The sequence below is a fragment of the Argiope bruennichi genome, chromosome 1, assembly GCF_947563725.1.
Source record: "Argiope bruennichi chromosome 1, qqArgBrue1.1, whole genome shotgun sequence".
Lineage (NCBI taxonomy): Eukaryota > Metazoa > Arthropoda > Arachnida > Araneae > Araneidae > Argiope > Argiope bruennichi.
This window is the reverse complement of record NC_079151.1, coordinates 71,954,138-72,209,198: the sequence shown is the minus strand read 5'-3', so window position 1 is coordinate 72,209,198 and position 255,061 is coordinate 71,954,138. Positions and strand designations below refer to the sequence as shown.

Below are 255,061 nucleotides of genomic sequence, written 5' to 3'. Positions count from 1 at the left end.
AAAAGTCTGAGAGGTTTAAAAAGTTTGAATTTAGAAAGTAATGACTTAACAAATGCTATATTAGTAAATATAATATTAGAAAGACTTGACAAAGAGAGCAGAAAGGCATATGAAATGTCCATACAATCAAAACAAATACCTTCATTGAAGAAGCTCTTGCAATTTTTAGAATCAAGAGCGATGGTACTCGATCAATTAGGGAAATACCCTACAAGTAGCAAGTTCCACAAGGAATTTCAAGGCGCAATAAATAAGCCTTTCTTCTTAATGCGAATAAACTAAGTAATGTAAAGCCATGTATTTTATGTAAATTTGAACATCCTTTACAAAGATGCTCTGAATTTTTAAAATTGAGTGTTACTAAAAGAATCGAGCTTTTAGAAAAATATAACATTTGTAAGAACTGTTTGAAATTGCATAAGCCACCCTGCAAATCCACATTCCTCTGCCGAAGCTGTCAAAAATCAGGCCATAATTCTTTGATACATCTGGATCCTAAACTCTTAAGTACGCGTCTTGCAGAGGTAACGCCCCCAGAGGCGGGGGAGCAACTTTATGTAAACAATGAACCGTCTGGCTCGTCGAGGTTACCACAAAAACTAACCCCTGATGCTGAGTCAGGGCTTACAAGTAACTCGAAACTATCTTCAAACATTCTATGCTCCGCGCAGTTATTTATTGAAGACGCATTTGGTCAAAAAATAAAAATAAAAGCCCTGTTGGATTCTGGGAGTTCGGTAAACATAACTGCAGATTTGGCCAATTCTTTAGATTTGAAGCGGGAAAAGGTTAATGCATCCATCTCTGGTATTAACGGAGGAGAATTCTTCGTTAAAAATAAAATAACCACTACCATTTTTAATGAAGACAATGATTTTTCCAGAACTGTATCATTTTTAATTATGCCTAAAATAACGCATTTAACTCCTCCTGAAGAAATTGATATCTCAAAAGTTAACTTCCCAAGTGAGATAAAACTTGCGGATGAGACTTTTCATATTCCTAGTAAAATTAATGCATTACTCGGATGTGAGTTGTTCTTTGATTTATTAAAGGCAGAAAAATTTAGATCATATGATAATTCACTCTTGTTACAAAATAGTGTGTTCGGATATTTAGTAACTGGAACAATCAACGGCAGAAATTCTCATTTCTTTTCTGGATTAAGTTTTAAAAATGATAATCTGGAGAATTCTGTTAAAAATTTCTTTAACTTAGAATCTTTTCCTGGTGATAATACAGATGATTCAGTCGAATCAAAAACATATGAACAAACTTACTGTGAGGAACATTTTCTTTCCACTCATGAGAGGGATAGTACCGGAAGGTATGTTGTTAAATTGCCAATAATTGAAGAAAAACGTTCTACACTAGGCGATTCAAGAGAAATGGCGGAAAGACGTTTAAATTTACTTTGGAAAAGATTAGATAAAAATAAAATGGCAATACAATACAAGGCTTTCATGGATGAATATTTCCAGTTAAATCATATGGAAAGAATTTTAGATTCTCCTGAAATTGCCAATAGGGAATATTATATTCCTCATCATGCCGTATTTCGCCCAGAAGGCACATCAACACCCTTGCGTGTCGTTTTTGATGCATCTGCAAATTCTAGCAATGGAATTTCACTTAATTCCATTTTATTGAACGGTGGAACAGTTCAACAGGAACTATTTTGCATCATCTTGAGATTCCGAACATATCAGTTTGCATTTAGTGCAGATATAAAGAAAATGTATCGCCAAATTTTGGTCACAGAAGCAGATAGAGACCTGCAAAAAATTCTGTGGAAACCTAATGGATTTGCTCCTGTGGAAACATACAGACAACGGACTGTGACATATGGAACAAAATGTGCTCCATTTTTAGGCACCAGAACACTCAAGGCTGAGAAAAAAAAAGTGAATTTCCTCAAGCATCTGCCGCACTTCTTACCGATGTTTAGGTTGACGACATTTTAACTGGTTTAAATAACTTATCAGAAACCAAGGCTTTACAACAGCAGTTAATAGAACTTTTAAGTAAAGGAGGCATGCAACTTCACAAATGGGTTTCCACCCACCCACCATAGATCTACATTGCTTCTGTGATGCCTCAAATAAGGCCTACGCTGCAGTCATCTATGTGTGTTTAAAAAATAAATCCTGTGAAGTGAAAACAAGTCTTTAGTGCAGCAAATCGCGAGTGTGTGCAATCAATAACGACTTTATGAAAGAAGTTAAAACTCTTTGTGAATTTAATTTACTAACTAATATTTCTAATAATTTTATTTGTAATATTTTAAAATTAAGTAACAACTGTACTAAAATGTGTCGAATTATAAGCTATCTTTTCAGATTTATTAATAATTTGAAGTGTTCTTCTGCACGTAAAAAAGGCAAGGTAACAATAAAGGAAATTCAAACAGTATCCAACTTCATGGTAAGCAAGGTGCAATCTTCTGAATGGGGTCAAAGGTATTGTCAAAAGGTCAAAAGGTATTATACAAAAGATTTATATTTCAGTCTTCATTTGTTTCTCAACTAAAGCCATACATTTGGAATTAGTTACCTATCTAACGTCTAAAGCTTTAATTGCAACTTTAAAACGCTTCTTTGCCCGAAGCGGTAAATGTGCATGTATATTTTCGGATAACGCAAGAAATTTTGTTGGAACAAATTCAGAATTAAAAAGATTGAAAAAATTAATGAGTAATCTTGATGATACTTTAAATAATTATTTAACTACAGAAAGTATTGATTGGAAATTTATTCCCCCAAGGTCTCCTAATTTCGGAGGCTTCTGGGAATCAGGTTTCAAATCTTTTAAATTTCATTTAAAGAGAGCAGTAGGTTCTATAAAACTCATATTTGAAGAATTTTTAACATTAACTGCAGAAATCGAAGGTATTCTAAATAGTAGACCTATTGTACCTTTATCTACGGATTCTAATGATTAAACAGCTTTGACCCCAGGACATTTCTTAATTGGCCGTCCAATAACTTCAATTACTGAACCACAATTAATTGAAAATTCAGATAATTATTTGTCAAAATGGCAAAAATTAACTAAATTAGTACAACAAGTTTGGAAAAATGGGAAGCGTGATTATTTGAATAATTTACATCTTAGAAACAAATGGCAGTTTGCTAAGAATAATGTAAATCTTAATGATATGGTTGTAATCAAAGATCCAGATTTGCCTCCATATAAATGGAGACTGGGTAGAATTCAAAAATTAATAAAAGGTTCAGATGGTTTAGTCACAGTTGTTGTAATAAGAGTTTTGAATGGTGTTATTAAAAGAGGTATTAGTCAAATATGTTTACTCCCAAAAATTTAATTGGATTTATATGTGTAGATGATTGTAAATAATATATAGAGACTTTAACTCATTTGTATAAGTTTGTATATATAAGAATTATTTCAGTATTATTTTGTGTAAATTTATATATAAGAATTATTTCAGTATTTTTTTATTTGTTTTTACATTTATTCATTTTTTTTAAAATAAATCTGTCGAATTTATTGTGATGTGTGAAATTCATACAGTGTCTGAATATTGAAATTGTGCAATTTCAAGGCGGGAGTATGTTACGTAAGCATGTTGCCCCGCCTCTCACTTGTAACGCCTCTAGCTGTACATGTAAAAAACCATCAGTCTTTGTAACATCATTGACGTAGCAGCACGCCGAAAAGCAAAGCTCAAACCAACTCCCAAAAGCGGAGAAACAATAAAAATCTTTAAAATACAAAAAAGGTCCGTCATCATTATCGAACCTCTCCAACAACTTCCTTATCAGAGTGAGGCTTCTTGATTTACGATGCATGTCCTATCCTTTCAGCATCTCCCTTATTTCACTGGAAAGTTATCGCTCTGTTATGTATTGTTTCTTCCTTTTCTGCCCACTGCTTTTCAGACGCCTTTTTTGCTTTGACACAGAATGCAGCTCCAAAAGCTCTTCGGTAGTTACGGCTACAATCTTCCACCGGCTCATCGATGTCATTGCTATCCTCTTCTATCCCCGCAATCTAGATCAGAGATAAAATATTGTTGATGAAGGCCCCAATGCACTTACTCAAACTTCTCGGAGTCACGTTAGATAATACTATCTGGTCAAAAACTTCTTTTATGTAGTTTAAAAGGTTTTCTTCGAGAAAACACTCAACACACACTGATACCTGCCAATCCAGTAATCAAACTGTCTCCTCATCACTCTTTCTGCGAAACATCGCTCGCTGAGCGAGTCACTTTTTTACATTTTGTTTTGATCGTTAGGCGAGGCTTGACTGTGTTTATGATACATATTGAAGGATATAAATCAACAAAGGCCAATTCCAAGCAGCAAGAGAAGTCGCTAAACGATTGGCCAATCATCGCAGCCATCTGATATACGCCGCCCGTATTTTGCCAATGTCACCTTTGCATTGGCGTGACATCGGATTTTGACCATATTTTTTTCTGTCGCCTCTGAAGATCGCTTTTTCATCGGGGCGAACTCCTACGGCGACTTAGTGAAAAAGACCGGCTCAAAGCAATCGGCCCATAGTCGCCTCGATGTCGGGAAAGTTGCTTTTCCTAGGTGGCGCTATTTTCCTAGGTGGCGCTAAATTTCCCATGAATCACCTGGCGTGTATTGGATTTTGAAATTCAACCAGCAACGCATACTGTCATTTCAAGAAACTTGGTAAGTGTAAAGTTTTTATTATTATATATTTGTAAATAATATATTATTTATTCTAAATAGTGAATAAAAAAGATTATTTTTGTTGAAGCCGTTCGAATTCGTTGCTTACCTGAAACATGGAGTTGCACGTGATATTATTAGCGTTAGGCGTAAGCGACCATTATCATTTCTTTTCTTGTTTGTATTCTTTTCAAGTGATTTTATTTCCTATCTTTTTTTTTGTGTGTGTGTCTGTTCTTAAATTATTGCAGATATTTTTCCATTTCATTTACAATGCCTTTCCTTTTGTTAACAACAATTTCTAATGAAAAAAGTTTTTTAAAAAATATTAAATTGCGTTCTTATGTTTTGATTTTGCAATAACATTTGTGTTATTATTTTTATTTCGACATAAGGCTAAAAAAAAATAGATTAGCACAATATATTTATTGTAAATTTCAAAAAAAAAATCTTTAAAACTTGCAATTATGTAGTTATATTTGAATACTCTTATGTGAATAGTTTATAATTATTTCACCTTTCATAAAATAGTAACATAAATTTTACACCCATTAGTTTATATTATTTTTCTCTATTGTCCTAAACATTATTATAATATTTGCCAATATAGTTCATTATCAGATTGAAAACATTATCAAGCTTATGAAGTTCTATATATCTATTTTACTCCTTAATTACATATCTCCAATTGTCAACAAATATTTTATTTGTACTTTTAAAAGAAGTGAAAGCTCAATCATTATTCTAATTAAGGAATATGTTTTTTAGGTTCATCAAATCTGCAAAAAGAAGCTCTTTTGCTTGTTAATTACTCATCTCCAATTGTCAACAAATGTTTTATTTGTACTTTTAAATGAAGCGAAATCTCAATTACCATTATAATTGTTTTCTAGGTTCAGCAAAAAGGAAATGTATAATTTTTTATATGTATCTGAAGATTCAGTTATACATATATATAATATTTATATAAATGTGTGTGGATTTTTAGAAATTTCAAACTCTTCAAGTATTACATAATAAATAAAGTTTAAATAAATTTTTTATAAATTACTTTGTGTCAATATTATTTATTCTTCTAAATTATAAGTCATAGTTTCAGGATTTTGCTTGAATGTATAAGTCATTACAGAAAATTCAGTAAAAAATTTCAAGTAAATTATTATTTTACTTTGTATTTCTAAAATATTATTTAATGAAGGTCTTTGTAAATAAATTGTTTTGCATAGTTGTTTTTCTTTTCTCCTAAAAATAAAGAGGGGAAAATAATAATTAAAAAAATATTTGTCTAAAGAAATTTTGTATAATTGAAAGTAATGTTTACATTTTTAGGTATGGAGTTTTTGTGAAATATTCAGAGTTAATCATAGATCAAATTTGGTTCTTGTGCCATTAAACAAAACCAAACAAATCATAGATTTTTTAAAAAATTAGAAATTTGAAGTAAATTGTGCTTTTAAAATGTTATCAATTGGACATTAGCTAACACTAACATTTGTAATGAGGTATAAAATTTCTACACCATAAAGTAACTTTGTAAGTTAATAATAAATAAGATTTCGCATAAGTGAAAGAAGTGTTGTATTTTTGTGCATGGAATTTTTGTGAAACATATTTTTCAAATATTCAGAGTTAATCATAGATCAAATTTGGTTATTTTGCCACAAATCTAAACCTCACTAAACATAAATTATGAAAATATTAGAAATTTGAAGTAACTTATTAATTTGTGCTTGTAAAATATTTTCTATTGAAGAAACATATAATAGGAATTATATAATTTAGTGTTTTAAACTATTTTTAACCAATGCATTAAATTTTAGGGTGTTAAAATAGGAATTTGTGTTTTATTCATTATTCTTTAGGAATTATTTGTTTATTGCTCACATTAAGCAATATAAAAGTGTGTATAGTAAAAAAAAAAATTTTTTTTTTAATAAGAATTATATATTTTTCTGTTTCGAATTTTTATAAAATAGCTTTTAAAAACAGATGATATAGGCAATATATATAATACATCTACTTTTAAATTTCTAATATCAGGTAAAATCATACTGATTAATTATATAATTGAAACTATGATTATGTTAACATTTCTTCCCATGCATTAAACAATGAAAATAAATAGGAAATATCAATGAAGGAAATAAATCTTATATGTAGATAGATGTTGAGGTGATCAAATTTAAAATTATTTCAGATAATTTTAACATTTGTTTATTTTTTTTAAAGAGCAGTAAAAAAATGTCATTTAAACATTTTATAGGGTAAGATTGTGGTAAAATCTATGCTATAATAATAGTTAAAAAAAGGTTGGAAGAATTGTTAGAATGACATTTTCCATGAATTTTTATCGAAAACAAGTATTTTATGGAATTTTAAATTTATCAAAATAAATAACAAACACTACTATTAATAGGTAAAAAAGAAAAGTAAACTATTCAAAATATCTCGTATTTTCAGTCTTTTGACAAAATTTTTTAAGTATGATAGTTTTAAATATTATGACACTAGTTTCTAGAGTTTGAGAAAATTGAATAACCATTAAACTAATATTTCAATTTGACACCAGCAAGTGTTCAGAAATAAATTGCCTATTGATTGGCATTTGGTTGCCCATTGCTAAAATACATGGGGAAATGATTGGTATTGGGTCGCCCATTGCTAAAATACATGGGGAAATGATTGGTAGTGGGTCGCCGATTGTTAAAACACATGGGGAAATGATTGGTATTGGGTCGCCCATTGATAAAACAGGTCGCGAAATGCTTGGTATAACGTCGCCCGTGATAATAACAAGTCGCCAAAGGATCGGCAAATTCGTCGAAAACAAGTCGGGGCGACCATCGCGCGGCGTACCGCCGGGGGACATGACCAATGTCGGGGCGAGATCGCCTCCGATCTCGCCCCAATCTCGCTCGTTCCGTGGGGCGATACTTGGCCAATGGTTGGCCAACGATCTTTTGCTGCTTGGGATAGCGCCGAGCGCAATAATTACTGACTGGTTAACTATTGTTGTACTTAATTGTACATTTATTACTTGGCTTGGCATTTTTGGCGTCCTAGTCATTAAATACATGAAGAGGAGCATTAAGTACATTTCAATCCAAATCCTTGCTTGAGCTATATCGTAAAATGTCACGTATTACTATAAGTAAAAAGAAAAGAATATTGCGAGTTAATTATATAATTAGAAATAACTCCACGTCATAATTATAAAATTCTAGCATATGTGTCCATCTTGTCGGGTTGTTATTAACAGCATATTCAGAATACAGACATATTTTTTAATGTTCAATGTTTTTTTAAATATTTAACACAATATTGCTCCTTTTTAATATCTATTATTTCTTTGCATAAAAATGTTCAGTTTTTCTGCCATCTTTTCTTTATTTCATCGGGATTTCTATGCATCTAAATATATAGTTGTGAATATGCAATTAAAGAGCAATGCTAATAAATTAGGAATTCGTGGTACAAAAGCTGGATAATAGTGAACATTTGATTTAAAAAATCGTTGAAACATTACTCAAAATTATACTTTTACTTTTAAAAATATGTATAAAAAAATAGTTTTTTAATAAATTCCCATGTTTATTTAAATAAATTAATAACCTGCAATAATAATAAGAACAAAAATATTTTTATAAGCACATAGAAAATTCTAGAGCAAGATGCATATTCCTTCCATTTAAAAAAAAAAATATTCCACAATAACAAAAAGAAACACGATTCATTCAAAATGCCAATAATTAAGACTTTTCCTTTTTTACTATAAAAAAATATAAAAATATAGCAACAGAAAGGATGTGATTGCTGTTGTTCCTAGGTCCATGGCCCTAGGTACAAAGAAACTATATGAAGAAACATAGTGTACCTAGGCTTTAGATACACTGTAATTTCATATAAATTATACTGAAAAACCCACGTGGAGAAAGTACTTATTTAATATTTCAGTTTGTGCTAAAAATAAAATTGTTTACTAGAATTCAAGGAAAAAAAATTATTTGTCCTTCTAAAACAGTTCAAGAGATGAAATGTAGAATTTTACTTCAGAGTTTCTTTTTAAAAAAAAAAATTCACTTACAATTTGTTACAACTTTCTCCTACAAAATTTCTAAATAATTAGCAAAGTAACATTTAAAAAATTATTCCATTAAAGAGCAGAGGCCTTAAGGTATCCGACTACACACACACACACACACAAATGAGATTTAGCTTGGGTTGTTTTTTTTAGGGTGAGTTTTTTATGGGTTTTTTTTCTCTCACATAAACACGAATAGAATATCAACATACCATCAATATATATTGATAATTGGTTTAAAATCTGATGCAGATGTATAATTCTGGCGATAAAACCATATCATTATTCATCCGGCTTCCTTTCTTTTTTTAGTTATCGATTTAATGTACATCTAGACAAACAAATCAATTTAAATTAAATGGATTCTAGAGATATGGATTCATAGACATCTACAGTTTAATAAAAAAAGGTACTAGATACGTTAAAAACACTGGTTTTCGACCACATTGGCGAATTCTTCCTTTATTATTATTTCTTGTAGTTCTCTTTCCTCTTTCCAAAATAGTATTTTCTAGGAAAAGGAAGGCCTGACCTATCATCCAGGAGAATTTTAAACAATTTTTTAGCTAAAATATTTCTTTAACTTCAATTTTCACAAACTTTAATTTTCATAAAAATTATCCACCGTTAACATGATATCTCAAAAACTAATTGAGGTATTTACATAAAAATTTCAGCGTGTGTTTTAAATAATATGGGTAATGAAATGAACCAAAAGTTTTATTGTTGGTGAAATACTTTTTCATTTATAGGTGTTTTTAAAAAAATTAAGTTGTAAATTTATGGAAAAAATGTATATATACGTACGTTTTTACCCATAATTTCTTTGCATCCTAAAATGTGTCTTAGATTTTGGTTCATTTCATTCATCATTATATTCTATAACTTGTGTACAAAGAAAAATAGGATTGCTGCATTACAATTTTGTGTAGAGTGTTAACCGTTTAGGTTAAATTTCATTAAAATTTACTACAAATTTTCCTATTTCTCAAAATATATTATATTTCCAAATAATTTTTTTGTATATATATAGTGTTTATAATTGATAATACATCTAAAAACCATAAATAGTTTTTTAAAAAATCCAATTTTTTAAAAATATTGCTTTGAACGTAGTCGGCTACCTTAATTGTGATATACAGGTCTCTCCTATATTTGTCGAAAAATCAGTAAAAAAAAATTCGACTTCATTGAACGGACAGTCATCTTAAATCATGTCCATAAAATTTTATATCTTAATTGTAAAGTGAAGTTTCTGATTAAAAAGTATTTTAATGGCTTATATATATTTTTTTATGTGTATAATTTTAAAATTTGGTTTGTAATTTATTGCGAATAAAGTTTGCCTTAGAGATAATAAGGGCTTTTAATATTTTTCAGCCATATAGTTGCCAAATGTCTGAGTTGCTTGATGCCAAAACAGAAGATAGCATTTATGTATGCAATAGTGACCATAGGGACAGGGATATTTTTAACTCCTCTCTGCTTTACAGATTTCAATGGCCTCTTCTATTACAGAGAGAATAATTCAATAATTTTGATGATGTGTTTATAGGAGAATCGCCGAGAAGTATAAAGAACGAAAGAAAGAACGGAAAGAGAAGAGGAAAAGGAGAACTGCTGCCAAGGAAGAAAAATATTCTTTTTTTTTCATTTTTTTTTCCCCTCTTCATTAATTTTTTTTTTCTCAGCAGTGGTTGTTCGAAAGAAGAAAAAAAATAATGACGTATGAGGCAGGGCTTTATTGAAAAATAATGCCCGTTCGCAACTTTGATTTTTGCTAAATCTGAACATTTTGACAACTTTTATAGCCACCCTAAAAGTTTTTTGTTACTACTTTTTGTAGCCATCCTAGATGGTAGTTTTTGGAGATTTTTTTTAGACTTTTGGCATGGTTTTGTCATGCTTAATGGATAACCGAGCGCTAATATGAAGTTTTACTTGAATGGGATGATAATTTGTTTTGAAAAAAATAAAAGATATCCAAGCCATGATGAGATAATGATGATATTAAAATGTCTTTATGCATACTACCTGATTAAAAATATCTGGACATTTTAAGATTTATACATGTTTTAAGTTTTCTAAAAAATCTGGACGAATTGTTCTGAAGCTTCTACCACGCAAAGAATCTGCATTAACTCATATTTTACAATGAAATTAGATTTTGCGGGCTTTCGAGTGACCTATTAGAAACTAAAGAAGAAGCAAATAATTTGTGCCCACTTTTTCCCTCAAAATGCTACTAATTATTTGCAATTTTCATCAATGATTTTGCTTGTCGTACACAATACTTGTACGCATTATTGTAAAAATATCACTAGGTTCGAGAAGAAGTAAAGAAATTATTTTTTAAAAAATTCCAAATTCTACATAGGTGTTTTTTATAGCATTGAGAGTTTTCAACCAAATTATATGAAACCTACAGAATAAGTAACAATATTTTATCAATACACTATATCAAAATTGAAAGTAAATAATTGAATATCCTAGGAAATATGAGGATTTGTAGAAACTAAATTTTAACTGAGCAATGCATCTTCTCAAGACCAAATATATAGGGTAACGTATATATTACCAACAATATATGTACAAAAATAATGAATATAAACATATATAAAAATATTTAAAAAATGTATATAAATACCGCTAATAATTGGTATTGTAATGAGTGGAATTTTAGTTGCCTCTATATGAAATCAAATAATGAGAATTTTGTATGAATTTTGGAATAATTATATAAAGCTGTATAAAGGTGAGATATATACTAAATATCTCATCTTCATATAGCTTTATACAACTATTAGAATATAAATAATTGTAAGTTAATTACCCTAAATAATTATAAATCAATTGCTTCATTTAAACTGTATTAAATTAGGCAGCATAAATTAATAATAAATTTTATTGTGTTAAACCTTTTATTTGTTTACTTTTGTACAATGAAACATATTCTTCAACCGAATATTTTGTTGATTGGATCATTTCAATCTGGAACGGAAGGAATCAATTTCAAGAGACATTTACGATGTTGTCTATTTTATTAGAGGCAAAGTTTCTTCTCACATTAGGCACAGACAGATGGACAGAAGTGCTTTCAAATTTCGATAACTTTAATATAACCTAAGCAACCAAAAGTATTCTTTAATATTGAATTTAGGGTTTTCCAATCTTTACGCCAGTAATCTTACAACTTGCTATATACTTGTTTCATGAAATGTAGTGCAGAATTTTCAATGTTACCGCCATCTAGTTATCAAAAAAAAAAAAAAAAAAAAATCCAACTATTTTACATTGTCCAGAAATACCATGTGAGATCTAGTTGAGATAACTATCGATTAAATCGGGGGTGTGGTGGGTTATTTAAAATATCGCTTTTGGATATCAACTTTTCTACAAAAATCAATTTTTTGATAATTATTTCTAGTAGCACAGAATTTTTCAATTATCGGTACTAGTTCTGACATAGAATAATTTAAAATGCTTCTTTACGTACTAAATGTACATTTTTCTGAAGAGCCTAAATGATTATAATAGTAGTAGAAGGTAGGTTTCAAATCGATTATCATTTTGTGTATCATCGTCAGATATAATCGCTTTTCTTTAGGGCTTACTAAGTTTTTATTATTTTCAAAGATTTAGGGACCTTAACTCCAGAATAATTTTTCCACATTTTAGATTAAATTTGCTTTGTTTTTCAATAGTTAGATGTAAACAAATTTCTAAAATATTTTTATGTATTAGAGATGTGGGTGTGATGGGTTTTAATGCATCAGTCCACTTGGATTAGCCTAATCTTTTTATTCTTGATTAACAAATGATGATTCTGATGAATTTTACAAATGAGAATTCAATGATGAAGGAATTTATATTACATGAAGATGGACAGTTGATGTTGTTTAAAGGATCTTTCCCACCTACGCGTGGTACACTCGCATTTGCAGAGGAATCCTTCAACGCAAGAATTCCAGTTTCGGCCCTTTCTCAGAGTATCACGGCTTCTCGGTTTCCGGTCGCACCCTTCTCGGCGGACGTCCGTTCTCTCCCCTCGTCTAGTGAACTCTGAACTCTGCCCTCCGACTGCTGGCTATCACCGGAAGAACGCAGAGCGCCCTCTCGTGAAGTTAATTTACCACATCGCTCGGCCATCGACATGTGAGGTCCTCCGAACTCTGAAACACACAAATGAAGGAGAAAAAAAAAGAGAGGATATTGAAGACAAAGGATAGAAATAAAAAAAAACAAAAAAGGGTGATGATGAAAAAAAGAAATGTATTGATCTCAAGTTGCAACTGCATCAGTCCAGGGCTTCATGTGATCAGCTGAAGTTGTCTCGGGCCCTTCATGAGATCCTACTTTTGCTACGTCGTAACGATCATGTGGCTTTATCTTGACCACTTTGTAAAGTCCAAGAAACTTAGGTCTTAGCTTCAGACCTTCTCCTAGCTGGGTTCTTTTAATTGCTACCAAGTCGTTTATTTTATAGAGTGGGGCAATTCTACGATGTTTGTTATATTGCCGTCGGTTCTCTTCTTTAATTTTGAAGATATTTGCTTTGGCCTCCTCACGAATTGTTTCTTTTTCTTGAATCATGGAGTGCAAGAATTCTTGATCTAGTATTTCTTTGATTCTTAGGTCCGTTTTGTTTCGCATCTTCACACCTGTCCCGCGAATGACCTCTAGTTCCATCGTTTCCGGTACAACGATGAGTTCACGTCCATCCACCTGTACGTACAAGACATTTTCTTTTATATGGTAATCATCTTTGAGTTCTTTCTCGACCAGAGTTTTCAGCAATTGCATACGTTCGTTAGCAGCTTCTTGTGCAGTTGCGATCTTAGATGTAACTTTGCTTTGGGAACGGGTGACCATGCACACTGCATTCCTGCTCAATGCATCTACCTGTTTATTTTCGGTGCTTACCAATCCATTATTCTGAATAAGACTCAGATATTTTGGCGGGAAAATTCCCTCCATTACTAATTGATCACTTATAACTGCCTCAATCTCAACAGGTTTACATTCTTTATTAAAAGCAAATGAAAAGATTGCAGTTTGAGCAGAAATTTCATTTCCAAAACAAGTTTGAACTTGTATATTTCCCGTTGTTTTTTTGATAGGAAAAAATGATTTGTTCACAATTATAAGTTCACTTCCTGAATCTTTTAGAAATTTTACTTTTTTTCCATCCACAAAAATATCAATATATTCTAGCCTATTTTTTAGCTTAGTTCCAATTCCCGATATAACAAATTTGTTTTCTGTCTCACTTTCATTTGTAAATTTTTCAAATCGTTTTGGACAGTTACGAGCAAAATGAAAGCTTTCCCCCTTTCCCCCGCATACATAACAAATCCTTTCCGGTTTAATATTTTGATATTTGTTTCGATGAAACGATTCACTTTCCATTGCCTGTTTTTGAAACCTTGATGCTTTCGTTTCACTACTATGTACATTAGAATTACTGACTTCAGATAACGATTTACCCCGAGATGAAAAAAATAAATCACATTCGCGACCTAACTGAGTTGGCGGAAGCCACGTTTTTCCTTCGCGAATACCTATGTATTCTTTAGTTCGGAAATCTAAAGTTTCGTACAACTTATCTGCAACAATTAAATCACATAATTTTTTAAAATCTCTTTTTACTTCTCTTACCTGACAATAGTAATCAAATGTTGCAGTTAATCGCGATGCGAATTGTACGTGCGATTCGCTTGGTAAACGTTGAGCATTTTTAAAATTACAAAGACATTCTCGAGGTGTCGGCTGAAATTCAGCTAAAAATAACTCTTTTAATTTCTCATAATCCGACAAATCCTGCTCAGTTGCATACGTTAAAACATTATTAGCTTTAACCCCTAGCAAATTAATTAATATCTCAGCTTGGAAGTCTTTAGGAACTTCTTTAATAATAAATGCCTTTTCTAAGGAAGTAAAAAACAAATGCATTGCCTCGGGTTTATCAGGAACAGAAATTGTTAGTGTTTTAATACTTCTTATTAAATTTTCAACACTAAAAGGCACGTTTGATCGCTCACTAGGCAATGATTGTTTTTTCAATTTTTCTAGCTCAATCTCCTTCTCGAGTCGGGCCAATTTCATTCTTTCCATCTCTAACTTGGATTGTTCAGTAACTGCCTTAGCCGTACGATCCTCAACGATCGATTTGATGACGCCACGGACAAATTCTTGATCCGTTTTAAAAACATCAGAATTCTCAATTAATTTCTTAAGTTCCAAAGTTTTAGCATTTTCTGACACAGCTTCACCGAGTTCTTCGGCAAGTATTTTTAAATCACACTTCTTTAAATTATTTAAGAAACTCATTTTCAGAAATATGAAAGACTAAATATAAAACAGAAGTAACACAGTACCTTTTAAAATTTGCTGTTCACCGGCTTCGAGCCCCCATGGTTGTGGGTGTGATGGGTTTTAATGCATCAGTCCACTTGGATTAGCTTAATCTTTTTATTCTTGATTAACAAATGATGATTCTGATGAATTTTACAAATGAGAATTCAATGATGAAGGAATTTATATTACATGAAGATGGACAGTTAATGTTGTTTAAAGGATCTTTCCCACCTACGCGTGGTACACTCGCATTTGCAGAGGAATCCTTCAACGCAAGAATTCCAGTTTTGGCCCTTTCTCAGAGTATCACGGCTTCTCGGTTTCCGGTCGCACCCTTCTCGGCGGACGTCCGTTCTCTCCCCTCGTCTAGTGAACTCTGAACTCTGCCCTCCGACTGCTGGCTATCACCGGAAGAACGCAGAGCGCCCTCTCGTGAAGTTAATTTACCACAGAGATTAATTATTTAAAATGTAAGTTTTTTTTTTAAAAAAAGCATTTTTAGAAAATGTTTCATTTTTTAAAAATATTTTTCAAATTGTAACTATTAAAGTTAGGGATTTGATTTTGGATATCTAATTCTTAAAAGGGAAAAATATTTCCAAAAATAAAATTAAATTTGTGAAAAATATCAAATATTTACATATAAACAGTTTTAAAATTATTTACCAATCTATCAATAATTTTATTAAGTTAATATATCTAAGTGTATAGAAAAATTTTGAAGTAATTTAAATAAGATGTGATTGACTTTTAGCATCTACTAGAGACTCGATTTCTGAACTAAAAAAAAGAAAAGAAAAGAAAAGAAAGAAGAAGAAATCGTAGAAAAGATTAAGAGTGTTTAAATTTGTTTATTGGTTGATCCAATGTTTAGATAAATTGTTCCGAAATATGGAAGCAAATTTTTAAAGAATAAAAGAAACTGTTCAGCGTTTAAAAAAGTCTTAACCACAAAGTGAACAAAAAAAAAATTCCTTGAAGAATGCCAAAGTTTTCGCTAATTGCCATGTAATGTTTGTATAATATCGTTCTGTTCTGTTCAACGAACAATCTTCTGTTCAATTTGCAGATCGCAATATACCATTTCACTTTTTAACCCACCGATTAATAGATACATGGAAATTAGTTAGAAAGTTTTATTAAATGGCTGAGTGATTAATAGTATTTGCATTTCACTAATTTTCTTGTTTATGAATCGGAATCACTTATTATTGGTTCCAAAACGGCTGTCATTTTAATCAATTGTTGAAAGGTTTCATGTTCTATCAATTCCACTGTTCATATCTATGATTAATTTTATCTTGATAGCCTCCGCTTTGTTCTGTATGAAAACTGGAATAAGTTTTACTGAATGTTGGCTCTAAAGTTTAATTAGAAAAATTATTGAATTTTATCTAAAATATCTTTTGAAAATTTTTAATTTGCTGATGTGCATTTTAAATACATTAGCAAATCAATGTAACAGTCTAGGTTATGGACTTTTAATGGTTTTTAATTTTTTTGTCTCTTAAAATTCCGGATTTCAGCTGAGAAAAAGAACACTCTTCGCTAATATTAGGAGGAAGTGATCAAAAATTATGGGATACACTTGAATAGAACTTGCACTTAAGTGACACTGTTCATTTTTAAATACCAAAAAACAAGCTTCCGTTTAATTAACGGATCAGTTTCAAGTATTATTGGCTCAATGATGTTAACTCTTCAAATGGGAACATTTCCAATATATCCTCCTATTCGAATAACAACATATTTCATTCAGCTTAAAAGTGTTAGATCTTATAATGCTAGATGTTATCCAGATGTCTCATGAATGGCCTGACATGCATTCGCTGTTGGCTTTTTCACTTTCTTGTATACAGCCGCCCATCCCACCACCACTAAACGAGATAGTATCGACAGGATTTGCTGTGGCCGACTGCACTTGCTGTCCGCTCAATGTCGATAAGGTCATTGGCAATTCGGCTTGGACTTTTCAAAATCCATGCCTTAGACTTCCACGTTTTAGGAATGTAACCATAATTTTTTTTATTATTTTTCTGACGTGTTTTATTATTATTTTTATTTATTCATATGCTAGATATAAACGACTTTAATAACTTTTGACAACACTTAGTTAAAATGTTTATATAATGTGTACGCTTATAACAAATTCTTTACTTGCCATGGTTATACTGTTGGTTTAACATGAGAGTCGCTTAGCTAGTTTCTCTGATTAAGGTCTTTTTTTCCCATGCACATAACATAAGAACTTTTACCTTATTTACTTTTTATTTACTCTTATCTTATATAAAACAGAATTTTTGTTGAAACTTTATGGCAATATAGTGCAGATACAATAACACTAAAATCTTGAACCAAATATGAGGCAAATGCGCACCGTTTAATTTAAGATTAAAAGGACAGGTACCCAATGCCCTTCTCCTTTTTTTTTTTTTTTTTTTTTTTTTTTTTTTGGTTTAAATTTAAACAGACCTGCAAGAGGTGTAAGGAAAAGCATGTAAGCTTTTAGTATTATATTTTTTAAACTTTCTCATTTCGTAAGTTTACGAAAATACCATTCATAAAATGTTTAATAACGCATAGAAAAATTGAAAATCATTTGAATAAAATAATAAAGATTGTTCTGGGGAAAAGATTATTGAGCAGTATAAAAATCCTATTGTATCCTTAGATCTAAGAATATATATATTTTTTCCTGTTTCTTCATAAGACATAATTCTCGAAACTACTCCGGAAATTCTACTGCAAAAAAGGAAAGTTCCCCGGACTTTTTTTAAATCATTTCCTTTATTCATCTTGGCAAATTTGTAGATGTAACTGCAAATGATTTATTCAATCTTAACAACCGTTACATGTAAATATTGCAGAGCTTTTTAAAATTAAATAAATTTCATTCATTCTTGGAAATCTTTTAAAAAAATTCATAAACCAAAAAAATTATTGAAGGATCGATTTCCATCTTTTAAAAAAAATATGACAGAGACATGAAACTTATATATCTTTCAGGAAGATTTCAAACATAAGCTATGGAAATTAGAGATGCATAATCCACGATTTTTTGAATAACCAATAATTTTGCTATTGTTATTTTTTAATATTTTTTCCAAATATCTGTTATTTTAATCATATTATTAATTAAAAATTATTAATTCGTATTAAATATAAAATTTATTAATTGTAATTAATACTTAATTTACTACTTTAAGTAACGTGCGATTGAATTAATTTATCTATTTCAACTTACTTCTTAAATTTGATTTTTTTTCAAAACTATTTATTTAATTTCTTTATTGGAGTAAACCATTTTCTGAAAAATTTGAATTAAATATATATGTCATTTCTTTAAAATGTTTACTTTAGTTCTATAGTCTACCAATAGATGGCGTCAGCAGTAAACACAATATATGCAATTAGAGTCATATCACAAGCCATTAAAAATGATCTTGATGGAATTACTTTCGATCGTGATCCAAGACCTATAATCAAAATATCACCAGTAAGATCGTATCAAGGATTTGAATCTATGGATCACGAATATTTTACCAGTGGTTATTATGTAACAATGTCATAAAGTCACAAATACAAGTGATCCATAATTTTCAAAGAGGGGTATGATTCAAATCCTTGATACGATCTTACTGGTGATATTTCTATTATAAGTTTTCGATCACGATAGAAAGTAACAATCGATACGATCTGTCCAAAGAAAGCTCTCGAACAAAACAGAAAAGGAGAAATCTGTGAATGTGTTGAAAAGTGAACACACCGGTTGTTCTTGGAATTATGGTATCATTGAACTGCATATCACTGAAATTTATCGGAGCGGTGACTTCACTGGGAAGTGACCTTGACTTTCCGATAATCGCATTTAACGAAGCACTAATTCATAAAAATTATTTTTAATTGCTTGTGACATGACTTTGCATATATTCTATTTACTGCTGGCGCCATCTATTGGTAGACTGTAGAACTAAAGTAAACATTTTAAAGAAATGACATATATTTAATTCAAATTTTTCAGAAAATGGTTTACTCCAACAAAGAAATTAAATAAACAATTTTAAAAAAAATCAAATTTCAGAAGTAAGCTGAAATAGATAAATTAATTCAATGACACGTTACTTAAATTAGTAAATTAAGTATTAATTTCAATTAATAAATTTTATATTTAATACTAAGTAATACTTTTTAATTAATAATATGATTGAAATAACAGATATTTGAAGCAAATAATTAAAAATAGCAATAGCAAAATTATTTGTTATTCAAAAAATCGTGGATTATGCATCTCTATTTGAATCATGCCCCTCTTTGAAAAGTATTGATCACTGGTATTTTTGATTTTTTGATATTGGTTAGGTAATAGCCGCTCTTAAAATATTCGTCATCCCTGGAAATAAAATCAACAAATAAATATTTTCTAGCTGGTACAACAATAAAAATAAGATTCCAGACTCTCATTAATATTTTCAAAGGATTATTGAACAATAGAAAATGCCCATCCATAAAGATCACAGTAATATATTCATGATAATTTTTTTAAAATTTTGTTTGTTCAATTCGACTGAATTATAGCTACGTAGTTATGCAGGCGGCATTGAAATGTGAATTTATTTTATAGTGACTATAACTGCGACTTTCGAAGTGCATAATTTAACTGCAACTTTCGTTCAGACCGATAAAGGTAAACAATAAAATTTAATAAGCCTATGGTATGTATATATTGTTGATTTTGTTTATGCCTTTAAAAATGAAATATATATATTATTTCTTCTATCTTTTAGTTACGAAAGTATAATATTAAGGCACTAATTTAGTCTCATTACCTCTTACTGTAAACTAAAAATGTATTTCATTTTATTTGGAATTACATCTTGAATGAATAATTTTTTAAAGATTATTTACAAAAAGCAATCAACTTTATAACATTTTTATTATAATAGTTTTAAAAAAATTAACTTCATAACATTTTTATTATAATAGCTTGAAAATTTTTGTGTGTGTGCTTGTGTTAGCTGCTTATTTAATACGCTTTTAAACTCATAGAGTTTGAAGATTATATGCAGCTTAAGGGGTTTTTTTGTGTGATTATTTTATAATTAGAAGAAACATTTAATTTAAACATACCAATTTCATTTTATCCCTCCTTGAAAAATCTTTTGCTTTTTAAACTTTATCTATGTGAATAATTATATATGGAGCTAAGATTTAAAAAACTTGATATTGAGAAGTAAAACAGTGTCCAACTATTTTTAATTTTTTAAATCTTTGATACCGTAAATATTTATGTAAAGAAATGTTGTCTATTTATGTTAACAGTAACATTCACTTATATAACTTCTAGGTCTATTAGTATTAGAGATAATTGAATTGAAGAGAAAGTGTGATGTTTTTAAAATACATATATAGTGTGGCATTTTTTTATGTTTATATTTTTTGTACATTAAAAATATAGATGGCATTTACTTTAATGATCAATCAGTATTATAGTTTTTATACTTCTAATTTGATAATCCTCTCAAGTCATCATTTCTTACATAAAAATATTTCATAATATCCACTTTTTAATTATATTGATATTTTTTTGGAAGTTATACGAATGTTAACTTGAGATGAAGTTGGCATCTTTAAAATTTACATTTATAAATAATCTTGTCTGTAAATAAATCAATAAAAAAAAAAGTTTTTTTTTTTTTTTTTTAAACAATATTATTAGATTGAACAGACTTTGCTTATTTATTACTCTTAAGATGTTTAGATGAAACATAGCATTTTTAAATTTATTAAAAGTACTTGAAGTATTATTTTTTCACTTTTTTTAGAAAGGATAAATTTAAATCCTTTTAAAAATATTTTTGCTATGAGCTACTGTGCAATAATTTTGAATTCTCTGAATGAACCCTGTATTACAATACAAGTTACTGTTGGTAGATTTTAGTAAAATTCAGTTTTCTTACTTTTTCCAGATTTGACTGTGATGGAATAGTAAACTGAAAAAAGGAAACAGAATTCTTTATAAGAATTTTAAGGTTCTTCTCTTTCCTTTATTTTGAATTCTTAATACTATATAAAATTTCTTTTTAAAGATTTTTAATTTTAGATATTTATATTTACATGTAAATTCAACTTGGTATGTAACATTTTATAAATAATAATTGAAAATGTTAGACTTTCTCTATAGTAAAGTTTTTATTAGTTAATTTTTTTTTTAATTCTGCAATCTTTACTTAATTTTTTTAATCAATATTTATGTTTTAAATTCAATATCAACTTTAAAGTCTATTTAATTATATTTAATGTCATTATTTATTTCTACAAAATTAAACATCTGTTTTTAAGTTCAGTTCAAATGATTTATATTAAAGAAACATTAAATATTTTCTATTATAATATTTCTATTATATAAACTATAAAAAAAACATTAAATAATGAATATGTTTCATGTTTGTTATATCACCATCATAATAAGAACAAGATTTCATCAATAATATAACAAATAGTTAAAATAAAAATGCTTGTACTTTTTAATAATTTTTTGAGTAATTAATTCATTAACTTCTTTTGAATTGTAGATGGCCAATATGCTGAAATTTTGCAGATCTGTATATGGTATTACTAGCAACATTGCAGGAATCACAAAATGTAAGTATTAGTTGAATTCGTTTCCATCTTGTAAATACTATTACTATTTTTTCAATGAAAAATTGATAAAAAAAAAACAGAAATGTATTACATTCTGTATCAATACTAAATGAAAAGTTAAATATACATTCAATATTTGCTATTTAATTATTAATTTTTTTAAAAATTTCTATCAATTAATGAAAAAAAGGGGGAATTAGTATTGCTCAGTAAATATATTTCAGACCTGTTTAGTTTACTTGTTATTGCCTAGCATATAATTAATAGGATAATTTTATTTCATTTCTATTGTTAAACTAATAAGATTTCATTGTTTCTCATTTGCATTGTCTAAGTAGTCAACAGTCTGCCCCGGATTCCTAAATGGTTTCGACTAGTATATAATAAAAATTAGCCAGATTTTGCAATGTTAGTATAGCCATTTGAAGCATTCTTTTTCTTTTGATTTATTGACAATGCAAATTTGGGAATATGAAAATAATCTATAATTTTTATAAATTTGATGTTTTGAAAATATTTTTTTATAGTTTATGATGTTTTGAAAGTACTTAAAAATATGTTTAAAAAAATCAGAAGAAATAATTTTTAGTCCCCACCCCCAAAAACGTTTTACTATAAAACTATATATATATGTGTGTATGTAATGATATTTTAAATTAAACTCTAATTAATTTCCTAATTTTTATCTTAATTTAGCACATATTAACTTCATTCTAAAATATTCTCTTATTTCCTGATACAATTCTACCTTTTTTATTTAATTAATGCAATAGAAGCTCTATAAAATTGCTGAAATCCATAAGTTCCTACACTCCGAGTGGAGGGATAAAAAATTATTGATCTAAATACATTTTTTAAAAAATGCCTATAATTCCCTTACCTAAATCGACATGTGCAAAGAAATCCCTATCAGAATCTCGCAGTATATAATTAACGGGATAAATATTTCTGTCCTTTTGTTTCTTCCTGCTCTTGTATCACTTGTAAATGGACACCAGTTTTGTCCGTGCTTCCTGTACATAAATTATGCCTCCTGGGATGAAATAAAAGCAAAGTTTAAAAATTACAAAAAGGTCTCTCTATTTGGCCATGACTTCACTTCAAAAATGTGTGTGTTTACATATATATATATAATAGTTTGTGTATTTTCTGTAGGCAGTTCAAAGTCACATTTTCTACAGCGCGTTACTGGTACCAAACAACCAATAACAAGGTTAAAAAATGTGACCTTGAACTGCCTACTGAAAATAAACAGACTATAGTAGTTGCTTCCTTTTCTGTAATTGCTAAAACGTTTTGATGTTGTTAATTATTTATATTACATTTATTATTTTATTCCTAAAATTATTTGAAAAGTGAATACACAAATTGATATATTTTACAAGCTCTGAAATGTTTTGAAAGTTTCCATCTATATAATAAATGTTTTTATGTGACACATGCCATAATAATAAATGTATTGCTGATTTCCTTATATTTTCTATAGATGTAATAATGCTTCATATGTGTCGTAATAGATAATTTCTGTTAAATTTATGCTGTATTCTTTGTTGAATGAATCTTATTTTTCTTTTTTTAAGTATGCATTGATTGTTTGTTTTTTATGCAATGATACAAATTATTTTCTTTCTCGCTCAATTTTTACATGAATTAATTAGCTCTTTTCAAAAAAGTATAATTATATAAATGCATTTAAAAATATTTTTATTTTTCACATATTAGTGTCTTTTTAGCATTAATATAATTTTTAGAAGAAAGAAATTTATTGCTTTTCATATATTGCCCTCTATAGCCCCAGTTTAAAAAAAATTTAATATTTATGTGTGAGAGTGCATCATAAGAAATAAAACACTCAGTCATCGGTGTATTTTATGTTATTATGTGAAACAAAATGTGCCTTATATGGAAATTATTCTTAAGTTCAATCAAATTGTTAATAATTAAATTCCTTTAATTCATATGTTTCATGTTAAATTTTTTACTAATATGGTACATTAGTAATTTATTTACCAGAAACTTTTTTAAATTGTATTTATGAATTCTATTAGCCTCTTGATCACCAGAGATAAATCTATCTATGTATATAGGGATTGCAATACCGGACCAAAATTTCAATACCGGTATTCGGTATTTTTCAGATCTTGATACCGGTTTTAATACCGGTATTAGAAATTTTAGAAAAATAAAGAAAACACAGGTGTTTCTTTGTTTTATTTGCCAGTTTCATTAGAGAGTGTAAATGTTACAAAAAATAATTTGTAACTTATAAAATATAACAGTATATAAAGAGTCGCAAAAAAGTAAAGGAACATCTTATTTATTTAAATCAAAAAAAAGTGTAAATATCACTATTCAGTCTGTGGTACTATTAAATTTTTTTGAAATTTGATAATAAAAAACATAATGCATCAATTGTACTATCATTAAGCCTGAGAAGTAATTTTGTGAAAAAATTACCAGCTGTCAAAAACGCTGTTTCGGCATCTACGCTAGTTGGTGGTATTGTTAGCAATGCGCGATATACTTTTTCCAAGTATTTACCTCTAAATCCCTCATCTTCAAATAAATCGATTTCTCGTCGGATGGTTTTGGATATAGCTGATTTCTGTATTGTAATTTGGTTCTTTGAAATTTTTATCTATCGCTAATTCTAATTTTTGTTCAAGGGACAATTCATTTTCACTATCGACATTAGTATCATCATAATCTTCGATAAGTGAACCGTATTCTTCTGAATGTGTATAGGTTTGTGGGTAAAAACATTTAAGAAAATTTACTATAAATTTCATCAGATTTGAATTGGTTCTTTTTTTTTCCTTTTTATTTTTAAAATCATTATAATTAAGTAAATACCATAAGACTTTTTCTATTTCGGTATGCCTTTCTTCTGTGTGATTTTTCAATGTAATATATAATTCTTCAGATAGTGATGTGTGCTGTTCTTTCAGTGACTGCAACATGAAATTTATTGTTGCCTTAGCTGTTAATAAATTAGAATCTCTCTGACATAATGCATCCACAGTTAGTTTTATTGGAAGTAGAGCTGTTGCAGTTCTGGATATTGAGTCGAATTCACTATCTGGAAAATTAATTTACGAGTTGAAGTCGATTATTGCTTCTTGAATTGGATTTCTTAGTTTCAAAAATCGTTCCATCATTAGGAGTAAACTGTTTCAACGTGTTTTAGAATCTAATATTAACATATATTCTGTTTTATTTTCAGTTAGTATATATTTTAGTAATATGTCATTTTTTATAGGGGAACGTTTAAATATCTTAACAATTTTTTGAACTTTATAAACTATAGGAAGCAATTCGTGATTGGTTGATATTTCATCCTCATTAGAAATATCTTCTTCAGCAATGAGATTGTCATTATTTTCATTGTCAATATCACTCACTCTCACTCTTACTCTCTTCAAAGTTGGAATCCAAAGTTTCTATATCCACAGTATTTCGATTCTTCTGTTCTTTATTTTTTGATATCTATTACTCCTAATTGAATTCTATCAGCATAAAACAATTGCTGATTTGCACGAATCAACTTTCTAACTTTGTTCATAACTGTTGCTCCATCAGTCGTTATGGATACAATATTTTCTTTCAGGGATAGTCCGTTTCGCTAATTTAGATTTAGGCCATTAATTTCGTCTGTTAGGGAGATATAAAAGCAAAAACGTATACTATTTTGCTATGTTGGCGATTTCTGAACATTTAATGGAGACAATTTTAAAAATTTCTAGTAAATACCGAAAAACCGGTATTTAAACTTGTGAATACCGGTATTACAAAATCGTACAAATAGCTCAAAATACCGGTATTCGGTATCCCGGTATACCGGTATTGCAATCCCTATATGTATATATGAATCTATTGTAACTTCTGTTGGTATATTGAATAGGTTTGGGTAATTGGAAACAAATTTTGTTGACTTTCTTTTATCTTTTTTTTTTTTTTTTTTTTTTTCAATTTTAAATGATTGATTGTATGAGATGGAGAAGTAAGCCTATAATTTATGTGAGTGCATAATCATATTCTGGAGGGTTCATTAAGCAAAATCTTTTCAATCTAAATAAATTTATGAATAGCCAGTTTGAATTTTATTGATGTTCATAATTACTCTGATATGTCTCCAATTACTGTATAGTCTTTAAAGTAGTTAGAATTACCCTGTTTTGATTTCTTATCACAAAAACAAGCTTATTTAAAAAAAAGAAAAGAAAAGGAACTATTGCTTATTCCTGAGAATTTACTTTATTGCTCCTTCTTAATTACGCCCAAATATTGTTTTACAATAAAAATGACTGAAGTTTTAAGAGACATGAGAGGAAATATCTAAAGCTCTTTAAAATGAGTAAGATACAATCATCCAATTTAATTGTAAAAAAATGTCATTTTTTTTAAAAAAATTTTTTTTTATTAAACTCATTTTTCTCTTGCATATACAGCAGCACTAGCAAAATCTATGTAGACAATAAGATTTTTTAAAATATCCTTTATCTGACTTTCAAAATTCACTAATACCCTTAACCATTAGAAAAAAATTTGATTTACCAAGTTAGGAATTTTTTGAACCTGTCATGTTAACTGCTTTCATTTCCATCAGTCCCTCTGGAGTATGAATAATATTCTTTCATAGGTTTCAAAATTTTAATTAAGATATATATATATGTAGAATTATCAACAATAAATGATTTTAGATAAATAACTTCCATTAACTCCACAAACATTAGCCATTATCTCCTGATTTTTTCTGTCGGCATCCATTTTTTCCCACCCTTTGGTATTAGTTTTCTTCTATACTTGACACCAATTAGCATCAAATTATTATTAAACCAATTGCCATTTGTGAAAATTTATATCTGTGTAAATCAGATAGTAAATTCTTTTAAAGTATTATTTGTAAATTTGTTATAAATTAATAAATGTTAGTGATGAAATAGAGTGCTTGCCTAGACTTAATATCACTTCCTACTATGCCTTATTCCAAATGTATAAAAAATACAGGTTTTAATTATTGTAAAAGTCTGTTCCTAATTATTCTGCGATAAATATTGTGAGGTGTAATTGAGAACATTATCTTATTTTTGAGGAGAGAGTCCAAAAATGAAAATTGAATCTTACTAACAACTATTATATCCTACAGATTTATGGAATATATAATGTCACAACTTATTTTGAAAATAATTGTAGAATGAATAATGACACTTAGAAAAGTTTTTGTTTTGTTTTTTTAAAAATGCATTTGCAGCTGAAGCAAATAAACATTAGATTCTAACTCTGAAAAAGGCAGGAAAATGTTGTTACTCTACTTGTTTGCCTTAAAGACGGTATATGCTTCCTAGCTAATTAAGGCTTAACAGTAGTTTCATTTATAAGATATTGTAGTCGCCATTCCTAATTACACCATGTTTCTGATTATCTTTGCTAATCGTATATAATATATAAAATTACAATATAAATCATTGTGTAATTTATTGCTCATGGTATAACTGTATCCACCCACAGCTTTGGTAATGGAAAAAATGGGTTATGAACTGAGACATACCTGTATTTTAGAAATAGGAAAGGGTTGTTATTGAAAGGATGACATTTAGGATAGAGTATATAAAATCAAATGGCTCAATGGAGCAATTTGCATTAATTTTCATCCAGGGTTACAAGTCACTGTATTGTGTATGGTTGATTTTTAGCTGATTACCAAATACTATAACATTTTACATTAATGGTATAATAAGCTGATATAAAGTTTTAAGTCATATTGCAAATTCGGATTTACTTTCATAATCTTTATTTGCATATAGTTTTTATAAATTTAATTTAATTTGACTTATAAGAAATGTAAGAAGTGAATTTTACAGATTTGAAATTTAGTAAATTGTTTGGAAATTGTTTGATAGGAATTTAAATAAAGTGAATGAATTTATGTCTCAAAGAATTATTCAATAAAAATTTCTGTAATTTGTCATAAAATTTAGTTTTTAGTTTTACTTTCAAAAAGATTTAAATGATACAAATAATATTTTATTTTATTTTAGTTGATAAATGTACTTCCGAAAAAATTATGCCAAAATTTTTATGTAATTCTCTGGTCTAAAGGAATCATATTCGGTAAAATATTCTTGATATTTAAACTTATAAATTAAAAAAAAAATCTATTTTCTATCATCAAGTCACCCTTGGAGAAGTTCTGAATGCAGACTGGTGTATCTTCTTTGAGACGGACGGTTGTTGCAATGGTTTAAAATTGTATATTTTTATACAAAAACAGTATTCAAATTTTCAGTTTTTGTCACAATAAAGTGCACTTTTCTTTTCATTTAAACCATTCGCCTTTTACAACTAGCTGATTTGTTGAGAATATTAATTATATTTAATTTTCTTTAAATCATATATACTTAAGACTTCATGTCCATGAATCTGCCAAATTATTGGACATTAAAGTTATGTTATTTTAATTGTATCTTACATATGCTTTGTTTATTGTACGCCCATGACATATCACTATTAAAAACATAAATATCCGGTTGATCTGTCATCTAAATTTCATGATAGCAAAACTTATTTTCATACATCTTTTTAAATTTTACAGATATTAAACAGAAACTTTGTTCTTTAGTTTTCAGCAATGGAAGAAAAATCGGACGATCAGATAATTTATGAAACAATAAAAACTATTTGGACTTCAGGGCAACAATGTAATTTATTGTAGGAAATAAGGCAAAAAAAAAAAAAAAAAATTAATTGCTGTAAACTTAATAAAATTTTGCATGAATATTACATTGGTATCATAAAACAGATTTTTAATTAATTAACATTTTAGGGGAAAGCACACTAAATGTATATTCCTCACATCCAATATTTGTATGTGCCAAGTTTGTTAGCTATATATCAAATGGTCTGGCTTGTAGAACGCCAACAACATACATTCATCTTTATTATTATGTATCGATTAAAGAAATAATTTTTTCCTTATGTAAATAAGTAAGTAATGCATGTGCTTTTCTTTCATTTTGCATTGTTTCATCATTTTAAAGTTCTTTATAGAAAAATTTACAAAAAAGCACATCATTCAAATTTCTTGTACATCATAGCTTTTGATTTAGCACTAAAGTATTATTCACTAAAGTATTCCATAAAATAAATATTACAAGACTTATTGAACTAATTAAAGAGAAATTCCTTATTATTTAAGACCAAAGTTTCGTACATTGAGTATTAGTGTTTAAATTTAGAACCAGAAAGATAGCATCAAGAATATTTTCACTGAGGCCATTCCATTTAAATTCTTTAGTAATTATCAGAAATAGTTAAGGATTCATCTTAAATAATTTGATAAAAATATTTTTTTAATTAATTTGTTTTATTGTCAAAAATTGATGTTATGTTTCTCTGCTTTGGGTCCATGAAATTTTTTATGTTGCAAATAGGATTATAAAAATTTTTAGATACTATGTTTCATAAAATTATTGGCATACAATTATTTGCATCTATTTGAGAAGAACATTTTTAGCAAAGGAAGCTTTTAAAATATTTAAATGATTTTTATTTTCATTTCCCTCTTAATCAGTTGCACCATAACTTTTATAATAGTTTTAATCTTTACTTTAACTACTTAACTGCTATTATTATCAGGAATGAAGAAGATGCTTTTTAGTTTTACTAAGATTTGAAGGTGGGGAGAGTCCTTAAGATAATTCTAGATAGAATTTTTATGGCTACAAAGGCAAATGTCGGACAAAAAAAATTATGTGAATAATTATGAAGTTATCTTGAGTAATTACCAACTGTATGCATACTTTAAAAGTGGTGGGGAAATGAAATTTGAACTGAGCATAACAGATCCATGTAATATTTAATTCTATTTATTAATAAAAAAATTTATTACAGTGTTTGATATATAATAATTGTTTTGTTGCATTCGTATAATTGATGCCAAAAAATATGCAGTGTTTGAAATTGGTGTGGGCTTTTTCGTTTTCAATTTTTTTATTGTATAAGCTTGTGCATGATTGTTTCAAAAATCTGTAAATACTACTATTGTGTCTGATTAATAAAATTCTCCACTAATGATTCTGTTATACAAATCTATATAATTATCATTATATTCTGAATATATATATATATGCATGCATTCTGTTTTCATATATATTATTTTAGAATAGTTTACATTATTTTATTCTCTGTATATAAAAGTAATCTTGTAAAAAAAATCTGATGCTTGATTTCATCCTTTTGTCCCAAAAACTGATTTAATTCTTTGATTGCTATGCTGATCTTGTGACCATGTGCTTAAATTTTAAAAAGCATGAAATTAGTAAAAATTGATTCTAGAATATGCTTTTGAAATAATCCAAACTGTGTAAACATTTAATTGAAGAAATTTTTATTATTTTTGCTTTCTGCGTATTGTGTAGTGTAATTAAAAGCTCTATTTTTAAGGTGATAAGATCCCTCCCACATATTTAGAATTAATATGTTGAAATATATTGTAAAGGGGGTGAGAGAAAACTTCAGAAAGTCTTGAACTGATTTTATACTTATGTTACTATATGACTATTTATCTATAAGACATTTTTCCTTATCTTTCTGTAAGGCATATGGCCTTATTTTAGGTAGCTAAAGTGTGCTGCTTATAAATTTCCAATAAGTTTCCATTTAGTAGCATTCTACTCTTTTATGTTTAAAAAAAAGCCTAATTAAAAAAGTTTGAACTGAAAGGTTCTTTAAACTGAACAGGTAACTGGAAGGTAAAGATACTCATTAAGAAAACTGAAGGATGAATTTTGAATGAATGTCCAAAGAAATACAGTTGACAAAATGTTTATTTGTACACTTCAATTTTGGAATATTATAGCAAAATAAAATAAGGTAACTAAGTTAAAATTGCAGAAATATATTCTAGTGAGGTAAAATAATAATAAAATATCAACAAAAAAACAATCACATAAACTTTAGTTGATTAATGAATAAAACTTTATAAAAACTATACAAAAAGAGTATTTGTACACTTACTTAGTGACAAATTTTAAACATAATTATTTTATAGAAATTTAATACTTTGTATGCATTCCATTGGCTTTTACAATTGCTTCAAGACGTCTTGGCACTGATTCTATTAAATTTTTGGTGGTTTCTTGATCTATTTCTTCCCAAGCTTCCATGAGTGCTTTTTTCAAACTATTTTTACTTGTAATATTTTTTTTTTTTTTTTTTTTTTTTTTTTTTTTTTGGACTTGAGCATCCAATAGCATCCACAAATTTTCAATTGAATTTATATCCGGGGATTGTGGTGGAGTTTCAAGGCGTCTTGGCGCATTATAAAGCAACCATGTTTTAGTAACTATCGCAGTGTGTTTTGGATCGTCATCTTGTTGGAATAAGAAAGTGTCACCGATACCCAATTTTCTAGCACTGTCTAATAAGTTATGCCGCAACACATCAATGTAACCTAAAGCTGTCATTTGTGTGTCAATAAAGTGTAATTTTCCAACACCGCCATGAGCTACACAGCCCCAAACCATCACATTTCCATCACCATGTTTCAGGGTCTGAAGTACATTTTTACTATCAAGGGCTGTTTTATTTTTTCGCCAGATTTTTTGGATACTAGGGGGTGAAAATATTTCAAACTTACTCTTATCAGAAAAAATAACCTTTTTCCAGAAGTCCATCGGTTTGTCTTAGTATTTCATAGCAAATTCTAGACGCTTCTTTCTATTTACTTCAGAGATCATTGGGTTTTTTTTTTCTCGGAGTTCTGCCTTTTAAACCAGCACTATGTAACACATTTCTTATTGTTTAAGCGGTCACTCTAATGTTAGAAGATGCGAGAAGGTCATCTGCAATTTTCTGAGCAGAAATTTGTGGTTTTCTAATAGCTGCTTTAACAATACTTCGTTTATTTCTTGAAGTTAATTTACTCGGGCCGCCTGGCCTGCATTCATTTTCAACGCGTCCAGTATTTTTATATTTTCTTACGATGTAACCAATAGTTGTAAAGGGTAACTTAACCATCTTTTGAATTTCGCGATAAGATTTTCCACTTTTATTAAGGTTAACAATATGAGTTCTCAGAGACTTCTTCTAAAGAGACTTCTTTTGATTTCGTGGCCATATCTCAACTTTTCTCTGCGAGTGACCTTCACTGTTAAAAAAGATAACCTTCAATGTTTAAAAAATACAAACTAACCAAAAAATTAACTATAGTTTGAAAAATTACATGAAATGATAGTAATACTTACCGGAGATATATGTGTACAAATATACTTTTTGCAAGAAATTTTCCAAGTTTGTAAGATTTAAATTTTATTTTCAATTATTTCAAAATATTTTTTTCGTTTACTTATAAATAAACAACTAACTCACGCTCACACGTCGCAATGAATAAAATAGCTGCTTATATGTTTCTAAAACTTTAAAAAAAAGTGGTGTACAAATAATCATTTTGCCTACTGTATGTTTATCATATTTATAGAATTCTAAAAGCTCTGCTTGGTGAGCATAGATTTTTTAATGGTTATTTTTGTTGTTTGATCTAATTAGATAAATTCTAATATGTTAGTCTTATTTCTGTTAATGTCATCTTGCAAGTGATTTTAAGGATAAGGTATTGATATTGTTATGAATGTCTATCATAAATCATATATATCTATCATATCAAATATCTGTAAACTACAAGCTCCATTGAGGCTATGTGTGATGTAATTGGCGCACCACTCATCATCTAGGTATTGACATCCGTAGCTTCTAAAAAAAGCTACTCTCTCCTTCTCTTTAGAATGCTCTCACACACTGCCTGGGTGAAGTTCGTAGTAAAAATCAATTAATTTCTCTAGTTAAAATATAAATAACATTATTTTTCTAGTGCGTCCCAATAATTGGAGTCAACAATAAATACACGCAACCCTAATTATGACAATATCAATAATATATTGCATATTTCAATTTCAAATATTATTAAATTAGAGGTTGTGAGTGATATTTTGGAGATGTTCTCATTGTAAAAGAATTCATATATGGGGATTTTGATATTTCCAGAAAGGGCATTTTAATTAATTATATGCTGTATTTAAAATGCATATAATTTTTCTCTATGATATATAGAAAATATAAGTATGAGAGACAATGTAGTATTGCAGAATTTTTCTTGATAAAAATTATTTTTTTATCTATTAATTATAAACATTTTTAAGACATTAATTTTATTATTATTTTTTACTTTATTTATTATTAAATTTACTGTATCTGTACTGCAAGCAATGAAAAAATCTGAGTATCTTTTATTAAGCATATATAATCTGAATCAAAGTCTGTGTTAATTGCAATTTTTGATTTTCTTCTTTGTTACATATTTAATAGAGATATCAAAGATATATATATATAAAAGAGATATCAAAAACTCAAATATTATATATGTGTATGATACATTATTATATGCTTTTTTTTCCAGCATTATATATATATATATATATATATATATATATATATATATATATTCATTTGTTTGTTTCACGCATATCTAAACATTTTCAACTTAAAATATAAAAACAGTTTTCTAGTAGTTTGAATTATGGAATATGATATTTGTTTCATTATTAATATATTGCTTTCAGTATAAAGATTCCATATTCGATGTTCTGTCTCGTAGTGCAGGAGTTTATAACTTTATGTATAAGTACTTATCCTCTTTGATTTAAAAGCTCCTCTAAAAAGTATTTCTTTTGAATTCAGATGAATGTTTGGCGGCCATGACACAATTATCATTACAAATATTATTGGTACCTTCATTTTAAATAAAAATAAATGTGAAAACATAAACTCTCCTTTTGTTATCTGTTTTATGCAGATATGCTGTTTTTAATTTTGAATGTAAAGGAATTTTAGTTATCATAGCATCCATTTGCTAATGAATCTGTTGCAAAATTTTATTAACTTTCTATCAAAATATATAATTTGATGCTTATTACCATCAAAATTGACTTATTGCCCTAAAGTACAAATGAGAATATAAAAAAAAGTTTGTCCCCGTTAGATTCTTTTTTAAAAAAAGCCAAAAAGTAGCTATCCAATTGTATTATAATTACTCAGTTAAAACTGTACATGTTCTAGATCTGTAAACATTATAGACAGAATCATTAAAAAAAAAAAAAAACTAAAGACAGTCTTCCCTTCTAAAATTTGAATAATTTTCTTACTTTTTCAAAATCCAAATACACAATAATACTTTGTATTATTTTATAACTAGTATTGGCTATGAGCTTTGTTTTGATTTTTACATTAATAAACTCAAATTCTGTAACTTCTGACAAAGAATTAGTAGTTTAGCCTTTGCAACCCTAATAATTAATTTTTCTTTCTTTTTCAACTTCCAAATATTTAATAATACTTTGTATTGATCTAGAATTAATATTGCTTATGAGCTTTGTTTTGATTTTTAGATTAATAAAAGATTTTGTAACTTCTTACTAAGAATTATTAATCAGGCTTTGCAATCCTTTGACATATTGTTCTCAATAAATGAATTTAAAAATTCTAGCACTGTGCATACATTGTTTCTATATTGTTATAGCATCAATCCTAAGTTTTTTATTAGAAAATGAAATAATTATTATGTATTTTATCCTATAAATTTTAAATCAGCAATTTATTTAGAGATATAATAATTTGTTTGAGAAAACTTTTAAATAATTCTAAGGATTAATGTTTGAAAATGTATTATGTTAGCTTTTTAAGTAGTACCTTAAAAATTACAGACATTTTTTTATATATTATACTTTTAATCATTGAATAACTCTTTTTTTAGTTTTCTTCTGCATTTATAGATTAATTCGATGAAATAACCTCTTTTTTTTCTTTTAAATGACTTTCATGTTTCAATAAAAAATATTTTTAACCTCATAATGTAACATTTGTACATTTTTTTTTTTTTTTTCATTCTTCCTTTAATCATTCATATAAGGCACTTTTTTCTTTGCAGATGCAGTACATAATATTTCAAGAAACAGTACATTTCCAATCTTCAACATCTCCCAGTTTTCTACAGCATTTAACACTTTTAAACCAAATTTTAGCATTATGAACAATCTTTTGAAACCAACTAACACTTGTAATCAAATACAGCAACAAAGAAATTACCGAAGAAAATTCGAGTATAAGACATTCAGTGAGGATGTACAGTTGTATCTCATTCATAAGGCAGAACCCAAAAAAATACACAAAAGAAAACATCCTTTGGATAGCAGACCACAAATGAAAGGTGTTGTTTTGAAGACTTTAGTAAAGAAGCCCAAAAAACCCAATTCAGCTAATAGGAAATGTGTCCTGGTTCGTTTATCTAATGGCAAAGAAGCAGTTGCATATGTTCCAGGTGAGGGACACAATTTGCAGGAACATAATACTGTCCTGGTAAGATTTGGGCGTGTTAAGGATGTACCAGGATTAAGACTCAAAGTCATTCGTGGAAAATACGATTGTGGTCATGTTGTGAAAAAAGGAAGTACAGTGCGTATTTAATTGTATGAATATGTTAAGTGTGATAGTGCATAGAATAAATGAGATTCATTATTTCTGTTTTAATATAGAATCTGATTGCTTTATTTTGAGCCTTTTGAATACAAATAAAGAAATTATATTCTAATATTTTAAAATTACAGTAAAAATAAAAATATCTTTTCACATGGATAATTTATTTTCATTTTAAAAAAATTGCTTTATATTTTTACAGTCGTGAATGGTCTGATAAGTGAATTGGGGATATTAGATTAGATCAGTTAAAGTAGTTCTAGTTTGTTTATTTTTTCCATTAGTGAATAGCTGCAAAAATAAAATATAATGTTCATTTTTTGTTTATAAATATTCCATTGAAACAGTTATTTTTAAAGCAGATAAAATATAAGAAATTTTAAATCATATTGAAGAAACAAGTGATGGAGTAATAAATTATTTATTATAAATCCATACAAAATTATTTCATATAATTATTTGCATTATGGAGCCTTTTCCAAATAATATTAGTTCCATTAAGAACTAATTATATCATAATTTAAAAAAGTGCTTAAATCTATTTTCTTAGTATAAACTGAAAAGAAAAATCACTGTATGGACCTACACAGAAACATATTATGAATCATCAAATAGTTTATCTTTGCAAATATTCTTAATCTTACTTTCAATTAATAAGCCAGAAAAATTGTTTTCTATTCTACATCAACTGCTAAGTAAATTAGTTTTTTTAATAAAAATAATATCGGGGATAATAGTAAGGTATATAAAATATATATTGTCTGCTATTGTTTAATATATCAATTGAATGCAGAAGTTGATCTTTATAGTTTTATTTTTGAACACAGAATTGTGTTTTATACCAAGTTTTTGGAGTTTCTCTGGAAAAAAAAAGTTGCAACCCTTTTCTCTTTTACATACTTTCACAGAAAAGGGAGGAAAAACGTCAGAATATATGATATTTAATTCTGGATCTTCTAAAAATTAAAGCTGTAGCAAATTCTACATTTTATATTTCAAGCATTCTTTCAATTTTATTTTACATTTTTCTAAAATGTAATTTTTATCCATCACTGCAATGTTTCTTTGTTTTGAATATATAATAGAATAATTTTTATTTTACTACTTCAAGAAAAATCAGTGATTTTTCACCTTATTACAATCTTGTATTTTTAATATTTGTCGAATCCAGTTGCAATTTGATCTGACGTGCATTTTGATTACCTCTTAGACCAGACTAAAAGGTCTATACCTTGGCAACATTTTGCATCTGCAGTCAGATACCTTAGATTTGTTGTCGAATGTATGTAAATTGCTTTTATTAGTTCAATTGTTTCAAAGTAATTATTTTTGAACTTATTTTAATGATAACCAAGAATATTCAGTGAATGTTTTGTCTTCATGAGCAGAGTTCCAATTATAAATTGTTCTTTTAAAGCTGGTCCTTTATTTGATGGATGAAGAAACAAATATTTATTTAGCAGGTAATTTTTCTAATACAATGATTTTGGGACATACACATGTTTCTTAAACCAAGGGATAAAATTGTTCAATGCATAAGTTAAAAAATTTTAGTGATCACTTTGATTATGAGAATGCATAGTTTTGTCTTCTGTAATGAACATTAAATAAAATTTTAAAAAAGATTATGCCCCCAAAATGTTTTTTTTTTGGGGGGGGGGAGATGCAAGTAGTTAAGTTACCATATAATTTAAAGATTTTGTTTGACCTTCTTCTTGCGATTGATTATCGTCTTGAAGGCATTCAGCCGTGAAATTACCGAGTAACTTCGATATCATATCTTATAGCAGACTAAACTTATCATCATGGTCACTTATGTACTTCGACAAAAAAAAAAAAAAAAAAAAAAAGAATGGTGTTTTTTTTTTTTTTTTTTTTTTTTTTTGTTGAAGTAATATAGTTGTTACCGATGTCATCATTATTTAAAAAAGAAAAAACAAACTGACAACTTCTTGTGATTAAATGTACTGTCATGTGAGAGTTCCATTTATGAGATGTTCAAAATAGGGTTTGTGTTACATGGTTCTTGGTACCCATATTATGGTTCGAGACAGTCCATCATTTAATTTCTCCGCATAGTTGGGTCTCTGGTTTGATTACATCTCTAGATTTCATACCGCAAATATCTCCCATCTAGAATCAAGGTCGATTTTTTTAAAAAAAATCTTTTAAAGAATATAAAACATATCGAATAATTTCATTAATTTAGGTAAGCTTTTCTTTTTACCTATTTTTGAAATTAACAGAAACGTCAAAAAGTTTCAAATTTATAGTATTAATCCTCTTGTGAAAAAAAATAATCCTCTTGTTAAATTGTGAAAAATGCCGGATGCAGTAAAAAATGGACTGATTGCGAACCCGCCGACATTACGGGATAAGCAGCTGGAGAGTTAAATACTATTTCGAAGTTCAATAAATTCTTTCTAAAAAATTGCAAAACAGTGACAACAGATAAGTATAAAAATGGGAAGTGTCTTAAAGCTTGCTGACTTTCATCTGTCCACGAAATCTGCAATGCTTGGGAACCTGGAAATCGTCCTTCTAAAAGGACCTGGATAAATTCATCAGCCATATGGGAGTGAATAAAATTTGAAGTATTTTGAAGAACCTAATATTGCTATTTTCTACATTATATTTAAAAACTACATTTTGCTATCAAAAAGTGCATTTTTTTTAATTTCTTTTTTTTCTAAATATAGTGTGTTTTTTAGTCGATATTTTTTAAAAAAATGTAATGCATTTTTGAAACAATCATGCAATATTTATGTGCACTACATAGATTTGCGAAATAAATTTTTATCGCTAAGTTGTTTTTTTAACTGCTATTGCATTTATTATGATGACCTTGTTAGTTTTTATAAATGAGACCAATTCCAAAATTGCCCTTTGGGTAAAAGTTGAAAAATACTTCGCTGATTATAAAAAAGTTTTCGGGTCCATTCTTCTTTCTCATTTTAAAATACATTAGTTTAAAGAAAGTTACACTTATTTTATAAAAAAGAAATGCAAATATTTTTTATTCCCGATGAACTTTTTATGATGCACTTTTTAAAAGTGTTTCTGCAAATTTTCGCTGTAATAACTCTCATCTTAAACTAATCGACTAAATTGGTCTAATGGGCATCTTGTACAAGTCAGTAAACTAAATTTCAATCGCTGTCGCTTTTCATACATCTTTTGAAATTATTCTTTGAGGAGAGTTAAATAACAAACAGACAGGCGATGAACTCGATTCTCTTCGAACAATGTTCTTTTCTTTTATTTCCTCTCTTCAATTATGAAACAACAAAGGTCGAGATCTTACATTTCCATAAATTATCGATAAATCATACTCGACAACACCCATCTTAGTTGTAAAGCTGCTTTTCTTCATGGTTAAAAATGGATTTGCATGAAAAGGGCACTTAATTCTAAATACCCTTTTGGTATTTCCAGCTTCTTAATATTTGACTTTGGTACGTTTTCTTGAACTTGAAATTAATTTTGATGGAACTTCTTCCATCTTGGGAATTCTAGCATAGCTTTAAATGAGTTCCAAAGGTTTCGAGACGCCCCATGTATCCAAGGAGATAGTTAAACTTTTCCGCAATTTTGGTTTAGTGTCTCTGAAATTCAGACCATTAGCCGGAATCTCCGGCATTTTTAATTCTTTTTTATGATTCTAATTCTTTGAATTTTAAAAACATCGTACTATAGATTTGAATCGTGTTATAACGTTACAAGTGGATTATTAAATATTTTGATAGTTGAAATTCTCATCGTTATAATAATATTGACTAATAAGTAAGCTGAAGCGGATTTGGATATTTTGTGACCTTAAGATATGCATGAAATAAAAATCCAATTACTCGCCAATTTTGTTTCACATTTTTAACTTAACATATCATTCAATATATATATATATATATATTTTAATTTTGATGACACGGTGAAAATATATGTTTTTATTTATTCACTAGCCATTTTGTGGGACCAGCTGTTTCTCCGAGATTGTTAAAATGAAATTTTAAAAAATCTATATCTGATATTAAATTAAGTTCCAACCTACTGGAACCGATAAATCGACTGCAACCTAAACGCCCATGTTTCAATACATCTCATGATTGATGACATTAAAATTACTCATTCCCTTATTATCATTTCAGTTTGGAGAACATATTAATATGATGAAATGGGAGATGACCATGGGTATATTAACACTAAACGTACGGGCATTTAATCGATACATTAGAAAAGGGTCATTTAACTGCTCGCAGATGTTTAGTCAGCTTATTCAGGCTCGTACCTCGATCAGAAGCTATGCATATACTTTTCGATCTATTGCTTTTTGAAATCAAAAAAATTGCTTCTTTCAGAAATTTTATTAAAGTTTTAAAAACGTGTCAAACAATGATAATAGAAATGTATTTATTTGACAACTTGGATTAACCAACTTATTTATTGCCCCTTTGGACCAGCGGCCTTGGGTACGTAGTCAGAAATCCACCACTGTTAATATATACTCTTAAATATCCTTCTAAAATTCTGTTTCACGGTGAAGAAGCTACTGTTTGAAAACTCTGTTGGCTAGCAATATATTCATGTGGACAGTGTTGAAAAGCCTTTTCGATGCCCTATGTGTGCTTTGCTCTGAACCTTTAGAAACATTTGTAGTATATTTTTTCTATAAACTTTTATCTCAATACTAGCTTTTACCCGCGACTTCGTACGCGTGGAAATAAATTTATAGCATCAATGGCATTATCTTTTGTTGCTCCTGCGCATGCGTGAATTTTCAACGCCAATTGAGGCAACACAAATGTATGAATTTTCTACGTCAGTTGGGGTAACACAATATAGGTTATAAATTTTTAATTTCCTTTATTATTCTGTTTTATTTTAATTCAAAAGTACTTCAGAATGAATCCGAAAGATCGATTAATTGACAATGTTTAATTTTAAATGTATCGAACACAAAGAAAAGAAACAGAATCTTTTGAAATAATAGTCAAAATCAAGTTAAGCCTAATCTCATTGACGTGGGGGAAAAAAACCCTGAAGCTTTACTCATTCGGCGATTTTTGGCGGGAAAGTTAGTTTTTAATTAATAAAGAATTAACCACTCAATTAACTGGAATAAATAGTAGCCTATGTCCTATTCTAGACTATAATCTGTCTCTCAGCTAAATCTCATCCAATTCTGTTCAGCCGTTGTGGCGTGATTGACTAACAAACATCCATCCATCTAAACTTTCACATTTATAATAGTAGTATAGATTACTGCTTATATTTCTATAAACCATATGTATGGGTGAAAGATCTGTCGAATTCATATCTTGGTGTACTCAAAATGTTTCGCCTACCCATTTTTCAGGATATCCCTGAAGGAGACAGTCTCGATTTCAGAAATGGAGAGTGGTACATTCAAACTTTTACCTAGCGGGTATCTCCCATAGCGAGTGATTTCACATAAAGAGCAAAACAAAGTGTTAAAATGTGATTTGCTTAACAAGCGATGTTTCGCATAACGCCAGACGAGAAGACACCGTGACCATGCTGGATTGGCTTCTACAAGTATGTTTTAGCGCTTGTATGTTTAGCAAACTTTTATATCAACATGAAAGAAGTTTTGGCCGAATAGCGACCGATTCCGAGATATTTGAGCTAGTGCCTCTAGAGCCTTAATCGAGGAGACTGTGTCTCTGACCAAGATTATGGGGTTAGAGGTGAATAGCAATGACATCGATCAATTGGTGGAATAATATGGATATAACTATTGAAGAACTTATGGTGCTGCATTCTGTGTCACAAAAAAAAAAAAAAAGTTCAGAGAGGAGTGGGGCTAAGTGATTTCTTCCTTCTAAAGTTTGCTTTCGTACTCTGGTGTTTTTAATTTTTTCCGATTCTTGCTATTTGAACATTTGGTTTATTTGATATTTATTTTATTTTCTTACGATTGTTATGTTGCTACATTTAATTTTGTTTGTTAAAGATAGTATGTTGATAATTTTTTTAAACTTTATTCGGATTAACATTTCTGTGAAGGAGATATTAATTATTCTTGGCGATTACATGATGATTATTCTTGATAATTAAAAACGATGAAAGTTGCAGTTCATATATTGCGCATCTGATTTGATATTCATTTTTGGATGAGAATTAATTATTTATCGACAAAACTACAAAGAATATATATTTGTGTGTGTGTGCGTGTGACACAGAAACACAGAAATCGCTCTTTTTGCTTATTATCGAATGGCAACAGTCTAGCATAAACAAAACACTGTAAGAAATTTCAGACTGCTTCATTAAGCATGTCTATAGATGCACTGAATTCAACGATTTGCTTAGATAATGAATGCAGGTGCAAAATACTACTATAAATGTTCTGGGGAGTACTCACCGTGTCACCAAAAAGTCTATTCAGACGGAGGAAAGAAGATATAAAAGAAATTAAGAAATAAACTTCAAACGGAAAGCTCAACCGTGTTCAAAAATAGGCTTAATCATTATCAAATAGATAATCGCTGACTTAACTATGGAAATCGGTGTTCATATCTTCCAAAACATACACACGCTTATTAATCTGCAGTAAAATGATTCAATTGAATTCGTGTTTTTTAGTCATATAAAATAATAAGGCGAAGATAAGATATATGTTCATTATATATGAATCGTATAACTACCTAAAAAGTCAATAACTTGAGAAACAAGCTAGTCACCAAAGGCAGCAAGTATCATATATTGGCTATTTAACACTTCTGAAATGCAACAAACTTCATATGTGATTTTTAAATTATAGATATAAGACGAATTTTAGATATGATTTCTTTTCTAAAATTGCAATCTTTATATATATATATATATATATATATATATATATATATATATATATATATATATATATATATATATATATATATATATATATATATATATATATATATATATATATTTACTGTGCTAATTGCTGAGTTAACGAGCTGCCACTGCTACCATGTTTATTGTACAGTATACAATGATGTACTTGTTATAAACGTTTATCTACGACTTTATTGAAACAGAAAACCTTTAAGTATTGAATGACTGAAAAATTAGACGTCGACTTATTTATGTGCTACTGATTATTTCTCTGATCCAGTCATAACCGCATCTAATCGTCTGAAATTGCACAGAAATCTGTTTAAATGAACCAGTTAGATCCGTAGAGCCTTTTAACATGCAATGCCTTTTTACAAGAAAGTATCGGTGGAAAATTATGATCGACTCTTGTGACAGAATAAACAATTCTCTCTGCTAAACTATGTGGACAATTTGACTGTCATCATCATTTAAAAAGCTACTTTCAAATCTTAGGTTGTTGTTTCTTTTGGTTGTTAAAATAAGAAAACGATTATTTGAAGTAATTTTGACGTTTGATGTCTTCAAATATCTTTCTCATGCTTTTAAATTTTTTTCAAAGTGTATTTGCAACAAGGAAATATATGAATAATATTTTCAAATTCTGTCTGTAACTGCTTGGTTTCAGATCATTTGTTCTATCTTTCATCACGAAACATCACCTACATAATTTTTAATATTTAAAACAACAAAGGCACTGTTTACTATATTCAGAATGATTAAAAAAACTCTTTATTCATTTACGAATTACCGATTTTTATAGATTGAAAGAAGTTTGCATACAAAGAATGAAATCGTTGTTGTTTTTTTAAAAATTGAAATGCATATTGTGTCACTAAATCAGAATTTATTGATAGCATAGTATAAAATTTAAATAACCGGTTAGTTCCGCGACTTATAGAGAGAGATGCCATTATATAGGATAAAACAATGAATAAAGACTTGCAAATGTTTATTTTATTGTCATCTATTAAGAAATAAAAATGCGGCTTAATGCGTAAGGATTAAAGGTTTTCTTCTTATGTACAGCCGACCACCCCAATACCACTGAACGAAGCAGTATCCACAGGATTTGTTGAGGCCGACTGCTGTCTTTAGCATATTCCATCTAGAACACCGGCCGATTCACCGAATTGTCATCCTCTTCCAGGCGGTTTTCCCCATTGAACTGAGATGTAAATCGCTGTTTGGGGCCTTCAACCGCACACCATGGAGTTAGAATTTTGATGATTATGAAGAAAACATGTAATAGAACAAGGAAAATGAATTAAATGTAACTAAACATTAAAAAATCTAAACGGGAGCTGAAAAAGTAGGAAGAAATGCACGGTATAGGCCTTTAGAAATATAAAGTTTCGGTGGCCGCGAAGCAACTGGGTTCCAGTCAGAAGAAGAGTAGTGGAGAAGAACTGCCTGGACCAATCAGGACTAGCAAAGTTGGTGGAAAAGAATATAGTGGACCTGGAGAGGGAAGAAAGAATTTGCTCAAGGAGAGCGTTAATTAAAATTAATTTATTTTCATCTTTTGATTTTGTAGCTTTGATATTTGCGACTGCATTAGTATAAAATAGTCCAGGACGTTCTTCGAACGGGATTTAATTTCACATAGAGACTCCACGAGTTCTTGAAGGGATGAGGAGTTGAATTCAGTAGATTTCCTGGGAAACAGGTGATGGGGTGGAGACAGGCTGATGATTGATGAACTTACTTCACATAAGATTTTCTCATGGAGGGATCAGGTTTAATGAAACAGAACGTTTTGCACCCACCCCAAGATACCTTTCTTGTTAGCTGTTCATACAGGTCTATTTTTATATAATTCTATTTTTTTCCCTTTGATATAGGGTGATTGCTGTAGTGTTTACAATTTCTAGCGCTGTGGAAAAATCCTGCATAATTATCACACACAGTGGTTTTATTTTTACTCCGGTAGGTTTCAATTCTGATCCTCAAGTAGACCAACTATATGAAGCTGTAGATATCTTGATAATTTCCAATTTTTTCAAATTCGATAAGAAAGATCGGGAGAGAAAGTTTTCTCTGTAATTTTAGAATTGGAATTTTTTCGGCTATGATTTCTTTATTAATATCAGTTGAAAGTCCTTTTATTATTATTTTGAGTGGGCGATTTTCGCAAGCTTTAGAGAGAGCAGCATTTCTTTGTTGATTACTATTACGTAATTGTATTATTCCAAGTCTGTCTTTTTCAGTGGTTGGGGGATTTGAATGAAGTTGCAAAACAAGTTAACAGTTTCTGTGTAAATCTGGCACATTTCTTGTGGGGTTAGATTGTAGTTTTCGGTTAATTTTAGCATGATATCAGGAATTTTCTTTGTAGTGGCTGAGTCAATTTTTCGGATGATTTGATTCTGAAGATTATCCAGAGGCGTGAACTTATTTTGTAACTACCTTTATGGGTTTGAGCTGATGGAAAACGCATTTTTAAGCAATTTCCCCGGTGAGACGGGAATAAATTCTTCACTGTACATGGCAACGTCAAAGTTGGGAAGTTCAGAAGTTGTTGATGGCGGATTTACAGGAGTGGTAGTCGGAGAATTAGGATCGTTTGTAAGTGGTTTATGAGCTGTTGGAGCTGGTTTTGAATAGTCAGTATGTTGTTTTCTGACAGGTGGTGGTGTTTGATATTTTTCTTTAGGTTAGAATTTGGATTTAGAAGTCATGTCAATCCCATAGTTACATAAGTTTCATCTGCAAAAATAGAATTTTGGGAATTTACTGTGCTGGTTCTGCCGATCTAATGCAATTATAAGAGGAATTTGCAAACCTTAGCGTTTTGATTCCGTGGGAAAATTAAAAACCTGCATAACTCGGAAGTTAAAATTACGGTGAAGACATATACATACACTAGCCGCTTTTAGTAATCACTTGATTCACTAGATTAATGCTCGCTAAAATTTTTAATTAAACATTTTATATAACTTGGTCTCTTAATAGCTTCTTCAACAAAATATGTTAAAGCTGCAAATTTTGATACTTATAAAAACGGATATTATTATAAAAGCATTATGGCGTTCCGTTCATTTTACTATGTATCTGTCCAATATTCTGTCAACTCTCGTAAAATGTGAACTTTAAATTGAAACGGAAATGTTTAAACTTTAATTTAAACGCAAATTTTTTTTGCTGAAACGAATGTTTTTTTTTTTTTTTTGTTTTTTGTTTTTTTTTTTAAATATGACTACAGACAACAGAATTGTTCAGCATTAAAGTATTATGTGCACTACAGAATGTTTTTTTTTTTATATATATATAATTTTTGCACTTCCTGAAAAATTTTTGCAATAAAAATTTCTACGATTCATCATTAAATTGAGTTTTACTTTCAAAAGGATTTAAATGACGCAAATAACATTTTATCTTGTTTCAGTAAATAAATGTACTTCCGAAAAAATTATCATGCCTAAATTTTACATAATCCTTTGGTCCAAAGGAATCATATTCAGTGAAATATTCTTGACATTTTAACTTTTAATTAAATAAAAAATGCTTTTATCTTTCGAGATGAAATCTTACTGAGTAATGACGTTTTGAATATCACCATTTTAGGAAATCAACAATTTCATAATTTTATGTTCATCTGTCCCGAGGAAATTTCGGTCACTGATTGGAGCATCTTTGAAACGATCCATGGAGTGCTTGAAATCAGCCTTTTTTATTAGACAGCAATATTGAAATTTTCATCACTCTTAGTTTTAGTTGGAATAGAATGGACCTTTCTTGTTATTCAAAATATTAGTGTTTCAAGAATATTTTACTAAATATGATTAATAGAGGATCATTTTTATACCAGGGTCCGTATAAAAATGTAAAATTCATAATTCATTAAACCATTTAGTAACTCAAAGTGCATAAGTCATTATATATATTTGCATTAAATAATGTTATGTATGTGTACTGCATAGCACAAAGTGTTCATGTGCGAGATTTTAAAATATAAATTTGAGCATTTGTGGTGTTTACCTCTAGCCGTGTCCATCATTTTGTGCTAGTGGGAGGTGGAAAGCAAAATGGAGTAATATTTTTATTTAGAAAATTGCTAGAAGGTTTCGGAAAAACCATTCCCACATGTTTGCTTTCTTGTATACAAAGAATTATATTGTAATCTTTAAAAAAAAACACATCGAATTTTAGTTTTTGAAGAATTTCCATATTTAGATCTCTCCTAGTCCGAAACCATCTGTGGAATGGATGGTCTGTGAACACGATAACTCAAAAACGATTTGAGCTAGACGGCTGAAATTTGGTATGTGGTCTTTACACCAAATTTGTAGAAGACCATTTGCAATCGTCTACTCCAGAACAGGTGAATGCGGTAAGTGTAACGTGCGCAAGTGGTCTCTCTAAACGTTCTCGCATACTCTCCATTAAAGGTTTCATCTCTCTTCGCTCGCATAAAATGATAGATATTGGGTAAGGCCCTGAATGCTTCCAAGGCAATCTGTGCATTCTTATAAATGTAAACATAATTACTGAAAAACGCAGCAACTGAAACAAATGAAATGTGTATGTAATTTTCTTAATGAAATTGTAGTATTAATTTTTGGTTTCATTCGTTTGAAAGGAAGGGCGTCCAATATGCATACTCGCGTTTCCCCCCCCCCCACACACACACACTAGACTATGAAATATAGAACCCTTTTTCATAGGACTTTGCTATCATTTAAGCACTAGAGGTGACGTTTACGATTTAGTCTAAGGACCTTCATTTTATGCTGGAAGGAGACAACTACCGATGGTTTAAAACGTATCTTCATTGTTAATTTATTTGTTTCTATTTTTATTCAAGCATGTGCAGAATCATTAGTTTTTTTTTTGGGGGGGGGGCTGACTTCGGTTTTCATAACGTTATTTTAGTTATGGTGATTTCTAATTGTGCAGACATGCGTCATTTTAATCCGGGCATGCTCTACTAATGGCTAATATAAGTATAAATTTGTAGCACAAATATTAAGTTATATCATTTCTCTAATAAAACATACTTGAACTTGCTTAGATCGAATTCACGATTATTCGAAATTTTCCTCTAGTATATAATATTTTTTAAACAGAATGTTAAAATATCATCCGATTGTAATCCATTTTGGTTCGTTCGATTTTAAAACTCAACGTTTTTTGTTTGGTAATTAAATACATCTGCATTGTTTCTACTTTATTAAAAAAAACGATTCTTTTACGAAGTCTTTAATTCCCCCCAACAATGAATTAAATTAAAAAAGCAATAAAACATTTAGCATACTTTTAAAAACTTTAGAACTCATTAGATGTTTAAATAATTATAATAATTTCAAAGTTTGTTAAAATTTTACTATGTATTATTGATTAAAAATGTTAAATATTTATTCCATTTTTTAGTTTAAGCATTGGACGGATTAAAGTTAGTGTTGTAAGTAAAAAGTATTGTGATTAAGTCTCTATTTTCAAAATTAACATATTACGAAAGATATTCTGTTCAAGACAAAAACTTCATTCTAGATGACTTCATTTTTTTAAATTCAAATTTAGCACAGCGGTTATAGTGAATTTACACATTGGTCACTGTTTATAAGTTAAATCGTCCCGTTGTCATTGTCTCTAGTTATATACAGTTGTTCTAAATTCGAATTTTTGAGCAAATCAAATATTCATTGTGATGTCATCAGCTCCGAATTATTCAAGTTCCAATGTAACATAATTAACTTATTTGAAACGTATTATTAAACTGATCAAAATACAATTTATAAAAGCTTTTATTGTTATATCATTATTTTGTAAATGCAATAAAAAAAACAAGTTTGCTGGTTTAAAATTAGCAAAATTTTTCAAACTGAACAGACCATTTCATGTTGAAAATTCAAAAATAAAGCGAAGACAGAATTGTTGATTTGTCTAGTTACAAAAAAAATTGCTTATTTTATTTCTATCATTGTTTCGTCAACATTCAGTAATAGAAAAAGACATACTTTACAATGACAATCATCATGGTCCTTGTATCCAATCTGGTCACATTTTAATCAGACATTTAAACTAACTGCAGATAATCGAAATAGAAAATTAACTTTTACATGTGATGGCCATTCAAACACATGGAAGGTAAACTGTCTTTTGATAAAAAGAGACTCTGTACTGGTACGATCAAATAGTAAATTGATTTGCAGTTGTTTATCACAGGTGGTCCTGGCATTGGCTCAAGTGTTTATAATTGCTCGCAAAGACAGCAAGCCAACCCAAGATGCACATCACATAAATGAAGCAGAATGAAAGGCCGGCATGATGTCCCCATATGAACTACCACTTTCTTCTGTATTGCGTTGACTTAGCGGTGGGATGGCTCTGCTTCCCTGGCCCGGCACGCTCTTCGGCATGCCGCCGCCAGGCTTACAAGGTGGACTCCCACGTTGAGAGCAAGCAAGACTAGGTAAAGGAGGTTGGGCTGGATAATCAACCAACTCATCCTCATCTATAGTAGAATAAATGTTCTCTTGAGAAGCGCTAGTAGGAAAGTTTGTTCGGTCGTCCCGCTGTCCATGTTTGGTCAGCCACTGGGGGTTAGTCGGTGCCGGACTCATCGGGAGGACGCGTGGCGATGGTACATGAGTGGGAGACATATGCCTTTTGTTGTCTGTCAGTGGTTTGGAATGTAACTTATGGCTGGGTGCAGTGTCTGTAATTCTTTGCGCCGGTGGCAGAACATTAGCAGTCCTTTCTGGATATGTCGTTGTATTATGCTGGTGAGGTGGCTGCATGGGATTCCTTCTGTGCTGCTTGCTGTTGATATCTGGAGGATGCATGGGCTGCCGCGGATAACCGAACGAATTGTCACCGGGCAACATTTCTGGCATGTTGTTCATCATGTAATCACAATCCTCCCCTGTGCCCTCATCACTGGACACAGGGTCTTTGCACAGATCGCCCCCAGTGGAGCCACGGACACTACTTGTTGCAGAACACTGGCCACTGCCTTCACCACTCGGATACTCGGCAAAATCGTCCTCGGCGAAGTCATCCTCACTGGTCAGACTCCGGCCGCCGAGTTTCCCACTTCCGTTGAAATCTGTATCGTAGCCCTTACTCGTGATATCACCAGAGGGAGCTTGAGATACTTCTTCGTAGACGGGGTTAAAGGGTTTTCCTCCCATAATTATGTGTCCTCCATCCCGAGGTGCATAGCAAGGTGCATGGTGCAAAGCTGATATCTGAGATGGATTGAGATCCCCTAATTTAACATCAAGGATCTGCAAAAGAAAAAGTAATACTTCAGTTTCTGTTTTACATATTCTCAATCATGCAGCATAATTTTATTAAAAGCTACGACCATTGAAAATTGGACTTCAAATATTCGAAAAGACACAAGGACTGAAAGTGATAAATTTATACTCTTTATTGCGACGTTCGGATACATCCAATAGATTAATACAATGAAAGAAGGAAAATACGGCGCCAAACACACAAAAAAGGAAATACAGTTAAAATATGAAGTGACGGTCACATTTTTGGACGCGAAAAGACTCGACAAATTGCAGAGTTGCATATAATATTTAATATCGATTCCTAATTTTGCTACTTAAACAATAAACATTTGTATTTCCATCCTGAAGAAGAGTTTTTAACACGTTAACCGCCATGTCAGTCACCAGTGACTGAGTATTTTTCATTCAAATCACATCAGTCACTTTTGACTGACAATATGCATTTAAAGTACTATATTCTCTTGATAAATTTTAATCTGGAGATTATAAGATAATGCGTCTGAATGCATGCAGTCTTATCGCAACTTAACATAGATCTCTAGATAATCAACATGTCAAAGGAATCGGATATCACACGCCAGACGGAAAGGACGCCCAAATAGTTTTTATGCTTAAACATGTAAGATAATAAGAATAAATTACTTTTCTGAAACAAACTGTAATTAAATATTCTTTTAAGTCGGATGTGGTCACTTTCTCAACAAAAACCTAAAAATATAGCATAACAGCATCACGAATACCATGAATTCTAAGACTGTGGAAATTAAGCTTAAACTAGTCACTTCATTCAAGTATAATTTCTGTCACTATGCGTCATTCTGACTCACAATGCAACTGAAATAATTTGAAGTAATTGCTATTCTTAAAAGAGCTTATTCTCTTTCTTGGAAAAGCAAAGAATTTGTGTCAACTGATCTTCACAAATGAAGCTTGGTCTGTCTCACCAATATAAACAACTACACAGGGTTTCTATTCTGATCGGGACCTAGCGGTTAACTTCTAAAACGTTAGAGATAAGCATGGATTTCCAGTTGAAAAAAATGTTCTAAATGATGTGAAGAATTGAATTTTGTTGTTTGGTCAATTAACGGATTGCTGAAAAAAATTAAGAATTCTAAATATTAACATGATTTCTCGATTCTATACACATATAGCCTTGGCACATAACATTTTAACAAAAAAAAAAAAAAAAAATCCACTTCTTTACTAAAGTTTATCCAATAAACGATCATATATTGGTCAAAATTATAAAACGTAGGTTTCATAAAGTCGGTCAGTTTTCAATGCAAAAGAGTAGAACTTTTTAAAAAAACTATTATTATTTAAAATTATTTTATTTAGTGTTTTCAAGAACTGATCCTATTAGTCGCATTTAATAAACAAAGTTATAAAAATTTAAACTTCATAATTTTTTTAGCAGTCTTATTACAGATTCAAAAATCAAAATAGAATTTTTTGCACCATTTTTCCAAATTAGCTATTGGCCCATGATTAAAACGGACACTCTACCTTGTAGATCCACTTAAATTACATTAGAAAATTTCTTTGATTTCACCACAAACTGAACTGTTAAAATTCCCTTTTTGAAGATTCGAATGATTTCGTTTTAACTAAGTTAATATGAAACAAGCATATTAATGAAACCAGAGAAAATAAAATCCTGATAATTAAATAACTGAATGCGTTGTTAACATTAATTAATAAATAGCAGGCACTCCATATTCCGAGATGCTATGGATCTTATATATCGATTTTGGGTTCGAGAGTATAAAACGCAGCTATTCACCGGCAAAGGGAACTTGAAGCCTCCGTGACAGACAGCATGTGAGATACTGCTGGAAAAGCAAACACGACTGTAATTAGCTCCAACAGCTATCCTTTACTCGCATAACAGCACAACCAAGCATCAAATGGGAAAGACTATCCTTGGCACTATATAGTAACGGTTTGCCGTTTGATGAAAATGCTATATACCAAAACCATCGAACTGCAGGATAAACCTAAATTTCTTTCCGCTCTCCATCGATTTCTCAAGCAAATGTCCAATAGATGATGTCTTCCAATGCAAGTCACTAATATAATTCTAGTTACTTTATATTGCCCTCTATCACATGATTATACGAATAAAATGCATAAATTTCATAGCAGCTGCCATGACTGGACACTGCTTTGCGACTATCCACTGCAGATAAATGACATTACTACAAGAAAATGAAATTTTTTGAATTATTTTTTGCAAGAAAAATAGATTTTTTTTATTTTTTTTAAGGAAAAAAAATTATGATATATAATATAGATATGGAAATATTGTGTACTATGAAACTAATATATATAAATGTGCTATGAAGTATTTCTGTTCAAATATATTTATCGACATTCCTATTGAAGTTGTCCTGGTGCACGTCACTCGAATTTCTTTCAAGCTGCATAGAATTTTTATCGTCCGCATCAATATCATTTCGAAATTTTAAAAAAATCTTTCAGCACGCTTACCTCCAGGGGCATGAGGGTCTGACTGGCGGCCAGGTGTCCCTGAGGTATCCTGGTTGGATGATGATTGATCAGAACATCTTCGTAAGTGACGCCGTTGGCGGCGCCCATGTCTCCCAGGTGACCCTGCTGGTCATTTTTACAAGGCAACAGATTCTGAACTTTCGTTTTGTGCCTGCAAAAGGAAGAGACAAAATGCTGAAAAAATAGCTTATGCATTCACAAAGGAAATAATATAAAGCTTTTCAAAAATAAAAGAAGTAATCACTTCAGTGTAAGGTCAAGATAAATGAAAATTCAATATCGTTTACTTAAGGATTTATAAGTTACAGAGAATTATTAAGGATATAGTTTTCATTTTTACAGCAGTAAAATTTAAAAATATAAATTCTTAGATAATTAATTCTTCTAATTTAACAGAATACATTAAATAAACTTTTTATGCTTTGATGATAACTAACAGTACCATCAAAACATAAAATTTTTATTACATTTTTTTCACTGGAAATTTTTTTTTCACAGTAGTTGAATCAAAGCTTATTGCTGACTATGAAATGTTTCGGGATTTATTCCATTTAAATCTCAGAAAACACAAGGTTCGAGTTACTGAACCCCGATGCTCACGTTCAGATTTCAGTACTAGATTACTAAAAAGATGGTTGTAATTACATTTGATTTCGAATTCAGTAATATAATTTTTTATCAATAAATGCTAATTGCAATTTAAGTCTGGTACATGTCTTATACTTTTCTTCAACTTTTAAAGCGCAGTAATCTTAAAAAAAATTTTTTTAAGACCTTGTTTGCAATATATTTTTAAAGGTGAAATTTATCTGATATTTATTCTTTGTTTTATAAATTGTAGTTTTATGCAATTAAAATGTTCTGCTACATAGGCAAATTTTTTTTTTGTACAATACACTCCCGAGTATCCGGCCTAATGTGGCGGAAGAATAGGTCGGATAACAAAAAAGCCGGATAGGCAGCATTTCTTTGTCCATCAATACCAAAAGACAATTTTTTTAATACTAAACTCATTGTTATAATTCTTTTTTTTCTCATTTCTTATTGAAGCCCGCCATTTATCTCAAACCACGCAGAATGTGAATTTACAAATGATGTCGTACTGAGGAGTTATAATCAAAAACAGCAGCAGTAAGTGAGATCCGTTACACATTGACGACACAATGAACAACTTGCAGAACGCCGTTCTTTTTCTGTCACGACGTATTTAGAATACTACATATAGGAGGCATTGAGAGATATTATATTATAGACATTGGAAGTGAGCGTCTGCTGTAATCAGCAGACGCTCACTTCCAATGTCTTGGCAATGTTATCAATGCAATGTCTTGCCTTCCTCATTTAATTAGGATGAAATAAAAAAAGCCCGATAGTCGCGAACCGAATACTCAAGAGTGTTCTGTAATTTGTTAAGTAAAAATCCCCAGGGGTTAGCAGGCCTAATGGGCCTTCTCGAATACGTAGACAACGCGAGTCCTCAAATCAATCAATCATATTACTTTCATCCAGTAATACAACCTGAAAAAATTTAAAATAAGGAATAACAGAAAGTGGAAATACTCGTAATTAAAAATATTTTTTTAAAGAAAAAGTTGTAACGCTATTTCATTCTAATTGTTCACTGCTTACGTAATTTCCAATCCAACTCAGCCAAATAATTTGGAATTCATTCTGCGAAAAAATCCATACTACCATAATCCGCTCAGACGAAACAAAGAGCAGCCATATATCGCTCGGGGTATAAATATCTCGAGAACGAGGAATTTTGAAAAATCCATTAGCGCGAAAAGAATGGGCGATTTATTCCAATAGCTGCTGATAAATATTCATGCATTGATTTTTCTTATTAAAACAGCTGCTCATATATCACTCGGATAATGGAGTATAACGACACGTATGGATGTGAGCAACCCTGTTAATAACCGCCTCATAATGGCTTTTAGATTCCTTTAGTTATGGCTAATAATTAATACCGGCTTGTAAAAGTGGCGTTATTTATTGCCTTTCGCGGCCCTGACTTAACGCGATTGGCCACCTTTTGTTCAATCAAAAACAGTGCAAAACACAGCATCTTACTTTCGTTAGTCCTATTTTGCATTATTAATTCTGGTAGTCTTGTTGGGGATATTAGTGTTGGCAAGCGTGAAGAAATCAGTTCGTTCTGAAGCAGAAATGAGTAGAGATCTTTTATGTTCAGGAAGAATTATGAACTAATTGTGAATGCCCAAGGTAAAGAGTTCGTTGTTTAAGAGAAGAGAATGAAACAAAGAAACAACAGCGCCAGAGCCCTTCCCTCAATTTACTTGTATAAGGTATTACCTAGATTTTATTCGCACGTCGTTTGCAACAATTCCTGTTGGTCTTTCCAGATTTCTCTTGTTCGCAATGTATTAAAAGTCTGGAATTTATACCATGTTAAGCACTTTAAATTGGAAAAAGAAATAAATAAAACAACGTCATAACCAACAAGAAAGTAATCATGAGTTTATGTATGGGAGATGAAAATAATTTTGATAGTTTAATTTTTTTTTTTTATTTTGTTACTCCAATCTAATGAGAAAAATAAACTGAAAAAAATATAAATGTATACTTTTTGCAAGGCTAACTTTTTAAATTAATTGTTTTATAGTTTGTCATAATGGCATGAAAAAGATGAAAGATATCTTTAAATTAAAAAGTATAAAATACATAAATGAGAAAAATCAGTTTCATCTGATGGAAAATTAAATCCACATTTCTATGTAACATTTCGATAATACCTCCTTCAAACAAAAGTCTTTTGATGTTTGCTTTAGACTTAAACCTCAGAGTAACTTGTTATCAGTCTTATATTCAAAAATCTGCAAAGATTTGAGATTACCTGTGCACGGCCAAGAGCGGATTAAAGGCTCAGCGACGGCCAAGGATTATAGGCGGAGAATATATATAATATGTTCTCATGTTTTTCATAAAATATTCTATTAGATTTATTAACTTAACTTACAAGTTTGGGATTACAAAAGCATGCAACTTATGAAACAAGTTTTTCAAAAGATCTATAACATTATTCATTTCATTCCTATTATTTCGATGCAATAATAAGAATCTGATATGTATAAAAGACACGTTTTAGTAATTAAATGATGGGGTGAGGTAGGAGGCAGTATAACGCTCCAGGTTCTAGTTTCAGGGGTCTCCATGGAGGCTAAATGTTCATGCTTTTTTTTAATAATGATGAGGGGGGACTAAAAAATAATATCATGCCTCGGGTCTCATTCATTATAGCGTATCATTGATTATAATTGGGTAGGGGAGGGTAAAAAACGCTCACAGCTATTACCAAAGCTCATCGTAACCGTGGCTCCCAGACTGCTCTAACTAAGACTACCTACAAAGTGACCATCTTAAGTGCCTTTCCTTTGAAAGTGGTAGAAAAATCCATCCCATTTGTAAAAAATGCTGTGACCATCCAGCTTCACCGGATCACATTCTGGGTTACATCGGACTTTCTAAGGGAGACTTAACATCCGATCCCCTTATTATTACAGATTTTTTGGCGGTCAACAACCTATTGTTTGACAATGGATTCTAAAACCCTCCGCGCTTTTGCGCATGCGTTAGGGTGAGTTTAATTCATCAAAATAGGAGTGAGAGGAAAGATGAAAGGAGGGGATGTTTACATTTAATGATAAAATTAACTTGGATTACTCACAGGATAAATTAAAATAATACGGACAGAAACAGCACGATATTCACATATACGTGAAAAAAAATTGAACAAAAAAGTGTCTAATGGGGCGAAAATCAAGGTCAATGAATGTTGAAGAATTCCGGAAATGCGCTCATCCTTCCGCGTCTCTCCCCTTAATGAGATAAAATCGTCGAGAAGTGGTCGTCTCAGAATACTGAAACGAACAGTACTGGAGCCGATCTGACATTGTCAGATCTTTTGAGGATAAGCAACAACAAGAACTAAAACTCGCAATGCCACTTACTACACTTCCATCGAAAATATAGAGTAGCCGAACAGAAAATAGTAACATTGAAAAAGTCGGAAAGGAAGGACAACAAAGGAAAAGTCGGTATCTCTTAAAGGATTTATATCTCCAGGAAATGAGATATAAATCTATAAATTACTTTTCACACATCTCCTGTTCTAAATTGACTTCAGCACGGTATGACTTCAGTATTTACTCAACAATTTTCTCCAAATACTCATGGCAAATCAGTTGAATGATATTATTCATTTAATGATATTGCACCTTGTGTATATAACGAGAATCTTGACCTATAAGGTAGAATTTTGACCTATAAATAGCGTGGTCACACTTTCCAACTCCATCTGCTGCGAGGTACGTTGCATTTACGGCGCAGGAACGTTAATCTAATTACTACTGCACACTCCCAACTCTTTGTTACGATTATTCTACCGCACTTTCAATGCTTTTTTTATGTGCCCCATTCTCCCTTCCTTTGTCCAGCCCATTCCAATTTTCACTCTTCATTTTATGGCTGTTCCTCTCTTTAAAAAGGGAGCGCTGAAATTTCCCCAAGTGGGGTATCAATGGGTTAAACGATGCTTGAAAGCTGACTCATGCGCGGAAACGAAGTAGAAAGAAAAAGGGCCGATATAATGGTACAGTCTTTTTCCAGCTTCTGTTATATAAAAAAAAAATTTTTTTGAGAAGAGAAAAAATTTTTAAATCATCGATTTAAATTACGAACCACCTCGTTTTTAAGCACAATGTCAATTTAAAAAAGAATTTGTTGAACTTTTCTTTTTTTGTTTTTCCAACAACCCCTTTGGACCGAAAGTAATTTTCAGATCCTAATATCAGAAAATGAATAAGAAGACAACATTTTAATCAAACAACATTAGATTTAAAATAGTTATGGTGTAATGTAAATTTGTAATGACTTTTTCAAAGATGGCATAACTAAAACTAAACGGGATCATAGGAAATTTTTCGTGTGGAGCCCTTCGTAAAATGTTAGGATAGAATAGGCTACTTTCTAAGTGCTTATATAATAGGGAATCCCAATCTAAGATGTTGCTAAGACCGTAGACTTTTGATATTTTGCCAATCCTGCAATCCTAAAGATACACCACTCGATTTTTTAAAAATTCAGATGATTTTCTTAACTATCTTTAGTTAAAAATACTGAGGAATCAGAAAGTAAAAAAAGTCGGAGGTTTCCACGTACATTCGCTTTTTTTGTGGTCATCCCCCCTTTCCCCCAGAGGTTTATCAAATTTTGATTTAAAGCGTTATAATTTTCACTTACAGTAATTATCTAGGTGTCCTACTTAATGTTATTAGTTATTACAAAGACCAAACTTAAAATATACGAATAAAAGAAAATCGCGAGAAATTTTGCATACAAAATGTCCAATATTTAATTTCAATTGAATACAGTTCATTTTATATGTATGAAGAGGCTAACATACATCTTCACAAATTACCATGAAGCAAAATAATAATACTAATACATATGAAAATTATAAACTGCTGTTGAATTAAAATATAAAAGATTTTTTAAAACGTGCTTGATAATAAATCCTTTTTCGAGCTTTTCATAGCATCATATAAATGATGTTAACTATATTTTGGGCGCCAAATTATCGGGCTAAATTAAATAACTGAGTCACTGCTTGTCTTCATATTGGACATTTTCATATTCTTTTCATCCATTATTTTCTTATTCCAGATGGTTTCATTTCATACCAAATGAAAAGGCGGTTTGTCAAAGGTAAGAGAAACATATTATGCTTGAAATGTGGCGCTAAAAATTAAAATCAATCTGAATGCTGATTAAAGACTAAAAGAAAGCCTAGATATTTAGAAAACTCATTAAAGGACAACAGAAGCTGTGAGTCATCAGAAACATCCGAGAAACCAAATTACAAGTGAAAGACATATTTATAAGCGTAGCAATGCAAAATACCCACGAAATTTAAAAACCATTTTAAATGAAGAGTAGCATTAAATTTGGCATTATTTTACAAGCTATAACGAAATAATTTTCTTCATGCACTCAATTTAAACAGTCCTCGACTATAATAGAAGGAATAAAACACTTGTTGCTCGTTGGGACACAGCTGTGAAATACTCCATCGGATAATGATTTGTGTGCAACCAAATTTATTGCATAGAATAGAAGAACCTTATGAAAATTTTATCAGTCACAAATAATGTCACCATCAGATTTCATGTTAATGCATCATCGATTAATTAGTTGTTTTCATAAAAATTAAAGATTATACTATGATTCTGACTAATGGCATAACTATAGGCGGGTAGGGGCAAGAGGATATAGAATACACAGGGCACCAAACCTGGTGTGATGAGGAGACATAATGAAGACAATATGTTACTGTTTGAAGCCAAAAATGTCTCAAGGGGCGAACAAATTTTGTCCCTAGTGCCGTTTACAAATGTTAAGCCGCTCATGATTACAGTGATAAAAAAATATCATTTTATACCTCTGGTTCAACCGAATCCAGTCATATTACATCAAACGTCATCTCTCTTGCAAATTAAAAAGCAAGACACTGTAGACAAAAACATTCCACATCTTTACCAATAATAAAGAAGAATTTGTATGTTGGTTCGCTGGGGTTAAATCGTTAGACCTATAACTACCAAACTCCACACATACAGACCTTGGAGAGTGAGAATATGCACTTCAGAGAGATTTTTTTTTAATTCTATCAGAATTTTAATTAAAAATTAGGCAGAAATTTGGAGTTTTTTCGAAAAAATTTCAGAAAACTTTTGCAATAATTTTTATTGCACACAAATGAATTTTAGTTAATTTCCAAGTTTTTAAAGAAATTGTCTTTTTAATAAAACCTATTTAATAGCTATAGCTTTTTTTTTTTTTTTGTCTAGTGTCCAACAGCAGATGATATTCAAGACTAGTTGCCTTGAAATTCACACCATTTTCATTGTTTCATCAAATAGTTAATCCATGATTTTCTTGGGTTACTAAAAGCTAAAGAAGAAGGATTCCATTCAATACCTGAGTAGTAAAAAAAAAAAAAAAAAAAAAAAAAAAGAAGAAGAAGAAGACAGTTTTACAACACCACGAAAGATGAAGATCCATGAAATGGACGTTTGGGTTTTTTTAATAGCGCTATGATACTAAGAGGCTGGTTTCCATTGAAAAAGTTAACCACACGCTAAACAAAACATATGAAAGATAATTACATTGACATACTTTTAATGTCTGGCAATTTAACGGAATCATGAATATAAAGTTATACTAAAACGACTGAAATGAAATTAAATATAATAAAAAACCACGGGGAATTAACTGTCAATTACTACAAATAAAAAAAACAATGAAAATTCAAAATAAGAACAAAAAAAATTAAAGAAAAAACACAAAATTAATTAACAGCCATGAGAGAGCAAAATTTCAAGATACACGAAACATGAGACACAAATAAGAAAATTCTATATTGTCACACATCCAACGTTTTTAGAAAAGACAAAAAAAAAAAAAAAAAAAGTCAAGTTCGTAAACTGGAAGTGGGGTCAACGCGACGAGGTCAATTTCTGAAGTACTTTTTATGCCTCTCATGCACTTTATCTTATCCGGAGGGAGGCTATTAGAAGCTCTTTTTTATGTCCCTACTTAAGATTATATTTTACGGAGAACGACCTTTTTTTTAAAACTATATTTATTAGGAAGTATTCTGCTTCTACCCAGGTATCTTTACCCCGTGAGGGGCACACAAGGAGGCAATAGTAGCAGGGCAGCATATTTTCTCAGTCAGAAAGTCATGGTATAAATATTATAATGCTGATTTAGTGACAGTTCTAATTATATATATGAAGTACGTTACACGAATACAAGGGAATCTGAATGTTTCTCTCGGCAAAAAATAGATGGCGCTGTGTTACAAAATGAAGTTTGTTCATGATTTGAAATCCATCAATGAAAGGATTAGCAGCTTTTGAGGGGTTTTAAGCAGGAATAAACTTTATAGAATTCTCAAAATGAAGGAATATGCATGTCAAAGAATAGATTTAAGAATTTAACAATTGTAATATATTTCAATACTGAGCAATGATTTATTGATAAAAAAAATATCTTAGCATTATTTTACATGCGCCACACAAGTAGTTTGAGCCTTCACCTCTATAATAATAATGATGATATCTCCTCTATAAACAAAAATTGTATTTTTGAGGCAAAATAATTTTATTATCATGAAAATATTTATAAATTGTTAATGTTTATTTCTGGTTTGAAGTTAAGCAGCCATTTCATTATTTTATTAAACTTTCATTTTATAAAGAATTTTAATTATTAAATTTTACACCTTCTTCTGATTATTCATGAGAAGCAACCATTTTCCACAAGTTCAGATTTGCCATGATTGCCACGATTTTAAATTACCCTAATTATGAGACCCTGTAATCATTAATGTATAATTTCAGTAAAAATTGTTATGATATTTAACAATGTTTTTGAATATAACAAATGCATTATATTATTGATGATTTTACCTTTCTTAAATCAGATGACTCGTTTGATTTTAAATGTATTAAATAACATATGGCTTATTTTTCGAAATTGCATTTTAAATTACATTAAAGCATTCAAAGCACAAATCGTTTAAACTCAAATGTAAGTATCTATTTGATAACTTTTTAAGCAGTTATTGCTCATCAATTATGTTGTTTTAGTTCGTATTTTGCAAAATCATAAGAATTGCAGAACAGATATTGTATTAAAAATTGAGCATGCTAAATTAAAATTTTGTGTATCTGAACACGATGTACTTTCACTACTTTATATGAAATTAAATAATTTTTTTAATTACAAATTTTAGTAAATGAAACGCAGAAAAAAAATTACTTTCTCTTCCAGAGAAAACCCAAAAATAATTAAAGCAAAAATTAAACAAGAAACAAAGCAATTAAAATAACCCAAATTATTAGAAAAATTTGAAGTAGAAAGAAGGGGAAAAAAATGGAGATAAATTCTTTCAAAGCAGGTATAAGTAAAAGTTATATTTCTTTGGCACACATTTTTTCATAAAATAAATAAAGAAAAAGAACAACGATGATAATTTTAAAAAAATGATTGAAAAAAAACTATTTTGAACATTTAAAAAAAAAAAAGCAGACAAAATCCCCTTTCTTAAAAAATGAAGAAACTATCAATAGCTAGAAAGGATTCATTAAAAAAAAAATAGCTCCCATTACTAAGATTTGAATAGTAATAATAATAATAAAAAAAATGACGCCTAGAATTTGGGTAATGTACCGTATCGAAGGAGTTTGTAAACAATTTCTGAAGGGAATATATTTTTAAATTCTTACAGAAATATTGGGAAGATATAATAGTACTGAAACAGCATTCTTTTTGAACAATCTATACGAATATGGAATTTTAAACTGCATTTTTTAAAAAAAAGAAAACTTAACATTTTCTGAAACTAAAAAATTGCTAGAACGTTTCGAAACAGAAAAGATTTTTTATATATAAATCCAGTATTCAAAGAAGTTTGAACGCTTTATAATACAGAAAAATATTTCTGTAAAATAATAAAGATTATTTTATTATATATCGTTCGCGTATAATTATTCTTTCATAGCAAAATAATTTGAATAGTCTTTTCTTTTATAAATACTTTTTTTTTAAAGTCCAGACGGGGATTTCTATGAGATGAGAAATAAGTGAAAGCATTTTGAACATACCTCAAAGGATACTAATTATTGAACATTTTCCTGCTTTTTTAGACTCTTCTTATATAATGACTCCAGACTTTGCTAAACAAGGATAATCAAATACAGTGTTGTTGTTTTTTAATAAGAAGATTTTTTTATTCACTTTTATCTATGTTATACACCTCTTTTGAGAAACACTAAAGCGAGCAATCTTTATTTAAATTGACTTGTTTCATATTTAGAAAGATAGCAGCTTATAATCGATTTTTCACTCATTTCATAATGTATCAGAATTTTGAACACATACTCTCGATTACGATAATTTTTTTAAAAATAATTCAAGATTAACTTTTTAATTAATTGATAACATAATTGTAAGGGTATGGAATGATTCCTCCACTTAAAATGTTCAGAGCTTCAAGAAACGCTACGCATTTTTAACAACTCTGCTAAACTAGAATACAAGAGCAGATTTATTTTATATAAAAAGAACGAAACAAAAAAAAACAAAAAAAAGATTAACACGACAAGTTGAAGTAGCTCTTTCAAAGCTGGGAAAGAAATATTAAATTCTTGCTGACCAGATAGCATAGTGGACTGTGATACAGCGGTCCTCACATAATTAAATTTTAATTCAATATGTGTGACGTCACCTGGTAGTGAATTTGTGAAAAGCTGATTTAAAGATTTCATAACAAGCAGAATAATGAATTATATATAAAGTAAAACTCTGTTTTTAATGAATTTATTATTTAATGGGAAAATAGTCTATGATGTCACAGTCACATGAAGAATAAAACTGCGTTATTTCACAGAACGTTGTTCTAAATTGTATTGACATGCAATTTCCTTCTTGAAAATTTCACAGCGAATTCAAAAAGTGAATTAACATTTCATATTTGATAATATCATTTACGTCAGGGGCAATAAATCATAATTTATGTCATCACTTAGTGCTGCTTGTTATTCAAGATTGCATTATAAATTGAGAATACTGTACAGTCTCACCGAATTTTATTTATCCAATAAACTGAAAGCAGGTGGAAATTTACCCTTCAGCCATTTTCGAGAAAAATAAAATGTTTAAGTAGCAAAAGTTTCTTAGTGTTGAAACTAATGACTAATAAACATAACGATATTCAACTAAAGGAAAAAAAATAAAACAAACATTGCAAATTGCTTAAATACATTATCGAAAGAGCGTAAAATTAACGCTCTTTTTTCCTTCTTTTTGTTCTTCGTGTTCCAAAAAGAAGGCTTATTGCTATCATATCACATCCTTTTCCCCCATTTCCGACAAAAAAATAACATAATTCAGTAAGTCGAGAGCGAGAGAGAAAGTTCGTAACTAGAGGCAGAGGTGTGGTTACCAGTTCATTAGGCAGAGCAGTTCCTCCAGGCAATGGAACACCGTTGATTGGCTGCACCGGAGAAAGCAAACTCCCTTATTAGCTCTTTGCCGAAGGAGAAATGCGTGGCGAAAAAACTCCACTCAACTGCAAGAAACGAGTCGATTCGAATATATATATGCACCTTATCTTTGATTAATGGTATTTAACCCCTCATTTGGATTTCGCTCATTCATATTCCTATGTGACGCAGGGATATCGGAAATCGCTTTGAGTGCAGTCCGTTTAGAAAAGTTCGATCGTTCCGTTCGAGTCAGAATGACATTTTAACTAGGCAGATTCTTTTTTTAAAAATCGTTATTAAGAGAAAGAAATTACGGAGAGAAGAGCTCGGGATTTGAAAAGGAATGTGCTCATTATAATATTTAAGTCAGAATGGTAAAGTGAGTGTTGATAGAGTCGACTTTAAAAAAAAAATCGATCTTCTAAAATGGTTCATTGTTTATGTGTCGCTATAAATAAGCCGATATCGTTCTATTCCAGAATTGAAATTAAAATGGCTGTTATAAGAAATGTAAATTACTCCGAAATCAATACTAAAATTTGTAAAATAAATGTCCAAAAGCGAAAGATGACACTAATTAAATTCAGTTGGGTTAAAGCAGTTAGGTCAATATCAATTTTGCATCTAAAATTCCATTTAATATTTTTCATGAATAAGCATAAAAACTAGTTTATATATTTTACTTCTTTAAAATATTTAATTAAGAATTAAATAACTATTATAATTATTATATATTCCAGAATTTCTATTTACATTTTTTTTATTACAATTCTTTCCATTTTCACTTTTATTGTTTGACAACAGATGCTAAAACCCTCCGCGCTTTTGCGCATGCGTTAGGATGGGTTTAATTCGTCAAAATAGGAGTGAGAGGAAAGATGAAAGGAAGGGATGTTTACATTTAACAATAAAATAAACTCGGATTACTCACAGACTGAATTAAAATAGTACAGAAACGACACGAAAAAAACACTGAACAATAAAGTATCCAATAGAACGAAAATCAAGGTCAATGAATGTTGAAGAATTCCGGAAATGCGCTTATCCTTCCGCGTCTCTCCCCTTAATGAGATAGAATCGTCGAAAAGTGGTCGTCTCAGAATACTGAAACGAACATTAAATAATACGATTTTAGAGCTCAAATCGTAAACGTAATTTTATAGAAAAAAGTTGTACTTAACGGAAATTTCATGGTCTCATTTTTAAATATTTCAAGGAAATTTTGGAATATATAATTATTATATGTTCCAGAATTCCATTTTACATATTTTTATAACAATCCTTCACGTTTTCACTTCTAAGTAATACGATTTTAGAGCTAAAATCATAACCTATTTCTAATGAAAGAAGTCATACATTACGGAAATTTCATTTCATTTCTAGATATTTCAAGGAATGTTTAGTCGCTTAAAAACAAGACAATTTTTTTTTTAAATTACGCAGAACCGAAACGAATAAAAGAAATGGCATATTAAAAAATAAAAAAAAAAAACTCATGCAAATTTAGGGATTTTAGAAAATTTTAAATGTAACTTTATAATTCTTGAGATAAATTATTGAACTGTTAAAATTGTTAGTTAAAATCAAATCTTTCAAAAATGTTAATACTACTAAATAATAAATATTTCAAAAGTTTTAGGAATTATATGAATCAATACCACAACGTATTACCAATGAACTGACGGATAATTAAAATTAAGACTATCGGTTGGGAAATGAATTCATGGACGTACGTATACCATATCAAAAATCACATAATTAAACAAACGACCAAAAATAATACAGGATGGCGCAAATTTTGTGTTCATGTGTCAAACCATATAAGATCAGAGCTTTTCTTTTATTAAAAGGGACATTGTTAGAGACAGACAGGCACACCTAAAATTAATGAATTATTCATGCAGGGTAACGAGCAATGTTCGTTAAGGCCATAAAATAAAAGACAGATCTCTGCTAATCACACTACCGAAAAGCAAAAGCAAAACGACAAAAAGGGAAGAAAATATAAATTATTTTGCAACATTATTCTGATTTTATCTTCTTATTTCTTTTTTAAAAAAAAAAAGATTCTTTTATAACTTCCTCATTTTATATTAATCCTCTTTTCAAGAGCCAACTGACATTCAGAAAACAATTAAAATCATTTAACGAGAATGATAAATCTATTTAATTGCAAAGATTTCTCAATACAGCTTCTTAAATTTCGGATCTATAACGTAATTCCTGTTACAGATTCAACTTTTTTAAGAACTTTTAGAGATACGATCTAAAAGCTACAAAAGACAAACGATTTTTTATTTTAATTGAAAAACTTTTAAATCAGAATGTATCGGATAGGTAGGCAGACGAATTAAACAGAATAATAATAAATATTTAATCTCTAATAATTATCTATTTTTTAAGATTATTAAGAATAATGTATTCTCTCAGTTTTAATTATCGAATCCATAAAATGTTCAGAAACCTATTCGAAATTCAGAATACTAATAAAACCATTACTCTTCATAAAAAAGTATATCTAGAATTAGGTTTCATTTTTAAGTAACTTTAAAAACAAATGTGATCTTTTCTTTGGCATCAATTCTACCCTTTACCTCAATTGAGAAATGTTTGTCTTATTCAGAGCATATACAAAAATTAATGTAATTGCAAACTGGTATATTTTTGATTAAAATCATTTCTATTATGTATTTATGATCTTTTTTTCTCATATGTAATTAATGATATAATCATTTGCAAATTTATTATATTTAAAAGTTAGAAATATTTTTATTTATTATATCGTGCAAACCTACTAAGTAATGTACAAAAATGATTCTAAAATCTCCTTAAAAAAATTAGACATGTAGCTATCTATTATGTGATTAAAGAGACTAGTTCTTTGCATTTGGGTCAAAAGTACATTAATTTGATGCAGTTCTTTGAGCAAAATACTGAAAAAGTTTTTTACTATTATTTTAATTTGAAATTTAAATTACTAACAGATTAAAAGCATGACTGTTTAATCTACATATAGATATTAAGAAATGGAAAACATACGATCTATAAAGAACAGGATAAGTGTGCTTACTCATTTAAATACCAATAATCCTTAAATATATTTTGAAGTCATAATTTAAAGTAGTATTCTTTATGGAGTTCAGCGAATAAAATACATTTGATGAAAAAGAAAGCTCCAAAGATATTAAATATTGTTTTGTTTATCACAAACCAACAGCTGGAAGAAGAACAGAAAAAAATGTGCCTTTTACTACACAACCAAAAAAGAGCGAGACAGAGACAAAAAGAGAAGGGGGGGGGGCGTATCATCCACCCACATGTACATGCTGCCATCCGGCCAATTTTCCGTCATTCAAAGCATGGGCTACTACGCTAAATCCTATCTACGGGGAATTATTAGAGGATCAAGAGCAACCAAACGATAAGAGAATGAAAGCCAGCGAAAAACAAAAAACAGACGATTTTTTTTCCCTCTCGAAAGGAATTTAATTACGAAAATAGCAGAGATTCTGAAGTCTCCAGATTCCATGAGAAAGATTTTTAAAAATTAAATTATGTGCCAGCAAATTCTCTAGCAATTAACGCGTCCCGCAGGAAAATCCAGTGTAGGTTTATAGCTGCTTTTTTCGTCATATGTTTTTAATCTTATGATCATATATTTATTACTTAAAAAATATGAGTAACCAATATTAAATATACGAAATAAATGGGTAATAAAATTTATCATAATAGAAAAAAGCAAGTAGATGGCACTCTAAAAATATAAAGGCATTTTAAATCTTATTAGTATAATGTTTCAAGATTCCACAAAATTCAGGTAAAATATTATAAAGTGTTTTGTAAAAGAAGACTATATTTAAATCGTAACTTTATTCTTCAATATTAAGGAAAGGCTTCTAAAAGTTATTTGTTTAAACCATGATAAGTAATCACATCAGCGCCTCTCATCATCCAAGCTGAAAAACGGATAAAAGATTATGAGAACATATTCATACGTTAGAAAAGGGGATTTTACCGAAATGTGGCTCAGCAAGCATTTGTTTTAGACGCTTCATTTTCATTTGATACTAAAGCAATAATTATAAAAAGTTAAAGAAACATGCTTTTTAAAATTTACCTTCAAGTATTTAGGAAATTATTAATATCTAATTAATAATGATACATATTGAAAGCTTATTTTATAATTGACATAACATTAAGCTCCACTTCATATTGTTTAAATGTAAAATATACATCTATATATATATCTTCCAAAATTCGTGCATCACGTTAAAGAATGAGATTGCTAATAAAAAATGCATTGGACTAGAAGAAAGCAGGGTAATTTACCAAGTCTCAATGTAATTTAAAAATCTAAACTTTTATGGTTCGAAATTAAATTTCCATGTATTTTGTTCTCAGTTATAGAGAATTTCATACTCTAATTTTTTTACAGTTTGATTTCAATTTGGTAATGGCATTAAATTATAATACAAAATACATGGAAATGTTTGTAGTATCATATATAAAACGCTGATTTTAAAATCATAGCTTTATTCTTATTGTTTCAGTATCAAGCAAAAAACAAAATACTTGCTATAATTCTCTGATTAATAATTATGAGTTATGATAAATAAGTTCACTTGAACTCCTCGCAGATAAAAATGTATATAAGTTATTGAGTTGAAGCAGTATCGTTTTCTTTAGTTATAGTTTGAAATAAGAGATGAAAAAAAAAAAGCATAAAAAATATTTTTGACATGTTTTTAAATGATTTTTGAAACTATGTGAATCAGTTAAAAAAAAAAAAAAAAATCTCGCTCACCATTTGTGGTTAAATTTAACTGACGGAAGATTTTTTTTGAATATAAGTGAAATATAAACTACTGATATCAGTATCATATTGATTTATTTTCAACCATTACAACTATTTTTCTAAAAAGTCTGAGGTGGTTATTTGTTCAGTAAGGTACTTTTCCCCACTGAAATTAAAAAATAAATAAATAAAATGAAACAATAAATGACAGAAGATGCTACTCATCTTCGATTTAAAAAATTTTTTGAAGAAAAGACGATTATGATTAACACAGCGCATTAAATATTAATAATTATTAAAAACATTTATTTTTAATGCTTCAAAATGAAAGATTACCACTGAAGATAAAAGATAAACAATAAAAAAAAATAGTAAAAATAAATAATTTAGAAAAAAAAATCATTTTAAGCAAAATTATTTTATATGTATAATATGCTTTAATTTTTCTAAGTTTAATAAAACACAATCGTAATGAAAAAACACTTTCTATTGTCTAAGTACAAACCGCAGAAATCTTACTTGATTATAATCGAAAACAGAGCTTTAAAGACGTTTAATTCAATTTAAAATAGAATATGTTCAAATAATTAATATCATACACTCTGAAATCCTTTTTTTCATTTTTTATTTTATCTGCAAACTCTTTTCTTTTATCTATTATTAAATCAACATTTAAACAACAAAACATTAAATCAACAACTCTTCAATCCACATTTTAACAATTCACTTCTTTTCAATAATAATTTTTTTTTTATTCCTTATGCACTGTTTATTTTTATTCTTAAAAATGTTTTTCAGAGGCTTTGACAGTTGATAAAGTGGAAAAATACTGTTTAAAAAACTAAATAAAGTACAATATTTAATATTATACAACCTAATATATAAATAAAGAACAAATTATTATAGTTACAGCAGCAGTAATAGTGAAAAGAAACAACAAGATTTCATTCCAATAATTTTCCAACTGTTTTCATTGTCACAGAAAACCTTATAAACATCTACACGTACTTTCAAAAACTATTTTCAATATACTTCATTAAAAATTCAATAATATAAAAAGATGAAGGGTTTGCAACTATAAAAGACACAGCAATCGTAAAATAAAATATATTAAAGGAAGAGCAATTTTAAGTAAATTACAGAGGCATGTGGCCTCTTTTTTTTAATATATTTAATTTATATTTCCAACAAACAACCCTAAGGTACACGGATTCATTAAGAAAAATACCCCACATTTTAGAATGTTATGAAAACAAAGCTATTCTCACGACGGAGTTCTTCCTGGAGAGTTAATAACAGTTTTCTCATCTTCCAACTGAACGGCTTTTTATTATATTACGAATACGCACGGTCTGGATTTCAAGGGAAAGGCCAATTTTTATTTTTATAAAAACTTTGGTGAGACCGTTTTTTATTTAATTTAAATTTTTTTTTTATTATTATTTTCATTATCAATGAAAAAATATCAGTGATCGTGGCGGTGACTTCAAAAGAGATACGATATTTTATTTGCTATTAAAACTAAATTTATATTTGCATGATTCATATTTCGGTAATTTCGGAACCTAATTCGAAATCTGAATCTCTGCATTTCTAACCTATTATTTATTTACTCTTGACTGCGAGCCTGTCTAGACATTCAACTTGTACAGCTGAAAATGCACATTTCAGACGATTTTATTTTACGGTTGTGGAATTAAAAACGAGACACTAAGCCCGCAATTTCAATTTCGGATTTAAAAACTTATTTCGCGGTTAAACTGTAAAATTCCACCAAGCGTTGTCTACCGACATTATTTATTCGGAAAAAAATATTTTCTGGGATAATATGCAATAAATAATTCTTTATTTATCTAGATTTTAATTTAGATAGCTCAAACGATTTTTTAAAAGTATAAGAAGAATTCTGAATGAAAATTCAGAATCTCACATCGAATGTGGTGGGTGGCTAAAAACATGTTTATGGCTTTTTGGGGGAAAAACTTTTCTAGTGTTTTCTGTTTTTCAAAACAATTATCGCAATTATTCACGACATTGGTTGAAAAAACTATTACAATAAAAAACTTGCATTAAAATCTTATCTTTTAAAATACTGTTAAATTAATAATATACAGTGGATTCAAGATTCTTAAGATATTTAAAGTTTAAAAACTATATTACTAATTAGCTGATAATTATAAACCTCTAAAATCAAGGTACATGACAGTTCAACACTTATTAGAATTACAATATTCATCAATCCTTGCATAATCAAATAAAAATTAAACATTTAAATTAATATTGAATATGCTCTTGCACGCAAAAATAAAAAAGAACGGAAAGAAGATGCATGATCAAAGCATTGTGCGATTTTAATTTATGAAAAGATAATGGAAAATATTTATGAAAAATTTTCTAAAATAAAATAATTTTAGCATTCTTGAGAACTCTTTGTGGATTAAGATATTAAGATATTACATTTTCAGAACTTCAAGATAAACGTTTCAAAATCTAAATTGACGGCGAAGGTGAATTAATATTAAATTCAAAATTAATTTGAAAATACTACGAAAAAAGGTAATAGTCAATTATTAAAAAAAAATCAAAAAGAAAAGCTGGAAGATATAAAGGTGCTTAAACAATACATTTTATTTTGATTTTTATTAGGTCATATCAGATTCAATCAAATTGATCATACAATAAACCATATTCTAAAAATTGAGAAATTAGAATTAGTAAAAATTAGAAAAAAGATTCCTTTTGATGCGAATTTGTTTTTTAAAAAAAGTTAAAAACAATTCATTTTTTTAATAAATAAAATTGTTTATGAAAAAAAAAGAATAAAGAAAGAGCACAAAAACCTTAATATTCCTGACCATTTAATTCTAATTTAAAACAGTATAAAAAATTAAAAATGTAGATATCAGATCACTTTAATAAATCTTAAAAACATTTAAAGAACAAACCATCACAAAAAGAAAACGAAATATAAAGATTTAAAGTAAAGAAATCCAGACTTTTAAATAAAACACTTGTCAGATTAGTTCCAGGACAGAAGTTCTGCTTACGCTTAAAAATGTAAAAACAAAGGGAATTTATTTTCCTCATGTTTTCATAAACCTATCACTCCAAGAGTACATTCCAAGATCGCTGCATAAGAGTAATAACTTTTTCGGGTATTGGAATGACCTACATAGCAAATGGACAAAAATTGAACTCTTAACAAGGGAAATTCAGATGCAGAAAGTAAATGATATACTTTTTGAACACAATGAAACATTTATGTGGATATTTACAATCTTTTGGTTTCCGTATGGGTAAACATAGGAGTGTTTTATTTACTTTCGAATTTCCTCTAGTTGCTTTGAATCTAGGTCGATTAGCCATGCAAAGGTTTTATTTGTTTATCGTTTGCACTCAGGCATTAGTACAACAATACAGTATTGAGAAAACAACTTCAGCAATGCGCACAATAAAACATTTTAGTTTCTATGCTCCACAAACACAACTGGAAATAGCCTGTTACCGAACCATAAGCTATCTATTGTTTAGCTTAGAAAAAAGAAACCGACTTTTGCCTTCAGGTATTTTCTTATATGTTTCAAGTTATGCTCCATAACTATAGCAGATCGATTTGAAAAATTCGCAATCACTAGAAAAAACTTATGGATAATATTTAATACTTGAAAGTTATTTAGGTTATTTATTTGTACAATAGTTTTTTAAGGGAGAGGAAAAACATATTCCTAAATGAGAACAATGTAATATCACATAAAATATATCCAGTAAAGCTTAATATTTTACAAAAATATCACGATCATCAATTGTGTGCTTTTATTTAACAAATCGAACAAGTAAAACGTTCTTCACTAATTCAAATGTAAAATATATAATCTTTACATTTTCTGTTCTTACTGAAATATATATATATTTTCCGCTTGAAATTGTTGCTTAGTTTTTGATTTATATATTCCTAATTTAGTAAGTTTTAGCTATATCTTAAGATCTTAAAAATTGGATAATTTATTTAGAATAATTTTCTATTCGCATTATTCATATATTACCGTATTATTAATTTACCTTAACTGAATTCTATTCACCTTACATTTTCTTTATATGTAATATTAATAGAATGAAAAGTATCTTCACCCTTTCAAAAAAATTATTTCTTTCAATAATAAAGGTGCATCTGTGTTATCGCTCTACAAGACAGACTGCTTCGTCTAAAGTTTTCAAGAAATATACTTTGCTGGGTGGAAATGTGCACTAAAGGAAGAAAAGAAATTTAATTAGAATTAAAGTAACATTTTAGAGATACTATTTATTTGCCGTGCAAATTTTTAGCAATTTTTTAAATACACTTTTAGTGCTATTTTCAACAACAGATTTCATTGCTGTAATGGAATTCAAACTGTTTTCATTATTTCATTAAATATTTATTTAAGAGGTTTTCTTTCATTGTTTGAAATCTCAAGATTGTGAGAAATTTACATGAGAAATTAAAAAGTGAAATTACATTACCACAAAAGACAATGTACAATTTGAAATAGTTTACTCAGAGCTGTTTTTAATGACATTATGATATCATGGCACTGGATTCCATGAGGCACAATAAACAGAAGATGTGTTAGGCTAATAAGATATCACGGCTTTAATTGTCAAAATTTGATGCTTAAAAATACTTTGCTAAGCGAATCATAACCATTAAGTTATGCATTAGAGATTTAATTGAATTAAATACAATCAATAATAATTTAAAAAATATGCATCCAATGAAGAAAATATAAAACTGTTAAAATTTAAAAACTTATTTACTTTAAAAAAAAGGTAATGTGTACCTTTGAATATTTTTAAAAAGTGAAAAAATGATACTTTTTCAGAGGGCGTTGTTAAACTTCTTGATCTGTAATAATTAAAATGTGAATTCTGCCTTCTGTATTTTCACAATCCATGCTTTCACCAACTTAGGATTATCAAATCGAAGCATTTTCGTTCAGCAGTTATTTCAACTTTTAGCACAATACTGACCAAAAGAGAAACAATCCATTTTATTTATTTATTTTACTCAAAATGTTTTTTTAAAAATGTAAAAGAGTCAGATGTGATAATACGCCGCACAAGCATCCTTCTAAGCGCAGTGTTTAAATACCGTCTCAAATGGCATGTGCATTTGCGTTTTTGTTTTCATGTCACATAAACTGATTTTATTGTTATAAAAATTTCAGCTGCAATACAGGGGCAATGTTAAAAAAAACATGCAACTTAATTCTTAGAAATTCATATACAAAAACACTTTTTTTAATTTTATCATAAAGGAAAGCTATTTATTCCAATAGTAATAAAAAAAAAAAAGCATAGTGCTCATAATTAAAAATTTCTGGCCTGATTTTTAAAGACTAGCAATAATTTTGAGTGGTTGTCTCATGTTTTTAACAATGATTGTAATTACAATTTTATTTAATTTGCATCATAGGTAATTCGTTTTTTTTAAATGGGCACGCAATGGAATATGAACTTTAATATAGCTAATTCAAAAATGAAAAAAATATATAATTATTGCGTGAATTAAAAAAATATTGCGCGAACTGAATAATTTACAGTGTTTGAAATTATTTATGTACGAAAAAAACAAGCGGAAGAAAAGAAAATACTACTATACTTTTAAAAACAAAAAAAAAAAGAACATTGCATTTTCGAAATCCTGCTTAGAAACATTCCACAGTTTGAATGAATGAATATTAATTACGTAGCGACTAGAAATTTAATGGTTGTTATTAAATATTTACACAGATCGAATCAATCAATTTAACGAATAAGAATTCCAAAGGATCTAACATTCTCTCCGAATAAAATTAAAGGTATCAAAGTAAATGTGACCTCGATAAAGTAATTAATGACTTAACTATTGGCAGCGTTCATAATTAATTTTCGAAATAAACGAGACAATTCAAAAAGAATTTGCAGAAATTTTGTGATCCAATTTCTGAATTCGAATGAGAAATGGGTTGCTGCCAATCAGAACAATTTTCGATAATTATCAATCATTACTTCCAGATTCATTTCCAGATAGCAATTTGATTCCAAGAAAGTTATTAATTTAAGTAAAACGTTCGCTGATACCAATTATCTGATCATTTAATCAAATAAATTTCAACCATGCGATAAATATCTTTTTTTATTACTTACGATGGATTATTTATTTATTGAAAAAAAAAATTCTTTTTCTGCGATTAAATTGAACTTGACGTTCTAACTTTTACATTTTTCAAAGCAGTTTATTAGTAAAAAAAAATAATATTCAGAATTTCAAAATCGTTTGCAAATAACAAAATTGCTTTAATGCTTTTCGTCTCTAGCTTCTTTATATTTAATTCATTACACTCTTTACTATCAAATAGCGCTAAAAAAAATATTCCAATTATGCATATAAGTAGAAAGAGGATGTAAAGAGAAGGGGGGGGGGAAACGGAAAATAATATATAAATGTAAAATAATGGTATGCATTCCATAACAAGATTCTATTATTCATTGTAGAATATGGTAGAAGTATTCGTTTCCAATGATTTCGCAATATCAAAATTCAAAGATGTAACCCCACTTCGAAAGAAATAATTTTATGAGAATAGTGAATATATAAGTAATAGTGAATATAGTTAATAGTGAAGGCTATAATGTTATGAGCTCAGAAAGATATCCTTGCAAAATTCACCGTTACAAAAACTATTCGCAGATCTTCAAATTTTTTTACTATTTAATCGATTTTGATGTATAAAATAAATAATTTCGGAAATTTAAAGTAATTAGAAAGAGAAAAAAATCAGTAAAAAAACTCAAACTAATTAACAAAACCGATTAATAAAAAAGTTTTAAAAATTAAAACATAACTATTTAGTAAATAACTATCCAGCGAACCCTTTTTAGATGTGAAATTGGATAAGTAATACATATGATAGAAAAGAAAGATTTTTAAGGAAATAAATAAAAACAGGATGAAACAGCAACTAATAACATGAAGACTAAAACAAAAGGAACCTGTGGCACAACAGGGTACAGGTAATGCAATAAATCTATTTGTAAAAACTCGGAATTGAAAATTTTTTAATAGCGTGTGAAAACTGCTATATCTTAAACTAGCATTTTGGAATCTGTATCAAATATATATAAGAAGATGTTTTACGATTACTTCAAAAATGTATATTTTTGGATTCCTATTGTTCAATTGCCTTTACTTTAGAAAAACAAAACTCGAAAAACTGACGTTTCAAAAACGTTTTCAAGACGACTTTAAAAATATGTTTCTTCTTAAAAAAATAATTCAATTATCCATTACGCATATTCTTAAAAAAAGATTATTAATATTCATATTTTAAATCCTAATTCTCTAACAAAAAAATTAAAAAACGACTGTATTTATTCCAATCGAAATCTTCCATGCAATTAAATGCCATGAAAGTGCCATTCCGAAGAAGCCATAAAATGAATTATTTGCAAATATCAAAGAAACCATTATAAAATATGAAGGAAATCCCTACTGATAATGAGCCGCTTTGTAATAAGTTCGCTTGTTCCATAGAGCGGTCGATTAAAATATTTGACGAGCGAATATGACGAGCAAAGAAAAGTTCGGAAGTTAGGCGGACATAATTTCCTGAAGACGAAGATGCGAGTTCAAGAAACGCATTAGTTCCTTGCAGCCCACAGGAACGCAAGATTTGAGCTATTCATCGAAATCTCTGGAATAGCTTCGCAAATCGTTAATAGCCAAGTGCGAAATGGTCATCATTTACTCCAGCTGATGGCAACAACTCGCCGAAGAAAGAGTTGTAGATGCGGAATCTGGCATCGGGATCTTTTAATGAAGCGGCTTGAAGGGGGAATCGTAAAGTGGAATTTTATGGCGGCCCAAGGAATTGAGTTTGGATGGAATCGATGTCCGAGGAGGATCCATAACATTGATAGACGTAATGAATGAATTTGCGTGCAAAGAAGCGGAGCTTTTACGACGTACACCACAGTGGCCGGGGACGGTATACAAAGTGAACGTGGCAAAATCACGATCGCGAATCCAGAGACGGCAACAGATTGAAAGCCAACAGTGTTAGTTCACACAATTCAGTCACGTGACAAATGAAACAGCACATGCCATCTAATATCTATAGCCAGCTCCACTATCCATATTGGCCAGCTTACCCTAAAATATTAAACTAATATAAGCCGAAGGAATTGTATTTATTTTTCAAATAACAAAAGGCCACCAACTATAAAACCTTTGCAATCTGTAGGTTGAGATAAATTTTAAAACAGAACTCGGTGAGTTGATTAAATTAAAATCAAACAATGCAAAATATATTTTTTAAAAATAAAACCAATCAAAAGTGCCATCTAAAAATACAAAATTAAAAATCTAAAAATAAAACAAAAGGAGGCAAGCAAAAGGAAATTTAAAAAATCTTAAAGAGAGGAAAATAAACGAAAACACACCTCAGCAGAGGTTAATAATATAATTCAATAATGCATGGCAATTTAAAAATCTACCAAATCGAAAGTTAATACCAAAAATGAAAATTCTAAATACTAATAAATAAAATATTTAAAAAATCATAATTAATTCGAAATAATTATAAAAATACAAATACAGTGTTCTTAGATCAGAATTCAAGAAATAATTAAGAATGCGTTAAAATGCAAATCTAATATCTATCTAACATAATATCTCTTAAGGCGATGTGATGTCACGTTTTTGTATCTTCTGTTAGATGCGTGACGAACTTCAAAGTTAAACTGGCACGGCGCATTTCATTTCATAATGCGAGTATGAATTTATTCCATTAAATCTATTACAACCTTCGAAATTTTTCCCAATGGTACTCATCGCATTCGACTTCTAAATGTTGCTTGCAATAGAATTTTATATTTTTTATTTCAATTCTTTGGGTTTCTTTCCAAAAAATTCCAACACATTTTCAAACACTTTTTTTAGGATGATATAAATATTTTATACTAATCCTTTTTTAGTTCCCTTTTTGTATTTACAAAAATGTTTGAAGAATTTTATATGGAAGAGGGTTTAGTTCGTTAAGGTGTTTCTCTGGGGTCGGGGGAGGGGGTGGAAGGAAATAACATTTCTATTAGAGAGTATGCGAAAAAGCTTACGGGAGACCATTCCCAATGGTTTTATATTATATATGATCCAATATTCATTTCAATAATTCACTAGTATTCATTATTTTGAATAAAAATATATAAAAATGAGAAAACAGCTCTTCGTACGAAGAATATGTAATGTAGATGGGTAGATACTTGAATGCATTCAACAATCATGCAATGTTTTGGCATTCTTTTTTACTGCGTACAGAATGCAGGAAAAGAAAAATTTGACTCCATTTCTAATCTTAAAGAAATCAAACGATGTGATTTGCCTCAAATCTCTCTTTTTTTTTTAACAGTTGGCCTAATTTTATTTTTTAAAAAGATTTAAATTTAGAATTAATACATTTCAAGAGCTGTTTTAAAATATAAAATATTTTACAGGTACAGTTGATTAATTATTCATTTTGAGTTATTAATACAAAAATTCACATTCCAAGTCTCGCTACCATTTTGTATACACCATTTGTCTGATACTTTTCAGAATCGTTTGCAATATGATCTAACAGCTGGAATAGAGTTAAATTTGACAGCATCATTAATGACGACAACAGAGGAAAAGATCGAGAGAGAAAAAACCTGTAGCTATCAGTAAATCCATTTTGGGGAAATGTAACATCATTATATTTATGCAGCTCATAATTAGTACAAAGTTCAAGTAACTTGCAAATTTATAGCTACAGAGACAACAGTAAAAGCCATAATTCAAGTTATAAAGATATGAGGAAAATCACGAAAGATATTTCGAGGGCCATCTTTGAGTTCAGTGACATAGTAAAAGTAAGTGACACCCTGGTGTATTAAGATATTTTCGCCCTCAGTGGTTTAATGGAGATCAGTGGTGCACGGGGCATAGTAATTTTTGTTTGTTTGTTCCTTTATATTTTACTTCAAAAAAGTGTCATAAACCTTCCACCATTTTTTTAATTTATTTTCTAGGGTTCACATATGTTACCCAAAGTATCAATAACCCTTTCCTGGTCGAAACGCCATTATTTGAGCCTAATTAGCACGAGTTGGGTTAGTGTAAATTTCATTAACCCAATGGAACCCGAATTTGATTATCTTCCAGGGCAACTTATCACAGATGGATGAATATTGCTAGTGATATGTTAAGTTCAGCCATAAAAATTGTTATGCAGAGGACTTAAGAATGCGGTCTACACTGTATATATAAACAAATATTTCTCTTTTATTAATGTTATTAATTTATCTATTTTGTGCTACTCTTTTTCATATTACTTAGTACCTAACTTCGACGTTTCAAATCTAATTTTCAATACTATTTCGCTCTTTATCCAGCCATTTTCAACCATAGGCAATGCATGTTACAAGTATGAGACTCCTTTTTCAATAACTAGTCAATTTAGTTTCACATTTCAATACACTTTTAACTTAATCAGCATATCAATGATTTATATAAGTTTTTTTTTATTTAATAACTGAACATTTATGTTTTTTTCATTTATTTAATATATATATTATTGAAAAGTCAACTAAAATAATAAAATTCTTGAAAATTAATAATAATAAGTTATATACTTACAAATGTAAGTATTTAATTATTATGAAAGATTAATAATGTAATAATAAAATTACAAACAAATATAATATTAAAAATTATTTTACAAGACCTGTCAAGTAAATAAATAATAACAAATTAATAAATAATTAATATTCAATTATAAAAAGTAATTACTTATATTTTAATTAAGAATTTTATAATTCAATGAATATCCAAATTATAATCCTAATATTTTATAATTCATAAAAATTAGTACTTTACAAAATTTATTCATTTGGAAACTTGGCTAAAAACATTCTTTGATCGACTTGTATTTGCACCATTCTCTCTTCAGTCCCGTGACCTTAAACAGTGTCCTGATCGGAAAATTTACTACTTTTGTTAGATCAAACTACAGTTGGCACTTAGCGATGTCAGTTAAATAAAAAGTACCCAGCATATGCAAGTCTTCATCAATCAATTTAAATAGTACTTCAATTAAATATTCAGCCATATCAAAAATAGTTTATCAATGCTATATTTTTACTTTGGAAAGCATAATTCTAAAGTTTCCGTTCTACACATTGTTTAAAATAGAATAAAGAACAAGCAGTTCGTGCAAAATAAATTACTATAATTTTCTAGAGAAAGAAAAAAGCACGTTGAAGCTTCCCCTTAGGCAAATAACCTCCCAACTAGAATCGATTTTATAACAAAGTCAAAACTATTACAAGATTTATAATCTTTTATGAGCGGAGCTTTATTAAGACGATAAATAAAAAATACTTAAAATTTCGTTATACGTCGTTGCCTTATCTCGAACTAATAAAAACCACCGCACTGACTGATGAAAAATATTTTCTTCAGCTGACCCTCACACTAGAGAATCACAGAACTTTTTACCTTCTAGATTATCGTAACGAGCGTTTTATTGAAAACGATTAGTTTTTATGCGATGCAGTTTCTTAACGCTAAAGTGAAACAAATAAATTCGAGCTTTGGCTCCGTTTCAAATTCGAAATAAAATACTGGACTACTTTTTCATTTCTTTTATTATTAAGGGTCAGCTTTTTATTCTAGGGTCCTCTTGAAGAAAAGTATACTTAAATTCTCAGAAATAACTTGTCTTCATTTATGGCAGCAGTTTTCTTTCGCTTTCGTTCTTAACGGCTTTTAATCGGGATCGTATTCGTATTATTTGTTCATACAATTCAATTCGAGAGAACATTTTTTTCTTTTTATATGTTAATATTAGCTATAACTCGTATTGTTCAAGATTAAAATACTTCTATGTATAATATTTTTAATGTAGAATCTATTTTTGTATAAAATATTATAATACTAAAAATCCTTTGTTTGTCTAAAACATTTTTTAATTAAAATGAGAATATCGTTTGCATCAGACGATTTTTAAAAACAGCTCATAGCTGATTTTTTTCAAAAATGCTCTGCATATATTTATAAAATTATTTATACAATTCCGAAAATTAATGAAAAAAATGCAGGAAAATTGCACGGAAATAAAATTCTGAATATTAAGATGATATAAAATTATTTCTAAGTAATAATTTGCACCGAAGTTACTGCTGAAAAAACGACAAATTTCCTGTTAATTTCTAATTAAATATTTAACTAATCTGTGCATTTTCAAAAGTTGATAGCATTCTTTTTCTTGTCTTAGTAAGTGTTGAATTCAGCCCAAACATTTAGGAGATTATTCCATGCATGTATGCATACATATAAAACCACAATGATTTATTTTTATTAAGATGATTCTTTCAGTATTATTTATCATCACATAGGAAAAAATAACATTCGAAATAAATTCAAATAACAATTAACTTTTAGAATTTTCAGTTCAGATACATATTCTTTCCTCTCTCCCTTTTCAAATATTCCAGAACATTAATCCTTCCTTTGAGAATTATTTCTAAATAGAAAAAAAAAAATATTCAACAAAATATAGTTAATGCGAGATAATTAGAAAGTTATATTACCAGAAAAGTTTAAATTTTTATTGAAAAGGAAACAAAATAATTTTTCAACTTTTCTAAACGCAAAAAAGAGTCGGGAGGGGGGATTAAAAGGTAACAAATTTTCATGGATCAATGATTATTTCAAATATTTAATGGACACGAGAATTTTTGACAAAAATTAATTAAAGAAAAATATAATATTAAGGAAAAGGATCTTAATGGACAGAATTCATCAGTCATTTACGAATGAATTTTAATGTCAAACCTGAAAAAAAAAAGAATTTTTTTTTTTTTTCGGGAAGAGGGGGGGGGGTTGCATTTTCACGTTTTGGAAGGGGAAAAAAAGGAGATTTTCGGTTCCAAACTCGGAGGAAAAACATATTTTTACTCACAAAACACTTGGAACATAAATCTTTCATGATATAATTTTTTATATATATATAACGTTGATGAAAATGGGGGCAGATGACTTTGCCTTCCAGGTGAATGAAGAATTAAAGAATTTTTTTTAAAATAAACTATGGTGAAGTTTCGATTTTGTCTTTGTGGTTACAAGTATTCATTTTATCATTTAGTTTAAGAGTTATTTAGCACATATCCTCATCCCATATCAGTCAAATTAAAGAAATGGAAATAAAGCTAAGCTTTAACATAAACAATAAATAAATAAACACTAACAGTAATTTATTTATTAAAATATTCATTGTGCACAATAATTGAATATTTGTTATCAATTGCTTGTAATTATCATTAATAAATAATTTAATATAAATTAAGACAGATTATCAATTAAAATATGGCAATAAATCTTGTGTTTTCTTAATTATCTTTTCTTGCCTAATCACATAATAAGGCAAAAAAAATTGAGGTAGCAGTTGAACATTATAACACTGAGTAACATGGAATTCAATAGATGTTCCATGTAATATAATAATAATGTGATCATATTATTGCAACAATTTCAATAATATGATCACAGTCTTCCCCCCCCCCTTTTTTTTTACTTTTTTGTATATGAAGTATACAAAAAGTTTAATAATAGTGAAACAATTCAAATTCAAAATTTAATAGAGGGTCAAAAATCCATGTTTTAGATCTTCCCATAGTTCGAAAAACACAATTTTGGAAAATGTCTGTCTGTGACAAAGATAACTCAAAAACGCTTTAAGAAAGACGGTTGAAATTGGGTATACGGTTTTTACACCACATTAGCAGATTTCTATCAAATTTTAAGAAAGTCCAGCTGTCCGGCTGTTCAAATATAAATTAACATAACTATACAACGAAAATAACTAAATAAATAAGATTTGGTATACAGATTTAATATCTGTAATGTAGAGACTTGACAAATTTTGAGACAAAATAACTACGGGTTAACTGTCTGTCGGTCTATATTTTCAGAAACATGTAAACGCGATAATTGAAAAACGCAATGACTTACTACTATAAGTGCAGTTTTGTGCCCATTCTTTGTTCAGATCGATTGAGATTTTCGGATACTATTAACGGCATACCAGGGATTAATCGCCAAAAAATTAGCCAAAGATGGCGCAATACTTTTAATAAAATGCTAAATTCATGCCAAATTTAATATTTTGTATACCTATTGAACGCCAATGCCAAGCGAGGCGTTCTCTGGCATGACAAGTTTAATATAGAATATGCGAGAAGGTTTGGGGAGACATCTTCCGTTGTTGTTGTTGTTTTTAATCTTTTCTTAATTGGTTATAGTGCTAACATATATCATAAATTTCTTTATACTTAAGAAGGTAGAAACAAAAAAAAATATTTCAATAAAGAAAATACTGATCGACAATTCCATGATTTAATACATTTCACTTATCTCGCATAAAGATGTTTTGAATCATTTGACCTTCAAATGGCAAATGTGAAATTTACAGACAAGCGAAGAAAAATTAAACGATATATTATATATAAATATAAAAGAACTTTTCTTGAAAGTAAGATAAAAAATGTTGATAATAATACTAATAATAATAAAATTCGTGAGAAGGAGACCTTGAGAAAGTCATGAATAGCAAAGAAAAACGGCTTCTTCGCACTGAAACTTATGATTCTTTTCTGATATAATTCAAGGTTTTTTCAGGAATAATGCAGTAGCTTCTAAAACCATTAAACGTCTGAATTTTTTTATAACGTTCTTTAAAGTTTATAAATTTAAAAACAGTTTTCGTTTTCATGCAGTTACAACGAATACGTTAAAAAGAATTATATAAAACTCTGTAAATATATAAGGTTTTTATAATTTTAATAGCATTGATTATTTAAAGCTCAAGTGAAAGAAAATTTCATTACGGCGAACAAAGACATGGATTAAAATTAATACATATTTAGAATCAACTACATCTGGCAAAAAATGGAATATAAAAATGCAACTAGCACAATAATATCACACCAATTATTAAAAGATACGAAGGGAATTAACATTATCTTTGCCTATAATGAAGATGAATATATGTATTTGTGTATGAATGTGCGTGGTGGCGTTTTACAAAGCATTTGACCTAGAGCTACCAGACTTGGCAATAACATATTTTAGAGGTTGGAAATGTGCACCCCTGGACGATTTTATTGAAATTTTAATTAGAATTTTAATTCATTATAATTAAGCGAAATTGTGTTTTTCCGCGATAAAATAATCTTTTCTATGATTCCAATGTTATAAATTAAGCTTCTATTTGTAATCATTTTTATTAAATGAAATATACTTTCCATACATTTTTTTATTTCGCATTAAATAAAAATCAAATTTAACCTGCATGTTTTCGCGTGCGTGGGAAGAATTAGCTTTTATTAGGGTGTTGCCATCATATCGACGAAAGCTAAAACTAAACGATGAAATTAATTCTTATAGTAAACTAAATCAAGAAAAGTGTAATTTTCAGCACGTGTTTGTATGAAATGAAATAAATATAAAACATAATATTTTCTTAAAAAATAAATGCAAGAAAAAAAATCCATAACCTTTTACAATTTCTATATTAATTCAATAGTTCAGTTTTGTTTAAGGCAAATAAGATTTAATATATACAATATATCAACTCTAGTTATGGTTCAACAGTCAATTTCTGAAATCTTAAACCTTCAGTAATAGACAAATACATCTAGTAAAAAAATTGTCTAAATGAAGTAAATAAGTATATTTATAAAGTTTAAGTCAATAAAAATTCTGATGAATTACAAATTTTAAATTTTTAGACAGATCCTGTATTTTGTGAGTTATATTTATCAATGTATTCTTGAGACATTAATATTTTAAATTTAAAAAAAGTTCACTTTTTTGAAATTAAAACTGATTGAGTAAAGACAATTTGAATATTACTATTCTGCAAAAATCCGAGATTTTAGATTTCTCCATCGAACGTTCTTGAAGAAAATACGCTAATCAGCGCTTGGACTGAGTTCTGTTGTATAAAATCAGTAGTACATATTTATAATCACTGTGCTTTTATAAAAAAAATATATTTATTTAATCAATCTCTCTAATATAATCCTGTATATCAAATAATGATAAAATTCAAAATCATGTTTTACCAGTAAAATTAATTGTAAACTGAAGAGTTTAAAAGCAGTTTGCTTTTACATAACAATACTCAATTAAAAATTATTTCTTATATTGCACATTTTTTTAACTAAACAGAGTAGAGAGATGCTATTTTACGATTACGGAAATTCTGATAACAGATGCTTTTCTCTACATATTCAATATTAGTAAAAATTTATTTAGGAAATAAACTATTTTATTTAAGACAGGTATTTCATGAAAAATTATCAAACAATTATAACACCTTTTTTTTACAAGGTAAATGTGTATTTGCAACTGCGTTTTTTTAAACGAATAGAAATAAACAACGAAAAAAATGGCAGAAAATTCAAGATCAGAAAAAAAGAATACCCACTTCTCATCAACTTCTCTGATTAAGTCCCGCATTAAATATGGTTATGAAAATGCGAACAAAAATTAACTTTAACCGAAAACTGAGTTAAAATACACACACATACACATAAAATATCCGGGAAATGGTTCAGTATATGTTCTTATGACACGCCAAAGAAAAAATTACAATTTAATTTATAAATTAATTGTTCATTCAAGAAAAAATAACGTAAAGTTACAGATCAACATAATACATGTTAAATGACATGCGCAGTTACATTTGTCATGTGACTGTAACTTCAAACGAATTGATTCCATTCTCCTGTAGTTTACTGATAGTTATCATGTAATGGAATGTTTTTAGTACAATATATTGAAAATAAATTATTTGTTGTTTCAAGAAAAAGATGGAATTTAAAAATTTATTCCTAATTTAAATGCGATATTCAAAATTTTAAAAGACTGAAACATAAGTTCAGTATAATTATTACTGAAATGTAATTATATATTCTTTTAAACCTAATAATTATAATAAAAGTCTAACGCAGACGATCCTCGAAAGTTTCGGTTTCCGAAACATGATTAATAACTTTCGTTCTTTATCAATAAGAGCGTTTGTTCGACCAAAAAAAAAAAAAAAATTAAATAATTTTAAACAAATAATTAGGAGAGGAAGCTTTATAAGGCCCTAAATTTAGATACCAAAATCAATCAGCGAAAGTTAACAAAGACATAAAAATCCAGTCAGGATCTCAATTTCCCAGGAAAACCAATACACAATTTTAAAATTCCTTGCTTAATTAATAGTTATTGTGCTTACAATCCTATTATTAAATAGCAAGGAAAAAATTTAATGGTTACTTTACCTAAATTAATGCAACTCTCTTGACTTCTTCTCTGTCTTAAAGATCACTTTTTACTCAATATTTTATACAAGCCACGTAGTCCGATAAAATTTTGAAAATAATAATAATATAATAATAATAATAATAATTACCAACACGCTACTTAATGTCACCGCATCTATAAATCATGCAGGGGGTAGAAGGGGCTGGGGGAGGGAAGGGGTACAGTCCAGCAGAAAATTTACGTACATTACACATTCATTAGCCTTACAAAAGCCGATACGTCGTTAGGATTGCTAAACATGGAAGTTCTTAATGTAGGAATAGCACGCTCTCTCTACCATAACTTCCCCCGATAATAATTAGGCATATTTATGGTACGTGATCTGTTTTTGTAATCACACCAAGAGCAAAACTCACAAACGTACGACTGCTGGCCATTCGAACTGACAGTCGTAATTTCTTTTGGCTCATTAACCAGTTGAAGAATAAGTACACATTTAATACAACGGAATTCCACGCACCTTCCCCACCACCACCCTATACATTTTCTCAACTGCAACCGGACATATCGGGGCGATTGTTGTAGGTATTGCGACCCCTGCCGGTGCCGTGACCAAGACGATTAGCTGAAGAGGAGGGCCTCGCTCGATACGATGACGTCATCGAGTTCCATTACTAGGGCCCCTTCCAAAGCACCCTCCTCCTACAATAAATGGACGTATCTCTTCCTCTGACAACCGTCTTAAAATATTTTCTTCCTCCTGACGACTTCTCTGGATCGTTCGTACGGGTAAAAGATGATCCGGGAGCACATTCAATACCCGTCAGGAACGTCTATTTGACCCAGAACTAACTCGGGACTAAACGGATGCCGAGAATAGATCGGTAGTAGGGATCACAATCCTTTTTTTTTTTTTTTTTCACTTGCAAAGAGATGTGTGCTCCTATGACTACTGGTTATGATTTAATATATTAAATTTTCAAATAAAAAAATTTCATTATTTAACTGATTAGATTGATAATTAGTTTTATATAGCGTTCTGCGTAACTCTCCCATTAGTAGTTGTATATTTCATAGAATTTATTCATTTTTAATTCAAGAAGAAACAGCTAAAGTATATAATAATTATATTAAAAAATAATCAAAAAAGGCAATACGCGATTTTATTAATATTGAATCAAAAATTTAAAACATGAAAAAAACATTTTGACTCTATTTTCCATTAAAAATTATGTTAACAAAAAATTGTTGGCTATTTCATATTATGGGATTTTGTAATTAAATTTAACAATTAAATGAAATCAATTCTCAAAATATTGATGGTTAAATTAAAACAAATTTTTCTTTTACTAGAAAATTAAAGCAAATAAATTTTTTAATGAATATCTGTAACTTCTAAAATGTCATTATTTAATCTGTTTTGAAGGGGAATCTTAACAAAATAAGCACATTCAGTTACGTTCAAACAACTTTGTGATTTTTAGGTATTCGAAGGTACTATTACATATTGTAAGAAACATCTTGTTGGTTAATTTATATTATATTATATTACACACACACACATATATTATATATATAATATATATAGCAAAACAGTTACCATTGAAATCTTAAGAAAAGCTTTAAGATTAATTTACTGGCAAGGAAAGGGCAGAGGTCATTAATAAATTTGAGTGTCTAGGGTTAGAGTAATATGATACTCCGTCAGAATTATAAAAACTAATTTCAGCACCTATGATGACAAGATAATACTTACTTAATATTGAAAAGAAAAAGAAAGCCGCACGTTATTTCATTAATGCCTTAAAATTGTCCAAAAACAGGATTTATAAGGCAATTTTTCTGTCATCCTTAATCGTATGTGTAATTAATTTCGAGGATTACTTTATAAATATAAAATTACTCATTCATTGGTTTTGAAGAAATATATATTTTAATTAATATACATTATGTAACTTTTTTTGTTTGCATATCTTTATGAATCCAAATATACAACATAAAAGAGCACCTATGCTTAAAAACGGACACACTTCATTGTTACTTACAAAATTTTAAATATTTTATTAACAGTATGTCCTTTACTTAAACTTATTCAACATGGGGGAAAAAAAAGAAAAAAAAAAGCCGCATCTTCTAATTTGGATTATTAACAATAGAAAAAAAAATTAGCCAATATGGAACATTCGTAGCAAAAGTGAAAACGACTTCTACTTGAGTAATGAAGTATATTGTTGCAAAACATGAATAAAATATTTTGGAAAATTAAGTTAAAAATAGAGAAAAAAAATTCTACAACAAAAACTGCTATGTTTAAAAAGACAATTTTCTGAATTTCAGAATGTGACAAAAAACGATTTCCTGCTATAATATTTTTGGAAGTAATAACAAGAAAATTCAAAAATTCATTCATTTTTAATTGAAATCTCTAAAAATTCTAATCGAAATTTCAAAAATCCCGAGGAGTCTTCTCTACTTTTCCTACATGTGCCAAGTTTGGTAGCTCTTATTCAAACAGTCTGGCCTGTAAAGCGCCAACGAACACAAAGACTCGTTCTTTATTACTAGAAGATATTACAAAACCTAAGGCTGTCTATTACGAACTTTAATCATATAATTACTTTTAACAGATTTAAAATTTAAATTAAATTTTTTTTAAATTCAAAATTAAAATAAAATCAGAATAATAAATTTTTAGATATCCCTCGATCCTTTTCGTCCATGAGTTACAGTTCATTTAGCCTACTGAACAAGACAACCTAGTTGACAATCAATTTTTTCTCATTCATTATTTTATATATTGGAAACTTATTCTTCGGTTAACACAGAAGTCAAATTTATCTCCAGAACATCCTAATTCAGAGCGTGGAACTGGGTGTGCCTAAGAAACAACTGATATTTAATTAGGTGACTATTTATACATATTTAACATTCGGTTTCTTATTGATTGAAATCACCATAATGAATTCGTTCACACGAATTAAAAAAAAATGAAGACTAAAATAAGAAATGTCAACAAGAAATCTATAATCATTCTACAGGAAAACAACGTCTGAGATGCATATCATACATTCCCCAGAACAAGCCACCGAAATTAAAGAAAAAATCAACATATACATGTACATTCTGACAACAGTCGAAATTGACGCCTCCAGCGCTACCATAGCGGACCGCACCTATCGCCAAAAGGCACTGGCTATCGTCAGTACTCAACCTGCGGTAATAAACACCTGTCAGCCAACGAAAAGAAAGTCGAAATTGCAATTTTGGGAAAGAGTAGCCTCTTCGAACCGAGACGAACTTATTTTAACAGAGGTTCTTCGCATGCCTTGTTTCTCGCGCATCGCCCCAACAATGGACAATGTGTGGAGTATAAAGTTTCAAATCCACCTCCCTCGTCAGATGGAAATGTCAATAGAGTTAAGGCGTGGTGATGGTATGGTGGAGGCGAAGCCAATTTGCTGTCAAGGCAATCATCCACATTATGAGTGCAGCAAAGAGATACTACTGGAAGTGGCCTCTGGAATGTACTGGGACAGAGAGCAAACTGGAATGAGATTGAGTTCTCCTCGCTCTTATTATCTGGTTACTTACTTTAGGAACAGTAGCCAACTCCCTTATCAAAGATGAGTAGTGTGGAATTTTCCTTATTTGAACTTCTCAAAAGGATACTTCGCTAGATGATAATAAGGTCAAAGCGATGGAAGGTCTACAGAAGGTTTGAGCTCCGAAGTACATGTTTTTTGCCACCTTTCATTACTTTCAGTTAAGTTTTGTTATTTCCTCTGATAAAAATGGAAGTCTATCTAGGGACATAACAATAAGCAGAAAGACAACCTAAATAATACTTAAAATTAATTAAAAAACAATAAAATCGACTTCCTTCATTCATTTCAAAGAATACGAGATAGAAAATATGAATGAACAAATGTGTATGAATGAAATCTAATTAAAATTCAGGATTTATAGATACACATAAAAAACATAATCGTTTTAACCCATTATAATGAAAATGGTATAATAAATCATGAATAATTATCTCCATATAGCATCAGATCATGACATGAAATTAACGAAGAAACCGTTTTAAATGTTTTAAAAACCAACATTCTTGTTACCATCAATAAAACTCACAAAATTTTGAAATATTTTGTATAATTATTCTGCCTTCTAGTTGTTTTCATTGCATTCTTTTTTGTAAATAATAATAATAAAAATAACCATGGGTACTTATTTTAAATCACCTCTTAAACTTTTCAGGTCGGCGCATTGTTCAAAATTTGATATTCGAAAACTAAATCATTCATAAACAAACAAACAAAAAATCAACTTTAAAATATTCGAAGATTTTTTTCAAATGGTACCAATATTTTCTTTAATAATTTTTTTTTTTTAAAAAAAATCATCCCATTCCCAAAACGAAATAAGTTCTTTACTCAACTAATAGATGTGCTTCGATCATCAGAACCCAAAAATATCATTTTGAAAATGTTCCGATCAAATTAATTATAAAAACGTGACAATGACAAAAATTCTATAAATCTATATCAATTTTGCATGAAAATATAATTATAAATATATTAAAATGAAAAATATATTATGAATATTATAAATTATATAAGTATCAAAATCATATTTGGAATTTTTTTCCTTCTTATATCAATTACGTTAAAGAAAATTTTTCATCAACGTTTTACAAAATATTGCCCCTATTATATGATGATTGAGCCAACATCGTTATTTCTACATATTAAAAACAAAAATTAGATGGCTTTGGAATTCTAAATTTCAATTCTTCTGTTATACATCATGCATAATTTAAATGATATATAACAGTAGCAAGTTTTTTTTTTTTTTTTTAGCATTGCTTAAAGTAGCAAGACTTTCTGTCCTTCAATCCGAGACGTTCTCAGCTAGAAAATAAGCCCGCATTCCGGAACTTAAATATGGGGAGGGGAGCATGGGTATGCAATAAATCTAAAAAAAGAATCAATAAAATTCAGAAGCAATAAAATAGTTGTTATTAAAAGAGCAGGATAAATAAGCATAAATTAGATGTTTTGATATTTCTTTAACTATTTTTCCTTTACGTTGATTACGTTGGCCACATTATTTAACACAATGCACAGAATCCCTAAGTTTTTACATAATAGACTTACATGAATACAAAGATTTTATCCACAGTTTAAAAAAACAGTTTTAAACTTCAAATACAGTTCATATTATTTCTTACCATGAGTTTTGCACTTATATGCAAAAAAGTTGGGAGGGAGAGAATTGGTGATATTTAATTCGAATTCAGGAATTACTTTTCTATCTTGAAAATCTATGATGCACGAGTTAATATAGAACATCGGATCACTTTAAATGATATATAACAAAAGCAGGACCAAATTTCTCCTTTATTTTAATTTGGAATTAATTTTTCATCAACCAAATTTTATTAAATTATTTAATGTGAAGGACAAATAGAATTATTTAATTCAAACGGACACTTCATTCCAGGACAATTTCAATCCGACAGAAAGAGCAGTGGCGGATTTCAGATAGGTAGCCAGCTGTGTGTGTATGCGGGAGCGCGCGCGTATGTGTGTGTGTGTGTGTGTGTGTGAGAGAGAGAGAGAGAGAGAGAGAGAGATAAAGCAAGATAAAAAAAAAGGTAAAATGAATAGATGTCAAAATTTGTAAAATATAAATATTCTATGAATTATAAGTTATTACGATGATATTAACAGTTTTTCAAATAAAAAATACTTAACTGATTCAATGTATTCGCTTAGATGTACTTAGATTCACATATATTCACTTAGATACGTGTGTCTGCTTAAATACAAAAACATTAAAATAATAAACAATTAACCTATAATACATTAGCATGCTGATTAAAATAAAAATGGTCTGAAATATAAAATTAACTTGATCAGTTTATTAAAAAGAAGGGTCTCAATGTTCATTGCCTAAAACCACCACAGAAAAGAATCCAAATTTGGAACTGTCTGGTTGATTCGAGACGTCTGGCTGTTTCGCATTACCTCATCAAAACGAATCAAGAAATCTGCCATCAATCTAAACATCGCTGTCAATAGTAAAAATAGCAAAGGAAATTCGAAGCGGTTAACAAAACAGACCACAGATTCAATCTTCCAAAGATGGACAAAATTTACTTAAGAGAGAAAAATAAATACGGAAAGACACGTATGATCGCTATCAATCCTGCATATTTTTGACAATTTAATTTCCCATCAATGGAAAGATTTGCAACTAATTTTAAATCTGACAGATTCAAATTCAAATCTATAGATAAACAATGTTTGAAAGCTAAAACCAAGAGGGCGAGAATGTCTGCCACTGACTTAAACAGCAACAACAACAACAAAAAAAAGAAACCAAGAAGCCAGTGAGAGAGACAGGTTACTGAGCAGACCACGATTATTTTTCATTCCACATTAACTGTGGCTCTAAATCAAACGTTCCAAGTTGCTGTCAGTGTTCCAAAAATTTCACGACATTCACGGGCAGGATCTCCTACTTTGGGGGGCTCGAGAAAGGGGTAGGAGAAGAAGCAAAGAAAACAAGGAGAACGGCAACAACTCTTTGGTGTCAGAAAGCTTCAGACATCTCAATAAAATACCTTGAAAACCTCGGAGGCTTGCTGACAGACTCACCGTTGTGGAAGCGAGTGTACTTAATCACTGTACTAATACAGGAGTATAAATCAAGTTATGTAGCCGGGATTTTCTTACTGGAAGCTTTTATTTCCCTGGTCGAATGGATCCTGTATGACAGGCTGGTGGCAAAATATGGCTCACGAAGTTTCATTTGCATGGGCTGCAGAGGCATATATTTTTAAAAACCGCTCAGCATTCAAAAGGGCGTATGAGAATCCAGAAGATATATTGTGCCGGCGAGCAGAAGAGGAAAGGCAAAGATAATAAGCTATCAACATGGCATTTTAACCGACTTTTATTCAAAAAGTCTTTAAACTATCTGGGAATAAAAATGATCGGGTCAGATAAAAGTGAGAAATATTCCTTCGCTCTCAGGAGACTAAGCAAAAAGGGACCTTCCGTTCGAATGAAATGCTTCTATAATCTTGCGGTTAGAATTGATACTAGCTCATGATTAATGTGAAAAAATGTGTAGTAAATTAAAATATATAAACCTGCCTTTGGAGAAATAATAAAATAATATATTATAAGCACGCTTCAAATATTAATTTTATTATTTGCCATTGAGTAACTGGTAAAATTCGAGAAGAATTTGTTGTCACGTGATTTCTGCTCAACCAATGAAGACTGGTGTAAAAATACAACACAGGAAATTGAAATTCTCAAAGATTTTAAACATTTATCTATGATAACTCCATTACGATAATCATTAAAGAAATGTATTTCCATAAATAATTATTTTTCACTACAAGATTAATTACAAACAAGATTGGTAAAATCTCCTGAAAAAAAAATATTATCATTGTATAACTTCAGTAAGTGCACCAATATGCCGATAAATTCCACCTACAGTACAGTGAAAACTTTATTTAATCTTGTATCGTGGATACATTGAATTTATTTTACAAATGAACAGAATATATTTATCTTTTTAAAAATTTGATAGTATAGACACTCTTTCAATCCCCTTTCTTACTTAACAAAAAACACTAATGAGGTGCAATTGTGGTTGTGCTTACTGAGTAGTTTTTATTAAATGAAACATTTTAAAAATTAATTTTGATGATTCAAGCATTGGACGAATCAGTATGTCTACAGCGAATAAAAGAATACCTGCAGAGACATCGCAATGACGATGATGAATTACATGTCAGCAATATAATCATTCAACATTTCATTAAGATGCCATCTATTAAATTCAACATTAAAACACAAATAATGCTAAAAGCATCCTTGTTGCACTTGTAGTAATGTTCTCATTCTTATTGTATAATCATAACGCCCAAAAATTTTTTTTTTTTATAAATATATGGAAGTCGAAAAAAAAATGTGATAATACAATGATGTCAAAAAGTCTAAACAACATAAATGCATGTTTCAAAATTATATGTAATTGAAAGGAACTAAACAATGATGATCTATCGCATTATCGTAAATGATGTGTATTTTTCGAAAAAACGAATTGCTATTAGGTTAACAAAACAAATGTCTTCGATTGACGAACATCAATAAAAAGAACTTTCATGAGAAACATGGATAGATATTTAAGAATTTGATTAAAAGCAGAAAATCAGAACATGAGTAGGTAAAAAGAATTCGAATAAATAGAAATTTAGAAATATACGATAAGGAAATCTTGTTTGTTTATGCGCTTGCGTGTATTTGTGTGTGCAGTTCTAAAAGGTCTAGATTTCGCACAGATATGTCTTGGAAGGTGGTTAAGTGCATTTCAGTAAGATTTTTTTTTATTATAAATTTAATTAGAATTGCTTTCATTAAAGATTAAAATGAGATTTTGGAACTTTTTCGCTGTAACTTCTGAAAATATTATCACAAAACTTATTTTTGCACCAAGTTTAAAAAAAAAAAAAAAAAAAAAAAAAAAAAAAAAAAGAGTTTTGAATTATACCATTTTAGCTGTCGCTTAAATGTTTCTGGATTTTGGGAGGGTTTATTTTTTATTTGTTTTTGCATTATTTCCAAAAACTGATTTTATTGTTGTTGAAGGAAACAATACAAACCGTTTTTATAATTTCATTAAATATTTAATCGCGTGATTTTCTGCTAATGTTGAGGCTGAAGAAAAAAAATATCCCACTTATCATCTGTGCATAAAATAAATAAATAAAAATGACGTTACAGTGCCGTGGAACTACTTAACTGAAATTAAACGCAGCTAATATACCCAGCGAACCAGCTGGTCACTAAAGACAGGTAGTTATATTATAATAATTTCAACAGAATTTTCACTAAATACGACAATTACATAATTTTATTCATTACAATACGTTTTAAAATATTCAAGAATTAAGTTTGTTATATTTAAATTTAGAAATAATCGGAATTCGAGGGCATAAATGAAAGTGGATTATTAAATTTTACATTTCTTCCTAAACAATTGGGCTGAATTGAACTAAATTTTGCACATTTATTTTATAAAACATAGGATGGAATATCTGTCAGATTTTCAAGATAAAAAAATAATTAAATATTCAATTAATTAAAAATCTTTGCAAATTTTGTCTTTTTTTACACTCTGATCTACTTTACCATTATATATTTTTATTTTAATAAGTCTTTTGACAAAACATTTGTTAGTTTTAAGATAATTATTTAATAAATACTTAAAATACTTTCAGAATTTGAGAACAAAATTTTCAATTTTACTATAACAAATTTTAATTTATGGAGAAAATTAGCTATAGGTAGTTTAAAAAAAAATTCAATTGATATGATAATTTCAAAAGGATTGTGTATTTTATAATTATTTTACGTAAAGTTAGTTTTCACTTAAAAATATTATATATGAACAAATTTTAATATGAAGCAAATATAAATCAATTAGTTTTTATTAAAATACATTATAATAATAAAAAAGTCGCTAGTTTTAATTATTATCCTCCTCGAAACAGAATAAGCAGGCAAGTTTGCAGGACAGAGAAAGATTATTAATTATTATGCTCAATAAGCAACAAAAACTTAAATACAATAGCCGTCAGATCCATCCATCCGCATGCAAAGACTCTTCATTAGTCAAACGCGAAAACCACCCTCATACTTTGTGTCCACTTCCTAATACAAGTTTTCACCTGACCAACACGCAACACCCTTCACATAATTGAAACTTTCAACAAGTGAATTTAAATTTTGAATTTACAACAAACTTTTCAAACCAGAAGACTCGTCCGTTATTAGGAAAATTAGTTTCTCTCGGCCTCCCCGAGGAATTTTTTTTGCAGGAAAGGAACGGGTTAAACATGGTGACCCGACTCAAAGTTCTCCTCAGTGCACAATGCAGTTTAATTTGCCAGTGTGGGTGGAGCTTATCTACCCTAAACCATCATACGCCCCACCGGTTGTTAACCCCCAGCACCGCTACACCCGAGACTGGACCAAAGAGCCCATGAGTAAAGCAAGCTGTGAAGACGTTATTTTTAGATAAGTATGTTCCATTAAGAAGTTAACTCCCAACTAAGAGGTTTAATGTGGCGGAAGGACAGACAGGATAGCAAAAAAGCCGGATTGGCCAGAATTCTAAAATGCCTGTTCTGTCTGTAGCATTAAAAAAATCACCTCCTTTATTCCAAGACCTACTCTTATTCATCTGACCTCTTAGTACAGCTAATATTTTATAAATATTTTTAACTTGCTCGTGTATAAATCTCAATCTTTTTAGATTTTGTCAAACTCCACATTTCAGTTCTTCCTATCCTTCAAAACTACTTTCAGCTAAAAAGATTAAATTTGGTACGTAATTTTTACTTGACAAATATTTAAGAATATCTAACAAATTTTGAACAAAATTCATTCATGGGAAGTTTGTCTGTCTGTTTGTCGATCGGGCCGAGTATAAGCGAACACGATACTTACAGAAAGCATAAATAAAACAGGCACACTATTAGCATCTAAAGTAGAGATAATACCACTTTAAGCACACTTTTAAGCACCTAAAATGTAAATACCATATCAAATTTTGAACCAAATCCGTCAAAAGGTAAGTCATCAGTTGGTTCGAATATTCGCATGCATATAAGTGCAATAAGACAAAAAAGCAATCGCTTAAGTAAATGAAATTTGTATACTGGAAAATTGGAATTCTGTGCCAAATTCTGCTCCAATTTGTCGGAAAAAAAAGGATCCAAGATGCATACTCGGGTTTCTCTACTGTATTACAAACAACAAAAATCACAAATGCGGGACATAGAAAATAAAAACCAAAATACTAGTAGCATCACAATCACACCCAAAGTTCACAATACTGTGTCGTAAGGACAGGAAATAACCCCTTTACAGTGAATACCAGAAAATTTTGAGTAGACCACTTCCACTGGATTTTTTTTTTTTTTTTTTTTTTTTTTTTAGAATTATACAGGAAATTTTGAAAAATTATTACCCTAAAATGACATGCAAAAACCAGAATATTGCGCACATATTAAGAAATAATGTATAACTTAAATTCAAAATTAGTTGAAATTAATTATTTTTATTTTTAATGCAGCCGCTTCCTATTATTAATTGCTCAGTCGTTTTATTTGGGAGGCGGCAATCACCATTATTTAATATATGAATAACTTTTAATGCATATCACATAATCTTCAAGAGAGGTTTAAAATACATTTCTTGAATTTTTTAACAAACGAATTCTTAAAGAATTTAATTTAATGGCTAAAGAAAATAAAAAGTTCTAAGCGTTCTTAAAGAATAGTTGTAATAAATCTAATTCTATTGCCAAGCAAGTCTGATTTAACAAAAAGAAGTTAGCAGTTTTTTTCTACCTTTAATTAAATTTATAAATGCTGTACGTAAAAAACAGCTTTTAGGGTCTTTTTTATTAATTATCAATTTACTGTTCGTTTAGACTATTCTTTCACACTTTTAGTCTTTCTGATGCTGCCATTAGAGGAAGAAAAACTAATGCGAAAAGTTCTGTTCTATCGCAGGTTTCATTTAGGTTCCCTTTCTCGTTTAATTACAGTTCTTTTCGACTTTTGTAAAAATGCATGCGACATATTTCGAATCAACTTCTTTCTTTTGAGTAATCTGCTTTTACCATTTATTTCTGAAAGCACTTAGGATGCGAAAAAAAAAATCTCTTAATTGTATCACATAAAATTTCAGAGCACTTTTCAGTTTTGTATGTAAAAAGTTTTGATGAATAATTCAAAAAGCAGACGATAATTTTGTTAAAATAACTTGTAGTAAATATTTTTTGCGAATCTATCTTGTTCATTAAATTATTGCACATTTGTTAGTTTCCGAGATTGTAACTTTTTAGCAAATATTTTTTAAAGTACGTTTCCTTGCATAATCTTATTAAAATTAATGGCTTCAATATTATGGAGTTCCTGGCCAATATTCAATAATTCAGTTTTCATGTTTCACACTTTCTCGTCGCTGGATTAAATATTCAACTGAAAGAAGGAGAAAAAAAAAGCTACTACCATCGTTCGGATCTGACAACATTCTGATAATAAATTTCATCAATGATTTTTTTTTTTTATATGTGTGGCTTTTCCAAGGAAATTATTTAAATGCCTCTACTGAATAAAAGAATTTCAGTTACATAATTTGCATCTTCCTACTCAATTCAAAGAAGCTTCTTTTTTCATTACATTCTTTATTTGATTTTTAAATAATAACGAAGTTTATAAAAAATATTAATGCACTTAAAATCCATACCTTGCAAAAGAAGAAAGTCATAGTTTCAACGGGTATTAAATTGTGGCATCCAAATATCTAACAAAATCCAATGGAAACATACAATTTTAATCGTTCAGTGATATGAAAAAACTTGCCTCCAAAAAAACAAATATTACGATACTTTAACTGTTAGTTTTTACGACTTTAAAGGAACGCGATATTTAGCTGTTATGGTGTAACTTAAAAAAATTTGCCGTTTGATACAAAACGTAAATAATAATAATAATAAAAGAAAAAGCTAGATCAGTATGAAGATCTAGTTAAACCTATATGATTCTCTAGAAACAAAAACATTTTAAAGAATGAAAGTGAATTTTTCTACGATCAAATGGAACAGAAATTCATTACTTTACGGCAATGAAGGAACAATTTGATGTGCATTGTTTGACAGACCTTCATCTAACTGGTCACTGGAAAGGTTTAAAATTAACAAAAATAGCGACATTAAAGCTTCATAATTCGCTAAGCACTGACCGAAGAATATTGAAACCTTTTTTTTAAATCTAAAATACATATTAAAAATATCTTATTAAATATGGATTATAAAATTAAATAAGCAACGGCTGTATATAAATTCGGAATTCATAATTTTTTTCATCAGTCTATCTGCTTTCTAAAAAATATCTATATAAATAATTCTCTTAAGCGGCTGGTTCCCAAAAAACCCCGTTATTTAACAATAAGATTTGGCAAAATCTAAAGCATTTTTCTTATCAGAACACAAATGATTATTTTTTTAAAAAAGGAAATTTTTTTTTCTGTTAAAATTGAAGTTCAGTTCAGAATTCTTTTTGAGAAAGTAAAGTATCTCTTCCGATCAGAATGCAAATGATTATTTTTTTAAAAAATGTAAATGTATTTTTGTAAAGTATAATTTTTTAATATTTTTTTAAATATTTTGCAACATTTTATCATTTAAATATAGTATTCATTCACAGAATATCATCATTTAGCCTTATTTTTAGGAAATTAGAGTGAAGTCCTCGTGTATTATAACCAGAATTCACGTATTGCAAAAATATCTCAAATTTATATTAGAAAAATTTAACGCATTTAAAAAAAATGAAAGAATGGAAAAAGCAAAAAGAAATTTATAAAATCAAAGCTAAAATTTTTGCAAACGTATTACGCTCCAATAACGACAATGATAATGGCAGGTATAGCCTCTCCCATTTAAACTGTATGAATACATATCAATTATATATAGAGCAGAGTGGCTATTGAAAATAAACTCTTACGCATCGCAAAATAAAAACAAAATTCTAGTTTTGATTAATGCAACGATCTTAGGAAGGACACTCACGCCTCTATAATAAGGCAATTTAAATGTGTTTCCATCTAGCAACGATATTAGCATCACCATAACAATTCAAAAACCCATCCCGAGTATAGTTATGTGAAATAACAAAGACCATTACGAAGCAAACTCAGAAATGTTTTATATTAGTGGGCATACCTAACACCGTAATCTAATTCAAGTTGAATGTACCGCCATTTTGTTTTTCTTCTACTATGTTTACAAATCTCAGACTCGGGAATCTGTATTTTCACAAAGTAATTTAAATACGCGAGAATAATTGCTTTTTATTGGTCTGGAATATAATCAAGTATCATTTGTCGTAGATTTAGTGTTTTACAAAAATAACATGCCAAGGAATTTTAATAAGTTCATTAAAATCTTAAGTTTAGAACCATAAATATAATTTTGCCTCATGAGACTTCAGTGACTTTGCTAGTAACATTTGTTTCGTTATGAATGAGAATATCTTATTTAATGACAGTGTTGGAAATAATAGCAGCGTTCAAACACATCATCATTTTCTTTGAAATGGCTTTTCGGCTTTCTTCATGAAAGTGCTTCTAACCAGCTTTCTCTAGATTGGTTTTCCTATTATTTGTTCTGAGTTGCGGATGATTTTGATCAATCGCTATTATTTATCTTGCTAAGTAATGGTTTTTTTCCCCCCAAATACAGTTCAGTTTTGCTTCTTCGAAGATTTTATATCATAGTATAAACAAATAATATTGGAATTTATTAAATTTTGATTCTTGAGCTATATTTGTATTCGAAGCATGTAATGGAATTAAGTTAATGTCACCTGACAAGTATAACTGCGTACGTCATCTACCATATTGCTGCGCGTCTTACACTTTGCATCGATAGAAGTGCTTGTTTGTCATTTTAGATACACAAAGGATTCCAGAGTAAAGCTGGTGTAGCCAGAGCCCGATTTAGCCTAATTGGGGCCCGGGGCAAAAACTTCTTTAGGGCCCCCTCTGCTAAAAAAAAAAAAAAGAAACGTAAAATAAACTTTTTATTCGATTTGGGGGGCCCCTCTGATGTGGAGGCCAGGGCAACTGCCCCGAATGGCCCTGCCTTAGTCAGGCTCTAGACGTACCACATTTAACATGCATTATAAGACAACGTATTAATAGTAACTCTTCACTGATTTACTTGATGAATGGTGTATAAATACATTTTTTTAAATTCCTTACTATCGAATTATCGAACTATCCTGTACTATTGAAATAAGCAAAAAGAAAAGTACAGCTGTAAGCAATTCGACTCCAGATTTTGCCGAATTTCCATATTTTAAACATGTCTGGGTCTAGATAATAAATGTTTGGGGGTCATTTTACCAGACCATTAAACAATGCATATAAATATCAAATGGTATCGATAAAATTCTTATTCATATTAAATAAGGACTCAAACTTTGGAAGTTCAATTGATAGAAGGAAAATCTATATTTGATTTAAAATTTAACATATGTACGATTATAATTTTTATTTAATTTATTTTTTGTGTTTTAACTTGAACTTTAACTCAACTTGCTTTTTTTCACAGCTGACTTCATTAGAAGAGAAAGTAAATTGTATTCTTTGATTGCCTGTATTAAACATTGCAGTCACTTCGATGTGAAATTCTTTTGGGGTGTTCTTTTTCTTATTGGATTCTATTATTTCTTTGAACAGCGTCTGTTGATATTGACTTTTACCAGCTAAAGTACAAATTTTTCTTTTTTCTTTTCTTCAGATGAGCAATAGTAATTCTAAAAAATAAGTTATTTTAAAATTAAATATCTCAGAACAAAATTTCTAAAATCAGTCTAGATATATAAAGATCTTTAATTCTTTTTTTGTTGTTGTTCTTTTCTTAATTTCTTTTTATCATATATATTTATACAGCTACAGTGGCTCAAGCAATTGAGAGTACACCTTACTTTTACTTAATAAATCTGACTTTCAATATAAATAATACATTACCGAGAAATGCAAACAAGATTTTATTTTTACACAAATCAAATGGTTTAATTTAAAGTAAAAATAAAGAAAAATCAACTAAAAATCTCTAAACTGAAAAATTTCAGAAGCATTTTAAATAAACATACACAGATTTTTTCCTCAAAAAATTGAGAATACATCAATGAAATTTTTGTAATATCTCACAAAGAAAAAAAGTGTCATTATTTAATTCCATGTCTTTTGGCTTTTATAATGGCCTTTAAACGTCCTGGTACCGATTCGACCCATTTTTGGTGGTATCTGAAGATATTTTATCCCATTCTTCTTGCAAACTTGTTTTAAATGGGTTTTGTTTCTATTTCTGTGTCTTTGAACCACTATTTCGAGTGTGGCGCACAGATATTCAATGTCATTGATGTCGGGGTACTGTGGTGGTGTGTGTAAATGCTGTTTACAATGAAAAAGACACCACATTTTAACGTTACGTGCGTTCTGTTTGGGGTCGTTGTCCTGCTGAAAAATGAAATTTTCAACCCAATTTCTAACCCAATTTTCATCCCAATTCTAAACCCAATTTTTAGCACTTTTCTTTCGATTACTAAGACCGTATAGTTCATCCAACTTGCTGCAGGAATTTCTCAAATCATAGGCAGAAGTATAAGTGCTGAAACTGTGCGAAATGTAATAAGACAAGCTGGATATAAAAATCGAATTGTTAGAGAGAAACCGTTCATCAGGTTGCAAATTCAGAAAAAGCGTTTAAAATATACAAAAACTCATCAATTGAAGACCGATAACTTTTGGAAGAAAGTTATATTTAGCGATGAAAAAAAAAAATTCAACATTTTTGTCAGTGACACCCGTTGCACCGTATAGAGAAACCCTAATACTATTTTGGATCCAAAAAATTTATAGGGTTGTATGGCTTCATTCGGGGTTGGAAATTTAGTTTTTAAAGATGGCATTATGAGTCATATATCTTACTTGGATATACTTCGCAGCAATCTAAAGGAAAGTACTAAAATTTGGGTTTAGAGGGATATTTAATTTTCCAGCAGGACAACGACTTCAAACAAAGCACGTAATATCAAAATGTGGTATCTTATTTATTTTAAGCAGCATTTACACACATTTAAAATGCTTCTAAAGTTTTTCAGTTTAGAGGTTTTTTGTTGATTTTTCTTTACTTTTACTTTAAATTAAACCATTTGTTATGTGTAAAAATAAAATCATGTTTCACTTCTCGGTCATGTGTTATTTATATTGAAAGTCGGATTTATCAAATAAAAGTAAAGTGTACTCTCAATTGTTTGAGCCACTGTGCATGTAAAAATAGGATTTGAAGAAGTAGTAAAAAATTTCTTTCGTGATTTTTATTCGTCATTTTTTCAAGCAAATGATTCTAATTTTTTTAATCTTTCAATGAGATTTTTTTATCCATATCACGGCGAACGTTACACAGAGAATCATGTAGAAAGGCAAAAATCAAAAAAAGAAAGATTATAAGAAAGTATTAGGAACTTATATAATTAGAAAAGAACTTGCTGCCTTTACGTATTAATTCTGTGAGAAAAATAATAGCCTTGTAACTCAAAGTCATATTGAGGTCAGGATTCGAGTGATGAGAAATTTATTTTTTGAACGTGAATTAATTAGAAATTTTAGCGCTAATTTCAAATTGTATTTTAACAAAGTTTGCTTCGTTTCATATAGGTAAGGCATAAATTAGACAATTTAATTGAATAGTTTATCAAATATGAATTGAAAGCTACCATTTTAATAGCAGATTATCAATATGATATTCAAAATTTGCAGATATATTGGTCATAATGTTTCTAGTCAATTTCTGTGTTTCCCACGTGTTCTCGTAATGATGGTTACGTATAATAATGCTAGAGACATGAAATGTTCTGTGGTTCAAAACCTTAGTAAAAAAATATAATTAATTATCATTAAATTTAGTTTAAGCATTGTGCAATTAGTTTCAAGAAATATTTTTTATAGCTAATCAATAATAACTTTTAAGAAGTATTATTTTCTATATTTAAAAGAAACCGAGCTCTCAATATTTCAAAAGTAATAGAAAAGTTTTAAGAGCGAAAAGGAAGCAAAAATTCAAAACATAAATTCTAAAACCTATCATTTCCAATATACTTATCCACGTGCATCGAAACCCGATAAGATGAAACCCAACAGGTTATTAGCGGTCAGTGTTCAAAAAACAGTCGGCCTAGCAATCAAAGAGGACAGTTTTATCTCAAGATCAATCATTTTCGGGAAAGAAAAAAAAAAGAAAGAAAAAAGGTATTCCTTCTTGCCAAAAAATGGAAATAGCAGCACCGATTCCATTCCAGATAAGGGTGGAAGAAAAATAAAAAGGATATTTTCCAATGCAAAAATCAATGCACAGAAAATTGCTCAGTTGACTACCCAAGTCCAAATATCTAAACTCTTAACAAATATCATCACCACGAGGTAAACGATTTTCCAGGGAGAAAACACAAAACAATCTCGTTTTCAGAAAGAGAAGGGAGCAAAAACAAAACTTTTTTTTCTTCTTCTTCCTTCACCTGAAGACGACGTCCAAGAATGTCTGTCTGTCTGGTAGGAAGGCGTGTCCAACACATTTAAGAAGGCCGATCATTTCGACGACCCTATCACTGTAATCAACCCCCCTTTTCGATTTTTTTTTCTCTTCTCGAGCCATCGCTTTCTTTTATTTTCCCAAGACCGGTTTCCACTGTTAAGTCACCAGGATCTATCTACCAGGTTTAGCAGCCTGCTGTAGTTTTCTTTTTAATTTGCCATTTTCTTTCTTTCCCCCTCTTCCCCCCTCCTCAATGAAAGGGGGTTCTTTACAAAATGAGGAAATCATTCAAAAGGAAATAATAAAATCCGTGAATAGATGAAGTTCTCCAGTTGGATCCTAGATGAAGAGAAAATATGATGGTACTTTTAGGACCTCGGATGGTAAAGATTGTTATTAGCACTTTATAAATATACAGTATAAATTCTGACCAGCAGCATAAAGCAGTAGTTAGTTGGGTAAACGTGGACGTTTTACAGGTGAACTAAAGGGATTCAGCGTAAACTAACCTGGACGCAATAAAAAAAAGAAGCCAAATTCTCGTCAGAGAATTTTGCATTAAAATAAATCACAAAAAAGAAAGAAAGAAAAAGAAAAGAAAAGAAATAAAGAATAGGGGGGGGGGGAGAGAAGAAGGGAAAGCTTGATTATTTGAGCAAATAGAAATTAGGAATCAGAACGAAATCTTTCAGAAGAAATTTTTATATGTAGGCAATGGGATCCTTTGTTAATTTATTTCTTCATAAAATGCCAATAAATTATTTGGAAAATTAGCACAGCAGAATCACTTTTTATCCAGCAATAGTTCCATTGATGTCAAATAGATTTTTTCACAACAATGAATTTAAAATCTCAGAGCTTGTATGTTCATGTTTTTTGATACCATCTGAAAAAATTGCAGTCATGTTTTTTCATATATCGCCCACCATTAAATAATTAACATCGATTGTAGTATAGGATTATTTAAAATTATACTTTTATCTATACTAATAAACACATCAACTACTGGCACGATTGTAGTATAGGATTATTTAAAATTATACTATATATGCGCAATTTTATATTTCAAAAAACATTTTTTTTTTATATAAACTAAAAAACACACAATATTTTAAAATTACTAGACATATTATCATATAAAAGATACGCATTTCTTAGCGTGATGGCATAGAACTTTGAATGTCATTTGCCTAAAAAAAGCGATATCGGCTTTTAAAAATTATGTATATCGAAATGAGTGCATTCAATATTTGAAGCAACAAAAAAAAATAGTTTTGACTAAAAAGATTTCATTTTAATTTCCCAAATAATTATTTCTATAATATAACCAAGTTTATTAATAAAAAACAAAGCCATTTTCTCCAAAACAGTAGCAATGACAAGAGCTCAGCTCGGAAATGACGATCAGCTACTGCACATTGGCAAATAATTATTTTTTATTCGATTTTCTTTGATTTATTTCTTTTTGATTTTTGTTTTATTTTCTGACTTATTTTTCAATTTTAGAGTCATTTCCAAATCTGTTTCATGGAAATGGGATTAAGATTCTTAATTCCAAACAGGTCTCCAGCAGAAAAAAACATATAAAATTCCCAATTTAGAGAGATAATGGTTCGGTTTATCATATAAATTGTTATTTCATCAGTCTGAAAATGCTTTATAAAGCTGTTTTCTATTTTTATTAAATTTAATTAAGAAAAAGTATTCAAAAAACAACAATAAAGTGATTTATATTCCCCCAATCAAAGGAAAAATAAGAACGTAAAAAATTAAAGGATAAAAAACATTTTTTTATTCTGTCTTCTAAAAAATATACCGTTTTAGACAACAACAACAAAAAAAAATGCAGTTTTCTAAACTTGTAATAAACACGTTACATTACTTTATTACGCATGCTTTCTTTTTTCAAAAAGAAATGATATACATAAAGGGATAGCTCCTTCGGTAGATTTATCAAGTTAAAGCAGCTCCAGGAAGAAAATCCGGAAAATCCAGCTGCTCCATCTCATAAAGAATTATGGTAGGGTTCATTTGTTGTACACTCTATAAATTCCATCCTTTTCTTTGCATAGCATTCCAAGTAATTTAAAGCACTCACAAAAAGATAGAAAAACGAAACAAAAAGGTAGCACACGCCTGCGCGCTGGAACTACTCTCTCGTTTTATAGATGTTACGCACGCAACGATAACTGTAGAGTTTTACACACAAACGACCATTAACCAAAGATGTACGTAGGAGAAAAGATTATTTACAATAAGTGCAGCAGCGGTGGCAACCGAAACACAATTTCGTGGAGATTTTTTTTTTCTTTTCCCCCTCCCCTTCTTCCCTCACTGTTTTATCGTTTGAAGATTTTCGGTGGTGGACATCTGTGGGTTTACTGCACTTTTCCAGAAAACTGGGAAGCATCAGTCTTGAGAAACTGCAAGAAAGGCCGATACAAAAGATATGCGTTAGATTTATGGTCATTCGAAAAAACACTCTTCCATCTGTTTGGAAAGCAACCAATATACATCTCTCGAAGGAGGGGAGGGGGCGATTTTAGGAAGGGGGAAGAAGAGGAGAGCATTGCTGATGTTACTTTAATAATTTTACCAAGAGATTTTCTTGGAAACCCATTTTATATTCACGTAAAATAATGAGAATTCTGATATATTATTGGTAAGATACTTAAAAAGTAACCCAAACAAATGCTTTACAAATACTTTTAAATCCACATTCGGACATGCAGTTTAACTACACAAATAGAATACTTATTTATAATTCGTAATAAAAAGATAATAGACGGAATTCTTAAGATTTTAATTAATGCATTTTTTATACTTATTATTCAATTCAAATAATAAAATAATTGAACATTAATTATTATAAATAAACCAACCAGAATTCTAGAATCAAGATTGATCAAACAAAACAGACAACGCGATAAAAAAAAATGGAGTCTCTGTCTGACATTTTCGAGTCACACCTACATTCTTCTCATGATGCAAGAATATACTAGTATATTGATTAATAATTAATGATTTAATGTCTTATTATTTCTTTCTTTTATAATCATTGCTATAAAAATCAACAAGATGATTTTTTGTTATTACATGCTACTTTTTTCGAGGTTGAAACATGACTCATAATCTGTACAGTGACTTTATCATTGTTGAATTCACTGAAGAAAGTAAGCTAAAAACTAGTTTATCAAAATAGTATTTATTTATTCAATGTCATAAACAAAATTTAGTAATTCCAAAATTTAAACGAAGGCGCAGAAAGGATAAAAATGAAATTATTTATCTAAATGCCCTGAAAAACTGTTTATCTGCAATTTAAAACAACGTGAAAATTTCCGAAGGGGGATATGAAAACATTTATTATTTATTTAGAGTAATAAATATCAAAATATAATTCGTAATAAATATGACAAGGAATGCACAAGCTGATAACTAAATGGAATGGGAGAAACGCCACTGATGTCGATTTCAATAAACCTAAATATTAAACAATCTTTCTAGTTCCATATCATAATCGGACATATTGAGCTTTAATGAAACAATTTAATGAAGCATTAACAAACCGATGATGGCCTTAAAGACAACTGTATCGTAGACTCCGAAGTTGATGTCCAAAGGACTTCCATTTAGACAATCTCGGATATCATAACAAGACTGGTAGTTTACTTGTGACTGTGGTTACCAATAGTATGCGTTTTAATTTTCTCTTCTTTTTAAGTCACTCCCCCCCCCCCACTTTCAGCTGTAAAATAAAGGTATTCTGAGTTGATCAAGAATAAAATTCTGAAAGTAAATTTACAAGCGTGCCTTTCAAATCTAATAGTGAAAAAAATGTATGCAAATTGGAGGGAAATTTCTTATTTAAAGACAGATAAAAGGGCATGATATTAAGTAGACTTTGAAAATTAAAAACTAAAATCCTACACGATTCATTTGACCAAAAGTAAAATAAATTTTGAACGTATATTTCTCACCTTTATGACCTTACATCAATATGACAAATAAAAACTGCATTATTTACTGATTATTAAAAGAATTAAAAATTGCCATTTTTATATATTGTAGTAGGGCGATACGCTTTATAACTTCATTATGAGGTAGATGAAAATAATAGACGAGTTTCAGGAACATTATTTAATTATTTTTTAAGTCCCACATTTCACAAGACAAAACAAACAAGAACATGAAAATATACGACACTCACTTAGAATACAATCTAATAATGACCTCCAAGAACGATCATGGGAAGTATACCTAGATCTACCTTAATAAGGTAACGTTGTATCAAAAGAGAAGGTAGTAGAGTTATGTAACCATTACAATATAAAAGAAACCGATTGTCCATTTGTTTTAAACTTATATAATTTCACCCCCCTTGACAGAATCAAACAAAATGCGAAACACGTTCCTCAGAACCTAGAAATATTTAGTGCACTATTAAAAAATTACTATGTCCCCTGAAGTTTAGTTAAGTTGTATTAACGTCCCTTTTTAAAGCAACACTAGGACTATTTTGCGACGGACCTCGTCATTTTGAACCGCGGTTAGATGACGAGGACAACACTGTCCCTGACACTGAGCTGGCATTCCCCTCGACACACTTCCACACCACACAAGCGGGAGGACGTTTGGTCCCGACGGATTTAATGTACACCAGACCAGCTTAGACGATGGTTCTTTGGTGGAATCAGGTCTCGAACCTGAAGCCCTCATGTTTCAAACCAACATTACCAACAAGCCACCACGGCCCTTTATGACCCCCCAAGAAGGATCATGGGAATATTTTGATGTTAATAAGTTAACGCCATATGTTGTATCCAAAGAGAAGGTAGCAGAGTTACGTAACCACTACAATATAAAAGAAAAACGTCATCAATTCGTTTTAACCTTATACAATTTCATACCCCTAGACAAAATCAAACAAAATGTTCTTCAGCACCGAGAAATATTTAGTGCACTATTAATTAATTACTATGTAACCTTAGTTTAATTATATTAACGTCCTTTTTTAAAGCAACACTAGGGCTATTTTGGGACGGACCTCGTACTTTTGAATCGCGGTCAGATGACGAGGATGACACCTGAAATGGCATTCCCTTCTCCAAACTTCCACGCCACACCAGCGGTAGGACATTTAGCCCCAACGGATTTACCGATGCACCAGATCCGCTTGCACGACGGTTCTTTAGTGGAATCGGGTCCCGAATCTGAAGCCTCCCGGTTCCAAAGCCCAGACATCACCAGGCCACCGCGTCAATAGCCGCGTTCCAACGACCTGGTAGGCGGAGGTGGGTCCCTTTCCGGATATGGTTGTAAATCCTCCAACTGACCTATTGTTGGACCAATCCTGCCTGTTGACGTCGGTTGGGAGCTTCCTACAAATTGTCAGTAAACTGAACAAAGATCAAAAAACCCCGGAAAACTACAAGAGAGGGAGAGCTTGTTGGAAACAAGCACAGGTCGTCGAACGCGGCTTATATACCCCTGAAAGAGGAAAGAAATAGGGGTGGAATAATTTTGCGCTTTTCCGGCATATCATCGGTGCATATTATTGCACAAAATTTTTTACGCCATCTTTAATTTTTTAAAAATTAGTTTTTTTGTGCTATAAATTTTAGCTATATTTCAATTTTAGATTTCAGATTTAGATTTATTTTAGATTTTAGATATATTTCTGTTTGTGTATTTTTCTAATTACAGATATGGCATGACACAAAACTGTTCAACATCGGGAAGATTTCGAGAATTTCACGGTCCGAGGTCTCCAACTGGTTTAAAGAGTACTGCTCATGCGAGAGCGCGAGTTACCCGGAATGCGAGCGAAATAAAATTGGAAAATTCCCATAAATCCATTCATTTGTCGGTTCCGGAAGCTCACATCCGCGGGACCCGGCCCTTTGACTCAATATTAATTAAGGCAGGACAATGAGTGAACGACAAGCATAACGTAAGTAGGGTTCACCCTCTGTCAGCAAACTAGAAACCCTTCTTCTCTGAAGCGAGAGGATGAGCTTCACGCACTACTGTTCATTAGCTGTTAATGTTCGCATCTATTTCTAAATGAACACAAAGAAATGACTGATGCCTGGAAGCGGAGAAAAGAAGATTTGCTTTACTTCAGGGAATGCAGTAAATGACGGGGACGGCTATTTTTACGGATTCTACCACGGTCACATAAATAATGCGCTTTCCCCCCTCACTCTTTTGTTTTCTTTGGTTAAAAAAAGAAAGAAAAAAGAAGGATTGTGTTTCTTGCGAACAAGGAAGAAGCTAAGGAGGAACTATTTTTATAGAAAGTAGGAATTGTGGTGGGAAAATTCCTTCACGCTGTATGGAACTCGTGTTTTAGAATGGAACTTTCGGTTTTCTATGGGAACAGGCATTTAAAGAAATTGAAAGGTAGGGGGGAAAAGAAAGAAGAGAGTGATATAGAAATCTATAGCGTTCAAAAAGCGATATTACTATTTATACAGAAAATAACGTTTATTATACCTTTGTTATATTTTAGTGGGGCAGAAATATTTTTTTTTCTAACAGGGTCGACACTTAACACAAAATGGATCGCATTTCACAAAGGTAATGCTGATTTATGATTTGGGATTATCAGTGAAATTATAATCATATTGTAATGTAAATGCGAATATCAAAATGCAAGTTTTCTTAAGTTATGTCACAACCTTTAACTCCTGGACAGGAAAAATGACACAGTGTTATAGAAAAAATATAATAGTTCCTATATATAAACTACGTCAGACTTTTCTCCATCTAAATCTCAAAATCATATTCATCAACAAAAGACAAAACATACTTTTTCTTTCTGATTTCTTGACCCATTTTCTAAGATAAATATCGTTACGAATATGAAATATTGATTCCCTTTATAGTCAATCTCATATTAAGATAAAGTGATTTATAAATATTTTAATGAATACAGGGTGGAAAGTAGCACAATTAACATCCACCTTGACAATAAAAATGATGGCTCTCGAAAACAAAATAATTATGACAATATCTTTATTAGGAACCAAGAGTCGAGATCCTTCAACAAAATTCTATACTTTGTCTCGGAATCTATATAACAGCAGGGGCACACTCAGTCGAATAAATTCTCTGATTAGAATTTATTCGACTGAGTGAGCTCTAACTGTAATAGTGACGCAGTGAGCTCTAACTGTAATATGCTGCTTACTTGTTACTTTCTACAATTACGCATGTTGTAGCTTTCTGCGAAGACTCTCTTTGTGTATGTTTTTGTAGAAATTTTCTATCTGTTTTTGTATTTTCTTGGAATAAAGTGTCGTTATATGTTATCGAACTTACTGAACTTCTGACCCCACACTCAAAGAAAGGATTTTCCATCCTGATATGTTACATGGACCAAACATGATTAGGACCACCATCCAAATTTCAGAATTCGCTTGCAGCAGGTACTCTCAAAACTAAAAATGAGACGCAAAATTTTGCTTATGGCAGAAAATCCCCAAAAAATCCACCGTTTGAAAAATAAAAGGATATTTTTAAAATCAAGAGACTTTAAAGGTAGCGCAAGCATTCAAAGACAAAACACTTTTACAATAGAAAATAAAGTCACCAATGCAAGGTTGATCGGTATAGAGTGAATTAACTACTGATAGTTTATATACAGATAAAAAAAATTATTTTGCCTAAATGAGTTTCTGGGATCATGCCTTTCAATGAGAGGGGGTTGAATTTTGGAAGCAGATATTTTAAGGTAAGTGCTTATTAGTAATATGAAAAATAATAATTTCTTTTTTGTTCCCAAGGGTATCATTATATTGAGAGAATTTAAATAGCAACACTTTTTTCTTTTAGAATGTAATCTTCAGAAGAAGAAGAAAAAAAAAAATGAATGTAGTTAGAAAAATACATGCAGCATGAAAAATGCTAGTATTAAGCAGACTAAGGAAAATGTGAAAATAACCAAAAGAAAAAAAAAGGAGGCAAAATATTTTTATATGTTTTGTAAATTTTCTACGTCTGTTCAAAGCGCCATCGGGCATGAAGATGGACCTCATATATCCATAGAGTTTATATACCGTCCTCCCCCCCCCCTGACAAATACATAGTTACGAATCTGATATATTCAATACCTGTTCAGTTAAAGTAAGGAAGATAGCATTACAGATATTTAATAGATGTTAAATGGATGCCGATAATGATAACCATTTGGAGATGGGGGGGGGATGAAGGTTCTCAAAAGTACAAGAATTAAGGCGATATTTTTATCAAAATTCGAGATATGGCGCTTCCTCAAGATTTTTCGATGATCAGTAGACAAACCCATACAAAGCGAGAGGCTACAGTTGAGTCAGTCGAGTAAATTTTCTCTTTTGGATGGAATAGGTAAACCAATTCTGAGCCCTGTTAGACTGAACGGCAATTTAATTAAATGATTTGTTGCTTATATTTGTGTTGTTAATTCAATAAATGCTATCTTTGTGTATTTTTCTACTGTGTTTTGCCACCTGTTTTTCATGTGAATAATTATTTAAAAGGCCAATTAGTTTGCCCTATGATTTTAAAAATTCTCTATTTGATCAGTATAAGACAACATACAAAAACAATAAATGTTCCAAGCAACTTCCCATTTGCCTAAAATAGTCTCCACAGAGATAGAATTTTATAGAATAATAATTTCATCAAATTATTACTACGTAGGCCCTCATTATTACTACCTTAAACAACAATCATCTCGCCCTCCCAGTATCTAGCGGGCAGACGAAGGTCATTTCGGAAGTTTATGATTAGGGTAACCCCAAATGACAAAGCTGTTGATTACGTTATGCTACAGCAGTAATTTCAAATGAATTGCATAGCAACTATCTTATCGCACACCACCACGAGACACTATAGTTCAGTAATAGTAAGCGGTGGTTTAATTATGTAATTTATAAATGACTTTCACGAATTTTAATTAAAACTAGAAACGTTCCGACGGTTATCACTTCTGTTATTTTTTAAAGAAAATCAAATAAATCTACAGCATAATAAACACTAACAATTAAAAGGATGATGTATTTTTTATAAGTAGGATCGATACCTACCATTAAGTAGACTGAAGAGCACGCACAACGATTATAATAATTAACAATAACAATTTAGTTAATGGTCTCATAAAGAGAATAAAACTGCTTTTGCATGCATTCACCTGAGCTCGGTATACACCATTAAGAAAATATAAATTTGTATTTTAACTAACAGAAAGGATGTAAGAGCATGAGAAATGAATGCGAAAATAACAAGACATTTAATAGAAGTGAATGCCATTAAAGTAGAAATAATATGTAATACATAAAATTTTAAGGATAAAAATGTAATAAGTATTTTTTTAAATAAAGTACTTAAAAAAATTGCTTGGTTTTTTTTTTAATTGTAAATATAACCGTTTGCTTGAATTTCCATTTTTGCTCATAAAACATTTATAAAATATCAAATTTTGAAGCTTATATCGTATATTTATTTGTTATGTATTCAATAAATGAGTTAGAATTATAGATAAGAAATACGGGAAAGTTTCTCAGACTATGGTACATGTATCACTAACATAACATTTTTAGTGGTACAATTTCAGTGCAAGATTAGAATGATTTAAAATGTCCTTTTATCATCTTGTTTTAATTTTCATTACTCTTATACATACATATTATATATTATTGTTTTTGTCAATTACCCAACCCTCCATTATATTAGTTGCTGCTCTAGGCATAATACAGAAATAAGTATTTAATTGATGGTTGCTTTCAATTTTATGGTAGAAAAGAGATCCACAGAATTTCTCAGAGGATGTCTGATCTTGGCCATAAACATAGTGGCCATTTGGTAGCAAAAATAATGATTCTGGAAAATGAAAGAATTATGGCCTGATCTCTCTTATGAACTAATATTTGGAAACTCTACTCGAGAGTTCCATAAGATGTCTAGCCCCGTCGGAAAGCTATGAATATCCAGAATGTTCAAAAGAGTTAATCTCTCCGTAGGTTAGTAAGTTGCTAGTTTCTGAATGCTTTTAATGAAGCACTTATTTATTTCATTAATGATTTTCTATCTGCTTGGGTTGTTAATTTGTTATATTTTTACAATGTTTTTTTATATTGGCTGTATTTTATGTTTTCTAGCCTATTTGGGCAATAAAATCCTGTTCTTCACTATCCAGCCTCTATGCCTATATTCAATATATACCACACCGTGACAATACTGTATTAAAATATCTCTACTTAAACATAATAGTCAAAGCGAGTTGTTTCGCCGTCTCTACTAATTTTTACTTGAGAATGTTTTGTTTGCAAATTTTCTTTATTTATTTTCATAAATTGATCCGAACAGTTGATCCAGCTTACTGGTGTTCGTTCCATGGAATTTTATTGTAATGATGCTAAAGAATCTGAGAGAGGCATATGGAAAAATTTTCCCGACCCCAGTATTTAGAAAGTCCGGATATAAATAAAACCAGCATTAATGTTTTCCCTTCGATTTTTGCGTATATTTAAACAACCGTCTATCTTCCTTTGCATCTTCTGAATGAATATACAGAGAGATTAGAGTGGAAGAAAGACAGCAAACCCTAGAAGGTGAAGGCAATCCACATGAACATCTTTTCGATTTCCGCGTGTAGTCACTAATACAGTCGGGTTTGCATACCGTGACCTAATGTAGAAAACTACATATATATATTCGACTGGATGCAAAATTCGATATAAATTTATAATTTTGAATACAAAACCCTATACCAAATTTTATTTATCCAAATCGTTGCGTTTTATTATTATTATTATTGCGAAATATGTACACCCTAATATACAAAACAACAACAAAAAAAATAGCCTTCCCCTGGCAGATATGGCCCAAATTTAATATGCAGATATAATTCTATGGATATATCAGCTTACCAAATTTTATTTTAAAGCCCTTTATATCTTTATGTTATCATGTTTATATACAAAAGAATACATATATTTCATTCGGATCAATTTTGCCCGCATTTTGATGATAATCTGATTTGGCCCAATGTATTTTTTAGTTATACCTTCACAGATCCAGAATCGGCTGAAACGTGTAGATCAATCAAAATTTCAAAACCAAATTTTTTAACGATTACAATTCCTTTCCTTCGCATAAAAATAAGTCAAAATATTGAGAACGTATTATAAAGTCTGACAGAGCAATTTATTTCATATAAACTAGTTCTGCAAACACTAAAAAAGTCGGAAAACAGCTATTCTAACAAGCAGCAATCCATTTCGCTTATTTTTTTTCTTTCTATTTTTTTTTAATTCAAAACTAACTGGAATCGAAAATGAAAAGTGAAATTCGTTGAAACAAAGCGGATTTCAAGTGTTTGGAATAACGATTATTTAAATTTACTTTGCAAAAATCAAGGCAAGGACTAAGAACTTCAAAAGATAAACATCAGAAGAAAAAAAACGAAAGGAAATTAAAAAAAAAAATATTTAATGAAGCAAGGGGGGAAAAAACTGAAGGGTAAAAATGAAATAAAAAAAAATTATTGGAAGACTCAGAGGAAAAAAAAGGGTAAAATCTTAAATGCTTTTAATCATTTGTTTATAATATTGAGGAAGGAAGAAGTGCAGAAAAGTTTACCCCTCAACTATTAATGTAAAAAAAAAAAAAAAAAAAAAAAAAAAAAAAAAGAACTAAAAGAGTGGAAAAAGAGGGGAAAAAAAAAACTTAATATTCCCTTCTTACTTTCAAGGAAAGAAAAAAGGTTGAAAGAAAAAAAAAAGCAGTGCGTCTTTAGTGATTAAGAACTTTTGTTATTACTTCGACGATCAAAACTTTACTTCTAAGAACGATTTTTTTCCCCTAACAATTTATCCCTTTCCGTGAGACAATATTAATTTCTATCAAAAAAGAACTCGAAGCTCAAGACTAGGGTCGAATATTATTCCCTTTTTCTTAAAAAGGAACGGGAGATTTTTTTTGTCCATTCGTCCATCTCACCTTCACTTTTTTTTTTTTTTTTTCACCGGGAACGAAAAAAAATATATATCCGATCTTCTCTTTTTTTCATTGATGAAAGAGAAAGATTACCAACAATCGTTCACGTTGATATCAACTCGGGGAAGGGAATCACAAAAGGCGAAGAAGGGATAAAAAAAATATTAAAAAAAAATAATTCTTCAGTTTAGGTTGTTATGGCATTATGGGCTTTCTGAAAGAATTACTGCGTTCTTAAGAATGCCTTTTTAATGGCTGCCCCACAGCTCTGTGATTCTTCTCGGAACTAGGGGAATAGGGTAATAATGAAAAAAAAAAAAGGAAGGAAGAAAAATTAAATGCCTGGTTTAAAAAAAAAAAACAAATGTCAAACTAGAAGACAGCCTACTATAGAAGCCCAAAGATTTATCGAAAAAAATGTTTAGTCTACTTTCAATGACCACGAAAACAAAAGAATGGTATTATATAAAATAGATCGATGCAAATCTTAGATGGAATTTTGAAATTATCTTGTGTTTTTTTTTTTCTGTTTAAAATTGAACATCCAAGTAAGTAAAAAAAAGAAAGAAAAATGTACTGATATTATAGATTAGAGCCTTGTTAAACTATGGGTCACGGAGATGGAAGTCTTCAAACAAAAAATGTATATAATGAAAATAATTAGGAAAACGACAGAACTGTATTCCCAGTCTCAACCACTGGCCCGTTTTCCAATATTTTCATCTTATATGAAAGTTTATGGCATTTAGACATGCCATCAATTGTCGCCTGTCCCCCACCCCCTGGAATTTCATATGCAGTTTAATTTGGTTATATTAACGTCCCGTTTTAAAGCAACACTGGGGCTATTTTAGAATGGACCTCGTAATTCTGAACCGCGGTCAGATGACGAGGACGACACCTGAGCTAGCACCCTCCCCCTCTCCAAATTTCCACACCACACTATCGGGAGGACGTTTGGCTCCAACGGATTTAGTGTGCACCAGACACGCTTACACGAGGATTTTTCGGTGGAATCGGGTTTCGAACTTGAAACCCTCATGGCTCATGTTCACGCCTTGTCTGTACAGTCTGAACCAATATGCTACAGTTCGCGTCATAGGGGATGCAATTTCAAGAGCGCATGCGCTTTTGTCAAATGTTTCATTTTGATTATCATTAACAATTGTTCTCTTTTCTTCTTTACCTACAACTTATATGCATGCTTAATATTTTAATTAAAAATTTCACATTAAAATTTTTCTTTTATGCGTGGGATCGTGGTGGAATTTTACAAAGTTAACTGATTTATGATTCGTAAGCGTTTAAGATCAAGTAAAATACTGATAAATATAAACATAACCTTTCTTCTATCTTAACAAGGATTTTTTTTTTCCTCTAATAAAACTATAAACAAACAAAAACTAGGCTTGTATGAATAAAGATAATTTTAAGCTACCCAAAAAAATAAAACTATCATACACTTTGAAAATAATTTAGTTTTTCTAAATTTTTTCTTAAAATTTTTTATTTTTTTTTTATTTTTAAGAAGAAACAGTGCAGTTTTAATTTATACGGAATAATTGCTATTTTTTAGTTATGAAAATAAATTGATCATAATAAATAAAATATGCCTTTTGAGGCATTCCCCTCACCCTCCCCAGAAGTCCAATATCTTGACAGACTGCTTTTTAAGATTTCATTTTAAATTCTTCAGAATAAATATTCAGATTTAGTAATTTTCTAATATCTATTTCAGCTTTAATTAGTTTTCAGCGGCAAACAATAAAAATACTTGTTTACATATATGAAAGACATATTTTTCATTTCGATAAAAATGAAAGCAGGTGTTGTCATTACACTGGAATTTTATTCAGTCATAAGAGTATTTGTTCAGTCAATTGGAAATATTATAAATCAAAACTGCCAAATAAATACATATGCAAAAAATAAAACTTCCATGAATTATAAAATATTGACATTAATACTATGCGAGTTATTAATTGATCAGACTTTTATCAGCTTTATTACGTTTATTTAGTTACTATAACAAAACAGTTATTGAAATATTTATTAAGACCGAGGATCAACTTAAATAATATTGTGCACAAATATGAATGGCGTATGATTATGAGTAAAAATAAATTAAAAAAATATTATCACATACTGAAATAAAAATAATCATTATCATGTTGAATTATTTGTAAAGCTGCCGAAATATGAAAGAACATTGCCCATTTTTGTTAAAACAGGAACCTCACATAGTGCACTCTTATAAGAGCGCAAAGAAAACCTAAATCTGCTACTATACTTAATTATTAAGTACTTGCATGTATCAGCGACATCTATTGTTAAAATACGAAGTATCTATATAAACATCAATGGTTTGGGTTTTACCAATTTACTATTACTTTATTGATATCATTTAGAAATTTTTTCATTATTTTTGTGTTATTCAGTGTATTAAGACCCCAATCATGGAACTCGCGAAATTGCATTTTCGACATTCATTGCTTTTTTTTATTATTATTATTTGATTTGAAGAAATCTTTTTTCGAAGCCCATCAGATACTTTCAAAAACTTAGTGATGCTGTTCCGTCATCTTCCAATTGTTGGTTTTGGTTTCAACGATTTAAGAGTGGCGATTTCGACGTCAATGACAAAAAACGGCCTGGAGGACCAAAAAAATTCGAAGACAATCAACTGAGAGATTTATTGGACGAAAATGGGAAAAAGTTATAGAAAATGATGGAAAATATTATGATTGATATATGTTGTACCAATTTTTCTCAATAAATGCCTTTTTAAAGTTAAAAAAAAATTATCAAAATATATGTAGGCACCTATATAACTTTCATTAATACTAGCCTTTCATTAGCATATAATTTAATGAAAGGTTATTAGTATTGAAATTGCTAAGAATAAAATTGTAATTAATATCATTCGGAACAAAGAGGAAATTTTAAAATTCTGTAACGAAATGAATATAGCGAGCAGTACAAAGTTTTAAATATCCATACATATATATATCCATACATACATAATGTGTGTGTGTGTGTGTGTGTGTGTGTGTGTGTGTGTGTGTGTGTGTGTGTGTGTGTGTGTGTGTGTGTGTGTGTGTGTGTGTGTGTGTGTGTGTGTGTGTGTGTGTGTGTGTGTGTGTGTGTGTGTGTGTGTGTGTGTGTGTGTGTGTGTGTGTGTGTGTGTGTGTGTGTGTGTGTGTGTGTGTGTGTGTGTGTGTGTGTGTGTGTGTGTGTGTGTGTGTGTGTGTGTGTGTGTGTGTGTGTGTGTGTGTGTGTGTGTGTGTGTGTGTGTGTGTGTGTGTGTGTGTGTGTGTGTGTGTGTGTGTGTGTGTGTGTGTGTGTGTGTGTGTGTGTGTGTGTGTGTGTGTGTGTGTGTGTGTGTGTGTGTGTGTGTGTGTGTGTGTGTGTCTATTCTCCATACCTGTCCATAGATGGCACTTTGAGACGGAGTATTTATATAATTCTCATGATACCTTTCAGTTAATAAGACATCAGTACTCTGTGATAGTTTGCTAGCCAACTTGGAGCTATGTGATATTTTATTCTTCCATGTAAAATATGTGTGTGTCATTTGACGTCTTGTGTGTCTTGTGATGTGGAATCTACAAGAAATTTCAATAAAATATGATTCCCAAAAACCGATGTTTCCATCTGCACAACACCATGAGTCTCTCTTCACTACAAGTTTTCATTTACATTAATATCAGAATACATAACATGTAAGGAATAAAAGAAAATAATTCATAATTACGAAATATGATATTAAGTCATATGAAAATAACGCATCATATTTGCATTTGAAGTCTAATTTTTTCAGTTCAAAGCAACTTTAAGTTTTTTTTCACTATTAACATATAACTCAAAAAAATTCTGTATAAAAATCAAGTTTCATCTCCATCAATTCGGAGCTCCAAAGGCTCCGGGCCCAACATGGATGTATGAATTCGATCTGTAACACAAAACGTACTATGAAATAAAATAAAAACTTAATGATCTTTCTATTTTTCCATACATCGACAAAGCATCGCATTTATGAAGGAACCAGGCATGGCTGACAAACAGGATCTCAGAAATTCTGGCAGGTGACAACAGCTTCCAGGTGGGGGTGACGGACAATCGACAATCAACTTTGCTTAACCATGCATTCACTTCGTTCCATATGAACCAGAACATCTTAATTTTAAAAACAAAAAAAGATGGGGACGGAAAAGGGCTCGTCCTGCGTGATAATATGGGAGTGTCTCTCTTCCTCGGCATCAGAAGTCAAGTGCTTCTTCCACTGATTTCAAAAACACGCACCAGTTCCAAAATGGAATGCTGTGGTGGATAAGGCATCTCCATTAAAGGTTCCACGCACAACCTGCGATGGATATGCGATCTCGGATCTTTCATCGAATGGATCACAATCCCATTACGTTGTTGTGCTCAGCAAACGATTTGACAAAGGGGCACTTTCAAGAGAGGGTCCTCCAAGAGCGTGATATCTCTACATCGGTCTTCCTTGAGTAACTGCGACTGTAATATTCGTAAATCCCAGATTGATGGGGCGATTCAGAGTTGTCGATGAGGGGAACTTGTCACGCGAGTCGTTTTTTTTCGGGTGACATTCGGAATTCCTCTTTGGAACACCGCTCCCCCATCCCTGAGTGTTTTTCTTTTTACTATGTTTTGCTTTTAACGAGTTGACATTTCGATACGCTCTGGCAATCAAAGGAACACGACAAGAGATTTTTTTTTCGGGTCTCACGGTAGAGGAGGGCTCCTGATAGTTACACTGCACAAATATGACTAACAGAATTCCTAGAAGATAAAGAAAATTTGGAAAATCGCATCTGTCTACTGCTTCATATTTTGTTCTTCTGTAAACCTTATCGGATATGGTCACGTGTGCAAGAAAGGTCTTTAAACTTTCCAGGGAAAAAAAAAAAAAAAAACAGAAAAGAAGAAATAGTTTCATAGAAAAAGCAAGTTCAGCACATATATCGATTGTTTCTTCAATTCTCACAAAAGAAACTTCAATTTATATTTGTGACAATGCCCAAATATAGAATAACATTCTAGAAAAGAAAGTTTTCAAATAACTCAGCCAATTAATAAAAAGAAGAAAAAAAGTACCCTTTCCACCACCTCACCGAGCATCATATAAATTCATTTCACAAAATTTTTAATTGGCGATTGTTTTAAAACACTTGCTAAATTTACTGTGAAGATTTCAAGGAGATCAAATAAATAGAAAATTCAAAACATAAAAAAAAATTATAAATACTTGTTTTTAAATTTATTCTATTTAATAGAATGATATTCAATTTAATGGAAGATAACGTCCAAATCTAAGAAACATGCTTGAAATTCCTCTTAACAATTTAAAATTATTTTTAAAATAGCTATACAGATTACTAAAATATAGATAAATAATATTCATAAATTTTAGATAATATATCTGTAAATCTGTAATATTTTTTTTAAATTCTAAATGAGGCAATATATTAAATGAATAACCAGTTTAACGCTTTATTTTTCGACCCTAAAATATTTGAAATAAATTGAGCCGCCATATATTGAATCTGAAGGCTCTTGGGAAAAAAACTCGATATATCGGTTTACATACTGCGAATTTTTCATCAGTTTCTTACAAAAAAGTAGCCATGATTGTATAATTTTTAAAGAAACCTTCAAAAAAAATTAATCTGTCAAAGAAAATTCATTTTGAAAAATGTACAAATATGAACACAACTTGTAAATTTATTTATTATGTAATAAAAATTGGAAGTTAATTTTTCATTTTTTTTAAAAACTTTTTTTGACATAAGGTACTGGTGTAGAAAATGTTGCCTTAAAATCTAAGAATGTGTCTGAAGGCGAGACAGAGATGCGTAGAATAGGAATAGATGACTCATCGCAAGCGTTTATTAGAATCTGACATGACTTCATGGTCTTTCACAAATTTTTATTTTGGTAAAAATAATTATTCCTCCTGCTTTAATATATATATATATATATATATATATATATATATATATATATATATATATATATATATATATATATATATTAACCAGTTAACTGTTATTAACGAATACACTCGTCATGGAAACATTACAACATTTTGCGTTATGACGAGTTTATTCGTCAGGAGTAATAAGTAGTGACAATTTGCAGTTTGAATGACAATTTTAGTAAGAACTCAAACATATTCGTAAATTTCAAGGTGTTTAAAATATTTTGAGACTAAGTCGAAATTAAACGAACAAATAAAAGATTATTATGCGTTGTATCATGCTTTGCTCAATACCATTCTCTAACAGCCAATTAAAATAATAAAGTAATTTTTTGTTTCTTTTCGTTCAGATGCAAAAAATGTATGTTAGGTTTAGTAAATAAATAAATGTGATTATTGAAAAAAAAAGTCATTTCATTACAACATAATTTCATATTACACATACTCTGTATTTGATGAGTATACGCGTCATTGCTAAATTTTTGTCACACAATTTAGTTCGCATTTTCCGATGAAGTCGAAACAATTAACTAATTAATGCAGGTGGGAAACCTACTTTTACAAAAATAAACATAAAAGGAAATTGTTATAAAGATTATGAAAAAATATGAAATTTTTTATAAAGATTATAAAAAATATGAAAATTGTTATGAAAGAAATCTACGGATAGATTTCATATACAGAGTTTTTTTGTTTAGTGAAAATCCAAAGTTCCTGAAAAAAGTCCGATACATATAGAGTTTCTATAAAGCCATACTCGATATGTTCCATATGAAGTTATTTGAATTTAAGCATAATTAATATAACATTTTTAGAAATGCTATTTTATTTAATACGTTGAAACCATCCTTATAATACAAATTTATAATGACGGAAAAAATACAAGCCTTCAATTCAACACAGCGGGTTTCAATTAAATACAAATCAATGTACAAAAGTTTTTTAACTACGTCTTTAAATCTCTCTCTAAAAACTAGTCAAAGGAAAAAAAATATTAATAGAGAAAATGTCCAGAAAAAGAACTTGTTAAGCAGTCTTATATTGAATAAACAAACCAGCATACCGCTTCAAAACAGAAACGATTCATTAGAAATCCCTCTATCCGTCATCTTACTCCAATAATTCTGTCTGTTAGGGCAATTTCAGTTAGGAATACATCCCCCTTCTCTTTTTATCATAGTATGACAAAAAGAAAAGTATTTTTAGCCCCCCCCCCCCTCCCTTCTTTTTCTTTTTTTTTTATTTGACTTCCCCCGAGGGTTTCATTTCTTCATTAAGCTCGCTGTCCATCAGATCTGTGTCCAATCATTTGGATAAGTCCATTTTAATGGTTTTCATCGTCTTCGAGAAAATGGCGCACCTGTTTATAGAAGGCAGAATAAATTGCACCGCATTCATTAGAAGCAACCTAGGCAAAAAACTAACACCAACAGAACTAAAAAAGAGAAAAAAAGGATGATAAGGGCATATCAAAAACATTCCGCAGCAGTTTTCTATTGAAAATCCCCGGTACTAAGTATTAAGCTTTCTTTTACATGTCTGCTGTTTTAGATTGCTTTATACTTTTCTTTTTATCATCATTTTTTTTCTAATAATAAATTAGCATTGTTACGAAATACTTCGCCAGATTAGACAGTTTTGACACATGTCTCAAACGTAATTAAAATGCTTCAAAGTAGGTTATTAATTTGTTTAAGAATGGAATCATTCATTTGATAAAGGCCAATTGCCGAGTATAGAAGTAATAATCACAATGGAAATCTAAAAAGCTTTCGTAACAATTCACTCTTGACAGAAAACTATTTTTCCTTCTTCTTATATTGCAATAACAACGTAAACATTTACAAGAAATCAGCTGTGACAAAAGATATGAAAATAGCAAATATATAAATAGAGAACAAAACTTCCGTGATATGAAATCGGAGGAGTAGAAGGAATTACAATGAATGTGGAATTACTTTATTGAATTAATTCAATAAAAAAATTCATTCTGAAATAGTTATTTAGAAATTTTAGTGAAATATTTTAAATCAAAGTGACTTTAATGATTTTTACACAGATATATTGATTGAAAAATCTGAAAGAAGAAACTGTTGTGAAACTTTCCATGATTTTAATATTATCCAACACAATCTCGTATCAACGGTTGCAATTAACAATTTAAGAAGAAATATAACAGATGAACAATATCGTTTAATATAATTTAATAACAAGTATACATGGTAATAATTATTTTAAAAAAATTTTTAAGTAAAAAAGAATAAATCGGGTCTTTTTTTTATACGTTGAATCTGCAGAAATCATCTGACCGTAGTTTAATAGTTTGCGCTTCATCCCAAACGTGGCAAGGTGTAGTTTCAAAGCAGATCGTTGTTAACTTTTCGACGCTGAATTGTTTTAATCTTATAACTTTTAATTTAGAAAATTCATTTGAAGCTGAATGCGTTAAGATGTTTTATTTTATTTGATCATATCTTTGATATCTTAAGAATAACTTATCTATGGATATTTTAGAAAATATTCAAATGAATATATAAATTATTTGCTTTTGAGCGGTACATGAAAAATGGAGAGAGCTGGTTCTGCCGCTTAGAGGGTTAATAAGCAAAATATCCCTCCACCTGCTTATTCTGCGATTTCCGCGGGTTGACAATCAATCCATTGTCTATTGCATACAGCGTTTTTCACAGTGCCGAATGTTTATTTTTACAATTACAGATTTTTATTATATCATATTATTATCGTGTAACCTATAGTATCAGTTCACTTTATTTGAAAAATATTGCAAACAAAGCAAAAAATTACGCAGTCAGAGGGATATTACCCCAAGTAAGGATTCATGAATTTTATAGAAATTGTCCAATGCTTTTTATCAGAAGTTTAAATATCTGTAATAGATAGAGAGATCTAATATCATCCGGTGTCTGTACTATTCATTAAATTTTTCAGATTAATTATTTCAAAATGAGTTTTTTTCCCTCGTTTAATATTAAATAACATTACAATTTTCAAAAATTCAATTTTATAATCTGGATTTCAACAAATTTCGGCCATAAATGAGGGAGTGAATGAAAATAGTTAAAAAAGAAAAAAAAACCTTTAATCATTTCCAACATTCTATAACCTAAACGTTGCATCTGAAACAAAACAAAATTGAAAAAAAATGGACATGTTTACAATTGATTGTTTTCTAATCTATATTTTAGACAGGAGTTTAGAATTAAAGCACTAAAAAAGAAAAAAAAAAGTCAAATATTGTCTAATAAATATTTTTTCGCTGATTTTTCGATATTCTTCTTTCCATGTAGATTTAATGTTATTGATCCATTATTATTTTAAATCAATAAATATTAAATGATAAGAATGATTACTTATCATATCGCGATATATTTGTCTTAAAATTGGTTAGTTTCAATGAAAATCGATTACATATCGATATAAAATCAAGTACCAGACGATAATAAACTATAATATCATAATTTAACCTCAAAACAACATATGCTTTTATGTATAATTAAAAGATTGCTTTAATTAAAAAAGAAAAATTAGAATATAACTCATTAAAAATTGAACAGAAAAAAAAATTCGTTCATTAAGTTTCATAATAATCCTATTCATGAGAATCATATAATTTAAATAGAGCAAGCAATTAAGAAATAAAAGCCACAGGGAAATCACATCTGACGGTATTCAATTTCTGGTGTGTGCTTTTTTAAGGAGAAATGAACAAAATTAACTGTCTGATTATTTTGGAAACTTATTTTATCTTTAAATAATCTCGTATATTCAAACATACAAACACTAAAGTCATCGGATGTGACATTTATTTATGCCTTTTTTTTCACTTATTTTTTGTTATCGCGCATATTAAGTGACAGTATTATGAACTGAAAAACTTGAAGAAATATTGGTGTTTATTGAACACTCAAAAAGAACTGTCCAATTTCCCTCGATATTCTCATCTTTCTGTAACAGGGAGTTTTTAAAATCCAAAACCTTTATTTGGATTGGAGAAAATATTATATTTTAAGATGATATAAATGAAAATATTTTATTTTCATTTATATCATCAATTTATATAAATAGCTTATTTTAAGCAATTTATATGAATGAAAAAACACGCTTATTCAATCTATTATGCTTATTAAACTTAAAATCAAATTATTAATTTCTGGTAATTTCTTTTTATTTGAAATATAGTTATCCACTTTTTATATTTATTAGTTAAATTTCAATCATGACATTTATTCTCATATTTATTTTCATTAACTACATTTGAAGACATTTTACAAACATGAATTTTCAAGCATTTCTGTAACCTCGATGTTTTATTCGATGACACTATTTCGCTTCAAAATTTTAATATTCTATTAATTGGAATCTATTCATGCGATGTTGCAGTCACAAGGCAAACACGACGGTGCTAGTCAAGGATTAATAGTGTGGTGAATAGCTTATAAGCTAGTTAATAGGTACGCTACCCGAGCAATTGCTTTGGTATTGTGGTCATGTTACTGGGCTGCAAACCACAAGGTCCCAGGTTCTATCCTCGCACATCCCAATCCGCCACAATAGCATGAGCATAGTAAATATTTGTATGCTTTGCTAATTTCCAAACGCACTCCTCAAGACCAGATTTTCAAAGAACGATATTCCAATAAAGGAAGCTTTGTTTTTGAATATATAGGTGTCCTTTCTAATCAAGGCAAAAAAAAATCTAATTTCTAAATCGTTAGTGATTCACATATACTTCTAGTTAAAGAAATACTATAACTGAAGCAAAAAATAATATTTTATATTGTTTGTGTCAGTAAATATATTGCTGAAAAAATTAAGAAGTCTACATTTCTATACAACTTTATTAACCATATTTTGTAAAATATTCTTTCCGTACTAAAGTTATAAAAAAAAGAGTTGCACTTCTTTACTAATAAAACTGACGAAATTAAGAATTTTTTAGACCATTTCACCGGCTGCCTTGAGAAAGCCTAATCATTTAACTTCAAGTACTAGCTAGAGGCGGCCGTTAATTGACTTGTAATAAAATTCAGTGTTTTATCACTCGACGAGTTTTCAGTCGCAGAAGTGGGAAACTTATTTTATTTTATTGTTGTTACGTTAGAGTACCAACAATATTTTACTAAACAAGACCAATAGCTGTTCTTATATGCATAAATTCTAGACTTATTAATTTTTTTCACCACACTTATTGACTGAAACAACATATATATCTTCTTATTGAAAACAACAGCCTCTTGCAAACCTTGGCTGCCTCAACTAGGCGCACTTTCCAACGCTTTCTATCCCCCGCAACTCTCTTCCAGTTCTTTATCCTCAAAACACTTAGGTCTCTTTCCACATGATTTCAGCCATCTAGTTGGAGGTCTTCCTCTGCTCCTGGATCCCATAGGATTTTTATAAGTGGATATTTTGAGGGCGCCGTTTTCAGGGCTTCTCCAGATATGGCCGAGTTATCTTAACCTATTGATCCGGATAACCAGTGATATCTGTGGTTGCCTATAGAATTGTATAATTCAAATTGAATCGAGTTCGCCAACATCCTCTCTAATACTGGGCCACAGATAGTTCTAATTATCTTTCTCTCGAACATGTTCAGAGGACGATGAGTGTTCAAGTTAAGAGTCCAAGTTTCAATTGTATAGAGCAGAACAGGCATAATAAGAGTCTTATAAATTCTTAGTTTAGTTTTTCGACTGATTAAGTTGGTATTATATATATGTGTGTGCGTGCGTGTGTGTGCGCGCGCGCGCGCGCGCGTGTGTGTGTGTGTGTGTGTGTGTGTGTGTGTGTGTGTGTGTGTGTGTGTGTGTGTGTGTGTGTGGACTCACTTTATTGAACGGCGAATCTACTGTACTTCACATGCGCTAAATATTTGTATAATATGAACTCAAAGATCAAACTTTCTGATAAATAATCCAAATATATGTGAAGGCTTGATTCCGGATACATTTAAAAATAAAAGTTGTTCAAAATTGAAATAAGTCCTCCCGACCTCGGTTGCATCGAAAGGAAACTCAACATGTCCTAAGCTTCGATTTTCAATTTGTGATAAATCAACTCCAGTACGCACCGAGCGATATCAACTAATCAGAGAACAATGAAAACGAGAGCATACCATCAGATAAGCAAGTAACTTATGGGAGCGAACCAGGAATTGAGGCAAAGGCAAAACAAATAGCTCCCGAGTCGAGCGCTGTAACAACAGGAACTCAAACCACCGATGAAAGATGAAAGTGATTACCTGAATGACAAGCACTATTATTCAGGCCCTCGCGTGCTTTTAAAAGAGGGAAAGCTCTGTTCCTTTCTTTCTGTTGTTTCGCGTGACAGCAGCGACGGTAACTTTTAATGCGACACGAAAGGAATTTTTCTGTAAGAATGAGTTCACGCTACCCGAAGAATCGGACCGAAGCATTTTCGACACCACTGGATCTTTCATTTGTGTCACGGAAATAGCAATGATATAAATAAATTGCTGAGCGTCGTCAAGTAAACTTTTGAACCGATATCACTGAATCAGAAAATGTTTGATCTAAAGTTACTTACCTGAATCTGTAAATTTTTTTTATCAGTAATATTAAAGCTGTAAACTTTTTATTTAAAATTACAGAATCTACAAAGATCGGGTCCAAAATTACAAAATCTACAAGCATTGGGTCCAAAATTACAGAGTCGACAAGCATTGGGTCCAAAATTACAGAGTCTACAAGCATTGGATGCAAAATTACAGAGTCTACAAGCATTGGATGCAAAATTACAGAGTCTACAAGCATTGGATGCAAAATTACAGAACCTATAAACATTGGATGCAAAATTACAGAACCTATAAACATTGGATGCAAAATTACAAAACCTATAAACATTGGATGCAAAATTACAGAACCTATAAACATTGGATGCAAAATTACAGAACCTATAAATATTGGATGCAAAATTACAGAACCTATAAACATTTAATCCTGATGCAAAATTATAAACCTACAAACATGTTATCCAAAATCATTGAATCTATAAATATTTGATCAAAACTTATTGAACAACATGTTTCTGATCAAAACTTATTGAACAACATGTTTCCGATCAAAACTTTTTCAATAACATGTTTCTGATCTAAAATTATTGAATCTGTAAAATTCTAGTCTAAAATTTAATGAAAGAAAACTTTCGATCCAAAATTTCAGAATCTAACAAAATAAACTAATTCACTGTTACCTTTAGGGCTATAGGGGTCTAACATTAGAGGAGAGTTTTGGCTTAGGACAAGAGGATGGCAAGTTCAAAACTCGATTTAATGGGAGGGGGGGGGCTACTGTGTGAGGAGATATAGCTGAATGTTAAATATAACATGGATCAAATATCCTTTCGCAAGTGCAGCATATCAGTTTTAAAAGTAAGCTACTACTTCTGGAGATTCCGACCTCTGACCTCAAGACTGTTAAGGAGCGTTCCGACGACCTGTGGTCGTACGGATTTGGTCATAAATCTGCCAACTGACCCATTGTATGATTATCCTCGCCTATGGATGTCGGTCCGGAGTTTCCCAAAAATTTTCGGTAAACTGAACAGACATCAAAGAACCCCGAAAGACCACAAGAGAGGGAAAGAAGGGGAAATGTGCCTGTCTCCAGACGAGAACCGGTTGTTGGAATGAGGCTTTATCATTACATGATGACATCAGTCTCATAATTCTAATTAAATAAAACTGTAACTGTACTAAACTGTAACTGATGAGATGACTGATATCAAGAAAGAACTTTGATAGGTTACATTTATTAAACTGGATAGCAAAGCCCTAAGGTCAAGATGACAATTTGTAAATATTTACTTAGCATTTAATAAATAGGAAGTCTTAATAATGGAATTTAATAGGTCAGTTGTCAGGAATAAAGTACATAAGGCAAATGGAAATTTACACCGACCAGCCCCTTTTGAATAGTGTCAGTCCAAATACAAATCTATGGGGGGAAAGAGTAGGAAAAGACAAAATACATATTAAAAAATGACCAATCCATAGACAGAGAAAATGTTGGAAATTATAAAAATTAATGAAAAAACGATTAAAAAATCTGAAATCGAAAAACCGAATTACGCAAAACAAAACCATCTACGAAAAACACAATTTTAAGGTTTTAGAATTGCACTTAAGTCAGAAATTTGTCAGTTAAAAATAACTGTGGAGGTTATTGAATGATTCTCGTAATTCTATTTCTATTCTTTGAAATACCTATCAAAGTTCTTTCTTGAAATCAGTCATCTCATCATTATAATATAATAAAGAAAATACCAACAACATATGTTAATATAGTATTTAAAAAGCGTTTCCGAACAAATTACTTCCGTTTTTCAGAGGCAAAACGTGACTCGTAATATTTTCCATCATTTTTGAAAGCCGGATAATCAAATTTAGCACAAAATTTTCAATCACGTCTTCCAATGATTAGATAACTTTTGCGAAACGTGCAAGTTTCAAATTACTTCCACGAAGAAGATCCGTGTTTTTTTTTTTTTTTTTTTTTTCTTTTTTTTTTTCCCAAAAGTAAGGAGAAAGAAGATTTATCATATTTTCGTTCATAAAGCGAGTTAAGTTAAAAGCTGGCTTTTCAAAGGAATCGATATGATGATCCGATTTTTTAGTCTTTTGAAATCCAAAAACACTATTCCCTCAAACCGGTTGGAAAAAATGTGAAAATTCCGTACGTCTTTCTAGAAAACTAAAATAGATCTAAATGGAACAACAAAAAGAAAACGCTGATGTTCAGTAGCTTGCTGAAGTCCCTCTCCAAACCCATCATGAAAAAGCAAACTAGGGTGCACCAAATAAATAAATAAAAAAGGTAAATCAAACAATAAAAATTGCAGCTAGGAAACTCCCAATGCCGTGAGACGGCATCACGTGATCACGACACTAGATGTATTCGCTAATGATTGTAGTCAGACAAAATGGCGTGGCTTTGCAATAAAAAAAAGAAGTGGCGTGGCTGTTTTAAAAAGTTGACAATAAAGCTACTTCCTCTGAATTTTGTACTTAAACAAAAATTCATTAAGACAAGTAATTGTTGAAGCTCACTTTTTTTTTTTTTTTATCTGGAAGATCTTAGAAGTCATGTAACATATTTAGAAGAGAAAGTTAATGACAAAGAAATGTAAAGTAAAAAGAATGAAAAAAAAAAAAAAAAAAAGAGAAACATTCGGGATTTTTAGAATAAAAATTGGCCTAACCGCTCTAGAATACAAATGACAGAACTCGGGTAGGTCAGATTTTTATCGCAATTGTACTGAGATCATAAATTTCTTCACTGAACAAAAACAAACGAAAGCACGCTGACATTTTGCTTGAAATTCTTGTTCCATATCTAAGCTGGCATTTATCATACGACGCGACTCGTTGCGCAGATGTGATTTGCGATAACATTCTGGACAAAAAGAAATGTTTATCTTTTACCGGAATGCAACACTAAACTTTTAATAATAACTCAGGAACTCGGAGAAGTGTTATAAAACATGGAATTTAACCAGAACAGAGATAAATTCGTTCTAAGAATTAATATAGTGGAACTTGGCGAATACGAAGCAAACGGAATCGCAATAAAAATTCAAATAAAAAAAAACTTGTTTCTAAAATGATGGCAGTAAGAGAAAAAGTGACTTTAAAAAATAGAATTAGAGATTCGTTTGCAACATCGAAAAGGTTTAATAAATAAACGGTAAGTACTTTTAATAAATAATCTAGCAAATAATACATATCAAATACTGTAAATATTTTTAATAGAATAGTAAATAATACATATACTTTGAGTATTTTAATGCATAAAACAATATTATTACAAAAATTAATAGCTGGAAATATAATATTTCCAAGAATTAAGTAATTTCAATAAACAAACAGTTCTATAAATATATTAGTTATACAATAAAATTTCAAATTAAATCGAAAAATTCACATCTAATGAGTTCAAAGTGTTTTTTTAAAAAGTGAGAAATTTTGATTGCATTTTTGACTGGCTGAGCAGAAAAATACTCGAATGAAATTAGGAGCTTAAAAATATTCCCTAACGATCATTTAGGGTACAAGGTACAAAGACATATAACTAATAATAAAAATAAAACTTTTTTACTTTAATAATTTAAAAATAAAACTTTTTTAGATTACTTTGTATGATTTTCAACTAACCAAAATAAATTTGAATCATATATATGATATTTTGACACTATGAAAATAAGAACTTCAAAACACCAGACAAATTTGAACTGAAAACGCTCGAATTAATCAAGTTTAACCGTAAATTGTGAGATCAATTATATATTTGTTTAATTTAAACAAAGTACTTTACAAAAGCAACAGCAGAAAAATTTCCAAGATAATTAATTCGGTCATAGGATAATTATTATAAAAGATTTTTTTTTTTTTAATGCCAAAAGGATACAAGAGCAGAAACTATAGGGCTCTGATAGTGTCAAAGTGTAATAACGCTTTCCACAGAACACAGATGTTTACTTTTAATTACTGACAATAAAGCTATAATGAAAGAAGTTATCAGAAGTTTCAGGGATCTGGGATTTTTCGTCTCAACAATGAAGCTCAGCGATGAAGTAAATGCAGCAAATCCAGATAGTCTTAATTAAAGTGGGGAAGATTTATTTATAATTTAATTATAAACGTTTTTATTTTATATCGCATTAGTTTTTTTTTTTTTTTTGTTTAAAAATGAATACATTTTTTTGAAATTACATTCTGTAGAGAAATTGATATAACGATTCAAGAAAGTTAATAAATAGATAATTTAGAATGATAGAAGCGATAGCTTTGGAATGTTTTAAAACCTTTTAATTGATAAGAAAAACTTTTATTTTTTCGAATGGCATTAATATCAAATTCAGTTAATTTTTACCAACAAAATTCTTTAAATTTATTATAAGATATCAAGAACGGAAGCTGTAAATCTTACATATGTGAAAAGAATGGCGGGTAGTTGTTTGTTAAATCCGCGATATAGGTTTTAACACTAAAATGAGAAAAAGTTTATAGAAATTTCATAAGGAAATTGTCAACATAGTTTACATAGAGCGTTGTGATGTCAGATGTCAATGTTGGCATTCGACATGATTTACAAAATGGGCTATGTAGTTGATAGAATGAATACCCGAAAATTTAGCTCATTAATGGCTGACTCTAAATAAATGGGAATACGTTGACAGAAATTCTATATGGAACTATAGGAGTTAAATAGAAACAATCAATAAGGTTCCCAACGATCGTTCTGTTGCCATACGTCTTATAGGGAAAGTGTATCGAAGCTGCCAATATAGTTAATATCGAACGCTGTAATGTCAGATGTTAGTGTTGGCATTCGACACGATTTATAAAAGGGGTCATGCAGTACCTGAAAAATTGTTACAATGTGTACCGAAAATTTTGCTGATTACTGGCTCACTCTAATCAAATGGTAATAAATTTACAGACATTTTATTTGTAACAGCAGAAATTAAACAAACAATCAATAGGGTTCGCATCGATCGTTCTATTGCCTGATTTCGGTATTCGCCTAGGATATAATTTAAAGGAGTTCGTATGGAGGTAAAAATCAGCACCTGAAAATATTCTAATTAACAGTACAGAAAAACTGTTTTCAAAATACTGGACGACATAAGCACCATTTTTATTTGTCGTGGCGGATTGCTTTTCCCAAAAACTTGAAAATAAACATAAAAGGGAATTACCATGAAACTTATATTCTGTTACAAGTTTGATTATACATTTTTTTTTTTTTTTTGTAAATGTTTTAACACCCACAAAAGTGGGGTTACTCACCGCCAGAGGAGGAAAGAAGCGACCAGGACGGCCACAAGTACGACGGACGAACAGACGGCGATGATGGGCAGGGATGGAAAGGAGGCCCGGTTGAAGTGGGCCCCCATCGGGCCCCCTTCCACCTGGCAGTAGAAATCGGCGGCCGAGCACACAGCCGATCCGAGCGAGGGGGGCGGCGGGGGCGGAGGAACCAGGAACCCCCACTCAGCGTCCTCCCAGTCGTCTAGCGACGGGAGCTCGTCATCGCCCGCCATCACCTGAGAGGCCGACAGCGCAGATCAGACGCATTTTCCGGAGGCCTGCAAAAAGAAACAAGAAATGACATATTAATCTCTCGAATCACAAAAAAATGGAGGAAATAACTTTTTTGTAACTTTATGTAATGAATATGTGTCGACAAAATAATCATGTGCTGAAAACGAAGGAAGAGTTACCAGCTAACAGTTCCTCAAATTACTTGCATCTCTGGTATTCAAAACGATGTCAGCAAGTTCAGCTTAATTTTAAACAAAATTTCATCTATTGCAAATAGAGTTCATTGAATGTTTTATGGATTAACTTTGTCAGCTTTTATTGTAGTTAATTTAACATTTAATAAAATAGCCAAAAACATGAAGAAAATTCTGTTTATAGCATATACAAGCGAGTAAATATAAAATGCCCAATAATATTTTTCGCATCTTCATCAGATTTGGTTTTAAAAGTGTAACATAAACAATCAGATATTTTGCCTTCGAGAACCAACTACGCAAAACCTTGTGCCCAGGAAATGAATAGAATATACTCCGCCTTCTTGAATCAACTGTCACAGTTTACAAGGTAAACTAATCGGAAAACATTCAACTATTTTTTTAAACAATGCTTAAAATAAGGATAAAAGATTAAACGAAAGTTTAACTATGCGTTAGAGTGAAATAGTCAACATTCTCAGAAAGTAGGAGTTTTATTTTAAAATTTTCATTTTCATTTACCTGTAGTGTTTATACTTGCTAGCATAATAAACTGTTGATTTTAATGACATTTGGTTGCAGATAAAATAAAAGAAAGTGATATTACATATAATCCTTCAAATTTCTTAAATTTCTATTCCTTTTTTTCTATTTCAAAATAAAAAAATCGCAAGAGGTTTTGATTCTTGTGTTTCGTCACATTCTTTCACTAATGTAACCCACAATCCGCATTTTGAAAACGATCGTAAATTTTTTTAGCTTGTATTATGTTTTATTCTTTTTATAGTAGAAACCAAAATTCCCAATTACGAAAAGGATAGTGAAAATTTTTACCCTCGTTTTGTTTTGCCACATTCTTCGACAGTAGTCACTAAAAATTTTATTTCGAAAAGCATCGCGAAAGCTGTTAGCTCCTTGTGTTCTGTCACATTCTTTGATAGCAGTAACCAAAAATCCCAATTTCGAAAAGTATCGTGAAAACTTTCAACCTCGTTTTGTTTTGCCACATTCTTAGACATTAGCAATCAAAAACTCCAAATTCGAAAAGGATCGCGAAAACTTTTTGCTCGTTTTGTTTTGCCGCTTTTGTTTCTTCGATAACAGAAACCAAAAATCCCAATTTCGAAAAGAATCGTGGAAACTTTAGCTTATTTTGTTTTGCCGCATTCTTCGATAACAGAAACCAAAATCCCAATCTCGAAAAGAATCGTGCAAACTTTAGCTTATTTTGTTTAGCCACATTCTCCGACAGCAGTAACCGTAAATATTATTTCTAAAAGGATCTTGGAAACTTTTAGCTCGTTTGTTTTGTCCCATTCTTCGACAGTAGTAACCAAACACATTATTTTGAAAAGGATCGTGAAAACTTTTAGTATCTTGTACTCTAACACTATCTTCGACAGCCGTAACTAAAAATTCCTATTTTGAACAGAATCGTGAAATCTTTAAGCTCGTTATGTTTTGTCCAATTCTCTGACAACAATAAATGAATTCAGTATGAATATTATCTTGTTACAAACGTATAAAATGTCCATTAAATACTGCGTGAATAAGAACTTATTTTCAAATTCGTTAATTAAATGAGTGCATTTTCTTCAGCATATACACTTAAAGAGTAGAATAGCAATTTCCCCGAAGAAAATGAAAGTTGTAATGAAAAATATTAAACTTTGATCTGCGTAACATTTCCATTAACAAGTCAATGAAATATTAAAATAAATGCTAAAATTAAAGGACATTTCACGCTGAGTAAAATATAACGTTTTCAAAGTTATAAAAGATCAATAAAACACTCCGTAAAAATGAATAATGCAATTCCGAAAAATAAAAATGAGAATTGTAATAACTCGTATACAAGTCAAAAGTTCTTTTTTACTTTTTATACTTTTCCCTATAAACAATAGGGGAAACAAGAACAAGGTTACAAAAATGTTTGCGGGCATAATTCGATCATACATCTTACAAAAGCGAGACTTCGACCTAAGAATTAAAAGCAATCCAATGCAATATAAAATGCGAACTTAAACATCTAGCAGTTAATAAAAATAGAATTTAAGTTATGGAAAACACGTGGAGCCGTGGTTGACAGGATGGGTAAAAAAAAAAAAAAAAAAAAAAAAAAAGCATTATTAGTCTAGACAGGTGCGCATCCTGGATTGCGAAGTAAGAAGCATTTTTCTTCTAGAAGTGCCCCGGTGAAGTGAAATGATTTAGAAGTGCACAGAGCAGGCGAGGCCTGTGGCGCCCCCCCCTCCCCCAAAGACGAAAAACAAAGGCCGAATTGTGACCTATTTAACACCGTAACTTCTGCACAGTAGCGGAAGGATCCACTTATCATTTCAATGAAGATAGTTTTTTCAAAATAATCGCAGCCAGCCAGCAGCTGTTTGAAATATACCCCTGAAATTAGTTTCAAAAACCATGCTCGTCCATAAAGTGAAATTGGTATTCCCTGGAATTGCTTGCTGCTGTTGCTGTTATCATAAATAACACACAGAAAAAACAAAATCGGATGGCTGTGCCCTTTTCTCTGTTATTTTCTTAAGATACCATCTGCCTTTTGTTGCTTTTTTACCCTTTCCTTACATAAATCTTGTTCGAGAAAATGAAATGCGAGCAAAATAATAATAATAATGGATACATCCCTCTTGTTTTACAGAATTTCATAACTATAGTATCATGTGAAAGTAAGGACCTTTTTGTATGATCATAGTTGGTAAATTATGAAACATAAAATGAAATATTGTGAAGTTTTAGAATTCAAGTTTCAAACTGTCACGAGCAATACAAAAAATTATAATTTGATGGCGGAAAAAAAAAAAAAAAAAACAAGCTTTCTAAATTGAAATTCTTCAAAATTCTTTCATTAAATTTTTAAATAAATGTTTTAAATTTACAAGTACTTTTTAAAAATTTCTCGTAATTGATAGATTGAGAGAAAAATATTCCTATTTTAAAAAAGATCATTTTCATTTTTTACGATTAAGACTGGAGTTCAAGAAAGCCAACTTTTTCCCGTTTTTCTACGCATGTGACAAATTTCCACCTTCTCTTTGCTTTAGTTTGTTCATGATTTTATTATATGAATATTAATATTGAATATAAAATAAATTTATTTGATTTCAAATATTAAGTAATTTAAAGTTGCAACATAAATTAGTTAGGTAAATTCTTTTGAAACGCAATTTTTTTCCTTGATCAAAATATTTTTAAAGTTTTTAGAACAATATTTTTCATCCGAATAAAAATTTAAACGATTTTCGGAAATGTTTACAGAAATTAATAAAAATTCTTAACGTTATTTATTTACAATAACTTGAAGTTAAAAAATTGTTATTAAGTGAATAATTTAAAACATTTGAATATTCATCCAGAATCAGAAGATTTAAAGGTATTGTTTCTAAGCAAGAATTTGTTTTCACCCTCCTCCGACAGGTATTCCAATGTATATATAATATCAAACAAAACGGCCAAAGAGTGAAAAATAATATGGTGTATCATTACGCCGATTAAATAGTTCTAAATTTAATAATTCAAAAATACTTAAAAGCAACTTATGTATCTTAACATTTTAGATTTTAATAAGCTTTTTTCTGTTTAAAGAATCTCTGCATTTTAAAAAAACCCAACAATTTACAATTGCAAGGAAAAACAAATTACACGGAACAAAAACCAATTGCTTGAAACTAAACAAAAACAAATTACATGGAACTCTTTCTAGATGCGTATAAATACATACTATAACATTCTTTTTTTTTTTTTTGACGACAAGGCTGCTCGCAATTTCTACGCAGTCATTTCGGAACAAATAATCTAATAAGAATACATTTTAATACTATCTTACAAGTAATAATTTTATAATTTCAATCATATCAATATAGTTATTTCACAATATTTTTCTCAATTGTTATCAATTTTTAAATAAACAAATATATTAAAATTAATGATAACTTTGAAATGCCACTATTTTTTAAATTTCTTTTTACTTTAATACATATCCCCCCCCCAAGTTTTCATTTATTTCAACCTGTTGATTTAACAACGCCTAAAAGTAAGCATAAGTTAAGCATTGAAACAGAGACAAAAAATGTAAAACTCTTGCGAATTGTACGTCAACAGCAGCCGTTTCAGAGAGTGACAAATTGATAAATATTTTAACTTAATTGCCTCAACGGAAACTTCGGAGAAACTCAATCCTAAAAAGATTTACTTAATCTCAAAATAAAAAAAAAATTCCTATTCAATGATATCAATTTCAGTTTTATGCAGCTTTTATTATTTCTTTAGAATTGCATCGTAACAACATATTATAAAATTTTATACAAAAAGAATTTCTATATTAAAAACCCTGGAATGCAAAAATTCTAAGCCCATGCAATGCCGGTTATATTAGATTGTTGGTTATAAATTCTAATATACAACTACTTTTTCGCATTTTCTTCAAAAATAATTATTTAACTTTTTATAATATGTATTCTTTTCCATCTCTCAAATTCAGATTTCTCATAACAATTTTCAAAAGCGTTTCTTGAGCGTAGTTGGAGTTCTAATAATGCGAATAAACATAAAAGCAATTTACTTTCAAAAAAATCAGCATACATTTTTTCGTCAGTTCTACTTGTAAAAACAAATAATAATTGCCACCCACAAAAACCAGCTTTACGTTTCTAAAAAAACAACATTTTCAAAACACAACATTCATTTCATTTCAAAAAACAACAACAACAAAAAACAAAAACAAGAAACATTTTCTTTTAAATTATTGGGAAATATTTCTGTTCTAAAAATTCTCATTATTTTAAATCAAACTAAAATTTTATATAAAGGTCTGAAATTGGCAGTTTTTGTTGGACAAGAAATGAAAATCAAGAATAAAAAGAAATCTAATTCAAAAAAGTTAGTCGAACTCATTCTCCGAGTTGATAACAACTGTTGATTCAAAATATTTTAAGCATTAAAAATAATTTCTTTAAAAAAAATTACGTGTTTAATAGCTTGTTGCCTTCTCTTTCTTGGTACACTCATTTTATCTAAAAATATTTTTCTGATATATTTATAAGATTAAAAAAAAGCCAATATCAAAGAATTTTTGAATAGAAGAAATGGGTTTTAAAAAAACAAGCAACTGAATTTGCAACCAAAAAAAAAGTGTAAAACAAAGTTACATTTCATCAGCGAATATCAGGTATGATAAAATGTTTTTTTTAAATCTTTTTTAATGATGATATATTTAAGCTATCCGTTATTTCGAATTCGTAAAATTGGTTCAAAATGTTCTAAGGTTAAATCTAGAGCTATCTATCCGGCAAGTAGTTATTTCTAGGGTAATAAATACTTACAGAGGCAGGGTTTTGAAAATTTTAATAAGAAAACAAGTTTTAAACAAAATTGTATTTACGTTTAATTCTTTAATTGTTTTAATAAGTCTTTCAAAACATTATTAAGTATATTTTAAAATAATACTTTTCCTTGCTGCAGTTAATTTAAAGCATCCTACTGCATTTAATCTGAAGCATCTTGCAGCGTTATTAAAAATAATTATATGTGCAGGTAAACACTGCTATAAAATTAAATTAAATTTACAAAAATAAAAAAAAATTACTTTATTTGTCTATCTTTATCATCCTAAGATATTCAGGATAAAGAATTCGATATATATTCGAATATTTTCATATAAATTTATATGAAAATGTCCGAAGAAAATAAATGAATTTCAGTGGCTTTTATAAAACTGAAATTAGCTTTTAAAAAATTTCTCTCTCTGTCTAAAATTTCATTTTTATATATAATTCTTGAATGTTAAACGTCCCTTTTTAATAATCATATATACGGTTTCTTCAATTTCTATAAATTCTACTACAATAGCGCAAAATCCATCAAAACACACGATTAATAAACCATTTACCAATAGTATAATTTCATCATATGCGTTCAAATTGAACAATGAGAAAAGATCAACAAAAGATTTCGATATCCAGAAAAGCATTTCTATAGAAATCTGTAATCACGGTTTAACGTCCAGTGATTCTTTGAACAACCAGCCAGCTAATTTTAAACCACTTCAGCTTCAATCTAAATGCGCACGCTTCAATAAATGCGAAAACAAATATAATTAGCATCCTGTTGACCAAGCAGTTAAATTTCACCATGTGTTGCATCGAGTCAAACAATGGCGTAAGGTTAACAATAGAATTTGCATAGAAGGAGGAAGGCTTTGCATAGAATATGTTTTCGAAACATAATTTCTTTGCCACACATTGTTCGACGAATAACCACCAAGAAATTCGCAAGACTCTCGTTGCCATTACCCGGAACTTTAATATTATGCTAATTAGCAACCGATCGCACTATTCAAAAATAGGCTTGAATAGAGGCGGACCAGCCGGTCCTAACGACAAAGAAAGGGAAAGGGAAGGGAGAAAAAAAAATGGACGCAGAATTTTGTTCCACGTTCCATTTGGATGATTCTGCACCCCTTTTGTAGTCTTTTCCCTCTTGGCAGCACCTCCCCCCAAAAGAGCTCCAGGACTGTTGTTCATTGTCGTCGATGAAGATACGTGCCGAAATACGGTCATTTAAAGCAGCAGTACAAGCCTAAAAAAACGCAACATCCAATAAAAGCGTTGGGAAAGTGGAAAATGAAGGCAACAGAACGTGATATATTAGTTGTTCTCTAGAAGTTTTTAATTCAAAAAGAAATAAACTTAATGTTAGTGAATAAGTTAAGAAAAATATGAACAACAAAATTCAATAAAAGCGGTTTTTAAATATACATTTTTATTAATATAATAGAAAACTGATTATTTTTTTTAAAAAACATTCAATATAGTTCATTTTTTTTTAAATCTTTAGGTAAAAATTATTGCAACTATTTCAGAATCTTGGAATGTTTTTTTTTTTTTTTTTTTTTTTTTTTCAATTTTGCTACCAGGTGGCATCGCAAATGCAGAATCAAAATTTAATTAAAATAAAGGATTAATTCTCAATAAAGATCTGACAATCTATTGCATCGAGAATACAAACGTGTACAAAATTTCGAATGTCTAATGGCAATAAGAAAAAAGTAAAAAATCGATTAAATATTTCTATTTTTGCAAACACGAAATAAAAGTATTTAAAAATGTCAAAAATAAATAAAATATGAAGGCAAGACAAAGAAAAATGGAAGAAATAGAAAAAAATGCTAATTATTATTTCAGAATTCTAATTTCTTAAGAAGAAATGAAGAGAAATGCTGGCAAATAATCCAAGTGTACAAAAATAAAATAGGTTCATTAAGTTAAGAAACGTTAGTTTTATTAAAATCTTCGGCGTAGTAGAAAAGTAAAATATAATTAAGTCCAAGAAGACTCAAACTTTTAAATTTTAGAGGATTTTGTCTCCTCATCTGTCTAGCGCTAATATTCTTTTATCGATTTTTTTCCACCATATATTTCCTTAGTATAATCTGATCTATGTCCAAACTTCATCTTATCTAATAAAAAGAAAAGACAGTATGAATTTTGGATCTTTTTTTTTCAATAAATTGAATCCCTAATTTGATGCAAATCTATTACTTTGATTTTAAGATCACAAAACAAATTTTATAATCGCAATGCGTATAAGTTATCCTGTTCAAATAATGCGGGTAGACAGACAGTTCATCTTTTGAAAGGATTTGTTCCAACACTGAACGCAACTCTATAAATTTGATGAACAGATTATATACTTAAATTAATTTCTCTAGTTTTGATTCATCGCTTTGACGAATAGATAAGTCGATCCATTGATAGACCTGATCTAAAATTTGGCGCCATTAAAAACATGATAAACTTCATTTACTAGGTTTCTGGCATTTTTAAATTCCCATGCTCAAATGTACAAGGACAAATAGAAAGACAGGTTTACCATATACAGATTTGGTATCTAAAGATTCATCAAAATCTCGAGGATTCTTTTTTTCTTTCTTTTTTTCCGATTTATAATATTTTATTCTCCATATTTTCTCTATGTATAAAAAAATATTTAAAAAAATAGAGAATGAGATAAGAATTATTTTAATATAATAACACAGCCACTTGGTCTGGGATTATCTTTAGGTAATCTTAAAGAATGTATCAAAAAAGTGCATATCTTTATTCACCAAAATTGTAATTTGACGTCGTCGACTTTCATAATAAATATTTCTAATAGTAAAAAGTACTTACAATACAAAGTGATTACAAATGATGGACCCAATTGAAAAAAAAAATCATATTTTCGAAACTACTGCAATATTACAATAGGTGATACATGAATTTAAAGAGAAATATACCAAGTTTTTTTCACATTGATCGCTGCGATTGAAATCCAAAAACGGCGACAAAGACAGGGAAGAGTTTTTGCGCATTAGACTATGCATGGGTTTCTTCAGTCATTTTGGTGCAAAGTGCATTTATAAATCGCTACAGAAAAGAAGCACCAATCAACAAGAGTATTCTGCGATGGTATCATCAATTTGAAGAAACAGGTTGCTTGTGCATGTGTACAACATTCAGAACCATTGACATAGTGATGCTACAAAATGTTTGGAATCAAATGAATTACAGATTGGACGTATGCCGAGTAACAAGAGGGTCACACATTGAACATTTGTAACAGAAAAAAACTTGGCACATTTCTCTTTAAATTCATGTATCACCTACTCGAAAATATGATTTTTTAAAATCGGTTTCATCATTTGTAATCACCCTGTATTTTCACCCACTGCCATGCAAAATCACCCATGATTTTGCATGGCATTTAGAATATCGAACCACTTCGTAGACGTATCATACTATATCTTGTGTTAATAGGGACGACTATTACGTAATTTACTATTATGTAAATTAAAGAATTATTAAATGCAAGTAATGAAAATTAATGTTAATTAGTTTCCTTTTCATTTTGTTATATTTAAAAATAAAACACTTTGTATTTTATTTCAAATTTATTTGTATTCGGTTAAGATGTTAGAGTCTGTGAATACGTATGATGTATCGGTAAAAAGGGCGGCATACATTTTTTTTTTCCTGCCTAAGGGCGTCAAATACCTTCCAATTGGCTCTGATAAAGACAAAATTGTATACAAATATCTAATAAGAAAAATAGAAGACGAAAAATGTTAATTCTCATGAGCAGATGACACACTAAAAGAGAAATTCTTCCAAACAAAGCAAAGCAATAAAAAGCAATCATCCACACACACATTAATAACATGTCTCTTTCATCGAGAGAAATAATATTTTATTAGCTGATTTATGCGTGCAAATCCCCATACTGACTAACAAAAGAAGAAGGAATGAAAAAAACAAACTTTTAAATACAATGTATCGAAATATATCACAAAAGACATATGTAGTAGCTACAAGAGTGGGCTTTTCCACTGTCGCGAACACGTCCCTACGGTAGGCATGACAACACAATTAGCCTTCAGGGAGAATTTAAAATACTCTAGCTGACTGCCCCCCCCCTCCACCTCCTCGTCTCTTCCACAAAGGACTGACAGGTCGGGGGGTGGGGTGGCTCTTCCTTATTTTTGCAGTTCCCGCTCTCTTTTAACTTAATAAATAACCCTTCAAGTCTCTAGAAAGGATGCCTACTTAACTTATTAATCCCCTTAATCTAGGCAACCGTGATTAATTTGCAGTTACTTGAGAGATCTCGGGCTGCTCATCTTTTCCAACTTTTCCAGGAAGTTTTGTGCCGACAAAAGTTTTCGGGATTTGGCAAGGTGGAAAATTTTCAGCGCCGGTGGATATCAGCCTGCTGGCTGTGAACTTGTTTCCTTTCATTAATTTGGATAGATCTTTCGAGAATTATTTTGATACAAGGATCCCCTCTTTAACTTCTTGGCTCCAGTCACGGAAGATAAAAGGGAAGACCGGGTTGATAGAGAGGTTTTAATGCGAATCAGCAGTGATTGATTATGAATTCCAAGCTGATAAGTTGCGTTGTGGATGCTTTTAAATGGAGAGTGGATTCATTTCTTTGATCAGTATCAAAAATATTTTAGAACAGATGGTTATCTCTGTCCAACAATTCTTGCAATTTGCGGCATATTCTCAACCAGTAATTTGGTTTTCAAAGGTTGATCAATAACAGATGATTTGAAGTAACCTACAGATGACCTCTGAATTCTGAATGTTTATACAGGTACTGGTCGATGAACCAGAAACATTGGTTCCGTGTTTTGCTAGATACCGAATAGCACAATTTTAAATCAGCTTTTCTTGATATACACCAGCCAATTTAACCGTCCGATGACAACGTTGGTGTCATGTGAAAACTATCGGGCAATGCCGACTACACCACACCGATATCACACGAATTTATTTTATTTTAATTATTTACAATTAATCATTATTTATAACATAAAAATTATTTTAATTAATTAATTATTCATGAAAATAAAAATTGTAATCTCCCGAAAATCTCGAAAAACTGCCAGCGACAGAAGTTGTACTCACGCCAAATAAAAGAATTCCGATCAGTCCGGATGGCATAGTGTTAATATTTCGGTATTATGATCGTGTGTAAATCACCTGGTCCATGCAAAGTTATATAAAATTACTTTGTTAATTGAATTTACATAATTGCTTATGGATTTCTAATCCATTGACCTGTGGTTTTTGGAAAACATCACGATATCGTCGTTCGAAAGATCATAAATATCATTTTGAAATCCATTAGATAATATCCCTTCATATCGCCAACTGATGCCAAGCCGCCAAATGCCCAATAAAGTTGCTAAAAAAACAATGAAGCGAATTGTCGGTTTTAATCAGAGAATTCATAATGTTTTTTTTATTTCATTTTCGATCATTTTTTAGTTGTTCTTGTTCTATTTAAAAATTCTAGTAAATGAATTTAATAAAGCGAAACTGTTTAGTTACTAAAGATACAAATGTCAGATTTTGGTAATAAGCACTAAATTAGATTCCAAAACATAGTGCATTTCAAGATATATTTTTGAGCCTGAAAATATGCAGGTTTTTATCACCTGACCTATCGCACAAAAGAGTGATGAAACATTCAAGACTTTTATCGATTCAGAAATCAGAATCCAGGAACAAGAATGGAACAGGGCGAATAGAATAATAATTAAAAAAATCGATTAAGTAGTAATCAAATTCTGAAAATATAAAAATAGCATAATGTCACTGAGTACACAAAATACACAAGTGAACAAAATTTTAAAATTCTAACACTAAGAAAGGAAAGATAAGTCTATTATATAATTCCCTCTTCACAAAATGAAACATATAAAGTTTAATAAAAGTGTGTAAAAAAAAAAAAAACGGTGTGATGATATGAAGATTTTGTCTTTTACAATTCATTCCAGGTTATGAGCTTTACCCATAAACTTGTGACAGCTGATCTTTTTTAGAAATAAAGGGTGTCCAAAAATTAACGCAAGATTTGAATTTGCCACCATTCGTGCAGTAAAGTTTTGGCAATCTAATTAGAAAACACATTTGACAGCTGATAGTTTAAGGTGAGTAAAATTAGATATAAGATGGAACAATGTATTTTCATTGTTGAACAGTATTTAAAAAATAAGGAGGGTCTGGAGTCCACCGTTCGAAGAGTCTGAGAATTGGACCCCTAGATTGTGTGATTCAATACCATTGTATTTCTTTTTATGGAGTTATTTGAAGTCAAAAGTCTATGTCAGCAAGCCCACAAGCATGCGTGCATTGAAGGAGGAAATTCAACATTGCATCAATGAAATTTAGCCACATTCCACAAGTTGGTGCAAAATGATCGTGCGAAATTTCAACAAAAGAGTGCGTATGTGCCAACAAAGCCGCGGAGGACCATTTGCCCTATGTGTTATTCGATGCATAACCCTATCCTGCGTATTTTACAATTAAAAAAAAAACAAATATTTAAAGGGAAAAAAAGCTTTGCTTTTTATTTAATTCAAATCTTGCGTTAACATGTTGTTCTATCGTGTAACGCTCTATTTTCACTAACCCTAAACTATCAGCTATCAAATGATTTTTTAATAGGGTTGCTAACACTTTAATGTACGAACGGTGGCAAATTCAAATCTTCCGTTAATTTTGGGACACCCTTTAGAAAACGGCGCGTCTTCTTGTCTTACATTTTTGACAAGCTGACTTTTATTGAAACATTCGACGAAATTTAAAAGATATGAAGGACTACATCAAAATGTGAATTGATTTATTTCGAATATAGAACGACAAAAGTAAAAAAAACTATATTTTAAAACTTAATGATTTTTCATGAGCGATTAATTAACTTTTTTACTGCTCATTTGCATGAATAATGGTACTTAATTGCGGAAAGAGAAAAAAAAATCAAAGATTAAAGTAATATATTTGGTCTGGGGAGATTAAAATCATTATTCCTATTCAAAAGATAGAAAATTTAAAAAGATCTAGCTAAGAAGCTGAAGGTATTTTACTTAAAATTAATACTTTCCATATTTTATGCAGAGAATTGAAAGTACCTGAGAAAAAAAAATATTTTGCTTTTCTTAGGTGCACAAAGAAAAATCAATTCGCTTGCAACTTTCAGTTTTTATTCAGTTTATTTATTCGTAACAAGTATTTTTACTTTATTTCATTTTATTTTCTTTGTTTGTTTTATTTATTCTAAAGAAGAATTGTGGAATTATTTTTCAACACAACTAAAGCCATCTATTCAAAAGAAGAAAAAAATTTAAATTAACTTTAAGCAATCAAATTAGTTCTCCCTTGGCGCTCAAAATTATAAAAATAAAAGGGGGGGGGGGTAGAATAAAAAGAATACTTTTATTTGTTTTCTCAATAATACCACAGCGTACTACCTTCCAAAATCAAAGAAGAAAATAAAGTTTTCAATTTTTAAGTAAAAACTGAATCGGAAGAAAAAAATATTCACAATAAATAAATAAAAGAATAATGAAACGTAACTTAAAAGAATATGGAATATAAATACAGAAACTTCAGAAAACGATTTTTTTTAGAATAAAGATTTTAATTTCAGAAAGGGGGAAAAACAATAAACGAAAATTATATAAATCTTAAAAATATTTAATACAAATATAGAGAATTTCGTACATGAAAAATTTCAAAACATTTTTATTTGTAAGTTTATTGGCAATCTTATTTAAAATCAAATGAAAAATTTATTTCGTCCAGCGCAACTAAGGAAGAAAGAATTTTTATTATTTTACTTTTCAAAAATAATATCTTTGCAAAAGATGTGCAACCAAAACAGAATTTTTATTATTTTTACTTTTAAAAAACAATATTTTTGCAAACGATACGCAACCAAGACAGAATTTTTATTATTTCACTTTTAAAAAATAACATCGTTTGCACACGATACACAAAGTACGATGAGTAAGCCCAGAAACAAAAACCGCAGAAGAGGGAAAAGAAAAAAAAGTGCAGAGAGGATTGTATTTCGAGTAACCATGCAAATGAGAGACCTGTAATTTCTCTGAAACCAATTAAGTGCCATAAAAAATTCAGTACAGAAGCTCTCCGTCTTTAGTAGGGTTTCTTGTATCCAGTGTCCAATAATTAGCATGCAATATTTCTTTGCTGATAACATATAACGAAACTTTTCGAATGCAAGCAGCTTCATATGATACATCGATAATTATTACTTAAGGTATAATATTTAATGAAATAACGCAATAATCAAAATGCTGAATATTAAAAAAAATTATTCATGAGAGAAATGGATTAGATATCTTGGTCTTTAACTTATAATATGCACTAGATAATTAGATAATAACAAGCACTTTTGGTTTTGAGGGTTTTTCATGTAATTGAATCGTATATTAAAGGTAAAATATTTTATTTTAATAAAATATGAATTTTTCAAATGAAGGAACTTTGGTTCTTTACCCTGTGTTTTTCAGTTCTTATTATAAAAGATTATATATAATTAATAACTGAAGAATAAAAATAAATGTTTCTGCACTAAATTTACAATTAAAAAACGGCTATACACAATGCAAATATCAATACAATTGCCTATCTTAAAAAATTCTTTTACATTACTATATTTTTGTCAATTTATTTAAATAAGCTTTTTAATTTTTAGCTATAATGTCAAAAGCCGACTCGCAGAAATATCAGTAATTATTACTGATTTTTCTTTTAGTATCATTTATTATTTTATTTGTGTTCATTAATTAGAACATAAAAAGAATTGCTCTAAACAGTAAACACAAAATTCATGCGATTTACATTTTTTTATTATCAATTTTAAATTACTTTAAAAATCAGCAGAAATCTCTCTTTTCAAATATTTAGGCTCAAAAATTATATCATTAACGAAATATTATGAGCATTAATAATAACTAAAGGGGTTCGTCCCCTGCTCGCTTATGCTCGCCAACCCCCAGGAACTGCTGATGCAGTTCCCCTCGGAATGCTTCGCGATCCAAGCTCGCTCGCCAACTACTAAACCACTTTAGTCTAGCAAAAGATATTCAGATTCAATTTATTTCAAAATATGATAAAACAAAAATATAAAGCAAAAAGCAGACTCTCAAAAATCACCTGCACTAAAGTTCTTTGTAAACACAAATAACCTTTCATTTAAATAACTATATACATCCACCAAAGAAACAGCAACAACAACAAAAAATCAAATTTGAGAACTATACCATAGAAACAGAATTTAAAAAAATGACATTTACAAAAAAAAAAAAAAAAAAAAAAAAAAAAAATAGAAATTCCATGAAAACCATCCTGATATTTGTAACAGGATTTTCTTCAATTATACGATGCATCTGCAGATAACAATCGATGAACGGATTGATTGCTTTCAACATAGAATCCAATCTTTCCATCACACAGAGCAAACATCCATTTCTCTCCACGCGTTTTTCAGTGGCTTCACTGGTATCAAACACATATAACTGACCATAACCTGGTTTGTTATGACCACGTATAAAGGAGAAACTAAGTGGTGTACCTGACCATGAATCCTATAGCAATATGGCCCTGTTCCAGGAGGAGGTTTAATTTGAACTCTCATGGAAGCAAAAGCCAAAGCAGAATTATATTCTCTTATATGCTTCCGATAATTTCTTCCTTCGAATGAATCACTGATCAGCAAGTCATTCAATATTTCCGGGGTATTCAACGGATGTCCCAAAACAATTTTTTTTTATCATAACTTTTCGTGTATTTGCCACTTGAATTTACTTCTTTCTCCCAGTAACGTGCCTGATGAAAACAAAAGAGTCCTGACATAGTCCCACAACTATACTCCTGTAGTTCGAAAACTTCGCTCCGTACACATAAGCGTTTAACCCTATCTCATTCATTACGACTGGATCTTCTTATGAACGATTCTTGACCATTTTCATTCGATCTATCTTCTCTTTTTCGACGATTTCGTTTTAAAATCGATACGACACGACTTAAACCCATCGCAAAAAATTTTGTCTGTTTTTTTACAATTAATTTTTTGTTTAAAATTTTTTTAAACCGATACAAGAATAGCGTTCACTTGAAATTTTCTCAAACCGCGTGTTGATGTTCCCGGACGAGGTCGAAGTGTTGCCAAGCGGCGATTAACAAATTCGGCCAGATTTTGCGTTCACGTAAGCGTTATATTATATATATATAGATAGATAAATTAATTGTAATAATTAATCAATTTGTTGTTATCCAAATATTCAATTCATTATTCGTACAAGCATTTTCTTATTAATTCGTTTCAGTAAATTTTTATTAATTTTACATTGTTTTAAAAGAAGAGGTCAATGATCTTTTTTAAGTATCAGGGCTTGAAAATTATATCATTACCGAAATATTTTAAGCATATTAAATAATTACATTATTTCTCATTATCAAATATTCGATCCGTTATTCGCAGAAATATTTGTTTATTAATTAGTATCGTGAGTTCTACGAAACTGGTTCAACCCGTTAAGTTATTGAGCAATTTTCTTTCATTTAATTTACCAACACTACAAATAACAAAAACATTGCTTGGTTCTCAAAATGTATGCGACCTCAAAAGGCATTGAAATTGGCTAAAATTTGTTGAAAGAACTTCTCAAGACAATGTCAAAGAATCACATCTTCACTCACACACACACATACAAAAAAAAAGAACAACGGTTTTAAAAAATGAAACTTTCCACTTTGTGCAATGGGCAAGGTATTCTCCAGTGAACAAAGCAAATGTTATTTCAAGTGCTCCCAACTTTCAACGAACTACCCCGGAAAGGCATTTTAAAAGATGTCTGTTCACAAAAGAAAACTTTTATTCCTTCGGGTATATAAGGTTTTAAGAATGCCTCTGCTGACTTTTGTACCAGCATCGATTCCGGGAGGGTTTACGACTACCACTTGCAGACGTGCTAGAGCCCTTCCGACAGAAATCCCCGAGGAATCTGCTTTACTAACTGTAACTGCATTACAGCAAGTGTAGTACGTGACCAGTAGGCTGGATGGGCGCGTAACTCTCGCCCAGCATTAATTCCTATGTATGGAGCAGTTTGGGTATGAAAAATGTTACTGGTTAACTTTTAATGGTCCCGTCGAGACAATTAAGAGGGATCTCGAAAGTGGGAGATGACCACAGTTGTTGCAACAAGAGGAAGAATTAGTTTGAGATACTGGCAGCGATTATGAGAGCGCTTCACACATTTCTGTCTTAATAATCTTTAAAACTTTCGGGAAATATTTTTTTTCTCTCTCTCTCTCTCTCTACATTATATGCTCTCATAAAATTTAAACACGTACTTGAATGATTTCTGAAAGAGGTAATTTTCATTTATTATATAGGAAAATAGAGTCTTTCAATAATTAAGAAGTATTTACTTTAACCAAAGTTTAGTCTTTACTTTAAAACATTTTTAAACGTAACATGGTCACTTAAATGACAAACATTTCTATACATATTTTATAACATGTTCACAGGTGATGCCACTTGCCAATTATGTTATTTTGTTGGTTAGATATATTGTCGCATTCTAGCTGAGGATTCGGTGGTCTAAAGGTTAAAGCACTACTACTCTACCACGCCAAGGTCCCGAGTTCAAATCCAAGAACGATTATGTTTACATTCAGTTCCTTTATTTAATTTATATACAAATTATCAGAAACATTAAACTGACTTCTAATAACTGATCTGCGAACTTATTACGGGAGGAAAAAACTAACAGATATCATATCTACATCTTAGACTTCGATAATAATATATAGGTGTGTAATAATATATAGCGGATTCAACATTTTCGTATTTAAGATTCAATCTCTATGTCATTTATATATCCATGCCTGCTTTACATTAAACTGGGAATCTCTTATAATAAAGTAGAAAGTAAGTAAGTGTGTGTGTGTGTGTGTGTGCGTGTGCGTGTGTGTGTTAGCGTTTTACAAGGCAGGATGTCTGAATTAGAGATACTAAATTTGGCACAAATGCATTCTGGAAGGTTAAAATTATACATTTTACAGCTTTTTTCAAAATTTTAATTAACTAAAAATTAAGCAAAATTTTAAAAAATTTCCGAGATACTTTTGAGAAATAATATTTTTGTAATTATATTTTATATATTAAATTAGACTTCTTCCATTATATTAGCTCTTTGCTGAAATAACCATGAACATTAAGTTATGCAAAAGGGATTAAACTGGAATGAAATATAATGAATATTCCACGCAAACCTGCTTGTCGCCAAAGTCGGCTAATTTTAAAAACAATTATGTTTCATTAAACTCCATTTAGACTATTTGAATCAACTTACTTATTTTTAAAGATGACTCTTATTTTTGCATTTGAAATGTATCATTTATTATTTTAATTCTAATAAGTATAATCTAATATCTAGCCTTTGTTACAATATTCCATTAACAAGCATAACAAAATATACGAAATGGTATAATATTAAAAATATCATTATATAATATCAAACAATATTGTACAATATCGTACAGCATTTGGTGCTATTAAGAATTTTGTCTCTTTTCCCAAGTCACCGTACCCTTTTGTGAGCATTATTATTACATCTTATCGCCTAATACAAGCATTTCTCAATGCCTGAGATTCTCTCCACTAATATAGGGCTGATGCTCTACATTTACAATGTTTCAATATGATATTCATTCTAATAGAAACGAGCGGTTAATACTGTTGGCACATCGCCCAAAGCTGATCCATTTGCATTTGCGGCCTCCAATCTCAGTAATATAATTCCTCATTGGAAGATCCGGCAAGTATCTTCCTTACTGATATAATATACAGTAAAAGTTCGATAACTTGAATTCCAGGTAACTCATGACAGAGAGGAAAAAAGAATAAACAAGATTCAAAAATCTTATAAAAGATGATTTATTAAACTGCTATTTTGCTTAATCGTACCTTCTTAATGATCTTTAAAAGATAAGGTTATTAAAACTATCATTTTCCATTCAAAGAAATAATGAAAGAGAAACATTATAATATATATAGTGGCGTAGCGCGGATAACTCATTCCAGGGCAATATATTATTTTTTCACTCCTAGCCTTCAATAATGATTCAGTAAGCGCAAATGGAGTCTGGGGCAATCTATTTTTTCGCCGCCTCATCATATTCGGCTTGAAGAGTTATAAGACCGAGGCTACACATTGTTTCTGTGGCATCTATACCTCTTTATTCCCCAAAGAGCAATGCCACGACAAAAAAAAAAAAAAAAAAAAAAAAAAAAAAAGACTATCTTATTATGTTTGTTGCCAAAACTCACGCTAATAATATGGACTAACTAATCACGTGACATCCTCTTTATTTTTAACTATAGTCGAGAGCTGGTCATTTAATTAGAAAATGGTTATGAATGACAGGCAATTCACGTTGCAGCCAATGTGTTAAATGCCAATATGGCATGCAAATATTTTTTTGCACAGAAACAATAAATTTGCAACCAATATCAGTGCTAACTAATAAAAATGCACACAATACATTATTAAATGATATTTCAAATTCTTTTTCTTTTCAAGCTACAAATTCATTACGATTCACGCAACAAATCTCTTCAAATCTAACCTGATTGATGATAGGCATGTAGGAATCACTGGCGATTCACGCGACAGCCTATGTGTTAAATGCAAGTATGGCACTGATTATTTCTCATATAAACAATTTTGCAATCAATATGAGTGCTAATTAATAAAAACACATACAAGACATTATTAAATGATACCTCATAATCTTTTCTTTTCAAAAAATATATTCACTAAGATTCACTTAACAATTCTCTTAAGATTTAACCTGATTGATGATAGCTACTAATAAGATGATAGCAGTTAAAAAAATATATAATCTCCATAAAATAAATGAATTTCCGTCATTTATTTTTTGTCTATGTACGCTAATAACATTCATTATATTTTATGGAGTCATTACCCGAATCCTCTAAGACAAAACCCCTCTGTATTTGTGAAGAAACTCAGGATTTTTGTTTCCTGGCCCTCAACGAGGTCTACAGGGAAATGTTTGGACCTTCTTCCCAGCCAGAAACACTGAATCAGCTGTCCAAATAACAGCGGAGAATGATTTCAGTCGGCGCGGGTGAGAAAATGTCTTCATTCCGACGGTCATTATCCACACGCGGATCTTTCAACACCTTCCCCTTCGCCCCTTCCCCCTCCCCTTCCCAACAGGAACCCAATACTCATCGAAGTTCTCCTCGTTTTCTTCCGTAGCGAATAGACGATATTGTATTTCAGGGGTGAAAATTGCGAAGTGCATTTTTGTTCTTGAGATTGGGGGATAATGTAGAAAAGATGTGGAGAGAACATTTTTTTTTTTTTTTTTTTTGGGGGGAGGGGATGATTTTACTACTACTATTTTTTCTTTTAGATATTTTTTCTTTCTTTCTTCCAACAGCGGCTGACATCAAAAGTATATTCAAGGCTGCTCCGGGAAAAGTGCTTCGAATTCCACTCCACTCTGAAATACTACTTTACTAGCAGACCCGGCCACTCGTTGCTGTGGCTAAGGTTTTTGTTATATTACATAGTAGTAAACTATTCAAGGGAAACGGTAGGAGAAACCCAGTCATGGGGACCACCATGCTTTTTTACACAGATTGATTAAAATCGGTTAAGTAGTTTAGGAGTCCATCGCGGACAAACAACGTGACACATAATTTATATATATTAAGATAAGATTGGCGGTGGGGAAAATGAAACGATTTTTTTGGCGGGAAAGTTAGTTTTTAATTAATAATTAAAATTCTAGTTAAAATTCAAAAAAAGGGCTATCCTATCTTTTAAGTTAGATCAAACTACACACGGTGTGCAAATTTGATTAAAATCGGTTAAGTAGTTTAGGAGTCCATCGCGGACAAACAACGTGACACGTAATTTATATATATTAAGATAAGATTGGCGGTGGGGAAAATGAAACGATTTTTTTGGCGGGAAAGTTAGTTTTTAATTAATAATTAAAATTCTAGTTAAAAATTCAAAAAAAGGGCTATCCTATCTTTTAAGTTAGATCAAACTGCCCACGGTGTGCAAATTTGATTAAAATCGGTTAAGTAGTTTAGGAGTCCATCGCGGACAAACAACGTGACACGTAATTTATATATATTAAGATAAGATTGGCGGTGGGGAAAATGAAACGATTTTTTTGGCGGGAAAGTTAGTTTTTAATTAATAATTAAAATTCTAGTTAAAAATTCAAAAAAAAGGGCTATCCTATCTTTTAAGTTAGATCAAACTGCCCACGGTGTGCAAATTTGATTAAAATCGGTTAAGTAGTTTAGGAGTCCATCGCGGACAAACAACGTGACACGTAATTTATATATATTAAGATTGTGTTACCAGATACAAAGTGTCTGAAGTTAAGAGTCAAGGGGCATGGAAGTTGGCGTACAGGGACAATCCAGAGCAAAATGATCTACTCTAATGGTACAATATTAACCAGCAATAGTTCCCATATAAATCATGATCTAAGTAAATCATAATATGGTATTTTGTTGAATCCAAAAACCTAAATTGACAGCATTCTAAAACAGTAGGAATGGTCTCAGCAAACTTTCCTCACATACTCTTCAAAATTTTTTTTATCCCCCCTTCCCCGCGCGAAACTGTGGATCGTGAGTAAGGCTGCGAATATTTTGCATGGCACTGCTGAACTGTAGTTACGGAATACGAGTCTTTGGTGTGACTATAGCATTTTTAATAAACCCATCGGGGAATATGTATTTTGACTGTCTTTTTTGTCAATAGATTTATACCAAAATTTAACACGGAATTACAGTTGTTGTCACAAAATAACAAGCTGAATTTATTGATTTTAAACATTTCGTTTATATGTATGTGAAAGTTTAGACCGACAGACTGTCAGTAGTTCAATAGATTTAGTTAAAAATTTTATAAGTATTTGTATTTTAAATACTAACACAGCGTATCAAATTTTATCTAATTAGCTATTTGCGTTTTGCAGTTATCAAGGATTTTTTTTTTTTTTTTTTTGCATTCAAGCAGACAGAAAGACATTCTGTGAATTAATTTTGTTTAAAATTTGGCAGAATTTTATAAATTTGGTTGTAAGTCTATATACCAAATTTCATACGTCTAGCTCAAAGCGTGTTTTGGAGTTATCGTGTTCACAGATAAACAGACAGACATTATGCCGGGAAAAAAAAAAAAAGGGCTTTTCGGACGTAGGGTGGTTCGAAAACATGGAAATTCATCCAAAATTTCGAGTTCGAATTTTTTGAAGATTAAAATACTTTTTTTGTGTACTTCGTATAAAATTAATAAACTTTGTATACAATAATAAACTTTATATATAACTAATGAACTTCTTTATTTAAAAAATGTTCATTAGTTGCACCTTAATAAATGTGAATAAAAGTCGAACTAAGGATAAACAATATGTTATGAAATAATAAAAATTTGAGAAATATCGAAATTTGATGTCTATGTTTAAAAAAAAGATCCAAACCTGTTTTCAAGGCATTTCCTGTTAAATTCACTAGAAACGCTTCTTGTCGGCGCCAAATAGAAGATCAGAACAAAAAAGAAAAACCTATTCCGTGACTATCCTGGCGCATCCTGCTCCCCCTTCGCATAATCTCCACTTCAACCACAAAGCACCGCCTGAAGAGGTGCATTAAATTACAACAATGAGGTATCGAAACGGACTGCAAACGGGCCTCGCCGCTCTGCAGGTAATATTTATTCCGCGCGTTCTCGACAACCCGTTGTTTCGTTTCGCACCGGCGAGCACAGTTAGTTCCTCTGGCTTGCTGCCACGCAAAGAAAAAAAACGATTCCACCAAAACATTTGGTTGGGAATTCACCACAAACTAAAGGTTGCGAGTTATTGATTAGAACAAATAATCTATATTCCTGTGATTATGAATCCTGTGGTTGGAGGCTATAATGATGGAACAGCCTTGTAAGCCTAGGGGGTTAGCAAGTGCATCAATCATGGTAATTCTGCGAAAAAATGTCCTTTGGATGAATTGTCAACCGGCATTTTTGTGGTTTAGTGGTGCAATATGATGAGGGGGTTGATGTTTCCGGGGCACGACAGAATAACGCCTCTAATGCCGATGATAAATATTGCGGTTCATTGTTAAGTGGAGGTAAAGTTGAGTAAGTATGTCAGAATTTAGTAACGGAAAAGAATATTAATCACTAGCCTTAAGCAAACTAGTATTATTTTTTTTTTTTTTTTGGTAATTCTTTAGAATAATTTCGGGGAAATGTCAACATCGCTGCAGGATTTCAATATCCACACCTAGTAACCACAGACGTACCTGGGCTTTTAATCAAAGATAATGGGGTTAATTGCTGGTCATGGGCTTGTAGTAAAGATGGGGTAGGGAACAACACATCCATCAATTTACTTAATGCAGGAATGTACAGGTGTTAGTATTAGTCGATTTCTGTTAGACTGCTGATTTTATTAATATGGTTTGTTACCTGAATAATGTGACCCAACTTCGAAAAAGAAATAAAATCTAAGAAATATCATCATCTTTAAAAGCCAGAAAAAGATTTCATAGTCATTTGTGTTCACTTTAATTCAACTCATAATTTCAAATCTGGTTAGAGCATGGAGATAAAAGTAGGATCATTTATTGATCAAAGCAACCAATGAAACATAGTGAAAATCTGATTATCTCCAATATTCGGGGGGGGGGGGTCTAGCACACATTTGCGTTTCGTTAGAAGGAAAACCGGAAAAATATCCGACAGCTTGACGTGACAAATAACTACTTGTTAAAACTCCGATCAATCAGTCTGTTTCTGAGTTAAAACTGGTTAAGAACACAACCAGACGATAGAACCCATAATCGTTCTTCTATGCATATTCTGACCCATGTCATGAGCGTGCATCAATTTAGCCACTGGAGATAATTCTATAACCTCTGATATATAAAAATCAAATTATTTAAATCTTTCCTGATATGGCTCATTTTAATTAAGAAATTCAACAAATAAAATTATATATCGAAACTGATGAAATGCAAGGTTAACAACAATTCATCATTAGTTTAACTAAATCAGTCCACACTATGTAATCTGTCATTTCAATGCTAAAAATTCTTAATAATATTGGAACCAAGTTTTAACAGTTTTTTCCTCAACCTCATGATTCTGCACTGAAGGCATATCACGAGGACAACAAATCAGCTAACACTGTCTTACCAAAACCCACGCTCCACACACAAGAAAAGGTTGATACATTACAAAGACTTTAAAATAAAATCACCAACAATTTCTAGCGCTGGCAATACAAAACAAACATACAATCAATACGCACATACAAATAAAACCAAACAAATCATAACTGACTCCAAAAATACTTTGTTAAAATTATTCACTTAAGCCAACACAAAGTTTATTGAGTAAATAGGTGACGCACGTACAGTAAATAAATCAACCCGCATATCAAGTAACCGGATCGAACAGCGTTAACACTTCATTAGATCGTTCCCCTCTTAACAACGGTTATCCGCTCAATCTTTTAACCTACTTCGCAACGCAGGTTCCTAGTAAAAATATTTCGGTTTCTTTTCGGCGAAAAAAACACCGCCCTTGAAAACAGTAGAACAAGAGCTCCCTTGTTTACCGAAATAGAATAATCTATTTATGGAATTCATAATTCCATTCGCTTTGAGCCACTTTATACCTCATTACGTCAGCTCTTGGGGAACCCCTCATGCGCGGCACAGCAGCTGGTAAATAAGAAATCGAATACGTCGTTAACGTCAGCAGGGTGCAATAAAAAGCCGTCGTTAACTGCGGCCCTTTGCGAAACTGGTACACATGCTAAGAAACCCACAACAAGAACCCGGTATTTAGCCATGTAAATCATCGGGAGGCTAGGGTAGGAGGCCTTTGAATGGATCTCAACGGGCACAAAGGGTCCCACTGTTACGGTATCGGTAGAGGCTTATCCCCTGCGGAGACGGTATCAATCGGAGCAGTTCTCAAACATAATAACACACACACAAAAGGTATTTTGAAGATGGAGAACATATGGGCAGGTTCGTTTTCTTCTCGCCAAGTCCGATCTTTAATATAAAAAAAAAGGTGTTCCCAGACATTGGAAGTGACGTACAAAGGAACAAACTTCACTTTAAATCTACAAGCGAAATGCTTTAGGTTTAGTTCTCGGAGAAACGGACAGATGGGTCAGAGAATTTTGACAGGTTGTCAACAGATTTATGGATGGTTTGTGGAGAAATGCGAAAATGATGTACACAGCTCCGTGGAAAGAGGATCGATCATCGTTTGTGTCGGAAATAATAATACAAAAGCACAATGCGGCCGGCAGTTTTCAAGACGCCTTCGAATCAAATGCGTGAAATGAATAAATATGTTTGCTTCGTACAAATTATTTACAACAAAAACTGAGAGAGGGAAGAGGGGGAGAAATGGCTGTTTGAAGAAATGAATAAGAGTAATAATAAAAGATGACTTCGATTTTAACTAAAATTGCATTGATGAAAAAAAAAAAATCTTAACTAACCCTTTAATTCCTAAAATTATTCGAGTTCAAGGGATCGGAGGGTACTGGAACGTCCGAGTTTCACCTTCAATGATAAACTTACCTTCCTCATAAACAGAAATGACAACCTGTGTTCTTAAGAGGTTAAGAAGACCCCGCTTAGCTGATATATGCTAAGCGGGGTCTTTGAAATATCTTTTGAAAAATCTAAGAAAATTTTCCTGTCACCCATATGGCACTTCGAATATTTGAACGATCACACTTTACGAAAGGGCGAAGAATTTCGCGTGATATTCAGGTGTCTCGAGATGCTGCCTGCCGTAGTTACGTTGAATAGCCGTTTAGAGTTTCAGAATTGATAGAATTAAATATTTCTTTTACTAAGTTCAAGATTAGTTTTTAAGAAAATAATAAAACATATTTAGGAAACTCATTTTATATAATTGAATTTATAACAATAAAGAATAAAATGAATCTTCTATATATATTTGATGAGCTAATGAATTTTGGAAATTATAAATTTCACAACAGACTCTCGTTAATCCGACATTACACCATTCGGACCCCTCTTGTAAATATCGTTTTCAGAAGGGTGAGCATTTAAAGGAGAATCAGTTACAGCATACCGATTTCAGTTACCTTGGTCTGAAATAAAAATTTAAACTTTGAATTATATATTATAATATTTTTATATATGGTATAATTTTCTACCTAATTCGATATATCTCATTTGCATTATTATACATCGATTCACATGTTACGTAATCTTATTTGTATAGTTTTTATGCACTATTTTAATCAGAGCGATATTACTCAAATATCTATGATTAGTGCTATGTTTATGGCCAGCCTGTTAGACATTGCTTTTGAAAACTCGAAATAAAAAGTCCCGGTTTCCCTCCGTTTTGTCTATAAAGAAAGTTTAGTAGACAGGTAGTCGGATAGACAATCGGAGTCTGTTGGTGTTTCCTTAAGTTCGCAACACTGTTGTTGTTGTTGTTGATGATGATGATGATGATGATGTTGTGTCCGCGTTACCACGGAAAGGGGATGCAGTAGCTTCTGAGGGTAAAGACCCTTGAGCACCCGAGGGCAGAAGTCTGACTTCGAGCTCATATGAAGATGAAACACATATCCCCTTTTACAGGGGGGCACATTCACATACCTCACAGATAGAACACAGATGAAGAGCACCAGAACCGGGATCCGAACCCGGGACGCCCAGAACACGGGGAAGATGCGCTACCCTTATGCAAGGACGCAGGCTCGCAACACTGTTTAAATCATTATGTAAGTTATAATCACAAAGGAATAAAATAGTATAAATACCGAATTATTATCCTAATTATTATTTGATGTTGTATATAATTTTGCGCATTTTATAATAATTGTACAATTAAACATAGGCTTTGTTATAAAAAATGAGTTATTTAAAATTCCAATTAATCTAGCGTTTTCGTAAATCCGGAAGTCCTTAGGTTTTATATCCGCCAGATTAATGAGAATCCCCTCTTCTATAGACATGTACCTTGATGGCAACAAACTGTAAATTCACTACTTCCATGGAAAACAGACAGTCTTATCATAAAGGATACATAAAATTAAAATCATTTTTCTTCAAAACTCGTAAAAAGAATCACAAAATCCCATCTTTCAACACGCAAGTCAGCAACCTTATCTATTTCCTTGATGCTATAATGTGCAGCAGATATCCTACTACCTGCTGGTGGCCTCCTGCCAGATGATAGGAGCTTGAAATAACTCTTTAGTGTCTTCAGACAGCATACAGACGATGTTATTACAGTAGGAAAGAAAAATTATTCGCAGAAAAATTATATCCAGATTCATGTATGAGGACACCTATATCAAACTTATCCAATGAACACTTGTACATAAAGGCTAAAGAATTTTTTTGTTCTTTTTTGGTCATAATTCTGTTCTGAGAATATTTTCTTAGATCAAGTGCATGGAAAAAAGTTGAACTGTTCAGAAAAATCATGAATGAAATCATGAATCATCTTCAATGAAAATTACCCATTACCTAATTATACTTCCTTACGTCAATTATAATAGCTTATTTTTTTACATAAAAAATAATGTTTATGTAAAATATAATATTGCACAATATTTCTATCTTTATATCGTCTGCTATTTTATCTTTAAATAAAATGCATTAAAGCTTAGTAATGAATTAGAAGTTTATATTTCTATCTTTATATCGTCTGCTATTTTATTTTTTTAAATAAAATGCATTAAAGCTTAGTAATGAATTAGAAGTTTATATTTCTATTATTATATCGTCTGCTATTTTATCTTTAAATAAAATGCATTAAAGCTTAGTGATGAAATAGAAGTTTATATTTCTATCTTTATATCGTCTGCTATTTTATTTTTTAAATAAAATGCATTACGAAAGTTTAATAATGAATTAGAAATTTATATATGCATATAAATTTTTCAAATCCCCCCTCGCCCCCCTCCTTCTTACGGAAGAACTAATGTCATCTTATTTTCAGATGAACTCAATATATATAAAAAAAAAGAATCAATTTTGCAGTCTAAAAAAATACTGAGTTATCAAAATTTTTTGATGCGATGGACTTCCTTATGTTGATTAAATATGAAGTACCCGATGATCAGAAGATTATAAATTATCTTCTAATATAAAAATTAGCTGCTTAAATATGTTTGTTTAATGAAGCATTGGGATTTCGTCGAGAGCTAATATTAAATATATATTTACTTTCTCATATATGACATCAATCACGTAATTTGCAATCACTAATTTATATATAATAACTTTAATACAATAAATTTCAGAATCAGAAGAAGTTATTACAGCATCATATTTTTGTCACAAATACAATTGTATAAGTTAAGACTTTAATGAGATTTTTCTGGCAATTTTTGATCAGTTAAAAAAGTAAATACTTATTCTGAGCAATATTGAATATATCAACCAATTGGAAATAAGTTTTATAAATTTCTTATTTACTTCATTACATATTTTTTATATTGTAATATTACTAAGATAAACTGAAAAGGATACTTAAATGAAGTGTAACACTTTTCAAAAATTTCGAAATCGGTTATTCATTCATCAGATTTTTTTAACACTAGTTTTCTAACATATAATTGCTTTACCGTCAAATATGAAGCTACCCGTTATAAAGTTTATCTTTTATTGGCGATATTATTTAATTTAGAACTGTCATTATGATGAGGTTAATCCATTATTATGTCAATGGTATCGGTATTTCTTGGGTTAAATGACTTCAAACAGACTGATGTGATCTTGTAGTTTTAGAGAATATTATAACTCTGTAATGATTCCATATCACATCAATTTGTAAGCGTTTAATTCAAGCTAACAGACTCAAATCATACCAAGATCATAAACATAATTTTGTTGTTGTTGAACTGTGGGTCTCGAATCTCGCATCCATTCGTTTCGAAGTCCAAATTCTACAACAAGAACATCATTATCTTCTAAATAAGTATAACTAAATAATATAACTAAAAAATATAACTGAATCACTAACTAAATAATATAACTGGAATGTAACTAAATAAAAATTGATCTAAAAGTACACAAGCTAATTTATACATTAGTCCAAATCAAGAACAATTTCGATTAACAGACATTCGCATTGCAACTTCTTTACAAGAAATCTAGTAGCACAAATTAAAAGAGTGAAAATGGAAGAAAAAAGCTTAACCAACTAAAAGCTTAACCAAAAGCTAATTCAACAAAAAAGAAAATTTAAAGAGAAGGAGAGAGAAACAATTAATGATGCAAAAACACTAAGCTGGCTCGTAGTTCTAATGATATCGAACAAGAGCTATGCCCTTCGGTAATTTACAGAACAGCCCTTTCTTCAGTTAATAACCCAACATCGTGCCAGAAGACACTGAACCAAGGAGAGGAACTAATGTTTCCATGGCATTTTCTCTGGTCAGTCCCCTGCTCGTCAAAACGATAACGAAAAAAACCACTAACTGCATTCTCTTTTTCCTGAAATTCTTTCAGACACAGTATGACTGGCCTAAGCCCTCTGCCAGCAACGAGAACGGGAAGGGATCTCACTACTTAAGCACGATGCCACGGATCAGATTTTCCACCTCATTAAAATGAGACGCCAGAATCTAGTTCCTTAATTTGGGCAAAAGTATTAAGGAGGGAAATGAGAAGAGACACATCTTCTTCTGCTGTCAGAAGCAAAACAAACGAAGGGATATTTTGTTGTTTCAAGACCAACAAGGAGAGTCGGGTCCTTAATTTTTTTTTCCTCCTGCTCTCAGAGTTGAGACATTTTTTTTTTAAATTTCTGTATTGTTTTTTTTTCCTTAGTTATTATTATTATTATTATGTGTTGTTTTTGTTATTCAGAAAATTAAAATTTATCATTTCCCCTGCATACCATTTTCTGACCAAAAGAAAATTTTGTGACATAAAGTATACAGTTTTCAAACATCATCGGCTATATTATGTACTTTGAATTATTTGTTAGTCACTTAAAGTAATTAATATCTATATTGGTAAAATGAAAATTTTAATAACTAAAATGAAAAAAAGTGTACTTTTATTATTATTATTTAGTTAGTTATTATTATTATTATTAGTTAGAAAGTTATTATTTAGAGCTCTATTTAGAAACTCTGAATACACTTTTAAAAAGAATAATTCGCAAACGAATGAAGTGAGATTGATGCCGCTGGCGAAATCAAAATTAATTGCTAGAAACAAACAGATAGTTGCATTCAGTGTAGTGACCTGCAGCGATAAGATATTGATTAGGGATACCTGCCACTCGGAAATTCAACTGCAAAACCAGGGGGGGGGGGATCCCAGCAGCATAAGTCGTGTTTTCCAGCGTTTGACAAAGAATGAACTACGGAGTGCTATTGCACCACACAATGTGGAAATCAATGTGTTGAAAAATTCAAAGAGATGCAAGTTTCAAGATTCCACTTTCCACCTTCCAAAACCAGAAGTTTTAAAATCGATTTCAATTTTATTTCTATATTAGTTTTAAATCAATTTAATTCTGAGTATATTTAACCTTTAAGTAATCTTAATATCAATAAATATTACAACTAATAAGAAATTTAATTGTGGATCACCTACAAGAAAGATGGTATCATTATCGCGTTTAAAAAATAACAAAACTCTTTTACATAATATATTGCAATATCCTTCAATCGACAACAAAAAAATAGAATACACCAATCTGCCTGATTATATGACTTTTTTTTAAATGGAAACTATTGGCATATTAAATAAGTAACTGTATTTGTAATACCAATAATACCAATTTTCGTTCCTGCATTAAAAATATTCGAAGGTTAAGAACCATGAATGGAAGAACTTCTTCAACCAATTTCATAACAGTAAGATTATATATATAAAAACAAGTAAAAAACAAACAAACAAAGAATAAAGTTCAGAAATTTAAATTATTCTTGATTTTAAATAAATGGTCTTCGAATATGAAATTAAAAGATAAAGTTTAAATTATTCTCGAAAAAATTGCATACAAAAAATCTTTCATACTCCACAAAGTTGTTGTATACGTATGGATTGGTCATATAAAATTATAAGCAATGAAAAGCGAGAAAAGTAATTAAATGCCACAGCATCATATATATCCATACAATGAAAAGTAACTTGCGATTTTTGGACAAACAATGACGAATGCTTCTATAGAAATTTATGAAAAATCAGTGGCAAATTTAGGCATTTTGTGGCCCAAGATAATATACATCATGAGACCCCTTTAATAATAAGTGATTAATTTAACTTCACATTTTAATACATTTTATCTTAATGGAAATGTTAATACTTTATTCTAATTAAAATGGTAATGATAATTTAAATTGTTGGCCAGATTATGACGTAATTTTTCAAAATGAAGCAAGTAAAATATAAGCAATCATCCGGTTAACAGGTTAAATTGTCAGACATACATTTCATTTTTAAAGAATAGTTAACTATGTGCATTATTTTAAGCAAACACATATGCAAATACGTCATAAAAATGTTAAAATATTCTTAGAAGTTATACGAGAAGGTTGGTTTAAAGCGCTATTCTATTTTCATGTAAACAAGAAGGCGCTAGTGTCGTAGAAAAAGGGGCTTTAAAAGATGAGTTAATGTCCATTGTATATATGAGTTATTTTATTTGATGCAATAAGTACTTAAAACTTCTTACAGACTGCGTGAAGACTTATGTGGAGTAAAAAAAATTGGTATTCAACAAACAGCAAATATTTACATGGAAAGATTTGAATATCTTTTTAAAGGAGAAAAATACTTTTAGAAGTTTATGTTAAGCAATAATAATGTATAATTAAAGTAGAATTTTTATTTCCTTTTCATTAATGCGTTTGCAGTATCAAAAGTGAAATAAATAGGGTAATATTTTATGGCTGAAAATTAAAATCTTAAGTAAAAAAAATATTCCTTCTAACATTGAAAACATTACAGAAATGACTATATATATATATAAAAAGGATTAAAAAAATAATGACAACATTTACTAAAAAAAGGGAAGGGGAGAGGAGTTCTGAAAAAGAAAGAAAATCGATACAAATATCAAATTAATCTTAAATAAACAAATACCAATTTTTTCCTTTTTTTAGTGTTTAATTATTGGATGCTTTTACCTTTCAGTAAAAAGTCATAATATTTATTTTACTTTCCTTCTTTAGAAATCATATGAATATAGAGAGTAATTATGCTCTCTGAATGCCAAAAAGGAAAACAAACTTTTAATATTTGTTAAGGCTTATAAGCAAGTTCTAATTTTAATTTTACAAAAATTATTTTGTATCAAGCAATTTACTATGAAAAGTATTAGGACTTCACATAAATAATGGAAGAAAAAAAAAATGTCATCAAAGAATATATCTATAAAAAGATTGATTTCTTTAAAACAAATTTATTTTATGAAAGAAATTCTGAATTAATTTGAAACAAAAGTCCTAAATAACATACCCAATACACAAATAAATTCTTCTCTTTTTTTTTATCATTTGAATATCTTATATTAACTACTTAATAATTTAAACATGTTGCATTCAAAGAATCGATGAAATGCATACATTCGATAAAAAGTTGTTTATAAATCTGTTTCAATTTAAGAACGTTACAGCGCACAGCAGTTGTTGGTTGCCAACTACAAAAAGAAAATTTTTATAGCAAAGAATAAAATTTTTTTAAAGCGATGTGAAAATCGTTTGCTTTTTTTTATTATTAATGAATTTGGTTTTTCATTGGATAATTATGCAATAAGAAACCAATTTCAAAACAAAACACTGTGAAATAACACTTTTCAAAAATCATTATGAGAAAAAAAAAATTCTAATGATGCATTTTTACAAATTTACCAACTCAGACCCTAATAAATGCATGCAAATTAATCGAAGAAATTGCACAGATTGTCGTTAGATCAATATTGGAAATCATATAGTATTTGCGTATAGCTTTCAATAGTGAATTTGTATGCTTTCAAGATGTGTAGATATGTGTAAATTCATAGAGCCAATCGCGGATTTCCGAGTAGTAGATGCCTATGAACACTAGACTGAGAACGGGTTCTAAGCAGGTCGATTAAAAGATTTCTTTTTTTCTAGTAGTCAAACAAGTTTGTAAAAAAAAAAAAAAAAGAAGAGAAATATCTTTTATTAATTATAAAATATTAGGATAATAAATATTATATCAAATATAATTGGTCAATTCCGGTAAGTTTCATTAAATTGTTTTTTATTGTCATATTTATGAATATAAAACTTCTGCTTTAATAATATGTTGTAAAATATATTTTCATGACTGCCGCGAATTTTTGATTTATAAATAAATAAATAAATAAAAACAAATTCATTGTCAATACGCTAATGAAATTTTTAAAACTCCAAATATAAATCAATCTTATTATGTTGATTAAGTTAAAAATGTGTTTAAATGTTAAATTGACTGTCTTATTATAAATAGGACCTTATAATGTGCACTTTGTCTAGGGCCATAAAATACCTAAATCCACGTCAGAATAGAACAAATACAGCATTTCATTCAATAAAAAAATTGATCTTCTTTCCTTTTATAAGTGAATTTTTTCCGGATAGAAATACTATTTACATACTTAATTTTCCACACTGGAAGAATTATTTAAAAAAATTATTTAGAGATAGAGAATTAAGAGTTTTACTTTTCAGTTCTTATAAGCCATTAAAATAAAATAATAAAAGGAGAATCAAATTTCTTCTCCGAAACATGAAAGTTTTAAGCTTGAATAGTCTATCTTTATTTTATCTTAAAATTGTTTCCTTAATTTTATTTTCTTTGTTTCTTAATTATAGTAAATGCAACATTCATTCAAAAAAAGCATTTAATATTGCCGCAGCACGCGTGATTATAGCTCTAGTAATAAAATCAATGGGAAGTATTGTAGTAAAATATACCTAAAATGTTTTTGAAAATTTAAATAAAAGAAAACTGAACGGAAACAAATTGGTAATATTAAAAAAACACTATTTTTTAAAGTGATATAAAAATGGTTCTGTACAATTATATGCTTTGAATCTATAGAGGAAAATGACTAAAAAAGTTACTTACAGAGGAAATTTTTAAATAAAATATATTAATAAAATTAATTTAAAAATTAAATTTATTAAATTACAAATTTAAAATATTTTTTAAATGTACAGATTCTTAAATTTATTTGATAAAATTTAATAAGTTTTGACCCCCCCCTTTTTACTGAACATCTAATTTTCCAAAAATAATTAAATGCCAATTTAGGTAATTCTAGATCCGATTTTTTGCATTATTTATATCGCCTGAGATATATGTTTCACCTTATAGACTGGTATATAAACTGGCTTATTATCTATATTTATAAAAATTTATTAAACTTATCGGAAAGTAAGTTTTACTTATCAGACAAAATAAATTCGCAGATTTTTTTTCAGCCGATGCGTATCAATTTGAAATATAGAAACTGGAAGAAAAAAAAACAGACTCTCACGCAATTCATACTAGATCACATGACAATTATTTAGCTGGTCAATGACACGTATCAGTAAAACCACAGAATTCCGAAACATCCGACAAAAAATGTTACGAGAAAATAAATCAGCAGTCAAGTATATTACCTTTTCCAAGAACTGGGAGACATTTCTGCTTGATGCTATCACTTTTTTGCAGCGCACTTTGGAGGCAAAATTATATTTCACGAAGTTCTAATCTGGCAGAAAATTTATACAGATATGTAAACAGAACGTTCAAACTCACGGGAAGTCATCATAAATCAAATACCTGGTTTTTCGAAGAAATAGCAACATTTTATAGCGTTTTACTAGAATTTGATAATTTTTGTGGGTACGTGAGAGAGATCTCTACTTTTATATATTAATTTTTTTCTCTCCAAAAACACGATAGAATCTTATGATTCTGCACTGCAGCAATTCGAATCCTCTTATATTTCAAAGTTTCGGCAGGACAGATGATGGGCGCTGAAGAGAAAACAAGTCGCTGAATGTTGATATCAGTGATTTTGAGACGATATATATAAGTGGTTGTTTCTCATTTATAAAATTTTATTCTGCAACTAATCGCCTCTGGCGACCAGTTTGTTCGTCCGGAGTTTTGTCTTCCTTATTCTTAAAACTATTAATATCCAATTCATTTATTTAAAATTTCACCTTTTTTTGCTGTGACTGAAACATACGAATTAAATTAAATAAATTTGATATAAACAAACATGCGTGCAAATTAAAAAATACATATTAAAAAATAAAATCAGAATTGAAAATCCTTTTTAGGGAGTTGACATTCAAAATCCCTTTCGTTGTACATTAATTTTAACGTTGGATTGGATTAAATGTATCTAACAATTAAAAAAAAAATCAATACAAGTTGTGTATCGAATTAATATTGAAAAAATTATTAAAATTAAAGGAATATCAGTACGAAGGAGAATTTGGCATCATTAGAAAAGGGGACTTTTAGAGTTTTAAAATAATGCAAAGATTATTTTTGTGAGATGATTTCCGAAAATACAACTGAAAAAATATTAAATATTTTCTCAATTTTCAGTTAATTTATATTTTGATTAAATTACTATAATATATCTAATTTACTTGATTACTATCCAATACCTACAACACTGTTCAAAAAATTAATTTAATATTTAATTAAATTTTTGGGGGCGTTAAACAGTTAACAATGGCCTTTATCTCGTCTTGAACAGCGAGCTGGTTCAAATTATGAAGATCGGAGAATAACTGTAGATATGAGAGATACACAAAAAAATCATTTTATATATGGAATAATTTCAATTTATCCGCATTCTAAAATCTCGAACTCAGGCATCATTTTAATTTCTTGGTTGCGCGGACTTTCATTTTTCCACGTGGTGTGAAACACAACGCAATACCGAAAATGCTGTTTCAGCGAAATTCCCTTCTGAAACCATTCAAATCGTGGCTGCTTTTATATATGTAGTTTCTTTTTGCTTTCCTATTTGGACCACGCCGGTGTATAGTCATGATTTTAATAAAAAAAATTCATAATAATGAAGAAAAAGAATATAAATAATATTTGCAACTATGCTATTTCATACATATATTATAAATAATAAAAAAAATTGCATATTTTTGTACCATTTTTTGGAAATAAATGTGTTTTTAAATTTAATTTTCACAAATTCTGTAGTCTTCTAATTTGATAGCTGACAGATTACCAAGATAGTACTATAATGAGTTTTTAAATTTAAAAATGGAAATGCTTTTGTTATCGAAAGTTTTTAATAGTAAGATGAATTATAATGAATTAATTTGTCAATTCTTATTTTAATATTTTTAGTATACAACTCTGTGCATTCGTGTTTGCCCATGTGTGTCTGCAGTATTCGTCAAAAGTAAAAATTAAAAAGATGATGGCTATTCCCTGTAGACAAATATAGAAAAACTTTATTTATAAAAAAAGATCCAGTTATTTACACAGAGTTGAAGAAGTTTTCTAATGACATTGAATAGATATTTGAATGCTCAATTGTTATAAAAAATGTTTAACTTTTTGTCATATAAAATCCATGGAGAGCTGAATGCTATAGATTAACGGATTTTTCCTTTGGCAATAAAGGTTTATTTACACTCAACCTGTTACCAGATTCCAGTAACATAACGTACGCGCAGAAGGAAGATTGCGCATGCGCTGAAAGATCGGACTATAGCAAGTGCTTGTCTCCATAAGATAAATGCTTGCTAATGTACAATTTTCTGCGCATGCGTGATTACTGGATGTATTATAGTTGGCTGAATGTAAATCCTACTTAACGCATTCACTAATTAACCCTTTAAAAGGCCATTTTTTTTTCTAGCCATATTATGTTAAAATATTTTTAGGCTTGAAATTAGAATAAGAAAAGGGAATCATTTAGCTCATTAGATAAATTTAATTTGATTCATTAATAATTAAGTAACAAATCAAGACGCATCATTTTGTCTGAGATAAAGAACTGAAGCATCTAAGTTCCTGACTTACTAAAAAATTTGTCAGAACTTATGCCAACCTACATAATTTCATACAAAGATTGATAAATTTGGTGGGAAGCATATTTCCCACGGCCCTAGAAAGGGTTAATTCAAAAGCTCCTCGTCAGAAAATATATAATTGAACAAACTGCCAAACAGTATTTATTGTAGACGAAGCTTTTCACGGTCATATCAAATTTTATTACGATATAAATTTGTTACTTTTTTTTTGTGCAAGGTTATTTAAACAATTGGTTTAATAATAATTGGTCCTATTATAACAGTAATAGGAATGACAACATTAACTGAAACAAATTCCACAATCAGATCATATCATTACAGGGTATGATCAAAGATAGTAATAAATTAAATCGTGGATATACAAACTAAGAATTCGATCAAAGTGCTCATCATCTTATCATAATATATTCCATCGCAAAATTTTAGCAAATAATGACCGAAACACAAATAATGGAGGGGGGGGGGCACCTGATAAGGACAAAACATAACTGAATAATGCAGAGAGCCAGTATTGACTTTCCCCGCGGAAGAACATTCCAGAATTGCAGCATGAATCCCATTTATGAGAGAGTATCGATTAATGGTCACATAAGCCTATCATTTCGTCGTGTCTGCAATTTATTCTTTAATGACGAAGAACGAGATGAATGAAATCGAGACTAATAACTCATTATCGGATTCCTCCATCACTGCAATGACTTTAATGAAATTACGATTATTAGTCACTACCAATGTCGTTAATAATGGAGACGATCACTGCGGGATGGGGCATCATTACCAAAATACTAACGATGAAGCCACTGGAACTTAACAAAAGAAGGAAAAAGAAGAAAAAAAATAATAAAGTGTAATAAAAATACCAGATGGATTGGAAGGCTTGGATGACATCAAATTACTCCCCAATCGACAAAACGATGGCTTCAGGTCTCTAAATTTTGTACACTTGTTTCTTTTTTAATAATAAGATTTTAGAAGAAAGAAAATAAGAAGCATAAATTTCTCTTATTTTAAAAAAATGTTAATGAAAAAAACTAGTAGAGAAAAGGGATAAAATGAAAGTTTTTATAAATCAGATTTGTGATATAATACATATCTTAACCCTTTCTAGTGACGTGGGAAGTATGCTTCCCACCAAATTTATCCATCTTTGAATGAAATTATGTAGGTTGGCATAAGTTCTGACAGATTTTTTTAGTAAATCAGAAACTTAGATGCTTCAGTTCTTTACCTCAGACAAAATGATGTGTCTTGATTTGTTACTTAATTAGTAATTAACCAAATTAATTAATTGATCAAATTAAATTTATCTAATGAGCTAAATGATTCCCTTTTTTATTCTAATATCAAGCCTAAAAATATTTTAACATAATATGACTAGAAAAAAATGGCCCTTTAAAGGATTAAGGCAATTTTTAAAAACATTTATACAAAAATTTATTAGTCTCATAATAAGTAGTTGGAAAAAAAAATTAGGAAATTTACTTATTTTTGCTCCTACAACATATACAACTTTAAATTTTCCTTTTAAAAAAAGACTTTTAAAAAGTAAATTCTGCATTCAAGATCCTATAAAAAATTAATTAACAATAAAAAACAAGAACAAAAAGAGAAATATTAATTTATTGGAAGAAATTTCGACTAAATTATGTCACTCTTATCTAATTTAGAAGTTAATGAGAGAACTACGTATCTGATATATATTTTGATGGAAAAAATAAATTTGATACTTTATTTATAAATTCCAGGGGGTTTATAAATGGAAAACTCTAACAATTATTTATATCTAAGCTTTCTCACTGCATACACTCAAACAGTAATAATTTCCATTTTCTTGAAAGAGTATTACCAAGAACACGTATAATCTCAATAGAAGAGAAGAAATCGCTTACATTATCTAAATCAAAAGAACAGTCAAGCAGCTTCAAAGGATATAAATGAAAAAATACTTAATTGAATACTGTCAGAAGCAATACTGATAGTATTTTGAAAAACAAAATGATTAATATCAATAAAAATTATACATTTTATTCTTGTTTACAATTTTACATCTACAACTAATGTATCATTCCATCAAAAATGAATACCTTCCATTTCCAATTAATTGTTTCGCTAATATACAAAACATAATAGAGATCTTTAATTTTTATTTATTATTTATTATTATTCGATAGGTTTTTTAAAACAATTAGTGACAATAACTAATCGAAGCAGTTTAATTACTTATAACAATACAAACCACGATTATATAATTTAAGTTTAAAATGAATTAACCCTTAAATGCATAGTGATGTAGATCTGTAGCGTACGTTTAAAACCTCATAACTCTTTAAGTAGCAACCTTTGCATTTTTTGTTTGCAGGTTTGTTTGTTTGTTTGTTTGTTTTAATTTTACCAAAACTATTTTATCATTTCCGAACGCAACGAGAATCTTGAACAGTTTATCTCTTTATCTGTGATAGCTTTCATTGTTGGCGCGCTATCTGAGTACAATTTCATTTCGGCGGGTGTTACAAATTACGATTATTTATATAAAAAGTAATAAAAAACATACAAGAAAAATTATTTTCGAATAGAAGTAAGGTAATAGTAACAAATAATATTTTTTGGAAATTAATATATATATACTGTTTTTTTTTTTTTTTTTTTTGTATTTTTCTATTAATTATACCTATTTCCCGGTTGATTTCAAATTTTATTTATTAAAAATAATTCATGCCTTTGAGGGTTAATATACGTAAAGTTAGTTTTTGAGTTTAAAAATTATACCCATGAGTAATAACAAAATCAGTGCCCATTGTTATTTCCGAAGATCTAGGCCTTCCAAATAAAAGCAAAACAGTTGAAAATAATAATATACATTTATACAGTAGTGTACTTGGATGACGAGCGAATCGCAAATAATCGGAAACTTAAATATACTTTAATAGCTATCGAGCTCCAATAACATAAAAGAAATCCGGCTTCATCTCTGACGCTAATTCTTCAAGCAGGTCACCAGCAAGAGGGAGAGCAGAATTGTTCGGGCTCACAGAATGATGATGCTTCGAACGTAACAGGAACATTTCAGAAACAAATCTTTTAAAAAAAATCCATTCTATGAGGATTGAAATAGATCATGGTGGGGAAAAAAACACAACCGGGGTCGAGATCTCTGGAACACTTTTTTCATACTTCCACCTTCTTTAATCTTCCCATTCCTCCAATCCACATTGTATGCTGAGGGGCGTAAGAGGGTATGCCCACATCCATCGCCCCTTGAAGCTCCCTTTTTTTTTCCCCGACATCCCACTCATCACAATAGGGGCTAGGAGAGGATAGACGGTGAAAAGTACCGATTAAGCAATCCGTGTTCCTAAGGCCTCAGATTTATTTAATGGCAGAAGGAAGACAGATTTCGCCAGGTTTATGTGGAAAACGCGGAATGCATGTGACAGCGAATAAATCTGGTTGCCGTTCGCGGGAATATGAATTGCAGAGGTCCGGATAAAAAATGTCGCAATGCCTATGCGCTGCCGCGTGATTCTTGGGAAAAAAAAGATGGAAATTTCATGATGCACGCACATCCAGTGATCACGAGGGAATTCCTTTCACAGACAAATGCCTGAATTTCCGCAAAGAGGAAATCGGGAGATGAGTTTTGTTTATAAAAATATCACGAATGACTATTGGAATATCTCCATTGTCTTTTTAAGTGGCCAAATTCACAAACATTCTACAAAAAAAAAAAAAAAAAAAAATGGCAGCAATGAATTTGGTATTTGAAGTATGGGCCCGAACAGAACCCTGAAAATTTCCAATTTCCTTATATGAGTTCAATTGCATTTCAGACTAATTTATTTATTACAGAGAAAACAATACAATAATGATTCTTAAAATAGGATTCCCGAACAATAATAAGATCTTGCTCTTTGTTTTGAATCGCAAAAGAATGAATGATTCTGCTTATTAAACGAAATCATGGTGAACATATTCCTGATATGAAAAATTCATTACAATTATTTTAACACGTGCAACATTTTTTTTTTCTTTTTATTGCTTTTGAATGTTTCATTTTTCTATTTATGTGCGTGGGAGGGAAAAAAGGAAGAATTCGCTCGTTATTAGTGTCACAAAATATTTTTAAAGCGGTAAAATAAGGTCGCAAATGCTTAAGAAACCCTACAAAATATATATAAAAACAAAAACATTATATAAAAGTAAAATTATCTATAAACTTGAAAATTTCCTCTTATTTTATTGTATTTAAATTAATACAATAAAATAGTATTTGAGTAACAAAATAATTAAAATTGTCCGAGTAACAACTTTCAGGTCGAATTCTGAAAGTTGTTATTGAGACTTTGATGATATCTAAAACATATTAGTTAATATAAAAGAATTTTGAAAGATAAATCAATCTATATAAATAAAGCCGTGGCACCGTTTTCCTCCAATAAAAATGGCAACAAATGAATGGATTTTCTTCAAAATTTTCTTGCAAATATAGTGAATGTTTTAGAAAAAGTATCATGACCGTTAATTAAAAAGGGAAGTTTTTACTAAAGCAAACAGTATATCGAAGCCTAAAATTCATTTAGTGAACAGAATTATAACCAAAATGTGGGAAAGATATTTAAATAAGATTTATTTTATTTAATTGATGCTGAAAAATATTTCTTTAATCTGAGTATTGTTTTGAGGCTTCCTTAGAAACTAGATCAAAATTCGACTATCTTCTAACGTTCGGCGGAAAAAGATATTCGTAGAAAATGTTTTCTTTCATATTCGAGGTTTTAAGTAAACACATATTTAAGTTGCCACTCATAATATTTCACTAAATTTTGTATCATCTTTTTAAAAAAAAATTGTTAATTAATTTACAGGAAAAATGAACTTTCTATCATTTTTTAAAATCGTCTCCCTGTCATTTTCAAAAATCGTTTGGAATAATCTAATTTTCCGAGAAATGAAAGATATTAAAACTCCTTTGTACAATAGACTTTCTCATTTTTATTTAAAATAAAACTGTAGATGACAAAAAAAGATTTTGTGTCAAACGATATTTTATATAAATTTATCTTTTAGATTAAAAAAATATTTTAAAATCATTTGTACCTTCATACAACACGTACCTGGAATGCCGCTCTTACAGACTAAAGTATAAGTAAAGCTTTAATCAAATTTTCATGAGAGTTAAGTAAACTGTTAATTTTTCATTAGTAAAAAATATGGAAACTTCATCCCAATTATCAATGGATATATCAGATAGTAAATAAATAAAAATAAATAATTTGTTAAGCTTTTAAAAAAAATTTAAATAGCTGCTAATGATTCTTATTTATTATAATGAATAAACAGTATTTAAACTATTATGTTTGCCAATGGAGTCAGTTAATGATCACGATATTTGTAGCTAATACATGGAGCCAGCTTCATTTTAGAAGCTGTAGCGCATCTTGAATTTCGACACAACATGGTTCAGATAATGAACTGCTAAAAATGAGCCTACTTTTTCACGTGATTTCCTGCTGTGAAATCACGTGAAAAAAACCAAAAATAAAATAACCAAAAGCAAGAATTTTAATTAAAAAAATTAATGATTCATCAATTTTTAATAAACTCAAAACATGTCACTAAAGATTGACAGTTTTGATTGGGAGGATTGGGAGGAATTTTTTCAAAGCAAATTATTCCACATAAACTGTTTGATAAGCACAAATTAAATTAACGCACAAAATTAAAGAACTGAAAGATTTGTTTCAGTTCTTTAATTCTGTTAAAGATAAAAACTGATAGAAGTAAATGCGGATAAAGCATAACATGAAAACTGAACCTGTACTTTAACAAGGTTTGCAAAATAATAAAATAAAAACAGTCCTAAGCCAATGAGGTCAATTAATGCTCATAGGTAAACGTCGTGTGCGGTAACAATTTAATTTTACAGTTACAAAAAGAACTTAACAAAATGAAACAAAACATGTCATTAAATGATACGCGCAATTTGCATCAAGACAACCAGCATATATCGTAAAAGATTTCAGTATATAACCAGAATACCCATCTTTTGCGGAAACTATATAATATCGAGACTGTCAGAATTATTAAAAAAAAAGAGGGGGGATTTAAATCTTATTTGCAGCTGTAAAAGAAATATTTTTTCTCCCGCCGCTGTATTTATACAACTGTTGTGGAGAGAGAACCGTATAAAGAAACGAGTATGAAAAAATTCGAAATGGCAAGACAGAAGTTTAACAGCTGGGGAATTAAAGAGCGAAATTTCATTAGCAACATCTGTCGTGATCACTACAGCTTGAAACAACTGAATACCAGAATTCGATTTCGAACAAGAATCCGTAGTTCGGTGAACTAGTTCTACAGGATATTTGATCCCCCCCACACACACACCGCTCCCCTTTTTGCGTCAGTTGTTCTCTTGAAAACAGCAATTCGATTTGAAGAAACCTCTGCCCTTCTCAATGATCGATTCCGGGTTACGACTACAGAGGATACCTGCTTTCAAAAAGAACAAGAGAATAAAAAAAAAACTGGCTACCCAAGAACAGATGAAGAATTCGAATCCAATTTAGCATTCACTGGCAGAAAGCACTTAATTGTTCCGAGAAGCAGTGTTTGTGTACGGTTAATTTTTCAAGGGAGGATTTTTTTATGTATAGATTTGAAAGAAATAATTGTAAACTAAAGACTTTTTTTTCTTCTTCTTCTTTGTATAGCCATAATATTGAAATGACTTACGCGATTCTGAAGAGTTTCAAACACTAAAAGGTATTATTAAAGAGCATTCAGTTTTCGGTGATTTCAAAAGAGCAAAAAAAAAGCAGCCCATTTAATAAATAAATTCCATTATGTGATTTTTTTTTTATCTTGTTTCTAATTTATTTTGAATTAGATAATTCTCTATTTTCTCTCTTTAAAGTACTTTTTTTATAACAATAAGAAAATTATTTTTCTTTGAAAGATTATGAAATAACAACACAAAAAAGAAGACTAATTCATATATTTTCTGAAGCGAACAATTTGATTCATATAACTAATTGAATAAATATATTATAATTTCAAAATTTTAACAACAGAAGTGAGGCATCTACAATTTTTGCATACAACATTATATGGCTAAAACTCTTGGAAATCATAAGCACTTCATGGAAATATCACATATTAATTAATATATACACCATCAATCACAGGATTAAATGATAGTTGTAACTTCGTTCATTCTACAGCAGACATGATATCTATTGAAATTATTCACGAATATCAATTTAAGAATTCAGATAATGATTTAAATTAAACCGTAATTTTAAGTCATCAATATAGTAAATGAATGTTGGAAATATGATACTTTAAGCATTAAGTATAAATGCGGATTATTTCGATCAAGATTATCCACAAGTAATCAATTGTATTTTGCTTGCTTCACAATTATTTTTTGTTATTGTTGTTGTTAATAGATTCATATGAATTTTATTTTTTATTGGAATCATTTTTACCACCAGCTGAATTTGTTTCTAGCACCTTTCTGTACGAACTGCAGACTTAAACTCGCATATTGTCAGAGTGATTAATGATTCATCTGAGTACAGGTACTATGGAACTCCCTCGTGCAAAGCCACAGGAGCATAATTATGCGTTATTTCATGCAAACGTGTCAAGCATTAGAAAACGCAAGATCGACATTAATGCACAACCAATGAACACACCCCCAGCGTTTAGGCGTAATTATTAAAACACCAGTAGTGCAGGAATTTTATTAAGAAACATCGCAGCTTCAACGGTATATCATTAAACAAAAACGATGAAATGGCCTTCACGGACTTTGAAAACTGAAAAAAGGAACTGACTGAAAAGAGGTGAGCAGAAAACTAATGCATTCAATCCAGTCTTGAAAGGCAAACCCATTCTTTCAATGCCCGGGAAAATGACTATCTTCTGTACGCTGCATTGGTAACCTCCACATTACTGAGGTAAATTAAAATCACTGCCCAAACGTCTCCCAACAAAAAGTAAGACTCTTTTATAGAAAGCTTAAAGCAATGCTTAATAGATTACACACCTTATTTCCAGTACAAGAAGAACTTCTATACATAAGAGATCCCCCCCCCCTTTCGTAGAGATCATCTTTAAAATTTCATTAATAATAAGGTTTCCTAAGTTGCAGACAGTAATTCTCATATAAGGAATTAGAAAATATGATAATGTGTCATCATTATTATTATTTTAAAGATCATCGTTAGCTCTATCGTCTCTTTTGTAACTTAATATCTAGATACATTCACTTTATATTATATTTTTCATTATAAAATAGCTTCCTAAACAAATTAGATCCTTCTAACTTAAAATAAAGTATTTAAACACAAGATCATTGTTAGCTCTATCGTCTCTTTTGTAATTTAATATCTAGATACATTCACTTTATATTATATTTTTCATTATAAAATAGTTTCATGAACAAATTAGATCCTTCTAATTTAAAATAAAGTATTTAAAAACAAGATTATTAGCTTTATCGTCTCTATTGTAATTTAATATCTAGATACATTCACTTTATATTATATTTTTTTATTATAAAATAATTTCAAAAACAAATTAGATTCTCATAATTTAAAATAAAGTATTTAAAAACAAGATACTTTTATCGAAATGCGAAATACCTCAGTTGTTAACTAAGAAATTTCATTTAATCGATATCCCACATATATAAATCCACTACGTTATGGCATTTTTAATTCTTTCATTCATTCATTCATTTACAGCTGCTGTTTATTAAAAATAATTGATGTATATTTTATCAGAAAGAGTCTTAAGTGATTTTATTATAATTACGGAAATGTACAGAAACAACCAAGCATGCTTCAAGTGGGGTATTGCAAAAAGATTTTCAAAAAAAGCTATCCGCATCCAACCCATTCATTTCATTCCACTTTTTTGGAATGCCCAACGGAACGAAAAACCCCTCCGCTTTTGTGAGGATTCTCCGCCCGCGGCAGCAACTGCTTTAGTACACCAGACCTTTAATACCCTATCATTAAACAAGCATACAGCCCAAGTCCGGTAGAATGTTTGAAGAACACGGAACCTGTGTTAAGAAGTGGATAATAAATGCCATAAAAAAAAAAGGTACCTTTCTCCTCTTTTCCAAACAAACCTCCTACACCTTAACTGTTTTTGTTCAAATCAACTGACCGCTCTCCACCATTCTAAGCTGTTAGATTACAAAAGGTTTTGGCAAAGAGTGTTTAGAAGAGGTTTGAATTACCATACGCAATTCTTGAATGTTATTATCATTTTCTTTTTAGCTTAATAAGGAGGATAAATGCACACACAGATTAGCTGGAGATGCAACAGATAGTTAAATCGCAGCTTTGTGAAACTTAACGAGCGTAGTTAAGGGAACAATTTAGGAAGATGGGTTTTCTATTTTAGTCGGGACAAAACTTTACAGCAATGAGCGTTGATATCAAATCTAGATGAATTCCTGTCCAGCAAAGTGTAGGCCAAGAGCTAAGGATTCATTTATTTTTCTGTCCAAACACAAAAGCTTTTTGTAGGAAAGATTAAAAATAAAGCAAATATTTATGACAGGTGAGAGCAATTAATCACGATGCTTTTTGAATTATTTAGAGCCCAACTGTTCTGGTTAGGAAAATATCATGGGAAGTCTTAGCTGTAAATAAGCGTTTTATCGCACTTGTTTAGACACAGACGTGGTGAAAATATCTTACGAAAACATGATAGATTATCAAATAACACGAAAAATATGTCAGCTTTTCGCACATTAATCACTTTATTAAGTGTGATCTACTCAAGATATCTTTGAAAAAGATAGGGGAAAAGTCGGTTATTCGTAGAAAATCTGTGATGTTATCTAACATTTAAAAAAAACAAAACCTGTTTACTTATCAACATGAATAAATAATTTCCTCCATTCGATTCTACAGTATAAAACAAAAAATAAAAAGGCACCAAGAGAAAAGTTATTTAAGATCCCGCCTACTTCATAAGCAAATCTGATAGGAAGACAGCAAGCCGTACAGTTGCAGTTAATAATAATAATAATAAAAAACTGTATTCTATTACAAACGCTGCTGGATGGTTTAAATCAAACTGTCCACATAAAAAGTTTCATCCTCTCAATTACTATTTTGATTTATGAAATATTTGAATTTATTTTTTGGATATAATTAGCTAGATAGAGTTCTGATTAAAATCTGCAACAGTCTGCACACTGCGAAACCACGCCATTTCACTTTGTGACACGCTCTCCGCCGTTTCAATTCAGAGAGCAGGCCAATGCTATTTTGCGAGCGTGAGTAATGTCAAAATTAACACGAGGTATGCTCCTAAAAAAGAAATTTTTAAACCAATTACGCAGCTAAAAACCCTCCACCCTTCAGGGGTAGGAAACATTTATTAGTTGGTATGTTTCGTATGATGTATCGTCCAGTTCATTACGGCAAGTGATTGCGTTTCGAAGGCAAGGAGACATTTCTTTTTCCCGCCACTAAATAGGATGAGACTGGCCGCTCACTCTCTGGGCGTGGATTTTGCAGCATTAATCTCGTGGCTTCTTTTTAGCAACACTTCATATTCAAATCAGAGACCGTCTGGTAGAGATGCTTGAGGTTTCGCGCTCCCGACTGTTTTTAATTAACAAGACAGGATGTTTGCTGGCTCAGTACGATATGACCTGAATTGGTTAGCCTTCATTTATTAAAAAGAAATAATAACACAGCTGCATGGTTTTAATTAATAAGAAAATAATTTTAATTATAGAATATATATAAAAAAAAGTTACACGCAGCAGAATGACCTCATATAACAAACAAATAAAAAATTAATGCAGATTCGAACTTGTAATCTGAAGCATCGCTCATGATAATGTTCCAGGTTTTGATTCGCCTATCTTTGTTATTTTTAAAATTTACTCCGTAATTACATAGAAATGGTAATAGGCAGACAAAAATATTCAATATCGGTATAACAAGAATATAAATCCATTAACTAAAGCAATGAAAAGTATTGTTGTAAAACGAAAAACTGTTTTTAAAGATTTTTTAAAATTAAAGAAAAACATTGAATTGTAAATAAAATATTACTAATTTTATTTGCTAAAAAGCTAATTTTTTTAAATTTTAAATGAGTATAAAAATGATTTTTGTGCAATAATATACTGAAGGGAAACGTTAGTAATTAGATAATTTTTTTTTAAAAATCAAATTCTGAAAAGTCATTTTTTTAGAGTAACTATTACACAAAAAATAAACGTCCGCAAATTCGGTAAATGCAAGTCCGATTGCACGATTTTTAATCATACATGTCACATCACACATTACTGGAATTCACAGATAGTATGCCAACCTATAAGGATTATAATATTAATGTTTTATAAAGAAATTATTAATAAACAAGATTTATTTTGTTACTTTAAATTCACACAGAATGGAATTTACCATTGTGGACTACTTTTTTATATTACATATATAACATTATAATTACCCAAATGTAACAGCTTAAATATTTCAGGATTCATGTCTTGGTGGTCTTATTCAACATTTTATAAATGATAATAAAGAAGCAGGATGAACTTCATTGAATTAATAGTTAATATAATAAATTTTTTTCAAAGAAAAGCAATAGATGAATCCTTATTGCAGATATTTTCATATTTGGTGCTTTTAATCCTTTTTCTGAAAAGATAAATTTATTCAGTAACTCAGAATGAAGTTAAAGGGTTGATGATTATGAAGTCAAGACCTTCTCAAACAAGTGAATCAGCACTGTGTTACCTAATAAATACTACTATACTAGCATTTTATATCGCTTTTTTTACTTTCTCGTACGTAATATTGAGAAAATATAGTAATCGTCAAAAAAAAAAAAAAAAAAAAAAAATCCGATTTTGCGAATCTTTTAAAATTTCCTGAGTTCGAAAAACACATTTTTGGAAAATGTCCATCTGTCTATCTGTGACAAAGCTCAAAAACACTTTGAGTTAAATAGTTAAAATTTGATATACGGTCTTTACACCAAATTTGCAAGTTTCTACCAAATTTTCAGCAAAATCTGTTCAGGGGAAGTCCGTACATCAGGGTATTCGAATATAAGTTAACAAAATAATTACAAAACGAAGAAAGCCTGATATATAAAATATTCGGTACACAGATTTAAAATATATAGAGCAGCTACCTGTCAAATTTTGAGTCAAGTCAAACTATGGATTGACTATCTATCAGTCTCAGAAACTTGTAAACGCGGAAAGTCAAAAACGCAGTCACTTAATTAAATCAAATTTGGTATGTGATTACAAGTGCAGTTTTGTATCAAATTTTTGTTTCAATCGGTTGAGAAAAAGTGTCTAAAATACACATTCGATTTTTGGATACTATCAAAGCATGCCAGGGATTAATAGCCAAATAACTCTCCAAGAATGATATGATCGATTCAGTAAAAATGCTAAATTTACGCCAAAAGTTATTAATATTTCATAACTGTTGTATGCAAATGCATTGAGCTAGACGGTTGAAATTTGATATACGGTCTTAAAATCAAATTTGCAAATTTATATTAAACATTGAGTAAAATTAGTTTTTAGAAAGAGGAATCTGACAGAGGAAGTCCATCTGTTCAAATATAAATTTACACGATAATTACAAAATGAAGAGAATCAGATAGATAAAACTCGGTACACAGATTTAACATCTATAGTGCAGACACCTGTTAAATTCTGAACCAAATCTGACAAGGGGTTGACTGTCTGTCGGTCTGTGCTTTAAGAAATATATAAACGAGATAGTTCAGAAACGCAGTGACTTAAATATATCAAATTTGGTGTGGGATTTTGTGACTACTTGTGCAGTTTCGTGTTATTCTTCTTTCAATAGGTTGAGAAAAACGTGCCTAAACGACAAATTCGATTTTTAGGTAAAAAAATCTCGCCAAGGATGACACGATAGATTCAGTAAAAATGCTAAATTCACGCCAAAAAATTAATATTTTGTAACTATTGGATGCCAATGCCATGTAAGGCATTATTAGAGAGTATGCGAGAAAGTTTTGTAAAGACCATTACCGCTGATTGGTTTTAGTTTTAGTTGAAGAGAGAAGCTACAGTGTTAAACACCTTTTAAAACTAAAATATACACAATAAATATTTATGAAGAAATCGTAATATTATAGAGTTTCTCTAATCTGAAAAGTTTAATGATTATTTTCTCAAACAAATAATTAAATCGAAATGAAACAGAACACTTTTCTTTATTCTTCCAAAATAGCTTTCAATAAATTATTTTAATAATGAACCTCAATATAACTACCCTAATATCACCCACTCAATTCAAAACATATGTATGTCATTTTAAGATGTAGTACTAGTTGGCATATTTTAAAATAAAATTAATGATGGATTTGATTTTGTATATTTCACGTAAAATCGGAACAGATGGTGTTTCGGAAGTCTTTAAGTGTCTGGTATCAATCATCCATAAATGAAAGAAATATAAATGAGCCAATATAAAAATTCATAAATTAACCTAAAACACACAGACTGTTAAACTTAACACAAATGGCCTTCATTAAACGTGGCATATCTTTTCAAGCAAAAAATAGTGAAAAAAATTAACCCATTGTTCTGAGATGTCGAATATTGACAAATAAAGTATGACCCATTTTAAATCGAATGCAAAATAACAAAAATGTCTATAGCAGCAAAAGGGAAACGTTGATATGATTTAGATAATGGGAAATTCCTTACAGAAGGTCGTAAGTTTAGATTTTATATACGATAATAGAGAAAAAAAAAGACTTTTCTGAAAAAATCGACAAAACAGAACACAAGAACATTCCAGATGTTGATTGATGATTCAAAGAAATTTAAAATGGTACTAAGTACCGCACTAAAATTACAACAGTTAAATCTCAATATTATCATATGTGTTCTTGTTCGTTAAAAAACCACAAATATATAGATGTTAAATTAATGACGAATTCAATCCCTTCTTTTTTAAATTATATTGTCATAGACGGCCAAACGAACACCGAGTAAGGAATCATTCGTGTGTTAGTTCCATTTCAAATTATTATTAGTAGTAGAAGTATTCCAGTCAATCCAAGTTATATCTTAAATACGATCTTCTAAAGTACTTTATTAACAATATTTTTTCATTTCAATATATAAATACTTCTTTTCAGAAGAAGCAATTAATTTCCACATTAGAATTTATTTTTGTGCATCATAATACAAAAGAAAATAATTCTAAGTAACAGATGATTTTTCGTCTCTACATTAATACATATCTTGCGATATAATTTCAAGTCTTTATTTAATTATTGCTTAGTATAAAATCAAAACTATTTAAAAGATATAAAAAAAACTGTTTATTAAAAAAGATTTAATACATTAAAATCTGTTATATTATTTTGTAGCTTCTTTTGTAATTTGTTTCTTTTGTTTTATTCCTAAAGCCGGGTTTACACTCGGTAAGTAGGCAAGTAGAAAGGTTGAAAAATGCTGTTCGGGTCGATGGCAAGTTATTGTCTCGACGAGACGGTAAGAAGCCGCTGTATTATATTTTTTCCTTACTACGCATGCATTTGCGGAATTTAGCGCGTTTTTTGGCGTGAAAAAAATTGATCACTGATCATAGATTAATTAACGACATTTTTCGCTTTCTGTTTTTCCTGATGCAATGGTTTTTCATTTTATTTGCTTTTTATTTTCTATAGTTTTCCAAATTTAAGCCTCCTGACTTTTTTTTTTTTTTTAATTTTACCATGTTTCTTCACGTAAATATCCATAATTTTAATGCGATACGCAATGAAAAAAGAAGAATTCCAGGACGCCAAAATGGCAATTTATAGCCAAGCATGGAATGCCTGAATCTATCTTATGAAATCGTGGCAAACATAAATCAAGCCTTTCTGCGCATGTGCTGCCTACTTGCCGTCTTATAACTGGCCGAGTGTAAACCCGGCATAACTCTCGTTGTATGGTTTGCTGGATTTCACATAGTTTAAGAATTAATTTAGTGCGAATATTTATATATATAGTAAAAAATATTTATAAATAGAACACACGATTTTATCACTAATTCTACTTTTCTATATAAAAATTTGACATTGTCTAAAGATATTTTTGCATTTGAATCTTAAAAGAAAGTGTATATTCAGAAAATGTAGCAAATTAATTTGAGAAATCTTATAAATGTAAACTATCTCTAGATTTTTAATTTTACTGCACAAATGGTGGCAAATTTAAATCTTGCTTTAATTTTAGGACTCCCTTTATATACCATCATCAACTGGTTGCTCCCCCTAAAAACCACCCTAATTTGAAACAATCTGAGCTGAATTCTGAAGACCTTTATTGAAATTTCTTTGAATCTTTTTCAACTTATTCTAAGCAGCTTCTTAAAAATTTAAAACAATTTTTAGCTACATTTCTTTCTTTCTTCTTCTATATTTTTTACGAAGTCCCAATTCAGCAAAGGTACTCAGGTAGTGGCAATCAAACGAAAATTTACTCCAAAACCTGCAGGTTGTAGAGAGATTGATTTCAACTCTAATGGCCTCAACTTTAAATCCTGGATCAGCTTTTTCTTTTCTTTTTTCTTACGACGGAAGTTGCTTATGTCTAAGCTTAAGTGAGCATCTAGAATTACACGACATGAAACAGGAAGTTAATATTCCCCACAGAAAAGCGCACCAATTGCTTCTTACTCGCATCATCTTGGATATAAACGCCTCGTTCGAAGACGCAGGAAATTTCACGTCTTTTGCCAAGAAATCCTCAATAAAACTCCCAGGATGTTCACGTTTCTCCGCGAACGCACAATGAACAATAAATCAAATTAGCATCATAATGGACAGATCTGTTTTTTGTGCTTCTGGGTTATTTCAGTTCCTCTACTCATAGAAGCGAAAAATAAAAGTTAAAAAAAAAAAAAAAAAAGTCGGCTCAGATGAGATGGGATGGGATAGGATGAGAAGAAAGAAGTGAGAGAAAAAAAATCGGAATGGTTCATTAAAATATTCCACGACGTGACTCCACGTTTTTTTACCAATTTCCAGCAGTAGCTTTCTCCATTCCTAGCAATTAGTAAATGCATAAGTTACTGCCATTCATTTTTTTACCGCCTCCGGGCATTCCTGGCTAATAAAAATGTTGCATATTCATAAGTTCTCTCACTCCACAACAAGAGAGGAGAAAAATCCACCTTTTTACAACCTCGACGTTGGAGCACGGGAGTAATAAACCGTGCCCTAAAATAAGAGGTTATAGTCGCATTATTATGATCATAATGGGTTTTTATTAGCATCAAGCAATTATGAATCTCGGTTTTTGTGGGTCTCTCCTCATCAGTTGGGACAACAATCGGTTCTTTGTTTTTTCCGGTTTTTGCTTGCTATTATTGTTTTTTCTTCCTCTTTGTATCCGCCAAGACAAAGAGATGTCATTCAACGCTTTATGAAAACCTCCAGTACCACTTTCATTTTGTCCCTTTACCTCTCTTGGATGAGGGTAGTTTTTTCTGCCTTTTTTTTTTTTGTCTTTATTATTATTTCTTCCTTTCTTTTTTTTCTATTGCTTTCTTTTACATTTTTATAAGTTTTTAAAATGAGGAGGGGTTTTTTTTATATGAAAAAAAAACAGATATTTAGATTGATACTAAAGTTCAGTTGTTCCTCAGCGAAAACTACTTAACTGGAAAATTCGTGAAAGTTCTTCTTTTAAGTTTATTGAAATCCATGATAATTTTATTCAGGAAAAGAATTATGATATAATCGGAAAAAAAATATTTTAATATTAAGCGTTATTATATTTGATAGATATGTCTGCTAAGAAATTCAGTACAAATTTCAAATTCTTTTAATTTTTTTTATTCTTTTCTATTTAATGAAGATATATGTTTGAATTACTGGAAATTTATGAAATGTCGACAAATAAATTAACAATATAAAAATAAATTAACAATTCATTACCTGAAAAGTAATAAAAAATCTGGGAATATTCAAATTGGCAAATAGTACAAGTTTTTACATAATTCTGTCAAAACATCTAAAAACCGTAATCATTATTATTACAAATTTCCAATTTTTACTTGACTCCATTTTATGTTCTTTACAACAATTTAAAATCAATTTTTGACATTAATTGATAAGAATCAGTGACATAAACCTTTTAAATTCTTAATAAGCTACATCTTAAAATAAAACAGTTTCGGTTCTCTTATTTCCGTTACGAAGTAACAACCAGGCAATTCGGTGACGGGGCGAGGCTTTTACAGCGGAGCGTGAAGTTAAACAAGCGAAGATTTATGCAAACATTAGCATCTCTCAACTCTTTAGTTTGTATAATTACAAACTTAACAAAATTCAGCGCATTACTTATGCATAGTAAGCTTTCTTTGTAATTTCCGTTTGGATAGATAAGTTTCTGGGCAACTTTTCGCTTCATTTCACGATTGCAAATCTTTTGATTCAGTTACTTAGGCATGTAATGACACAATTTGCTCCTGACTTCAAACATCCAGCTCGAAATTTAAATTTAAAGAGGAAGTATTCGGAACCCATGCGCTCATAAAGGAGATTTCTATGTTAAAATCTCCATTTTGATTCAGTTCTTTTTGTCAAAGCTGAATATATCCGAGATAGCAGTTGCGTTATCCAACCACCTGTTCTCCGGGAATATTGGTTGTATTTAGTTTTCTTTAAAACTCTAATGCATATAGTATAACGCTCATGATTTCTTAAAGCATTTTTAGAAAACAAATTGCGAGAGACATGGTATCCTTTTATTTATTCATTTATTTCAGCAGCATTACACCAGTGGTATATATTGTGCGCTTGAGCCTTTCTTAATAGAATAGAATCGTATGATGTCATAATATCTTCAAAAACAGAATTATTTGAATAATTCATTTTGAAACTAAACGTTGTCTCTTCTGATATTGTAACACTTTTTTTTTTATTTTTCGACGATACTAAACAGAATCCTTCATCTCTAGTCTTCAATAGTGTAATAAAATACCTGCCTAAATATCTTATAAATAATGAAAACGATTTGGAATTTCATAGTAAAAATAAAAGCTATTGATGAAAACTAAGCTATTTTTTTTAATTGTAAAAAAAAAAAAAAAATCAGGAATATTTTTGTAAGCTATCACAGAAAAAATTTCGAACGACCACATAATTTATAATTAATTAATTTTAAAAATAGCTCCGTTGTGCATATTCCCAACCATAAAAGTATATAATATCAAATTTGGTAGCTCTTAATTAAACAGGCATGCGTTTAAGGCGCCAGGCATAAACACTTTTATTATTATATAAAATGATAAAATAAAGTAATCTTGAAATAATACGGACACGAATATTAAAATACACTGTAGCGTAAACAATAAGGATAAAACTACTTTATCGCTTGATTTTAAAACAGTAGAGTAAATTTTTGATTGCTTGCGATAGAAAATAAAGCAGCAAATGATCGTTTGGAAAAACCATATTATCGTTTGATCTTAAAATTCACGAAATTAACTTTTGCTGATAAAGCAGTCAAAAATTAGCACAACGCTTTTAATAAACAGGAAGAAAATCTTTGTTTAAAATATATTTTTTAGAAAATGCTTCTATTAATTCTAAAAACGATAAGCCAGAAAATATATTATCTTGACGCAGAATGAAAAAATGCAATGAATTCAGATAATCACAATAATGCCATAAAGATGAAGGTGTGCGAGTGTGTGTGTCTGCGAGCATGCGTGTTCGCGCTCAACAGACCAGACTATTTGTTCCACAGAGAATGGGAATGGAGCGACTGTTTGATATTTTAATTAGAATTTTCCCTAAGTGAAAATAAAGCGAAATTTAAAAATTTTCTCGCTATAACGTGACAATATTATTGTACAAAAATAAATTTTATACCAATTAAAAATTTTTAAAATTGTCTTTTTAGCTATATTAATTTAATAGTCGTTTGAATTTTTCCAGCATTTCGGCAATTTTTTAAAAGTATATTTTTTCCCCCTAATTTCCAATTGCTTTAAAATTCAAACCGTTTTCACTGTTTTTTTGTTGTTTTTTTCCAAATATTAAATTGCATGAACTTCTTCCATAATGGTAAGTTAAGGAAGAAGGATTCTATTTAATATTTGTGTAGTCTTCAACACAAATAAAAAGTGAAGCTAATATCGCAAAATTTAGATGAATCGGATATTTAGGTTTTTAATAGCGCTATGAAGTAATCGGACTGTCTCCATCAGAAATTTCATGTACACAATAAGCAGACAAGAATACTTTACTAAATACGACATACGTTCAGAGTATTGCATAAAAATTAAGACTTAATTCTTTCAAAATTATATTTATTGACTCAAATAAAATAGAAATATAATCCCTTAAGTCATCTAGGGTAATTTTCCAACTGGAAATGTATACTATCATCTAAATAGTTAAGAAATTAATTGGACCATGATAATCGCTAAATCTATTGAGCCCCGATTTAAATCGATATTTGATATTATCTTTGTATTACTTTTCAAATCATATTATTTAAACAAAATTATATATAAAAATTTGTTTTATTTTTTTGAGCCTTCATATCACATTATTGCGAAGATAATTGAGCCCTTTAAATTAAAAAACATATCAATATTATTCACTCAATGAATTTTTGGCTATTTCAAGATTTAAACTAGCCATCTTCATTCATTGCAGCTCCTTACATTACAATATTTGTATATGTTGTATGCATATATGTTCTATTACTTATTCTACTGCTAAAACAGTAAAGCAAGAAATAAGAAATTAAGCAGGTAATAGGGAAAGTATGATATAAGTGAACTCATAAGTACTCTCATGCAGCGATTCGGTCTATATAATAGCCGGCATAAAATTTCATTTCATTCTTTTAACATCGCTTAAATTTATCAGAAACATAACTTTTCAAATTTATTTACTTTAATAAAAATTCACACTTGCTTTTAATTTTGATGATTTATGCTAGAATTCATAACATCAGACATTGAATGGAGAGTAACATTTTTTTTATAACAATGGAATATAAAATGTTTTATTAATTTTAAGAGATTCCTAAAACAAATTTAATATATGTATATAATATGGTCATCGTGATTAATCGGTTATTATTAATAATGACCGTATTATTACCAATAATTACAGCATAGACTCGCGCTTGATTATTATTAATAATAATAATAACCGGTCATTATTAACAATAACTGATCAATGTGATAAATAAATCGATAATTCATTTTGATCGGTTTTTGTCAAAAATAATATGTCAATTAATAACAACGATATCTGCATATATATTTCAACTCTGAATGTGAAATATCATTAACCTTACAATCGGCGCGCCCTCTATACATCAACTTGAAAGGTCGCGCATATTTCTTACATACATTATTATAAAATGTAATATTTTAAGAGGTTAATTATTAAAATTAAATTCTAATTGAGTGATGGTTAATACGTATAATTATTTTAAACGTTTAATATTTAAAAAAAGAATGGAAACAATACAGTCATGAAATATAAAAATAATATAAACTGCCCATTGGATTAGTTGAATGAAATCAATAAATTTTAAAATAAAATAAACTGTCAATTTTCCAATTGTAACATTTATATTTATAATACAAAGCTGTAGAAACAGAGTAAAAAAAAAAAAAGAAGAATGTTTGAAATTTAGATATAAAAAGCAAGAAGTCAGTATGATATTCACTTCATTGCAAAGTTGCAGTTCCTGTAATGTTTAGAAGGCTAAAAACATAAAATCTCACAGCTAAACCTTAAGATTCTTAAGTGCTTATCATTTTGGCACGTTTGCATCTTTTCTTTCTTTTTTACCTGATGACACATCGTTCACTTCTTTAAAACCTAATTCTGCTTTCAACACTTAGTTTCAATTCACTTTGTAAAAAAGTTGGCGTTTGTAAGAGTGTTTGCCAGCAGTCGTAGATATTTCTAACTACATAGCTTTTCTTCATTGATTGTCGAATGAATAATATAACTGTTGATTACAGCTTCTATCTGTTACGTAATTCTACTACCTTCCCTTTTGATACAACAGATGGCGTTAACTTATTAACATCAAGGTATATTTCCCATGATCCTTCTTGGGATCATTATTAGATTGTATTCTAAGTGAGTGTCATGTATTTTCGTGTTTGTTTTGTCTTGTGAAATGTGGAGCTTAGAAAATAATTAAATAACTGTTCCTGGAACTCGTCTATTATTTTCATCAACCTCACAATGAAGTTATAAAGAGTCACGTTCCTCTACAAACTATATTATTTTTAAAACAACAACAAAAAAAGAAGATACAGCAAAAACTTACTTCAATATTGCGCGTAACTCTGATATACAAGTAATAGATTCGCGTTTCGAATTCCAAACTCAGACTAAAAGTTCATCGAAAAGAATTGGAAGGATAGCCTAAGTTATGATTTTTTGCTAACCTTTGATAAAAAGATATAAAATGAAAATATTCTATAGTGTAGATCTCCCTTAAGCAAACTCGCTAGAAAGTTAAATATAAATAAAATAAAACATAAATAACAGAATCTTAATCTAAAAAGTATTTTGACAAACACAAAAAAGTGTACTCCTTAAAAAAGAACACAAAACATCAATGTATTCCTTATTTCTCCTTTGTAACAAAAAACAATTTTAAAATTGTTGGTAGACAGTGGTTTAAAAATGTATACATAATCAAACAAACAATTTCTAATTTGAATACATTTCTCGCAAAAAATCTTTTCAACCATCTAAATAAAAATATATATATACTTTAATCACATTAAAATTTCCCAAACCACTCCTATTTTCTCCAAAAACATTCCAAAATTTTTGCTAATTTACAACAACCAAATTTATTTCCAGTAGGAGAACAGTGACATCCAGTTAAATATGACGAGGGATGGGGGGGGGAGGGAGGGAGAGCAAAAACTCCCATTCCCAAATCAAACTGAAGTAGCCAACCATTCCAACAGGTTTCGCTTCCGTCTGAATATTCCAAGAGGAGGGAGGCCCCTTGAAATATTCGAAATCATACATGTGTTCGCTAGCAATTTGCCCAAGTGCCGTACCACATTCGTGTAATGTTCGGAAAGATGCATTCCGAATGGGCTCATCTTGGTAAATCATGACGGGGAGGGAGGGGGGCGTTCTAAATTCGAGTTGATACATTAGTATGCGAGCGGAATTCCACGCTTATTTTAAAGCATGAAAGCTGAGAAAGGTGCATCGCACGGTATGGCCTAATAAATGTCAGATCTAATCTGGCATCCTGAGTTATGGGCGGCACGCAAATGCCTTTTAAATTACTTCACTGAGAACGGAAATGTGGAAACCAGTAGTCTGTCCGTCCAGATCTCGACTTACCATCTATTACCCCATAGATAGATTAATTGGGGGAACGGCTCTAACGGGATGAGATGAGTTATAGGGATATGCATTCAGTGGTTTCTGCAGAGCACTATTTAAATATAGTGAAATATATAAGTGTGGTTATTTTTGGGGTTACCTTTCAGCATGTTTTTATATAATTAACTTTGGCCAGAATGACATGTTTATTTCAAGCACCTTCTAAAATACTCCGAGACCACATTTCATTTAAATCCGATAAACCAGATATATAAACTAATATAACTCATTACGAATAGAAACATCAATATTAAAAACAATACTAAGGTAATAATGAATATTACATAAGAAAAATATAATAAAGTATCTATGCTTAATTCATGTAATTTCAGTTAATCCTTAAATTTTTTTTTTAAATAAAATTGACCACCATTATAAACATAAAAAAAACGATCATAAAACGTTGAAAGCAAGTAAGTGTTTGCCGTTTACTTTTAATATATTCTTGTAAGAACGAACTATCTAATAATCTAAGTAATATCACATGGGATTTATGTTTAAATTTCCAATCTTTTGATTTAAAAAGAAATTTCACATTTTATTTTCTCATATCTATAAAGAGAAAAAATTGTAATTCGTAACAAAAGACCTAAAGGTGTCCAAAAATAAAGAAATCTTTGAATTTCAAGCCATCTTGAGCTCAATAAAAAGGAAGGTTAGGAATTTTGTTTATCAGTCAGTAAATAAGATAATGCAAAAACACAACAAGTTAACCCTTTCTCCACAGCCGTGGGAAGTATGCTTCCCACCAAATTTATCAATCTTTGTATGAAATTTTGTAGATTGGCATAAGTTCTGACAAATTTTTTTAGAAAGATAGAAATTTAGACGCTTCAGTTCTTTATCTCGAACAAAATGATGTGTCTTGATTTGTTACTTAATTATTAATTAACCAAATTAATTAATTAATCAAAATTAAATTTATCTAATAAGCTAAATGAATCCCTTTTCTTATTCTAATTTCAAGCCTAAAAATATTATAATATAATATGACTAGAAAAAAAATGGACCTTTAAAGGGTTAAGCGAAATATAGTTTTGTATATGATCATTACGCCAAAATTATAGGTTTCTAATAAAAGCTAAAATGAAATTAATCCATTAGAAGTCTCTCTCTGTTTATTAACAAAATAACATAAAATGAAATTTGGCAAATGAATGTATCTTCAAAATTAAAAACTTCTTTTGTATTTCATGTAAATTTAAAGGTAGTACTAAGTTTTGGACCGAATCCGTTTAATGTAAAGGTACACTGTATGCTAGTAAGTATGTGCACAAGCTTATTCAAAAACACATCAAGCAAGATTAATAAATTTGGCATGTGGTATTAACATCAAAACTGTGATTAAATATGAATTTTGGAACCAACTGGTTCAATAGAAGCAAGTAAAAAACGCATACTCGATTGTCTTCAATATATTATATGAAACTAAACATAAAAAATGCTGCTTCGTTTAATTATACAAGAAAGTTGTAGAGAGAACACTGGAGAAATAATGTTCCAGTGTTAAACATAAATTTTGTCATTTACTGGTTACAATTCAGAAAACTTCCCCAAAAGAAATGTGGTTCTGATGCATTATCAGATGATGAGGACGACATTCTTTTCTCTACAATTACAAATCGCATAGATGTGAAAATATTTTGTTCATGACACCAGAATTAATATGCAGCAAATCACATTTCAAGATTTCGGTAGTAACGGATTTAATGATACTCAAGATCCAGAAGAAAAAAAATTCAAAATTTTTTAAGAATGACTTATAAAATCAAAGAAATGCCAGGAAAGTCATGATTTCTCTGAAATATATCTTTTAAAGCACAAAAAAAAAAAAAAAAAGACATTAAATTCAAAGGCAAAATGTTTTCTCTGTTGTTGTTTGTCCATAATATACTTGGACAACACTTCCAAAATTTAGAGATCAGTAAAAGCTTTTTCCATACCAACAATAACAAAACCATTAGTTGAAGAGTCATTAGAAAGAAAAACAAAAACATTAGTCAAAATATTATTTTTCATGTAGAATTTTTGTTAAAATAAAAGCATTAGAAAGAGAAAGTCACGTAAATGCATGACAATGGCATTACTTAAGATATATTCGTCCATTACCACCTCATTGTGAACTAGATGAATAACGCATTCTGGGTATTAACAGAATTCCTTGGCTTACGAGTTATTTCCTTGAAAACGACCTCTTACTTCTTTTTTTTTTTCTTTTTCGGAAGAAACGCATCGAATCGAAAGGTTTAAATTACTCCATTAAGCCCAACTTCTCACTTGCACGCTATGTTGGATCTTTCACTTGAGACATCTAAGCGTGGGAGAAACACTCGAAAACAACCGTAAATGATTCGATTCGTAAATATTTACTTCAGGACAGCACGTTAAATGATGTTATACGATCCAAAGCTTAATCCGCGGATATTTATGGAGTGCGTCTTCAGACTGTGTTAAGAGCTTTCCTTTTTTTTTTTTTTTTTTTTTTTTTTTAGTACCTCTCTTTATTTTCCTCTCTTTTTCATTCTGATTCGTCACCTCTTGAGTTCATATTCGAGCACTTAGCCATTTTGGGGATATTTTACAAATCAAAAACCTCAGTGAGATTTTCTTAGTTTTTAATGTTTTTTGGGGAATTAGGGCGATTTTTCAGACAGACAGAATCTAATAAATGATTTGGTGGTAAAAATAGTGGTATCAATGGAACGACTGGAGTGGCCAAACAATTGACGGAGATAATCTGTTAGAACAGGATATTAATCCCCGATTTGCTCACCAAATGATCATCGATTTACCATCGAATTTTATGATAATTTAATTCATTATGTATTCCCCCCCCCAAAAAAAAATTAATAAATTGTTCGCTATAATCCAGCCTCTCTAACAGGGAGTTTTCAAAAAGGATAAAAGGTAAACAGATCAATGCATGTGATTACCAGTGGTCTTGACGCTATGTAGATTTCAGATTTTGAACAATAAAATGTTTCGGTATTAGAACGTTGTTTTTATCAGTTAACCATTAATCCGATGCTTTCGTTAATCCGACAATCTTCCAGTCTTATATCTGTTCGGATTATTGACAGATTAATGAATTTCAAAATCTCTTCCAATTTTCTATAATGAAAACAACTATACAAATATATGATGAATTTTTACAACGTGTTATTGCACACTGTTTAGATTAAGACAGCTTGGATCTCCTCTTTTGTTTTGAGAATATGAGAGTGCTGCTCTGATTCTGAAATATTCATGGATCACTTTAGGATCACGATAAATGAAAAAGTTAAATTAATTATTTAATGAAGTCAGTTATAATTATAAAAACGAAGAAAAACTGGAGAAAAATTAAAATGAAATCTACGATCGCATATTTTAAGTTATCATGTGAGAACGCTATTATTTTCAAGTCATTATTTGTCTTAATTTAAGTTATTAACCAGTTTAAACCGGTTTGAAACAATCACGGGGCTTCTCAATCGGTCTCTACCCCTCTCTCTATATATAGGTATATAAAGATAATTTTTTTTAAACTTTCATTTTCAATTTTTCTAGCTGGCAAACCAAGTTTTGGAGCTCCACCGATTTTTTTTTTTTTTGAGATGAAATTACAGCTATGATGTCATAGCTCTACGTCAACCTTTTAGAAACGCATCTGCTGTCAAAGAAGTGTACGTAATAATAATGAAATACTGGTAAAAGCAAGTAAAAAAATATATGCGATTAAAAGATGATGATGAAAATTGCCATTTATGCTTTATTCATTGCCTACGCGATTTCGAGCTTTAATATTCATTGCCTATGCGATTTCGAGCTTCAAAACCCCCTAACCAAAACAACACCATGTTCTCACATGATAAAAATGTACTGCGTTCACATTTCTCTCAGGAAATTGTGAGCTTGAGTTTTTCTATTTTTTTCACCATAGTTTTGCAATTAGCCAGGCGTGAATTTATTTTTAATTTTTTTAATATATTTATTACATTATTTTATTTATCATATTATACCAAATTTATTATTATATTTAATTATTATCATTATATTTATTATATTATATTATATTTATTTATTTATTTATTTTCACCTTACAGCGGTGCTACATGAGTCCTCGAAGTAACTTTGACAAATAAAATGGCAATTTTCTGATTAAAGTGATAAGAAAAACTTCTAATTTACCTTCATGTTAAAAAACCGTCATCTTCAAAGCAAATTTTTGTCATGAATTCATCCATTTCTATTTCGGACGTTGAAGAACAATTCCGATGTCGGTTATTTTCTTCTTGCACGAAAAACAAACTGTTTGTTCGTTGCATTTGCTATATGAAAATAATTATCTTTCTCGAAAGTATTTGTAGTTCGATTTATTCACAGTCTTGATATTTCTTTAACCAAGTACCAGCAGAATATTTTAATAGAATGTTACTGTTGCAATATTTTTTTTAAAAAGCAAGCAGAAAATTGGGAGAAATACTAAAAATACACAAAATCAAAATGAAAATCAACAAAATTGCATACAAAATCGATTTTATAAATTTTATTCCAATTAGTCTTCTATAAAATTCTGTATCATTTGTAAAAACTGGGAATAAATAAGAAATTTTTTCGAATGAATAGTAATTCGAAATTTGTTGATGGCCCCTCCTCATTATTAAGAATTCGTGCTATTTTAACAATAAACCAAGCAATAAATTCAACATTAATATAAATTTTAATCAATGTTCTAAAAGTCTTTTCCACCAAAAACTTAAATATATTTTTTACATCAAGATTTTGAGATTAATACAGATAAAAAATTTTAGTTTACAACTCTTTCAAAATCTTATTTCAAAACTTTGATAAATATTTATTTCCTAAGATTTTGAATGAAAATTTGTTTCACTTTCAACCAAGAGGATATAGAAAAATGTATGCTAATATTTCCTTTAATAATAAGTATATTCTGTGATTACACAATAAAATACTGGTTTACCACTTCATTTAAATCCAAAAAATTAGTATCTCCCATACACATATAAAACTAAAAGCTGCGTTATTCATGATACACTTAATAATGGTAATTTATTTTTTGATTAATAGAATTAAAAACAATTTTACAATGAAAAAATACAACATCCTTTCATTTATTGGCTTAACTTAATTAGAATCTTGTAATAAAATTTTTTAAACATAGTAATAGTTTATTATTACTGTTTTAAGACTGAAGTATTTAAAACTTATATTGTTTTATGTCATTGAATTAACCTTATTCAAATATTTATATATTATTATCTTATTTATAGAAGCGGAAAGGAATAAACAGATGATTTTTCGTTGCGAAATTTACTGTCAGCTTTTTATTTCAAAAATAAATATTAGCGCACAACATACAATTTTACCACTATTAACAAAATAAATTTTTAAAAACGGTTGAGAGACTTGCTATGATGTTTTGAAACTATACATTATTTATGAAAAATTGTTTGTAGGAAACAAATGATTAATGCATTTTTGAATACAATACAAAATGATAATCTTTTCATCAAATACTCAGATACTTTAAAGCGATTTTGCTGTAAAACTGAAATGAAAAATTTGTGTTTTTAAATATCGGTTTTATGACATATGATTTCGAATTAAAATGTTTAAAATTTAAAAACATATCTTGCGAAATACATTTTCAACTCTGATTAGTTATCATTAATTTGGTAATAAAGAACCCTTTTGTAAAGCCCTTTTTTCCAGTGGTATATATCAGCATATTTAATCTTGCACTGCAAGATTTGTTCATTTTCATATGTAGAATCTGTAGTCGTGTACATCTGGATGCCAATAAGAAGAAAATAAACAAATAAATTTATATTTTAAATTTGTTTAAATTATCACTTCTTAGGTTATTTTTATTTTTAACAAATTTCTGCATCAAATAAAAAATGCAGTAAATACATTATTTTATTAATTGGTAATCCAACTTCATCAATTTTTGAAATTAATTTAAAATAGATAAGCGTATAAATAATACATCCATCCATAATAGCTGTGAAAAGTTTGATTCAAAATGAGATAAAATTTCAATAAAAAGAATATCGTACAGTTAAAAAAACAATTATTAATACAATTATTTTATGTTTTTTTTCTGTTATTTATAAGCAAATTACATTTTAAACAAAGTTCAGAGAGAGGAACAGCATTTTTTTCCCCCCTACGAACGCAAAAGAACAAACTTCATAGCAACCACAGAAACAGAAGCGAATTTAGGAACACAAACTTCTCAATCGTTCCGAGACAAAAGAAAAACTAATTGCACGAGCCTGTCTTCGGGGTTACGTTTTAATCCATCAACTGAGAAAAGTCATGATTCTGTATTCATGCAAAGGCATAAAGAACTCGCGCAATAACACCTAATGAGAAAGATGCTCTTTTATGAAAATAACAATGATGCCAAACAACGTTTCAATTTCAAGGTGCCGGCTTAAAATTAATTTATCGTTTCTTGATTGGACGGAATGTAATTGACGGATGAGATCAATTCATCTAAGTCAGAAGAAACGTTGCCAAACTAGAACTGCGTAACCCTCTGGGAAAATAGATCTCGAAGTCGTTTGGCGAGTCAGTAGGTTGTGACACTTCTATGCAAAGCAGCTGCTCTCAAAGGTACAAACGATACATAATTGTTAAACATTTTTTTTTTTTTTTTTCTTTTTCCCTGAAGATATTCTGCCGTATGCGACTAAACAGCGCGTTCATCGATGAAAGGTTCCATATATCATATTCGCGTTTGCCGAGGCGTCATGTTTTATTAATGATTACCCAGATGAAAGAGAAGGGGAAACTTTAGAATTTTCTTAAAAATTAAAACGTTCTTTTTTTATTATTATTATTTTTTTATTTCTTTCAGTCAAGACTAGAAGCTTCGTTTGGAATGTTTTATTGAAGTGTAACCTTTGAGCTCCCTCGCCGAAAAAATTTATTTAAATTATCTAATTAAATATTATAATTGTAAATTCCCACCAAACAAGAAATACTTTTTTTTTAAAGCTTAAATTATGATTTGCAGAATTCTGGAATTTAAAAAAAAAAATGCTTGCGAACTTCTGATCATATATTTTTTTATGTATCATATTAAATTAAAATTATTATTACATTAAAAAAATTTATATTGAAATTTAATAACTAGATGACAGTATTAAAAATTTGAAATTTGTCAGTAAAAACAAAAAAGTAAATTAATTTATATAATATAGCACTTAAGTAAAGTCTTCATTTCTTACTAATTTTGTAGTTAAAAATATTTATTTATGCAATTATAATAGTTACCCTTTTAACTTTTCAATAAATTCAATTAAGGCAATACTCAGAGAATGTGAATAATCAAATAAACGTAACAAAACATAAACGATGCTAGCTAAAATAAATTTTCTAATTTTATAACGATATGCAAAATATTAAAATTTCCCGAGCGCACTTAAATGTAGCGCAGCACTTACCCCATTTTATTGAAAATATGTAAATAAGATTATTTTATAAATATTCACAAAGAAACCTAAAAATATTTTTATTGTCTTGAACGTATAATCTTTTTATATTCCTTATATTATGAAAAATTAATAGTTCTTACATACGTAATAAAATATAGTTTTTTAAAAAGTTTAAGTCATTGCGTTTTTGAATTATCATATTAAATATCTGAAGTATCGAATTATTTATGCATTCGAAAGTAAGGACCGACAGATGGTAAACTGATATATATGATTCAAAATTTAATAAGGATCTACATCATGGATGCTAAATCTGTTTTAAACTGTGTTCATTTGTATTCAGACAGGCAGAAAGACAGACTTTCTCTGAATGTATTTCGTTCAAAATTTGACAGAAATCTACAAATCTGGTATAAAGTCCATATATCAAATTTCATTTGTCTAGCACAAAGCGTTTGTGTGCGTGTGTGTGTGTGTGTGACTTAGGCAGGTCTGAAAGGTAGATTCGTCAAATTCTCTAGGTCAAACTTTTTTGGCAGTGCTTTCTCGTTCTATATGAGAAACTAAATATTGTATAGAAATGAAATTAATATAATTAGATAGATTTTTTAAAGTTTTAAGCTCATAAAAAATCATTTTTGTGACATAACAGCTTTGAAGAAATGAACGTTAATTAATAAGTGATTATTTAGCTGGCAACAGTTAAAGATCTCGATTAAACATTCTATCAGACAACTGTTTTTATTATCTTGAATTTCTTTTATATCTTCTTTTCTCTTGTTGAAGGAGATTTCAGCGACACCGAGTCCTCCTTTTTCAATAATTCTAATAATATCTTACATTAATTAGCTAAGCTGAGCATGGAATTTCGTGCAGCAGTAACAATGTTCAATAGAGCAGTCCGAAACGTTCATACGTTGGTTTGTTTAATTATTGCCAACCGATAATAAATAATAAAGGTGATTTCATTTTCCATATATAGTAAATGTCCATAATCCCTAAGACAAAAAATAAAAAAAAAAAAAATACCAAAGAAGTGCAGGAACAACAAAAATAAATAAATTTACTAAACCCCACCTTTTTATTATCCTTCGAGGAAACAATACCATTCGAAAAATAAAGATTCTCGAACCCCTCCCTACCATCAATCGTTCACTCGATACAGTCCACCAGAGGACAAAAGACAGCTCGCAGCTGTAGCCTCGCAGGGTGGCTATGAGTGCACGAAAGGGAATAGGTGAGCTCCCGCACATTAAAACATCTCGAGACGCCCGCCCTTTCAGATAAATAAATAAATATAAAAAAAATTAAGAAATATGTGCTGCACATTACTGTGCTCATTCATCGATAAAAAAATGAATCTTAATGAAATTTTAGTTTTATTATAGGAATTATATTTAAGCTTTAATAATAAGCATGCTAAATATATAATTTTAAAATCAAAAGTAGAAAAATTCAGGGTAAAAAAAAACAGAATCACTACGATATGCGCGTTGTTAAAAATATAGTACTTTCAAATACCTGAGAGTTTCATTTAAAAAAAATACTAATACAATAACAAGGAATGCATAACCTGTTAAAAGAAAACCAATAAATTAGTTTTAAAAGTTTATATTATTTTGTAAAATACAACTAATAATAATATTGTTAATATTGCTTTTGATATAATTAATATATTAATATAAAATATTGTTTTGTAAAATACAACTGTTTAAAAAATTCAGAAATTTAAATTAATAAGATAAGAGCTTTGGAAATGGAAATTTAGTAAATACAAATAAAAGGAAAAAAATAAAAATATTTTTTATTTCAATGGAAATTGCACTTTCTACATTAACCAAGAAAATAACTGACATGTCCAAGCTTAATAACTAATAACTGATAAAGAGCCATTACTAAAACTATGCAGTAATGTTAATAATCTATGGTCTTAATATTTTCTGGCGATAAAATATTTTAATTAGGAACAGAATTTAACTTAAAACATTCTATGATATTAAATGCTTCACTGCATTTCGTTGCCACCATCAAATAATTTTTTTTTCTATACAGAAATTAATATTAGCTAATAACATTAACAAATAAATCCATTGTAAAATATAATTTCTTCAAGAAATTTTTGTTGTTGTTGTTTTTTCGTGTTATTACAAATTTTAGATTCAAAATACGGGTAGAAAAGACGAAAGAAAAAAATTTAAATGATGAAGCAAGCAACTATTTATCATGGCTATCTGGAACTTGGATTTAAAATAACAACAAAGTAGAAAGTTTGAAGCACGTAATAATAACGAACACCTGTTCAACAAAATATCAAAGTAAACTTCAAGTGCACTTCCGTAGGCTGCAAACAACAATAGCCTCATACCGAAAGTTTTTTTTTAAAAATTACGTACATAAAATAAAAGAAAGGGTAATATAAAAGCAACCCTTTTCATTCAAGGTAGTTAAAGAGAATTTACTTTCGAGCAGAAGTCGGGGGGATGGTTTCAGAGAGAACAACCACATTAAACCCGAAAAAAAAAAAGAGAATAAAAGGGGGGGGCACATGAAGTACCCCGTTTAACTGCAAGTAGAATGCCAGAGCAGATGGTTTAACTTGCTAATTGGAAAAGCGAGAAATGAAGTCCAGTTGAGTTTGGTCGGGTCGTTCATTTCCGCGATTCTTAAAAGAAAGGAGAGACAGTGAAAAAATTCTAAAAAAGAAAAAAAAAGAGAGAGAGAGAGGGAGTTCCACCACAAAAAAAAAGCACTTGAGGTTGCGTAAATCCGGAGCTATAATTAGCAGAGAGAGAGAAGAGAGAGAGACACCTGGCGTAGTTTCCAATTCCAACAGACGAAAACTCAGGGGCGGTTTCGTAATTGCTTTTTGGCAACATCATTCATTTCGAACACCATGACAATGTTGCCGTATGGCTTTGTGCAAACACGTCATTAAAAGTATCTTTCAAAGCAACGGAAATCATTCGGCGGAAAAAAATGGAAAAGAATGGTACACTCCATCGATATACTTATACTAAGAGGAAGGTCGGTGTAGGGTATCGTCCGGAAAGCAGGCGCCAAGCATTTAATTGCACGAGAGCAGTATGTAATTAGAGAACGAGCAAGAAAATTTGCATATTTCCCTTCCAGTCTTGAGCGAGATCAGAGTTCAAAATCGTCTGTGCCCTCGAGACGATATACCGTAAACAAATGCTTCTTCTTCCCCTCTCTACCGCCTCCGACTTCCCTCTCTCTGGAATAGCAGTCAGTGAACTATTTTATTTCTTTTCCTAAATGTTCCAAGTCTCTTCTAAAAAAGGCAGGTGTAGAACAGAAGTCGATGTTTAATGTTCCATTTACTATGACAAGTCCTATGATTAGCAAATACCACGACAAGAAGATGAGAGTTAATTATTCTATGCTACCACCTTAATGTTTTAGCAAAACCGATACTTTAATGATAAGTATCCGATTTGATAAAATATTTAGGAATTCAGAGCGATTAAGAAAAAGGAATTTTTTTTTCCGTGTCTTGTAGCATAAAATGGTGACAAACAGTGATTATCAAATAAAGTAAGTGAAATATATTTTTAGATAATACGACTTTATTTTTTACTAGCAGTTGCCCGTAGTATAACACCCAAGAGGTAAAATTAGTTTTAAACTTAAAATTTCCGGCGTCCTGGCATAGGGGTATCGCATCTTCCTAGGGATCTGAGCGCCCCGGGTTCGAATCCCGGGTCGGGCATGGTTGTTCTTCATCTGTGTTCTATCTATGAGGTGTGTGAATGTGCCCCCCTGTAAAAAGGGGTTGTGCAAGCGAATATGTGTGAGTTTCATGAGCTAGAAGTCAGACTTCTGTCCTCGGGTGCTCAGGGGTCTTTGCCCCAAGAAGCTGCTGCACTCCCTTTCCGTGGTAACGCGGACACGACATCATCTTAGCATCATCAAATTTAAATTTGATTCATTCTGTCTCTGTAATTCAATGGCAGAGCGATTTAAAGAGACGGTTACTTCGCTGAACAGAAAACTCTCCTTCTCTAAGTGTGGACATTCTTTCTCTGATATTCACTAACCAAATGTTTCTTTCCTTTACATTTTCATTATCGCGCAACAAATAAAGCGTTTTGGCACTTAATAAGGTCCTGCAAAGGTTGGATTTTTTTTTTTTTTTTTGACATAATGAGTTTTGAATCGCTGTTTAAAATCAGACGTAATGTATCGCATATGCATACCATAGCTCTTGCTATTTGCGCATGCGCAGTTTAAGGTTTTCGCACGCGCGCGGCTAAGTGTTAAGCACAGATACAGCTGCTTTACGCATGCGCGAATCATAGTAAGAAATTAATTAAAATCGTAATTAGAAAACTACTTTTTTTTATATTGATATGACTACTAAACTGTCCCAAATAAATACCAAACTATACTAAAACTTTCCCCAATAAATGCCCGACAAAATGGTACAAATATCTCCAATATCAGTTAAGTATTTCTTCAGTTTCTCTTTTCAAACATACAGACTCTTTCAGGACACTTCATTTTACACTATGTATAAAATAAAGTAGAATAACATGACAGTAAAAATAAGTTAGTTATTTCTCAAACTAGTTTTAGACAAGTGACAGATACTTCTAGTAAAAGATTTGGTAAGTTGCCATCTTACGCTACTACTATGTTCTATTTAAAAACCCCCAAAACAAATGCTGGAATGAAGCAATATTTTTCTTCGAATTCCAAACAGCTACAAACTTTTTATGTACTCGATAGTGGAAGCTCAAAATAAACGATATTTACTGATAATAAATTATCATATATCAGATTTATAAATAAAACCCCCTCTGGACTGTTTTATATACAAGAGAAAAGTTCGGGAGCGGGTGCTTTAAATTGCAACACAGGGAAGCAACCAAAGCACGGTTATTAATGCATCTCCTTCTCCGAGTAACATTCTTTGAACATATGCATCCGATTCGATTCAATTTATTCATCTTTTTTGAACTCGCAGACTGACACAAAGGATTTGCGCAGTATGCTAAACAAAACAAAGCATTTCACTTTAAAACTACATAAAGCTGAAATTTCTGATTATTTATGGCTGCTTTTTTTAAATCAATTTTAAAGAATTTGTCATCCCTCCCTCCCCGTTTTCTCAAACCCAAAAACTTTTTTTAAATAAGATTGGATATATATAAAAAAAAATGATTTAGCAATGCAACAGAAAAAAGTTATTTCCAATTAGATAATGGAGAAAAAAAACATTGTTTAGAAACATCAATTTGAGAATTCTATTACCCACAAATGGGAAAAAGAAAGAAAAAAAAAACCTAAAAAGTTTATTAATATAATCTATTTATAGAGCTTGAATAAACCTGGGAAGTAAATGAATATATCAAAATTTCCGATATATAAAAATTTTGGTATACCGAAATACATATCACAAATTTTCATAATTTTATTATTGAAAACTATTACATATAGTTAATTGTGAGAGTTAGTTCTTCAGAGGAATTAAAGAACAAAAATATGACAGTTTTATTTTAAAAAATGCAAATTCAACATGCATTATACTTTCAAAATTATAAGAAGTGTATCATTTGTTGAATGCCACTCTAAGCTGGTATTAGTTATATCCATAAATTAATTTTGTAGTAGCAATTATAGTCGTCTATGTTTGTAGTCTATGTCAATTTTAAAGCAATTAATAAGTTGAAATTCAGTTATCAAATATAAATGTTAACTAAAAACAGTTTTAGATAAAATTTCTAAGGATGTAAATTAATGAATCAACTTTGCAATGCTCTTCTTAGTTATATTCTAAAATTAAGTGAAACCGACAAAAGGCATGCAAGATGGGGGATTTGCATATAAATGCAAATGCGTAAGTCGGAAGCGCATAACTTTGCATATAAATATATACAAACATTAATTAATTGGAGACAAGAAAACAGATATGGGAGAAAAACAAGTCATTAAGAATGTAATTTTCTTGCACACAGACGCAAAACAGAACAGATATCAAATTATTTTGATGATTTTATAATATCTAACCAGCTTATCTAACGATTGGACGATTCTTCTTTTTTCACATCAAATTTATCAAATTTATTTATAGCACACTAATATATATTATATATTACAAGGATTTATATTTGGCATGTAGCTACAAAACATTCATTTTTACTGTCTATTGTCATTAAAATTTTCAATCCTTTTGCAAATAACTTCTTTAAAATGTTCCATTTTCCTTCCTTGTCAATTTGCAATGGCCAAATCTTGTCAAATCAGAGTCTGATGTGTAAGCTTCTAGAAAAACGATTTTTTTTAATGCATTCCTATGAATTCATCGATTTTTAGGATTTAGATTAATCGATTTTACGAGTTCAACAATTATCAACATCCATATCAAAATATCTGAAAAGATTTGCAAATTCTATTCCTTGAGAAACTTAAATCAGTTTCTGGCTTGTTTCCACTGTGCCTCATTTTTGGAAAAACTATCCAAATATTCTTTTTATTTCTAAATTTTTCTTCCGTATCATTTCTAAAATGGAAAATATTCAAACCGCAAAGACCAGATAAGAAATTGCGTAAGTCGAAATAGCGTGAATCAGTTTATTACGATACTTGTTTCATAATTATGTAACATCTTCGAGCAATTCAGACTATAGGTAGTTTATTACGGTACTTGTTTACAATTCAGACTATAGATAAGAATGAATCCTCAGAAGATGTTAGATTTCATACAAGTTCCAAATATACAATTTTAAAAGCGACAACAATAACCCTAAAGCAAACCGATTGAGCACTGAATTGTATGCTAATTGATCGTGGAATAATCCAATCCAGCAACACGAAGGGTGGATATCTTCCAAAGCAATTTAGCGTCGGTCCACGGCCAAAAGCATCACCCTCGCCAGTACACACCACCTAACGTAATATTTTTATCCGGTTGTTAGGCGAGCATCAACCAGTTAATCACGCGACATCATCAACTTCTTTTTGTCGCCATATTATTACTACTCGAACACCTGTAATTATCCGTCGCTCTTACTAGACTCAAATTATCCTCCGGTTCGATGATTAGCGTTTGACGACAATTTACTACGACATTCATGAGATCGGGTTTTATTTATGTTTTCTCATATTTTAATCCTTTTTTCATTATTATTATTATCGTTATCGTAATTGGACGAGTTCGTCGGACTAGTACATGGATTGATCCAGTGGTTAAAAATTCTACGCCTCTTCTGAGACTGACTTTCTACTCCCCCCTTTTCCTCTCTTTCCCTCTCTCTCCCCTAGGAACCACGTGGTTGTATCTTGGAGGGAGTTAAGTTATATGTTGCCGTTCAGAGAGTTAAAACGTTATCCGAATAATAATGACCCGGTGTACCATCTTAGAAGTAAATTGCTAAGCGCCAAAAAGAGTTGGCTTTTAACTCGCGCGCCCAAACACGTACGAAAGAAAAATGTAACATAGCCAGGAAACTATTAAGATTTTGCAGCCTCACTCGGGCAACGTGAGATGCTAGAGAATTAAGGGTCGATCTCTTTTTCGCTCAGATTCTCTGTCTTCCGCAACCAGCAGACGGAGACAGAAAAAGGAAAAGGGAAAAAAAAGCGACACAGGGAGAGAGATTTCAAACTAGAGAAAGTTCTCTAGTTTGTCTTTTTCCGAGGAAAAGAAAAAAAAAAGTGATTGCATCTCAAACAAAGCAGCAGAGCGGACCTTCCCAAGTTTTTCGCGAAATCAACAAAAAGCGCCGTAGTCTCTTTTGCTTTTTGATTTCTTCTACAATTTTCATATTTTTTTTTTTTTTTTTCGAGAATTCAAAAAGGACTGTAACTTGAAAATAGAACAGGGAAAAGTATAGCTCAGCTTATTTTTAATGCGATTTCCGATAAATTTTAAGTGTTTGCCAGTCATTAAGTGGGATAATTTACAAAATAATTAATTTCATGCTTCAATTGAAAAAAAACACATTTATTTGGTTTTTGTGTTTTAATTACTTACAAATGCGTTTTAATAAACATTATATTTTTATTTAATATTATTAATTGAATGATCCAATTAAATGAGTCGAATGAATGAAAATGTTATGCTAAGAATCTCAAATAAAAAATATTAATGTTTTTACATAATGAAATTTACTAAATTGATGAATAAAAAATAAAATGTAGAATAAGCATTTTAATATCTCAATACGTCTATTGTGTATAGTAAAAAAATTAACAATTCACATGTAGTTCGAAATATAATTATAATCAAAGCAAACTCATATACATAAAACTCAATCTGGTTATGTGCACATTTATAAATTAAAGTGCATTAAATACACTTTTATGAATCATTCAACGATTTAAATACTTAATAACTATTCTGATATACGAGGAAATGTATGTCAAATAGAATTGCGCTTTACGTCTTCCTGCATTTTGTTTAAATTTCACATTCGATTCACGGAACAAGTTTTTGGGTTTTATAATTTTGGTTTAGCTTAGTTTAGTTTAGTCTATTAACGTCCCGTTTAAAGCAACACTAGGGCTATTTTGGGATGGACCTCGTAATTTTGAACCGCGGTCAGATGGCGAGGACGACATCTGAGCTGGCACCCCCCTCTCCACACCACACCAAAGGGAGGACGTTTGGCCCCGACGGATTTATTGTGCAGCAGACTCCCTTACACGGCGGTTCTTCGGTGGAGTGGAATCTCGAACCTGAAACCCTATGGCTCACAAGCCGAGACCTTACCACCAGGCCACCACGACCCTTATAATTTTGGTATTAAATATATAATAACCAAAAAGCATGATTATAATGTATTTAAAATATGCATTGATTAATAATCATTATCCGAAATGTGTATTTATTTGAATTAATTTTCTTTTAAGGATTTCAAATTTTGAGTATTTTACTGTAGAATACCCATCTTCCCACATACCCATCAAATTGAAGATTTCATTATGTGGGCATTTTTTTTAATGTACTGTAATACTTTCATAGAGTTGATAATTATAAAACTTTAAGAGTTCTTAATCATAGCGTAACATATGTGCACAATCTATAACTGCACACCTATATCAATTCATGACTAGCGTTTCTATTTTTAATTAGTATTAACATCAGTCGGAAACAGTTGGTGCACACGAATTTTACAAATTATATGTATAAACATGATATACAAAGCAATTCCAGTAATCCATAGTTTATCTTATTTTATAGTGGCACGTATAATTTGTAATGCTATAGTAGTTGCATAATATGTGTAATATTAATAAATAAACCTCATTCATTAATAATTTTTATGTTACAAAGAAATAAGATTTTGTACCATTTTTACTCTATCCATCAAACTGACAAGTTTCAGCAAAAGTAGGTATAACAACCAGGCCTCGTATATCGAGTGTTAATATTATTTTCATAAGATAATGATATTTTAATTCTATAGATGCTGGAAAGACTAATGTGTGCAAATTTTGTCATCATAATAACAGAATATAATTATTTTAAATTCAGATGAAAATTCTGATCAAATTCTAATTCAAAATTAATCAATAGAGAGCTTAAGTTAAGAAAGGGGGAAAAATACTATTTCAGAATAAATTACTCTGGAATACTTATTTAAAGACAGACAACACAATGAACAGATATTAAACCACAACAGCCGCAAACAGAACAGTCAAAACACAAAAACCGCAGATCTGCATATTTTCCAGAATACCTTTTAACACCTCCTTGAATTTAATAAATTCAATGAGAATGGATCTAAAACATTCCAACTTGCATTTGACCAAGAAGTGGGATGGGTAGCAATTTTAAAACGCCCACGCTTATAAATTATTTTACGCAAGTTATTCCGTCAAAAAGGCAATTTGTTGAATGGTGGAGAAGTTAAAAGTGCCAAAAGACAGCTTCAATAGAGAAGAAAATATATAAAATCAATGAACTTTTCAGAGTTTTCAAATAATACAGCTAAAGAATTTATTGACTTTAGATAGTACTATATACTACAAAAAAAGAAACAAAATATATCAAGCAATTTGTTTAAAAAATAAAATTAAGGAAGTTAGAACAAAACTGAAATCAATTTTAAGAAGTCAATCACCAAATATGCCCATTTCAGCTATTGCTTATGAATTCCAGACTCAAACCATTTATTTTCATAAATGATGAAATGAAAGAGCTTTATTATTTTCAGGTGAAACTTTATGTTCAAACACATCGAAGCAACAGTTAAAAAAAATTAAAACAGGAACATAAGAAAAAATTTTAGATTAAAGGAATCAACCATCAAATATGTCATTTCAGATACTACTTATGAAAATTTTTAAACACTAAACCAAAGAACTTTTTTAATTTTCAGACAGTGTTGATTATTACAAGAAAAAGGAAATATATCAAGCATCAATTCTTAAAATAAAAATTGGAACTTTAGAAGAAAAACTGGAATCACTTGCATGAAATCAGCCACGAAACATACCCAATTCAAAAACTGCAAAATCCGACACATTTTCTCAATGATTCTTTCAAGAAATACTTTCACAAAAACAACTCGCTTTTAAGAAAATGCAAATGAGGCATTTGATAACTGTTTACGGGCAGAAAAGTCTAGAAAGTATAAATATTTGGTCGACCACCAAATTGAAACTAGAATTAGTTTGTGTTCTACAGCATTCAGGCCTCGTTGCGCAACTCTTATGGTACTAAACTAAGCTGGAAGTCTATCAGCTTTAATTGGTTTCGGAGCAGAGATTATTTGAATATTCGGATTCAGCACATTTCATGTAAGGCTTGTCACTAGAGACGGGTCATTACCGTCCACAGCATTCACAAATAACAATTAACCGACAACAATTATTAGCAAAATTGTCCGGTAAGTGAAAACATTGTGCAACCCTCATGGTACTAAACCAAGCTGGAAGTTTATCATTTCCAGAGCAGGTTTTAATTGGTTTCGGACCAGAGATTATTTGATATTCGGATTCAGTACATTTCATGTAAGGCTTGTCACTAGAGACGGGTCATTACTGTCCACAGCATTCACAAATAACAATTAACCGACAACAATTATTTGCAAAACTGTCCGACAAGTGAAAACATCCTTTCTTTCTCGTCTTTTAAAATCAGTGCATTGACAAAAAGAAAAGAAAAAAATCCTTTGAAATTCTCGGCTGGCAATTTTCCCCTTGTTACTCAAGAAAAGTACTTTCTCCTTCCACCAAAAGGGAGAGAGAACCAACAATTTTCCACTACTTGCTTTGGAACAACTTTTTATGTGTCTCGGTCACTGGAAGGAGTGACAAGGCCAACTATGTCTAAGCCATCAATGAGGTCAGCCACAAGAAATAAAGAGAAGAAAAAGAAATGGCGAAGTGAATGACTACCTAAACAGGTGTGAAAATTCATTTTTCTCCCGTGGAACTTTTTTTTTTCTGCACCTGCTTCTGAACAGCACTTGATGTATAGTATCGAGGGAGATAAACTAAATCAAGACGTGATCATTTTCTGCGACTTGAGACAACGCCTGCAGCAGGTCAGGAGGGAGGTCAGCGCGTCAAAATCTGGAGGTTATTCATTAGGCGTTTCCCGAGCACTTTTTAATTAGGTAATAAGCGCAATGAAGAAATATTTTTCAGAGTGTATTTTGTTTTTAGCAGTTCATTGCTGCGTTCAATCCCTCTTTCACCCCCCTCACCCCACCCATTTCTCGTCTAATAACTTTGTGAAAAGCTAATGCAGAGCGCGCGCGTTCTTAATTGGTCGCGGTAATTATGAAAGTTTCTGGAGCGTGTTGAAATATTAAAGAGAAAAATAAATAAATAAAGTAATTTAGAACTATTAACTAATGAGAAATCGTTACTTTCACCATTACTATCGCATTGCACTTCAGGATATGAATTTCTTTCATCTTGCTATTCTAGACTGAAACATGACGACGAAAAACATCTTCAGTGTTTATGTAAATCATGCAATTAAAAAACTTTCCTTCATAAATTAAAAATTTCCAATGACGATTGTTTACCTTTCCCACCAGATTGGAGTCACTATTTCGTGTGAAAAACTTTTATAATATTATTTAAATTAAATATTTATTTTCCTCCATACTCTTTAATATTATCTCTCTCCCTTTTTTTTAATACTCTTCAATGTAGTCTCCCCTCAACATCCCTTCACATAAAGAATTTTTTTAAAAATTTTTATTAATATTATTTTAACATTATTAATTCTTTATTTGCTGCAATAAAAGGGGAAATGTTTCTGAAGAAGGTGGCACACTTATATTCCTGTTTAACTTAATTGTTACAATTAATTTTTTTTTTAATTTTTACGATACTTAACCCTGTGGTCCAGTCTTTAAGATGCTCAAATGTGTGGTTCAATTTTATTTGTAAATGGAGTGAATTAGATATATGAAAATTGAAAAACTGCCTGCGCTACTGGGAGCAGCATTTACATGGGTGTGATGTCATATCTTTATGTTCCAATATTTCTATTATAGGCTAAATTCAATTCGTATTTATTCACATATCTTATGTTGCCCTGTAATTTTCCCATACATCACTAAAGCCACACATTTTTAAAATTTCAAAACGAAAAAACAAACACCTTCAATGAACTCTCTATCCCTTTTTGTTTCATTTAACACAATGAAATACCCTAAAATTCTTTCTAAAAATTATATTCATAAGTTATTCTAATACTTTTCATACAATTTAATTCCATTAAATTATTTATTTAAGCAAACACCAGAGTTGTTATTATACTTGTAAGTAAAATATTTTAATCGTGTGCTGGCAATGTTTCTGACTGACGGCATAATGAATAATTCTAGGAATGTTCAAATTCAGACCGTAAGTAATTTTAATCATATGAGTATCACAGCATGACAAATATGGCCTTTAAATTTCATTAAACTTTAAATGAAGTCTTTAATTTATTCGTAAACGAAATTAAATTACATTTTTTAAATCTATCTTGAAATTTACGTATACATTGCCTCAATATAAATCTATAATAATTTAACCCAGTAAAAGTTGGGGAAAAAAAACCCAAAGCGGAAAAATATGTCAATTAAAAAAATTATATATAAAAGATAAGTTTGATGCATAGAGTTCTATATTTTTCATAATTAATTAATACTACGCACCATTGTATTTAAGGAAAACATTTATCTTTTTTTTTATGCTTTATATTCCTAAACACTGGTTTTGATTCGTTGACTAATTAAGATTATCAATGTATCTTGGTTCTCCTCATCTTTCCCAGCTCAGACGGAACGCACATTTGAATTAATAGCTTTCTTTCATATTTTAAGCTAAAAATCAGAATATGTAGGAATATAATAAAGCCAAATTTTACAATTCATAAATCTTTTCATTACAGTTATTAGATCTTTATAAATAGCAAAAAACTGATAAAAATGTAAAAGTTAAAAAAAAAAGGACAAATGACCATTATCAAAGTAAACTTAGTTAGTATAATATTAATACTTGGCGAAAATAGGTTCAAAAACTCATCGGAAAATTGTCTGCATTTGTTTTAAAATTAAAAATACTGAAAAAGTTTAAAAGAAAGAAACAGTGTAAACAATAGTCAAAGCAAAATTTTAATAGCAAAGCATGTAACAAAAATTTGGTTTTTAAAATAAACTGTATAAATCGTCTGTGTTTGTTCTAAAATTCATAGGTAATTCAATATAAGTTGTTCATTTAATATATATTAGAAAAAAATAAAAATATAAATATATCAGGCAAATATTGAAGTAGCTTCCTAAACAGAAATGCACGGAAGCACTGAGGGGGGACAAGCGGTATCGATTTGTTGGGGGTCGGAGCGCCCCCATTGGCCGAATGCAAACAACTTTGTCCATCCCTATGGCAACGGAGGAACGAAATATCTGCATCAGTCTCAAGAGATATACTTGCTGTCTGTGCAGGAAAAACTACATTCGCTTCAGTCCCCAGAAATTTAAACCAAACACTGCACATTCCTCATGAATGCCAGCAGTGATTACAGTAATTTGTTTTGTTTTGAAATGCAATATCATCAAAAAAATGGAAAAGAACTAACCAATCAGGAGGACAAGTAGTAATTATTTTGATGGATCTCAACGAAATTGAACGCTGGCGTTTAGATATGACGCCAAACCAATAAAAAGTGATGGGGGGGGCGAGTTTTTATTTTGTTCTCGGGCGCCGTTTTTATGTCAAATGGTTCGGATCGAAGTAGAGGAGTTTTTGGTTTTATGAGCTGGAAGTTTTGTAAGCTGTTTCAAATTGACTTCCAATAAAATGGAAATAAACTATATGCATTCATTTAAAAAAAATTTGATATGTTATATAAAAGCAAACTTTGGGACAAACTTTTGCAATAGCAATAAGGAGAAAAATGAAGGAGAAGACTATTATGTTGTTTTTTATATAAAATATATCATTAAAATTCCATTACATTTTTGTACAGTCTGTTTGGGCTTTAAATTTTTGTACTCCTACATCAAGTATGTCATGGTTTCTGTATTTTTCTCAACACTATTTTATGTTTACTACATTGCAAATTAATGTCCAAGTGATAGTGAAGTATAGTAATTGTCAAAAAACTCGAACACGAGACTTTGACGAATATCCACGTTTTAGACTTACACGAGTTCGAAAATCACATTTTTGGAAAATGTCCTTCCGACTGTCTGTGACAAAGATAACTCAAAAACACTTTGAGCTAAATGGTTTGTAGATTTGAACAAAATTTGAGATAAATTTGCAGCTTTGAACAAAATTTGAGCTAAATTTGCAGATTTCTATCAAATTTTGAGTAAAGTCTGTTCAGAGGAAGTCTGTTTGTTCGAATGTAACTTAACAACTATAAAACGAAGAGAGCTATGTATATAAAATTCCACAAACTGAATTAACATCTGTATTGTAGCCACCTATCAAATTTTGAGACAAATCCAACTACGGGTTAATTGTCTGTCGATTTGTAATTTCTGAAACATTAAATGCGGTAATTCAAAAACGTAATGACTTACATTTATCAAATTTGGTATGGGATTTTGTGACTACAAATTTAGTTTTGTGTCAAATTTTTGTTTGAATCAGTCGAGATAAAACGTGTCTAAAACATAAATTCGATTTCTGGATACTATCAACACATGCCAAGGATTAATCGCCAAATACCTCGCCAAGGGTGACAAGACAGATTCAGTAAAAATGCTTTCACTCCAAAAGTTAATATTTCATAATTATTGTATGCCAATATATTTGCATATATACTTTTGTATTTGTATTTTTAACATTTTATTTGATCATGCTTCTTCAATTGTTTTATATCATTTACTGTATGTTTCTGTTACTATGTGAGCAATTTTGTTTCATTTTTACTTTTGTTTGTGTATCTACTTGTCTTCCCCTATTTTTCTTTCTTTTTTTGCATTTGTGCCTGCGACCTTATATTTGAAATTTATTTTACTGTCAATTGCGTACTGACTTACATCTGTAAGCCTTGTGGTATACCTTGTTGGCACACAAGTTTATACATAGAGAACAAAAAAAAAAAAAAAAATGTCATGTAAGGTGTTCTCTGGCATGACCAGTTTAGTAGAGAATGTGCGAGAAAGTTTAGAGAGATCAATCCGGCTGGTTTTACAAAAAATTGTCTAAAGACATTTGTTTTGGGCAACGCTTCAAAATTTACGAAAGTGAGACACAACTTTATTGTTAAATGAATTTGTAACTCGCTTGCATATCTAATGCCTCATTAAGGTGATGCAATGAAAGCAGCGAAATTATTGCATCGATAATAATGATGCTTCATTTTAATGGAAGATTTTTGCGACGCTGAAGCTATTATTTCCTTCTCTTTTGACCAAATCTCCTCTGCATTTACCGCATCTCCTCCTATACAGATTTAACATTTCTAGTGTAGACGCCTCTCAAATTTTGAGATAATCCCATAACGGAATGACTGTCTGTCGGTCTGTACTTTCAGAAACATGTAAACGTGACAATTCTAAAACGCAAAGACATAAACATATCAAATCTTGTATGAGATTTTGTAACTACAAGCGCAGTTTTGTGTTACATTTTTGTTTCAATAGATTCAGAAAAACATGTCTAAAACACAAATTCGATTTCTGGATACTATCACCGCATGCCAAGGATTAATCGCCAAATAACTCGCCAAGGATAACACGACAGATTCAGTAAAAATGATAAATTCACGCGAGAAGTTAATAATTCGTAAATATTGAACACCAATGCCATGTAAATAATTCTTTGGCATGACCCCTTTATTAAAGTATGCGAGAAAATTTTAGGGAAACTACTCCTGCTGGTTATCAATAAAGAAACATATCAAAAGGTTCTGCCGCTGATTTAAAATTAATTTGATCTCATTTTTTTTACAAAAACAGTAGTTAATAATCAATTACTATATTAGTGGGCGATTTTTTTTATCATTGAAAAATTAAATTAATAAAAATAGTACATTTTCTTTAAAATTACGAATGGTTCTTATTGATAGCACCGATTATGTTCATACATCATGCTGATTAGTTAAGTTTCTGTTTGAACGGACATCAACGTTTCCAAATCGTCGTAAATATTTTCCTCACATAGATGTCTAATCAATTACATCCTACGTACCGCATTTTTCAGGGAAATTTATAAATACTGCTTCGTATCAATTTTGTTGTCAACAATATTAATAGCAGTCTTCACGTCTCCCCAAGTGCCACAGAAAAATTTACATAACTAATAATAATAAAAGGCATCAACTTAAATGATGAAACTATTTTGATGAATCTTCAGATCTTATCAGAAATTCATTGAAAATTCAAAAGGGGGGAAAGATGAGGAATGCATATTAATGATACGCGAAACATTCAGAAGTCAAGAAGATTACAAATAACCATTACATCCATTTAGACGATTAATTAAGCTATGGGCATCCGAATTGGAATACAGTCTATAAACAGCGCCATGCGACATCCATGATGAAACATTCGTTTAAAGCTCTTAATAGGGTAGACCGCTGAATTTGACATGTAGTTACTTTTTGAATAATATGTGTTCATTAAGAAAAAATTTTTCAAACTTTTCATTGGATTTTGATACGAAATTAATCTAAAATTATAAAATTTTTCACCAATAACTACAAAGTACTTAATTTCAAAAATAAAAATAAATCAATAAAATAAAAAATAAACATTTTTACATTCTACATTTTTACATTTTCACATTCCCTAATTTAAAAAAAAATTAATTGCGTTAGGCGCTCAGCTTATCCAATCTGATTACTGACTTTTTTTTAGGAATAAATGATTAATATTGAATGCCCTTTTTAAACTTTCACCTTGTTATGTAATACGACAAAAAAAAACATGAATTTAATTAAATCAATTAGCTACAAATAAATATGGTGCAAATTAAGCGTCAGTTTTCAAAGGATATTTTGAGATTTAAAATCATCGACGCCGAAAAGTAAAAAAAGAAATAAAAGTCTTCGCCGAATAATATTAATATATATATATATATATATATATATATATATATATATATTCTTTTCATTGTTTACATGATCGAATAAGAATTTGAATCTCATAATCTCTTTCATTCTGCATCAAAGAAATATACATACTTGCTTTAATTTTGGAAAACAAAAAAAACAAAAAAAATTACACAGCGCACTATCCATTACCTGCTGTTGCTAACTAAAACATCACGAATAAGAAAAAGAGTGAAAAAGTTTAAACACACACACAAATGATCTTCTAACTAACAAATTCTAATGGATAGAATCGTACTAATCAGAATAGCATGACTCCAAAGTTACGATGATTTCTTCTTATGTACGTACAGCTGACTGACCACCCCCGCCAGCACTGATCGAAGTAGCATCGGTAGGGTTTGTAAAAAAATTAAGGCGACTGAAGGTTATTTGATTCTATCATACGAATTTAAGATACATCTCTAAATGTGCTATCAATTTAAACCCTTTGTCAGTATATTATTTTAAAATTTAATTTCTATTTCTATAATTTCTTAAGTTCTATTTAAAAAAATATCTGCAAATTTATAAAACGCTTCAGGATCATTTCTCGAAAGAAAAAAAAAAATCAACTCATATAAATATTTTTTTTTCAAATCTTAAAGCATTAAACATTTGAGTTTTTCAAGAATAATCATGCATCTAATTACTTTTTCTAGTGCAAAAAGGTTAATTAAAATTCCACGCCAATCGATACAGAACAAATTTTACAAGTGTTAGCAATCCACATTCGTTCTCACCAACCTCATAAAAGGCTCCCCGGAAACTAGCAATTTGTGAGGAATCCCTGAAGTTGAAAAAAAAAGTTCAAGGATCTATGTCACAAAGAATAATCTTTAAAGGAATTGAAATCAATCACAATACAATAGGAAGAAACCAATTACGCCGTGAGCGGAGATAACTGTCACAATTTGGTAGCTCTTCACCCAGCGCCGATTCTCAAAAAATGAAGGAATACAACAGAACTGATTGACGTCGTTTTTATCCTCTGACAAAAGCATCTGAAGCGGTTACAAAGTGTCATATTGAAAAGGCAATGTTTAAATAATAGAAGACAGGCGTATGCTCCGAATAAGAGAAGGGAGTAAAAATATTCCCAAAATGATCTGTTCGCCGTCTTCATTGCTTTCAAAATTGCTTATCGCTCGTTCGTCTTCATGATCATCATTTTTATCTTGTTTGTTAAGTGGTTTGAAAGATTTCATTTCCAACAAGAAAAGGCTACAATATATTTTATTAACATGATTTCGAAAGAGAAATATAAAACTGACAATTAAAACAAAAAAAAACTGAGCTGAATTAAAAATACAAACGATTATTTTGCAAAACATTAAGAAACTTCTTTTTCACCCTTTTTTTTGTTACATTTATTTATGTAATTTATGAGAAAAAAAAAAGCTGAAAAACAAATTTTGTTTGCTTTAACTAGTTTTCAAAGTTAATGGAATTGGAACGGAATTTTCTCGCCTGATTTTTTTTTAAAAACACATCGTCAACAAATGCTTTTCGCGAAACCATTTTCAAAAGTAACTAGAGTTTTCTTTCATTCATGTTTCCTAAACAAACAAACACAAATCTTAAATTGAAAAAGTGCTAAATATGTTTCATTTCTAATGATGGGCAAACTTCAAACAGAACATCAAATTTATACTCCATCAGAAAGTTCATAAGTATAATTAATTTTTAAAAACAAGATTAAATAAAATAAATTCACTGCGCCGTCATTTCTATTTTATTGTATGATGATTTTTTATTTTTATGTATACATACAAAACATATTAAAAATTATCGAGAAATATGACTTCGGGATTTTGTTAAATTCCTTTTTTGAGTAGGTAAATTAAAGCGTTTTTTAGATTAAGGATTTTGGGTAAGTGACTTAAGAAAACAGAGTATTTGATGGATGAAATATGACCTGTGTTTGCAAAAATTAAAAATCAAAAATTTTTTAACCGCATCGGCCAACGAAAAGATCATAGCTTTAAAATAGTATGAGATACATATAAAACAATTATTATTCTTTTCTTTACTTTTAGACTGCACGTTACAATCTATATAATGTTAATCCCATATCTTTAATTATTGCATTAATTTGTCCACGCGTTGCCACTCATTTTCAAAAAAAAAAAATTGTGCATCATTTTTAGTATTGTGTTTACATATGTTGCCACTGTCCACTGAAAAAAAAATTAACTAACAATGTGCATATAAGTTATCGTTGACAAAGTTAAAAATGATTTTTTAAAATTGTGGAAACAAAGAAAAATATGGGAAGAAATCACTGAAAGGATTTTTTGCACTTTTATTTTTATTTTAAAGAGCATTAATCAAAACGTTCAGATAATACTCATTACTGCCTTTATATTTGAAAATTATAAAATCTACACAAAATACCTAGGATAAAGCAATTTTAAATATTTTAAAACAAATTTTATTATTTTTGACAATACAACACATAAGAAAAATAATTTTAAACCATGTGCACCATTAAATAAAACAGCAGGAGAGGTCTTCCTGACACTTTCTGCCATTTTCTCCAATTAAGGCCTTATTCTCCTCCCCCAATATAAAATGATGGGCTTAAAATTAAGGTAAAGCCCCAAATGCCTCACATGGCATTAATGGTCAATAATTACAAATATCGATATTTGGCGAAAATCTAAAATTTCTAACATAAATCATTCTGTTTATGAATTATTGCGCTTACATGAATGTGAAAGTGCAGACCGACAGACGGTCAACTTTGAGCCAGATTTGATTAAAAATTTGGAAAGAATCTATATTTTAGATGCCAGGGCTGTGCACACTAAATTTTATCTACATAATTATTTGTGTTTTGATGTTATCGAGTTCATAAGTAATCGAACAACCAGAAAAACTTCCTGCCAATGGATTTCCTTTAAAATTTGATAGAAATATGCAAATTTGGTTGCACCAAATTTCATCCGCTTAGACAACATTCGGTACACGGCGTTTTTCGTGTTATCGTGTCCACAGATAGAGAGACACACATAAGGACACCAGGATTACTTCCTCTATACTACGTTTACGATAAAATAGCAAGCTTGAGGGGTCTCTCCAAATATTTCTCGCATACTCTAATTAAGTTAATGTCCTAGAAAACACTTTGCATGGAACTGGAGTGCAATAATTACGAACTTTTGGCGTAAATTTAGCATTTTTTACTGAATACCGTCTCATCCTTGGCGAGTTATTAGGCGATTAATCCCTGCCATTCATTAATAACATCCAAAAATCGAATTTAAATTTCACACATGTTTTCTCAAGCAAAAATTTGACACGGAACTACAATTGTAAGTACAAAATCCCGCGCCAAATTCGATATATTTAAGTCATCGCGTTTTTGAATTATCGCTTATACATGTTTCTGAAAGTACAGACCATCCAATCAAACCATTGATGGATTTGGCTCAAAACTTCACACGTGACTACACTGTAAATGTTAAATTTGTGTACCGAATTTTATCTATCTAGCTCTCTTCGTTTCATAATTATAGTGTTAAATTATATTCAGCCAGATGGGCAGACGGATTTACAGCGAACAGATTTTACTCAAAATTTGATGTAAAGACAGTACCAAATTTTATCCACCAAGCTCAAAACACTTTAGATATCTTTGTCACAGGCAGACAGACGGACATTTTCCAAAAATGAGTTTTACGAGCTCAGGAAAGTCTAAAATGTGGAAATTCGTCAAAATCTCGAGTTCGAATTTTTTGATGATGACTGTACTTTCTGTACGTATTCGACGTACACGAGAAAGTAAAAATAGGTGAAAGCCGAAAAGCAGCATTTCCGATGTTTACTTCAGTTTATTTGCTCTTTTCCTTTGTTTACTTGTGATCAACATTTCGTATAATCTATGACGCGAATGCTGTTCACACAAGCATGACTCCAACGGCGAAAAATACTATCAACGAAGTAATAGCCTTCAGTTGCTTATCTGTCAATGCACCTAATTGGAAATGAGCGTGAAGTGTTGACAATGCTAACTTCAACGGATCAATGAAAATCATTACCGGGATGCATTTTTTCTCATTCACAACAGAGTCGTGAGTTTACTTTTGCCCCACTGTTCCCATCATGAAATCATACATGGTCTTCCCAATGTGATGAACTTGACTCCTCATATTTCAAACAAACTCATTCATTGCGACTCCATCATCGGTTTTATCAATTAGATTTTCACAGTTCACTAAAAAACATATCAAGATAAGATATTTTTACACGCACCGGATGCGCCATTCATTGCGTTTAAAAAAAAATGTTCTTGAAACTCAAGCTGGGATCAAAAATGAAAGCTCGAGTCAAAAATATTTTGCCTAAATGTTTTTACTAAAGCAATTATCAATTTGAATGTCCAATCCCTTAAACATTCTGGTCATGTGTCATACGGACATTGAATTATCACTTCTCAAACCCATAAACTGAAATTAAATCTTTCAAAGTCGCTATAATTCAATACAAAACATATATATAATAATTCACAAATGCTCGAACTTCTCTACGGATTTTAAATTTAAACAATAAGATAGCCCGTCTGCGAAAAAGAAGGTCTGATCAAAGATAAAATGTTTTTAATTTTCTTGGCAAGCTGAAAGGCATAAACAAGATTCCTTTTCATCTAAGTTACTATCTGGCAACATAAACTGTTAAAGTTAGAAACAATCAAAATTAGAGCTTGAAAATCAATTTTCAGTCTCAACCTTCTAAGATATTATAGTTATTGAAAAACATTAAAGCAGAAGTTGTTCATCTTAATGAAGAGCTAATTTGGCGAATAGGGTTTATTTTTCTATATTTAATATTAAGAAAGTTATAGCGAAATAAAAATTTCGAAACCTCGCCATTTCCTTTGAGCTAGATGGACCATTTACCAACTCATCCGAGATTTTTACATTTCTAACAACATATTCCATGCCAGTTAAAATCCAAATAAAATCACTATTATTCTGTTAACAAGATAATATGGGCAAAGCGTTATGCGCATTTTATATCTAATATATAAAAATCTCGTGTCACGGTGTTTGTGTTCGCACTCCTCCGAAACGGCTCGGCCGATTTTCATGACATTTTTTTAAGTGTATTTGGTAGGTATGAGAATAGGTCGTAAAGTATATTTCATAACGCTAGGTAATTAGGGTGTCCCTATGCAGAATTTTTTTCTATTTTTTTGACAAAAAAATTGTATTTTTTTTTTATTTGTCATCAAAAAATACATATAGCCCCAATTTTTACCCTCCTATCCCACCCTCCCATTTTTTAATCGGATGCACCATGTGGAACCGGCAAAACATTTCTCATTTCGCTAATTCTCGCTGAAATACGATCTAATAATGGCATTGCATTGGCCGTTGCATCATCTGGCATTGCAGCAACTTTATTGGATGGAGGCAGAACAGCTCATTCAGCATTTAATCTGCCAATGAATATTCAAAATAACCCAGATGCAGTGTGTAGCATAAAAAAAAAAACAATCGTCCATGGCCACGGTACTGAAAAAAAGCAAAAGTATCATCTGGGATGAATGCACTATGGCACACAAGCATTTACTTAAGGCGTTGAACAGGAACATTCGAAGATATATATATACATATAAAACTATTCGGCGACACTCTGTTACTCCTTTCAGGTGGTTTCAGATAAACACTTCCCGTCAAGTATGCTGATGAGACCAACGCTTGCTTGAAATCATCGCCACTGTGGCGTAATGTTGACAAAGTCCGGCTAAAAATAAACATGTGCGTCCAAATGCTACAAGATCCATCTGCTGACACATTCTCGGACCAATTGTTATATATCGGCGATGGAAAAGTTGCTGTCTATGAAAATACTGGATGCATAAAATTGCCCACTAATTTCTGCACTATCGCTGATTCGCAAAATGCTCTCATTGACCGCATATTTCCCGATGTGGCTGGCAGAAAGAGCCATTTGGGCAGCAAAAAATGTGGACGTTGATGATTTAAACTTCAAGATAGAGCAGTAGTTGCCAGGCGATTTGGTATCATACAAATCGATCGATACAGTTTGCGATGCTAACGAAGCTGTAAATTATCCAACAGAGTTTTTGAACTCACTGGATTTGCCAGGCATGTTACCACACCTTCTACGACTGAAAGTTGGATCTCCGGTTATTTTACTTCGGAATTTGAACCCACCACGGCTGTGCAATGGCACGCGATTGGTCATTAAAAAATGGACGAAAAAAGTTATCGAAGCCACCATTTTGAATGGCAAATTCCGAGCCGAATATGTTTTGCTGCCACGAATTCCAATGATTCTCACAGACGTGACAATTGAATTCAAACGCGTTTGATTTTCTATTAGATTGACATTGACAATGACAATCAATAAGTCGCAAGGCCAAACGATGTCTGTCTATTGCTTAGATTTGGGCACACCATGTTTTTCACACGGACAATTAATTATACGTGGCATGTTTTCGCATGGGCAAACCACCGGGCTTATTTGTGTTGGCTAAAGACGGACAGGCAAAAAATATCGTGCACTCAATTGCTCTTCGAACTGAATATTGATTTTCTTTATTTCATTTTTATACTTTAGGATAAAAAGTATATTACTTTTTCACTTTACGTTTAACTTTTAAGAGATCAAACAATGTATATGTTCGTTACGTTAATGAAATACATTGTATTGAGAAAATGAATGGTTGGTTTTTGTTTTTATCGGCGATCATCGTCTACAGCGCTTCATTCCTCTTTCATAGATCCCATCCCCACACACTTACAATACATTCCTAATTTTTTAATTAACAACCAAATTATTCACTAGAAATAATTTATATGGCAGAACAACATTTGCCGGCTCAGCTAATTTATATATAAACTTTTGAACGAAGAATGGTTTTGGGTTCTAGTCTTGTCATGAGAACCAGTTCAATAGGTAGTCTTCCTATAGGAATCTATCTAAAACGGCAAATTGATTAGGATGTAACTGTCACAATTCGTTTCTAAATCAATACAACTTGAAAAGAAATTTTATAATTAACTGAAAACTGCTGAGTTATGTTCTAAGCAAATACACAGGCATATGGCTACTTCGAAGTAGACGGACCATTAAAAAAAATTGACTCATCCAAAAATTCGGATTTAAGAGGGAAAAAATGGGTCAAAAATGGTTACAAAAATAGAAAAAAAATATTTCTTCTCAAAAATTAATGCAAGATATTTCAAAAAGATCAATACAAAAATCATAAAACAGTAAGAAGTCGAGATTTTAAAATTTTCTTTTAAACATGAAATTAATGCAACAGTTCATGTAACTCTTTAAACTTATCAGTCAATACTAAATTGGTATACATCTAAATAACGATATTTTTCTAATTCTTTGACAATTTGTATTTTTTTTCCCTTCAACATTAAATTTGTGAATAGTTGAAAAATTGAAATTCAAATCTTTTACTAATTGGAATGGCGAATATAAGTACTTTGAAGCCTCTCTTTTAAACAATTAAGCTTCACACGATATTTATTTTGTTTAATCGTTTTTATTTTAGTATAACTTCGTAAAAATACATTTCTATGTGAGAAAAAGGAACTAAATAAATAGATTGATAAATTGATCAAAATTATTAATGAATTCCTTAATTATAGATAAAAAAATTCAATTATTATGACGAATTATAATGAAATAGTAAACTTCAAATATAACATTATTATTTACCGGGACATGTGAAATATAACATAACCAAGCAAATGAATAATTTATATTTCAATACATTATAAATAAGTTATATTATTTAATAATGGTTTTAATATGTCAGTGCAAACACATATTATAGATCTAATCTATTGCAATTCATAAAATTTATATTTTTATGCAAATTTATTTATTAGTCTAGCATGGGACCATTTCAGCTAGGTTGCTTTGTTGAAAATCTGCTGCGACGTGAAAGAAAATACTAAATAAATGAAATATTAGATGCAAGTTGAATAGAACAACATTTTATTGAAATTCGAATCAATTCAAAATAACAAAAATATACAACAATCTATAATTTTCATCATTCAAAAACTGCATGAAATTATTTATTCATTAATAAGTAACTGTAACCAAACAATATATTGAAACGAATTCTTTTTCATTAAGCCATAAATCAAAATTAATTTCAAACTCCTCTAAACCAAACCAGAAAATGAATACTTCTTACCAAAAACAAGTAATTAACCCGAACATTCTGAATAAAATATATCTAAGAACTTTTCCAAAATCTTAATCAGAGTCCAACGTAAAACTGCAAACATGGAAGAAAGTCTGCAGACACCAACCGGCTCCGGGAAGCGACGTCTTTTCAGAAGCACAACTTTTACTCGTGATGTCAACCGTGCAAAAAATGGCAAGATGGATTAAGCTAAATTAGTCCGTAAACATGTCAAATTTTCTCTAAACATGAAAGAAAGGATGCCGCAGGGCTAATTGAGGAAGGGAATAAATCGCGTGGAAGTTAATGTTGGACTCCATACACAATGGCATCTTTTCATGAATTATAAATTGAGAGATCAACGACGATGGTTTTTGTTTCTAAATTGTTGATTGATGCAGTTTTCTTTTTAATTAAGATATGCTCTTTAAAATATGACGATTTAATTGTGATTCGTATATCAAAAAATGTTTTTTTTATGATGAAAATTTAATTTTATTAAACTATTAAACGGCAAAATAAATGTAATTAGAAATTGCAGAACGAATAAGAAACAAAATGGTAAAGAATTCTATAAGAATTTTATAAGAAGTTATACTTAATGTTTAACTTTTCGCTTAATATATCAGTATTTTCGGAATTCTACATATCTAATGAGATCTTCGTATCTCTATATCATAATTAAATTAAAATGAAAGAAACTATTTAGCAAGATTATAGTAGGCAACTACGTCAAAAAATCGATTATTTTTTTGCGAAATTATGAATTTTTTATTTAATATTCTTAATGTTTTAACAGGTTTCTTTATAAAACCATTAGAATTTTGTTTCTAAATCTATTTTATGCGAAGTTACACTGTTTTTTTTTTATAATTGCATCTACATACGTTTAATGCTATTTTACATCTTTCGATGCTATTTTCTCAAATTCTTATGTTTGTTAGAATATTCATATGAAAAACCTAAATTAAAATCTAATGCATATATTTTGTTCAAATTTGGTATAATAATTTCTTTATATGTTCTGCGGTTCCTGAACTAGAGGATAACTGATCTATTCATTTAGAAATATTTTATAGTTGTTTTAGTGTTGCACAATGAGAAAAAAATTAAAAATTTCCTGTTGTCAGTCGAACCCCAACATTTAAAGAAAGAAATACAGCTTATTTTTTGTTTCCGAAACTAGATATGTTTCTTACGCTATCTTCAACGTTTAAAAAGTTTATCAACTTTAAATGAGAAGATTTTCTGCTTTATACCTCTTTTTGGCCAAATAAACGCCGTTTTCTCCAATTTTCAAAAAAAAAAAAAAAAAAAAAAAAAAAAAAAACTTTTGTCACTTAACTGGTATATTTTGGCTTCATGGATGTTTTGTTTCCCTCCATTTTTCATACAAATATTCAAAAATATAACTAATTTCAAATTAATCGTAATTTACATAATTAAAAAGGGATAATTTGACATAGGCATGACGCACTAATGTGACATTTAAGAGATTAAATTTATTTATTTATATTGCTCAACATCTATAAAATATTAAAAATGACAATAAAGGCAAATATTTAAACAAAAAAAAAAATCGCCCGACAGCACTCTCTTTTTTTTAAATTATTTTTTTTAACTTTACTTTTCACTTGAAATTACAAAGTCAACCCCTTCCACTTTCAGCACCACATACTTCAGAATTCCCACGACCATACACGCCGAATAACTCCCATCAACAAGTCACCGTCCAAGCCCACCATCCAAAGTGTATACCTTCCTCGATGAAAAGGATGCGCGTGTCATGCCAGTGGGAAACTCGTAGAGAGGTCCTTTACTTTTGTAACTACTTTCATTGGACAACCTCCCACCACTGTGCAAGAGAAAGAGGCAGGCATGCAGGCCCCATTCAAGCGGCTCTTTCCATCTTTTTGTAAGAGGTACGTCACCTCTCCAGCTGGTGAAAGGAGTCGTTTCTTCTCGGTAGATGATAAAAAAAAAAAATGGTGGTCCACCGATGGGCCATCTGGATTTCGGCGAAAATTATTCCTGTCGCTACACAAAGCTATCGACCTCGCTCATCTTGCCCGAGTTCGTTCATATTATGATTCTGATCATCGCACGGTTTCATAAATCACGTAGAACAGAACTGAGATAGGATCGCACCTTGCCATGAGTATGTCTGCCTGATAAAAACGCCATCCTGGAATTGGATGGAGAGAGAGAGGAAATGTTGTGCAGTAACATATATGCCATAAAGATGGATTTTAAGGTTGTTATTATTATAATAATAGCCGCCTTTGGCGAACAGCTGGATCGCCGGGAATAATGGTCGTTGAAATTTTCAATTATTAAATCGTTTATGTGACTTGGTAGTTTTTAATAGCTTTTTCAGCAAAATATTTTTAAGCTTCAAAGTTCAATAGACATACTATTTTAAAAGCCTTACGCTGTTCTGGTAATTTTACAATGCATTTCTTTTAGTTCCTGTTAGATATTAAAAATTTTGTAATAAATACACTTAGCTATTTCAAAGTATATAATAATCTATAAGTATTAGAGGAATTTTACTTATATATTCTATATTTCTGGCAGATAATATTAGGAAAAGAAATTAGAATCAGATAACTTTATGAATGAAAGTTAAAGAATGAATTTATTACTTAAGATATGAAAAGAACATTTCTTTAACAAGGTAATCTGATATCTAAAATTTAAAAAAAAATGATAAAATTTAGCATTTTTTATATATATATATATATATATATATATATATATATATATATATAGAGAGAGAGAGAGAGAGAGAGAGAGCGTTTAAAATATAAATTTATATATTTTGTAGCTTCTTCTCAGAATTAAGTAATATATTGCTTGCTTTCTTGAAATCTGCTTTATGTTGTTTTATTAAGCTTATGATTTGTGTTTAGAAGCTTAATTTCTCTATTACATTATTAATTATTTTTTTGTATCAATATCGATAATAATTCGAATTGTAAAACAAAAACAATATCAGCAACTGTAATGACTTTTAAAAATAACTGTGTTCGGTCAGAAGTCTTATGTTTTTGTATTTTGTGATATGTTTAATATTCGTTCAGAATTCTTACATATCTTTATATTCTTGTTGATGATGATGCCGTGTCCGCGTTACCATGGAAAAGAGGGTGCAGCAGCTTCTGAGGGTAAAGACCCTAAGCACCAGAGGGCAGATATATTCTTGTTGGCAAATACGGTTAAAATATTTTTTAATTGATTAAATGTAGAAAAAAATTATTAGCTCTAAGAAATTAATATCATTGAAAAGATGACTCTTTGAATTATAAAATTATGTAAAATCATTTCTGTAGGGAAATATTTTCAGACGTTATCGGAATAGAAAAAAGTTATGTAACTGTGGAAAAAAACTACAATTTTGCATAATTTTGAATTACAATTATAATCAAATTTCAAAATATATATATATATCCATTCTCCAAACTATATATGTACCAAGTTAGGCAGCTAAAGGTTAAGCCCCCTCTAGCCTACAGAGCACAAACACACACATCTTATCAATAAAAAAGATAATGGAGGGATTTTGGAACTATTATTCATAGCTTTTTAAAGATCCAAGACGGGGGATATTTGTTGTTGATGATGATGAAATAAATACAATAAGCTTCAAATAAATAGTTATTACGAACATTTTAATATAGAATTGTGCCATATTTAAGTTACTGTATTTAGCTTGTTTTAACATTTACTACGATTTCCAATTAAAAATTTCCGTACGGTCTCAGCGGGCCTGCAGGTAAGCCTATTAAGACATGGCATTAGCCAAGCTACCAAATAAAGAAATTTGTAAAATGATAAATAAGTTCTATGAATTATAAAATATTGGAACCACAATGCGTATTTGCATAGGAGTTATTGAAATTATATAAATTACTTATTTATAATATTCTTTTAACTGGTTATGTTATATAACAATGACAGACTTGTAAAGTAATAATTGTTAATGCTATTTTTGTATGAAGTTTATTTTTTCCAAACATTCTGTAAAACAGGATTCAACGAGTTTTCTTTTAACGACGAAATGTGAGAAACTAATTGAAAAGAAAGAAAGAAAAAAATGAAATTTTGCCTAACACTCGCCTTCTTAAAATTATTGCTAAATAATTACTCACAGTTCTACACTTATGGTTAAAAGCTAGCCAATAATCTGATGTACAAGTTTCCGCATAATTTTTATTATCAATGGCAATTTATCCATTGGGAAAGCAGAGCTGTATCAGACCACAAAAATTTATTTATTGCAAAAATGTACTAAACTTCACTGCACAATGTAGAAGTCATACAAAAATGCTTTTATGTTTTTATTTTAAAACAATGGATGTTAAGGAATATTAATGAATTAGAACGAAACGAATTTTAATTTGTGTAATAAATTAATAAAAGTTAGATTTATTTTAAATAAGCAATAGATGCTAAGCAACACTTAATTAAATTAGAATGAATTTTAATTTGTATAATAAATACTTAAATTTCAATTGAGAATTCTTTTAAAGATTTTTAATTACGTTTACGGAAAGGTTCGAATACATCGTTATAATCCAAACTAATAATAATTAATAAAATAACATAACAGATTTCTACGGTTATCAAAATCGTACGCTCTTAAAATTTCATTTTTATATACAAAAATTTCGTTATTTTAATTTCTGTGACAACTTACAAGCTCAAACGAATTGTATATTCAAATTAATGAGAAGTTTCAGATAACTCTTGCACCCTTTAACCATCCTTATAAGAAGATTAACATAACCGCGACAGATCACGAGCTAAAATATTAATGGTAATGAAAAATACATAAATGGCATTTCACCAAATAATATATGCTTAAACATCATTTCTTCCAGCTTTGCCGGAGGCACATTTCATTCACCCCTCTACAACACCAAAACCTTTGTCTTGAAATTTAATTACGCGAATATTAATTTCTCATTAATCCGCAGGTCCTCATTACATGTGTTGAGTGTCGCATCGTAATCCATGCACCAGGCAATCATTTCGCTGATTATTATTCTCTGGCGTATTATTTGGCGTGGAAAATAAAGCCCAAAAATTCTCCGAACAGGCCAAGCAAACGCCAGATGAACATTAAAGCATTTTTATCACCTGTACATACTTCCTAATGAGCTGGAGTTCGAATTTTGTTGTGGTCCATTCACCGAGAGTTTCAGCGGCAATTATGTGACTAAAAACACCAGAGCCACCAAGATTATAATTTATAACATCTCTACACGTACACTGATCGTTTATTGATAGGGATTTCACGTGACCATCTCTTTGATGTCCCCCTCCCCCCCAGGGGGTCGGAGCCGGTGAAACATACCTACTTACTTCCCATTTTAGATAGTTACATGGATAAAATTTCCATGTTTAGGAGCAGCCATTGACCCCATTTTGTTCTCCGAAGTGGGTTTTAATCATATCCCCGGCGACATTTTTCACTCCTATTTAATGAAAGCGGGTTTTGATTGCGATCGATTAATGTAAAAAAGCTGTATATTAATTTTACGGCCTGCTGAAAGAGCTCTTATTAGTTTTTGTCTCCATCAAAGCAGATGGTTGAAGAGCGAAACAATAAGCTTTTATGGAACACTTTTATTTTTGAAACATATTGCGTTATACTTAACATGACAAAGTAACGGGCCTCAACTTCTCACTATTTGAGAGGTTGATTTCCAAATCAGTTTTAATTAGAAAATTTAAATAAATGTTGACATTTTATGTCATTAATATCTAAAAATAAACAAATGTACAGATATATTTTAAGTTTTATTTTTTAAACCGTTGATATATTCCTCAGATCAAATGCTCATAATTTGAATTAATGAAAAAAATGTTTAGTTATTTATCACAAAATTTATAAAAATATTACTTACTGGAGAGAAACAATTGAAATACTTATAATAAATATTTATAGCAAATGCTGTATCATATTTTTGGTTGGACGTTACATGATAGTGGTGTACATAAGAAAAAATAAAAATCTTATAACTGTAAAAGAGCAATTCTTGTATATATATATTTCCTGTTTCTCGGAAACGGTTATAAATATTTGGATTAAATTTTATATTTAGATAAAGTTTTGCTTTTTTTTTTATCTTATCTACATAAGTGTCTTTCCCAAGAAAATAAAAATGCGATTTTACACACACACACAAATCCTTTTTATAGCTAACTATTAAAATAAATATATTCACTTTCTGCTTCGAACGGTGGCAGTGCAGTATAGTGATCGGAGCACCATTAATGCCTCGTGTGTTGAGGGGTCCTCGGTTCGAGTCGCACTTTTTGCTTCATTTTTTTACTTACGTATTTGTACTTAATATTTTTAATTTTATCTATATAGGTTTCTTTCTGTATAAACGTGATTTTACACACACACACACACACACACACACACACACACACACACACACACACACACACACACACACACACACACACACACACACACACACACACACACACACAAAATTATAACTATTAGAGGCTTTTTTAGGATGTGTAGTACGAAACTGCTGCAAAAATTAAGTATTTTTAAGCACCTCAGGCAAAAAAAAAAAAAAAAAAAAATTAAGCAACTTTGTACATGCACGCATATGTAAGACTGCGTATCGTCTAAGCCTAGGTTATTGTGTGTTTTATAACAATGTATAGGTTTTTCGAAAAAAAAATTTAAAATTATTTTTAAATGTTTATTTTTTTTTATTTTAATATTATTTTCTGTATAAAATTTGTATAGCGTTTTCTATTGTAAAATAAATTATGTCTTTTTGGTTTTGACGAAAACAAAAAAGATCATAAAAACTATCAAAAACAAAAATTTGTCAATTTTTATAGGATTAACAATCAAGATCTGTGATATTTTTCAATATTTCTTAAAATAACAAACTACCAGTTTATTTAGATGGATATATCATTTATGAACATGATTTCATTTGTATAGAATGACTAATCAGTTTGTATTTTATTTTTATATAAGCAACAACATAGAAAACCCAACATAGGTGGGGAAAAAAGTGTAAATTTCCTCTTCCACTCACTCGCTATATTTCGAAATTTTAGTTCCAGTCTTATAAAAACTAAGATCTAAGCATTCCAGAATGGTTACCATCACAAGACTGACAAAATTGCCACGAAACTGACGATAGAACAATTCCATATTGTAAATAAGTTTTTAAAATCCTTTTTTTAATAGAAAAGAAAAGCAGCATTCAGAAAAGGTCAAGCTATAAAAAAAATGTCTTATCGCTTCTAATTTCTGAAGTTTATTAAAGACCCCCTCTCTTTTTTTTTAATGTTTAAGGTATATAATTATCAGGATGAATTTTTTCAAAAATGTTCAAATATAGTAATATTTGCATAAAAATGATTTTTAAAAAACATCTATGAAACTAAATTACATCAGTTAAATGGCAAAATTTGTTTAAAAATTAGGAAAAAAAAAAATGTTTTTTTCTGCCTAAAAAGAGGTAACAAGCAAAAATCTTCTAATTTAGAAGTTTATCAAAGGATTTGCTTAAAATTTTGGAGTTAGCTTAAGAAATATATTATCTAGTTCCTGAAAGAAATGTATTATCTACTAAAAAAATAAACTGTATTTTTATCCATTCTTTAAATATTGGGGTTCAATTGATAAACAACAACTGAACCCCATTTTAAATTTTTTTAACAATTTGGAAGCATTAAAACAACCATATAATAATGAATAGATTACTTATTTTCTAGTCCAGGAACTGCAGAACATACTGAGGAATTATGATATCAAATTTGAAAAAAATTATACATTAGATTTTAATTTTGAGGCTTTTCGTAAGAAAATTCTATTAAAGATTAACATTCTAAAAATAGACTTAGAAACAAAATACTAACGGTTATATATATATAAACTTATTCAAACATTAAATTTTAAAAAAATCATAATTTCACAAAAATAATTTCGAAAAATTTTTAAATGATGGGGACATTTAAAAAGTACACCGTATAAGAAATCTTGATCATTGAAAACTTACGACTTCAAGTTGAAATTTCATCATACTGGATTTTATGCGATTGATTAGCATAACTATATACCGCAATTAATTACAATCCTTTATAGTACATTAAAATCCCTCTAATAAGTCGTTCAAGAGATTGCTCCAAAACGACATATTAACAAGAATGATGGTCGAAATGTAACATATTAAAGAGATTTAACAGCAAATATTTTTGTAGCAGTTTCTACAACGTTCGAAATATGTCTTAGGAACACCAAATCCATTCTTGTTCTTATTTTCCGTAGATCGGACCTATACGCATATTTTACTTTAACAACACATAAAAGGTTAAAGATACACTCATCATATATAACACTAAAAATTTCATTAAAAATTATTTTTTTTTTAATGTTTTTAGTGCCTCAACAAATGTGGCGCAGTGCGTTTTTCGTACGGTCCCTTCTGAAAAACTATTCCACTATTTCAATAAAGGGCAATGCACATTGTTGAAGAGGTAGCGGGTAAAAAAGGCTCACTAAACGTTATCTTAATATTTGCTGAAACACATGGATCCCTTGTCCGAATTCTCCCCTATTCTTTCTTCATACAGCTGATAAACAAGTTTTTACGATTACTCTTTCGAATTAACGTATCCCACGTATGAAGAAGCAAACAGCTGTCTTTACACTTCTCAAGAAAATTAAACACATTTTAAGAACCTGTTTTCAAAATTAAACACTTTTAAGGTGCTTAAAAATGGTTTTCAAATTTAAGCACTTTTTAAGCTCTTTTCATGACACTACGCACCCTGTTTTTCTATCAACTTTCATGCTGACAATGTCGTATAGTCATCTCGGATGCGATTTCACCACGGTAAAAATTAGTTCAAAAATATAAGTAATGATTGATGAACTGTACAATGAATACTGTGATACAGCAGATTGTTTTAAATTACTTGTTAAACTAAGTGCATTCATAATTTTTTAAAAATTTAAATTCATATGTAGTTCTAAACCAGTTCATATGTAGGTAAAATGGAAAAATATTCATACTTAATTAGTACGTGATTCATATCTAAATATTTTCTCAAAAAAAAGAAAGAAAAGAAAAAAAAAAGCCCACGATTTTACAAAAAAAAAAAAAAAAAATGCCGAGAGAATCTTGGTTTTTCCTGATATTATATTTAGCATTAACAATTTATCAAATTTTAACACGCCAGTAAACGAACTAACACATTTTATACAACTTATATCTTACGCAAACGATAACTTAAAAAAAATATTATAATACACAAAATTTTTACATCATCTGCAATCTTATTTTAATTCAATTTTAACTATCCAGATTATCAGAACGTAGCTTTTTCACTTCGGTTTCAATATTTTTTTTAAATTATTACTTTTGTTTCGGTGCTTCCATTTATAACGCAAGGTAAATGCAAAAATCATATTCTTTAGAAATTTTAATTGATATTTTTAAATTTTCCTAATTGTTTTAAAACCATGTGAGAAACTAAATTAGATAATCGAAAATCTGTTTATAATGTTCAATTGATTTTTTTTTATTTTCTATATTTTATTAATTTTGTAAAAGGACTTTTTTTGTTTTTTAAATACAAGGATTCAATGATTTTTAAACACATGACTTAACTATATTTATGTCTTTAAGAATAAAATTCTTAAATCAAATGAATCAAAACCATAATTCTCGCGAATGACAAATTTTAATGTTTAAAAAGTGAAATTATTGAATAAATAAACGATAAACTTGACAGGCACTAGTTCCATGAAAATTTTATGAAAGAGATCCATTTTGGCATTGTGGGAAATCAATTTATTTCCGTATAAATTCACGATTGAAAGATTTAGCTAATGGGTTTTTAAAATGGCGAAGAGCGTGTCATAAAAAATGGTAAATGGGATAGGAATTCACATAAAAATTATCTCAACAAAGAAAGCACGACAATCCATTTACAAAAACAAAATTACATTTCTATAAGTAAAGTTTTTATTCATCCTAAAACAGATGAAAATAATAAATATTTGCGCATCTTGCATATTACATATGTATTATGCAAACACTTCATAAATATAAACTTAATGTCAGTTCTTTTGAATTAATATGTGTTGTAATAAATAGCCGAAAATTTAAGATTGGAGAAAAAGATTTATATTCTGTTCTTTCTGCTTTTAAAAGCATTACTTATATGTATCAAGAGTGTTGTTAAAACTATTATAAATGAATCATTACCCTATGTTAGGTTTATTTTCATTTAATTTTGTTTAACTAATATGAAAAGCAATAAAAAAGAAAATAAATAGCAGATGTTTCTCATCTCCCTGCATATTTTATCTTTCTTTTTTATCTATCAGCGGTTATTTTCTTAAAAGATATATAAAAAAAAAGGGAGCCGGAGAAAAAGAGAAGATCGAAAATAATCAAGTTTACGAAGCTAAATAACATCTCTGATAGCTGGGCTGTACCGTTACATCACTTAAATACACATTATTTCAATCTAGTTTATTTTCATGTTGATGGCGAGTATTTGGTATTTGGGTAGGATGTAGGGCGTATAGTGATATTACAAACGATAAAATATATATTTATTTTTCAATGAATTATAGTTATCCTTGAATATATTTTTTATCCATTCTAGAAAATGAAAGAGCTCTTGCCTTATATTATCTCAAAACAGCAAACACTTTCGAATATTGTGACACGTACAGAACTTATTTTTTTTATTTCGTTTTATCCTCTATATTATATTGCTTCTTTCAAAATAGTTTTAAATTCCATTCCTATAAAATAAGGAAAAAAAACATATGCTGGTCCTAGATATATTATTATATACAACCGAACATCATAACATGCTAGAAAGCAGTTTCTAGTAATGTTAGAAATTACCCAAAAGAAAATGATTAAGTACCGCTCAAAATCAAAGGTTGTCTTTTTAAAAAACTTATTTATTCATCAAGATGAAATGAAATCCTTCAAGGATAAAAAAAAAAGAAAAAAGCATGATTTATCACATCTAAAACCTTAACCGTCAAATTAACTTTTTATGTGACGTCATTTTCAAAGGAAAAAGGCGTAATAAGCTTAAAGAAGAAAGAAAAGATCAGACCAATAAATTTCAACTTAATACTTTCCGATACCATATTAAACAAAATATCGATGAGTGGCAAATTAGAAACATAAATCACTCGTCTCTTTATTTATTTAATTATCGAAAATGTAACAGCAACGACAAAATTTGACCCTAGTTTTAAGCAACTTTCCACAGTATTGTGTATTTTATACAAAATAGTATGTTATGATAGCTGTGCAGTGGAGAAATAATCGTCTGCTTTGGAAAATTAAAATAAGTTCAACTGATCATAAATCCTATAGTAAATAAATTATTAAAAAAATTGAGCCATAAATGAAATAAAAAAAATAGATCTACAAATATGGAACAAAATAAGTAACATTATAAGAATTTAATTCGCTTTAGAAGCATTTCGTATCGTAGAAAAATTAGAATTGTCGCAGCAGAATTATCGTTTGTTTAAAATACGATTCTCATGTTCTTAATTTTCAAAATTCTTTTTTTCTTTTCTTTTTGGCGTGTGCTTTCTACAAATTACCATTTTAGTTACTCATTGTAAAATCTAATGGATTGGTTAAAAAAATCCTTTTTAGTTATCTTTGAAATCGTAACTAATCCTGTTTTTTTTTTTTTTTTTTTTTTTTTTAGAAATTTTTGCAAATGTTTGTATTTTATAATTAGCAAAATTTTCTATCTATACTTTTTATCGAAAATCTCCTTTAGTTTTTTTTTTTTTTTTTAATATCAAAAATGTTTCATAAATGCAAAGTTGACGAAGATAAGATCAAATATAACATTTTCGAGTTTTGGTTAACAAAAATAGTTGAAGTATTTTAACAATAGTTTTATATCAAACAGAATTTTTCATTAGGGTTAGTCAAAACTATAATAATGTTTCTGCTAAAAATTTACTTTTATATTATTCAATTTCATCGGGAAATAATTTTTTTAATGTTATAATCAATTCTCATTTTTATTAATATAACATTTTTCAGCACATCTAAAAAAATTTATTTTTAATTTTGTTCATAAGTTACATATTTGGAACAACTTATTTATATTTTAGCCGTACGGTTTACGGACTATTTGTGTACTCCTTATAACAATGCCACCATTGCATCAGACCAAATACAACAGTTTTTGGGTCATGAGATAAAATCAATAATTCATTTGAAAAACCATCAGTATAAAAACATATAAGTTAAAAAGCCATTTATTTCTTTACCACCATTGGTAATGATTATTCGTATTTCCGAAAACAAATAACAATTAAAATGCTTATTATAATAAATTAATATTCGAATAAACAATGAACTCGCTATTTCGGAAGTTCAATATACGCTGAACATCAATAATATATTCTTCCTTCATATTAAAAATTTTAAAATATATAAAATTAATGGTAATTTGAAATAAGTAATTCCATGGAAGTTTATATTTATTACTCTTAATGGCTTGTTAAAATAATAAGTATAATGACCTCAGTGAAATTGCATGATTGAAAATCCAAATTTAATTATGCAAATTAGTATTGTGCACTACAGTTAATGAATGATTAAGCTTAAAAAATATTTTGATTTGTATTTATACGAGAGTATTTTAATGATGTATGTGAAAAAAACAATAATAAACCTATGAAGAAAGTATTTTTCTTTGCAGTTTTTTAAAATTTCTTACTAGAAGAATGTAGGGAAGGGTAAAAAAGAAATTTCATCAAGAATTCCATTTTTTTTAACATTTTATATTTCATTCATGCACAGAATTGTCAAATTATTGCCCATTCTTTTCCCCCCATCAAAATAATAATAAAAAAAATATGTAGACATTGAGTGAAAATGAAATATTTTGAAAAATAATGTGGCTGTATTTTCCGCTACGAATTCTTACAAAAATTAAAATTAATGTTTTTTATTCTTATATTTTTAAACCTAGCAATTCGTTAATTCTCATAATAAATCAATAGACATAAGTAAGAAGTTAGTGTTGCCAAATTCTAAGAATATGGCCTATTAACTTAATATTTCTTGCATATAGAGGTCAAATCAAAATGTTGTCATTCAACAAAGATTATAATTATTCTCATGAAATTAATATACAGTATAATAAATCCTTTTGTACGAAAAAATATCTAATTTTCAGATTTTGATATATTGGCAACTTTACAATGATAAATAATGGATTATTTATGTATTCTATATTTATAGAGGTGAGTCATCTGATGATTCAAATTGCTGCTTCTCAACTTTTGTTATACATTTATAAGCTATTTATTTTTGTAAATAATAATGCAAGCTGTCAATTCTCATATAAATGGATGAATGATTTTATTTTCATTTCTTCATTAATAAAAATGTTCCCAAAATTTTTTGGAAAACTTTTCCAATAACCCGTCTGAATTCCTCGGAATAATTTTCAAAAAAATATATTTATTTCAAATGACATAATTATTCTAACTTTTCTGGTATGAAAACAGAGAAGTTGGTAAACATCGTCGAGAAAAAAAATTTATGTAAAAACATACAGAATTAAACGATTAGTGATTTTTACAGAATAAACAGCCTTAATCATTTTATGAAATCAACTGCACTAAACAAGCTAAATATTTCAAAAATATTTTCTACTTAAAATTAGTTAACAAATAATTCAGTGAGAATTAAAATATTTTCAATCATCAACTCTATCAATGTGAAAAAACTGCAAATACTCACTTAATGTAGCTACAGTGTCTACTTAATTACTAAAAAATCAGAATGAAAATTTATTGATAAACAAAAAATTTGGTCTTTCATATGAGATCGTTTGTTCAGTCTTTTATAAAAGTGTTACCGGCGACTTGAAAATAATGAAAATTTTTCATTAAATGCTGCCTTACTGGTTCTGTAACATATGCACCACTTATTGAAATGTCAAAATAATTCATTGACTTCCAAATACGTTTAACTAAACTATGAAAACTAAAGAGGTCCGTTCTCTGTAAGTTTTTCAAAGAAAAGAAAGTAAAATTAAGGCTTAAAAGAAAAGGAAAGAATTTAATCTCAAAACCTTTTTCCAGTTTCGCAATTGCCCTTGAAATATATGAGCCAAGGCCCCTTCAGAACTGTCATATCTTTCTAAACTTTTCTAAAATTCGTCGCGTGTGTTTAATATTCAAAGCAGAAGGCGTTTGCAACAGAGGGTGGGGAAAAGCAAGAGGAAGAAAAAGAATTGTGTAGAATGCGACGTTGGGTTAAGAGGTCATAAATAAAAGACTTTCCAATATCGTCGCAAATTCGCCAACAGCATAAAAATTTCTTTTATACACTTTTAGACACATTAAAAAATAATATCACGCTTAACAGCAAACTACTAGGCAACTGCATTGCAAAGCAAATTCTTTGTCATAAATCTCTCGGCATTTCTTTATTTATTTGCTGTTTTAGTTAGTGCAAAGAATGCAACCTCATTTGTCTTTTTTGGAAGTTAAAAAAAAAAATATCGCAAGACAGTTTTAGACTCTTAAAAACAGCACGTGAGGGACTCAACATTTCTTGGTTTTTACCTTTTGTTTAGGAATTTATTTAGAATGGCGTTTCTTTTTTTTTTTTTTGAATTTTGGCAACTTCTTTATAAACTATCGGTGTTATTCAATCATAAACACGTCCGCCAAAGGTAGATAATGTGATGTTGCAATATCGATGTTAAAATATTTTTTTAATTTATTTTTTTATTTTAAAAATATTTCCGCAGACGATTATTTATTTATAACGACAAATGTTGTATCAAACTAGCTTTCAGTTTAGTGTTAAAACAAGAATTTAGTTCCAGGTTTACAGCACAAAATAGCATTTTCTCAAAACAATATACATCAATATTTAGAACAAAAAGAGCAAGAGAGTTAATCGTTTCTATATAATAGTAGCCATTCTATAGCTCAGCTAAACACTGTCGTTATTTCTTCAATTATATCCAGTTATAATTATATTATTATTATATTTAATTATTTATTAGCAATAACACTTGTTTTCATTTTTTAACACCTAATTTTAATTTAAAACAGCGGAAGTGATCTTCCAAAATTTTCTGGCATATTCTCTAATAAACTTGTCAAGCCAGAGAACGCCTTGAATGGAATTGGCGTACAATAGTTATGAAATATTAACTTTTGCCGTGAATTGAGCATTCTTACTGAATCTATCGTGTCAGTCTGGGCAAGTACTTAATAGTATCCAAAAATCGAAATTATGCTTTACATACTTTTTTATCAATCCACTGAAACAAAAATTTAACAAACAACAGCACATGTAGTCACAGAATCCCACACCAAATTTGATACATTTATGTCATTACGTTTTTGAATGACCTTATTTCTGAAAGTACAGACAGACAGTCAACCCCTTGTCGAATTTGGCTCAAAATTTAACAGGTATAGATGTTAAATCTGTATACCGAATTTTATATATCTGGCTCTCTTCATTTTACAATTATTAAGTAAATTTACATTTGAACAATCGGACAGATGGACTTCCACTGAAGAGATTTAACTCAAGATTTGATAGACATTTGCAAATTTCGTGCCAAGACCTTATATCAAATTTCAAAAGTCTAGCTCAAAGCTTTTTCGAGTTATCTTAGTCACAGGCCGATAGATAATTCCAAAAATGTGTTTTTCGAACCCAGTTGGGTCAAATTTGGAGATTCGTAAAATTCTCGATTTCGAATTTGTTTGACGATTACTATACTTTCTCTAAATTATGTATAAGAGAAAATGAAAGTTGTTTAGAAATATGCATACCGGAAGAAATGAAGAAAGATAAGAGTATTTTGTCTAAAAAATGAATAAACAAACAAAAAATGTTACTTACGACACAAGCTTTTTCTTCCCAGGCTCAGACTTAAGTATTAAATTAGTTGAAAATATGCAAATAATAAGCACCAAATTATAGAAACAACACGCATCAGTAGCTAGACTAAGTACAAAAATACATTGTTCAATGCATTATCATAAATAATAATCCATTTTATCAAATCTTTCCTATTTGTTTTACGATTCGAAACAAAGGAAAACAACAATGGGACTCTGACTGTTCTTCCTATAGAAAGTTGTTTTGTTAAAAACATTTACAGACTACTTCATATTTTATTCGAATTTTACGATTAAGATTTCATATTTATGCATTCTTAAGTTTGCAAGAATTTTTTTTAAAATATAAAAATCATGCATGTTATTACATGAGAAAAATTGCTATATTCTTGGGTAAAAGAAAAATATTTTGTTAACAGAATAACAAAACGTAATAACATTCATTCCATATAAATGAAATTTTAAATGCCATCTCTTCAGCTCAACAATATTTTAAAATTAATCTTTTAATTTCTATTAATCAATAAAAATTATATTCACAATCAGGAACAATCACAATTATAATCACAGGAATAGGTTTTAATCTGTGAATATAACCTGCTACATTACCAATTAACAAAGAAAGCTCCAATACAAAATTATAACCTTACATTTTTTTTCTATTAGAAGAAAAATTACTTTTATTCAAAAAATAATTTTATAAAAAGAGACGCGCTTTTGATTATAACGTACACAGCAGAATGGCACAGAAATAAATAAAATTATGATCAAATGATTTATAAAAAAGAAAAAAAACTTCTAAAAAGTTTTTGGAAATGTACTAATTTGAGAATTTCCCTAAACGAAAAGGTTAAATTGCTTATATCTGTAGCATGATTAACATTGTTTTCCCTAATATTTTCATTTATTATACATCATTTCAACATCGTAACATTATTTTTCCTCAGCTGCGATAGGAAACGATCTACTACTGTTCCGTCTACATTCTTCGAGTCTGAATTTTAATGTCAAGAAACGGTAACTAATTTTCCAACCAAATTATGATTCTGAGAATATTTCATTTATTTATTACTATAAAATATAATTTAAAATACGGTTAAGAAATGTCGACAATTGCTACAACAAATTGAACGAAATTGTCGGAAATACGGTAATTTAGCAGCCTCAATGAGCGAAAGCAATTTATAATCCGATTCCAAAATCTTACATCTTCCAATTATTCCTTTTTTAAGTTGCATCTATACAATTTTCTACTCTTCCAATCGTTATTTTTACAAACTTGAATGTAACAAGGTTATTGTCAATATTGGAATCATATCCATACTTTGTACATTTATCACGTTATGTGAAATATCATAACGTAATAAATAATAACATAAAATAATATCTTCAACTAAAAATATTCATTTTTCAGAAAATAATTTCTAACTGGAAACCTATAGAATGAAAATTCTCAAATTAAAAATATAAAATAGAGGTGTCAAAATTAAAACTGCAAAAAATTGGAACTATTGTACTATTTATTTATTTTGAATTATATTTTTAGGAAAATATTCTTTTAGGAACTGGATAGTCAAGAGCTTACATAACGATAAAGAAATGTTTCTTTTCTTTTTCTTTTTTTAAGCTAAATTTTCCTCGAATTTCTTTCTAGTGAATATTCGCATAATTCTATTTTCTTTATATAAAAACAACAACAACAATTTTAGCAATACTGTTCAACAAATTTCAGCCATTTATTCAAACACGAGAACTAATCATACTCCAAAATCCAAAAAATAACTTTCATTCTTGTAATATCTTTATTAATCAAATTTACATCTTTTTAACATATATAATGCAACTAACTTTTAATTCAAACTATGCTTTAAAAATTAAAAAAATATATATTGATTAACACATTTAATTTTCATGAATTTAAAAAAATGTTTTTTGTTGTACGCAAACACGTAGAAAAACTACAACTTACTTTATACAATCTTTAATTCTTTTATTTTAAATATTTAAAAAAAACCTATCATAGACACTAGCTGTGCATTTATTACAATATTACCGATTATATCGATAGTACTGTAACGAATGCGAATATAAAAAAATCTAACAAAATTTTTTCATTGAAATTCAGTCAGAAAATTCAACAAATTTGAATAAAAAGATTGGAATAATTCTGAAAAGTGACATTCAAAATCTGTTTCCTGAATTTCAACAAAATCTGTTTTGCCTGAAATTTAATTCTCGTTAAAAATCATTACAGAGCAGGATTTTTGAAAACAACAGCTACGATAAATGCTGCAATCGAAAATGAATGCCGATATCGATAAATAGAATGAATGTGAATACTATTTTGTACCCAAGGTCGAAAGCAAGTTCTTTCGAATATATTCAAAAGGTTCGACTTTGTGACAGGACTGTATTGAAATGTCGATCCTTATCACGGTTGCAGAGATGTCACTTTAATCTGCGATGGCGATTTTGCAGTGCATGGCATAAAGAAGGAAATACACGTCGTAGGCACATAACGAATATATGTCTGCCTTGTGAAGGTCATCTAAAACAGGAGAGGGAAAAGTTTAGCAAAAGGAATTAAGGCAACAAGCCATGGAAATTTCAAGATACACTTGAATAAAAATATAGCAATTTAAGAATGATTTATTCGTAACAGATGAACGAAAACATGATTTTTTAATACATGGATGAACTAAGTATGGGAAAACAAAAATACAATTCCACGGTTTTAGTATTTTCAACAAGAGATAATTTGCACCAAGTCGACTTTTGGCATACCTTAGGTTTAGAAGAGTTTAACTGAAATCGAAACCGAATGCTTAACAAAAGTCGTTTGCTTATAAATGATATGAAGAAATTGCTAAATCTTTAGACTTTATAATTTAACAGAAAAATCCAGCACTTTAAAATAATTCAGATTTATTTTACATAGATTAAATAAAGAAAATATAAATATATAATAATTTTCAAAGCTTCAGATAATATATAACAGATATGACATACATAAAAATTTACAAACCAATTTAATATCAGAAATTTGGAAAAAAAAAAGGATAATTTGATAATTTATCCAAATGAGAGACATTTACTTATTTCAAAAATAATTCTTTATTTGTGCATAAAGATGTTTGGCGATAGCAAAACGTAATGCCCAAGATATAAAATTGCGAGGTCATTCCCGAAATAGCCTCTCGTAGCTTCAAAACAAGACATTTAATTAACTAATCTAAACTATCAATTCATATTTATGGCTTTAAGATTTGCACTGAGGTTTTCTTTTTATCAAAGCAGACAAATAACATTATATTCCTATAATTTTAAATAATTAACTTTTTTAATTAAAAAAATTAGTGCAAATAATGTAACAATCGCAAAATGTTTATAAATAAGGAAACCTGTAAACCATTTTACTAATCAAAAAACTAACTGATCCATGCAATATCTTTTAAGGGTTTCTTTCATTTGTTTAATTAATATTACTGTCAAAATGTAATTTATAATTCCGAATAAAATTTCTCTCTAACTCTTATAAATAACAATAAAGCCCATTATTTAAATATGAGCGCAATAATTTGAAAACGTAATCAGAATGTTAAAATATTAATTTCTGATTATATTTTGAACTGACAAGTACTACATCAAATATCACCTATATTGTGGCAGGCAAGTTTAAATATACAATTAAAAACAGTAAAGGAAGTATAACATCTTGGTAAGCATCGTATGAATATAATATTATCCTTAAAAAGAATTTAAGAATTTTTAAATTAGGGCATTTTGTGAAATCTACAAATAAAGACAAAAAATTCTTATAAAAATACTTATAAAATAAATATTATTCTTTAATTACAATTTTCCGCAGCTTAAACGTCAGTTACATTTAACTGAGCTAAAAAAATTTCCAACATCGGAGTTCAGTAAACAATTTTTATTTAAGGTTAAGAGAAAAAATAAAACCTGCCAACATTTCAAAGCGCACAAATTAATTAAATATTCAATCAATTAGAAACTTATCTTAATTTTGGCGTTTTATCATAATAACTTTGGAAACAAATTATCTCATAAGAAATATTTTTGAACCACTTTAAAATTCAAACTTTTACCTTATCGATAAATATCAATTTCATTTCTGCGAAATTTTTTCTTCCAATTTTTCTTAATTTTTAAAATTTAATAAATAATTGAATTGATACAGACAATTTTGAAATATAGAAAATTTATAAATAAATCGTTTTAACGAAGCGATGATAATTTGCTTCGTAAATTATTCCATAATTTTTGTTTTATATTTTTTTAAATATTTTAAACGGCAATTTTATGGGTTCTAAAATTTATTGATTAAAAATAAATTTGCGGACGATGGAAATATTTTGTGTTTTATAATATTTTATATAAAAATATTTCTCGCAAATATTCAATAAATAATTACTTTTTTCGCAAATGACTCATAATTAAAATTTTACTTGCAAATTTTGAAGCATAATATTTTAATTAAATTTTTCTCATAGTTATTTAAACAATAAGAAAAAAAGAAAATTCCATTGCGAACATTGGTGTTTCAGCTAATAATGTCTGGTAAACGGAGCTTCGCTCTGCATTTTTTTTAATCATGTTTTTTTCTGGGAAATTATTTAGATACTAATGACATACTGATAACATATGAATATTTTTTCAATCTTATCTACATATGAAATGGTCATTTAAAAAAAATCATGAATGCACTTAGTTTTACATGCTATTCGAAACAGTCTGCTGCTATATTACAGTACATTTTACAGCTTATCTACCATTACTTATATTTTGAACAGTTTTACCTTGGTGAAATCGGGTCTGAGATGGCGCTATACGACACTGTCAGCATGAGAATTGATAGAAAAAGTCTAATAGTTAGTTATAAAAAATGTTTTGTGTGTGTGTAAAATCGTACTTTTTCAAGAAAGACACCTATATAGATAAATTTAAAAACTAAAAATATTAAATATAAATACATAAATAAAAATATAAAGAAAAAAGCGAGACTCGAACAAAGAACCTGCAATTCATACGTCATTCAAGTTGTTCTGAACAGTCTACAGCATTGCCCACGCTTCGAAGTTGAATATACTTATTCTAATAGTTAGTAATAAAAAAAAAAATTTTTTTTCGTGTGTGTGTAAAATCGCATTTTTTCAGGAAAGACACCTACATAGATAAACTTAAAAAGCAAAACCTTATCTAAATATAAAATTCGATCCAAATCGTTAGAGCCGTTTATGAGATACACGATATATATATATAAGAATTGCTCATTTAAAGATATAAGATACTATAAAAAGGAGAAACTTTTTTTTAAATGCATGGATTTAAACCCCTCCCAATCCGCACTCGTTTTTTTTTTTTTTTTTCCTCCCACTTTACAGAATTTTAAAACTACAACACCTAACACCAAATGCAAAACACAAACAATATCACTCCCACTTTCAACTCGAAGCTTTCACAGACTAACACAGAAATTATTGAAAGAGTTTGCGAAAAATTTAAAGACTCAAACTCGATGTCGTTGGGTTTGAGATGCGTCTTTTTCGATGTATTGCGGAATAGGACAGAAGGGGGGAGTACAGGACGAGAAAATCCAATTTCCCTAAATGATATTTTGCGTATGTCAAAAGAGGAGACAGGGGGGAAAAAATACAGAAAAGACGAATGGTCGACCAGAGATTTTCCCTCTTTCTCTTTCTCCCGTGGTAATACTGCGCTGCACAACCATTAGCATCTAAGCCCCCCCCCCCGTGCGTTCCATCAAAATAATTTAAAATCTTTACCCTGTCCTGCTTTTTTCTTTTTCAGATTTTTCCATGGGAAATCTTTCCCCTGAAAAGAAGGAAGAGCCGCATTTATGACGGCAGAATAGATGATGGCTCCGAATTTAAATCGGATATTAATGGTATGCGTTAGAAGAACATAGAACTACTATCTGACAGAGCTCAGAACGCAAAGCTCTGTCCGATTCCGATCTCATTCCATTCGAAATAAAAGAGAAAGGACGGATCTTTGCATTTTTGAGCTTCCTCATGCATTTCTACCAAAGTACAATCTCTGGCGCTCCAACATTTTTTAGGGCTGGAGTGATTTATTTGAAGTGATATTTCTTTTCCTCAAACAGGAAGAAATGGATAGAAGCAAATACACATATTTTTTTTCTTCTCATACGAATAATTCCTTGGAAGTACCACGAAAATCGTCCGTGCGCTTGCATATCATTGATGGAATTCATTTATGATGCAGGAAACGTAATCGCAGACATTAAGAACAATGAAAGAATTTATTACGAATTACAGAAGAACAAATTTATGTATATTTTTTCTCTTTCCTTGCAAAGAAAAAAAATAATTCTCAATTTCCTTTCGAACATGATTTTTTTTAGAATCAGGAAAGGAAAATTAACATGCTTATGATAAATATTATTAAAATTTTCAGGTTAATATATCTTAGAAGCCTTCCAGAATAATTTGAACCTGAAATCATTGTAAAACACTTTTCTTTTAATAAGCGTATGTTTATTACGAATTATAGAAGAATAAATTTATGTATATTTTTCTCTTTCTTTTCAAAGAAAAAATAATAATTCGCAATTTCCTTTCAAACATTTTTTTAAAAATCGGGGGGGGGGGATATTAACATGCTTATGATAAATATTACTAAAATTTTCACGCTAATATACCTTCGAGGCTTTCTAGAAATAAATTCAACTTGAAATCAGTGCAAAACACCTTTTTTTTTTATTTAAGCGTATATTTATCTCAAATTAAAAATGAAAGAATTTATCACGAATGACAGAACAAATTTATGTATATTTTTCTTTCCCCTTTAAAACAAAATAATAATAATAATTCGCAATTTCCTTTCGAACATGATTTTTTTAAGAATTAGGAAAGGAAAATTAACATGCTTATGATAAATATTATTAACATTCTCAAGTTAATATTTAATCGAGGTTTTCCAGAAATAATTTTAACCTGAAATGATGATGATGATGTCGTGTTCGCGTAACTCTGGAAAGGGGGTGCAGTAGCTTCTGAGGGTAAAGACCCCTGAGCACCCGAGGGCAGAAGTCTGACTTCTAGCTCATATGAAGATGAAACTCACACATTCGCTTGCACAACCTCTTTTTACAGGGGGGCACATTCGCATACTTCACAGATAGAACACAGATGAAGAACAACCATGCCCGAACCGGGATTCGAACCCGGAACGCCCAGATCACGGGGAAGATGCGCTAACCCCTATGCCAGGACGCCGGCTTTAACCTGAAATAAACGATGCAAAACACCTTTCTTTACACATAAGCGTATATTTATTTCAGCAATTAAAACATCTATCAGAATTTGCTATAAATTGTGGGTATTAATAAAAAAGCGATTAAAAATTTTACAAATGGTACTTTTGCTTGCTTTTTGTCAGCATTCTGAAACTTAGAAAATTATTTTTTAATTGCAAAATTATTTATTATTTTTATAAATTATTATACTATAAATATCACGCTTTTCATTCCATACTACATTCTAACACTACCAGAAATTTATTATTTATACATATATAAAACACTAACATACCTGGCACAGAAATCGTTCTTATTGCTGAATGGCAACAGTGAAACTGTAAACAAATCACTATACGAAAGTTTCAAATTGCTTCATTGAGTGTTTTTACAGCTGTAAGTGGTTATGCTAAGTAATGGAGTTGCAAAATGTTATTAAAAATGTTTTGTAGATTATTGGTATTCCGTTAAATCCATACATTCTATTTAAGTGGTAAAAGAAATAGGCGCCAAACAGGAAATTTAATAAGCATTAAAATAGGCTTAACCGTCGCTACTTAGGTAATCGCAATGGCTTAATTATTACATAATGATAATAATTTAAAAAATTAAAAACTGAGCGAACAAGCTGGTCGCCAAAGGCAGATGGTTTTAGTATGTTCTGAAAGTAATAAAGCTAATTTGAAATTAGCACCAAAATAAATTTGAAAACAAATGGCATGCGCAATGACGCGTATCACATGGTTGAGACGTTCGTGAATCGACTCCTTTGTACATAATTCTACTCATTAAAACATATAAATATATTATTACCAATCAATAATTCACAATTTTGCAATGTTTGAAACGCAAATTTAAATACTATCAATCTCATAATAAAAGTGCATTGACAAAGTTGCAATTAAAAAAATATAAAAAGAATGGAAATTTGTTTTAAAAAAATAAAGAACAGCTGCCCACAGATCGCAACTCTAAATCGTAACTTTTTTTATACAACAGTAACAAATTCTGGACTATTTTTTTTTTTTTTTGAAATGACTGTATGAGATGGAACATGAACAAACGTAAAACATTTTTATAGAGAGCAGGTGACTTTTCTTTAAGAAAACACTAGTCGGCATTCTTCAAGATATAATTAACGAGTACAATAAAAGTAAATTAGAGGTCTCGAGCAAATATTTCCCGTTCGTTAACCGCATGACATCTCTGTTAGAATTTGATTTTTCGGACCAACCAGTTCGGCACTTTTACGTCTTTGACAACTTCACCAAATGTATTAAAAAATTTGGGTAAAATGGAAGTAATTAATCAATGTTTTCCGTCGTTTCCTTTTATGAAATCGTTTGCAGAATTGTAATTTATAGATCTAGTAATGTGGCCTATTGTTCTAAATTTTATTAATACATTTGATCAATCTTTAACCACTGGGCCTGCCGCATCAAATTATCATTTCTTAAACTGATAAATTAAAATTAAATTGCTCGAAACTACAAATCAATAAAAAAATTACATATAATTCACAAACATCTCAAATGTCCGTAAAAGAGACATTATCAAAATTAGAAGTGTCATCTAATTAGATTAAAGAGAAGAAAAAAAAACTAAAGTGTTAGGTATATTGCATCTTAAAAGTATTTCCCTGCATTACCATAGATATTTTGTACAAGATCTGTATATACATTAAACTCAAAGAAGTATTACATAAATATTTAAAAGAGAATGAAATAGAAACATATATTAAATATTAAAGCATATGTTAATAAAATGTATGTACACAAAGTGGCAAAATTGTTTGTCTAATATCCTATGTCTGTGTCAAGACAACAAGTAAATATACAATTAATTTTGCTTAGAAAGGCAATTTCAATATGCTCTCATGCCTTAAATGCGAATTTATCTATCTTAGAAAACATTCCAATTCAACCGCCATTTTCAACCGCCAATAAACTTTATCTCTAGATTTTTTTTTCTCTCCTCCCCCTCCCCCATCTGTTAAAGTTCACTTACATTAACGTTCTGATTAGAAGCAACACAAAAGTTATTTTGGGATGACACCTGGAAAAGGGATCCTCACTCTCTAAACTTCTGCATCAAACTGATCAAAAGACCTTTTCCCCACTTTTAAACAAACCAATAATATAAAAAGGTTAAGCGAATTTCGTTTCTATTTGTCACTGAATATCATTGAAACTTTAGTAATTTTTATGAAGCTTTTACAATAAGTTAGCTACCAGTTTACATCTGTTTCCTGCCTATACTCATGTAGATAAAAAAAAAAAAAAAAAGATTGTACTAAAAAAAATACAAGTTTTAGTATATATTGACGATTTTTAAATTAATCTGTTTCGCGGTTGCGTGGCATATAATATTCAACCAGTGCCAATGCTTCTGATATAAACTGTAAAAAGAAAAAATACGAGTTAATATTTCGATGAAAAAAAATTTTTTTTATTATTAAAATCTTCTCAGAAATATAAGCTTTATTTTTATTCTGCATTTATTTTATCTTTAATGGATCTGAGTTTCACAGAAAATTTGTATTAAATACACATGATTCAGAAATTATAATCTGGAAATTTTGTCGACAAATACTTCTTTTCGATTCGTTTAGTTAAAATATAAAAATAATTCTTTCAGCTCTTCTATTCTAATCGGGATTCTCTCTAAATCCATCAGGCAGAATTATATATATGATGCATTATAAAAACATTATTCCACGCTATCTGAATAACTATATTAAATTTATAAGTATTTATAACTTCTATTGTTTTTTACTTCATTTCACTGTTTTTCAAATAACTTAAAAAATTTATAAATGTTTTATTCAGTAGCCAAAAAAACACCGTGACCAGACAAAGGTACATGAATCTTGTCTTTTACTAATATATCATGTAGAAAACTTTCATGCGAAGCAAAAAATAAATAAACATAAGGGAAAATTCGTCTTCTCTAAATTATCATACTCTAAAATAACATTTTCTGGGAATCTTCATTTCAAGTAAACAAAAATGTGTAAAATACATTTTCAGTTATAGAAACAAACTTTTAAATGATATATTATTTGTCCTTAAAAATTACATTTTTTTCTAATTAGATACTTGATACTTTCATCAAGAAAAAAATGGCATTGCTCTCTCTCCTTCTCTAACGAAACATTTATAAAATAACAATATTTGAAAAAGTTTTTCGACAGAACATTTTAAATCCGAAAGAAATCAATTACTTTCGCTTATGACAAAAAAAAAAAAAAAAGGAAGGAAGAAAAGAATAGATGAGTTAAATTCATTCTGTGCAATTTAAATATTTCCAGAAAGCAAAATTTTCTGCAATTACAATAATTCAGATTCCGATACCAGACATGACCAATCGATACTTGAGCTATTCGTTAAGACAGTTTCATTTATTCTTCTTAGAGCGGATCTCGTCAAATAGTTTCGATAAAAGAAAACATATAATCAGTTACATATTGTTATTTTTTGAGCTTTTCGTTCATTATCTTTTTTTTTTTTTTTTTTTTTTTCAATTTTTATACCAATTCTTGACGAATATAATAGGGAAAAAGCTTTTCGTTCATTATCTTTTTTTTTTTTTTTTTCAATTTTTATACCAATTCTTGACGAATATAATAGGGACGAATATAATAGGGAATAAAATTGTGAAGACACATGAGCATCGAATATGCTAATTACTTCTTTATTTTAATTCAATTCTATCTTTTTGCCGTTAGCACTCATTCATGACAAATATGAAAACATAAGGTCATTTTTGGTAATATGCTACAGTTGTCATAAATTTATAAAACTTTAAAAGTAAAGAATTTGTGCTTTTAAATCAGTTTATTAGTTTTAATTATCTTTAGAACATGATTTTTTTCAATATATATTTTAGAGCAAGAAGCGCATCATTAAGATAAATAAATTTTGAGAAAAAAAACACAAAATATTTTATAAGATATTACTTTTACGATCGACATCATAAATAAATCATTTTTTATTCTTTAAAACTTTTTTCTACATAATCAAATATTTTTATACAATAATACCATTAAGAATCTTTCTATGCCTGTAAAAAATCATTTATATCAAAATATATTTTAAAAATAAAGTTTGTACTTACAATAAATATAGATAAAACAAGAAGTTACAAAAACTAAACAGATTTAATAAAATATACGCTACCGAAATCGAACAGAATTGAGCATTTGTGTTTTATGAAGAATCTCAAATCAATTGGTTTCGGTAAATTTGTCTCGTAGATTATTACACAACATTTGGAAATAAAATTTAAAGAAAACCGGTACTTAACAACTAAACCTATTTTTTTTACGGTTTAAAATCAACACGGAATCGGAATTTTCTGATTAATCAGAGATTTCACAAAATTATTTAATACAGAATGAATATACTTCGATTAATTTTCAATTTACTTGAAACTAATGAATTTCAATTTAAATGACTGTAAGAATACTACATTCGTTATTATTTAACACTTCATAACTGCAAAATTTTCTAAGCGAATATAAAATCTGACATTCTTGGAATCGATATGCAATGAACAGAAAACGGCATGAATGCTCGTATGAACTTGTTTCATGTAAGAAACAGATGATAAATGAATGCCAACTATTTACAAAGAAATAATCTGATAATTAAAACCATTGTCAGTATTAAAAAAAACAGTGAAGACAAAAACAATAGTTTTTCCCCCTTCCTTAGTAATCTAATACAGTAATAGATATATATATATAAGAAGTATTTGAAAATAATTGCACAGAAGAAAGTTTGATGTCCAACTATTCATGATAGACAATTTATTTTCTTAAATATCTTATGCAGAAGAAATGAAAAGAAACGACCTCTAGATAGAAGAAACACAATTTAAATCTGAATACCGCAATTTTTTACATGCGCACAGTTCACTTGTCATCTAATTCAGGTGTTACAACACAGTGACTTTTAAATATTGTTCTATATTATTTACTTAACATATGCTAACATTAGTTTCGAAACAAAATTCAAATTCAAAACATGTCTAAGATGGAAGCGCAATTTTTAAATATTTTAGATTGTTACAATCTTATTTACGAAATGCTAAATCGGATAGGCTTTGGAACTATCAGCGATTCTATTGTTATATTAATTACAATAGAAAACAAAAATTAAATAAGGAATTACAGATTTTATATTACGATACTAAAAATTATCAAGAAATATTATGAACATCACCTTAAATTATCAACTTCACTTCCCACCGCTAAGAAAATTTACACAAAACAATCTTTATTAAAACAGAACTGTTACTCGGGTCAACTAGTGAAAACTGATATAAATACTAATCGTTAATCCGACGCAACGTGAACGAATGAATGGTTGCTCCCGTCAGCTGTAAACAAAAGCAGAATTCCCGTCAATACAAGCGCGAGCTTTCCTTTCTATTGTGGCACTTTTGGAAGCAGAAGTTTTCGGGAAAATTTTCTGTTTGTTCTGTCAGTAAACAAACCTGAAAAAGTTTGGGAGAATTTTACTTACTCGCATGTCACTTTTGCCAATCGCTCCATGGTTCATGATGTTAATCCAACACGTTTTTCTGTAGCTAAAAAAAAACAAGTCCCAGTCAATTTGAACGTTTATCACGCGTTCGAGCACACGCGACAACGGCTTGCAGCGTAGACAAGCGATGTTACCTCTTGTGTGGCGATCGAGACATGGCGGCGAATCGCCAGCAGGTCAATACCACACGCTTTAGTTTAGATTTTTTCACGCCAGATCGCCTAGGGTTGCCACGATTTGGAGCTGCGTTGGCGTTTAATTAGAGCGCCAGTTCGTGTTCGGAAGGGAAGAATACTTGTTTTCGTTTTTCTGCCGTAAAAAGAATGAAGGGGAGAAACTTTCATACACGAATTTTCGTGACCACCAAGAAAGAAAAAGCGAAAGAAAATAAAGTTTAACTTTGTTGAAATATGTGATCCCAAAACTTTGATGTCTGCACGGAAAGTGAAGAAATGTCCTGTCGGGCAAGAAATTGTAGACAGCGAAGATGATTTAATTGAAAAGAAGAGTCCGCGTCGTATCGTGCTCTTCTAATACCATTATTCTTCCAATAATCCTGAAACATTGTATACACTATT

The 255,061-nt window shown here is 29.9% G+C and overlaps 2 protein-coding genes across 2 annotated transcripts; one reads left to right on the top strand and one right to left on the bottom strand.

Annotated features, from left to right (window-relative positions):
* Window positions 1–19,755: 19,755 nt before the first annotated feature.
* Window positions 19,756–35,328, top strand: LOC129967922 (40S ribosomal protein S12, mitochondrial-like). Its single transcript, XM_056081922.1, has 4 exons — window positions 19,756–19,820; window positions 21,075–21,137; window positions 21,681–21,750; window positions 34,730–35,328. Exons 3-4 carry the CDS (start codon window positions 21,681–21,683, stop codon window positions 35,263–35,265), a joined length of 606 nt encoding a protein of 201 aa, XP_055937897.1. The 5' UTR covers window positions 19,756–19,820; window positions 21,075–21,137; the 3' UTR covers window positions 35,266–35,328.
* Window positions 35,329–48,027: 12,699 nt separating this feature from the next.
* LOC129981031 (uncharacterized) lies at window positions 48,028–254,653 on the bottom strand. The gene is made up of 4 exons (XM_056091639.1): window positions 254,463–254,653; window positions 133,152–133,450; window positions 51,894–52,065; window positions 48,028–49,385 (listed from the first exon to the last, which is right to left on the bottom strand). Exons 2-4 carry the CDS (start codon window positions 133,403–133,405, stop codon window positions 48,390–48,392), a joined length of 1,422 nt encoding a protein of 473 aa, XP_055947614.1. The 5' UTR covers window positions 133,406–133,450; window positions 254,463–254,653; the 3' UTR covers window positions 48,028–48,389.
* Between the last annotated feature and the right edge of the window lie 408 nt (window positions 254,654–255,061).

Excerpts from the sequence above, each read along its gene's own strand:
- LOC129981031 (XM_056091639.1), bottom strand. The coding sequence starts at position 133,405 with ATGGCGGGCGATGACGAGCTCCCGTCGCTAGACGACTGGGAGGACGCT. Across the intron at positions 52,066-133,151 it reads GCTTCTTTCCTCCTCTGGCG|GCACAAAACGAAAGTTCAGA; the intron begins GTGAGTAACCCC and ends TTCCTTTTGCAG. Across the intron at positions 49,386-51,893 it reads AGACCCTCATGCCCCTGGAG|ATCCTTGATGTTAAATTAGG; the intron begins GTAAGCGTGCTG and ends TTTCTTTTGCAG.
- LOC129967922 (XM_056081922.1), top strand. The coding sequence starts at position 21,681 with ATGGCCAATATGCTGAAATTTTGCAGATCTGTATATGGTATTACTAGC. Across the intron at positions 21,751-34,729 it reads CATTGCAGGAATCACAAAAT|ATGCAGTACATAATATTTCA; the intron begins GTAAGTATTAGT and ends TTTTCTTTGCAG.